We start from the raw sequence: 206,287 nt of genomic DNA, 5'->3' as shown, positions 1-206,287 counted from the left end.
TGGGTTTTAAGAAGAGAAAGAACAGTAAACTACGTACGTCGGTCGAGCTTCGCTCTTCAACTTTTCGGGTCGTTCAAAGAACACCTGACTTGGGGAGAGACATTATACGTTTACGAACGCAAGATCCAAGGCATGGCTGGTGCATCGAAGCTGCCTCTGCGAAAGCATTTCCACAGGTCTACGACGATAATATTGTATATGAGTTGTTTTTGACCGTGCCAACGTTGCACGGAGAGTCTACGACAGGCCGATGTTGTCAACTAAATCCCAGGTCAAAGTCTTCACTGCCGCAATTCTGTGGCTATGCAATGCCATATATAGCATCATTTTCCACGGTACCATACGTTTCCTGCTGCCGCCATGCACGGTCTCAGGCAAGCTCTCCTGCATGAAATAGAAGCTTTCGTCTTGTGGCTTGCCCGCCTATTATCTTTTCTTTTAATTATAAGGAAATATCATCCCTCCCCACTGTTGTGATTGATTTAAAATCAACCACTCCCATTCAATCTTTATATCTATATAATATTATCGACGAAGATAAGATGGATAGATAGATGGGCACGTATACTTTTCGGGCTCAGATTTGGGCGACGTGGGTGGGAATGGTATCGGTCCGGCCCGCTCTTCTTTGCTTTCGGGGCCCACATGGGAACGAGCCATTTTACTCCGTGCGGAACAACCCGCATAAACACTCACACGAATCCATCAGCTGCGACGACGGCCGCGGATGGAGGACGCATGGACCGTTCGATTGCATCGATGAAGTCCGCACCGTGGCCGACCGATACAGGGATTCTTATCCTGCGTATGGTATCCTTTCCTTATCCCCGAACTCTTATTCGGTCTCCGGTATCCCCCCGTGATTAGCGTTGATGAAAGAGGAAATCGCTGAGGATTATAATTGGGGCGGATCGTTAGCGTAGAGGAGGCGGAGAAGTTAGTTTCGGAGAAGCGGAGGCACCCTAATTCCACCGCCTTTTTTCCTTTGCTTCTCCGATTCTTCTTCATCGTGGTCCCGATCGCGCCGGGGTTTCGGAGTCGTTGACCTCGTATGGGAATCGGTGAGATCGTCGTCGATCCATGGGATTGATCGATCGCTTCTAGAGTTTTTAATCTCATCGTTACCAGTTCGATCTTTGTGGATCCCAAGATCTCCTCCCCTGTTGATGTATCTTCTCCTCCCCGGGGCCGATTCGGATGCGAAGGAACCCTACCAGTTTCTTGGCATTCGCCCCCCGCCTCCGCGCTCCTTCCTTGGGAAAGACTTCTTCTTTTGCCTCCCCAGAGATCGATGGGATAAGGAGTTCGCCAAATTGCAAGCGGGGTAACTAGACATCTACGTTCCCTCCGCTTTTAGTTACATATATAGCGCTATTTAGGTTCTGGTTCCGTTTGGATTGGGAATATGGATTCTTCCCAAGGATCGACGATGACATCCGCAGCAGCGGCTGCGAAGGTGGATGTATCTGTGGTGGATTTGTTGCCGGTTTATGTTAAGGAGTTGATCGCCGGTGGAGCCGCTGGGGCGTTCTCGAAGACTGCAGTAGCACCCCTTGAGCGCATTAAGATAATATTGCAGGTTTGTTATCTCGTCCCTTTGCTTTCTATATATTGATGACTGTGTTATATTCCCGCGTCTCGTCCCAAGTCTCGTTTAAACCTTTCTAGAATATGATGTAAGAGGTGTCGTCTCGATTTATTCACCCGTCTCTGAGCCTAATCTTGCAACTTTCGTTTAGCTTGTAATTTCTTGGCTGTTGTGAGGTGTCTCCAGAATAGCTTATGCCTTTGTCATGAATTTTTCTTCAACTGCGGTTCTTTAAAAGTATGTTCTACCGAATATATCATTTGTTGTTGATTATGAATAACATTTTGTAGACATATATTCTTTTTTTCCTAAGTATCATAAACCATGTTGGTGCTGTATGCAGTAATTAATTTCTCCTAGTTTTAAGAGTACAATGGTATAGTATTGGTGGTCTTTAATTTGATGATTCTTTTAGATGCTATTTTGTTTTTCACCACTTGTTTGGAGTTCTGCTTGTTCTTTCAGTGATACTCTACTTTTTCCAATGGGTTGATTTTTTATGTATTTCTGAATTGTATATCCACACAAAATACATGGATAAGATAATACACCAAGGACTCTAGGCCAAGTGTGAAACTCCAATCGGTTGGTTGTCTCGTTACGGTTTTATTTGACCGAAATGTTCATAGTAGCTAGTTACTGTAGTATAGAGATATTTTTACGCTTTGAGATAAGGTATACCATGTGCCCTTTCGGATTTTGAAACCTTTCATTAATGATTGTCTGTTGTTTGATTTGCTAATGCTGAGGTTTCTCTACAGTCATCTGTTCTTTTAAGGTCAAATTGTGTCAACAAGTGCCGCGTAAATTTGTGCTATTTTATTTCTCATCTTGTTTCTTGAGGTGAAAAATGATGTTAACTTCTCATCTGTTTTCTGTATCATTGTCGTGACAGTTTCTAGAACTTCTTGAGGACATATGATAAACAGGAATTTGTTGAAAAGGCTTATATATTATTAGATTTATAATGTTATTTAGGCTTTCAATGTTACTTTGACAGACAAGAACCGAAGGGTTTAAATCTCTTGGGATTTTACAATCTTTGAGGAAGTTGTGGCAACATGAGGGCTTCTTCGGATTCTATAAGTAAGTAGAAACTAATAAAACTGCAGAGTTACATTTTAAACAATTATTAGTTGTTTTTACGTTTTAATATTTGTCATTTTTGTCTTTTAGAGGAAATGGTGCTAGTGTGCTCCGAATTGTACCTTATGCAGCACTACACTTCATGACATATGAGCAGTATCGTTGTTGGATTCTGAATAATCATTCTTCATTTATCTCGGGACCATTTGTTGATCTTCTAGCTGGTTCAGCTGCTGGTGGGACTGCTGTTTTGTGTACCTATCCATTAGATTTAGCTCGGACTAAGCTGGCTTATCAGGTAAATGCAAAGGCTAATTCTTATGCTCTTATGGATATTATTCTTATTTTCTTGCCTGATTTCTGATCTTCTCAAACTTTGTTTCTGATGTTCTGCATGTGCATTTCATGCAATTAAGGATTTTGGAGTATTTTGTTAAGACAAACAAACTAATTCTAGGCATTAATGTCAATTGGTTGATAAACTTAGGTCACTCAGCCATATTTCAGATTATTGTAGTAATTAGTCATTGTGTTGATTGATTTTGTTCCTGTCAAAATTTGCCTTATTTGTGCTATCATCTAATCCCTGGGTAGTAGTATAACCAGGGTAGCATTATATTTTCTTCTTCCTTTTCGTGTCTACTTAGAACATCTTTGCTATTTTTGTACGTTGGACAGTTTTGTTTGTATTCAATGTGATCGTGGTGCCTTTGTTGATGTTTGCTTAAACTATCGTTTCAGGTAAACAGTCCAGGGAGATCGAGTAGTGGTCTAAGAATGTTTAGTCCTCAGCCTGCTTATACTGGTATTGGAGATGTGTTTAAGAAGGTCTACATGGAAGGTGGGATACGTTCTCTATATCGAGGAGTAGGTACGTTAAGCTCTTGTATAATCTTTCAAACAACCACCCTGCTTCTTTAGTTTGTGTAATTGGAGTTATGTTTATCCTTCCCTTTGTCAGTTATTGCGTAAGCTTTCTAATGATCACCCTGTTCCTTAACTTTGAATAATCATTTATCAGTTTCAAAAGAAGTTTAGGCTACACAACATGTGGTTTATGCCAGTTAATATTTCTCTGTTTTCATTCTTCTGGAATTGCACATTTGAATGGACCGTGCACTGATGTATGCTTGATGCCAGTAATCTCTCAAGTTGGTGCTGCAATATTTTGTGTTGACATAAGCTGTGATCATGACAGATCTCCATTAAATGATTCAAGCATGGCAGTATGCTAACTATCATGTTATGTTGATGCAGGTCCTACGCTTATTGGTATCCTTCCTTATGCTGGTCTGAAATTTTATATATATGAAGATCTCAAGGCTCGGGTACCTGAAGAATACCAAAAGTCTGTAGTTCTACGCCTCTCATGTGGGGCTTTAGCTGGTTTATTTGGGCAGACTCTTACTTATCCACTAGATGTGGTCAGGAGACAGATGCAGGTATTCTACCACTTGATGTTGTCCTGTGCCTTCTTTTAGTGGTCATTCTGTGATAACAGTAGGATGATTTTTTCTTCCAATCATAAAGGATGTACTTTGTGATTAGTTTCTTTATGTTCTTAGGTTCAAAATCAGCAATCGCTAAATCATCCAGGTGCTCCACTCATCAGGGGAACAGTCCAAGGGCTTTCATTCATCCTCCATACTCAGGGATGGAGGCAACTATTTGCTGGTCTGAGCCTCAACTATGTCAAGGTAAGTACATGTACTGTAAGCATGCATTTATGAAGTTGGTAAGTACATGTACTGTAAGCATGCATTTATTAAATAGGTAAGCAAGTTCATGTACTGTAAGCATGCATTTAGAAGCAGGTAAGTGCATGTAAGCATGCATTTAACGTAGTGGCAACCAGAAACTCCTAAATATTTTTTTGTTCAGATGGTCAATTTTGAAGTCGTCCTTATACAAGGGGACAAAAAATTATGACTCACCAGAACTTCCTGTGATCAAGAACTATTCCCTTCTGTAAGGACTGATCTGGTGTTTTTGGATGGAGATCTGGTAAAGATTAATTTTTGATAGAATTGGTTGTTTTTTGGCAATTGATTCTAAGTGATGCTTCTCATTTTTATTTTAAAAATTGTCAATTTTGAACTCGTCCTTTGATAAGGGGGGGAAAAAATTATGACTCATCAGAACTTGCTGTGATCAAGAACTATTCCCTTCTGTAAGGACTGATCTGATATTATTGGATGAAGATCTGGCAAAGATTAATTTTTGATAGACTTGGTTGTGTTTTGGCAATTGATTCTAAGTGATGCTTCTCATTTTTATTTTAAAAATTGTCCAAGATCTATGAGCTGAATTTCTGCACGACCACAAAGGTTGGACAAGTACTGCGATGGCACATGGAAAATTCCATTAGCTGTTTCTTTCTATAAGGGAGGAAATTTAATGATCAATTTAGATGCTATAGTGTGGAGGATGCATTTCTCCAGCAGGATCTGAACTTTCTGTACCTTACTGAAAAGTGGAATCATAGTCAGCCATGGGATTGGCCTAATATATGAGATACTTTGTTATCTAGCAGGGAATATTTTGCTATATAGCTAGGACAAAATTATGAAACATGACCTTTTATAAATCTCATCTTTTAGTTGTTTAATGGATTGGAAAGTAATAATTTCAAGGATGTCTTTCATGGGTCTCAAGCTATCCTATTCATGCATATATGTAGTAGTTAATTATCCGCTCACTTGAAGGACACCTGAGAAATAGTATCTTGCTGTAGTTTTGAAGTGGAAGAATACAGTAGTTTGTTTCCATGGTTTCTGGACCAATGATAACAAGTCACCTCCTGTTGATCAGAAGTGAAAAAAATGAAAGAAAATTAAGCAACATCTGAGGGCCAAATTGTCTCGATCAGTTGTGCTTCTCAATGCTTAGCTTCAGGTTATGCTTTGTTGATGTCGTTTATCAAGATGTGAGTTTGAATGATTATTTCTTTTGCATAGGTACTCTCTTAAGCTAATTTTGTCTTGTCACAAGTTTACTAATTAACTAGTTGTAATGCTATGTGGTACTACGGGTTGGATTATTTAAGGTCCAAAGAAACTGTCCCTATTATAATCAGTCTTGTGTCTCACTGTTACAAAATCCAGTTATTGCCTCTATTAGAAATATACTGTTTGTAGTGCAATACAATATTGTATTGCACATTCAAAAATAACTGCACTTGCTCTTATCACTAAACCCTTATTTATCTTTTTTTTCACTTAAAAATACTTGGTGATTATATCCATTAATAGATGGCAATTATTCACTAATAACTGCATGTTTGATGTATGCAGGTTGTTCCTTCGGTAGCCATAGGGTTTACAGCATATGACATGATGAAGACTTTGCTAAGAGTACCACCTCGAGCAAAATCTTCGGCTCCTTCGGCTGCATAAAGGATTTGTATCCAATATTGATGCTCTATTCTCTTCCTTAAACAATGGAACCATGGCATGATGATTGGCTTAACCATTCGGAGAACCTTTAGCAACTATGCATTTGAGTTTCTCTCGGGATAAAAAAATATGCATGTTAAAGTATGTCTACCACTTACAGATGGCATATATGAATATGTGACAGCGTCAGCTAAACAATTGTATTCATATCTGCTTTAATATGTAATCACAACTATCATGGAAATATTGAATAACGAACGAACTTAATTGATTTGGGAACAAGAACCTTTATCCTTCAGGACCGTTGGCTTCAACCTATTGATTTGGTAACGAGAGCTGCAGCTGGTTTGATTGGAACTCTCGAATATGGCCGGGCAAACGAGTCGAGAACCATACATTCTGTACCAGACACAATCTTGCTGGCTACCATCAACTGAAACGTTACTGGTAATAGATGAGTGTTGATCGAGTTACAATTTCTATCTGTGATGGATTTCTTGTCAAATTCACGTTTCTTGATAAAAGATGCGTTTGCTTTGGTTAGCCTTTGGTACTTGGAAGTTTCCTTCTTGCAATTAAGTGATCTCAAACCTCTGAATCCATGAAAGTGAAAACTTGGATCAATGGGGCGGTTGCAGGTTGTTGGGAGATGTTGATGACATATCTGAGAACAGAAAGGATCAAGCAAAGCAAAACATGAACATCTGTCGATGGAAAGTCTCGCCAAGTACAGTGGAGCAAAGTAAAAATACCCGAAGGGCACAAGGAATGTGCAACCAACAGCTTCAAAATCCGTCTCCCTTGTTTTTTAAACCCGAGAAAGAAATGAGTAACTTATATCTAAACTCTTAAGATCCACATCTTGTGGTATATAAATAAGGGGGCAGGATGGATGATCCGTCCTCCTCCGCAAATAATCCACATCACATCTGGTGACCCACCGACAGCTCAACTTCCAATTAACCTTTCGACTACTTCAAATTTATTTATAGACTAAAGCCGGATTAGAATAAACGAGAAGTCCTGCTCTTTTGATTCCAAATATGTGCGTGTATATGTATACGTACATGTAATGCGCTAATGACCGTTTGAATCCTATCAACATTGGAGTTGGGAAGATTTAATATAATGGTATAGGAAGGATGCTTTCACGACTCGAATCTGAATCATCAACCAGATAGCAAAGGAGCAACTCCTTTGCTCCTTTTAACTGTGGATAAGATATCAGTCAGGGAATGGATAGCTGCTGATATGGGCTGGCTCAGTTTCGTTGCTCCTTTGCTGCTTTTAACTGTGGATAAGATATCGGACAGGGAATGGATAGCTGCTGATATGGGCTGGCTCAGTTTCTTCTTTGTGGAGACGGATGATGGACAGGGAAAGGACGAGCCAGTCAGGTACGTGCACCTCCAACATGATCCGAATTAAAATTAAATAGGAAGGGTCACACACACACACACACACACACACACACACACACACGCACTCTCCCTCTCTCTCTCCTCTGAGATGTATTTTATGATGAGTCACGAAGAAATGGTCGTCTCGTCCAACATGATCCGAATTAAAATTAAATAGGAAGGTTACACCCTCTCTCTCTCTCTCCTCTGCGTTGTATTTTATGACGTGTCACGAAGAAATGGTCGTCTCTCCAACCGATCTCCGCTCCCGGCCATTCCTTCCTCCTCCGCGCATTTCCATCGATGGGCGGCTCGGCTCCTTTTGCTGCCCACTACCGATCCCATCGGTATCAGAAATAACAAGAACAAATAATATTCGTCTTCCTCTTCCTCCTCCTCCTCCTCCGCTGAGCGAGTGAGGCCGGCCGGAGCCGTAGGCCCAGGACCTGTGCCACCTTCGTCGCCCCACCCCTCGATCTTATCATGATCGCTGGCACTGCATCCCATACAACTACCACCAAAGCAGGAAGCAGCAAGAACACCTCCTCCCGCTTTTCTTCCTCCTCCTCCTCCACCTCCTCCTCCTCCCAGGCCACCGCAACCCAGGCCTGCGCCGCCTGCAAATACCAACGCCGCAAGTGCAACCCCGACTGCACCCTCGCCCCTTACTTCCCGGCCAACCAGCAGCACAAGTTCCTCAACGCCCACCGCCTGTTCGGCGTTAGCAATATCCTCAAAATCATCCGCAACCTCGATCCCTACCAGCATGCCGAAGCCATGAAAACCATCATATACCAGTCCGATATGCGTGCTCTCGATCCCGTCGGCGGTTGCTACCGCATCATCCGCGACCTCGAGTACCAGATCGAGCGCGACTCCAATGAGCTCGCCCTCGTGCTGAGGCAACTCGCCGTCTGCCGTGCGCAGGCTGCCCAGGCCTCTGTCGCGTCCGACCTGGAGGTCCACCCTAATCTTCTGCTTAACACGGCCACGTCCGAGGATGTGGATAACGTGATTTATGGTGGTAATATTTTCCCTACGATCAACCAGCAGGATCAACAGCAATACTATAATTACTTGTGCTACGACGATGACATCACCAGAGATCATCAAAACAACCACCCAAATACAAGCATCATAATCAATAATAATAGTAATAACGATAACAATGATCTATCGAGTCTACAACACCAGCCGCACTTCAACTGCATGGTGGAGGACGAGGACGTAAAGCCTTTGGTAGACATGTTCGATGTCAGACAGACGTCGATGGGAGGGGACGAGGATAACGCCGATGAGGCCGGTCATCCACGTTGCAGCAGGTAAAAGTTTTTATTTATTTATTTATTTATTTATTTATTTGTTTGTTCGTTTATTTTCTCTTGAAACGTTTATATTCATGAATTGAATTCTAAAAAAACACGGGAATGGCCTCGATGGTTGGGTTGGACAGATTGAGACGTGGGACGAGGCAATAGCTAGGTCACCTATCTGTCTCTGTGTGTGTGTGTGTGTGCGTGTAATCTCATCAGGTTGGCTTTGTTTGATGTTACAGCACCCAAGTGCCGGAGCTAAAGGATGAGACGAGTCCGGTGGAGCATGCGCAGGAGGAACACGATCTGAAGGGTGCTGCCTCGTTGTTCACCCTAACCAACTGTAGTTAGTTCCTCATCTCTATATATGATATGTTTTCGTGTGTTGTTGTTTGGCTCTTCTTTTTTCTTGTTTTGTTTTTCTATTCTTAAAATCTCGTAGAGATCGCACGCAAAGGTAGACGACAGTTGTCGAAACTTGTCATGCCAAATGTCAAGTCGGAGCTTTCTTTTTCTGGAAAAGAAAAAGGGTGCAAGTATGGATCATTTCATATGTTTTAAAATGAATTAAAATTCACGTTGACATCTAATAGCTGTTTGCATCGAGCAAAATAATTCTCGGATGGAATTAAAATTCACGTTGACGTCTAAGAGCTGTTTGCATCGAGCAAAATAATCCATGTCAGGATCCAATAGCTTATGAGTCCATCTTAATTGTCCGTGCGTCGCGGGTTTCGTGGTCTTCGTTCCACTTCCCTTCCGCCGTAGTTGGTCCTCGATCGCGCGCAAAGGTCTTGGTTAATGTCGCGTCATCGTCTCCTCCAACTAAACTACATATTGGATTCGTCCATTCGCATGGCACCGTAGAACGAGATGAAGGGAGAGCTACCATTCATTCGTTTCGTAGCAGGTATTACCACCATGGATGTGATCGACGACGATGAGAAGGTGAAGCCGATGTTCAAACCACAGGATTTTTATTTATTATTATTCAGCGAAGCAAGTGCTTCACTGGCGTTTCACTTACTGACCCAATTACACACACCTAGTAGAAACCGATCACCACACAAGTTTGAAGCGTACGTTCGTGACTGCTGCATGCAGGCCTGCACTAGTTCTTCTTGTCATCTCCCTCCCCCGTCCCCGTGACGACACAAAGAGATAGAGTGAGAGCAGGGAGTGACAACTTTATTTAGGGTAGATAGGCAGGCAGGCATTGGATCCTTAGAGCTGGTGGCCATTACTGGATGACTTGCAGTTCCATCCAGGTGTCTCGGACCACTCTCCATCCTTGTCCGGTACCATTCCTTTGTTCTTCTCCACCCACCACGCCTCGGGTATCTGCAACTCATCCTTCAAGTAGCCGCCCTGCTTGTTCACTAGCGCCAGGCTCCTCTCCACCTTCAAGTGGAACTCGACGTCCTTCCAGGTCCACCCGGCCACCGTGTGGAGGACCACTTGCAGGTCGTGGCTACTCGCAAGGATTTTCAAGATGGTCGACGTCTTGAAGTCTATGTCCAGAACTTTCAAGTAGGGCGACAGCTTGGAGTCTATGTCCAGAACTGAGCCGGTGACAACGTAGTCGGTTGGAAGTGGCCAATATGGAACGATGTCCCAAGTATTCCGGACACGTAGAGCTCGAAGGTTGGGCAGCTTCTCAAACCTTTCATTGAAGGCCTTGTTCCCAACTTTGGGGTTCTCAAACACCACGGCACATACTGGGAAGTGCTCCTCCTTGCCTTCTATCTTGGACAGTCCTTTGTTCACTATATCGAAAGAACTCAAGATGGCGAGGGCGCCTCCCAAGCTGTGGCCAACGCACACTATGCTAAGGCTCTCGTTCTTGTATAGCTTCACTAGCTCGCTTAACTTACTCAGTAACTGCTCCCTTGCACTGGTTGCGTTGCATGGAAATTGCGAACCGCTGTCTTTCAACGTGTAGATGTCGTTCCAGCCGTTCACGACCTTCACATCTTGCACATCTTGGTTGTCGGGGTCGAAGGGCACGAGACTGATCACTAAGCCCTCGATGAACTCCGACGGCCGCATCGTGCCGCGCCATACGACGTAGATCTCGCGGCGCCCGGTACGCTTCGTGTATGCGTCCTTGGAGACGGCGATGTAGCCCATCCAATTAGACTCCTCGGTGAAGTTTGACCAATTAATCGACATGGCGTAGAGGTACTCCTTGACGTCGTAGTTGGCCGCGTAGGGGAAGAACACATCGTCGAGGAGGGTGCTGGGGCGGTAGCGGCACATGCCACGGTAATTGGAGTGGTCGTCGCTGATGAAGGAGTCGGCGGTGACCTGACACATGTCACCGCATTGGAGGAGGAAGACGCGAAGGGATTGGTCGAGAGGGTCGAGAAGGCCGGACCAGTGCTCGGATCCGAGGAGCTCAGGCCAGGATGGTGTATCCGCGCCAATCTTTTGCGCCATTGGAAGAGGAGGAGGAGGAGGATAGGAGTAACTGATACTTTGTGTGGAAGACGGTGAGGTGCCCAGTGACATATATATACAAGGAGATGGTAGCACGAACATGAAGGCCCATACAGGGATTCCCAATAATTGAAGCTGCTTGCCGATGAATGCAGAGCTCACCACGTGTTTAATGGAATCAATGCCTGAGGTAACTTGTTTCTTCATTTTCTTATTCACGGGCTCCCACAGTATTAATTAGGCATGATGATGTGATTTCGTCTTAGAAAACATTTTGATAGTTTGTCTTTTTCATGTTAGAAAATAAAACACAAATTACACAGAAGAAACAGGAATCCGTGTATGTATATACAATATACGTTACTAATATATGAAAAATTACATAGAAAATTATTTTCTTCTGAGATTAGTACGGGCACGGCGACAGCTTTAGATATTCGATCCCACCGGGGTCGTCGAAATAGAGTCTGACCAATAATAATAGAGCACCATTGTGTCATCTCATCATCGTACTATGTTTTCTTTTTCTGGAGGTCTACTTCACAGGCCACCCGTTCCGGACGGGCTATTGATAATGGATTCCACTAGGATAGTGAATGACAGAGCAGCATGCCATCTCATCGGACTCTATTGGGGTTTTTGGGTGGTTCCCCGGCGTCGTCGTTTTCCACGTTATCTTTTATTACTGTCGACTTGTGTTTCACAAGTCTACAGCTCGTTCCATTGATTAATGTGTGATGGCTCGTACAGAGTGGTTGAGACATTCATATTCAATCTTTATCTTCTTTTACTTTAAAAAACAATATATTATTTTTTTTGATGTCTTTCACATAGTTTTTTTTTTTTTTTACAAGTATTGATTTGATATCTTTTAAGTAGAGAATTATTGAGACATAATCATATTATGTAGGTACATCTGTTAGACCATTAATATCGATTATTTTTATTCTGATATCCTCTTCTAACTTTTTAATTATTATTATCGATTTGTTTTTTCATGTCTTTTATATACATAGTTATTAAGATATTATCACAATACGTAGATAGATATATCTGTTGACGACGATAGATACCGATTATATTCATATTCACAAGTTTTTTATTTTTTTTCTTTGGAAAAAAAAACACCCATCTAATAATAAATTTTTTTTACATCTTTCGCATAGCTTATTTCTTTTGTTAGCATTGATTTGTTCAACATGTTTTTGAAGTACTGATTTATTTCGATTCCATGATCTAAATCATTTTTAGTTAATTTTTGTTAACTAAATTAGTTAGTTAAAATTTATTGTTGGTTACATCTATTGACATTCTGTGCATCGGGTTATTCGAACCCTTCAAACATTCCGAAGGTGGAGAAAAAACTTCTATCCTAATAACAAAAATATTTTTTGAAATAATTAATTTAACAAGTCTATTGAATTAAAATTTAAGAGTTGAATCTCTAAAAATCGCTCGACAAATTAAAATTGAATTGTCTGATTCGATTTTAAAACCGCTCAACATTTTTTATTAAAAAAATGTTTTTGCACAAATAATTTTATTTAAAAGTGTTTACTAGAGATATATTTCTTAATTTAATTAAGATATAAATGTTTTTTAATATCTTAATTTAAAATGTTTTAAACTAAAATACGTTTAAACTTTTAATAGAATAGGAGGGTGGGAAAAACATAAATATTAGTTAGCATTTATGTTTTCTCAATCGTCCGCACCTGTCGTAACATCTCTCTTTTTTTTTTCTTAAGGATCTATTTATAATGTAGAGATCTAAATTTAAATATTAAAAATTAAAGATGATGTGTGAAAGATTCATATTAAGTTTTAACAAAAATCCTTAAGATAACCCCATGCGTCATTACCGTGGAATGGGATTTCCAATAATTGAAGCTGCTTGCCGAAATAGACTCTGATGAATAACAGGGCATAATTGTGTTATCTTCTCATTGTACTATTATAGCACATATTTTGGTAACATGTCCTCCAACCACTATCCATAGCCACATCAACATCAAGGTCAACACATTAGATTGTACCCCCCGGTCAACGTCGATTCCGCAAAGGTCAGGCGACGCCAATCGAGTACCATGTCGTCTCGCAAGAGTCGGGACGACACTGATCGAGCATAGTGCTGTCCCGAGGCCGGGACGGCGCCGACCGAGTATAGCGCCGTCCCCGTCGTCCCGTAAGAGTCGTGGCAGTGTCGTCCTGTAAAGGTCAGATCGACGCCGACCAAGTACAGCGCCGTCCCACAAAGGCCAGGACAGCATCGACCGAGTACCGTGCCATTCCGTAGGAGTCAGGATGATGCCGACCAAGTACAACACTGACAATCATAAATATGATAGGTACGGTTGGCCCTTTGGTGGAAGGATAAGAACCCCTCGTGGGGCTGACAACAAGTGATCTCTCGCTGATTTTTCACTCAATTCTAACAACTTCGGAGGGGTCGAAATCGAGAGCCCCCTTCTCAACCCTGACCTGTGTGCAGGGACCGGTGATAAAGAGGCAAGCGGTCAGCCAAAGGGAGTTTCCCGACTTTGGAGCCAAAGCCCAAGCCTGACCTCACCAGACTTCGATCCTCGTCAACCAAACACCAATGTGGATGATCTTGCACACCTAAGACCGAACCAAGCTGTGCTGACTCCCTCTACCATGGTGTAAAGGATCACTATCATTTTGGCGCTAGGAGGGCCCAATGATGCAGGATCAACCTCAACCTGGCAACACGACCGAACACTTGGGTAGCGAGCGCCTCCCGACCCACTCAACCCCTGGGTTAGGGGAGCAACACCCGCCTCCCCCTCGAGCAGGAGGCCAACGACTCCATAGAGACCCCGAGGTGCTATTGGCGACTGTTCACTAACCCGGGGTTATCACCCCCGGGAGTGGTTGCCGCTCAACCTTCCATCTCCGCTGAGGCATTCCTCAGCCTGACGCACTAAGTTCAAGTCCCGACGGGGATGATGCAAACCATTGTTCCCCTCGTCTTGCCTCCTGAACAACCCCCAATGCTCCTGTCGACGCCACAAGGGAAATTGCCACCCCTAGCTCCCGTGCAACCTCCACCCTCTCCTACACCACCCCTCGCTCCTTGACAGCTCGTGATGACGAACATCGCCGCGTCACCCGAACGACGGCTGACGCCCACGCATGACGCATGAAGCCTTCAACACCCCCACACCGGTAGCCCCGAGCCAGACACACTATCGTCTGACTTGGCGGACTCCCTTCGGGCACAACTGCACTCGATAAATCGGCGCCTGGACGAGGTTCAATAAGAGTTTTGTATATCCAAGAAGGAGCTCAACGAGGCCTCTTCAGGGGGATCGCCTTTCATACTCGAGGTTCAGGACAAGCCAGTCCCTCCAAGCTTTTGTCTTCCTATTCTCGAAGCCTATGATGGCAGCTTTGATCCAACGAAACATGTCGCCACCTTTCAAGCCCAGATGGCCCTATACGGTACTTTTGACGCCCTCATGTGTAGAGCATTCCCCACCTTGCTTTGAGGCCCAACTTGGATGTGGTAAAACCGACTCAGACTGGCCTCGATCGCCTCTTTCGACCGATTGGCCAAAGAGTTCGAGCTCAACTTCCTAGCCAGTGTGTGACCGAGGTCGTCCGTAGCTCTGCTCCTCGGCCTCAGCCAAAAGGACGACGAGCCACTTTCTCATTTTATGACATGCTTTGCTACTAAAATCCGGGGGTTGCTCGACGATCACCCTTCTTTGATAATGCAGGCCTTTCTAATGGGACTCCGACCTTCCAGGTTCTTCTGGTCGCTGGTCAAGTGACCTCCTACGACCATCCCCGAAATGCTTCAACATGCTAACCAATACGTGGCTGCCGAAGCATTGGTGGTGGGAAAGTGCGAAGAGAATAAGAGGCTACGACCAGAACCAACCTAAGGGCAGCCCCCGGTACCGCCAAGAAGGAGAATCGACTGACCCAATGCAACACTCCTGAGGCCCCCACTCCCGCCTTTGAAGTCCTCCAGGACCGAGATATTCCTGCAGATCAGGGAGAAGGGACTCCTGAAGGCCCCAAACTCGATGAAGGCACCGCATGAGCTCAGGGACCATTTAAAGAACTGTAGGTTTCATAACGATTATGGACACGACACCGACGTGACCTCAAGAATCAAATTGAAGAACTCATACGCTGGGGGCACTTAGGTCACTAGATTAAGAGGCCACGCGAAATGTCTCCCCCTCCCTCCGGTCCGGTCGAGAAGCAGATTGATGTGATCAGTGAGAGTCTGGCATCAGAGGGAGATAGCATGGCAGGGCGAAAGGCTTATGCCCGAGCGGCCACTGAAAAATGCCCGCGACAAGCCTAACTGCCCCATATCACCTTCCCAACAGGAGAAATTGAACACCCGGAGCATGACGACGCGCTAGTCATCTTGGCCATGATCGCCAATGCTCGGGTTAAAAGGATCATGGTGGACACCGGGAGCTCCGTCGATATCCTATACTTCGACGCCTTCCGGAAACTCAACCTAACCAAGGAAGACCTCGCCCCAAGTCAATCGACGCTTACCGAATTTACAAGCGACTCCATTTCATCCCTCGACACGACCGTCCTGCCAATCACCTTGGGCGACGACCCACGAGTCAAGATGATCATAGTAATCTTTATGGTGGTGGAACTCCCTTCACCCTACAACACCATCCTAGGCTGACCAACCCTGAACAAGCTCAGAGTGGTCATCTCCACATACCCCCGCGCGATAAAATTTTCGACCCAAGCAAGGGGCAATCCTCGGGAATCCTGACAATGTTACCTAGCGACGGTCACACTACCCAAGAAGCCATGACACGAGCATCCCATTGCCGACTCTCGGGACGTCACCAAGCCAACACAATGACCCGAACCGACTGAGCATACCTAAGAAGTCCCTCTATGTCACGATCGACCAGATAGGGTCGTTAGGGTTGGGTCGAGGCTACCGAAGGAGGAAAGAGAGTGGCTCATCAACCTACTTGTTGAAAACGCTAACATCTTCGCATGGTCACCAACGGACATGCCCGGGATCGACCAAGCGATCGCACAACACCGCCTGAACATCAGTCCCCAAGCACGACCGATGAAGCAGTGACCCCGAAAGCTCGCACTTGACTGACAAAAGACGGTTGGCGATGAGATAGAGCGACTCTTGACGACGAGATATGTGTGTGTGTGTGGGGGGGCCTACTTCACAGGTGACCCGTTCACATATGTGTGTGTGTGTGTTTGGGGGCCTAGTGGGCCTACTTCACAGGTGACCCGTTCACATGTTTGCAGCACGTTCCATTGCTTAACGTGTCATGGCTCAGACAAAGTGTGTTGACACATCATTGCTGAGACATTCATTATCCATACTTTATATATTTTTTTGAAAAAAAAACACCTCTGAAAATAATATTTTCCACTGATTACACTCTTTTAAATAATTTTTAATTATTATTATTATCATTGATATATTTTTCTCATATCTTTTGCATTAAGGATTATTAAGACATTATCATAAGTACATCTATTGGGAACGGATTATTAAGACATTACATTCATATCCATTTTTTTTTTTAGAAAAAAAACCCTAGCACTAGTGATTTCTACATCATTCATGTGGCGTTTTTGTTAGAATTGATTTGTTGAACACTTCTTTTAAGTACATAGTTGTTGACACATCATCACATTTTGTAAGCATATATATTGGACAATGGATATCGATTACATTTATGCTGATGTCCTTTTTTTAATTTTTTCACTATTAATGTTGACTTATTTTCTTCATATTTTTTGCATATAGAGTTGTTGAAATATTATCACAATAGATAGATATATCTATCAACGATGGATACTGATTATATTCATATCCATACCCTTTTTATTTATCTTGCGAAAGAAAAACACCCCCTAACAATGTTTTCTACATATTTCATATAATTTCTTTTGGAAGTGTTAATTTGTTAAATGTGTCTTTTAAGTACACTTCTCTAACAAGAGTATTTTTCACGTTTTTCACGTAACTTCTTTTGTTAATATTGATTTGTTTAAGTACAAAGTTGTTTGAGATAACATTGATAGAAGATCATGATGAACACAAACATGGAATGACATGTTGCATTCCTTACATCCTCAATGACATGAGGATCAGATTTAAGTAATTGATTTGATTAGGTAATTTAAGTAAATGATCGAGAGAAATCTATTCCTCAAAACTTATATAAATATATATTATCTCGATGAATGAAATCAATACCTTTCATAATGAATGAAATCTATTCTACAATTGCGTTCATTCTGGTATCCTCTTCTAATTTTTCCACTATTAATAGACTTGTTTTTCTCATGTCTTTTGCGTATGGAGTTATTGAGACATCATCACAATAGGTTGGTATATTTATTAACAACGGATACCGATTACATTTATATCCATACTTTTTTTTTCTTTTTCCTTGAGAAAAAAGAAAAACACTCCCCTAACAATATTGTTTTTCAAGTCTTTTATGTAGCCCTTTTTTGTTAGTATTGATTTGTTCCATATGCTTTCTAAGTACAGAGTTGTTGAGATATCATCACATTCTATAGGCATATCTTTTGGATGACGAATATCGATTACATTTATTCTATTCTGGTGTCCTCTTCTAAATTTTTCACTCTTACTATCAACTTATATTTCTCATATCTTTTGCGTACATAATTATTAAGATATTATCACAATATGTAGGTATATCTGTTGATGACGGATACGATTAAATTCATACCCACACTTTTTTTTCCTACAAAAAAAAAAAACTACCCTAACAATAGTGTTTTCCACATCGTTCACATAGCTTATTTTGTTAGTGTTGATTTGTTCAACATGTCTATTAAGCACAGAGTTATTGATATACCATCATATTCAATAGGTATATATCATAATTGATACTGATTACATTCATATTCTCATCTTTTTTTTTTCTCTTTTGCCTAGGGAAAAAAAAACACATCCCCTAACAATAGTGTTTTCCACGTCTTTCACGTAGCTTCTCTTGTCAATGTTGATTTGTTCCACATGCCGCCTTTGAAGTACAAAGTTGTCGAGACATCATTACATCTATTCTAGTGTTCTCTTCTAATTTTTCCACTATTATTGTTGACTTGTACTCCTCATGCCTTTTGCGTCCAGAGCTATTTGAGACATTATCATAAGAGGTAGGTATATCTATTGACAATGGATACCGATTACATTCATATTCACAAATTTGTTTGTTTCCTTAAGAAAAAAACACCCCCCTAATAATTGTGTTTTTTACGTCTTTCACATAGCTTCTTTTGGAAGTATTGATTCGTTGAACATATCTTTTAAGTATAGAATTATTAGAAAGATATTATATTATATATACATATCTATCGGATGATAGATATCAATTACAATCATTATGAGTTCCTCTTCTATTTTTTCCAATATTACTGCCAACTTGTTTTCCTCATGTTTTTTGCGTGCATAGTTGTTAAGACATCATCACAATAGGTAGGTTGACAATAGATACCAATTACATTCATATCCAAATATTTTTTTTTTCCTAAAAAAGATCCCCCTAACAAAAGTGTTTTCCACATCTTTCACATAGCTTCCTTTATTAGCGTTGATTTGTTGAACACATCTTTAAAGTACAGAGTTGTTGAAACATCATCACTTTCTATATGTTTCACTATTCTTATCTACTTCTTTTCCTCGTATCTTTTGCATACAGAGTTATTGAGACATCATCACAATAGGTAGGTATATCTTGTTGATGACAGATATTGATTACATTCATATCCACACGGTTTTTTTTGTTTTCCTTGGAAAAAAATAAAAACCCCTAACAATAGTGTTTTTCATGTCTTTCAAGTGGCTTTTTTTTTTTGTTAGTGTTGATTGTTGAACATATCATTTAAGTACAGAGTTGTTGAAACATTATCATATTGCATATTCATTGGTTCATTCTAGTAGCCTCTTCTAATTTTTTCATTATTACTATCGTCTTGTTTTCCGTATATCTATTGCATACAGAGTTGTTAGAGATATCATCACAATAGTCAGATATATTTGTTGACGACGGATATCTATTACATTCATATCGATAACCTTTTTCCTCATGTTTTTTTTTAACACAAAGTTGTTGAGACATCATATACATTATGGTTGCATGACACATTTGAAATTTATGTTTAAAACCTAATAATTTTTTTTCAAATCTCATGTTACATTTAAAATGCTCAAATGATATCTCATAGTAATGTTAGCACTTCAACATTTACGAGATGCTAATATAATTTTTAAATTTCATAAGTACCTATGACTTTGAGTAAAATTACAAGATTGCCATGATGATTTAGTGAAAAATCAACCTGACTTATATTTTCTATAAGATTATATTTTAATTATTTATTTTAAAATATTATTGTATATTTATTTACATGATTTTATTTTTATTTATTATATATTCGGGCCATACAATTTTTTTTATAAATTTTATTTATTTAAACAAAAATATATTTATTTCAAAATAAATATTTAAAAATTAGAAGGATAAATTTATCACAAAATATTCAATGGACTTTTTGACCTACAATTTTGCCAATGTGTATTTAAAATATAATTTTAAATACAATAGATTCTAAATCGTCTCATAACAATACATTGACTCACACCTTATTTTTATTCGACTACAGGCTATAAGGATATCCGGATAGAGAATACAAATTATATTTTCTTTTCAATTTGTCAGTATATTTTCGAATGGGCCAGCAATTACTCCTCCTTCGTTGAAGGGACATTAACCATCTGCGGCTGTTCACTGAAACGAATTATGTATTGAAAGCTTTTGTTTACCACGTAAGAGCAATTTATATATATATATTTTTTTAAAATCCTACTAATTGACTTGGCATCCACATTGAAAACTTATCCATGATACTTTTTTAATAAAAAAAATTCAGTTTCAACCCCCTATTCAAATCTTATTATATATATTCTGAACCGGTTCAGTGCGTCGCCCCTCCACCACCTCTTCTTCTCTCCTCCCTTCCCTTCCTCTCCTCTCAACTTCTTCCTCTCCTCTCAACTTCTTCCTCCACCTCCTCCCTTTAGTCACAATTGAGTATATACCACAGTTAAGAAATTGCTAGTGTTGGAAAGACTAGGCATAATTGCATCTACAAGACCTTCAACATACAACAAAAGATTAACCTTTTGAATGTTTCTATTGTTGCTTCAATTGCCAACTACATTACCAACAGAGCATAGACGAATGCAACTTCTAAATGTTTGTTGATGCAGCACCCTCGTACTACCTAATAATAGACACTGAGCATTCCCAATAGCAGCCCAGAGCTATTCACCAATAAATACAACTGGAAAAAATAAATTCACAAAAACAAATCAACAAATCAAACACAAATACTAAAATGATAATCTATCATCTACCCTTGGTTCACCAGCCAATTTGGCACGAGTAGAATAACATCATATTTACGAGATGAGTATGCACATCTTGCTGAATGGTTGAGAACTGGAACACTTGGCGATGAGAATTACTATTCCTTTCTCTGTAGCAAAAAAGCAAAGCCTGAATTCTGACGAATCAGAGGTGGCGGATCAACATCTGCTATCTCTATCTCGGTCATTGACTTGGAAATATCATCCACAGAGAAAGGTATGCTGCATCGACAAATTGATGAAGGATAAATCCAGCTTAGATTTTCCTATTCCTGAACCACCGTCACCCACCCGCGCCCCCAAAATATTAAAAAAAAACACAGAGAACTTAAACATGTTTATTAAAAAATGACCTGGAATCATCATCCAACAAGAACGAACTCCCAACTGCACTATTTGAATCCTCTGTCATCATAACTCTCATACTTGAAATGACCTAAAAATTCGGATATAAATGTTTAGATGATAGTCTGACCACATCAATAAACTGAATTCAAAACTTACCTCCGACGATACACTGTGTGTTCCATATTTGTCATCCCAGTACATCGTACTGATTCTGTATAACTGTTGTATGCTAAGCACCTGAAAACAGAATCAGATAACAGTTCAAAATGGGTATGATAACTAAATGACTCCATGTTTTTAACATCATAACAGGTCAAAGTAGTGGCCCAAACTGGACATAAATCATTGGTTATCTCCTTCAAGGTCTTCTTCGGCTTCTGATGTATAACCTGGATCAATGAATATATTATGTGATGTTTCTCAAAAATTAAAAATTAAAAATATTGAACCTTCTTCAATAGCAGTCAACAGCTGTGTTCTTCATAAAAGACAACATACCAAGAAACCAACAGCCTGCCTAATATGCTTCAACTCATCCCAGGCAGAACCTGCATACTGTGTGCAAATGATATTTTAGTTCAATGCCTTGATAAAAGTTGACTGAGATCAAAGGATTCCACCTCTTCGGTTGCATCATAGCACCAGTGTTCTAACTCAGTCAATCCTGCTTTGAGATATTCCCCATTGCTAAATGAACAGCACTCACGCCTCAACAGAAGGCTATATAAAGAGCACAAAAAGGAAATTATTCTTTTCAATAAGAAAGTTCACATGACTACAAAAATAGTGGCATGGAATTTACATTTAAACTTGACGTACCTGTTAAACAGTTGAACATTTATAAACGAAAAGATTTGGGTGAACACCTTGCGGACTAAAAATGGAGGGACCTGAGTGGTGAAAAAAGGATAAGGACCAAAAGTTTTGCTAAACATTTATGAAATTAAATAGATTGCCACTACAAAACTTACATAATTGGCTTTCAGTATTTTCAAGTAGTCGGTTAAGCTTTTCACAATACTCTGCCAATGCGCGATTCGTGCCTGCTGGGCCATAGCATTTGCTTGAGATCGTGACCCTTTCAATAAGCTTGCACGAGATGTTCTTGGTGCCTGCATGGTTAGCAATATTAACAAAATTTCAAGCACAAATATATGAAAAGTTTCTTCATACCTGGATACACAAGGCAAGCAGTGAAGATATTTCTTTTTTTAGATTGTCTCTGATCATTCCATAAATTTTCTCGAGAAAAGCAGTAAGCTGCTGCTTGAAAAGCAGAGCAGGATATTTTGCTTCAACTTGACGCAAATCACTCAATCCACCCATCATGCGGCCATTAAAAGAAAAGAGCCCAGCACTTTGAGGAGAAGTTCGAATCCCCTTAAAATGCAGGGAAATTAATAAAAACACATTAAACAACGAAAAATTAGAAGGAAACCATAGTGAAAACACTCATCATCTTCTTCTGGGAAAAAGGTTCTGCTGCCTTACTTGAGACATCCTCCCAAACAAAGCTGATGCTCGACGCCTCTGTGAAGTCAAACTTGCGGTTCCACTTGCTTTTAGTGTCCGTTGGAGAAGTAACAATAAAGTAGATGAATTGGACAACCAGTAGGATAAGACATCAGTGTTATCCTGGGCCTTTCAGATATGCAAGTTGAAATTTTAGTTAAATAAAAAACTGGCACGGAACTATGAATAAGATCATGTAGCAGTTTCACTAATATGGGTTAGGTAAACATGAAAGATTGTTGAGGTTGCATAGAGTGGTCACAAATCTAACACAAAATTGTAAATGCATTAAATTCCTTATTCACATATGACGAAACACAATAAAGTCCCAGCAACAATTAAAAAGGTTTTTCATACCTCAATAGCTGAGCCTATTGCTTGGATTATACGGTCAAAAATACTAGTTCTTTCAACTTCGAAGGATCTCCAGTGAAGAAGGCATCTGTAGATGAGACAAGCAGCAATAGGCCTACCCTGAGAGAATCCTAGGTCCTTAGAGATGCATTCAATAAGCAAGTCCTGGTTCTCCTGGAAAACAGCATTGTGAAAAAATAGATGGATGTAATCAGCATGATCGAACAAGAAGTTGTGACAAAATTCAATATCAACAAGATGCACAAATATTAAAGCATCTTTACTGAATGGCTTTTATTTAAAAATTAACTAAAATTATACCTGCTGCTTTTCATTGAGTGACTTCTGTGGTTTATCATCATTTTGGAGCTCCTTGGAACTAGGTATACCAGGACTAAGATCCTACAGTTTTTATGTAAGGAGAATCATCCAGGTTAATTTACCTATCTTTTTCGGGAATGACATTCGATATCACAGAAGCCGAATGCTCATTAGAATTCAATTATTATGCTTACCAAAGCAAGTTTTGATTCACCATTCAGAATATTCCCATTTTCTGTGCTTCTCTGTAACAAAGGCACAATAATATGATAGCATAAGCAAGACATCCATATACACTAAACAAAACAACAGTATAAGCATTAAGGATGAAAGGCACCTGGATGATAGTTGTTTTTGGGCGTGTAGTTAATGCTCTGGTGGTTGGTGAAATGGCAACTGCCTGTTGACGTAGTACTTGATTTTCTGACTCCAAGTTTGATACTTTCTCTTCAAGCCTGTGCTCGGAAAGAAGATACAACTATTACCTCATGTTATTGAAGCAAATCTTCAGGACATATGACTGGTAACTGGTTTTAGCTTCTTATAGTATTTATAACATAAAATTTTAAAATTCTCATGCATTCCATCTACATTTATCCAAAATGATACCTAAATTGCTGGAGATAAAACCCCCCAAAAAAAAAGATCACTAAATCAGAAACCTTTGAACAGTGTCTTGAAGTTGCTCAGCTCTTGCCTCAGAATCTTCAACTTTCTTGAGTAGTTCATTATTTCTTTCCTGAGCTTCAGCTAATGATTTATTGGCTGCATCAGTTGCCTGCTTTTCTGTTTGCATTAAAGCCTGTCATGATAATAAGAGAATAAAAACAAAATTACTACATAATTCAGAGTGAACAACAAAGTAATTCATTTAACAGGCATCTAATTTAAACACAGGTAATTTGTAGAACATAACGTACTATAATGGTAAATACAATAGAGGTTCTCATTAATCAGCATACAAATGTCTACAATTCCTGGTTTTCCTGTCTTTTCTCGCTCCTAATGCACATGGTCCTGATTCAGAACCCAGGACACCATATATAGAGAGAGATCTAATGTCTGAATGAGTTTGTTGGTCCTACCTTCAGGTTTTCAATTTCAGCAGTTAATGCATTGATCTTTTCTGTATCTTGAACCAAAACAGGGGTTTCCTTTATGACAGGAGGTGCTTCCTCGATAGCCTTGCGTGCAGCCTCACGTTCCTTGATAACCATGGACTTTGATTCTTCTACCTGCAGTTGCGTCTCATGCAACATCTCTTGTAGTTTAGCAATTTCTTGTGCCTTTGTCTCCTCCAGATCAGTCTGCATATTGGAGTCAAGCAGGTTATCTCGCAACTCATCAACAAGCACAGAATACTAAACAGAAGAATAGATAAAGTGCCAACGTATCGCATGGAGAATTATTTAGAAAGGATTATTACTCTTAGTCGTTTCTCAAGCTGCAAACGCCATGTCAAGTCCTCCACACGCTTTTCAAGCTTGTCTTTCGCTTCTTTTAGGGCTCCTGTTTCCCTAGCAGCCTGCAGAAATTTGAGTTAACAACTAGGTTATGTATAAGCTTCATTTTATTTGGAGAAATTCAGAAATCCAGAGTTAAGAAGAGACCATTCTTAGCTTTCTAAGCTCTTTTCTTGCAAGCCTTTGTCTCCAAGCACACTGATAAGTAAGCGTTGCCTTCTGCAATCTCTTGTAGTAAGAATAATCTCGGTGACAATGCCACCGAGCCTGAAGCAAAGGACAAAATATGTTTAAATCATAGTCCAAATGAACAATTGGTAGATTAAGAAATTAAAAAACATACATGCCAGCTCATTTATGAAGTGATGTATTATAGATTCTCTTTCAGAACAACATAAAACCATGTAGCTAAAGTTTTAGAAGCTGTTTCCAGCAAAGAGAGAATAAGACACCTGAATACAAATTGAAGCTTTAGTTTGCCTTTTAAATCTAAAGTCATCGCGTGCAGTCATTGCCCTTAAGCCTGTTTGCAAAATAATTGCTGATGATCGAAGTGTTGTATACAATTTCCTTGCAAAATATTGACGCAGATTCTTTTGAATTTTGACTGCTGCTGCTTCACGTCTCATATACTCATAAAGCTTACAGGCCAATCTCCCTGAATTTAACCAAATTGAGAACACAAATAAAGACTTTTTTTACTGATGCACAAGAGAAAAATCAAAATCCAAACGATTCAGACTTAATAACTAGATCACAGGACTTCCAAATGAATGATAGCACATCCAATTGAAAGAAAGAACAAGCACAACTTAGTCTTAGGGTAACCTTTCTTATGATAAGGAAAAGATGTACCAATCTTATAATATCTCAACCATACCTCTCCATAAAGACTGCAGATGAATAGCTGCTTTCCGTAGTTTAAGGAAATCTTTACGAGCAATATATGTACGGATTTGCCTCTGAATTGTTCTAGCTGCTCTTCCAAGTACCTCTGCTCGTCTAGCATCCAGTTCAGCCATCTGGCCAGCCCTCAGAAACACTTTGCTCTTGCCTAGCTGCCCATGACGGTGATACACAATGTGAGAAAAGACATGCTCAAATAAAAATTCTCAATGAATTTGAGTAGAACAAATTAAAAGATGTAGGTTGATAAGAAAAAGCATTTTCAATGGAGAAAATTTGTTATTCTCTATATTTTTAAGGAGAAAGGGACCCAAAACATCAGTAGCCTTTAGTGTATAACTAAGAGAAGATGTAATGCAGTTCTTTTTCCTCATAGATTCTGCCCATTCTTATAAATGTCTAAAGAGAATTTTCTATGTTACATTCTTTGACATACTCAGCTTACTAAGTTAATCCAAAAGCTGTCCCTGTAGAGTAGTAATTGAACATCATAAAAAAGAAAACAAAAAACATCTGGTAACAATGGTCTTACCTGGTAACCTTTCAATCCGATTTTGTCCAGAATCTTTTGGCAAGCAATCTTGTCATCACAGCTATCCAGATTTACAAAGATCAAAAGCAGGTGCGTTAAAATATTAAGCTCATATACATACAACACCACGTAATTTAGAGATAATTCAAAATTCATTTTACAGATTTACAAAGGCTTACTTTCCTTCCAAAACATCTGGGGCAAGAAGACCAAATCGAAGGAGAAATTCATAAAATGTTCTTCGAGTCGGATATCCAGCACAGCTGATCCGGATTGCTTCAAGAACACCCTAGATGTGTGAAGAAGCCAAAGCAAAATGGTAAAAGATTATGTGATGATTGAAAATAATATCAAAAAGAATTACAAGTCAATTGTAGTAAGATGGGACTTACTCCACATCGCAACTGTTGGATAACATTGAAGTTCTCAAAAATAGCAGGTTTGAGGACATTATTTGGCTTCACACATCTGATGTAATGAGGTTGAGTTGAGTTCAAGGTTTCCATCAGCGATTGGAGTTGTAGCTGAGATTTTGTAAGATCACAAGTCAAAAAGAGAAGTGTATTTGTAACTAATTAACTAAGCAAATCAACTTAAAAGTCATTGTACACATCTTTCTTGTAGACACTGAAGCACAAAATTTAAAAAAAATTGCAAGTTTATGTATGTCTACACTCATAGATGCCCTCCCATGGATAAAAGCACAAGGTTGATGATCCTATTAGAAAATCTCACCTATTACTCAATCAGTATAAAAAATTTCCATCTATAAATGCAAAAAAAAAAAAATTCAATGGACACCAGAAATATTAAGTTAACCCATGTGTAGTTATGTGCCATGCAGTTTCTACTTGATGACAGTTGTGCAAATCGTGGAATCACAGGGTGACATTCACTCGTAAATATTACCTCTGCACAAGGATTCACTACTAAAGAAGAGTAAGCAGGTCATTTCACACATGAGTTTAAGAAAACAATTACTAGAAAAATAATATTATTTGTAACATACAGAAAATAATATATGAACAGAAAAAAAAAAATATTACTTTAAAGCGGGCTCCGATGGAAGAGAATTTGGAAGATTTTGATGTCTCTTCAGGAAGTGGTGGAAATAAACCCGAAACAAATGGGCACTTGGAAGCATTCAATAATTCTTGATGTTCTGCCACAACATAATCTTTGTTTTTGTCCAAGAAGTAGTCAGCTTGATATGTTACCTAAGTAGATAGTATAGATAATAGATATATTAATCCAATCAAAGGAAGATTCAATAAAAGTACTTCAGCATATTCAAAAAATGAATACTTACCTCTCCAGCATAATGGCCAATTGTAAAGTTTGTGCGAGAAAGTTTTGGTTTTATAAACCTCTTGTTGTTTTTGAATGTTTGATACAATTTTTGAGCAAATGTCTCGTGTGTTGACTTGGGAAACATGCTGAATCAAGCAAGAAATGTAGGATAAATCAAAAGTTACTTTAGAATAGATGCATATGGACATATAAGAATCCTAATGTTACTTGATAGAATTTCCTTCCAAGTAGAAAAATGGTTTTGTACCAAAACAAGGGAAGCAATCAACACATACCAGGCTTCATCAAGAAGCGCAATTATTCCTCCAGGTTTCTGAAATAAAATATTTGTCGTCATAATGGCAAGTAAGTTGGTAGCCAAAAGAAAATTTGTTTAAAAAAATTGAAAGCAAACTCAGGGTCATATATATTGTGCCTTCCAGCTTTACATACAGCCAATTCTATAATTCCACATATAAGAAAAGACTTATGACAAATAACATCAAGTAGTTGAGTTCAATATGCATCTGAACTGACATGCTAAAGTCTGGGCATTAAATGTTGCAAATGCACTCAGGGCCTTGTGTTACTACCTTATTACTTCATTCACATTAAACTGTACTGCACAGAAACAACATATCCACATTCGTTAAAAGATATTTGGTATATTGTCAAGTAGTTGAATTTGTTAGGCGTTCAAATTGACGTACAAAAATCAGTAGGATCACAGTTGTCAAGTAATAGAATTGGCAGATTGCACTTGCAGACTTGTATCATCCACCGACAACAGTTTTGTTGAAGCTAAAGACAAATATTGCAGGAAAGTTGGAGGATTATCCATATGATTATACCAGATAGTACAAGTTTTGTGTTCAACAAAATGGGTGCACCAATAGTTATTGTAGAACAGAGACAGAACACGATAAAGTAAGACTAATGCTCTGTCATTGGACATAGTGCACCAATATGTTAGGGCTAGCACTGTCATTTCACTAAAGAGCAGCATGATCATACTGGTATAGAAATTGAGATTTTTTATACCAGAACTGCACTGGGTTGATAAAGTGGATAATTAGTAGCTATAGTATAGAAAGAGAACTGGTAATGTTAACATCCAATCACTTCTATATGATCAAAAGAATGCCACACATTCACATTGGCATTATATCGAATGGCATATTGTTGAAAGTACATTAAGACTCTTGGATTGACTGTCATCAAAAGAGCTCAGTGGCAGGGAAAAATATCCAATAGAGCTGAAATCAAATAGTGTTGGATCAACCTCCTACTCCTCAATGGAATAAACCAGTACATGAGCAGTTAAAAAGAACATTTATCTTTTCTATGCTTTCTTGAGCAAATTATACCACCACAAAAAGGATTCACAGCTGAAAGGATGTTTTCATCCATCCATGAAATTTATGTGTATCCTACTGTTCCCCACCAAACACTATTATGATATTATCAATCTTATACAGTTTCATGGTTAACAAAGATGAAACGCTTGGGCTTAAAAACTAAATTGATTTTCTAATACAGATATGTTCTTCGAGGTTACCAAACTCATTCTTGACCCATATGTTCTCTGGACATTGTCCTATCAATTTTACCCATTAAAAAAAGTATAGTTGTTGTAAATGCATAAATAATGAATCTGATCAAGATGCTACCAAACAAAATCACCAATTTCTGCAAAAAATCACAAATCAAAATAAAATTATGACAAAAAATGATAAACCTTCTCAATCAAATCCAGAACATCTTGGTTATCAACAAATTCTATGTAGCTCCAGTTAATCTCCTCCTTGGTATACTCCTCTTGCTCCATCTTGAAGACATGCTGGACATGGCATCATGTGTTAAAATTGAACCTATAATTAATTCAATCTACAAAATTATGTAAAAAGCTTTAGGAAAACCTGATTGAAATGTTGCTGCAGCTTTTCATTTGTATAATTGATACAGAGCTGTTCAAAACTGTTTTGAGCACAAGACAAAAGATAAGAATCATCAATTATCATGTTTAACCATCCGTAATCCCTGAAAGCAAAACTGTGATTGCATTTTCCTATTGATGGATTACCTATTACATTTGAAACTTTCAAAACCATATATATCAAGAACTCCAATCAGTGACTTTGAATTTGGATCCTGCCCAATTGATACATTTATTTTGTCTACAAGCCTGTATAGAGTGTGACCAATCAAATGATTAATTGCACTATCATAAAGGACCAGTGCCAGGATTTTCACAACAAGACAGAGCTCTTACCAATCAAATAGTCGGGAATAGACGGTTTTTGCTAAACCATCCCTGCTGACAATTGCGGAAGCAGGATCAAGAGTTCTTGTAATAACTTCTTCAGGGGTCACCATGACACGTTTTATCAATGCATTCTCTAAACCCTTGACATCACACCTGACATAAACATTATTTCATGCCATGTTGGTAAAAGAATAATTTTTCACAGAACAGAAACAGATAACTTGGGCATACATCAGAAGTTCGGCTGCCATGTTAAGATGAAATCTTGACTTCTCGTCTTTGATAACAGATGAATCTATTTCTGGCCCTTTAGCAAAATCAATATTTCCAATATGAAGTATGGCAGCTACAACCTTGAATATTGCCTCCTGAATATAAACAATACAATTGAATAACAATGTTCAGAATTAAAGAACCAACTTACTTTAGAATAACCTAAAGAAGCATACCTGTTCATGCTCACTGATCCCAACTATATCCATGGCCCTTCTGGTAGATAGATATTCTTGAGCTTCATCAACCCCATCTAATTTGAAGCATTTGGATTGGTTAAGATAATGAAATGATTGCGGACTCCCCAACTTATACTTCTCGATCTCCTGCCACATAGGTAAACATTTTATAATGTCCATTCCAAGATTTAACATAACCCATTTAAAAACAATGGCAGGGCATACATACCACATGAGGTGCAGCACAGAGAAGGTAAAAACAATGATAGTTTCTCTCAGGATCATTAATTTGGCAGACACGAGATCTTTCAAGTAAGTATGTTCTAATAGCAGCACCTGATATCCTTCCGTTATTGTCAAATTGGATCTCAACAAATTTACCAAACCGACTAAATCGATATTGGATGAACAAAAACAAGAAAGACAAATTAGATATTTGAACATAGCAAATATGGTACCAAAATGATGTGAAACATATTATATACAGCTGATCAAGCATTTATCTCAATTTTCGACAGATGAACCAAAGTTACTGTTAATATGATACCAAAATAATGTGAAACATATTATTCACAGCTGATTAAACATTTGCCTCAATTTTCAACAGATGCATCAAAGTGACTGTTGATCAAACGCCACATTACTAATGCTTGACATGAAAAGAAAATACTTGTCCAAAAAGGAAAGAATACTAAAATAGTGTTACCTTGAGTTATTGTTTCGAACAGTTTTGGCATTGCCAAAAGCTTCAAGAACTGGATTGGACTGAGAGAATGATGATAGATATCAGTCCAAACTACACCTATCTATGTAGTTTGCTATGAGTAAAATAAGAAGTAAATGTTAATAATCAAACACTGAAAAACAAGTTTATCATATCTTACTTCCAAAACTTGTTGTTCGACGGTCCTTCCTTCTATTCCAGATCGTCCACCCAAGTATGCCAGATATCGCATAAGCATCTTAGTTGTTTCAGTCTTACCAGCACCACTTTCTCCACTAACCAAGATGGAGTTTCTTTTCCCTTCATTAATCATAGCCCTGTTTCCATATAGAAATAAACCCATGTAAAAGAAGATACTCTCTTTATCAAGGTTCGCCGTACCGTACCATACCGGCGTTTTGACCCGGGCTCGGTACCGGTACGGTACGGTATACCGCTCGGTACACTCAGGCGTGTCGAGCACTGTAGCAGTGCTACAGTGCTACAGTACTGCTACAGTGTCGGAACGGTAACCTATGGTCCGCGTACCGAAAGTCTGGCGGACCGGTACGTACCGCCCGTACCGGGCGGTATGGATCGGTACTGCAAACCATGCTCTTTATTATGTTGTGAATACAATTAATATCACCTGTAAGCAACATCTGCAACTGCAAAAACATGAGGACTTAGCTCCCCAAAAGCTGCCCCTTGATATTGCTCCATCATGTGGGTATCGTAGAGATGAGGTAATCTTTGAAATGGGTTCACGGCGATCAGGATATTTCCAGTGTATGTCTGACAAAGCCAAAGAATTACGGAGTTAGAGTGCATAGACAACTTTTATTAGTCAATAGCATTCAACATAAAAACAGTGAATATTATGAGCAGCTCACGTATATTTCATTAAGTTCATAACGTGTCGCAAGATTCTGCAATACTCCAGGTTCGTGCAAGTATGATAATTTTGTCATATCATCCACTCCAGCAGGTGGAGCTTCTGTATCCTTGGGAAACACTTTAGATATGTTTGCCACAACCTGCATGTGAAGAAAGATAATCACAATTCAGTGAATATTTAAGTGCCAATAGTAAAAGAACAACTAACTGAAGAACTACCTAGATTAGTAATACTGCCAAAACAACCAAAAGTAGAAATTTGAAATCAAGGAACTAATAAGATGTATAGGTTTGGACCCACACAAATATTATTTCCAACTTTGATAGCATGCATTGAGCTCATCTTACCATCTAAAATTATAAATCTCTAATCATACCAGTAATGTCATACCATGCTGGCATGATACTGACCTGGAGCCTCTTGTCGTGCTGACACTTACTTTTTTCATTGTGCACATAGACATATACAAATACAAGGAAGCTCTTGTAGAAGGGAAATCTTGTGCATAAAAATGCTAACAGAGAGCATTGTATAACTTCTGATTCTTTAAAAAATACAATGATAATGAGGCCAAAGTATGTTAATCACCTCATTACTTCCTCTGGCTTTACAATGTCCAAGAAACAAACCCTAAATCAGATGACTAATTTCTAGAAACCATGGGAGTCAGTATACTGCTTGTTGATATCAGAAAAGAGTAAAATAAAATTTAATGGCATGCAAATGAGTGTTATTATTTTGTGGAAGTAGTTTATGTCCAAGTAGAGAACTCTGTCCAGGTAGAGAACTACAGATGGTTCAATATATTGGCATTCGAGTATAATTATTTTCTGGAAATATATATGCCCAAGTACAGAATTAGAGATGGTTCTTGAGCTTATTAGACTGTCTGCAAGCAAAAAGATAGAGCAGCAATGGGCAATGGGCAATGAGAATTCTTTTTTAGTACTGTGGTATAGAACGCACAGAAGCCATGGAAAAATCAAGTTCATGATTACAGCAGCACTATGTTATTTGATGAGAAGGCAATATAAAAACTCTTATCAAGGTACAAAAGTTATTGTTTTAGTAAGTAGAAATGTGTTATCTAAGAAGCACTACTAATAGGAGCTTCTTAAAAAAAATTTAAGTCCACAAATCTTTCCTAGTTGACCATTATCTGCACTATATAAAAGGATCATTTTATTTTTATGGTCGTGATTTAGCTTAAACAACAAAATACAATTAGGTAATCAGCCACAAATCAGTTAAAATCAACCAAAAACTGAATCTGGATGATGAAGGGGAGATACTAGATAGGCCAATGTATGTAAAATCCATTACCATCTTCATGTGGAGCTGGATATGTTTACATTATTGCAAGATCCTGGACTCGAAAATTTTACCTCTATTATCTAAAGAAAATTTGTTATCTGATTTCTATTTCCTACGTAGTAATTTTTTTCTCATTCCTCATTTTCATTTTTGCATTTGCTTTAAAGTTGTTAATTAAATAAACATGATTGATAGATTTGAATTGATTTCTTTTTTGTTTATTTTCATGTTTTCTTTGATTTCTATAGTTTTCACATCTATATCGACCTAAAACCCAATTCAAACACATCCATTATATATATCCAATACATATCTTTATGAATCTAAATTTATATGGTTACTAAAAGATTTTTGTGAGGTATTTGCATCTGTTGGTTAAAAATAGATAAGGATGTGGTTGTTCCAACATCAAATCCATTTTCACACCTTCCAATTCATCTCCACTCTTCTCAACTGCCACCAGCTGACAAAACTAGCTTCAGTGCATACCTACTGATCCAGGCCCATCCTGGCAAATTCAATTGATTGATCTGATTTAGTTGACTAAACAGAGTTGACATGACTATAACTCTAAATTCTACTGTTGCAACTAAATTCCTCAAACCTTGATTCAAGTTAATTACGATTCTCCCACTTTTCTATTAAACTGAAATTACTTCCTCATATGCAAGACAGGTTATCACTACCATCTTCTTTATTCTCTCCAGTTTCCCTAGAGGTTGTTGTCCATCCAACCCCTCCCTTGTTACCCAAGCAAACCAAATAACTATATCACCAATTACTAATTCACCTAGGCCAACATAGATATACACACACACACACACATGTAAACACAACAAAAAGGAAAATAATCTAATAAATAATATAACCCAGAAATGTTATAAAAAAGGATAGTTATTTACAAAGTAACAATGTAATAGAAGACATGTTTAAGTCTTGCAGCAGGACAAATTACTAGAATGTATTACTTAGGTTATAAAAATGAATAGATGGGCTAATATCATATTCTTCATTAAAAAATAAGAAATTTGAAAAGAACTGACACAAGTTAGATAGGCACTCCATAGGTGTCAAAGGCTAGTCAAAGTTTACATTGACACAAACAATGACAATATTGATGACAAGGATTTTCATGAGAATAAAATGAACCGAAAAATACTTTGCACACATACCGTTTTCCCATTTGTTGTGTGCACATGAACCTCATTACCATTAATCTTAAAAACCTCTCCATCGATCCAAGCCAGAACTGGATCTTCAACCCAGACATGAGATCCCACAATGATGTTATCTAGACTTGCCTGCATATGCATTATCGGTCAGACATATAAGTCAAAGGCATGTACAGATTCAGTATCATGTGGCATGAAAACATGAAATTCAGTAACCAGAGAACATATATCTTTTCTAATTAATCATATTGCATGATACCATATTTCTTCCAAATCTGAATAACAAATATGTAAACTATATATCAAACAAAAGAATCTGAGGTCATTAATTCTTAAAAATCTCAAGTATTTACATCTGAAATTTATAGAAAAAATGCTAGAAGTTAGTAAAGATCTTATAAAATATTTGCTTCCTTTGACTGTACTGAAAAGGCGGTCCAGGCAACCACATATAGAGCCAATGGTACTTAGCCAATAAGTGGAGGACTGTGGATGCAGCTTAACCCATTATTAGTTTACAACCTATTAAAGACAACTAGAATGCACCACCTTAGCTAGAGGCAACATGGGCAGGTCCCCGTGGTCAGGCAGAACTATTGAGTTAGTGTAGCAGAAGTTGGAAAAACAATCATCTAAAATTAGGCATGTTGGTGGGAGATTAGGTCACAAAACCACACATCAATTAGAGCATCTTGGGAGAAAAATGACAGAAAAAGACTGTTGAGAATGTCAGCAGCTAGTAGATGACAATTCCTGCAGGCAGAAAGGCCAGTGGTGGAAATCTAGAGGCAGAAGACAGCAACTCAACTAAGTTATTCTTCTCTTGCGCAGAATAGACCAACTAACTGCATATCTATCTGAATAGCTCGCAAGAAAAGAAAGCGAAGGCAAAACCTGTACAGAATATCTGCAGCTAGTGCGTGATGAATCCTATGAACAGAAAGGGCAATCATGGAGATCAAGAAGCAGAAGGCAGCAACTCAACCATTTTTTATTTTCAGTTATCTTAACTTATTACTTCCTTAACCCACCTCTTGGTTTGCATCGTACTGCAAATCTTAGGATCATTCTGAATAAAATATCGTAAAAGTTCTTCACCATTCTCTTGCATTTTATACAATCTATTAAAATAACAACATGCTCCCATGTAATTTATATGCTAAAAATTTTCAAGAAGTATCTTTTGCTTTAGAATTCATTTGTTCAGTCGAGTATTTCTAGGCCCACTGTACAAATCTTTTTTTATCATCAAGTACAGAAATCAAATCACTTTAATCCCTATCCTGTTGACATCTTGAGGTAAAAATATATACAGTTAATCCTTGAATTTATCTCCTTGAATTCTGATATCCTTGAATCTATCTCCCTTTTGCGAGAGAAATTAAAAGAGAGACAGGCTAATATCACTATGGCATGTTTCATAATGCACCAGTTAAGCCCATAATTTAGTGGCATAATGGATCAAATGCCACTATAAGCAAACTCGCTCTCTCTTCGTTTGTCACGAACCCTCAAACTTTTTGTCAGGGCATATTGAATCCGATAAAAAGTTGCAATTGATGAACGTACTTCAACACGATCCAACATACCTACCTCATATCTGAGTCTCTAAGCTGGTAAAAAAGACCTGGTGAACCTAATGACGAAGAACATTACTCTTCCCTTTATAAGCAATTCAGCAGCAATTTGTCCCAACAATCTCGATTTCCAAACCAACCTCCTCCATGCATTTCTTTAGTGGTTACCGATTGCCGCAATAGTTGTATCCTTAGCTTCGTCAGTTTTAGGCATTATTATCATTGTATCGTGATCGATATTTTCCCAACTTAAGACCAATTCATTCGACGGGTATAACCAGCGAATTCCACATCGAAACACGTTATCTAATATGCTTATATCATCTAAGACTACAGGTGGACCAAATCATCCTCTGATGAGCCGTTACACTGCAAGCATAAGCCCTAGAATCACGGAGGCCCGTTATTCCTGGGAGGAGTACACAAGAAACTGAACCCGAGAGAAGGTATCCTCGGTCCTAAATAAATTTGACTTATCCAGAAGAAGGAAACAAAGACATAGAAGATCAGAAAAGAAATTAGACTTCGAGAAAACATAAAGAGTGGACGGCGACTCCGTACCATGGATCATCGGCGCGGGATCGAGCGATTCAGATCGGAATCTCCTCCTCCTCGAGAGACGATCGATGAGATCGGAGGCGATGGAGGACGGGGAAGGAGGAAACCCCGATAGCACTCGGAGGATTCGGAGGCGATCGCTTTCCCTCTTGCCCCCTCACCTCTTCTTCTTCTTCTTCTTCTTTATCTCGCTCGCTATGTTCGTCCGGGAGAAGCAGAGGCGTCGTGGTGTGCACACCAACAAAAACAGGTAGAGCCTACAACAAAAACTCGAGCGACGCGACCATTGCTTCCCTTGTAACAGCGAAAAGAAATAAAATAAAAGACCGCCACGGTAATTAAATTCGCTTACTCGTTGTTGTTTTTTCTTCTTTTCCTTTTTGTTGTTGCCGTTCGTTTCCTTTTCCTAAAAAACAGAAGCAAATGTCGGAAACGTGCTCGGATCAGTCGGCGCCCGGACACGCACATTACCTCGAATGACTGTTTTGCCCTTCCATGACCCACCCCTTCCTTTGCTGCCTTCTGCCGTCGTGTCTCTCGTTTCATCCCATTCAGTTGTTCTCGAGTAAATGGAAGCCATTGGCGTCGCTTTTCCTACCCCTTCATTTCTTACCCGCGGCCGCCACGTTTCCAATTATCCGTCCGCGAACGCAAGTGGGCCCGTGGCTGCCTTCGTTGACAAAGCAGGTAGATTCACGAGTGCTTAAATAGTTACCGGACGAATACATAGCTGAACGTGTTCTTTAGGGTCACAAGCAGTCACCGAGTGTTCCGCTGGCTTTGCTCCACCCACCCATGCAGGTAGAATCTTTAGGCTATGATTTTTAAAAAAAATACATCTATATTTTGAGTATTTTTCAAAATTACTTTTTTATTTTTTCCCCAAATAATATTCCTAATTTAAAATACCTAAAATATATTTCAATAGTTTTTTTGTCATTTTTTATTTTTTTTATCGATTTCTAATTATTATAGTATTTTTATTTGACTCATTTATTATTTTGTAATAATTTTTTTTATTAATGTACTGAAAACACTATAAACATTATTGAAGAACACCGTAAGTGACATTATGAGTCTATTTAAATTATTTATAGTGTTTTCAAACATGTTTTCTAATATTTCTTTTAAAATTAAAAGATAGTTTAGCTATTTTTTAAATTAGGAATACTATTAAAAAAATAAAATGACAAGTACCAATTGAAAAATATTTAAAAATATAAATAATTTCTAAGAAAATCATCCTAAATCTATATATGAACAAGTTGGATTTGTATGGAAGGAAGAAAGGATAAGAGAATAGCCGTTAATGACATTTAATCTATCCTCCCCTCCCCCAAGTTCCAAAATCTAAATCTACGTTAACTTATTAGCATTTTGGAGCTCCTCACACTCGATTCCTCGAGAGACTTTGAAGGAGGAAGTAGATGAAGGTAGTAAGTACTCCCTTTACTTGTTTTTCGTTTATTTATTTCATATGCTGACAAACGACTATTTGGTTTCGTGGATATTTAATTAGCGCAAGAAAAAAAAAATTAATTAAACAGAATTTTTAATTCAAAATTTAGTCGTAATTATCATTTTGTGTTGGTCACACAACATCACTACCATTCGAGGAATATTGAGGATGATACATCATCAATCCATCAATATTATGATTATGTGATTAATAATTTTAAAATTTTAAATTATTAAGAAATAATCTAATTTATGTTAATCTTCTATAAGACGTCGTTTTATTCCAACCAAAAAAAGATACCAAAGAAGGTCGATCTAGCCAAATGTTAGGTGTGATCACTTATTAGTGTCTTGAATTTTAACATTGGAACAAAGGATTGGTGGCACCAAACGATACCGATATGAATTTAGTTGTTAAATATAGTTGTCTACTTTCTACTATTATCATATTATTTTTTTCCTCATTTTTATCATTAATCTATAGCTGGCATCATTTTTATTTTTAGGTTTACTTTTTTATTTTTTGTTCGATCAGGATTGTCTTAAAATTTTTAATATTGATGGTGATGATTATAATCATAGAAGGTGGAAATATTTATGGTTTGAATCAAAGAGGACACGATGACCAAAAAAGGAGACTTGTCTATAGTAATCACAAAAGTTATAATTTTTAGTAAGGTGAAAATCTATTACATATATATATTGATAGTCCATTTATGGTTTCATTGATCTAATGTGTTTGTTGAACTAATCATAGCCGGTTTTATGTTCCAGGAATTTCGACAATATATCATTCTTTTGCTATCGGGCTTAGCATCTTAAAGACTCACTTTAACACAAACAAAGAAGATATATTAAAGGTTGACGGGCAACCTTTCAACGTTTGATTTGTTTTGTTGCTCTATCTTTATGAGCTCAAATGAAAAAAAAAAAAGAAAAAAAAGAGGGACTATTTGTAATGAGGTAGAGAGATAGAAATAAAGATGTTTCTTGTTATTCTTCTTGGAATTATTGCAGCACCTATCAAGGATATCAATCTTAGATCGATGCAAAGAATGGTTTACGAGCCAGAGGCTTCGTGAGTAGGGTAAGAGCAGATCGCTGCTGCTATTGTTGCGGTTGCTGTTGCTGTTGTTGCGGTTGCGACGACGATGGCTGCATTAGAGAAGAAAGCTACAGCAATAGAAAAAAGCTATAGCAATGCTGTAGTAAAGGAATAAGCTGCAGTAGAGGAGGAAGTTACAGTGATGTTACAGCGATGCTATAGTAGAGGAGGAAGCTACAGTAGAGGTGCAGCAGAGGAGAAAGCTGCAATAGAAGTATAGCAAAAGAAGAAACTGCAACAGAAAAGAAACTACAACGATGCTACAATAGAGAAGAAAGCTACAATAAAGGAGAAAAGGTGGGGCAGTACTGGTGAGCGTAGCACTAGAGACGCCACAGCGGAAGGGAACGGACGTTGGTGTAGAGTGGTAGTGGAGAAGACAGTTGTCGTTCGTCGAGGAGGAAAGATTTATCGCACTAATGGTCTGACGACGGAAAAGCAGTAGTAGAAAGCTTTTTCTTTTGCCGTCGAAGGTAGAGAAGCAACAGATAAGTTGACAGCGAGAAGAGAGCTTGCTCTAGGCAAGTGGCTCTGATACAATGATGAAAAGAATAGAAGATAAGAACAATTATTGAAGTAACTTTAGCTTGAATACATTAATATATCTCTCTCCTATTTATACACAGATTGAGGAAATCTTATCTTCTATCACTAAGAAAGTATTTTTTACGAAGAAAATAAGAGGTTTAAATCCCTAATCTAATAAATAGCCAGCGAAAGAGGAGATAACTTCTTCTTTGATGCATAAGAGCTTGCTATACGAAGGCAACTGCAACCAGTATGGTGAAGGAATCATGATAGATGAGGACCCTCGATAAATCACATAATATAAGTAGATGCTGCTTCATGACATATATCATCGGAGTCTAGGATTGTTGTAGTAGCAAAATAAACACACCATGAGAAAATAATAATTAGCATCTTCTAGCATTGAAGTTAAGTCAACACAGTTTTATCGTTGCCTTGGTGATAGAGACACGTGAGTCATGCAATATCATTAAAAACTCATGGTGCATCCCAATGTGTCACAAGGAGAGGAATGGCGATGAGGTAATAATGATGCCGCTACAAGGGAACTGAGCTGGGCACATGTGGACACCTAATTGAGGCCACACATTCTTCCCTAATCATGTTATCAAACGACATATCCATCTTATACATGTATATGTATATGTATTTTCCTTTCGTCATCTACACTGCAGCAGCAGCAACCATACGAAGCGACTCGTGTGCCTCCCCACTCGATGATGGTGTGTCGTGTCTGGCTACAAACACCAGTCTAAAGACGCGTTGGTCAACTAAAACTGATGGCCAGCGCGCAGCAGCAGCTTATCTCCGTGGCACAGTCCATGTCATCGACCAGGGAAGCGTGGCCAACGTCGATCGACCGTGATCTATCCACGTGGTTGACGGGACAACCGACCAGGACGTACTGGAATATCGTTTGACCACGGAAGCACGCTTCCTGCGTTGGACTTGAATTCTTGTATGTACGAGCGGTGCCGTGAGAGCAACTCGTTGGCGGGCGTTTCGTTTGTGGTAATTCCAGCAAGTCACGCCAGCGTTCCGGGATGGATATGCCGGTCGTATAAAGTAGAGGCTGGCAGAGCAGGAGAAGGACGATTACAACAGGTCACCGACGGATACAGTAACCCGACTGGAACACGGAATACGTTACGAGGGAACTGCCCCTTCCTCTCCCCTCTTCCCCATTGCACTGGGACGGATGCCGTGTTCCTCAGGATGGTGGACATGAAAGAAAGATGCAGTCGTTTGGACTAGTCGCTGGAGTTGTGGTTGGACATCCTTGTCCGCTGCGAATGGACGATGGGTGGATTCAGTCAAGGCGATTGTGGATGGAGTTGCTATCCAACAACAGTGGCTACATCCTGGAACTCTACGTATTTTTCTTTCTCCAGTAAAATGATGGCGATACCAATTATACTGAGATATTTAACCTGTGCGACATAACGTCTACTTGCCGCCATCGAATCGAATGAGCTGCTTGGAATCCTACTGTTTGCACACGTATCTCGAGAGAGCTGTTTGCCTACCCTTCATGATGCATGCAGGACTGGGGGTACCACAACTTTGTCCTTCGAAACCACTGCCAAATCACAACCGCATGCGCATTGACCGGACAATAATGGGCTCGATTGGTTTCCTGTGTACCTCGCAGGAACTTGTTTCGTCGTGCAAGTCGTCGATCGGCCAAGTCTACAACTCCCTGTTCTTCTGCGTCATGGGGGCCGGAAAGATCACTTCTCAAAAGCTTTCATAATGAAAACAAAAAGCATCGCCTTTTGGCTCCATTGGTTTGATGCCAAAGGCCTAAAGGAGGGAGGAACCGATGCCGGAATACGATTGGACTTCAATATTCTCTTGACCAGTCTGCGCCTTGACCTGTATTCCACGCAGCCTGCTCGCAACCAGTGGATTGACTCACAAGTCAACCAAGTCTTTGCCCCCAAGCCAACGAAGGTCCCCAAGAAAAGGCCGACGGACTTGGCGCAAGAAGGATCGCTCGGGCTTCGCTGAATGAAGTTTCCGCCGGTCGAGGTTAAGTTTATGCTCTCACTGCTCATCATGTTTTCCTCTTCCTCTTCGATGCCGTCCAATTCTTCTGAGAACGCTCTGCCAGAAGATGGGGTGTTTGAGGTCGATGACTATCTCACCTTCGCCGATGACGGACACGAAGAGGCCTCTTTGAGCCATCCATCCGTTCACCGGTATCCTCTTGTGCAGGCCGCCGACTGCGCCACCAACAAAACCAAGATCACAGATTGCAACAAGCAAGTGTTTAGGCCAAGTCTTTACACTAGTTGGCTTGAGCCTCGATTCATGGATGTTTAACGATATTTACTTTACCATGTTTTTGGTATTTCATATGTGATCGATCATGCAGAAGCAAGGATGCCGGAAAGAGATCTTCGAAGAGGAGCAGCAGTTTTAAAGTCGCATTCAAAACAAAATCAGAGCTTGAGATATTAGATGATGGATACAAGTGGAGGAAGTATGGGAAAAAAGCAGTGAAAAGCAGCCCAAATCCCAGGTGAAACTCTTAATCTTAGGTATAATATGGCATGTCAATACACAAAACCAAGAACCATACTCTCATCAGCCTTTAAGATGCACTTATCTCTAGAGGTCAAACCTCTTAAGCAAGTGCAAATCTATTCAATTTCAACCTATACGAACAGAGTTCGTTCCACATCCACAAGGATTTGAATGAGAGGACCTTTCATTTTTTATTAGATTGGTGAAGTGCTCGTCTTTCGAAGGTTGCGCGCATACATTACTTTCGAAAGAGCACTTACATGTTGATTGTGCTGCTTGGTTTGCGAAGACAAACTAATAAAGTGGATTGCAGGAACTACTATCGCTGCTCAAGCGAAGGATGCCAAGTCAAGAAGAAAGTAGAGAGACACCGAGACGACTCAAGCTTTGTGATAACGACCTATGAGGGTACCCATAACCATCATGCCCCCTACCCAGCAGTAACACAGCATCGAGCTGTCGAAACACCTAATTCCCATGACCTCTCCTGCTGAACTGCATTCAGGATGACACTCGAAGAAGTGTTAGGACAAGTCAATGCTGGCAGAGGTAACTCCGAGTTAAAGAATTGTATTTCCATTGTCAGGACCCTAAAATCTTGGTCGACTAGTGTTCTTGTAAATAAAGTTCTATATTCATCATCAGAAAGAACATATAAATGGTATGCATGGTTGGTTTTGTTGGAAAATTTTAGTTTAGTAAAATAAATCAAAATGAGTTTCTTATCAAAATATTAACTTGTTACCAAAATAAATATTAACAAATGCAGTATAAATAGTAAAATAATGAATCAATCACAAAGTGAGATATAAAATTATTTTATGTAAAAATCCAATACGAAAAAATCATGGGATCGTAGTTCATTTCAGACCTCCACTATCATCAATAATGATAATATGTTTATAATAAGTTTTCTCTAAATAATTAGAGGATCACAATAACATCAAGAACACGTTCAATAGTAATATATCATTATCATCATAGATAGATTTTATCGAAAGATTTAGGTTTGTCAGAAAAGCATATCAGAGATAAAAACTATAGATCAGCATCGTAAGAATTATAGAGCTTGTTACAAGAATTCTTTATATAAAATTTGAGTCAAAATTGATAAAGTTTTAGATCGTCTAACAAAAATATCAAAATCTTATTTTTTTTATTTTTATTTTTTTTACGTCGTCACGTTCTCTGTTTTTTATTTTTTTAATAAATTAGATTTAGACTCAATGCCCAAATCATTCGGTCCAAGCCCACCTATATGGTCGGACCCAACAGGTTATCAGCTAAAATGACAATTTCATGCCAAAAGTCTTTTCAAGAAGATAGCACTTACATGCATCTGCACCGACTGACCCTGTCTTCTTAACCGGGCATGAAATCAAGTTGGCTATGTGCAGGATGCAAATGTATATACCAACCCCGTCTATTGAACTCCGACGTCCTTCAGATCGACTATATGCTATGTCCAATCGAATCCTTAGTTTCAAGTTACGATAAGGATGTGTGGTCATGGTTGTAGAGGAGCCTTTTCTGCCAATAGGAGAACAGTGAGGTATACCTCAAACCTCCAAGAAACCAATCCTTCAATGCCGATGTGGAAATGATGTAAGATTTGCCTAAATAGTCATTAGATTTGCTGATTCTGTTCCTCCAAAAATGCACGATGTCAAATCTATCAAACTAATAACCAGTCCAATCTCCTGCAGATAAAATCATAGCATCTCAGATACTTGAGTTAAGCTCATGGTTCTTTAACTAGAAACCATGTCCTGTGTGCCATTGCTTTGCAAGCAACAGATTTAACTTACAGATGTATGTGGAAATAACAATTCATCGAAGTCTTTCGTGAGATGATTAGATGGGACAATGAGATTCTCCTCGAACCTAATAGCTTACTCTTAACTCGCGGGTCAAAGTACAATAAAAAAGAAGCAGACTGGAGATGGAATTATCTCTTTATGCATATTTCACTGTGGCAATACAAGTCAAAGAAATAACTTCCGAGGCTACTTACTGGCAGCCTGGCGAGCTTCATATGTTTCAGATTCAACTTCTGAGAGAAATTGAGAAGCTTGTACTGGTAAAGGGGGCTCCAAAACTGAGTCTTCCATTCAAGTGACGAAGGTTCAAAACACTGCTAACTGGCCCAAACAGCAGCGGTATAAAGTGCTACCTTCATAACTTTGCCGGCCTTGGAAAATGTTATGATCTCGGGTCAGAAAGATTGCTTGCATTTGATGCACCGAGGCTTGCTTGGAAACAGAAAAAGGTAAAAATTGCTCCATCGTCTGGTTAGCACAAGCGCAAATCGGAGGATAGATACGGAGTAGGTTGAAGAAGAGGAGTGGGGTTACTGCTTGTGATCCGCGATCGGGTCGCCCATCGTCTCAGCACCGACAAAACTCACAACGGGAAGGCCGAAGAAATCGTGGAATGCTTTCATTCCGGGATTAGTATTCGACCCGGTAGCATATTGTCGAATGTTGATAAATAATTGAATCCGAATCCGACGCAACTCAAACCTCCAAAAAGATTCGGGTCCGTGAAAATGTTTGCGCCGTGAAGATTCGTGTTGGTCAGTGCCACAACATTGGGATTTTTTTTTATTTCTATTTGTTTTTTTTAAGAAAGATGAATTTTCAGAAAAAAAAAACTCTTAAGTTTCAAACGTCCTTGCTAGTCCGAGGATAAATGAGGACCACTCCTTCATTAGTTCAACGGGGTACGATGAGGGTCATTAAACCTCCATCGTTTGATGGGTTTGATGGAGGGGGGTGATCGACACGACCAAGAGTTGACAGAGGGTGGTGGTCGATAGGGCCAGGATGGTCATGAAAAAAAAAATACTCTACGAGAAATATATATATATATATATATATATATATATATATATATATATATTCTCACATCACGGGTTTTTAATAAAATAAATCTGGTTATATCTCTTAGTCATCATGCGAGTCTTATAGTTGTTTTCTTTCTTGATCTTAAATATGCATTTACACCAAACTAACTGGCTATGGGGTGGAGGCTTCGTCAATTCTCAAAGTACAATTCTTTGATAGTAAATAAAATGATCATTGCTTGATGTCAATTTTTTTAGTTTGGACTATTAAGAATATTCTTGTATGAAATTGACTCTGATGTACTATGCAACTCTTTAGCAACAGTGAGTGTGTAGTTGATGACATTTGTGTACTTTGGATTCGGATGTGATACATAACGTGATCGGTTGAGGGAAAAACTGTAGGGGCACTACTCTTAGATTTGTCGTGATTCATTTTTTTTTTCATCTTTAAGAGATATATGAATAATGACAAGTTCTTTAGGTATAGAGGATGATTTTGGAATCAAAACTTCTTGTTCAGTTAATTTTGCTTTCGTAGCCTCCTCCTTATCCTTTTACAATAGCACCTATTCATCAAAAATAATATCCCTTTATCTTAGTTTTGAGATTCTTTGGATACAAAATTTTAAAGTCTTTTGCTCGTAAGGGATAACCTAGGAAAATATAATATTTTAATAAGAAAATATATGTTAGGTTAAGGATGATAAACTAGAATATACGTCAAAATACTATATTTTCCTAGGTTATCCCTTGGGGTTAAAAGAGTATAAAGTTTGGTACTAGAATTTTAAAACTGAGATACATAAGGGTATTATTTTTAATGAAGAATTATTATTGTAGAAAGATAAGGAGAATATTGCAAAAGATATAGAACTGACTGAACAAGGAGTTTTGATTCTAAAATATTCACTATACCTGAAGAATCTGTCATTATTCCTACATCTCCAAAATATGAAAAAGAAGGAGGAACCATAACCTACCACCGAGGAGCCCCTTGTAGTTTTGTCCTTAGCTGGTCATGTCATAGACTATATTCAAACTCAAAGAATATGAATATCATCACTTATGCAATCACTATTATTATAGAGTTATAGAGTGTAAAAGAGCCAACTTCATACAATGAGACTTAGTCCAAACTAGAAGAATCAACATCATAATAATTTCATTCACTATTGAATAATGAGAATTAGTGAAGCCTTCACCCAATAAAAAGTTAGTTAGGCTAAGTGATTTTTTTAAATCTAGAGGGTAGCTATAAGGCTCACTTGGTGGGTGAAGGATATAACATCTTCATTATTAGCATTTGTCAAGTTGTTAAACATACTTCTCTTCAAGAATTATTAGCCTTAGAAGCGACATTGAGTTAGAGTAACTAGATATGAAAACATTTTTTTATAAAGACTTTGAAGAAATATCTACATGCAGCAACTAAGGTTTATGAAAAACGAAAAGAAGAACCATGTTTTTTTTGCTAAATTAGTCCCTCTACAGCCTCAAATAGTCTCCAAGATAATGGTATAAAAAATTTGATCAATTTATACCTAATTTAGGATATATTAGATAGCTCTATGATAGTTGCATATATTTAAAGAAAATTAAGTAATTCATGATATATTTATTATTATCATTGATGATATGTTTGTTACTACAATAGAGAAGTATGAAATAGACATGCTTAAATAACTACTTAAGGAGGAGTTTGAAACGAAGGACTTGTGGTGAAAAAATGATTTCTTAGAGATGTATCATGACAAATTTATTAAGAAGTTATATTTATCTGAAGAGATATACATAAAAATGATGGAATGATTTGACATGTGATCTGTTAGCACATTTTCGATCGTTAGAGTCATTATGCTTCTAAGATTAAACAGAATAAATAAAAGAACATTTTCGATCGTTAGAGTCATTATGCTTCTAAGATTAAACAGAATAAATAAAAAAAGTTCCTTATGCAAATGTACGTCATGGTCTGTATGTATTCAGATCTTGCTTATACTATTAGCATACTGAGTCAATACATAGCAAACCCGAGAAAAGCTCACTAGAAAGCTATTAAATAGATTCGAGTAACTCAAAAGGCTTGTTTACTATTTGGGGGAACTAATGTCAGTCTGTCTTATAGATTTTTGAAAATTTGATTATGATAAGATCTTGACAAAAGGAGATTCATTGTTGTCGTAATATTGTAATGACTCGAAAAGTCGAGCTCCAATCGACTATTATGTTTTCAACCACTAAGGTGAAATATATGATGATAACTAAAGTAATAAAGAAAATAATTTGACCGACAATACATGCATTATGTTATAATGTCTATATTAGATGTATTTAAAAATACTTGCATTATATTATAATTATGCATATTAGATGGATTTGAGAATACATGCATTTTTATTATAATTGTCTCATATTAGACATCAGGCAAAGGCAACGACATATAGAACCTATTGCCTCACTTGGGGTAGGTATCGTCGTCTTAACTTGTTCATCCCAAAACACAAACATGTAATCGTGTAATTCCCATTAACATCTTAGCTCCGGATATTAAACGATAGAAGAAAATTCAATTCAATACATCCAAGAGTGGAGTGCCTTTTTGCGCCACAGAGAGAGAGAGAGAGAGAGAGAGAGAGAGAGAGGAAAGAGCAGCTCGTTTCTACAGATGGCACACGAGAGGCCACCATGCAGAGGTCCGGTACACACTCGCATGGTGTGGTTTCCAGAAGTCATCTCTCTCTCTCTCTCTCTCTCTCTCTCTCTCTCTGCTCCAACAAGCAAGCAGCCGTGGGAAGTCGCATCTCACCTTGTTTATGCGGACACACACCCCACAAAGGCTCCCGTGGTAGTGGTACTGTCATTCTCGTGCCTCCTCAACAGATTTATTACTGTACTCTCCAACCTAGTCTTATGCCCATACGAACGAATACAGAAAAATAAACATCCAAAAGGACAAAATGGGGGTGTTTATTGCTCCATGTATATATCGATCATGGAATCAAGAGATCCTCTGAGGGTGATGAATAACACAACTACGTGGTCCTTCCTTTCTCCTCTTCTCCGAGGAGCATCATCTTTCTCTTTAACCTTGTTTGTTTGTTCATCTTTGCTGCAACAGTCACAGTACAAATTCAGTGGTCGATTATTCTGGGGCCCTTGTACTCAGCACCGCGTACCACCAGCTCATCAGGCTCGCTTCCCCTCTCTTCCAGCCATGCATAGTACTCCTCCCTCTCCCCACACCGAGTTAGCCCATCGCCTGAAACAAGCAACCATGCATACATACCGCACAAAACACTTTCTTCGTGGAAACGAAAAACCAAACACGCATCGCCTATCCGATCCGACGACTACGTACATTGCACCACGCAGCACTTGGATCATCGTAAGTATCATAGGGAGAACGGTGAACGGCATACATACCCGGAAGATTGGAGCACGCATTCCCCCGGTAGTAAGTGCAAGCCCTCCCTTCTTCGTCGTCGTATGGTGGTCCGAGAACATCCAACACTGCGCAGGAAGTCACTGCAGTAAAGCAATGCAAGTTACCCGCGGCGGCAGGGTACAAAACAGACGTCTCGCAGGGAGCAACAGAGATGGCATCGGTGTGCAACTTTGCCAAACTCGAGCCTGCGGATTTATAAACATTAACCATCACTCGTCAATACTAGCAGTAGTACATCAAGTCTTGAGAGGATCATCGATCAAACGCTTCCTTAGTATTTCATACAAACTCCACCAATCCGACAGAGCATGGAGCGGCACACACCGGTTGAGGATTTGATTCTCTGGTCGGAGCCAAGCGGATCATTAACCCAATCGTATGACTTGACGTGCATGGAGCCCATGAGAAGTTTGCTAAAAACAGTCATTGCCGGGTGATCATGCAGTGGAATTACAGCTCCTTGCGGAAGGCAGAAGATACCAATCTGCAAAAATGCAACGAGAGACTTCAAATCAAATGCATCTGGCAGCAGAATCCACAGAGTGCAGCAGGATACCGAGAACTTGGGGCACTCATATACGTGCAAATATGTCACTGGAGGAGGTCCACCCGTCCCGACATCTCGAAAAAACGACAGGTTTGGACTTAGACCGACATCTGCTGGCATTACGGCATCTGCGTGGGACGACCACCACATTAGAGATCGAGAATCAATATTGTGACAAAAAGTAAATTTCCTATATTCAACTAACTGCTACCCAAATCTTCCGTTTCCTATTATATCTCATTCATGAAGATTCCATAGGATTTAGGAGATAAGAGAACCAAAGAAGATCCTGGGCAGCGATATCATGACTGCGCCGGGAGCTAGCAATCAAAGCGCGTACAGAGGTGTGGTAAGGTTCCCTGCAATATCCCCACCTGATCATGTTTGCTTGTTCACAGTAAAACATAAACCCGTTGACAAAGAAAAGTCATGATCTAGCCATTGAAACCCTTTTTCAGAAAAGAAAACCCATTCACAAGTTTACAGAAATACACTTAATGGTAAGCAACTATATGCTGGCAGAGAAGATTCAGTTCAATCTTGCGATGTAATATCATTTGATATCATGAAAAGAACAGTGTCCTAAGAAAGATTGGCGACCTCACTTACAAACTACACAACAGTCTCGGAAGAGCTGTGGGCATCAACTAATATCTTCTCTTTCCGATCCAACCGAAGTCGCCGCTTTAAGCTGTCGACGGTTCTTTCATGCCTAAGATTTAGCGGAAGCGAATTCACTAATCCGATCTGTTTTACTTAACATCGATGTGCAACTGCTGCAAAGCAATCTGTTCCGATCCATTCTACAGAATAGGCAAAAGAAAGAAGGAAAAATCCGGCCGTAGCGTATAGTAGTACCGAGAACGGATCGAAGGCGCTCCACCTCATCCGGCGATGGGACGATGCCGGGCGCACCATCGGCAAACACCTCCTTGCATGCCTCAAACACCCTCTGCACGGCGCTCGGCATGGCCGCCGACTTCTTCTGCCGCCTCTTATTCTTCTTGGAGTTGGAGGAAGACGTGCTTTTCCCCGTCGCTGCTTGGTCGCTTCCCTTCCGGTCGGCCAAGCTGCCGTTGACCCTCATCCAAAAACAGAAAAGCCTGAGACAGGAAAACCCGACCCAGGAGATCCCGGTGCCGATCAATCAAAGTCGGGAGTTCGAGCGACTCAAGAAATGCCGGACTCCCAAGACTCGGACAACGGGAAAAAGATTGGGTTTTGGCAGGACGAAAAGAAGAGGAAGGCAGTTGTCGTCGCAAGGTGGGCAAGTAGGAGAAGAGGGATGGGACGATGGATCTGTACACCCGAGTTCTAGTTACTCATGAGAGAGCAAAGTCTATGTACTTTGCTTTTTTCAAAGGAGGAGAAACGAACGGTCTCCTATGGCTCTTTTTGGGAAGGGGAAGGGTGGGGATATTCTCCTCCACGAGAGCGAGGGAGTCCGGGACGGGGATGATTCCGGTTGGAGGAAGGTGACGGAGATGGCGGTGGGGCTATAAATAGGGACGGGAGGCCATTTAGGTGGGGATGCTGGAGGAGGAGGAAAGGAAGATGCTACTCGGGTCGACCGAACTACCCTGCAAAAGTTTCACGGTTTACGTGAGACTCTCGTAGTCCGTAATCTGATTACGGTGGGACCCGCACCTAGGCGTCTATGAGAAACCACGTCACCCGAGAAACTCCACCGTGACTAAGTCAGCCAGCCGAAGAAGCGGTTGCCCAAGGGGAAACCAGGGGCGACGGCAAAGGATTCCGGTGGGCTGCTCGATACTGCCTGTCATCGTCTTTATCTTCTCTCCCTCTTTGTTTTATGTGTAATGTATATGGAGAGACTGGGCCGATGTGTTTGTGTGCGCTACTTCTCCGGTATGGGGTGGACCAAAGAAGAAGACCACCCAACCTGTCTCAAAGTTTTACAAGTGGAGGACTTCGATTCAGGGATGCTTATTTATCCGACGGTCGCGCGTTTGTAGCCGATCGATCTCTTTCTTTCGTCAAACCAAAAAAAAAAAAGAAAAAGGAAGAAGAAGAATAGGCAAAGAACAGATGGAAGGAAGAAAAATAGGTGGGAAGGTGGAGTATAGATCGCGGTAACGTAGGCCGCTCGCTCACCAAAGATTGGATGCAGCCGAAGTCATGTGCCGGAAAACATACCTTTACCCTTCTATTTACTCGTTTCTTCAAGACACGATAAAGCAAGCACGAGTTTGGGTGGCTCAGCTCAGTCTTCGTACTCATCATATCGACTCTTTTCTTTGTCCATGACAAACGCTCACGCGTGCTTTGCACCTCTTAAATAATTGCCAATGACATAAGATTGGTTTGGCACAGCTTTCTATCGGGAGGTGTCGAGGACATAAGATCATAAGATTATGTTTCACTTAACCTTCGGATGCAATTGCGATTCTCGACAAAAGGTCGTATTTTCATGACTTTCTAATGAAATGCATCGCGCCGCCCCAATCTCCCTTCAAATGTCACATGTCGAGCTAAACCATGTTCCAAGTCCCTCTTAAATTATTTTCCTTCACGGTTGTCATCGGCATTATGGAGGACTTACGCTTAGGGAAGAATCGAACGCCACCAGCCGCCTCGGAGTGAATCCATCATTTCATTTATTGGACTTCGACGAATTCTTTTTCCTTAGGGATTTTTATTTGTGAATAACTTGATGGTATGCTTCTTATCTACATACATAGATAGATCGATCCCGTTCTCTCAGTCAGTACTCCCTTTTGTACTTCGATTCCCCCCTCTTTCAGGTATCGTGTTGGACGATGACCTACTGGATGCCCCTTTATCTGCATTTCCCAGCATTTCTGCTTCCTCACCAAGAATACATCCTTCGACAACTCATCTGCAAGCCAAGGTATGTATCATGAACAACAACTACTATACTTTGACCGACTACCTCTTTGTGCAAGCCTTACATGTCTTGGGCATACTCTTTTTAGGAGGGAAGATATATTGCTGCCAACAGCATTCATTCTTGATTTCCGCTTTCTACAAGTTTCTTTCTTTTGAGTAGGTGACTACCTGATCTCCCCTGTTACCACCAACTCTCTTGGTTCGATTGCTTCCCCTGCTCTGCTGCCCTTCCGTAAGTTATATTTTTCATATTTCTGTTGATATCCATATAAACATATGTCTAAAACACAACTTAAACACCAACATGTTAATTCTTTGGTCGGGTTTCGGCCAAAAAAAAAAAAAAAAAACAAAAGAAGCTTTTTTCCGCTCCAAGGAATGATAGTTTTCTTATCAGAAAATGCTTTTCTGCAATACAGTAGGAATTCTTGGTCCAGAAATTTGATCCTCGATTAATGTGTAGTTTTTCTGGGGTATATGGTAATTTGCCCATTAGTTTGCTGAGATAACTAAGGAGCTTTGGAACGTCTGGCTCCTTTTATTCAATGTCTTTAACCTGTATCAAATTATCTATACCTTTTTCTTCACCCGGTTGAATTTGATAACTTGTAACTCTTATTGGTGGAAGTTGCGGGAGTCTCTAGATGTTCTTCACGTGCAAGCTAGATGTAATGTTTCGCAAAGCTTCATTTCAAGTCCGATCTTTAAATAATTGTTCACCATCTAGTATAGAATTCAATTTCTTTTTCCTTGGAGTGAAGCCTAATTTTGTTTAAGCTACTATCAACATTGTGTGCATTGTGCTAAAATTTGTGTCGCAGAATTTATTACATATGGTCAAGAAAATGTTGTATTCTCCATTCTGGTTGGCTTAGAATCGATAAATTATGCACCGAGTTAGATATAGAATATATATTCTGTCTGAAATTCAAGTTTGACTAATTCATCACCTGGGATAATGGGTGATAAACCATGGGGCAAATGCTTTGTTGTGTGCAAGTAGAACAATCCACCGTTGCAATCAGGGAGCATTATGGAAAGTATGATGCTGTCGTTCAGCCAGGATGCAGTTGTGTGCTTTGGTTTCTTGGTTAACTGAATAGATGGTCATCTTTCACTGCGATTGCAGTAGCTGAATGTTAAGTGTGAAACAACACCAAAGGCTCTTCTCTGACCATGATTATGCTAAAAGTCTGGCCATGATAAAGAATTCATCTTCTTCATTTTTCAAAAATTGTATTGGATCGCTTTCAAACAGCAGTCTTTAAGTTATTTACTTGTTTCAGGCCTCTTTGTCTATAGTTCCATGCTTCTTTTGCTTCATGGCTTTGTGTTGGTTAACAATATTATATAAGTTTACCAGTATTTCCTGTCACAGCTTCACGTAACACAGCTATGAAGGAAGCTCCAATTCATGAAAAACCAAAGCACCTTGGTTGGTTCTTCACAGTAACTATAAGTATCACATGTGTCCAAGTTATGATTGACACCTTTAGTGGTTTTATATGTGCTGCCTTCAGACGGTAATTTTTAGGGTGTCTTCCTATTATATCCACATGTCTAGTCTATTTTCTCTTATAGATCAGTTTACAAATATTTCCAACTTCTATTATAAGCTGACTCATCCTGGAATATGCACTAGCAGGAACCTTATGCACTAGATCGCCTACTCAATTCATTTGATGAGTAACACATGCGTATATCACGTTTGTGGTCTAGTTCTCCGGTTAAATTATTAAATTGTCCAACATGGTCACCCTAACCATTCAAATACGCCTCATCATTGCAGGATAATGTTTTTGCAAATGTTGTTGCATCACGACAATACCATGCTCTGGCTTCCAAGGCTAGTGATGCTTTTTACAAATTGACTGATACAAAATCTCATATTTGGGCTTATGTCTTTGATGGTATGAATTCAACACCTTTTGTAATCATATGTGATACAGAGTGCACACATGCACACAAGCAACTGAAACAATTGCAGTTGACTGTATTTTTTCGGTTTATTTTGGTGTGTTTCTCATATTGTTTATGCATAGGTACATCCTCTTCGCATCAACTTTCTGAAAGTGGCTAGGGTCAGTGGATCAAATGTCAATCTTATATTTTTGTTAAAGATAAATTTAGTTATAGGAGGCTAAGGTTTGGCAAGCTTGACAGATCTTCTTTGATGTTTATAGCTTCTTGTTGATGGTATACGTCTGTGACACAATATTAAGAAAAACTGTTTGGAGGATAATCAGATAATCAAGCAATAACTATCTGTTGATTAGTCGATAAAGCTGCAGAGTTACCATTAAGTATAGTTTGCAAAGTATATCCTTTAGGACTTGTTTTCTTGTGTGAATATTTGCATTAGATATTTTGAGTAACTATTTTGTGTTCTGTTGCTGTATTCAATGATAGAAGTGCAATAGGAGGGTAACTAATTCTTACATTTCCCTAATAAGATATGGGGACATCTTGTTTTAATTTCAAGACCAGGATGTAACGTGTGAACAGCAACAGAGACACAGTATGAATAGAAAGAGATATGGTTGAGATGAGCCTTAGTGGAGATTAACATGCATTAGATAGAGTTATCCGTAAATCTTCAACTGCATTTGTGTGCTGGAACCTTGTTGGTGGATTTGATAAAACTACTAATTTTACCATCTTGCTCTGTAATATTGTTGATAAGTTCTTATATTGTTAGTCCGAGACATTCAACATATTTCTCTTACCCTTTGCCCTATTTCTTTCAAACACACGTATAGGGAGATTAACATGCCGGGTAATTGGTTGGCTACTTTTTCTAGCACTTTCAAGTCCACTTTTTTGTGGAAATAAAATTTTCATCCTGGTCTTTCTATACTTGTATCCTTTGATGAAAAAGGATATCTTTTGTACTCGAGCTTTGAGTTAATAAAGTTTCTTCTTTACAGCAAAAAAAAAAAGAAGTTTTCATATGTATGACATAGTGCAACTGAGTAATTCTTGAGCTACCGACCTGCCTGGTGCATTCCAATTTTACTGGTACATAAACATCATATTTCTTTGGCTGAGTGATGTAGAACTCAAGTCTGCTTTTATGTTTTAATCAGAGCTACTGTGCCAAAGGTCAATATGGATATGTGATGCTTTCGAGCAGAAGAATGATATTACAAAAGCTGTTGTAGAGGAGCTCGAAAATGTTATGTCGGCTTATGGCTATGAAATTGTGCAGACAACAAGTGTTGACATTGAGCTTTGGCCATGTCAACAATTAATGCAGGTACATCTTCTGTAAGTCTCTGAGAGTTGTTAGCATCAACACATCAACCAAGTCTTTGTCTCCGTTCATGTATATGCATGCTATTTTTGTTGTAACTTGTGAACTGCAATGAGCTTCAATATCTTTATACAATCAATTGCTCTGAAATCCAAATAAAATGGGTTCCCACTATAAGATTATCTTTGCTCGATTTGGATGATCTCTCGAACATGAATATGACGAAATGAAGCAGTAATTTATAGAACCCTATACTGATGATACAATACTCTTACAGCAACTTGGGTACCTGTTAAACTCTTTGTTAAATCTTTATAAATGGACCAACACTAGTCAATTCTGACCATTGCATTGACAAAAGGCTGACCACACTGATCATACGCCACAATGGCGCACTGGTGAAACGTCCCTCTTACATGATTGATTATTGATTTTGTCACTATACTTTTTTGAGTGACAAAAGATATTGACATGTGCACCTTGTTTTTATTTTGACCTTTCCAATAGTCAATGTTAGCAGCATCAGAAGCACATTTCTAATCAGTCACACCATCTTGTCAAATTTATGGATATTCCATCATGCCTAATGCATAAGCTCCATATTTTGGAAGTCTATTGTTTAAGATCCATATACAAGGTCCTGAAATTTGTATGCTAGTCTTCTATTTTCTGGTTGCTAATTGTTAATATCAAATACTATCTCGAAGGTGTCAGCCTTGTAGTTCAATAGTTATAATTTCTTGTCAGTACTTCTAACAGTTTACCATTAAAGCTTGTAATAGTTAGTGTTTTCATTGTTCTGCTACAATTCTTTCCAACTGTTTTGCTAATCAAGAAGGATCAAGAACACAGCGCCTGCCCAAAGAGGGTCTGGTTAGCGAGATAATCAAAGGAGTTTATGCTGTTTACTGTTTGCATGGAATGTATGACATGCCTTATTTTGCGATATCTGCATGTCCATGTCAATGTCCATAGCAGATATTGAACTGGTCAACAATTTAGTTTTCGAATTTGTTTTGAATTTTTAAAATTTATTCTTCAGACTTCTCACTTGCTTCATAGTTAACAATACAAAACACACCAGAAGTCAGCCTAGCTGTAATTTTCCTTTGCAAGTTATGTTCTTAGTGCAAAAATTAAGGAAATAAATAAATACACATGACAAAACCAGATTAACACATTTTCTCTGACAACAGGGTATGTTAGATATGCATTATATTATTTAAGGAACATGAAAATCAAGCTTGATGTTACCTGTGTAGTTTTATAGAAACTTCTGTGCTAAGCATGGATATAGGCCTCCCAGGAGTTTATGAATATACGAAACTAACTAAATCAGAATAAAAAATATTTGTCACACTAATATTTTTTTCAAAATTATGGTGTACATCGTCCCTCATCATTAATTACATCTCACACTGCATGGTTTCCTAGACAACTATATTTTCACTTCTTGTGGTTGAAATATGCTAATCAAGAGGGAATATTACCTGGATATTCTCTTAAGAGTTTGAATGTTTCTGTTGAAAGTGTATTGACAAAATCTCAAAATAGCCTCCTTTTCGCACAAGACTACATTGCCTCACCTTTTCTCTTCCAACTTTCACCTTCAGTTTCCTTTTTTCTTAATTAATATAACCTATCCTCTTTCTCCTCTTCTACGTTAGTAACTCATATTCAGTAGTACGGTGTGCCCTCCTATTAACAGTCAGCCATGGATGAATGTAGCAAACTGTTTTTATTAGGTAAATAACTAATTACAGGGGTTTTTTTTTTTATTTTCCATTTCGAGGGTATTTTTGTTCACTGACAACTCATGTTATATTACCTTTAGGGGTTACAAAAGCTTCTGGATTCTAAAAGCAAGGTGCAACAAAACCCTACAAGAATTGCCTGATACCGGGGGTGATTATCTATGAGGGTGTACACTATAATTTCATTGAAATTTAGGGTCCAAATGTAAATTATCTATTAAGTTTACAAAATTTTCTGACCATGAATTGTAGCCAGCATCATGGGGATGTGACATTAAAGTTATGGCAACTACTCAAGGAATTGCTCTAATAAAAAACATAGGTGTTGACAGTGTTCATTTTTTAGACATCAATATTAACATTTAGTTTTTGCCAAGGCCTTAGCCTAGTGGCTGTTTTCTTCTTCATAGTGGAGAAGTGCCCGAGTATTTTGCCTAAGTAATTCTTTAAACAGAGGATTACCCCCTCTGTTATCCTCGGAAAAGAGTGAGTAATTAATTTTTAGTTCACAGTTTCCTTTGTTAATTGTATTGTGTGTCAAGCTCCTCCTATTTAACATTCTGAGTACAGAAACCTAAATGATTCCATTTGTTATCTGCAGAAATCTGCTAACGATAGAGGGTATAATTAAGGAGAAGGAGAACCTGTATTGGCTGTGAATTCTCCACTGATTTCTGAACCAGCACCAGTGAGTGGACTTAATCTCAACTTTGGACAAGGAGGAATCATCAAAATTAGGTGATATTGCACTGGTCACTTCACACGTAAGTCAAGCAATCATAGAATCCACCTCATCAAAAGAAACTAACAATGGTATAGAAGAGCAGGCTGCTACAAAGGCACAGGCAGCCTTCCGTGGTTATCTGGTAACTTTTTTTGTTGTAACTATTTTATCTTAATCAAAATGCAAGAAGTGTATACTTTCTATTGGATGAATGACCTGTGATTCGTTCAATAAAAGATGCTTGACACTACCAATGAACGTTAGCTGGCATATTCATAATGCTTTTACATCCCTTAATTCAGATTTTGCTGCAAATGAATTGCCTACTTTATGACTTGATAATTGTTGCATATATTTGGTGCAGGCATGCAGGGCCTTTCGTGCCCTGAAAGGTATTATCAGGTTGCAGGCGCTAATTCATGGGCATCTGGTTAGAAGACAAGCTGTCGCAACTCTACATGCTATGGAGGGAATTGTCAAGTTACAAGCAGTAGCCCAGGGAAGAATTGTTAGATGTACCTTTACTGGACTTAAAGTTGCTAAGAGTTCAGTCAAGCGAAGACTGTGGTAAATGTCATATCCATTGATATTCCTTTCTGTAAACATATCTCAGCTTTTTATTTAGTCATGTTGATATCTCTTTAAAGCTAAATATTCTTGTTTATCTTGGTCTATTTGGATAGAAAATGTATTTTTTTCTCTTTAGTGTGTCAAACCATAATTAGGTGCTGAATTTACAATTCTCAAAATGCTGGTTACAGGAAGGTAGAGATTCTGATGCACTGTCATTTTTTTATAGGACTAACTTAAATTGTGTCTGAAAGTCTTCCCTGATTGTTTCTTCTGTTTGCATATCATGTTTGGAAGTACAAGAATGTTTCATAATTAGGAATCAATGTTAAATGTAAATCATAGGCCCAAGAGAATGCTATAGGCCTGTTCAAAAGTTTAATCTTTAATCTGTAATGCAATGTTTTAAATTTCACGTCAGGATCTGCCATCAGGTCTTGGTTAGAGATCAGATTCTAAGCTGAATGTACCCTAGATCTATGATAATTTTTAAAAATTCTTATTCTTAAAACAAATTCCTGTATTCCATAATGGACTAATTTTGTGCTGATAGAACCATTGCCCGAATGACCAAAAATATTATATATTGAAACTCTTTGATAAGTGAAAATATAATCACTTATACGGTTGATATGTCCTTTCTTGTCCAAATTTTGGGTTATTATTATCCAAAGTTTGATAGTTCCATCATAAATTCAAAGTACAACATCTGAAATGATTAGGTCAAAGAATGCAATTTTTAAATGATTGCTTGTGGTTTAATTGTGTGCTTAGATAGTATATGTTATATAGGTTATTTTTAGTTCATCTATTGGGCTATCATTCATATAAGACCCATGTCATAACAAGGTTTATATCAAGGTTTGCCATCTCCTGCCGATTGGCATGGTGGTCCCAGATCGGACCGGTATGTACATGTTGGTTCTAGCATATTGTATGTTGGTGGTACATCGGTATGTAACAATTTTTTTGGAAAATTGCTAGAAAATGGCTAAAAATTCCTTTAATCCTTTTAATCCTAATTTAATGCAAATTCAATTCAATTTCAATGAGTAAAGTGCAAATGAGTTGTAAATGGATAGTAATTATAGGTTTTTAGGGTGAGATAACGAATTTATTTTTTTTGGATCATTGAGGAGCAACTTTGTCACACAGTCTGCCTTTGCTTTCATTAATCTTGAATCATCTACAAAGATACGAGTTGAGATAGTAGATTATGTGTCGAAAATAAGGTAAGTTGTATCACCCAATACAGTATGAATGGGTGGTCGTATTAGTCTGTCAGACAAATAGTATGTGGACCAGTCCCGATACATACCAGGCAAGAGTGTGCCTCTCGGTACACCCCTTGTATCGAGCGATATAGTCAAAACATGATCATTATCAACTTGTATCAATCGTTAATGGTTGGATTTCGATTGTATCGATCCATCACCGCCCATGAATGATGTCCTCACTGCCTCCCTTGACTGTTTCACACTATGATCGTGTGTGGAGCTATGGTAATGTGGAAACCATTAGCCATCATTCCTCTTGCGGGTAGCGGACTGTCACGAACGGTCGTCGCGCACCCGCAACAACTTCGTTCAACGAACCGTTCGTCGCTCACACCTGCATGTACAACTGCTTGACAACATGTTTTCTCATGGTTTTGGGTCATTTTGCTTGTAAATATGTAAGTTCGAACAAGCTGCAGCGTTGCAAAGCGACCGCTCACCGAACCGAGCAAAACAGCCCCAAAACAGCTCCGTTTTCACGTGCCGCGGGAGGTGAGCGGAGAGCTGCCTCCGCTTACCAAAATGTCAGCCATCTCAGACCCCAGGAACCCCCCGGGTGGCACAGGGCTGGATGGGGCTTCGGTTATATACCGGGCGTTGAACACTCTTTCGCAAGTTCGCACGTGACCTTTACGGGAACTTGGTTTTGCGCCCGGGACTAGGTGAGCGGCAATTTGTGGGCTTGCAGCTGTTCGTTCATCCTTGAAAGCCTTGTTTTTCTCCCTCTCCCTCTTTTCTCTTGTGCACACAAGGTGTTCGTCGAATTGCTTGTAAAGCTTCCCTTTTCGCGAGACTTCGAGACTTGTCCGTTGCTCGTTCTTTCGAACTAACTTCTTTCTCTTTTACAGGTCCTTCGGGACCTGCGAGAGGTTACAAAGTGGGCTGATCATTGCGGAGCAAGATCGCAAGGGCGAAGCGCGACTTAGGCAACGCAAGCTAAGTTCGCGTCTTTGCCACAAGAGTGACTCGCGACTTAGGCAACGCAAGCTAAGTTCGCGTCTTTGGCCGCAAGGGTGCCGCACGCCTTAGGCAATTCCAGCTAAGGTCGTGACATTGTGGTATCAGAGCGGGCAAGCTCTTCGATCGAACAGCGAACGAACTTCGCAACTTCGCCATGGCAAAGCATCGTGGCGAATCAAGCAAGACGGGGCAAGCCGGAACCTTGCCCCAAGCAGCCGTAGGTGGGCTGCATGTGCACACTCGCTCTCATGCTGTTGGAGCCGCTCACGAGGATCGCGGCAGCGAACAGGATGAGCGAGAAGTTGGCAACTCTCCGCGAGCGGAGGAAGCGCAATCTGGTGCGCTAACTGGGAAAAAGAGTCATAAGGAGAGACTCACGACGGCGGAAACCTGCTTGGATGTTCTGGAAGCGAGCATGGAGGAACTCTACCATGGCCAACAAAGACTTGTTGGGGTAGAGAGCTCGCAAGAGGAAGCGGAGTCCAGGATCGACAAGGTCGAGGCCCTAGTCGACCGACTGTCTGATGACACCAAGGACTCCGTGCAGCACTTACAGGATGTTGTGGCGGAACTCACGGCAAAGGTGGCTATGCTCACAAGAACGCTCAATGCGGGAGGAGGCAACACCCGCGTTGCACCGCCACAAAACTTGAGGGCACCTGAGCCCCATGGATACGGAGGGGCTAGAGATGCCAAGGAGCTCGAGAACTTTCTGTTCGACATGGAGCAATACTTCCGAGCTACGAGGCCCGATTCTGAGGATACCAAAGTTTCTATAGCAACAATGTATCTGAATGGAGATGCAAAACTTTGGTGGCGAACTCGTTGGGAGGAAATCCAACAAGGTCGGTGTCGAGTCGACACATAGGAAGACTTGAAGCGGGAGTTGAGAACTCAGTTCCTACCGGAGAACACAGAGTTCGTCGCAAGAAGGAAGTTGAGACAACTCCGCCAAAGTACCACCATCCGAGACTATGTGAAGCAGTTTTCTGCACTAATGCTGGACATACAGGACATGTCCGAGAAGGGCAAGTTGTTCAACTTCCTTGATGGTTTGAAACCATGGGCTCAACAGGAGCTGAATCGAAGGAATGTTACCGATGTAGTCGGGGCAATTGCAGCTGCAGAAAGGCTCACCGACTTTGTTTCCTCTGAAGACCCAGCGAGAAGGAAACAATCTTCAGGCAATCGCCCTCCAAAACATTCTCGAGGGAAGGAGCTCGGGGGCGAACAGAAGAAGAAGAGCTCCCACAAAGGGCCAAACCCAAAAGGCAAGGCCTCAAAACCTGGAGGATGCTTCTTGTGCGGAGGACCGTACATGGTAAGGGAGTGCCCACAAAAACAGGCACTCAATGCATTAACGGCTTCCATCCACCCTCCCCGATCGGACAAGGGCAAAGCTGTCGCCCTTAGCTCAAGCAGTTCTGAATCCAGCAGCGACGATGAGGAGTCGCAAGGACCCCGAATGGGAGCAATGCGTTTGCTGAACGCTATGTGGGGTCAAGTGGGGGAGAACATGAAGACGAAGGCACAAAAAGCAGGAAGTAGCGAGCTGATGTATGTGGACATCAAGCTAAATGGCCAAACGACCCGTGCAATGGTGGATACGGGTGCTACCCACAACTTCATCACCGATCATGAAGCACAGCGACTTGGGTTGATCTTGGAGAAGAGACCAAGCCGAATGAAAGCGGTGAACTCGGAGGCCAGGCGAATCTCCGGGTTGGCGAAGGGTGTTCTATCAAAATCGGGACTTGGAGCGGAAACACTAACATGATGGTCGTGCCACTGGACGACTTCCAAGTGATTCTTGGAATGGAGTTTATGCACGCGGCAAAGTTGGTGCCGATGCCGTTCTTGAATTCCCTATGTATGATGGGAGGCGACGACCCCTGCGTTGTTCCCGTCTCTCGGAAAGGAACCAAGGAGCCCCAACACCTTTCGGCATTACAATTGAAGAAAGGGGTGCGAAAAGGCGAACTGACATTCGTGGCTGCAATGAAGCTAGAGCCACTCAACAAGGAGGCCATTCAAGAACCTGCTGTGGTGGCGAACGTCCTAAAAGAGTTCAAAGACGTTATGCCACCCGAGTTGCCGAAGACTCTCCCACCACGCAGAGGCGTGGATCACAGCATCGAGCTGGAGCCAAGAGTGAAGCCTCCAGCAAGACCACCCTACCGCATGCCCCCACCAGAGTTGACAGAACTCAGGAAGCAGTTAGGTGAACTGCTAAGCGGTGGTCTCATCCGCAGCTCTAAAGCACCTTTCGGAGCTCCAGTTCTCTTCCAGAAGAAACAAGATGGGAGCCTCCGATTATGCGTCGACTACCGAGCCCTCAACAAAGTAACAGTGAAGAACAAGTATCCCATCCCGCTCATTGCGGACGTGTTCAATCAATTGGGCAAGGCGAAGTATTTCTCAAAACTCGACCTTCGGTCGGGATATTGGCAGGTGCGCATTGCTGAAGGCGACGAAGCAAAGACTACTTGTGTGACCATATATGGAGCGTTTGAGTTCTTGGTGATGCCTTTTGGCTTAACCAACGCTCCGGCCACATTCTGTACTCTCATGAACCAGCTATTCAAGGAGTATTTGGATAAGTTCGTGGTCGTCTACTTGGACGATATCATCGTCCACAGCCAAACGCTCGAGGAGCATGTCAAGCACCTTCGGACGATTTTCAAGGTTCTCAGGGAGAACACGTTGTTCGTAAAAAGGGAGAAATGCTACTTTGCTCAAACTGAGATCCTGTTCTTGGGGCATCGAATCGGTGATTTCTCCATTCGGATGGATAAGTCGAAGGTGCAAGCAGTTGCGGAATGGCGAACTCCAAAGAAGGTGCCAGAGTTGAGATCCTTCCTTGGTTTCGTCAACTACTATCGACGCTTCATTGCCGGATATTCGAAGCGGGCAACCCTACTGACGGAGTCGCTGAAGAAGGAGCAGCCTTGGAAGTGGTCGGACAAATGTGAGATAGCATTCCAAGACCTGAAGGCTGCTGTCCTAGAAGAACCAGTGCTCAAATTGCCAAACTATGGAGAGCCCTTTGAAGTCCACACAGATGCTTCGGACTTCGCTATTGGAGGAGTACTCATGCAGGAAAGTCATCCGGTGGCCTACGAGAGCCGCAAACTCAACGAGACCGAGAGGCGGTATCCAGTGCATGAGAAGGAGATGACAGCAGTGATCCACTGTCTACGAGTTTGGCGACACTACCTTCTCGGGTCGCGATTTGTGCTGAGGACAGACAACATCGCCCTGAGTTATTTCTAAACTCAGAAGAAGCTCTCCCCAAAGCAAGCACGGTGGCAGGACTTCTTGGCTGAATTTGATATGGCAATGGAATACAAGCCCGGGAAGGCGAATGTCGTGGCCGATGTGCTGAGTCGGAAAGTGGAATGCGTGAATGCTGCACAACTAGAGGGCAGAGGCCAAGCAAGTCAGTTGCACTCCAACTTCCTTTCCCGAATCAGAGATGGACTGTATAGTGATCCCCAGGCAGTTATCCTGATGCAGCTCATCAAAGAAGGCAAGGCACGACGATTTTGGGTCCAGGAGGGACTTGTTTACACAAAAGGGAATAGGGTTTATGTTCCCCGAGTGGATAATTTAAGGCGTGAACTCTTAAAAGAGTGTCACGATTCCCTTTGGGCTGGACACCCCGGCATTCACAGAACGTTGGCTCTCGTGGAGAGGGCCTTCTACTGGCCAAAGATGGGGATTGATGTGGAGGAGTATGTTCGAACATGCCTTACTTGCCAACAAGACAAGGTGGAGCAGCGGAAGCCGGTGGGACTTTTGGAGTCGTTGCCCGTACTAGAAAGGCCATGGGAGAGCATTTCCTTGGACTTCATATCAAGCTTGCCACCTGTAGGGGGACTTGGATCGATACTCGTGGTGGTCGATCGGTTTTCAAAGTATGCAACTTTCATTGCTGCTCCCCTACACTGTTCAGCTGAAGAGGCGGCCAGACTGATGATGAAGGGCGTAGTGAAGTATTGGGGAGTCCCACACAATATCATTAGTGATCGAGACGCTCGGTTCCTGGGACGATTCTGGACCGAGCTATTCAAATTGTTGGGGTCAAAGTTATACTTCTCTACAAGCCTCCACCCCCAGACGGATGGCCAGACTGAAAGAATAAATTCGCTCTTGGAGCAGTATCTCCGGCACTACGTGAGTGCCAATCAACGAGATTGGGTGAAGCTGTTGGACATCGCCCAATTCTCCTACAACTTGCAACGGAGCTCTGCATCCAACAAGAGCCCCTTCGAAATTGTCACAGGACAACAACCGTCGACTCCGCACACAATGGCAATTGGGTATACTGCGAGTAGTCCATCAGCCTATCATTTCGCAAAGGAGTGGCATCGAAATGCCGATATTGCGCGAGCTTACTTGGAGAAGGCGGCAAAACGGATGAAGAAGTGGGCAGACTTGGGAAGGCGACCACAAGAGTTCAAAGTTGGCGATTTGGTGTTGGTAAAGCTCCAACCAGCATCACTCCAATTCTTCAGGAACAGAGTTCACAAAGGATTGGTGCGTAAGTATGAAGGGCCCTTCCCAATTATCAGCAGGGTAGGCAATGTGTCCTACAAGTTGCAGCTGCCGGCGTGGTTCAAAATTCACAACGTTCTTCACGCCAGCAACCTGAAAGCCTACCATTCGGATCCGCAAGATACTTCTCGAAGTGTTCCAACTTGGCTTCCTCCCATCACAGCCTCCTACGAGAAGCGAGTGGAAACCATTCTGGCGGATCGTAAGATAAAGCTACCCAGCGGAGCGGAGCAGACAGAGTACTTGGTGAAGTGGCGAAAGCTTCCCCGAACTGAAGCCAGTTGGGAGCCTGAAGACGCCCTGCGACATGAAGAAAAAGTCATCAACAACTACCAACAAGCGTCGACGAGGGCGTCGACAGTTTAAGTGGGGGAGAATGTCACGAACGGTCGTCGCGCACCCGCAACAACTTCGTTCAACGAACCGTTCGTCGCTCACACCTGCATGTACAGCTGCTTGACAGCATGTTTTCTCATGGTTTTGGGTCATTTTGCTTGTAAATATGTAAGTTCGAACAAGCTGCAGCGTTGCAAAGCGACCGCTCACCGAACCGAGCAAAACAGCCCCAAAACAGCTCCGTTTTCGCGTGCCGCGGGAGGTGAGCGGAGAGCTGCCTCCGCTCACCAAAATGTCAGCCATCTCAGACCCCAGGAACCCCCCGGGTTGTCACGGACAAACTTCTAAACAAGGTGTTTGATGTAATGCTTATATCTGTCCGTGTCTGTTGGCATGTTCATGCCTTGTATAGAATGTAAAGGGGCGGCCGAAGGCTTAATAGTCCCATTTTAGTTGGGTTGGTGGCCTCTTTAGGCTTGTAAATAAAGGTTGTGTCATGTGGACACGTGCGAGAGCTTTTCGGTCTGTAATGGACCATTTTACCCTTTGTTGTGCCACTGTTCAGAGCTTGTAAAGTTTGTTTGTAATTTGCATTGTCTATGAAGTGTTTTTCGGACATGTTTGCTTGTGGATCCCGATTGAGGCGTTCTCTTTAACCCGTTCTCTCTTTTGTTGGTCCTAAGGGACAATGGGAGGCTTCGGAGAGGCTGACCTTTGAGGACGAACGCGCAAGGGTGCCGCACGACTTAGGCAAAACCAGCTAAGTCCGTGTCATATGGTATCAGAGCGGGACAAGCACTCATAGAAACACTTGACATGCAAACGTGGGGGACCTAGCGGGGCTGCGTTGAGGGCAGTCAGCACACGCGCGACCGTTTGAGGGAAAACGGGCATGGAGATGTAGGGAAAAGAGTCGCTCAGAGGAGCGGGCATCTGAGATTGGCATTCAGAGGAATGGCCAACCCTTCGCGCAAGAGGCACCACGAGAACAGGCAAGCTTGGAAGAATTTGAAGCGCATAAAGGTTGGGATGGCTGAGTTTGAGCTACGGCTCAACGTTGACAACTATACTTGATGGTGCTCTAGGCAAGCGAGGCGCTTGGCAAGAATGAGACCATGCAAGGTGGAATGAGTTGCTCAACGACCAAAAGAGTTATGCAAAGCTCACAGAGGTGAGGGGAATTGCTAACTCGAAGAATTTGGTACTCATGCATGGGCTTGTATGCGGACGACGGAATGTTTGTGGCCATCCCAAGGCGACCGAAACTCGGCGCCATGGAGCATTGAAACTTTCTCTTCGGCATGTGAAGGATACGTTCGTCGGAGGCTAAAGTGTGCAACGAGTTCAGCATGTTGCTAGGCCTTGAGGGGTGCAGCGGGGGCTGTATTGACATGGAGTCGCAATCTAGCAAGTGCGTTTGCAGGAGGCAGAACAGTGCACAGTTTGTTCAGCAGAGCGGAGTAGTCCAAGGGGATGGTGGTCTCCGAAACGAAGAGAGATGTTGCTCCAACGGGATAGTTATCCAGGAGGGATAAGTCTCGGCACTCCAGAGGGAGAATCATGTGAGACAGACTTCACATGTTGAGGAGGAGTACCTCACAAACAACAACTCCACGAAGCTCAATGGACCGAGCAAGCAGCGAGGAGTTGCCGCATGATCTCGCTCGAGAGAATGCATTGGTGGATGCATTGCGAGATCAAGTGGGGGAGCGACCTAAAGCAACTTAAATGAAGGCATACTTGGAGTCGATGTGGAGATCGGACTCAAGGGAGGGCTGACCCGTGGAATGGTGGGCACGAGGGCCACCATCGACTCAATGCAAAAACGAGGAGTGGAGCAACTTGGGTGTAACTTGGCGAAGTACCCAAGCCGCATGAAGGGAGCCAGCATAGAAGTTGGAACGTGGAGCAGAGGCACAATGCTTTCCTTAGACAGAGGTCAAGGACATGAACTCTTGCAGAGGAAATAATAGGATCATGTTGTTCCATGGGTCCTTCATTCTGACGGAGCAGACTCATCTTGCATGGTGCCAAAGACGAAGGGAGCTTCGGGGCACATGCACCTTATCTCAGAGAAGCATTTGATGGAGGAACTAAGGCGACTCAATTTGCAGAGGCGAAGTTGGGTTCAGAAAGCCTTAGCACGGGGCAAGAGGACGCAGAGGCGGGTACTCTTGAAGAGTATGCCACAGTGTTGCTATTCGAGTTGCTATGAAGGAAGCGGTGTGCAGCGGAGATTGTGCTGGTAGGGGTAGAGGCCCAGGATCCAGACAATGGTGCACAAATTACAGTGAAGTCGGTAGACTTCGGGAGCTACTAGGCGACGGACTGTCCTAGAGCGGTGCTTCATCTAGGTGTGACCCAAGAGTGGGTGGATGAAGGTCGATTGCCAAAGGAGCGAACAAAATCGAAGGTGGAGGAGACCCTACGATGTATTGGCAGAGGCCACACATGGAGGGTTCACAATTCGAGTTTATTCCACAAGGATCAGAATGCAATGGAGATGTCACCAGGAGGCGACATGGTGCAGCGGATCGTGGTGGAACAGTTCGTGGCAATGCGACACACACGACATAGTCCCGTAAGGGATGAGATCATATGGAGGTATGACCGGGAGCTACTGGAAGCTCCACTTCGGTGAACAACACGACGGCAAGAAGGGCTATGGATTCAAGGAGTGAAGGCCATGGTACCGCAGAGGCGGGTCTTCCGGGCGTGCATCGAATTTTGCATCGAATGGAAACCTTGGTCATCAGCATATGGGGGCTGTGTTCCACTAAGGGAAAAGTTCGAATGCAAGTACCAGTGAGTCCCATGGGAGGGACTTGATCATGCAGAGGTATGATCGAAGCAGCTGGAGAGTTGGACTGCTCCAGAGCTCATATTCGCTTAAGGGAGCCCGGCAAGTCAGAGGACAAGGCCGAGTAAGCGAACGTTGCTACCAAGGAAGCTATGGAGAACAGAATCGGTGCAAACCCTACAATGTGATGGCAGAGGCCATGCATGGGAGTTGTAGTCTGTCTTTCTATCGACCAAACAGACTGCTTGGAGAACACAGAGGTGTTGAAGCAGGAGGTCGAAAGGGGCGAGGAAGCGACGACGAGTCCAGCGGGACTTAGCTACCCAAAATCAAGCATCAGTCAGAATGGAGGTGGACTCAGAGGAGTGCCACGGAGACATATCTACTGATCGTGAAGAAAAAGGATACAGATGCGAGGAGATGGATAGTAGGGCCATGGGCATGGCAGCGCCATGGTACCGCAGAGGCGGGACTTCCGTGAAAGTCATTGATCCCTTGCTCTCATGGAGGGAGAGCACTTGGTCGTGAAAGGGGCCGAGGAGGTGGAGCATGCAGAGGCAATCTCCAAGTACCGAGACAAGGCTGAAGGGCAGAGGCCGAGGAACTTCGTAAGACCGGTGTCAACAAGTTTCTCATCAAGATTGCCGTAAGTGAAGGACTTCGGGTCATGCAAGAGTGCACGACCAAGGAACGAAGAAGGCAATACGCGGTGTTGTACCTTTGCTACTCAGTGGAGTAGGCGGCAGGGTTGATGGAGAAGACGGTACAATCCCAGAGGCGACCTCATCTATCAGAGAATTACTCCAAGTTGGGGTGAAAACTTCCTGCATTCCAGAAGTTCAATGGCATTGAGAAGGTGAATCACAGTAGCTAACTCAACGCAAGGAGTGCAAACACTTCAAGTGCTTCAGAAGTGTGAGCAAAGAGCAGGCGAAGGCCAGTAACCAGCTCGATGCATGAAGTACAACCTCGAGGAGGCGGGCGGAGTCAAGTAACCTTTGCCTTCTCAATCCTTAAGAGAATGGGCGAAACCGAGTACCCCAATTCTCTTATCTATCCAGCAGAGGAGCGCTGCACAAGTTCAAAGACCCTTCGAAGATAATGGAAGACAATAGTTGTCAAATCCTCACCAACGGTGATCAGTGCTACTGAGAGTAGATTGTCCGCTTCATTTCCCAACGAAATGCCAATCGAAAGCGGAAGTGATGCGAACCTACTTGGATGTGACAACTAACTGAAAGAAGAGTCAATGAGCAGATTTTGTGGAGGAAGGACCCAAAACTTCAGAAGTTTGCGAGGCGATGCTCGTTAAAGCTCCAACAAGCATCCACCCAGTTCAAGCAGCATGTGGAAATTTTGAGAAACTGGCGCAGTAAGAATGGTCTTTTCCTTCATTTGGTGGATCCGCAGGAATCAAAGAGGATCAACATAACTCAGCCAACCCCACACCAGAGTCAGAGTCATTGGTGAGTTGAAGCAGCATGGCGGATCAAAGGTTCGACTATTCAAAAACAGCAGCGGAGAGCAGCTGGGAGCCAGGAGGCGCATTGCAGCTGGAGCAGAAGATTGAAGACTCAGCAAAGGCGAAGAGTTGCAGTGTTCACAACGGCTTCGACGAGGACGTCGAAGGGATAAGTGGGGGAGAATGTCACGGACAAACTTCTAAACAAGGTGTTTGATGTAATGCTTATATCTGTCCGTGTCTGTTGGCATGTTCATGCCTTGTACAGAATGTAAAGGGGCGGCCGAAGGCTTAATAGTCCCATTTTAGTTGGGTTGGTGGCCTCTTTAGGCTTGTAAATAAAGGTTGTGTCATGTGGACACGTGCGAGAGCTTTTCGGTCTGTAATGGACCATTTTACCCTTTGTTGTGCCACTGTTCAGAGCTTGTAAAGTCTGTTTGTAATTTGCATTGTCTATGAAGTGTTTTTCGGACATGTTTGCTTGTGGATCCCGATTGAGGCGTTCTCTTTAACCCGTTCTCTCTTTTGTTGGTCCTAAGGGACAATGGGAGGCTTCGGGGAGGCTGACCTTTGTGGACGGACGCGTAAGGGTGCCGCACGACTTAGGCAAAACCAGCTAAGTCCGTGTCAGGGTGGCACAGGGCTGGATGGGGCTTCGGTTATATACCGGGCGTTGAACACTCTTTCGCAAGTTCGCACGTGACCTTTACGGGAACTTGGTTTTGCGCCCGGGACCAGGTGAGCGGCTGTTTGTGGGCTTGCAGCTGTTCGTTCATCCTTGAAAGCCTTGTTTTTCTCCCTCTCCCTCTTTTCTCTTGTGTACACAAGGTGTTCGTCGAATTGCTTGTAAAGCTTCCCTTTTCGCGAGACTTCGGGACTTGTCCGTTGCTCGTTCTTTCGAACTAACTTCTTTCTCTTTTACAGGTCCTTCGGGACCTGCGAGAGGTTACAAAGTGGGCTGATCCTTGCGGAGCAAGATCGCAAGGGCGAAGCGCGACTTAGGCAACGCAAGCTAAGTTCGCGTCTTTGGCCGCAAGGGTGCCGCACGCCTTAGGCAATTCCAGCTAAGGTCGTGACAGGATGGTGACAAGGAACTGACGAGGAGTCGTCGGACCATCTTCCTCTCCACTCGCAATCCTTCCCTCGCTCCTATAAATGTAGCAGGGAACATCACAAAGAAGGGGTGAGGAAGGCAGTGTGAAGAAGACATGAGAGATCTCCCACTCCAGCCAATTGATTCTCGTCTTCGATGTCGAAGCTTCTCCAGCGAGACCTCTGATCACCGATCTCCACCATTGGCTGGTCACTGTTCTCAGTGCAGCAACTATGGAGAAGAGAGTAAGAGAAGTTGACCATGGTCAACTTTGGTCAACATTGATCAAAATTTGGTTATCAAAGCAAATTTTTTGGGTTTTCTCCGTGGAGATCATCATCGTGTTGTTAAATGGGTTTTTGGTACCTATGGGGAACTCAAGACTTGTTTACTATTTAGGGGAACTAATGTCTCGCTTGTAGATTTTTTTAATTCTGATTATGTTGGGATCTCGACAAAAGGATATCCATTACCGTCTAAGTCTCCACTATAGGTGATGCGACAATGAGTTGGAAAGCTAGGCTACAATCTACAATTGCGCTTTCAACCACCAAAGTGAAATATATTATGTTAACTGAAGCAATAAAGGAAACAATTTGATTGGGAATACATGCATTATGTTATAATTGTCCATATTAGATGGATTTGAGAATACATGCATTATGTTATAATTGTCCATATTAGATGGATTTGAGAATACATGCATTATGTCATTATTGTCCATATTAGATGAATTTGCAAATACATGCATTATGTTATAATTGTCCATATTAGACTTCAAGCAATCACATATAGAGCCCGTTGCCTCACTTGGGGTAGGTACTGTTGCCATAACAAGAGTGATTAGGCAGACCCTATGTTGCGCTTGTCCCAAGCAACTTGTTCATACCAAACACAAACATCTAATCGTGTAATTCCCGTTAACATTTTAGCTCTGGATATTGATCGATAAAAGAAAATTCAATTCATTACATCCGAGAGTGGAGTGTTTTTTTGTGCTAGCGACATTTCAACATGTGGGAAATTGTACTAAGAGAGTGAATCCAACATGTATGCAATCTGGGGAGATTAGTGATACAGGAGAGAGAGGAGAGGAGAGGAGAGGAGTGGCGAGAGCAGCTTGTTTCTACTGCTAATACATGAGAGGCCAAGTTGCAGAGGTCCAGTGCACACTCCCACACCCTTCGTCTGGCATGCGCACATGAGGTCTATGCTCGCATAGTGTGGTGTCCAGAGGCCCTCTCTCTCTCTCTCTCTCTCTCTCTCTCTCTGCTTCATCAAGCAAGCAGCTGTGGGAAATCACATTTCACCTTGTTTATGCAGACACACACATCACAAAGGCTCTCGTGGTAGTGGTACTACCATTCTAATGCCTCCTCAACAGATTTATTACTTTGTTAAGTTGGATGGACTTCGTATACATAAGGGAAGAGGATTTTGGTTGAGGAATACCTTTATGCCTACAGATCTTGTATTACCAAGACAGGCACACAAAAGGAGTTATTAAGTCCTCGAGTAGTTATCTTGTAAGATTACACGGCTTACTGGTTTTTCTAACTTTTTGAGGTCTGTGCTGATTAGTATGAAGTGCATAATTAAAAAAGACGTATCTTATTCAAGTATCACGCATAACTGGTTGTTTTGCTAGACTGAGGTAAACAAAGACAGATAATAGTGAAATCATACAATTCACATTGCTTGTATCATATTGACAAATTAGGAGTTTCTTTGTGTGACTTTAATGATAGCATAAGGATTATGCTCTTCCAGCAGTATATAGACAGAACAAACATGATAAATAACAGATTCCTTGGATCATTTTTGGCTGGAAGCTTCAGTACTGATTTAAAAACATCATGAACCGGTAGTTATGAATATCTATAAATGAAGATATTTTTATATCAATGGGAGTTATAAATTATTTGTGGGAAATATATAAGAAATTTAGGCAACAAATTAAAGACTTGAAGGAATGATTTTAAAGATTTATCAGTTTTAGCCTAGAATGTGCTGCAGTGGTTGAGGTTCAAAGGTTAGTTTCTAAAAGCAAAATCTTTTTGTATTACCAAGCGGTCAATTAATTCATAAACTCATATCTAGATCTTTAATTTCTGATCACAAATGTGGCTTGGTGCGCTTCTGTTGAGAGGATAAGAACTAGATGAAGCACACTCATCACATATTGCTTTCATGTATATATCTAGATACTATCTCTTCCATTGCATCTTTTGTCATCCTTTATGTTCTTCAGAAATGTTTCTTAAAACCATTAAGATAATTTGCTAATGAGCAACTTGCTGATTCAGGTTTCAGAAGATTTTGTCCAAAGAAATACATGATGGTGTGGGTGATGATACTGCAGAACTAGGCCAGCCATCTTCTAGTCCAAGTGAAACATCACAGAACAATTTAAAGGTACTTCATTGCTGTATTGATCATTTGATCTCTACTGTCTCTCTATGCAAGAGCGCATAGATGTATATGCCATTTCGGCATATACCTATTACTAATTTACTGCTCCACGGTAACAAGTTTCTTTTGCAATTGTTGTCAGGGGGGAGGGTGAGGGGGAGGGGGAAGGGGAGCTTATGTTGATCTGGTTTTAGATTTAAATACCAATTCTGCATCACACAAGTTGTGGAACATATGACTATGGATCTGGTGGGATGCTAAGTTGTACCTAAACTGCCTAGGGTTGTTAAGATGCTAAGCTATAGCTAGTCCTTGTTTTGGGCCAGCCTGTAAAATCATAGAAAGAGCTGATTGGCTAAGACTTGGTCTGCCGGGCTCTGGCCTAGAGAACCATAAACAAGTTTATTTTGATATGAACCTGACCAGCTAACAACACCTGTTATGGATGTTCAGTAATTTGTGGCCTTTGTCAATAAGAAGCAAGATTATTCCAATGCATTGGGAAAAAAAGTAACGTGTAGTCTGCATAATGTCCAGAGACCAGTAGTTCCGAAGCTGGTACAATGTAAACTAAAATGAGTTGATATTAGCCTTGTATACTTGATCATTCTTGAGACACAAGTTTACAAGTGAAGAAATTTTTTTAAAAAATTACTCAGGAAAACCTTCGCTAATTTGTTTTACCGGATGTCGCTCCACTATGGAGAATTTATCGAGGGACGTTTTTTTTTTTATAATATGGATAAATATGTTCTTGATCTTTCAGTTTTATTGGGTGGTTTTGTTATGACGGATTAAACCAAACTGGTTAAATTTGACCTTTTTTCACTTCTTCCCTCTTTTCTTTTTTCACTTCTCTCTTCCCTATGTGTTATCCGTAAAAGATGAGAAAGAGGCGAAGAAAAAAAAAGAGAGGAGGGTGGTTGACTTGAACCAGTATATTGATCTGAACTGATTCAATGAATTGATTTAGAGAATTAAAAAAAAATTGGAATAGGAGACTAAAATTAGGATTTATAAAAAATGAATAAAATTTTTTTCAATAGAGGAGAAACATCTGAACAAAACCAATTAATATAAAATTTTCTAAATAAATTTGCCCCATATTCTGGCTAGTCCTGTTCTGCTTTTCTTTTGTCAAATTTGCTATTGCTATCCAAAGTATAAGCACTCATTTCTTTTTTACAGTCAAAGGTGCTATTTATCAGCAGTCACCCGTGGGGGAGCAGAGGAGCATTACGAGGCAGCGCACACAAGCAATTAGGAGGAGGAGAGCCTTCAGAGGCCGTGTGAGACGGTGGTGCAGGTGGCGCCAACGCAAGCAGAAAGGCCGGCGGTGGAGCTCTTTGTTGCTGCTACTGCCTGCTCGTGGTAATTAAGATGGATACGGCTTTGTCGGCACCAAGAGAACTTTCACAGGCGGACGATCTGAGGGATCGTTCGAACGAGGAGAGTTGTTGAAATGTCAAGGCGAGGCAGTTTAGTGATGGCAACGGTCGAGCGGCAAAGCCCCGTCCCATTCAATTGGCTAATGCTCTGTCGCCGCCTGCTTTCTTCTGCTGTGGTAGTAGGAGCAGTAGTTGGTGTCTGGATTATATTTTGCTTACTACATCTGTTACGGTGAGGATGCCACTTCCTTTCTTTACTTTGTATTTTTTGCCTGCAGAGATTAGGTAGGCATGCATGCAGGCAGGCGGATGACGAGGACATTTATGTATGGGATTGGACAATTTGTTCCCCACCGCATTGAAGAAGACCACCCACCGAAACACGTCGAGTCGCCCTGCTCCAACATAAAGTTACACGACCATTCCATGATCATCTACACAAAGTGGCCCCGACATCGAAGATGCTTCTGTAATCCCACCGCTAAAGCTGCTGTCATCCTATTGACAAAATCTTAAATCGAGTGAGTGACGCTGACGTTTAAGATGCTTCTGTAGTCTCACCCTTAAAGCTGCTGTCATGCTGACACATCCTATTGTTAGGATCTCAAATCGATTGCAAAGTCATCCATCCATCCTTCACATCAGAGTCCCGCTTGGGAGATCAGGGGTTCCATCAACGTACGCAATGGTTTGTTGTTTTCTTCTTGGATTGAGATCGCAACACGTGGTTGCCTTTTAATCTCAAGGGAATAGGGATGATCAGAACCGAGCCGGAGAGCCACCGTTCCGAGGAGTTACGAATGAGTCTATAACTAGGCGACTCTGCTGAGCCTGCAAGTCCGCCCCCGCCCTTGTTTTGGTGGGTAGGCCAAGCAAGATGTGCGATAGCCAGGTTGCATAGTTCCTCCTCCCACTCCCTCCATCAACCACCACCTTAATGAGATTTATTATTGTTAGCTGGTTCGTGCTTTCGGAATGGCAACGTGCGAAAACGACACTTCACTTCGCGCCGCTGACCTGTGGCGGCACGTCCGTCAAAGAGATTTCTCTGTTCTTTTGTATTTTGTACAATCCGTCCCCCGCGGGTTCAACCTACCTAAGGTGAATATTGCGCCACGTCGGATGAGTGAAATTCCAAGGTCCAAAAATGATAGTTGGGGTTCGTCTGTCTTTCGACAAACACCAATCTGCTCGCATATTTCACCTCCGATGGATCCCACACGAACTGAACGAATAATAGCTCGACACATCCCCCGGTTAAGACGAATCCTGAATGAGCAGAAGCAGCTGCTTGGAGGTGTGTGTCGTGCTTTTTCTTTTCGTTTCTTTATTGCTCTCTTTCCTTTCCCTCTTTCGATTCATTATTTCTGTTGGTGTCTTTAGGAGGAACAAAAAAGAGTGTTCTGTCCTTAATTATCTTCTCAGTCTGCGGTTTGTCTTCCTCTTTTCCTTTGTGGCCTCGCTCTTTCCTCTCATCCTTCTTCACTCTTGACGGGAGGAGGAATGAAAGAGGTGGAGGAGGGGGAATCGACGTACTAGAAAGAGAGCTGAGGCCTGCGATACGCTCGTCGCTGGAGATTTCTCCGGTGAGTTTTCCAAGATCTGGCCGGTATCTTTGATCCCTTTCGATCCGCACGCACTTTCTTTGTGGACGGCGCTCCTTGTGCATTTCTTTTTCTTGCTGAATCTTGATCTCATTTCCCTTTTGCAGTGGCTTCTAGGTTGCTAGGTTGAGTATCAGACCGCTGACATCAAGATTAGGGTTGCGTTTCCTCCTCGAATTGGCCTCTGTGCTTGCTTGTTCTTTGACTCTTAGGTTTTTCCTTGCATTCTCAAAGGGTAAGCGGATGCACTGTGGTTAGTCTAAGTGCGGGGACTGAGATCTGCTTGGGTTTTTGATCGACCTGACCACTCATGTTCCGGTTCTTGGAGGTTTTTCTGTTTCTTGAATTCTTCTGTTTCTTGAATCTAAAGTCTGACCCCGCTTCTTCTTCTTCCTGTTGGATCGAATAATTCGACAGATGTACCTGTTTTTTGATGTGGAATTTGCTCTGGTACCTATTACTTGAACACATGCCGGCGAGCTTTAGCAATTAAAACTTACCAGTTTCTCTTTGGTATTAATCGTTCTGCTGCTAGACCAATTTTCTCCAACCCTGCGTACTGATCCGGTTTCTTTCAGGGTATCTGCGGGGTTTTGAGATCTTGGACCTCCGCTGATGGGAAAATCTCCTGGAAGGTGGATTAAGACACTTCTCTTTGGAAAGAAATCCAGATCACATGCTAAGGGAACGGGTACTTCGGTATGCATTTTATTACTTCAACGGCATTCTTAACTGTGCATGGGGCGTTCCTTCTTTGTTTATTTTCCGTGGGGATGTTTGAGGATGGCATGTTGAAGATCTCTCTAATATTGTATAATAGAATAAAGAAAGAATGTGCTTTGCTATTCATGGGTAGTTATCGCCGAAATCCTTCTCCACTATAAGATGCTAAGGCAATATTGTGTATAAACTGTGCATTTCTTTTTTGTGGACTCTTATCTGCCGAGTTATACCTCTCGAACATGAATATGAAGAAATCAAGCAGTAACATATAGAACCCTATACTGATGATACAATACTCTTACAGCAACTTGGGTGCTCTTTGTTAAATCTTTATTAATGGACCAGGACCAGTCAATTCTGACCATTGCATCGACAAAAAGGCTGACCACACTGATCATACACCACAATGGCCCACTGGCGAATCATTCCTCTCACACGATTGATTATTGATTTTGCCACTGTACTATACTTTTTGAATGACAAAAGATATTGACATGTGTACCTTGTTTTTATTTTGACCTTTCCAATAGTCAATGTTAGAGGCAACAGAAGCACATTTCTGATCAGTCACACCATTTTGTCAAATTTATGGATATACCATCATGCCTAATACATAATCTCCATATTTTGGAAGTCTACTGTTTAAGATCCATATACAAGGTCTTGAACTTTGTATGCTAGTCTTCTATTTTCTGGTTGCTAATTGTTATTATCAAATACTATCTAGAAGGTGTCAGCCTTGTAGATCAATAATTATAATTTCTTGTCAGTACTTCTTACACTTTTACCTTTAAAGCTTGTAACAGTTAGTGTTTTCATTGTTCTGCTAAAATTCTTTCCGACTCTTTTGCTAATTAAGAAGGATCAAGAACACAGCGCCTGCCCAAAGAGCATCTGGTTAGTGAGATAATCAAAGAAGTTTATGCTGTTTACTGTTTGCATGGAATGTATGACATGCCTTATTTCGGGATATATTCATGTCCATGTCAATGTCCATAGCGGATATTCAACTGGTCAACAATTCAGTTTTTGAATTTGTTTTGAATTTGTTTTGAATTTTTGTTATTCTTCAGACTTCTCACTCGCTTCATAGTTAACAATACAAAAACACACCAGAAGTCAGCCTAGCTGTAATTTTCCTTTCCAAGTTGTGTTCTAAATATGTGCTAAAATTAAGGAAATAAATAAAATACACATGACAAAACCAGATTGACACATTTTCTCTGATAACAGGGTATGTGAGATATGCATTATATTATTTAAGGAACATGACAATCAATCTTGATATTAGCTGTGTAGTTTTATAGAAACTTCTGTGACTAAGCATGGATATAGGCCTCCCAGGAGTTTATAAATATGCAAAACTAATTAAATCAGGAAAAAAAAAATCGTCACCCTAATATTTTTTCAAAATTATGGTTTACATCCTCCCTTATCATTAATTGCATCTTACACCACATGTTTTCCTATACAGCTACGTTTTCACATCTTGTGGTTGATATATGCTAATCAAAAGGGAATATTACCTGGATATTCTCTTAAGTGTTTGAATATTTCTGTTGAAAGTGTATTGACAAAATCTCAAAATAGCCTCCTTTTTGCACAATACTACATTTTTTCAGCCTCATTGCCTCACTTTTTTTCCTTCCAACTTTCACCTTCGGTTTCCTTTTTTCTTAATTAATATAACCTATACTCTTTCTCCTCTTTTACGTTAGTAAATCATATTCAGTAGTAAGTTGCACCCTCCTATTAACAGTCAGTCATGGATGAATGTAGCAAGCAGTTTTTATTTGGTAAATAACTAATTACAGGGATTTTTTTTGATATTTTCCATTTTGAGGGTATTTTTGTTCACTGACAACTCATGTTATATTACCTTAGGGGTTGTAAAAGCTTCTGGATTCTAATAGGAAGGTGCAACAAAACCATACAAGAGTTGCATTGTATGGGGGGTGATTATCCATGAGGGTGTACACAATTATTTCGTTGAACATTAGGGTTCAAAATGTAAATTATCTATTAATTTTACACAATTTTCTGACCATGAATTGTAGCCAGCATCATGGGGATGTGACGTTAAAGTTATGGCAACTACTCAAGGAATTGCTCAAATAAAAAAAACATAGGTGCTGACAGTGTTCATTTTTTAGATATCCATATTAACATTCAGTTTTTGCCAAGGCCTTAGCCAAGTGGTTGTTTTCTTCTTCATAGTGTAGAAGTGCCTGAGTATTTTGCTTGGATAATTTTTTTAAACAGTGGATTACCCCCTCTGTTATCCTCGGAAAAGAGTGAGTAATTAATTTTTAGTTCATTGTTTCCTTTGTTAATTATATTGTGTGTCAAGCTCCTCCTATTTAACATTCTGAGCATAGAAACCTAAATGATTCCATTTGTTATCTGCAGAAAGCTGCTACTGATAGAGGGTATAATTGTGGAGAACCTGTATTGGCTTTGAATTCTCCACTGATTTCTGAACCAGCACCAGTGAGTGGACTTATCTCAACTTCGGAATCAAAATTAGGTGGTATTGCACTGGTCACTTCACATGTAAGTCAAGCAGTCATAGGATCCACCTCATCAAAAGAAACTAGCAATGACATGGAAGAGCAGGCTGCTACAAAGGCACAGGCAGCCTTCCGTGGTTATCTGGTAAACTTTTTTGTTATAACTATTTTATCTTAATCAAAATGCAAGAAGTGTATACTCTCTTTTGGATGAATGGCTTGTGACTCATTCAACAAAAGCTGCTTGACGCTACCAATGAACGTTAGCTGGCATATTCATAATGCTTTTACATCCCATAATTCAGATTTTGCTGCAAATGAATTGCCTACTTTATGACTTAATAATTGTTGCATATATTTGGTGCAGGCACGCAGGGCCTTTCGTGCATTAAAAGGTATTATCAGGTTGCAGGCTCTAATTCGTGGGCATCTGGTTAGAAGACAAGCTGTTGCAACTCTCCATGCTATGGAGGGAATTGTCAAGTTACAAGCAGTAGCTCGCGGAAGAAGAGTTAGATGTACCTTTACTGGACTTAAAATTACTACAGAGTTCAGTCATGCGAAGACTGTGGTAAATGTCATATACATTGATGTTCCTTTCTGTAAACATATCTCGGCTTTTTATTTAGTCATGTCGATATCTCTTTAAAGCTGAACACCCTTGTTTATCTTGGCCTATTTGGATAGAAAATCTACTTTATTTTCTTAAGGTGTTAAACCGTAATTAGGTGCTGAATTTACGATTCTCAAAATGCTGGTTAGGAAGGTAGAGATCGTGATGAACTGTCAATTTTTTATAGGACTAACTTAAATTGTGTCTGAAAGTCTTCCCTGATTGTTTCTTCTGCTTGCTTATCATGTTCGGAGGTGCAAGAATGTTTCATAATTAGGAATCAATGTTAAATGTAAATCATAGGCCAAAGAGAATGCTATAGGCCTGTTCAAAAGAATAATTTGAATTTCACGTCAGGATCTGCCATCAAGTATTGGTTAGAACTCAGATTCTAAGCTGAATGTACCCTAGATCTGTGATAATTTTTAAAAATTATTATTCTTAAAAAAAATTCCTGTAATCCATAATGGACTAATATTATATATCGAAACTCTTTGATAAGTGAAAATATAATCACTTATATGGTTGATATGTCCTTTCTTGTCCAAATTTTGGGTTATTATTATCCAAAGTTTGCTAGTTCCAACATAAATTCAAAGTACAACGTCTGAAATGATCAGGTCAAAGAATGCAAGTTTTAAATGATTGCTTGTGGTTTAATTGTGTGCTTATATAATATATGTTATATAGGTTACTTTTTGCTCATCTATTGGGCTATCATTCGTATAAGACCCATGTCATAACAAGGTTTATATCAAGGTTTGCCATCTCCTATCGATTGGCGTGCCGGTCCTAGCTCGGACCGGTATGTGTTGGTACCAGCATATCGAATGTCAGTGGCACATCAGTATGTAGCAATTTTTGGGAAATTGTCTAGAAAATTGCTGAAAATTTTCTTTAACACTTTTTATCCTAATTTAATGCAAATTCAATTCAATTTCAATGAGTAAAGTGCAAATGAGTCATAAATGGATAGTAATTATCGGTTTTTAGCATGAGTTAATGAATTTATCTTTTTTGGATCATTGAGGAGCAACTTTGTCGCATAGTCGACCTTTGCTTTCGTTAAACTTGATCGTTATCAACCTGTATTAATTGATAATGGTTGGATTCTGACCATATTGGTCCACTGTCTCCCACGGCTGATGTCATCATTGCCTCCCTTGATCGTTTCACACTACGGTCGTGTGTGGAGCTGCAACGATGTGGAAAGCGTTGGCCATCACTCCTCTCGCGAGTGTAACGGATGGGGATGAGGAACTGACGAGGAAGGCAGGGAGCAGTCAGACCATATTCCTCTCCGCTCGCAGGCCTTCCCTTGCTCCTATAAATGTAGCAGGGAACATTGCAGAGAAGGGGTGAGGAAGGTTGTGCGAAGAAGACATGCGAGATCTCCTACTCCTTTTGATATCTCACCTATTCCATATTTCTGTGTTCTTTTGATAGCCTTTTATGAGATTCTGAAGCTACAGTTAATACATATTTTCATGAGTCCTCATTTCTGATTGTATGAATTTTTCTTTATTTCTCATCTGCTGTCAATTAAGGATGCTTGCTCAGCTTCTTCTTATGTTCCTATGACCCAGGAAGCTTGGAAAGTGAAATTTTCATCAAATGCATTTGTATCGAAGGTAATTTGTTCAATTCTAACCTTTTAAAAGTAATTTTCTATCACGTTGATATTTGTTTTTGTAGCCCATCCAAACATATTTGTTCTTGTAATAATCGTGGATATATGATTATGACTGCTCGTATTTACTAAGTGCACGACTGTTTCATGTAAGGACCACTGCCCAATGATTTGGTATGGCTGCATATGCAGTCCCATATACTCAGCTGGCCACTTATAAGTAGAATATGCAACCACATGACTGTTCAGTCTCACATGCAAAATGCCCGCAATTACTGCTGTTGTCTCATAAGGCCTGCACTTTGCTAGGATTCTCTTTACTATTACAACTACTGTGTTTTTTTGGGGGGGTGTTACAACTGGTGTTACAACTGCTATTGTCTCTTGGAACTCTACCTATTTCTTGTGAATTCATGTGAATTCAAGCAAGTTTTCAGATTAGCAAAATAGCATCCTTTACTTAAATAATACTATTATCTATTTATTTGAACATAATCATATAAGAAATAGATAACTGGTTGCATATTTAGAATGGTAATTTTTGTTGGACCATTTGATATCAGACATTCATGTAGCAGCGTATATGCCCATACATTATATGCAGCATCTGACCTCTTAATTTTCTGTGGGAAGTTTACTTGCCAAAGACTGTGCTTATGCTTCTTTCATCTTCCCTAGCTTCTTGCGTCATCACTCCTTGCAAAGTCTCTGCAAATTCAGTATGATAAAGGAGATCCCAATTCAGTCTTCAGCTGGTTAGACAGATGGACATCCACCAGTTTCTGGCAGCCAATTTCCAAGTCAAAAAAGGTTATTGATTCAAAAGGACAGACAAATCGGGACAACTGTAATATGGGCACTGAATCTGGCAAATCAAGGCGCAGTGTACGAACCAATCCTGCATCGAACATAGGAGGTGGTCAAACAAATGCCAAGTATGAGCCTGAAAGAACGAAAAGGAACCTGAAAAAGGTGCCTAATCCTCCTGCTGAAACAGTACAGCGACATCCACAGTATGAGGTTGATAGGGTAAAACGCAACTTGAGAAAGATGAAAGATGCATCTGAGCAACCAGAGGTTGAAACTCAGAAATCAAATACACGTTTGAAAAAGGTGGATATCAGCTCATCTGACACCCTAGACCAAGGAATTGAGGAGTCCATCGAAAAACCAGAGGAAAATATTAATCCAACACCCAATGTAAAAGCTGATACTGAAGCTGCTTTAGTGCCTGTTACAGCTGGACCGGTTGATGTGCTGATTGATGATAACGAAGACAGCACCCTAGTGGTGAACGGGGATCTAAGCTTGATGGAAGAACAGTTCTGCCATGAAAACCAGAAAACCAGCAAAAGGAGGTCTTCCTTCTCGGCAAAATCAGATGCTCCTGTGCTTCCCAGCTATATGTCAACAACAGAATCTGCCAAGGCAAAATTGCGGGGACAGGTATCGCCCACTATTGTATCGGAGTCAGATGACAAAAATGGTTTTATCCGTCGACATTCATTGCCATCAGAGATGAGTTCGTCTAGGACAAAGCGATTAATCCAAGCTGGTGGCAAGGGGGAAATCGGCAGAGATGTAAATGGTATGAAATTTAATCCTTTTCTTTTAGCACTTTCATTTTCAAATTACTATGTAGTTATTTTTACGACTCGTGCAGACAGGGCAATTAAGGTAGGATGGAGGCGATGATATTTGTGTGGCGCAGTGCAGCACGTCTTTTAATATTTTTTTTTTTTAATTAATCGTCACGTGTTATATAAACCGTTGTAAACGATCGGTGTGTGCGGCATTTGGCCCATAGGATGCATGTATCGCTTTAGTCGTAAACATTTGCTTTCTCCCTTGTATTCGTTGTCCAACTGCTTCTGCCTTTGTTAGTGGTATTCCACGACTCGAGCAAGCTCCACGGTTGAGAAAGATTTGTTAGGTCACCCGTGTAAGATACTTTAGAAGTCATCCAAGTACACGAAGTCATCGACCTCCTAAAACTCTAACTAACGTGAAACCATTCTAACGTTTTATGTTTAAAATTGATCCTTTAATTTATATTGTGGAACTAGCCGTCTTAAGTTCCAACGCGGAGACTTCTACATTGTGGGCTTAATTTATATTCTCGAGGGCTTTTACTCAAAAGTCTCGACTTCAAAATTAGATTAAAAAAAGGTGGGGCAGGGTACCGGGGGTAAAAATCGATAGTGTTTTCATGCTCACCTCATGATAATTCTGCTCGCAAATTTACCCCGGAGAGACGGAGCCATTTAGTCGATGTCGTATTCCAGCGAAAAATAGCATCAAAATGCACATGATCTACCAAAGACTAAGCATCTAGCTGGTTGGGCACAATTGCTGCGTCTTCATGGTTCTTACAGTTTATTGGAATGTCCAAGGCTGGTCAGTTCATTTTTTCAATTAGTCTTTCGGACTCACAACATTGCTAAAGGCGACGATTTTACTTACGAAGAAAGAATGGCAATGGAGAAATCTCTGAATAAGCAACTCATTATCAGACAGTCAAATTGTCACATTGATAAAAGTGACAACCAACAACCTGTAACAACCGACCTTGAGCCAATCATGCCGTCGTCTCCCGGCTGTAGCCTCGCGAAACCCCCCACATCCCAACCAAGAAATAGGAACCAGAAGGAAGAGAGTGAGGGAAGAGATGGCAGATTGGGAACGGCAAGCGGAAAGAGGGAAAAGGGTGACACTGTTTATGAAAGGAGAGAAGATATGCAAGAGCAAGAAGACGAGACGGAGACGTAAAAGAGGGAGAATAGACGGCGGAAGAGAGAGGGAGAAAGGTTCTAACCTCTGGAACGGAATCCCGGTGCAGCGATTGACAGAAGCGTAGAACGGTCTTCAAAGAACCGGATGAGGGGAATGAAGTGAGAGTCGTTCTGCCAGGGCCTAATAAGCGGCCGCTTCCTGTTGGTGTTTGCGGGCGATGGCACCGCTTCCGGTGACAGCTGGATAGCGTTGGAAAGGGATCCGACCCGATAGGATGTGTAGATTAGCAAGAAAACACGTCCGGTGGAAGTCGGATCGGATGTTGTTGTGCAAAACGCTAATTGCTTATAGGGTCATCGGCTGTGAAATAGTTAGCATATATCTTTCGCTTTCAAATTTGCTATATTTTGTATATATCAAGGTTGTTTGGTTGAACTTAAGCTTTCATGAAATCATAATCAACGATCATTGATACGAGAAGAAGTCATAGATGTCTTAATTAGTTTAACATGGTCCAGACTTGTATACGTAGAATGATTCGAAATGTTTTCGAAGTGAAAACATCGAGCACCTGAGATGCCACCTACATTAAGATTGAGGTCAAAAATGATTTTCTGATCCGATTCCTCTAATGCCCAAATTAGTAATCCGAGATATATAAGTATGGATGTGAATGATAAAAAAATATACGCCTCTCTTTTCATTATGTCGGAGACGGGCTTTTATACTTGATAGTAAAAGAGCTAAATATTCTGCATTGAGGTAACCACTAACTGTCTTCAATAGCCTCTCTTTGACCTCTTGTCTACATGAGCGCTAAAGGAGGGGCAGTCTATAGCCATCTACCTTAGACCCTTGCCCATATGGGCAAGTGGATAAAGAGTGATCTTCGTTTTATTCTTTCACACTGGGCACCACATGATGGTTGCATGTCGGATGACAATTAGCCGATGACATACTCACTATCATTTGTCCCTCCCTAATTGGCCTCTAATTCGCATGGACAATAAGGAGGAGCAACCTATAATCACCTATCTTGGATCCTTGTTACCTAGGCGGATGACTCGAACCACCGTCTTTGCTCGAGGTATGGAGGTCAGAAAACTCAACCATGCCTTCATTGAAGCGTGAAGATTGGGAAGTTTGACTTCCGCCTATGCTCAAGGCATGGAGGTCAAAAAACTTAATCTCGTCCGACTAATACACGTCCATACGAGAAGTAGGTCAATAACAAATCACCATCAGCAGCATTGGAGGAAGTGATCATGGGCGGATATGTTAGATAAACTCATATTAGATGATATGAGATGCATGATGAACTAGATGTGCAAGATGAATTAAACATGCCACTAGGCTTACAATTGATCGAAGAAGTATGATCTTGATGTGCCGGATGAACTAGACGCTACACTTCGGACCCCTTTGGTAAAAACCCCAAAACACGCCTCGTGAGGCTCAAATGATAAGGAGTACGTTGCCAACTAATCATTATCCGATATGCAACCGCCACATTGTGTCTAGGGTAAATGAAGAAGACGAAGGTCGCCCTCTACTCATCTACCCGTGTGAGCAAAGGTCCAAGATAGACAGTTGTGAGCTACCCCACCTTCTTGCCCATGTGAACAAGAGGTCAAAGAAAGGACGTTGAAGGTGGCTAGAGGCTATCTCATAGTAGAATATTTCATAGAATATTCTATCCCTTTACGACTAAGTATAAAAACTTATTTTTAACATGATGAAAAAGGAGGTTTTTTTTTTATCATTCGTATTTGTACTTGTACGCATCTAATTATTAACTTGGCATTGGAGGAATCGAGTCTGAATATCTCTTCCGACCTCGATCTTTGTGTAAATGACACCTTGAGAGTTTGATATTTTCACCTTGGAGGTACATCATATAACCCTACACGTATGAGTCTAAACCACGTATGACTAAAGTATCAAGGATTCATCAATCATATTGTTTCGCATAATGATTTAATACATAAATAAATGTCAGTTAAAACATAAAGCTCAATTTTATTTAGCTGAAAGATGATAATGCCAATAATTACATTGTCGAAAATTACCTGAAAGAAAAAAAAAAAAAGTTGACGTTGCAGAAACCACGAGCTAGACAATAATTTATTGGTGTGATTTATGGTTAAAATAGTGGCATGACTTATTACATGTCATTTTAATTTTTGTTATAAAAGCATGGCTGCATGTAAACCATACAAATGTAACGCGGGCACGGCAGTCATGTTAAATAGCATCGGCCGTCGTGTCGCGGGGCTGCGTCACGTGTCCTAAAAAATCCCTTCCCTTCGCGACTCCCTTGCGGATCCCGATCCCAGCTGCTTCCTTTTGTCTCGGCCACCGAGCGAGAGGGAGAAGAATGGCCTTGCCTTTAGCCACGATTACTCCTATTCTAAGTCTTCGACGACTCCAAGCTCCTCGAAGCAACTGTGTCGCAGCCGCTGCAACACGGCTGTCGGGCGCTCGCGAAGCTGCTCTCTTCGGTCTTAAGTTCGCTTGCTGCCGTGCGACCGCCGTATGGGATCGACGTCCGAAGCCGGCGCGAGCCCTAATGGTGGAGGAGGGAAGAACGGCGGCAACGGCGAGGATCGTTACGGTGGTTGGGGACGGAAGCGTTAGCCCGTTGAAGAACACTCCCTGGGAGCAGGTCATGCGTCATACTGTGAGTGATTCGATGCCCTTTCCGTGCTAAATCTTGTTTATCCGTGGATTTATTTATAATCATTCCATCGATTTACTCCGTTCAGCCGATTAAGACACAAACTCTATTTTGAAGATATTGGCATGTCTCTTCATTAAGAAAAATGATGGGATTATCAACCCTCCCTTCTACAACCGAAAAAGAAGAAACGAAAAAGTGGAGGTGGGTGTATGTCCCGACTGGCACAAATTAGCATTACCAATTGAGAAAAGTTGCCTGTTGTGCTGATATACCTCTTGCTAAGAGGATGATGCAGATTGTGGCCTAAGATAACAACGGGGAACATACAGTTACAGGTGGCGCACCACCATCTAAATACAAATTCAAAATCAAGATGTACTCTGGCTACGTTTCCTTCTGCAATTTCAGGCGGTACTTCATGTATTGGCTGTTAGATATGGTTGAGATGTGATATATGATAAGAACTCGTTATAATTGTTGAATGTCTACAATTAGTTCATCGGATACATGATTCTAATATGATGAGAAAACAAATTTCATTTTTTGTTTAATAATTGTTAGATGAGCGATTAAGATTGCACTGATGAGGTGGTTTACTAAATAATCAGTAGGGGATGGATCAAATAGAACGCATAAATTCATCTTCTGAGTGATTGAACCCTCCCAGGAGTAGTGAAGAGTAGTAATAGTTGAATAGAATGAACAGCCAAGGAAGGAAAGTCTTTTTTCTTTTCTTCTTTTTTTTTTTCTAGCCTAACAATCCCTTTTACATCAGGGAGAGGAAAGTAAATCTGGCTAAGATTCTATTTAATCTCCTTGATTGAACCTTTTCTGATACAGATTTTGGATTCACTACCAACCTGGCAAAAGCCTGACATGAACTTGTGACTTATGTCAACCTAGAATGGATTTATGTAATGAAAGCACAAACACAACTGAACTGATTGAATTCAATGTCGATGGGCAAAGCTTAGGGATTGGCTTTTTACCATGTTTTTAGAATATATAGTCACAAATTCTTGCTCGACAATTGTCTATCTTGAAGATGTTGAGAATGTTATCAATATAAGGAATGAGTTAATGTAGTCAGGTCTGATTAGGTGAGACCAAAGTCAGGGTTGAGTTAATAGTAGAATTATGTTTTAGTACTGTCATCAAGGTACTTAAATAGAAAATTTCATGGCAATGCTTTTTTGTTGGTAAAAAGGTCTACAAAATGTTGCATCAGAATCCATTTTTAATTTCAGATAGGAGTTCAATTGATGAGACTGTCAACTGTTGTTTGTGTCATACTGAGGCGTTTTAGTTGGGTGAAGAAATGCTGTAGTTCACCAAAAGATAAAAGGTGAATTTGAGCAAATAAGATTGTGTGCGAGTGTCATAAAATCTTATCCTCTCTCTTTTTTTCCTTTCTACCTATTATCTTGACTTTTGTTCCATGAGAATAAAACCAAAAGACTTTCTGTATTCTTTCCTCTATTGTTGACTATTTCAGTTGATTGTTAGAAAATAATGTCACCCAGTGATTTAAAAAGCATTAGACACCAAGGTTCAAAAACGCCCGACTAGGCGCTTGCCCGAACGAAGCAATGCGCTAAAATATAAAAATATATAATATAATTAATATAATTATTTAAATAAAAAAATATGCTATTAAATTAAGAAAATTAGGTACAAAATCATAATATCATATTAATAAAAAAAATCTTAAAAATCAAAACAATAAAATTTTACATCAAATCTATTGAGTTGCTTTATACACTTGCCATTTATTCTGAAACCTAACATTAATTTTAAATAAATAAAAGTTAATAATTTTAAAATCAAAATAATATATTATTAATCTAATAAATAAAAATATTATTATTAGTATATTGTTAGCAGTATACTGTTAATATACTATTAACAGTATAGTGAGAAGAGTGTAAGAAGACTGAGGTTGCTGAGGCAACGACAGCGGCAGCAGGCGACAGCGGTAGCTGGAGCGGGAGCGGCAAGCGGCGGCTGCAGTGGGAGCGGCGAGCGACAGCGGGAGCTGCGAGCGGCAGCGGGAGCGGCGAGCGACAACAGCAGCGACGAGCGACGATTGTGGCAGCGGCGAGAAGTCGGCGAGCAGCGATTGTGGCAGCGGCAAGTAGCGACAATAGCAGCGAGCAGTGACAGTGGTAGGGGCAGTAGAGAGCAGCGACAGCGGAAAAGAAATCTCAACGGCAAAATCGCGAGTGTTAGGGTTGGGTAAGTCGGGGAAATCGCGAGAGGGAGCCTATCGGTGATTTAGTTGGTTCGATTGAACCAACTAAAGCACCAGAGACCGAACCAGACGTAAAACACTGGTTCGGTCACCTGGTTTAACCCGGGCGCTCACCCGAAGCGCCTGGGCTCGGGCGAGCGCCTAGGCGGCACCTCATTGAAGCGAGGCGCTCGAGCCTCGCCTCACCTCGCCCGAGCGCCTAGGCGAGCGCCTGAGCGCCTATTGAAATCGCTGAATTGCCACCAATCTATGTATTATCTAATTCCATGTTATTGTCTTCCCAAGCAGCCCATTCAGACCTGATATATCTTTTTATACATTTTGATCCTTGAGCATTCTAGTTTACAAAAAAAAAAGTCAATTATTAAACCAGCAGATGTAATATAAAAACATCGATTAGTAAAACCTCTTCCTGAGTTAACCAGCAAAAAAAATCAATTGTTAATGAAGCATTTAGAAGTTCATGGATTGTTAGAAGCTTACATACATATTTTATGTATGTATTTTATAATTTTGACGACCTGAGTTAGCCAAAACAATCTCGTAATTTGAAGCAACTGAGCTAGTCCCTTGCCAGCAATAAAATCTATGTTCAACATATTTTATATCGTAGGCAGAGTTCAAAATTCAACCAAATAACACTAGCTAAATGGTGAATACCTTAACAAAGTTTGATCCATTTCAGTTATATATTTATCATGAAAAAAGAAAAGTTTGATGAGTTGTCTATCTTGCCACTTATTGTCATCAAATATGTACTCAAGATGAGTTGTCTATCTTGCACTTATTGCAAAAAATATTTTGATGCATATAGTTTTCAACGATTTCAACTGTAAAAGGCATGTATTGGTGTAGTATTATTGGAAATAACGAGGCATCCGACATAATAATTGCCTTTTTTACTTAGTGGAACTTAATATAAATTCTTAAAGCAACTAGGTGGCTTACTGATTGTCTTTTTTCTGTCGGGTCTTCTTGTAGTCAACTCGTCTAAAGTGGGTGGATGAAGGAATTGAAATGGTTGTATTTAGTGATAAGGCAACTCAGTTTAGTGATACTCGGCATGAAAATCTTGTGACGGAACTGCTATGTTCTGATATGTTGGTTCATGTCGCAATAAATGATCAGGAATCCATTGAATGGCTTCACAAAAATAGTGATAGTGTTCCAAATATTATATGCTTTGAATCATCACCAGATCTAAGAAACAAACTTGGAGGATCATTCATTCACAAAAGAGGAGAAGAAAACATGTTCAACAGACTGGTCAACATTGCAAAAAAAGGAAATAGAAGTGAATCAACAGAAGTGCTTAAGACTGTATCGGGTGCTTGGGAGAGGTATAATGCTGATGATATTAGGTTTTGTTTGCTTATTATCATCAATTCTTACATAAGACCTGTTTCTGTACTGAAAAATTTAAGGGCTAAAGGACTATCCACTCTTAATTGTATGATTAAAAATTGCGGATCTCAGATGCTAAACTGTTTATTTGATCCCAACTGTAGAAAAGCTCTTCAGTGTTTGAACTCCTGTTCTCCAACAGATCAGGTTTGTAACTACCGCTGCATTGCCTCTTATGAGAGCCCATACCTGGAGGCATTTTCTTTGTGTGTGTTGCAAAAGAACAATTGTCTTGAGTTAGATGCAGAGATCCCAAGCAAGCCAATTGTAACTCCATTGTATATGTTTAGAGGAGAGTTGTTGAGCCATGAAGTTGCGGAAGACCTTTTTATCGGTTGGTTGGATAATTTAGAATGGAGCTGGCGAGTCATAGCCGGCCAAAATCCTGCATATGACCAATTCCCTTGTCAGTATCAATTGTTTTACAGGGGAAAGGCTAAAGGGTCATTTTGGTATGAACCAGTGTTTCAGGTCCGAACTCAAGAAGAGACATTGGTATGGAGACGAAGAAAGTATCGGGTTAGAAGAGCAAGTGTTCCTGGAACATTTTATTTCAGCGTATTAGATAATGGGGTAGTTTCTAAAGAATTTTGGACAATAATAGATGTTTGTGACGATCTCAGCTGGGGTTTATTTCAGTATAACGGGGCAGCTCAGGTGGCTGGACTGTCGTATACTGGGGCTGTGCTTGTTAGTCCAGACGGAAATTTTAAACCTGAATTGGGAGGACAAAGGCTAGTATCTGCCTTGGAGAAATGCAGTATCATGGACTGGGAGCTATATAGAGTTGATAACTGTTCATGCAATAATCCACCATTAGGAATTCCTGAGGGTTCGCGTCTGCACTCAAAGATTGAACTGAGGAATCAGAGGTGGGTCTCTCAGCAGCTTGGATAACAAAGCATTTAAAGCAGTTATAGCGATATCAAAGGTTGAACGGAGGAATCAGAGATGGGTTTCTCAGCAGTTTGGACAAAAAGGGTTTTAAAGTAGTTCAAGAGATAACAATGGAGTTATTACCTCAAAGCGAGTTAACAGTTTCCTATATCATGAGTCATAAGGAGATCAGTGGTTTTTGGATCATAAACTTTTATCTTTGAAAGGATCAAGTGAAACTTTTCTGTGTTCCTTGAGATATTTGCAGTTATGATGCATTATGAGTCTTCTCTCAAAGGAAGTATATAGGAGGCTCTTCCTGAAACCCTGTCATTCATCATATTCTTTCAGGTACTTGTCCAAACTCTTACATTTTCATTTTTACTCTTCCTATATTAATACATTGAAGCATATAAGTAAACCATTGATGTAAGTTACGTGAAATGTCGAGTAACTGAACGTTGCTTTGTTAATTTTTTTGCATTCTGTTTCAGACTTGAAAAACTAGATCGAGTTTAAATCACGTTTATCTGGCGTTTTGGTAAAAATGGATGCATGACTAATTTGTCAAAAATCTAAATTTAAAGCAAAAGGCTCAATCGAATGTTGTTACTACGCCTGCTGGTGCAAATTGTAGAATGGCATCTGTGGTAATAGACATCCTTCATCTTTGGAGTTTAAGACTCCAAGAACAGCTTCATGTGAGCATGGAATCATATGCCAACCGCCATGCTAATGCTGATAACTGGCTTTATACGTAGATCATCATGCTTAGAATGCAGGCATCTTCTGAGGCACTGTAGCGTGTTACTCGTACTCCTTCCATGTATACAGAGGAGATTAGAGGGGCTATGCTGGGCGATTTAACCGGAACTCGAGGCTTCTATAACGAGGAAGCAGAACCAGAGATGGTGGTTTGTCAAAGAATCTCATCGAGCTTCGGGCTGCCTTTTTCTTTCTGCTTGCTATGTAGAGATTGACTACTTAACCATTATTAGTTCATCTACTACTCTTTCGGTGCGAAAAAGTGACTTTGTATCGCTACTTGATGCAATGAATTTCGTCGAAGTGTCATCTCACGTCACCACCGATTAGACATGTTTATGTGCAATCTCTATGTTTTCTTGGGATAGTATTGTGAACTTCTCTGAGCGACCGTCATGTTTCTTCAGAGTTCAGACAGCAGTGTCTTCAGAGTTCTTCTGTGCGAACGCGTTGGTGGCCATCGCCAGCCAATACTGTCGGTCGGCAACAGTACGATCTCGCGGCTTGTCATTATGATGACTGACTGAATATGAAACGACCCTTTTGGAATCCCAACACCAGTTGGGGCTTTCAACTCGGCCGTTGCATGTGAACCACAGAACACGCGTATAGCTCCGACTCCGCCCGTCCACCACCGACGGCGCTACTGGCTCATTAATCGCAACATCACTGTTTGACGCGGTCAAGCTTGCCACCTCTTGGACTTCCAAGCCTCACATTAAATGGACTGCAACAAACTCACCGGGCCTCTAAGACGCTTGACTCTCTCTCTCTCTCTCTCTCGTCAGACGCTGCAGTTTAAACGGGGAGGACCCCCCTCGTGCTCCAATCTCGATCCACACGTCACTTCCGGCTTCTTCTGTTGACAATTATCTCACACTCTTGTTCCGTTGTCAATGGCTTCACCTGCCAACTACGTCGATTCTGACTTGATTTACGTCTTCTCTTATCTCAGCCAACTATAAGCAGAAGAGTTGGGCTCGTTGCTCATCCATCACCTTGCAGCTAGTTGGGGTTTCTCTCATCTCCCGCCAAACCATGTTCATAATGAGTTCAGCGGGACTGCCGATTCTTCTTCTCGTGTACTTTACGTCATCGATGGTTGTCTTGCGCCCATGTCTGTGTGGAGAAGCGACGACGATTGCCGATGCTCAGAGGATCAGCGACGATGGTATGTAATCCAGTAGTGTACTTGCGAGTTGTTGAATTGTGAGGTTAGGAGCTAATAATGGATGTGTTTCTTTGGATGCATGTAGCGAAGGCTGTGGATCAAGGGGTAGCGTATGTGCTTATGGCTGTGGCTCTCCTTCTTACCTATCTCGTCCATTGACAACCGGTCGGAAAGTCCTCCTGCGATCGTATCTTGTTTTTAATGCTGTAACATTTCTTACTCGGTGGGGATTAAGGTTGGTTCTCCGTGAAAATACTTGGTGTAATTTACCGAATAAACTTCAGGCATGGAGCATCCTACGGACAGCGTTTTCTCGACACTCGATACGCATCAGTTCATATTTTAAACGAGGCTGCACTCGTTGATTGTTGCAGTCTCGTTTAGCATTCCTGTAAGAGGTGCAATCACAAAGATAAAAGCTTCCTAAGCTCTTCGTTAGCGGCCAGTTCATGGCATAAAGCATAACCAACCTCTTTGATAAAAGTATTATTATTATTATTATTATTTTCTCTACTTTAGTTTAGATAAACTGATAGATGAAGAGACGGACAGCAATGGCATGCCACACCCACCAAACAAAAGTAGCAGTCGAAGGCAGTGTATGGGCCGAAAACGAGAAATCCGCTCGAGGTGCGACACAGGCCCCCATGCGTCTAAAACCAGACCCTGTACAAACAAAAATACTTTGTCATGTCAACCATCAGAAGAAACCAATACAAACAAATGACCAACTTCGAGACTAATCATGCAAATACACATCTTGTCATGAAACTCTAGAATCTAAACGTTTGGGTAAAATGGGGTGTTAAATAGGGGATGCCAATGAGCTAGCTATTCAAACATAGTGGAAATACAAAGCTTCCTCCTCGGCCCCCAACCACATCAAGTGTCCATGTAACTTCAGTACAGAATTTGTTATTTAGAACAGCACGTGGAAGTGGGTGCGCAGAAGCAATCCAAAGCAGCCAATGGGTACTCGGGAATCACTCTCTTTCTCAGACAAAGGCCGTCAGGAAGAATGAAGCAGATACGAACCTACAGAACAAGAAAAGCAACAAATTTTGATACCTGATACAGCAAAAAAAATAATTAACAAAAAGCACATTACTGCACAACTTTTATCAACTAGCGGGTTAAATCAGTTCAAGACAACAACAATCCAAAGGAGTGCTAGTGGAGTTCTACAAGAGGCCCCTCTCCAGCCCCAGAAGCTTTAATTAAAAGCCCTCTAGCATTAATAGCAGTAGTCTTGAGGGAAAGCAAACTTTCAGCTCCCAGAGGCCACAGCGGGCATGATTAGGGAGCACATAATCTAATACCCAACTCATATTCTCAAGTAAAAGCCATCAACTTAATAACTTTTACATCAAGACACAACAGCCAGAGGCCACAAAATGCACGAAATTGCTAATAGTCATGTGAAACAATACTCGGAGATACTGTAGCATCAAAAGAATAGAACTCTCCTATGATTCCAAACCAATCCAAGTAGGCAATTCTAGGTTGTCTTCATCAATCAGTAGTTCTTTCGAGCTCCAAAGACTACAACAATAACAAGAAGCTGAAATATCTGAACTAACTCGGGACAACTCCATGGATTTTTTTACAAGCTAAGAGTGACCTGGTCCTATACAAAAATATTAAAGTCCATCCTCAAAACATTTGAAGGGATCTTATGCTGAGTATCAAGTACCTAATGCACCACTCTTTTTTCAGGCTAGGGACCTATAGTGAAAAGATTCAACGATATGTAGGCAAAGGCAAATTCTACAGTGTGACAATCTAAGATATGACCAAACAATAAGAATTTCTCAACTGCATATTAACACAACTAGCATGGACCACTTGATACACCCCCAAGGGGATATGTCCTCTGGCTTGAGAAAGTATAGGACTTTATTTATTTATTTTTTTAAAGTGCACGAGTTACTGCCCTTCTCCGCATAAACTTTTTCAGGGGATTCACCCACAACGTTACGGGCTTGTATCTTATCCCAAATACTTGAACAAGTACATAAGCATGTCTAAAATCAATTAATTTAACAGATGTCAAGTTCAAGTTGGGAGTCCAATGCGGCACAAGCACTTCCACAGGTGAGTTCTTTCGGTATTGACTATTGAGTCAGGGACTTGTACTCATTTCTAAGGCAGAAATCTTGTACTTTCCTCTGAAGACTTCTATACTTTGAAAGCTAGCCTACATCCTTTCATTATAAAAGTCCCAGATCCAAAGCAACCCAATTTCATTGAAAGCTAACCTACATCCTTTCATTATAAAATCCCAGATCCAAAACAACCCAATTTCATAATACACAAACATCTTCCAGATATGATAAGTCTACCGACAACATCCTAAAAAGCTTTATGACAATGATATAAATTTAAAAGATGTTTCGAGAAGTGTCAATCATAATGCTGCTACTAACAATACTAAAATTAACTCAATTAAAGATATTACCTAGATGATAGCCTAGTATATTTTTAATAAAGCCTAACTGACATACTAACAAGTGAAAAAATAACAACCATGACATCAATTAAACTTTAATATATCATCTCTCAAAATAACAAATTTCTTCAGCATGTCAGAGTCCTCATTCCATTTTACTATCCCAGTCAGTAACGTAACTCCCCACTTCACTAAAACCTAAAGAGCCATCTGTAAACATAAGCCACAAACAGTAGCCAACACTAATGGAATCTAATGTGCCATGCACATTTTAAGATTTCCAATGAACTACTTCATTTTTTTCATTTTGATAAAATAAGAGTGACAACTATAAAATATTGACAAAAAATATATAATTATGTAGAGACAATCAATAATGGAAAACAAAGTCAACAAGGTCACCATTAACCTACCCGCTAAGGTTATCAGCAGAATCACCATCATCACTGTCTTCCTCCTTATCTTCCCTATCCTCTTCATCATCTCCCCTACCCTCCTCTGTCAATTTTGCAATCTCCTCTTGTGCCTTCTCCAAAATCTGCCTTTTCTGCACCTCCAAATCCCTTTGGAACTCCTTCCTCATCCTTTCCAGCTCTGCCATCTGCTGCCTCTGATGAATCTCCATCTTCTCATAGATGTCTCCAAACTTCTGAATTGACTCAGCAAGCATCCTAAAAGAAGAATCCGAGCACCTCAAGACATTCATCCTCTTTGGTGGGAGCCCATCAGAGTCGACATCCTCATCATCACAGTCACCGTCATATCTGGTGTTCCCTAGACCGTCTCTCTTCTCATGATTGCCACTACAACGATTCTGATAGACGCTGGAACTAGAAAAGAGATGTGGCTGCTGCCGTCCTGGCAGCGGTGACGGGGATGACATCAAAGCGTCCATCTTCTTAAAATAAACCCATTTGCTTCCAAAATTCCCATCCTCCGCCGTGCTCAGCTTCTCCTTCTTGTACTTCTCAAACCGATTCCCACGATAAGCGTTGGTTCGATTAGCCTTAGAGGCCAGCGAGACTTTCTTGGCGATATCGCTGCCCTCATCCGCTCGGAGGCTCCTCCGACCGTTCTGAGCGAAGCGATCGCCCCACGGATCCAGGAGGTCGAAGGTCGAGGTCCGGGCAGCAGGCTTGGAGGATGGAGCGGAGGCCTCGGGGTTTACACGCGGGGCGAATTCGAACCCCAGGGCGAGTTCATCGATCCTCTTCCGCTTGCCACGGCTCTCGGATGAGGAGTCGTCATCGTAGTCGTCGTCCATGGGCTGATGCATGTCGTTATGCTCCTCCTCGTTGTCCTCCTCTTCTTCTCCTTCTTCGTCCTCGTCATCGTCGGGGTAGCGACGACCAAACGGGGATCGAGGCGGGAGGTCGCGGAAGGGGGCCTTGGACCGACGATGGGGAGGGAACCGGGCATCGTCCATCGGCAGTGGGGGAGGGGGAGGAGGAGTGGGAGGAGGGGAAACCCTAGGCTAGGCGTTCGATCCGGGCATTTTAGGAGGCGACGCCGAACGAATGACACGATCGATCGCCCAAACGAGACTCGCGGGCCGGGTCGGGTTTACGACCCGCAAGACTATCACGCGAGTCCAACGTCACATCCAATTCAGTAGCCCGATTCGTTCTCTTGTCGCGAATCACCCAACACTGCTGCACCAAATAGTGTAAGAAAAATTAGCCCTCACTCCACAGAGGGTCGAAGATCTGTTATTGCGAGGGTTAGTGTAAACCGTGGGTACTTTGAATCAACGGAATCCTATAGTTCCACCGCATCGTTACGGCACAGCGATCAGCAATCTGCTATTGGTTTTGCGTATGTTACGGAGTCTATCACGTGCATTGGCTTTATTGATGACGATAATAGTTTGGCTTACTCGAATTCGTGAAATCTGCAGTGTAACGAAGAAAATGTAAACAAAAGTAAAAGGGAAAACAAAGGAATCTTCACTTGACGACGTTGGAGCAATAATGCAAAGGCATAGGGTGCTTCCTGACGAAGTTTGTTGAAATTAATAATGATGATGTTGAAATCTAATTATAATAAAAAAATTTTAGGAGACGATCAAGAGACTCTCCTAATTATCATCGTATATCCTACCTCTCAAGAACGAAACATCAATTATTAATATTATAGATTTATTCTTAATCTTCTTTAATTCCTAACTCATCGCTCTTAGTGATCTTATAAAGGATAAGAAAAAAAGAAAAGATGACTTTGATTCTCTTATAGATCGATATTATTACAACTTATGTACTTTAAATAAAATTTTTCTCTAAATGGTATCGAAAGGTATATATCATAAATTTGATATATCGTTAATTGATTTTAATTTTTGACACATATAATAATATCATAATAATTATTTTTATGCTAATAATTGGTATTAGAGTCATGTTTTTTAAATCAAATATCTTAGATCTGTTTATTAACACCTTTCGCTTGCGAGATATGTTATTCAATTTAAATTTACGATGCCCAAACAATCCATATATATTATTGATCTACTTTTCTATCTAGTTTGACTTGTCACCTTTTTGCAAGCAATGTCAGGTTTCTCGTGTCTGATCGATTGACCATCATTGATTGCTTGTTGTTGATGATCATATTGTTAAGAGCGATGGCCTCCTTGTAAACCTAGTTGCAAGTAGCAACTATGTATAGGTGCTACTATATGTAGTGAAATCTCCATGGGGTGCAATAGTCAAAGGCAGTCACATACAAGTTGCTTATGTGTGATAGCCTTGCAATAGTTGGCTTGCCTTGGTTGTAGGCGACTACATTAGTGTTACTACTTACGACGAATGTGACTGCTATAGTAATATCGCTACAATGGCATTTGTTGGCCTAATCGACACCAATTGGACATCGAAGGCTAGAATATCAGTGATTGTATGATGGACAAGAATAGTCATAACCGAGTAGATGCGTGAGCAAAGTCATGCATCACGATGACTGTGAGAGTCGTGATGCAAGTGCATAGTTGTACAGTGTAACGAGTTTTAGTGGTGCATGGCAACATAGGTGTTTCGCTTGTGAGGAACCCATGTATAGTGAGAACAATCACGTATGGCACGATGAGAGGGGACAACAAAGGAAGTTAATTTCATGATTTATATTTATGTTAATTGGAGAACCAATTTTTTGAAAAAGTATAAAGTAATTGCTTATTAGAAGCTGAATTTGTAGTATGATCTGAGGTCACAAATAAAGCTTTATAGTTATAAAATTTTATCTCAAAACTTAGTGTGATCAACTCAATTATCAAGCCATTGAAGATTTTTTATGATAACACCAGAGAAGTTTTTTTCTCTAAGGTTAATAAGAACTCTATTGGTTTTAAGTACATCTAGATAAAATACTTGATAGTTAGAGAAAAAGTGCACAAACAATAAGTGTCAATTAAGAACCTAAGCACCATCATGATGATTACTAATCAATTTACTAAGGTTTTACGGTCTAAAGAATATATTCTTATTTATAATTAGGCTTGTGAGTAAGTTATAAAAGATATGGTGATGCATTCTTAGGTACATGTTATTATTGATATTTTTAAAAATTAAAATTATTTATTTTTAATTTTATATTTATATTTATATTTATATTTATGTATATTATAATTGAATGTGATAATATGATTACTTTGATAAGATAAACATAATATCTTGATATTATGCATGGGTCATTATGGATTATATTAAGAAAAACTAATAGTATTATAGTACATAAAAGAGAGTATGATATGATAATATATGATTGCTATACCTAACATTTGTAGTTGGATTTACTATAGTACCTATTAAGCTTACTGGTTTATTTTAAGATTTATAACAATGTATAAAATATTTTTTTAATTTTTTTTATCTAATTAGGTAAAATTATTTTTAAATATATTTTTAATTATTTATTTATTTTGATTTTAAGTTTCTTTTATATCTTATTAATTAATGGATCAATTGAAATAATATTAAATTATATGACCATATCTAACAACATGAGATTATAGATTAATTAATTTTTTTTGAATGATATAGAAAGATGGATTTGATCTATTATTATTATTATTATTATTATTATTATTATTATTATTGTTGTTGTTGTTGTTGTTGTTGTTGTTGTTGTTATTGGATCTTAATTTTTGATAATTTTTAATATAATAATAATAACATAATTACGAGCATGGAAAAAACGAGCGAGCGGCGATGATAAAACATCGTCATATCAATCATCATATCAGACAGGAGACTACTGTGGCTCGATCATATGTGCGGTTCGCCTGCATCATCTCGCCCAAATGGTACCGTTCTTGAATTTACTTTTTCAGTGCTCGCTTCATCTTTTCGTTTCTCTGTTTTGACGGCACCGACACCACCGAAGCGGACGCGATCTACTCGTGCCGACGGCGACAAACACGAAAGCCCCGCCGGCCCGCGCGGGGTCTTTCGTTTGTACCGCTGCGCAACTCCTCCGACTGGTTGGGCATCCACCCATCCTACTATGTCCATTTTATTATTGCCCACTTTTCCAACCCTCTCCGACTCCTCTTACCTCAGTAAATATCTTCTAATCATCGCTCTGTGCCAGAACACATACAGTACGCCGATAATGACAGTGGCTAATCCTTTCTGTGATATTATAAAGTGCGAACCGGTAGTTAAAATGGTATGGTGGGACCGGATCGATCTCCCCTGACACTTTTTTATGGCGAGTCTTGCTGTTTATGGATGTAATATTAGTACAACGTGGACTATTGATCGCAGGCCACAGTCCCCGCTGCATGACGGGGCACGTAAACCCAAGTTGACGACGGACCACCCAAGCTGGTGTCGGCATGAGTGTGACGGAACAACGAGGAGTTCATTTAGTTTGAGGGTCGGATCAAATTGCATGGAGCAGTGTACAAATGCACTTAGCGATATGTTCCAGTCTAATCCATTATAAAAAGAAATGTGAGCTCCAGGAGCAGCTAGTCCAATCAATCCTGCAGTACTCGGTGATGGGTACAGGAGCAACAAGATCACCGTCGGAAATATCGTCTTTTGGGAGGAGAATACCCAATTGTTTTTTAAGTTTGGATATTGTACGTTACAGCTCGTTTCGAATAAGAATCAAAATTAAATTATTTAAATGATTTATCGATTCTAAACCGTATCAGAAAGGGATCAAAGCAGTCCGATAGAGGAGCAAATGACTAGTTTGCCCCTCCCAATAACTATATTTAGGGATATTTTGATTATTTTATAATTAAACAAATCTAAAAAATATAAAATGATAGGTTTGCCCCTTCTACTGATCAAATACCAACTAGTTTTGAAGGCATTTTAGGAAGAAAAAAAATCCTATAAATAAATACCTCTCAATCTCCTCAATTTTTCTCTCGAATCTTTTATTAAGCACTTATTGAAGCTTAAACATTCTTAAGCTCTTGATCTCTTGTTGATTTGATAACAAGTGGAAGCCACTAGTCATGGAGCAAGTCTTAAACATGGGAGGATAAATCCCGAATGAAACTAGATCAAGCATAACCTCTAAATCGGTTAAAATTCAAGTATGCATCAATAATCAGTTAAAAACGATGAAATAAAATTAAAAAAAATCACCCGTGAAGATAATAACATTTTATTCAACATATCCTGAACAATCTAAACGTTAGGTACCGAAAGTGATTAAATATTTATAATTTTACTTAATTTTATAATTTTTTTGGTTATGTCATGACACATTTACACTCATATATCTATTTTTTAAAATTTTAAAAATAAAATTTAATTTTACATATTATAATTATATTTTTAATAAAAAAATAAAAATATATTTATCTGAATCGAAACTAAAATCGATCGTATCGAAACCAAAACAAAAACTAACAATTTCTATTATAGAATTAATACTTGCAGTTCGATTCTAGTTTTAAATTTTACTAAATTAAAACCACCGATTTCGAAATGGATCATGAAAATTAAGCACAGTAAAGACGTGAGAGGATCATCTTTAGGCCAGCCGACAATTGTACATCTCTCGTTACTATTTACACTTCAGGGGACAAACTATATATCGTGCCCTTGTGGCGTCGAATCCTCCCATCGCAGCCGTTGGATCATCCACGGAGCGCTGCCGTCCACCAGGGAAGAAGGGGGCGGTGACAACGGAGAACAGATCCACAACCGACACGGGCGTCCCGTCCCGTTACTGATTAACGAACTGCGTGGAGCATACAAACTAATAATAATAATGGGATCTGCAGCGGTGCCCAAAGCTCTACGATGTGCACGCCCGTCGTAACGGCGGCATTCTGTTTCTTAATACCCAATCCCATATTGGATCATCTAAAATACTTACTTGGTAGTCCCGATGCCTGATGAACGGAAAAGGATTCAAACCCAATCTTACTCACTTGCTCACCCGCAGCTTACTTTATCCTCCTCCCTTGTTATCAACACTCGGGGTGACGTCAGCTGCCCCAGATGACGTTTCGGTTGACTTGACACCACCTGGTCAAACAGACCGAAACGTCGGTCGAGGCATATTAACATTCTGCTCAGGCTCGATCCTTCACACTACGCCAACACCGCTGTCAGACGTTACCAGGAGTACGATCCTGCTCCCTGCAAGCAGGCACATCAGGAAACAGTAAGCTTCCCTATAAAAACCCTTGCGTTCGGCTCGAGAAGGGAAGAAAAGGAAAATTCCTTTAAGATTATCCACTGACTTGATCGTTGGAGGGGTCGGGTCGAGCTCTCTCGACCTGACCTGTGTGCAAGTGCTAAGACGGAGGCCCCCACAGAACGCCCAAGCGAGGAGTCCCCTCCCAAAGGAAACGGTGACCCCGTCGCGATCAGACCACCACAATCGGCGGCCACCTCAGTAGTCTCAAGGGTCGTCCCAAGAAGATTCCTAATCATTCAGACTCGAACCCAATCACGTCGGCCTCGATGCCACGACTTAAGATTGTTTACACTAAAAAGTGCACGAAGAAGATGCGACTGTGATACTCGGGGAGGAAAGAGGTCATCGAGACCGTCCATTTGAGGAGCAAGGCATTGAGCTGTGATTTGGCTGTTCACCTCGGGTATGCGTCCTTGTATTAGTTCGCTCCTGAGCCTTTCCCGTTTGATTTATCGATACTCGGGCCCCGCCTTTCATCCCCCGAGGCATCCTTCTTCCTCCATAAGTAACAGACACAACAGCAGCAGCAGCAGCCGCAGCCTCAGCCTCTCTCTCTCTCTCAGTCTCCCCCTCTGTGCAACCAGAGTCGAGCCTTGTTTCAACATAGGAGGATGATGAGATGAAGAAACATAGCAGAGCGAGTCCGTTCTCCTTTCTTCTGCTATTATCCTCCCTCCTCCTCCCTCTCGCCTCGTCCTGCTCGGGGAGCCATGGCCACATCCGGCGGCTGCGGCAGCTCCTCCATGATGGCCATGACGCCGATGACTCAGCTTTCCCCAACCCCCACCTCCGCGACGCCTACATTGCCATCCAGGCCTGGAAGCTCGCCATCATCTCCGATCCCTTGAACCTCACCGGCAACTGGGTCGGCCCCGGCGTCTGCAACTACACCGGTGTCTTTTGCTCCCCCCTCCCTTCCGACCCTAACCTCACCGTCGTCGCCGGCGTCGATCTCAACCACGGCGACCTCGCTGGCTACCTTCCCCACCAGCTCGGCCTCCTCGCCGACCTCGCCCTCCTCCACATCAACTCCAATCGCTTCTGCGGCACCCTCCCCCGCTCCCTCCGCCGCCTCGCCCTCCTCCACGAGCTCGATGTCAGCAACAATCGCCTCGCCGGCCCCTTCCCTGACGTCGTCCTCCGCCTCCCTTCCCTCCGCTACCTCGACCTCCGCTTCAACGAGTTCGAGGGCGCGGTGCCACCAGAGCTCTTCGACCGGGATCTTGACGCCATTTTCATCAACCACAACCGCTTCGCCTTCGACATCCCTGAAAACCTCGGCAACTCCCCAGTCTCCGTCGTCGTCCTCGCTAACAACCGCTTCCACGGCTGCCTGCCTGCCACCCTCGGCAACATGTCCCGGACGCTCAACGAGATCATCCTCATGAACAATGGCCTCAGCTCCTGCTTCCCCCCGGAAATCGGCCTCCTCCGGAGCCTGACCGTGCTCGATATCAGCTTCAACAAGCTCGTGGGGCCGCTGCCGGGCTCCGTCGCCGGAATGCTCAGCCTGGAGCAGCTGGACGTCGCTCACAATCTTCTCTCCGGAGGGATCCCGGCCTCGATCTGCGCCCTGCCGCGCCTCAAGAACTTCACCTACTCGTACAACTTCTTCACCGGCGAGCCGCCCCAGTGCTTGGCGGTGGAATCGTTCGACGACCGCCGTAATTGCCTCGCCGATAGGCCGAGGCAGCGCTCGGACCGCCAATGTCAGTCCTTCCTGCCTCATCATCCCGTCGACTGCTCCACTTTTGGCTGCAAGCCCTTCGTACCGGCACTGCCCCCGCCGCCTCCTCCGACTTCTCCGCCACCGCCGTCACCTCCTCCACCTTCTCCGCCACCGCCGTCACCTCCTCCGCCGCCTTCTCCGCCACCACCGTCACCCCCTCCGCCTTCTCCGCCACCGCCGTCACCTCCTCCACCACCTTCTCCGCCACCACCGTCACCTCCTCCGCCATTTCCTCCACCACCTCCGCCACCGCCGCCACCGCCTCCTCCTTCTCCACCACCGATACCTTACTGTGTCCGGTCGCCACCGCCGCTGCCAGTCTACTGCCCACGATCTCCTTCGCCACCCGTCTACTGCGCAAGATATCCATCACCGCCAATCTACTGTAAACAATCTCCACCGCCACCTCCACCGAACTTCCCTCCACCACCTGTGTATTTTCCGCCACCAAGCCCACCCCATTCTCCCCCTCCATCTCACCCATCTCCACCACCTCCGATCAATTCCCCCCCGCCGCCGCCAAGTTCACCGCCGCCTCCGCCACCCAACTCACCCCCACCTCCGCCTCCATCGTACTCCCCACCTCCGCCTCCGCCTCCGCCTCCATGTATAGAGTCTCCTGCGTCACCGCCTCCATGTATTGAGCCGCCGCCACCTCGGTGCATCGAGCCACCACCTCCTCCGTGCGTGGACCCACCGTCACCCTCACCCGTATCCGAAGAAGTAGAACCACTGCCGGCTGTTGTTGGAATTTCATATGCGTCACCTCCGCCGCCTCCTATCTATTAATTCATGTGCAGATTTTCTTGGTCACCCTCGTACCTCTCCATCGCTAAAGCTATCGTCTCCCTTTTTTTCCAGTATTCTTGGCAAATCTTCCGGTGAAATATTCCTCCATCAAATTCTACATTATCCTTCTTCTCCTCTCTTCTTCGTGGTTCCTCCACCAGATCGCCCGACTTGGATATTATCAATGGCGCGTTCTCCCTCCTCTACTCTCTTCTTTCCCTTCTCATATCATGGTATGATTGATTCATCGAGTATACTCAGAATGCTACCTCCGTTGGTAAGCTTCCTGTCCTACATTGCTCGCTGTTATTTCTGTACGTTTGGATGTGACTGCATGCTTCTTGATGCGACTGCTGTGCTCTTGTGCAAGAAATTTGATCCCTCGAACTCGATAATTGTGGAGAGAAGTGGTGGTCTGTGTTCTTTAATTAATTATTAAATCTACCTTCAATTCGAATAATCCTTCAGCTCTACAATATTTTATCTTCAAATAAGAATTATAGTTTTTTTTTTATGAGCACAAATATATAGCTGAGAATACGATACGATTCAAAGAAAACGTATAGCAATATATTGATTCAATAGTAATGAACTCCAAAGTTTATCGTATTAGAGTAAGTATCAACGAAAATAATTAATAGTCTCTTTTGTACAAAAGAGTTATGCTCATAACAAATAATTGATGATCGCTACATATTAGATCATATGTTTATGAGATAAAAAGTTATCATATCAATCAATGCTTACTTATCCATTTATTTAAATCAATTATATGGAGTAAAACCACTTTGATAACGAACACATTATGTTTAATACATATAAATCTCTTCTTTTTTTATGTCACATGGCATATATATATATATATATATATATATATATATATATATATATATATATATATATATATATATATATATATGCCATGTGAAAAGAGGTTAGAACATTATAATGCATCATCATGGTCCTCCCACTCCATTAGGAGGAGCATTATGATAACTGATGCACCATTGGCTCGATTGAGAACTATATTCATCATATGACGACCTTAAGCCAAAGATAAGGAGTGGTGAAACTTAATATCATAAAATGATTATGGCTTTGATGAGGGTCTATGTCTTCTAGGTAGACAAATCTTTAGATAGATACAAGTCCAACATCCATCGATTTCAATGTATTGCTTATAGTGAGGGTCTATGTCAAGACCACTCAACTTGAGTGGTCTTGACATATCAGACCATTAGGAGGACTCCCCTGAGAGGTGGTGGGTGAACTGGTTCCCTTAGAGTTGGAGGTTCCATCAGTTTGTTTGCCTTTGTCGATTCCTAATGGAGGGGGAGTGTTTGGCTAGTTAGTTATATGCTTTGGTAGCTCTCGTGCCTGCCTCTCCTTCTCTTATATTGATACGAGCGTTGATCTAAAGACCCAATGAGACCCTTGACTACTCTATTGCCTCTTCATGCTCTTCTCTCGATCGGGAGGATTTAAGGGCCTTTCTCTTTTTTCCTATTATCGGTTGCTCAAAAGAGAATTCTCGAGAATTTTAGTTCTATAAGAATAAAAGCTAAGTCACGCATGAGAATTTAGAAAAAAAACTCAAGTATAAAAACAAGGAGCTCCAAATACACTCATTTGGGAGATGGCATTGGATTTAAACAAGACACGAGAGATTTGGAAGGATCACACCCTTTAGAGCTCCGACGAAGAAATATAGAAAAAAAATATTCATTCCAATTCTTGCTAGTGCTTGGTGCCCCTATGGACCTTATATTTGTTTTGGGTTGAAAGGAAATATGTTGAACCACAAATGTTATTGCACGAATGTAATAAGATAAGCATCGTGTCAATGCGAAGACCACGACACTCGCAAACGATACAAGGTACTGCTATGAGTTTGATGCCACCTAAACAAGTGAGGTTTCTCTTGTATAAGAAATATCATAATAAAGAAGGGAAGGAGGAAAGGGAATTAAACTTGCACCTCCAGTGTGTCAATGTAAGTGTAAAAATAATGATTTAGCATATGAAACTGATCATAAGATCGAGCAGTGAAGAATAGAGATTGGAGATAGCCATAATCTTCATAACTAACACAAAAAAGGAGCTTATCATGAACTATAGCGCTTCACTATCCGAAGGAATCATCATGAAGGGACATCCTCCCCCGCAATAATTACTTTTAATCTTTTTGAGGAAGAAGAGTAGTTAGTAAAGGTTGAGAGAGGCAAAATAATTGATAATCAATCTAATTTCTAGAAAAAAAATAATAAAGTAGAAGACATTTTGGACCTTTGGAAAAGGGTTTCGAGAGATTAGTGAATGCTGAAATTTTAAAGGTTCGACAATGCCAAAATTCTTAGTAAGCATAAAGACAATGAAAACTAAAAAATTATCCTTTTCTTAGGGGTTGTTGATCAACCAGTGACTTTGTCACTCAAACCCTCTCTTTGCTCGATGGATCAACTAATGGGGCGACATGCCCATAATTTCCTTAAATTTTTAAGGGTTCAACTGGATGTTGAGGTCGAACTACTTACTTGATTGACTAGGGAAAAATCGATAGTTAAACAATGATCTCAGATTGTCGAGACTTGATTCACATCCAGGCACCATAACCAAGACACACTAAAAGTGGTTATGCATACTAACTCCAATCACACGAGTGGATCAACATCTCGGCTAATGCAGTCGACTTTGATTATGAAGCTTCCTTTTCTTATTGTGCAATTGAATCTTACTATCAAGTATCCTTCATCCTTGACGACAAAATCTAACCACGATTTGCCTTCAACACAATCGAATCCAACCATAAAACATTCCTACTCTTACACTGATGTGAAACTTCCTTTTATTCTAATGCAATTGAATTTTACCATGAAGTATATCCTTCATCCTTGATGATGAAATCTAACAATGATTTGTTTTCTATACAATCGAATCCAACCAACCACAAACCAAGATTATCTTCAACATAGTTGGGTGAGGCTAGAAGCAGCATTGATCTCCAAACAGATCAAAATGGTTATTATGTTCTGACATCTTCCGCATACTGAAACACAATAAAAATAGATGATAAAAAAACTCAACACATAAACATATCGACCAATGTCCTCGTAACAGATCCATGACATCTTATCCGATTCAACGTCCTCCCAACACATCGACCAAGTGTCATACCCACATCAGCATCGGCTCGATGCTACCTCAGTCTTATCTGCGATTGATGACAAACAGTCGGCAGCTAGATGATACAAATTACAATCATCCGTCATGGTCCCCAAGGAAAAATAACTTAAAAGATAACCTACTAGTTTCCGGAAATTACTACAGTTCCGGGCTGAAACAATCATCAACACGATTAAAGAGATCAAACAAGTGCTTCGCGCATCTAGGAAACCTGGACAAGCATACAAACACGTACAATTGGCACATCAAGCCACGCTTCAGTATATGTATGAAAAGCAGCAAAAAATAAAAATAAAAAAAGAAAAGACATTTGCCAGAACCTTCTCATCAAGAGAAGTTCTACCTCTCTAATGCTATTATTACAGCACATCTTCTCGCTACTGCCATTAAAAATCAACTTGAGATATTCTTCACTGCACCAACCCTTTGGCTCTCTTAATCAGACAAGCTAGCTCAGACTTTTCAATCTTAACGCCTACCAGGCAATGCATGGAGAGATCCAAGGCATGAACCAGTCAGCCGTATCAATGCATGTTTATCCGAAAGGATTTCCTCCAGGAGGAGCAAATGTACTTGGGGGTTGTGGTTGGTAGTTTCTGGTTGCTAAATGCTGATCGCTCCCTGGTAAATTAAAAGAAGCTCCTTCCATGTTAAAACCTCTGATTGCTTGATGCCTGCAGCCATATAACCAAAACTTAGCCGCTTGTAATTTGTGGCGTAATTCAAAAGAACAAAATTACCGGTAAAAGAAGTATTATCATATAGTGTTCAGGTACAAACTTGTGATATGTATCCAATTAATGTGGAATGTTATAATCCAGTATTTCACCAGATTTTTTATTAAAATGGAATCTAAGAACAGGTAAAGGAGCCATAAAAAAGAAATCACAAGAACCCATGAGCATGACATAATACAACTTTAACATCCCTATAAGTGAAACACAGATTTCTAACATTTAATCAAGCTTATAACATACTGCATAGATATTGCAAATGAAACAAATAATACGCATTGCACTTTTGACAGACTGATGACCACTGCACCAAATCTATTGCTTCTGAATCATTTACGACTTCCTGATCTATGAATACTCTAAGTAGGTTCAGATTGATTGTTGAAGAAAATAAATACACAGAAAAAAACAAATTAACTCCAAGAGACTTACGTCACAGGAAACATAGCTATAGTTGGTGACTGGCGTATAGGACTTGCACCTTGCTGTACCATATACGGACCTGAAGATTGAATTCAACCATTGGCATCAATGAATTATTAGTCAATTATGATAACATGCCAGAAAACACAAATTAAAAGATTTATTATTTTACTTTGAGGCACAGCTGACAGAATTTGCTGTTGGGGTAACCATTGTTGGGTGGGTAAGCTGGATGTATGCAGTATGGATGAATGACCATCCACATTTGGTAATGCTCCTTGCAGCGGTGCCAAATTTGGGAACTAAACGGAAAGAAGGAATGATAACAAATGGAACAAAGAATAAGTGAGCAGCTGCAGACCTTAGTCGTTTCTTGAAAAGTTGGCAGTCAAAGTAACATAAACTCAGAAGAGACTTGAATCATCCACCACACGAGTTGTTTTAGGGCATAATTATGTTATTATGCTTACGAATAATGAAGTTCCCCACCAAAATTACTAACTGTTACGTGAACGCGATGTCTAACATTATATGTGAGGATATAGTTGGAAGTAATATAATCTGATGAAAGAATACAACTCATCCATCTGATAACATTGTATACAAAGTCAACAAGTCTGTGCTTGCATGATTCAAGTACCAAGCACACAATTATCACAACAAAAAAGTAATTAGTGAAATTTAGTTACATTATGATCTGGTGGCCATTGTAGATGCCCTGACTATTCCTAGTAACTTAAGAATAGTACATAACAAGCAAGTGTTTCCCATCATAGCATCACTCCAGTTCACTCCACATGCTCAAGAAATCAATTGCAAAAAATTAGTGATATTACAAGAGGAGGCAGACACATTAATAAAACAGCACAGAACATGTTGGGAGAATGATGAAAAATCAATGTCAATAATGGTGTTAAGAACTTGATTCAAGAATTCAGTAACAGAGTACAACAAGAATTAAGCAGATGCATTAACAAACAGACAAAAGAGAGGTGGCAAAAGATACGATTACTATTAGTGGCATGCGAAGAGAACAGAAGAAGGCCTAACAAATTTTAATAAAAAATATAAATAAAATTTTAAATACTCTTTACTAAATATATGACTCTTTATAAATCTTAATGATGGCAAAATATCAACGTAGCTGATTTCAAGTAGTTGAGACTTTATGACTTTGTTGTTGTTGTCATTGTAGTTTAGGGGTTGTTCAAGAACTTATTGTGTGTAACACGAAAGAAAGCTGTTAGCATGACCTTTATCCCTTTTCTTCCCAAGCTCACATATCGTCCACTTCAGAATTCAAGAAGGACTAATTTATGTTCAGAATAGAGTTGATTGGAATAAACAAGGAAAGATGAACAATTTATGATATAGTTGCAATCTTATTGAAGCAAGCATTTCTCTGACAAAATATGACAATTTGGTACCTGGATTTCTCAGTTGACAGGCCATACTATCCTATTACTTCAGTTAAACACATTCAGAAACTGAAATTGTTTAGTTCAGCCAAGATCAGACATTAAACTGATCAGATTGGGCTGTCCTCACTGCCCAATTCTGAAATCTAAGATAGCCTGAGGTTAGTGTTGTTTTTAGTTGTCTTATGCATGTCAGGGAGCCAACCTGGTTCAGTACCCAATTCGGTTGCAAGGTTGGAGTGCGGATATGAGTGGATTCAGCTGGATCCCTGCAAAACCCAGCCATGAAGCATCCCAAATACCTAAATGTGACCGAATCTAGACATAAAACGTCTCGAATCCCTGATGCGACTGATTCCATCCATGTAACATCTCAACTCCATGACTGAAATTGACTTGATTAAATCCAGCCATGGAGCATCCCAAATGCATGACATGGTTGATTCAGATCATGAAGCATCCTGGGTCTATGACATTGACATGCCAAGTCAGAGGAGCATCCCAACCCTATGGCGTGGTCAAGTTGAATTTAGAAGCACCTCGACCACCCAACGAAATGGAAATCACCTAGCAATTTATTTCACCAAAACATTGTGCCCTGACACTCTACGTGTATCAGAGCACAATGGGGCAGATGATATGGGAAGTTTACATCTTCACCATCCCAACACTCATATCAGAGACTCCACCACGACATTTGAGTGACTCCTCAAGTCCGAGAAATGTCCGCCAAACTCCACGAAACCACTCTCATGAAATAACTTCCCATGAAATTCTGATGCTTATTTGACCCATCTTTAAAAGGGCTTCAGGTACGAAAATAACTTCTCTTTCAAAAGCCCTATTTTCTCCACACATTTAACCTAAGTATCAGAGGGGCATTCGTCGGACCTATCCATACACTCGTTTCGTGACATATGTCGACCTTACAACCCAATTGGATTTGGTACTGAAATAGGTTGGCTCCCACATGCACATAGGACAACCAATGGTACCCACATATCCTTGATCAAAAAATGTTTAGATTCTCTGTCATGCAGTACAAAGTTTAGAAAAATTAAGGTGTTCAAGTGTATACAATGTGGAAGATTCATTTTGCTCATCAAACTATTAAAGAATCAAATAGAGAATACCCACTATTTATGCAGTGGATCATTACAGAATCCCAAAAAGATAAATTTGTTAAAAAAAAGACTCCAAAACATATTATAATCATCACTATAGTCAACATACCGTGGAAGCATGGACTAACTTTGGTTCATCAACAAAAGCAAATGGGTTTGATGATGTCAAAGAATGAGAATAAGCTGGCAGAGCCTGCAGTGGAAAAGGTTGCAAGTCATCATAAAAAGTATGACATTGCAGAAAGTTTCCCATTAAAAGATGAGAAGCAGTAGCACATACAACTGCAGTTGGATATTGTGTACCATAGCCCATATAGCGCTGAGATGTCTGATAATAAGAGAATGGAGCCAATGTTGATGGATAAGTCATGGTAAAAAGATCCTGCAATTGAGTTGATAGTCATGAAGAATTCCCACTGCTTCAAGCATGTGAATCATCAATCATTACAAGACCCTGTATTCAAATGATTACCGCAGGAAGTTCTCTTCTTCCACTAGGCTTTGCCTCTGAAAAAGAAGACTCTGGTGAAACTCCAGCGGTGTGTTCATGAAGTGGTTTGTACACTACTTGAGATGATTGACCAGTTAGAGTAGCTGTGGTTCCATGTGAATTTGGTGCAACCTGAAGTGAATTGTGTACAAAACCTAATCAGTTATTTACTAAATAATCTAACCAGGTTAAAATATTGACAAATAAAAATACCTGGTTGCTTGGAGCCCCAATAACAGGTGTGCTGAATGGTAGATTACTTGACTGAACGTTATGAGCTTGGAGTGGAGAAAGCTGGTGCTGCTGCATGGTTGGCCATTGCCCAGAACTAGTCTGGTTGGAAAACAAATTGATCCCAGCAACAGATACGCTTGGAGTCCTAGCAGCAGAAGCAGTCTGCGGAACTGACAACTGGGATAGCACAGATTCCAGTGTGCTTACAGCTGGTCTCACCTGGGTCACCTTCAATTGGGAAGAGTCATCAAAAGATGCCCAACCTCCACTTTCAGCAGGCAAAGAGGCAGTTTGTTGGGGTACGGATTGATTAACAGCTCCAGCAACAGGAGGAACAGGATCTGCATCAAAATCAATCAAACTTCCAGAGCTTACCAATTTCAGCTCAACTGAATTCCCAATACTGGATCCTCTGCTACTTGAAGATGCCACATTCTGAAATATACCCTAACAATAAGTATCTAGCCTTAATAGTTTCCTATAAGAAACTCATGCTCAAGATTCAAGCGGGAGAAGTAACAATCCAGGAAAGAAGTTTATTTCAACTTGCAGTAACCATGCAAAAGAAATAATTTCAAAATAAGAAATTCATGCTCAAGATTCAAGCAGGAGAAGTTACAATCCAAGGAAAGAAGTTTATTTCAACTTGTAGTAACCATGCAAAATAAGTAATTTCAAATTGTAGTAACCCTGCAAAAACAGGTCCCACAGGTGGATAAATTGGAGATCGGTCAAGAAGTATGACTCAAGCAAACTACATTTCCATCTCTTGGATGACACCCATGTATAATATCCATATCCTTTTTGAGTCTCATGCTTACAGATCAGTGGGTTTCATGACATCTCAATAATGCCTACCAAGATATCATCATATACCAGACACAAATCCAAGCAAAAGTGCATATTTCAGGTATGATTCAATTCCTGATTATGAATTTATTGTGAATATCTTTTTAAGTAGAATAATGAGATTTTCCAGGTTCTAGTACAACATAATTTACATATAACTAGTAAAGGATTACATGAGAGGTAAATGGATAATCTACTGAAGAAGATTACACAAAGACATTGCCAAAATGGATCAAAAGCAGTAAAATGTATAATATTTGCTTAATATATGGTTATATAAAATTAACAACAAAACAAACCTATCTTAGATGAACTAAGTGACTGTGTCATCCTAGTTTAGTTCCACATCCAATGTGGATGAAGAATTGAGTGATTTACCATTAAAATCCTGGAGGTTCTTCTGGAGGTCTACATTCTCAATGGATATACTCCTCAAATATTGTAGTTGTTTTTTTTATTACAAGCAATAAAACAACTGCAACCAATAATATCAATATAAACAAACATCCAAAACAGGACAAAGAGGCAATCACTTTGATCTTGAATCAAGCACAAGTTTGGGTAAATATTTGAAATTTGAGAATATGATGGTTCATATCTGGTATGACGAGTTTAAGCAAGTGCGCATAGCATCACCATATTAATGATAAGACTAAGACACTAATTTCCACCAGAAGGAAAGTGCATAGGTGCATACACATGCAGACAAGATTAATTTACATAAAAAGCACATGAATGTGCCAGAAATACTGTATTATTAGACACTATAAATTTCACCTGTACAGGTGCAGAAGTACGAGGGAATTGAAGTCCACTTGGTTTTGCAGGGTCACCAATTGGAGCAGGTGGAACATTGATGACTCCTCCAACAGGTTGTACCACAGGAGATTTAGATGCATCAACATCTTTCTGTTGGTTTTGTGACCTCTCCTCAATCTTTGGACCATCAGGAAACTGCTGGTCCACAATATTGCGCTCTTGATTTCTGTGTACAGATTTATCATCTCTGTCAAAGCGACCAGGGCTTGTTCTGTAGTTGTATGCAGGACTTGCAGAACCAGGTCGTTCACCATAACTTCGCCCATTTGTATCATCATATGGTGGGCTTTTGGAACCCCTATTTAAATAAGAATCTTCAATATCACCCTACAAATTAGTAAAATTTGTCACAAGCAGATATGGTAAGGGATATCATATGCCTAGGTACCACAAAATAAGTATCACAAAAACCAACAATGTCAGAATCACACTATATTCAAGATGATAAATGTAGCAAATATTTTAAGATCTTCCAGAACACTAAATTATCACCTTCACTCTTGGAGGTCTGTCAAAACTTCTTTCCCCTGCATATCTCCGGTCCACATAGACATGCTTAATGAATTCTCTAAGTCTGTCAATATTACTGAAACCAAATGTTGAATAAGTTTACAACCTAGACAGGTACAAAAAAGAAAACACTAGAATCAGCAGTAAACCTGTTATCAGGAAAGGAATGATGCTGTGGGTCCCACTCTTTGAAATAAATTTCTTTAGCACGCTGCATATAAAGGACAAAGTTAAAAGATATCACAGGAAAAGTCAGAAAGAACTATTTTTTGAAGAGGCATCAGATTAAAGAAGTGCTTGGATGGGCAGCTCTCCAACCTCATTCCCTCCTTCTTGAAGAGCAGAAACTTCCTGTGAAGTAAATTTGGCCATGGATATAGACTTTACGCGGTGTGTGAACTCTCGACTGAAAAATATAGTTGTGAGGTCAGCAGAGAAGCAATGAAGAATAGTATGTCATCCAAGATATTCGGCAAAAGACTCATTATCAAACATATATATTTTTAATAATCTTCATGATCATAGATAGGTGCATGCCAATCAAGAAAGAGAACCAGTGACCAACAAAATAAAAAATAACTAAAAGGAGTTGACAAGAAACACTTACTGTATTCCGCTACAATTTGTACATATGAATGTCCAGAAATTTGTGCATACATATTGAGGCCCCTGTCGATGAGAAGTAAATTAACATAGGCCATCTTCCATAACAAAGGTCATCTCACTTAAAATCCCAACTCTAAGCAATGCAACTTAAAGGTGTATGAGCTAGATGATAAAGAAGTCACAAAGCAACAACAAACTAGTCTTGGTAATCTGCAATATTCAGTCATTCTTCATGTAGTTGTTCTGTTACGCAAATTACTATGACCATATTCAAACACCAGCCATCACTATATGATTAAAAGTCCCTAGGGACATTTGTGACACACGACACATTTTGAAGAGATACGAGATACATTTTTCATTTATGAAAAAGGACTAAATCACCCCACGCACTCTCATCCCCATCTTTTATTATTTCCCTCGAAAAGAGAAGCACAGGATGAAGTACTTGGTCGATACACTTGCCACACATGAATGTTTGTATTATAAGAACAAAAAAATAGCATCCATGAAGAAGGCCAAAATATATTGCAGAACAACAAGAAGAACCTCCAGAATCATATAGATTACTTTAAGACAGTTATGGAGTGATTTTTATATAGATAAGCATACATCAAAAATACTCATGGAAATGGAGTATATTACTTTGAAACAAGATGGTGTGGCAAAAGACTAACATAAAGTAAACATAAAATAAGTAAAACAAACAAAGTTGTCACATGGAAATGGAGTTTCTCCTCTCTGTTCCAGCTGAATACAACTGAAAACTGTGAAAGAAGACTAACATAAAGTAAATATAGAATAAGTAAAACAAACAAAGTTGTCACATGTGTCACTAGAGTCGAAGAAAATGTAATGATCAGATAGAATTTTAGTACTAGAATCGTTCCTGTTAAAAGTTTCATTTGTGACCAGTCATGTACTAGAATTTTAGTTTCTCCTCTCTGTTCCAGCCGAATACAAAAGTTCCCAAGCAGACAAAAGGGGGAGGTGGCAAGCAAAGCACATGAGACGCCCATCTGGTAAACTATAAAAAAGATGAAGAAAATCAAGGTACATCTGTCAATTTGAGTGATGCTACTCAAGGCGGAAAAGAGAAATATAGCTGGCATAGAATTTAATTTTTTACGGAATTTAGTGTGTCATGTGTCTCTCACTCCAAAAAGTTCTCAAGGAGGCTATAGTTTTACAAAGTATCATTTGGAACCTATATCTTTTTCGTTTTTTTTTCAATCTCTCTGTATGTCTGGTTGATGCCCCATGCGTTACTGAACCTACAAGTAAAACGAGAAAGGGTCGCCAACAAATGCTGAAGGAACCAGAACAACTAAATTTTAGATATATCTACATATAGTATGTTAAATCGGCAGAATTAACCTAATTCAACGACATGAAAAAGGAGGAGAAGTTGAGATCTGGCTAGGGTAGTTGGGGTGACGAAGAAATAATGAAAAAGAGATACTGATAAGAAGTAATACCAGACTATTGCAGTTGATGCATCTCCGATTTGCAGGAAGCTTCAGGAGCCCGCGGATGATCCTTTCGTTCTTCTCATCCTCCCTCACCCGACTCGCCATCGGAATCCCCCTTTTCCTTGCTCCCTCTAGAAGCGACCCAAGTCCAAGAAGAGGTATAGTCAAGTAACGGAAAGAAAGAGCAGCCCGGAAGTCCCAAAGAAACTGAGGGGCTATGCTAAGACTCCTCAAGATCTGCAGCCTAGCCAGACGGAAAAGGGAGGCACAGAAAGAAAGCAAGAAAGGTCAAAGTGTGAGCAGCAAAGAAACCTTTTTTGTCGTCACTTTATCCTTTTTTTTTGCTCTCGATTAGGGCTTAGGATAGAGAAGAAACTTGGACTCTCGCGAGAGCAGCAGTTACTAGAATATGGCGAAAGAATTGGAACCGGGAGAGGGGGCACGGATGACGGAGAATCAGCCGCATCGATCGATCTGTCCAGATTCGGGGATTTTTTGTTGCTTCTGCTTCCCTTCGGATGGGGCTGCTGCTACTGCCGCTGCTGCTGAAGATGGATATATAGTTAATCGATGATAATAATAATAACAGTAATAGTAATAGTAACCGAGAAGGAAAAAGGAAGAAGAGAGAGAGGATCGCAAGAATCCTCGTTGACCTCCGCTTCGGATGTCATTTGAAAGGGAGGAAGACGGTCTTCCCTTCCGTCTCTCTGGATTGGAGCAAAATGTTTCGCAGGTGGGCGACGGGCGCCTTTGGCGGCCCAAGCTGCGTTCACGCCCCCGCATTTGTCCTTGAGAACGCCCTGAATTTACACATACGCCACCAGCGCATTTAAGTTTATCGCCACCTTTGGCGGCCCAAGCTGCGTTCACGCCCCCGCATTTGTCCTTGAGAACGCCCTAAATTTACACATACGCCACCAGCGCATTTAAGTTCCATCGCCACCTTTGGCGGCCCAAGCTGCGTTGACGCCCCCGCATTTGTCCTTTAGAACGCCCTGAATTTACACATATGCCACCAGCTCATTTAAGTTTATCGCCACGTTCCCGTTCTACCGAATCGGAAGTGGAGCTCCTGACCATCCGCTGTCATAATTGGCAATCTGATTCTGTCGGCAGATGCATGACCCGTAAGAGTTGCTACATCATCAAAAGTATCCTCGATCCGCTTGTTTATCATGGATCCCCTACCTGTCAATCTGCGCTGTTGCTGCACAGAACATCTGCGCTGGAGAGATGTTTGTTGATCGAGTACAAGAAACATGATCGATACATTTCCATTCTCCGTCACCCTGCGGCTAATGCGCATAGCATAGGCTGGCTCTTCTTCTGCAGCGGTGTTTCAAGGAAATTGCGGCGTGCTAGATAGATACATTTCCTTTCTCTTGCGCGTTGCTTTCTCTATGATCACTCCTGCTTACCATCTATCTCAAACTTAATTGTGCTTACCTCGGTTTCTTCCTGCTCTGTTTTTTCGGAAAATGATTCCCTCTTCCTATAGTTAAGTCCACCGGAAGAGGTTCTCCCCGGTGGCTTTCTGCCAGGTTGGGAATCGAAGCACCGAATTGCATTTTTAAGTTTACTGTCAAGTACTATTCGTTCCTTCAAGAATTCTTCCCCCCAACACCACACACGATCATGACCTCGACTTGGGTTTTTGTCCGGCTGCATGTGATCGATGTTCGCGAGCCGCCCCAGCAACGCCATTAACGATTAGAAATCAAACAGTATTCTCCTTGTATTGCTAAGTGTTAATACCCGGTCACGACTCATCACGACCATCCTCGAAGAGGGGTAGCAAATGTTTCCGAACTAGTGGCGGCCTTGTTCGGCCTTACCATCAGCTCTTCTCGGGCCAAGAACGGAAACCAAGGAACAGATGCTGCATGCAGGGTGTACACTTCTTTCCACGTCCATCTCTCTCTCTCTCTCCCGATGCCTGATGGTTGGATTTCCCTGTTGATAACTATCTACACTTGCATGCAGGCATTTATACTTCGTCCGCATCTGATCTGGAGAACATTGTGGCTGTTAAGCATGCCAATATATCAAGCTCTGCTATTCGCTACGAAAATTGCAAGTCATCTCGAGTGCCGGGCCTTTTTGTTGGTCTGCTAATTCCGCGTATACTGACGGCCCTTATCAACCAATGATTCCTCTCACTGCCTGCTGCAGGTCTCATGTTTGAGCTATGGTGACACAGAAAGTCGAAGAACCCTGGACCATTCAACGTACTATGCGCATCTATGATGAATGCAGTAATAGTTTCAGATACGCAATGCGGGAGCCGGCGAGAGACCCGAGCAGGAGAGGACAACAAACAGCCTTAGCAGCATTGCGGACATGAAGCAACCCATCATCAGGCTACGCAGGCCTGCAGTGCGCCTGCTTAACGATGGTTCTCGTCAATCCGGAGTGACATAGGAGAGAACTGTTATGGTAAGTAACTTTTTCGGTCGTGACCTCGGGGTCGACGCGACTGGTTCAGGGCTCCAAATGACTGTGATCAGACGTGACTCCCCTTGGGATGTTGTGGTGGCTGACGCAGGGGGTCTGGCTGGAAAGTTCTGCGACGCCAAGCGGATTCAGTAGCGGTCGAGTACCTGCACACAGGTCGGGTCGGTTGCTCGGCCCGACCCCTCCGACGATCAAGTCAGTGATACGGAGAGGAGTTCTTAGTGAGATAGTTTTCCCCCCTTTTGCCCGTTGGGAGCCAAGGGGTATTTATAAGCGGGTTTGATGTTACCTGATGTGCCATCCTGCCGGAGCAGGGTCGTACCTCTGATGGCGTCTGTGGTCGTCGTGGGCGTTGCGTGGAAGACTGAGCTGCCGCAGGGTATGGGGGGTGCCAGTCCGCGCCTTCCCCTGCCTCGGCCGACCATTAGGGGTCAGCCGAGGAGGTTGTTTGGGTACGGTGGGTGTGGGTGCGTGTCGTGTCGTTGTTAATGCTCGTTCTGGGGTAGTGTGCCGCACATGGTGTCCGACGTGGAGGTATATTACGTCAAATCCGGAGTGTTATGTCAAATCAATTTTTTTGCCCCTATCAAGAACAATTTTTACTGATGCGGCGAGTCAAAGCTCGCATGCAATCATTCCTACGAGAACGTACCATTTGCAATGAGCTACTCTGACCTTGGTTTTCCCACCTTAAGCATCCATCCTCATCTAACCCACCTATAAATAAGTATTTCGACAAGAGTTTCCCACATCACTTCGGGTAAAAGCTTGTCTATTTTTCTCGTCTGCCGGTCGTCCTTTCAGGCATTGGTCACATGGGGGTTGCAACCACTTGACTTCTGTCGACCAAAATCTTGACTTCAACGTCCTGTCGCACTGAGCTGGTCAACTGGCGATGACCAACCAGAGGTAACCAAATCTATCTTCTGGGTAACTGGACCAGTCTGATTTAACGATTAATGTTGAAGTTTTGGTACATCGATCAAGCGAGGCTACACTTGGCTAGCTTCGTTATAAGTCCAGCTCTCCCAAGGTTACTCGGCAGCGAGTGAATTCAGCATGGTTGATGCTTGGAAATTTTCAGCTGGTTCTTCCAAGCTCCTTGGGAGTTGCGGTGGTTGTAGCTCCGGCCGAACGGAGAGATCAGGATGGAAGATAATAATGGATTGTTTCTCTCTTGCAGTCTCTCCGAACTCATGTGTTTGCGTGAAGACACAGGAAGAAGAGGATGGCCTCGAGAGGAAGTCTCTCATAAAAAGCCATGTGGAACAGGTGATAAAGATCAAAGATGTTCTTGATGGTGCCAAGACACTGGCTTTTCATCTGGAGCCCAAGGTACTCCTTGAAGCATTCTTACCTCCATATTCTAATGAGATTTCCTTGGGTTGTTTAATGGCTGAACTCGGTTGTTCTGAAATCTGGCATATTGCTATATCCATATAATGTGTGAATTCTGCAGACTGTAGTTCTGAAGGTGTCGATGCACTGCAATGGTTGCGCAAGAAAAATTGAAAAGCACATCTCGAAGATGGAAGGTATAGATGAATTTTGCTTTGCTCATCGTTTATGTTCATTAACGTCAGGAAAAATAAGCAAAAATAATAATATGTCTTGCTCTGCACACACAGTTCTCAGATCGAACAAATATCCTTCAACACAGTCTTTTCTATGGTTCAGAGACGAAAACTCTTCAAATACACACCAGCATGTCACACCATATATCGTCTTTATGATTTCTACTCGACTTGCTAGTCTATAATTATGCCTCTGACTGCAATTCCATCGATATGCATAAATCTTCCGAAAAATTAGCAGGCTTGTCATCGGGGACTGACTTCCCATCATCGCATGCTAAGAAGCATTAGCTCTTTCCGAGTCTCCTTAGCTCATATCTAGAATTTGTGTCTCTTCTGGAATGAACTAGTGCTACCATTCAGATTCCTTCTCCTACTATTCTTGTTGATGCCGAGGCTGGTGGGATTTTTCATCAGTTAAAAGAACTCTTCGCATTTACTTTATCCCGACATTGATGGATAATATTCAAAGCAACGATTAAGCAAGAGCGACGTTTCCCACCGTCCTCCTGTGGCGTAATAGTGCCTCGAAGTGCATGACAGCACATGGGGCCATTGTTAGGATGGGGATGAATTCATGGAAGATCGAGACGATGAACCATCGGGAGGCAAGAAATAGAGAGATCTGTTTGGGTGACCACGTATGAACGTGTAGTTGTTGTCTGAGCAAGCTTTCATTCGGTTCATATCTGTACTAATTTCACTGGCAATGACGGTGCGAAATTTAGTCGGCATCATGTAAGAGAAGAAAAAGGAAGCGCTGAATCACCATGATCTGCCTCATTCGATCGACTCTGTTTCTGTAGGAGTGAGCTCCTTCAAAGTGGACTTGGAAAAGAAGAAGGTGGTCGTGGTCGGGGACATCACTCCATTCGAGGTGCTGGAGAGTGTATCCAAGGTCAAATTTGCCGAGCTGTGGTTGGCCTGAGCTACAGTTGTTGCTCAAAGAACACGTACTGTTGTATTGGTTGATGCAGTTTCTGGAAAGAAAAGACGAGGATTGGACTGGCGCAGGTGATTTATTTGCAAGAGCCAGGCATTCATGTGCAACCCTGCGTTTGGCTGGCTCTTTTTCCACTTCAACTCAGGTATTATAAGCCCTCATAGCAATTATAAGAACCCATTAACTTGTTTGAAACCAAAACATTATCAAAAATACCCAGGCACAAGTTAATAGTAATATAACAGTCTAGTTTTTGACTGAAAAAAAGGTGTTACACCTATCATCAAAAGTGTTCCACAAAAGCATGCATCGCATGCTGATGGGTTAGCAAAGAACATTGAGAAATATTTCCAAAACTGTGATAAGACAAAACCATAAGTGAGCAAGCGAGGGATAAGGAAATTGGCCCATGCTCATAATAAATAGCATATGTGCCCAAAATGCTTGAGATTACTCTCACAAGCATTGCCTTCACACAGCAACAACTTCTAGCACAGTAATTAGAGGAGATGACACAAGGAGAGAGAGAGAGAGAGAGAGAGAGAGAGAGAGAGAGAGATAAAATACTTGGGCAGAATGAACACCTTTCAACCTATTCCTTCTCATTTTCCCCAAACCATTTCCGATCCTTCAACTACGTAAGAGCAGCAGCAATTGGTGGAGCAATTACAGGTACCACCAGGACTGTTGTGTTTCTAGTTACCGGATGGAAGGCAGTGCTAGTCTCCATATGCTCCCAGATCAATCTCCGTTTCTCCTCCATTGTCTTTTGCTTCTTTTCCTTCTCCTCAAATTTCTTTTTGCAAGCCAAAACTAGCTCTTCATCCATTTCAGAGAACATTTTCTTCACATATTGTGTTAAATTCAGAACTGTTTGATTCCAGTGACTCTGGAGGTTCCTCTCTAAAGCTGGCAAAACCAGAGGCATGATTGCTTGCCGGTTTTGTGCCATCAGATTAATCACATGATTATTATTCCACAAGAACAGGGCCCTCTCTGCAACCTGAAAACCATTTAACATCTCTTCAAATTATTGACGATGGAAAAAAAATAAAAATAAGAATAAAGGTCGCTGCAAGAAAAGTAATGAATTTCAGTGCCAGGATCAGATCAAGACAAATAGAGTCATATTCGAGAACCACTTTGTCTGATAGAAAGGGTAGCTACATATACATCACTCCTCATTGATGTGCAATAAGATAACACCCATTGATGAGGCCTCAGCACTTAAAACTTACACACGATTCAAATGGTAATAACAATTATTATAGTGCATTATTTATTGTTTGCTAACCACAAAAATGGAAATAATAAATTACTATGCTCATCTATATCCAAATCTACATACAAATTAGGTAATCACATAGAAGAAAAACAAACTGGAAATATTTGATTGAGTAAACCATTGAAGAACCCTTTCTGTTAATAATACAGATTTATCATAGAGGCCACTAGAAACTGCTTTGCAACATAGCGTTAGCATATTCTTAAAGAGAATACTATTAAATATCGAAGCAAAACAAACAAGAAAAGGAGAACATGATAATGGGGGAAACAAAGAAAAAAAGGCATGATACAACTCTAGCTGACACAACGATCTAAAAGAAATGATAAGGAATAATTATAAACTAGGATTTGCATAAATTTAGGTATATAGAGAAATGTGAAAATATAAACCTCAATTTCATCGTAGAGTTGCCTTTTTACAACTTACGTTTCAAATGCTCAAGCCATCAAAATAATTTCTTTCCTTGCAAGGGTATACCTATTTACATTGATCCCCCATACCACACATTTGTAATGAACTCGTGTACTAGATCATGTTTCTCTTTAAGATAACTGTGAAAATATGCATGTGCCTGTTCATATAAATCTCACATTGAATATGCAATTACTTTCGGCTGAACCTTTAGATGTGAAATATAGGTTCTTTCCAAGAATTTTCAGACGAATAACTAACTAAAATGATCTTAACCACTATATGATTGAATACACAAAATCAAATCACATATTTTAGTTAATAGAACAAACACACAAAAAGTTTGAGAAAATCTCTGCTCTTACTGGAAAAAAAGAGACATTTGGTGCTATTTCTTTGAATATTGTAACTGCTGCATTGTGCTTGTCAGTCTTGTCTTAATCCAGTCTTGAAACTGCTCTACACAACAACAACTGACAACAAGCTTTATTGCCCAACTATTTGGGGTCAAAAACATGGATCATTTTCCCACCATTGAGCAAAGGAACCAAGTCCAACCTATAACCAAAATAAAGAAAAGACTATGGGGCCTGCGATTGACATGATTTCTCTTAGAATGAATATAAAGTGCTAGACGCATAAAATATTCTCTTTCTTTTTGGAACTTGAATGAACATGGGTCTACTAGTTTCATAGTTCTAACTCATATCCATGATTATGTGTCACACTTGAGCAGTGATCAAAGAAGGTCCACACAGAAAACAAGTAATCCCAATAATCTTTGGTCCTTGATCATCAAATGGCGAGTGTAACACCATTAACTTTCAGTATGCCATTAGAAGCCCCACATACATCACCACTGAAATGTAACTTCCATGTTTCAAGAACATACAAATTAGCCAGAGCATCAGAAGCTTGACTTAATCCATAACTAAGAGCATTCAGAGGAACATGCAAGGGGTGGCGCTTGTTTGCAGAATTTTACTACAATAAGCAAAAAAAAAAAAGGTGACTGACAAGAGTCACAAGACTGTAATGTCAACCAAAAACCAACAGATCTTTCAAATTACCCCAGAAAGTTCACATCATGATTCAGAGATAATGAGCCGAATGAACATGCACATATCCAGACAGCACAATGATATATTCTTTTTAGCCAAGAAACAAAAGGAAAACCCAACAAAATATAATCATCATCATCGTCGTCAACGATATGGTAACCATAAGTGAAGATTGCATGCTCTGCCAGAAATTCAACAAAATTCTACAAGATTAATTAATTAATTTATTAACCCTAACAAGATGGAGTGGACCCTAAGAAATTATTTTGGAGCAGAGAAAATACATGAGAACTTACAGATAAAATATCAAGCTTTCAAAATTGTACTTTAAGCTTGTGCAATTAGGAAGCAAACCCAAAAAGGCTTCCATGGACAATAAAGGAGGCCTAGATAGAAACAATCATTATTACCTGGAAGTGGGAGCTGTTGATGCAGAAACCAATCCTCCGAAACAATGGGATCATACAGCCTTGGAGTTCTGCCGTGTTAGTAGCCTCCAAGATTTCCTCCAACTCACTCAGAAACATAACTTCCTTTTGACTACTTGTGACCGGCCAATATCTCAACAACCCTTTAATTACTGAACTTGCCAGCTTAGGCTCTTTCTCTATGAACTGTGTGACACAGTAAGTTAGCTGTTGTTGATAAACGCCTAATGTTTTTGGTTTGTGCAGAGGCATCAGGACCCTCCACAACAATAATTTGTGCTCCTCCTTAAGAGGCTGTGCAAATCCACTGATCACACTGCCAAAAACTTCTAAAATCTCCACAATCCCATTATGGCGGTCTGTCTCAAACACAAAACGGTAGAATATGTTGCTCACTGCTTTTCGGATGAAAGGGCGATGCACCATAAATTTTCCATAGATCCTATGCAATATTGTTTTCAAACAATCCCTCTCTCTGGGATCCTCGGAATCAAAGAGGTCAAGCAGTCTCATGACAAATGAATGATCTATATATTTCTTTCCTATTTTACTATCAAGGTATGAGGACTCTATAAACTTTTGAAGTAAATCATAGACAAGTTGCAGATGGGTCCAAGCAGAATCGTACACTGGCACTTCCTCTTCAGCCTCCCCACCACCATTACCGGATCGCGTGTTTGGAGGGAAGGCCCTAAACAAGTTAATGGCGATCATTTTACAGCTAGCAGAAATGACAGGTTCAGTGAACCGAGAAGTCCCAGCATCAACATAACCAATGAGATCTAACAGCACCTGCCGCTTCATATCCTTCTCAGTGGAGTTCTTGTTTGGATCAGAGAAGTCGAAGACAAGGCAGCAGAAGTTTAATTTACTAATGAAAAGGTTCTGCTTTTCCGCATTAGGGACATCTTTGAATAACAGTAGAGGTTCGGCGCTAGTGACAACATTCGATGGGAAGATAGCAGAAGCAGTCCGCTTCATAGTGGTAGATCGGGAGGAAACCACATTGTCACTGCTAGTCCGATGGATTGAGTTCCCGTTCACGGAACCCGTCCCGTTGTTGCTGGGCGGGAGATGAGTGAGATCCAAAGAAGCATCGGATTGGAAAGACTTGTGAGGTAATTTACTCAGGAACTGCTTCCACATGGTGCCAAAATAGTGGAGGCGCTTAGATCAAGCTCTTGCTGCGGGAGTTGGGCGACAAGAATGGCATGCACGGAATCTAAAATACCGATGCCACTTGAGGACTTGAATGTGGAAAGATTCGACACATCAACAACGATAATTCTTGGTGGAAATGAAATAGGAAACTGACATTATTAGATGCGATTGATCTAGAAAACTACTACTCCTCCCTGAAGCCCTAAGATGAGACGTGGAGACTATGAAGGAGAAAAACACAGTGGCGAACAAACTAACAGAAGCCTACGGGATACGATTCAGAACCAAGATCGAGCAGCAGAAACCATAATTGCCAACACAAACACAAACACAAAAACAAGACCAATCTTACGTCAAGCTGTGCTAACGAGAGTGAACCGACTCGAGATCTCCACCAGGGAACGCAGTCGGAAGAAGGGGGCCGAATGCAAGCCCTCGGAACCGCTGGAGCAAGATGATTTTAAGGTTCTTCCGGGTTCACGGATGTGAAGAGAAGAGCTGGATCCGAAGCTTGGTTCCGAGAGGCGGCGGCGAATTCCAGCAGGAACTCGAGAGATCAGATCCGGCTTCGATCTCTCCCACCCTCATTACAAGGGGGATGGATCCGCCGAAGAGGAGGAGGAGGAGGAGGAGGAGGAACCAAAAGCGGCAATAGAGAAAAATAAGAAAGAAAGAAAGAAAAAAAAAAAAAGAATAGCAGCGCCGACCGGTGGCCCTCCCCTTGCCTCCGCCTCCGCCTCCGCCTCTTTCATGGTTCGAAGCATCTGAGCCGTCGGCACGAGATCCATTGGTCAAAATAAACTGAACCGTTGATTTTTGCGAGGATGGACCATCGACTTGATAATGCCGAAGACAAGAAGCAGAAGAAAAGGGCGGAAACTGCGAAACAGTTGATTTTTACTTTTATTTATTTATTTATTGGTTAGGCTTATTATTGTTGGAGTGTAAAACCGATAAACATCACTTTTTATATGAATTAAATAAAATATAATTTAATATCAAAATATTATAAATACTTTAACAGTTTAGACTAATCAAATTAATGATAGAATATTTAAAAAATCATGAGATAAGATTTACATAGAATAACTATTCAACGTGAAGGAAAAAAAAAAAGAATCGTATCAATCTTTCACTATAAAATGATAAAATTAAACGCACTCTCAACTAACAAGAGGATATTAAATATCTTACCCTTCACTTTAAACTCTTCAAACTCATCGATCGTAAAAAGGACTTAGATCGATACTCGTGATGATCAATCGATTTTTAAAATATGCAATATATATTGTTGCACCCTTACACGAAGGAAGCAACTAAGTCGATGATGAAGAATGTGATGAAGTATTGAAGAATCATATATAATATCATCAATAATTGAGCCAGAGATGATTTAGTTATTCAAATTACTTGAATCTAAATTATACTTTTCCACAACCCTTCACCCATAAACGGATGGTCAAATTGAAATAATAATTTTACTCTTTAAGTAATATTTTCAATATTACGTGAGTATCAATCAATGAGATTGAGTGAAATTGTTGGATATAACCTAATTCTCCTATAACTTGTGGTGAAACTCTACATCCAACAAGAGGCCATTTGAGATTATTATGAGATAGCAGTTGTCAACTCCTCGTGCCTTAATAATCGATTATATCAAGAGTAGCTTGTCAATATATCACTTTACAAAGAAATGATACTGAAACATAGATATTGACTTGACTTACTTAGAGAAGACGATCAAAAAGGTAAAAGAGTGGACAAACAAGAGTTTTAAGTCAGTAACTTGATGCTGGTGAAGCTCTAACCATCATCACTCAAGTTCTTTAGGCATAAAGTGCATAAAGGATTGATACATAAGTATGAATTGACCATTCCCAATTATCAATAGGGTAGGTAATATCTCTTATAAGTTGTAATTGTCAACGTTGCTTAAAATTTATAATGTCTTTCACGCGAGCAATTTGAAAAACTACCATTCAGATCCGTAAGATACTTCTCGAAGTATTTTAACTCAACTATCCCCTACTAGAACCTCAAATAAAAAGTGAGTTGAAGCTATTTTAACGGATCACAAGATAAAGCTACCCAACAGAGTAGAGCGGATCAAGTGATTGGTGAATTGGTGAAGGCTTCCTTAGACAAAAAGTCATAAAACACCCTACAACACGAAGAGGCAATCATTAGAGCTTACTAGCAAACGTTGACGATGGTGTTAATAGTTTAAGTGGCGGAGAATATCATGAATGATCATTTTGCACCTACAACATATTTTTTAATAGATCATTTATCGCTTTTGTTTACTTATACATACGTTTGGTAGCGTGCTTTACCTTATTTTTATATGCTTTTACTTAAAAATTGTAAGTAGTAATAGTTTATAGGGCTACAGAGTGATCGTTCAATAGAATAGGCAAAATTATCCCAGAATGACTTAGTTTTTATATGTCATAGTCTATTTTCTACATGTTATAGAGCGAGTAAAACATCCGCTATCTCAGTACCTTAGAACTACTCAGGTAGCACAAGACTGGGTGGGAGTTTGGGATAGTATTGGGCTTTGATTAGATTTACAAGTTCATATGTTAAGCCTATAGAGACTTGCCAATATGTCCGACACATAATGAGCAGTCGTTTATAGACTTACGATTATTCGTTTACCTTCTAAAATCCATAGTTTCTCCTTTCTTTTCTCTCGTACATAAGTATTTGCTGAATTGCTTGAAAAGTTATCATATTTACGAGACGTTGGGACTTGTCGGTCACTCGTTCTTAGAACAAATCAATTTACACTTTTATCAATCATTCGAGACTTTAGCAAGGTTACAACTAGATCGACTCTTTTGTGAATGAATAATCAAGGATTTCTCGTGATTTAGACAATTCTAATTAAGTTCATAACAAAATGGTAGTGACATCAACATCTTCGTATGGTGGTGTGGAAGTGTACAAATATCATGGTCTGCAGTACCGATCCGACAGGCTTCTGGTATGCGGACCATCTGTTACCGTTTCGACACTGTAGCACTGCTACAGTGCTACGACACGCCTAAATATACCGAGCGGTACACCTGGGTGTACCGCTCGGTATACCGTACCGTACCGGTACTGAGCCTAGGTCGAAACTCCGGTACGATACGGTATTGCGGACCTTGACAAATATATTAAAACATGCTATATATATATATGTATTTACTATAACATGTATATGTGAGAGTACACTTATTTTCTATTACATGTGTGAGTATATGGATATGTTAAAACGTGCTATGTATGTATATACTACAACGTGCATTATAGAAGTACATGTATATGTTATGACTTATAGTGTCAGAATATATATATATATATATATATATATATATATATATATATATATATATATATATATATATATATATATATTATGACAGGTAGTGTATGAGTGCATAAGTACTACCATAACGTGCTAATATGAGATATAGAAGTCTATGAATATATTACAATCCTATATATCCATATAAGTATTTTTGAGTTATTTTTATCTTTTTATTATACATATACTATGTTGCAAGAATATACTTGCTAAATAAATCACAAGATGAGATGTTTACTCTTAAGTGTCTTATGTGTATAATTTTAAAATATTATTTATATGATATGATACATGTTTAAAATTATAAATATTTATATTTATCGAATGATTACTCACTATATATTTTATTTTGTTGATAAGAATATTAATACCTTACCCAAATAATTGAGTAAGAAAGTAAATACGTACAAGTCTATACCAACATAGATACGAGCGAGCGATGACGTATAAGTATATTTATATATATAAATTTTAGATAGGTATGTTTTTTTAGTTAGATATAACAGATAAAGAAATATATCAAAATCGTTAGGTACAAAAAAAATTCTGTCATTCTGTTTAGGAAATTAGTATATTTTATTTAATTTTTTTTGTTATGCTGATAGTAATAATTAAATTAAAATATCATATTTAATTTTAATTTTAATTATACGTATGAAACTTAAATAGGGTATTACTGTGGCTGCTGAACATCGATGACCGTAGCCAGGACTCACCGTTGTCTCCGGGAGACGGCGCGTGAGCAGCACTCGGACTACCCCTTCTTCAGACCACATCTCCCATCTCAGTTAATCACATCCGCTGACGTCTTGCCGTAGAACGAACCCTAAGTCGCACCGAGAGATCTACTAGATCTATTCATCTTCCCCCTTGTTCTATTTGCAAGCAACATGCCAAGCTTTCCGCAGGCCGGAGCGGTGACCATCTGCGAGATTAATCGCGATCTCAGTACTAATCTCTGTTCTTATCGCATTCTATGTGCATTTGAAACTTGTCTTCGAGTAAGAAAATAATGTTTTCTGGTCCCTCCCCTTTTCTTATTCTTAGTTACTGCTGAAAACTTGTTCGATGATCGGGCGAAAGAAACTTATGGCAAAGTTCTGGTAAGTTCCTTTTGAAACAAACTCTTGAAATAAATATATCTTTCGTGAATCTTAGTTTTTTTCGCTTTTCTTAAACTACTGGTTGATTAGTAATGTGAGTGAAACGAAAGTAAAAAATAGTTTACGTGTTTTGTCTAACAGTATCATAAGCTCGTGGTAAAATAAATTATTGTATTAACTTTTCGCAGTCTGTATCTTACTATGAGCGGGATGAATTTTATTGTTAAGTTCATTTTGTGGTTGAATTTTCTAATTGATACTGGCCTTTCTAGGGAATGGTGTTCAGTCCTATTGCTTTCCAACCAGATCTTATGATGCCTGATACAGAGCAAGTTGCAGAACAAGAACTGAGCATTCCTGTTCCGACGAGGGGTTTTGCTGGTTTGAAAGTGAGCATCTCTGAGTCCATTAAGCGCATTTTCTGCCCAAATGAGGTAAGTTTGTTTCTCCGGTCTTGTTATTAGTTTATAAACAAGGCTATGATCATTCCAAATGCTTCGTGGGAAATAATTATCTTCTTCCTTTCTTTACAAATTGTGATTGTTATCTCACATACAAAAATATGTTGTTCTTATATTTCACTGGAATTATTTTCATTATAAGTACGTACACATACAAATAGTGATTGTTTCTCAAGTTTTTTTTTTCTTACTTTAACTCTTTGTATTTCTTTGTCTTCCTCTTTCACTCGCTTTCCTGCCATAAACTGCTGATATTTGTTCACGTGACTTGGGAGATGTCCATATTGGGACAAAGGACTTTGGTTCGCAGAAATAAGTGATTGAGCGATCTAACTTTGATCCTAGGTTCATTCCTGAAGAGATCTATCCATCTACATTACTTTAATGCCAAGATATTCACTCATAAAGCCTTTAGAAACAATAGTCTTAGATCTGTTTGCTCTTTGTACATAAGATTTGGAAGTTTTTCCACTATTTTAAGATTATTACAATTTAATTATAGCTCATGCCTTGAAAAAACAACTATGGATATATGCTGAGAGTTGAGTTAAAACTATCATTTGATAGCTTAGTATTTACCTGTTGAAGAGTTAGCTGTTCCATAAGCCTATCGTCCATTTAGTTGCTTGTCCTATTTTCTTAATTTTTTAGATTGCTTTAAAGTTTTCATTGCATTTCAAGATGTTTGTACAGTGAAAAGCAATAATGTTATATCAGGAACGATTAATTCTGATTTGTGATTTTTTTTCTATATTCAAATATCATGTGATCAATCTAGTTTACATTAACTTTTACACTATGAAACATGGTGAACGTTACATGTATCTCATAGGCATGTCAATCATATAACCTCCTAAACACATCTGTCCTTGTGGACCTCACCTTTCAACTTTAGTTTTTTTTTCTTTTGTCTTAAAAAGGCTATTTTGTTCTTTTATGAACTGGATCTAAGATGATGGTCTTTTAAAGGTTGATACTAATGTTCTCTTTCCTCTTCGATTGTTTTTATAGTTGAATGCACTGGAAGAAGTTGATACTCAAAGAGTAAGTTGGCATCCACATAAGCATTGTTTAGCATTTGTATCTGGGCCAAGTCAAGTAACAATAAGGGATTATGAGGATTCAGGTAAGTCCTTTGAACTTATTTATTTATGGGAAATATAAACCTAGTATGTTTCCTTGAGAAAATCAACTTCCATGTGACCAGATAGTAAAGATCCATGCATATTGACTAGTGATTTCCAAAGAGGCATCAAGACACTTGAATGGAGGCCAAACAGTGGCAAGATGCTCTCAGTTGCATGCAAGTAATATTATGGTTGCTATGTGCTTGTTAACATTCTTATATTGCATTACACTGTAAATATCTTGAATTTAAATTACTACAAATGTCTCTTCTCAGGGGTGGAATATGCATTTGGTCTACTTCTTTCCCAGGCAATGCACCGTCTGTTAGATCTGGAGTTACCTCTTCTGTGAGTAGTGTTTCTAGAGGCTCTGGAATTCGATGGATCCTGGTAGATTTTCTTCAAAGCCCCAATGATGAACAAATAAATGTACTTTCTTGGAGTCCCAATGGAAGATATCCTTTTCACTTCTTTCAAACTTTGCAGCCAATTCTAGAACATCCTCAATGCACTTATTTCTCAAGGCCAAAAGCTCTCCGATGCACAATGCAATTTAATGTTGTAACCCTTCATAGATGTTGTCATATAATATTTTTGAATGAACCTTTTACCAACAATATAATCTTTGTATGTATGATATAATTTGTTCTGTTAAACAGTTTATTCTTGACATTATATTACATATTTGGCATCTTCTTCGGGTGATAGTTCAGCATTTACGGTATGGGATGTTTCTCAAGGTAAAGCTATTCAGTATCTTTTTTTTGTTATGTTTTTATATTGTTCTTATTTGGACTCACTTAATTGATTGCTTTCTTGTTATGCCAAGTGATTGATCTGTTAAAAGTATTCTGCTTCTTAGTATATAAGCAACTATAAGCTATTATCATGATGTGACATCTTTTCTTTTATTTCCTTAAATTGCTAACTATAAGTGAATACACATTTCTTAAAAGGAAGTTCGAATATTTGTGGCTTCATTGTAGGGAAAAAAAGTGGGACAAATTTTTAATAATTTTGTTCGACATTGTATCTTGACTTGCTTCTTACGTAGAGTAAAAAAACTTTCTCCAATATTTCGATATGGAAAATATTTATTTGTTAGCATTTTCATTTGGTTGTCATTGATAGTTGATACTTCCATGGGCTTGTTCAGTCGTCAAATCAGTATGCTTTCTGGTATCTAGATAAGGCATTGCATTAGCAGGTTAATTCTCCTCCCTCGTGGTCAGTGTCTTCTCTCCCTTCGCTTCGCTACAGTCGCCCCCCAACTTCCTCAACAACCTCCTCCCCCTTTTCCCCTCCCAACTGACAACAACCCACAATCACCCAACTGATAGCAACCCAATCGACAATAATCATACAACAACTATATTCAGTTTCCTAGGATGGTAATTGATTACACAATCATAATCTTTTGCTAATACAGGGCGATTCTCATAGGTTATTGACTCGAAGGAGGTATCCACTCTAATCCGAAGGCCTTGAGAGTTGGGTTTTGAGAGGTCTAGAAGGATACACAGGCAGATGTCCCCTCTTGTACCTGAGAGTGATGTCATCAAGTTTAAGCAATTTTGCTGAACAAGAATGTTTGGTTGCATAAACTCTAGTGGAAGCCTTGGGAAGTGTCAGTAAGTGGGAGTGAAAGTTATTTTTAGTATGGGAGGTTGGAATCAAGGTTGCCATGGGATTAAACATAGGGCTTGGCCCCTTAGAAACCATGGACCTCCAATGAGGGTTTGTACTATACCTGATTTGGAAAAGAATCTAAAGTCGAAGACGCTCTCCATTGGGGAGGGCAGGGGGTGGAATGGCACTGGGGACAGGAGGGGAGGAGGAGCAGCTTTTATTCAGGAGTCGAGCACGATTTCAGTTGTGGCTTCTTAATCCTTAAACCCGTATATGTACTAAAACAACAGATGTCTACAGTAACAGCCCCTTTCAAAATGATATATATGGTATTCAGTGTTCTTATTTGTTGTCTTTTTGTTTTCACTTAGAAATTGTTGCATTTGGTTGCTCCTGGTGGACAGAAACCAGTCTATTATTCTTGTGATTTTCATTTGGTTTTTGTTCCTATTCCAAAGAAATAACAATTACCATATCATAGACAATTCACATCTTTGGCTATATAAAAATGAATTCTCTTGAGAGATCAGCTATGACGTGCTTTACTTGTGTCAGTCTTAACTTTGCATCAGGTTGTCAGAGCAATTCATAATAAATGTTTTTTTTTTTTTTTTCTAATGCTTCTAAACTTTGTATGTACAGGATTAGGAACTCCTATTCGACGAGGTTTAGGCACGATATCAATGCTGAAGTGGTCACCGAGTGGAGACTATTTTCTAACTGCTAAGTTGTATGCTCAAATTTTATCCTTTTTAAATTTTTGTTTGATTATATAAATAAGTTTGGTTCTCAGTTGACATTCATTTGAAAGTTTATTTCAATATTCTATGCAGCGATGGTACATTCTACCTATGGGAGACAAATACTTGGACATCAGAACCTTGGTCTTCAACTAGCGGATATGTCACAGTATGTAATTCAAAAATAATATTGTCCTCAGTTGGGTTCTATGAAAAAAAATGTTGACTGCCCTTGTATAGTTTCTCCCCCCTCTTGGAATACAATGGTCAAGTTGCAAAACCTTAATGCTTATGAATTGTAAATGTTGTCATCCAGTATGATTATGCATTATGGCCACTTTAATCTTGAAATATAGTTTTTGTTCCTGTTTGTTTTTCTCCCTCTTCTGTTGGTCACTGTGGTTATTTCTCTAAAAGATTTGCATCTTTCCGTTTGTTGTTAAATTCTTTAGGGAGCTACATGGGATCCAGAAGGACGGATGATACTAATTTCATTCTCTGAATCAGTAACTTTAGGTTCAATTCACTTTGCATCAAGGCCTCCTTCATTGGGTATGTGATCTGGTTTTAATTAGAAGCTTATCTTATTTCTAACATGTATAATCTGCCATAGTCACAATAGGTTGTGTTTTCTGTTGTATGAAACTATGAATGATGAAACTAGTTTTCTTATAATTAACTTAACTGATCGTGTATGAACCTTTCTGCTGATTAATAATTGTCATACAGATGTTTTATCATTAAACAGATCTCACATATGGAGCAGCATTATTAGCAAGGATGCTCCAGGAAGTGTTAAAACAAAAAATTCAATCTGTTGTCAATTTATCGTGAATGTTTTCGTCATAATCAACCTGCTTACACCTTGTTTATGATTTCTTAATGAACTAGTAGAAACATTAGTGATATTATCATATGTTAATGTATTAACTCATTATTCTCATAGTCATTTACATTGAATGATTGATGTTATTGTGTAGGTTTGATGTGACTGATCATCATCGATATATGCCTTAAAATGCATCTAAGAAATCTGTCCTAGAGTGTAGTAGGAGGCATCCAGCTTCCTTGTAGGTCTCACCTTGCTTGTGATGAGGATAACAAAATTAAAAGAAACCTTGGTTAGAAGCAAGGACTATTGTACCATGCTGGCCGGTGGTATTGGTCTAGGGACGGATCAGTATGAAAAAGGCAATAAAATGGCCAAAAAATCATAAATTCATAATCATTAACTTGTTGATATGTAACATAAGAACAATCAAACTCGGAAAAAAAAGACCAACTATTATCGTAAATCTATTGGCCATAAAATCTTGCATAATACAAAGGCTACAAATACGATGAGTTATTATCATCATAAAGGTTCTGTCATACGTGCTTAAAGTCATCGACTACCTAAAGTCATTGACTACCTAAAGTCATCAATTGTCTTCCCCTTTTCATAAATAATTTGTGTGGATCCTCGAGCTTCGTGATATGAATCTTGGGTGGCATTCGTAAAGTGCTGCTACTTCATACATGCCCTATCATGAGTAGATGACCCTCTATCCATGCCCCACCCTGAGGAGTAGATGGAACAATCAATACGACGACACTACTGTCTATGTGGAGCACAGAATATGAGGGAGGTGTCTCATCACTAGACTGAAATTGTTGCTCGACAATTCTTTCTATTGAATTGGTTGATGATACTACCTTCCCTTTCTCTTCACACACTAGACTGACGTTTGTGGTTGTTTGGTGCCACAGACCCTATGAGATTGACTCCTCAACGTGCGACCGTCACATTCTGACTGAGGGTGTTGTTCCTCCTACTAGGATGTTCCTTTTCTTATGTAGCCTTAGTGATGAAACGAGATGGATGTGGGGGTCGCCTACCTCATTAAGCAAATGATCCCCTAGGTTTTTTGTTGCCTCGATCCATTCCAATATTGGTTGATAATCTTTGTTATAGAACTAGAGGTCAAAAGAATCTATCTCTGGCTCCTCCAGTTCCTTGTTGAGATTGGCATATCACAACGCATATTGTAGTGCACATATACAAGCTTTCTCTAAGTGTCTATATAATAGCCGGTTTGTAGATCGCCATGTAAATCAAATCGAATGTTGACCAGACCAATTATGTTCATATCCTTTTGATGTTGTCATTTGTGAAAGCACATAGACTGCAATCTTTATTAGATTGGATGCGGACCTTGCAAATTGTAGCCACCACTTGGCTACAAAAAAAAAAAAAAAAAATTGCAGCCACTTGGATTGGTACGCCGCCTCTTCCTATGTACCATCTGGAACGGAGCAGTCCATGTGTTGATCATTGAGAATGTTCGGCGTGTTTTGTAACATTTTGGTGGGAAGACAATCATTCATTAGAAGCAGTGAGAAATGAGTTTTAGTCTAATAGAAGATATTAATCTTGATAGAACTACACTACGTAGAAGTTTCCATGTCACCAATCAAACTAGATGTCTTGAATATTTCTTGTTATCTATGTTTCATGCACTTTGCATGTAATGATGAGTAGTAGTTAGATCGTAGAAATGTTGGTTAGAAGCAGTGAGGTAGGACTAGAATCAAATCACCAAGTCCTTTTACATGTGTTTTATGAACTCTAGTTTAAACCAGGGTCTGCCGTACCGGGCGGTATGTACCGGTCCGAGTGTACTGTAGCACTGCTACAGTACTACAGTACTCGGCACACCTAGGTGTACCGCTCGGTATACCGTACCGTACCGGTACCGAGCCCAGGTCGAAATACCGGTACGGTACGGTATTGCGAACCTTGGTTTAAACAACTAATAAAATATACTAACTTGAGATGTTATTTATGTATGTGATATATTTTATGTTTTTTGTTTTATATATCATATTTTTTCTATATCATTAATTCTTGTATTTATTATATATATAATATATGTTGTACTCCTTTTTATATGCCTTCTTTAATATTATTTCATACTTACATTATTTTATCCAAGGAATATTATATCACGTGTACTATATCTATATCGGTCCTTGAAGGACCCGCATGTGCGGGTGTATCGACACATGACAAATAAGGGAGAAGAGGAAAGCACAGTAGAGGAAGAGGAAGGAGGAAGGAAGAAGAGAGGAAGAGGAAGGAGGAAGGAAGAAAGAGGATGAGGAAGGAAGAAGTGATGGTGATGAAAGAAGAGGAAGGGAAGAAGGAAGACAAGGAAGCGGTGGGGGAAGAAAGAAGAAGAGAAAGCGATAGAGGAAGAGAAGAAGAGGAGGAAGAGTACCTTGGTGTATAGCACCAGTGGTGGCAGTGTCAGATGGCAGCAGCTCAGGAGCAATTCCATGCCCCCCGCGAAAAGAGGGCTCATGTTCGTGAACCCTAATGAAACTTTAAGTTCTTTCTAAATTTTTTCTAATGGGTTAGATTAGATCACTTGAAAGGGGGGTTGTGCTCCTATCTATTTGCCACACTCGTACTGCTATGTATCGCCCATCTAGTTTGATCCGATACAAAATGAAGAACCTTGATTTTATCTTTATATAATTATCTTATTTTATATCGAATTATCATGCCCAGACTAGCATGTACCATGTGTCTGGTTTGGTCTAGTCTGATATGAAATGAAAAACCCTGATTTTATCTTTATATCAAGGTTCGCTCTTTCGGGTACTAGACCCATCTCGAAGATTTGTCGGTATGGTACAATACCGGTCTATACTGGTGTGTCAACATATGGTACGTTGGGACATGCCGATGAGGACTCAGGCTCGGTGGCGAGTCGGATTGGTACATACCAAATCTTTGTTTTAAGGGTAAACCAATTCTGTTTCATAATCATAATGGGGATAAGACTTTTTTTTTTTCTAAACATCAACAATGTGATTCTCATTCTTTGTCCACTTTCTGTGTTACCAATTGGATCCTCAAAGTTATCTTTGTTTTTGACTTGTTTGTGACATCAACAATGCTATTGTTTCAGGACAGTCTAATGAAAAAGAAGGTGAAATTATGTTCATTTTACTGGTGTGTTGGAGCTGTGAAAGTGGAAGCAAATGACCATCTTCAAAACTCTTTATTTGAAAGTTGATATTTGTGTAGATTGGAATTGATAGGACAATATAGTTCAACTTCATCTACTTGACTGTCAGAGGGAGATAAGAAAGGTGTAATAGCACTAATAGCGTCAGATATACGTGATAGTGTTAGACACCGAAGTTCTTGGAGAACCTAACTGATTAAATATGCTTTTCACGTAATGCAATATTGTGTGATTGTAAGTTCAAAAAATAGTGCTAATCATAGAAATTTAGGTACTTGTGCTAGCATATACTGAGTTATACAAAGATATCATGGTATATGCACTTAGATGTTTTGTAGAATTCAAATTGGGAAGTATAAAATCTTTTGCTTTAGACATAGCAGCTCTTTTGTTTGTTAAAGAAATTACAGTAACTGTACTATTGTATTCAATAGTTTTATATTCCTGATGCACATTTTGTTACCTATTTATTTGAGAAATATTGATCATCATGAATATATGGAACCTTCAATAGAAAGCTACTTGTCCAGTATCTATATCAGCACAGTTGTAATTTAGAGTATCTTCTGATATAATCTTAGATCTAGCAGATTGATAACTATCTTGTTATTTCTGTGTCATTTGACCTCAGATGCACACCTTGTACCAGTGGAATTGCCAGAAATTGTCTCTTTGACTGGAAGGTAATGAAAGTTCACCACCTTATTGTATGTCATTCTTTTATATCTCGCAAGCTTCTAAATCTATCCAGACTTATATGAATCATAGTTAATCATTTAATGTAATTTCAGTATTATAATTAATCATTTAATATTGGTCATTGAATGTAATTAAACAATGGAACGAAATGAAAGATGTTTTACACAAGGTTTGTTGTACCACAGTATACCGCTCGATACGGGCAGTATATACCGGTCCAACAGGGGATCAATATGGGTAGTACGTACCAGTCTGTTGGTACACCCCACTGTTTCATGTGTCGGTACGTACCATACCGATGGCCGGTCAGTACACTGGTCGGGACGGTAAGGCAAACCATGATTTTACATTACTCCACTTGGTATAATTTATCCTAAAAAATTGCAACATCATGCACGATACAATTAGAGGATGTCTAAATAAACATGCCCAACCTATGTCATGGGATCGAATCAAAATGATGGTGATATTAGGTTAAAGAATTACTTTCTAGTTGGCCAAAATGTAATTATATGGTACTTCCAACATGAGAAATCAGGGTCTAACAAGTTTTTGAAAGAATTGGTGAATTTAATGGACAAAAATTTTTGCTGTAGGGAAACAAAACTACAAAGTAATCTATAAGTTTCATTTAGTGCTGGCTGCATGTTTGTTTGTTTGTTTTTTTGGCCACAGATGGCAACATCCATAATCAAACTAGAAACCACCAAATTCATGTTTCTGATAAAGTATATTTTTTCTTGATTAGTCTCTCCTTTCTCCATCAGTATAAATCAGTATGAATTAATTGCTAACTAAATTGTTAACTACACCTAACCAATGTTTTTAATTTTTTATAGATCTTCTTTAGACATGACCAAACCACCTTAATTGGTACTTAATTTATTCTTAATAGAAGCTACCTCTAATTGATGAATGCTGCCTCTTCTTTTGATGCTACCAAAGTTGCATTTTACACATTTAGTTTCAGTCCTACTTAGTTAAGAACCCTTGGTTCTTGTCTCAAATTTTCCTTTGTACAGTTTATCTCAATTTAATTGTATCAATCAAATAATGTCATCAGCACTTTAGGATCCCATGATTGGAGATGCTATCTGAGTATCATGAAGTTTTAAAGTAATTGCTTTTTACAGGTGTTGAAACATGAAAAATATTAGAGGCAGTAATTCTTGTCCTGAATTGCGAACTGACTTGAAACTGACATGAAATTAGTGCCTTAGTGGATTCGAGTTGTGCTTTCTTGTGCTTTGGCCATGAACATGTTGGTTCTAAATTTCTAATCCAATTAGTACATATTTTTGGTTTGTGTTTAGGAAAGTTACATGACTAACCCTGATCAACCCAGCAATAATCAAGTTAAATGTGTTATTGTGCCATTTTCAGGTTAGTGCATTACTGATGGTGCATTTCAATCTCATAAGTGGGTTGAATCGTGTGTTTACATGGTTAATACTATTATCTGGTTATGAGTCATTTGATTCAAATCATGTTAGCCTTGGGCCTGAACAAATTATTAGACATGTTCGTGTTTCTGTTTGAATTTTTGACACTTGTCAAATGTGGGGTTTGAGTTGATAGTTCTATTGTTTCGTATGCATCTCAATATGCACAAACCTGATTTAACACCTTGGCGCTCTACATAGTGCTGGGATTTGGTGAACCTTATTTCTAATTCCCATGATGTTTGAAATGGAACTGCTGGAATTTTTGACTCATGTGGGTGTCTGTGATGGAATACATTTTGTGGGAAATTTTACAAGAAAATGCAGATGTTTGGGTTCATAATCATATCTTTCTGCCATATTGGTATCATATAACATCATTTGCTCAAAAGTGGAATAATTTGGGAGGAAAAGATTCTAGGAAACTTATTGGGTTATGACATGATGGTGCAGAAATGAGTAGAAAGATTCCTGGAGAGATGAGGGTCGGATGGGTTGACATTTTGCTGCCGTTCTGAGGTATTAGACAGTGTGACCCTATTCAGCAGCACGGCATGGTAGCTTCTCTGCACTAACATCCCATACGAATTGCAACATTTATCATGTACTCCACAATAGACAGGTTCCATCCATGTGAAAGTGGGCTTGAGAGTTGATATATGGAGAACCTTGAAGGATAATTGCAATCATCAGCGGTTGGTAATATAAGTTTGTAGAAAGGGGACTTTGTTTTAATTACTATCGTTATCGTTCCTGTGAAATACGAAAATATAGCAAACTAAATCCTTAGAAGACGAACTCATTAAACCTTTACATCTCTAGATAAGGTGGACTGTTGAACTTTACTTATAATTCAATGGTTAATATTGTGATGCATAAATAAATTACTTTTTACAAGGATGTGGACTTCGCCTATAATGTCGTACGAAAATTGATGCAAACTAAAGCAAATGAATCATGACTGTCTGTTACATAGAATTTGCATATTTCTAGTTCATGTTTTCCTATACATGTTATCTTGAGTATGTTATGGCAGTTATAGCATGTTATGCATTATTGGTTGATGCTCTATTTGTAATTTCTCAGTAGAGGCATTGAGAAGGTAACCTGGGATGCTTCAGGAGAACGCTTAGCTTTGTCATACAAAGATGGAGATGATATGTACAGTGGTCTGATTGCCATATATGACACTAAGAGGACACCTCTCGTCTCAGCATCATTAGTGTTAGCACTATCATTTTGCAGCAATATGCTTTTTCTCTTTATATGATATTTCATTCTTAAACCTGTAATAATATGCTCTAATGTTCACTAATGTATCATTTTCTTGTTAAATCTAGTGGCTTCATTAGAGGACCAGGAGAAAAGCCAAAGCCACTTGCATTTGCCTTCCACAATAAGTTCAAGCAAGGGCCACTTCTATCTGTGGTAGGATATTGTAGTATTCCCCATTTGTCGCTCAAGAACATACTCTCTTTATCATATGCGTTGTATTATTATTGAATCTGTTAATTGCAGTGTTGGAGCAGTGGATGGTGTTGCACATATCCTCTCATATTTCGTTCTCATATCCTTCCTTAATTAAGGTAAAAAATCTGCCTGTCTATCAGCAGAAGTTCAAGCATTTGTGCAACTCAAAGGCATTGATAAACTCTCTAAATAGTTTGTTGCTCCATTAACTGGTATGACTAGTGGATTTGAGAGCTAAACATGAAGGTCTTTGTCAATGCATTTGCTGACAATGCCTTGCCGAGACCTAAAATTTGAATTAAGTCCATTGTTACATTAGTTTAGTCAATGTTATAGTTCAATTTGGGTTTTTCTCAGGTCTTGTTCAAGTCCAGAGAGTCAGATTTTAGTTTTTCCCCCATTCTTTCGGTCTCTCACATGAACTTTGTTTCATTTCCACAACATCCAAGTTCGTTATTTCTTGTTTAATCTGAGTTAAGTATAAAATTTTAGATTATGGTTTAAACCTTCATTCTATTTTTAAGATTATTTTGTGGTTCATCCAGGATACTATTTTAAACTTTTACCATAGGAGCCATATTTGTGCATCTACTGTGCTGCTTTTTGCATCAACGCCTAGCATCTGTTTTACTCTGTTATTTTTAATCCATAATAATCTTTTGCATACTGAAAGAAGACAAACCATCTAGACCTGAGCATGCCAACTAGACCTTTGTGCAGATAACTATGGCATGCTAACAGTTAACTTATTGTTATTGAAAATAATGGTGAGGCTTGGTTCTTCTCCTGGTGCCTGAAGTAGATTCCTTTTTGTTTGTTTTGTTTGTTGCATTTATCAAACTGATATTGATAACGTTTGCATTTAATGACCACTAAGTTTATAACTGTTCCTTCAAGGGACACTTGAGAGGCACAAACACGAATTTGGGACAAGGATAGAATAATATGACACAATATGGATTCTAGATATTAAAAGAAAGACACTAAAGTTAATAAATGTATTCATTTCTGTTTCTGTCAATAAATGTGATTACATCTTATATGACTTGAGAACATTTTCATAAACAAAAGTTGTTGCCAGTAAGTCAAATGTCCAGAAAGTCATAGATTAATATAAACAAGCGGTTGATATGTGTGTGTGTGTGTCCTGCATAGCTCCTATGGTATTCAACACACCTCCAAAGGTATCTAGCAAATGTCAGCCCTATATCTACCTAACTAGCAAATGGTAGCAGTTTGAAGAATTCATTCTATACTGGCAATGAATCCCTAGTAATCTCTGAGTACTACTTTATTGAACATATTAGCTGATTATATTTTTGGTTGCATATTGTTACAGACTTGCAGTTTTGTCTGGGTTGAGAGAAGTCAATGACCGCCGCTTTGACAAGATGGTTATGATTTGAATACATGCTGACGAAGCATAGGGTTGCGCGAGAGACTTTGTTCTGGAAATCTAAAATGTTACCAGGAATATGCTGTTGTAATAGCTGAAGCTAATACTTTTGTTCCGGAGATGATATTACTTCCAAGCAAAAAAATCTTCTTTCAAAACATAGTGGCTATGGTACCTCGCAGAGACGCATGCTCTTCTCTTGTAGCTATTGGTTCTCACATTCTTAGATTTCCTATTGCCTCATTCTACTAGTTGCTCCTGGGCTCGCTATTCCAGCCTGCCTTATGATTGATTCTTCGTGAAGTTGTGCATCAACTAGTAAGTCAGTCAGTCTGATCAAATATTGGACACTTGATTTGATATCAATTGTAGTAATGTATCTGAAATAACTAGGGCATGTTAAGGAGTTCATCTCAGTTGTTATAGGCGATCCTGCAACCAAAGACTAGTAATCACCCATTATAAGAAAGATCCTTGTGGTTTGATTAAGATCGCTTTTTGAGTTCTTTTTGCAGCTTAACTTCCGTCATCGGTTTAATTAATAAACCAAGTCCTTATTTATATGTGCTTAGATGGATGATCATTGAGAGCTGTCAATTAAATTTCAAGGGGAAAAACATAAATAAATAAATAAATAAATAAATGGATTTGACAACGAGGGAAAGTAACAGATAAAAGCCAGCATCCCAAATTATTTTGTTGCTCAGGAGGGGGATCGAAGAATTTGTTCCAGTAGATGTCGTAAGTACATCAGACTATTAACTTAACGAAATTGTGAAGTTCCAAAGTTTCAGTCAATAAACCTTTTTATATCTAAAATGTTTATTCGATTGCGATAGCTTATTAAGGGATTGATTGAGGGTTCGAAACAAATTTTACGCTCTTTTCTTTTTTAATCCAAATTTTGTACATCCTTCGCCGTCGCAGTTCCCCCCCTTCCCGGATCCCTCCTCCCTCTTCCACCTTTCGTCGCAGTCCCCTCCTTCCTCGACATCATCCTCCCCCTCCCTTCTTCTCCCTCCTCTCTCTTCCCCTCGTTCGTTGCAGCCCCCCGCCTCGTGGTACGTGGCAACACCCTCGACTCCACCCACCCTCTTCGCAGCTCCTCCCCTTCCCCGACACCATCCTCCTTCTCCCCCTTCGTCGCAGCTCCTCCCCCTTCCACGACACCCATTCTCCCTCTCCGGTTGAAAATCTTGATATAGTAGGTTATTGTATGCGATCTTGGCAATTGATGTGGAAAATCTTGATAGAGTAGGTTATTTTTTATATTCTCTGATTCCAGGTGACATGTTAGTTATTGGGTATGCTGATCATCCTTTTGACACCATTAATTTTAATCTCACATGTTTTCATTTTGTTATAAAATATTTTCCTAATTGCTTATTTCTTTTTTGCCCTTGTTTTCTGGAGGAAAGGAAAGCTATATAGTGTGGTAGGACTAGTAGATAATCTTCTCTTTAGAATATGGTATAGTTTATTTTCCTCTTTGTTTGACATTTCATTATGTTCTTGGTACCCGTCCTTTTAGGTTTTGATGTATGTGGTCGCCCAGTATATTTTTTTTATTAGAAGGTAGGCTTTATTGATTTACATAAGATTCTGTGGTTGGTTCTCTGCGACTTTAATTATTTATCTTGTGCTGATAACAAACTTGGTGGTCGAAATTTTTCGTATTGTTCCTCTATTAGATCTTATAATCAATTTCTCTCTAATGTTGGCCTTTATAATCTTGGTTTTATGGGTCCGAAGTACACCTGGTGTTATATCGCCAAGGTAGTCCTAGGATCTGGGTTTGTCTTGATCTGGTTTATGCAAACTCCAATTGGTTAAATGTGTTTGATAGCTCTGTTGTTAAGCACTTGCCTAGAGCTAACTCTGACCATTGTCCTATTTTATTATCTATTACCTCTCAACGCATGCATTCATGTAGAATTTTTAAATTTCATTGTTTTTGGGTTGAGTACAATAAGGTTCGTGACGTTCAACATGTTTGGAATGTTGATTCTTGTAGTGGGGTCCGATGCAGGTCATTTCGGGTAATTTAGGTAGGCTGAGAGGGTTTTTGTCCTTTTGGAATAAAAACTATCTTGGTGAAATTGAGGATGCCTTAGGTCCGCGACTTTTTTTGTCATTTCAACCCCTTCCTTTGCTTGTCTTATTAATGGTTTATCTTTTCAATATTTCAAGAGGGAGAGGGGTATCAAACAAGGTGATCCTCTTTCCCTTTATTTTTATATCATTGTGACTCAAATTTTGACTTATTTATTGAATGATTCTTGTGATAAAAAGTTGATCACTCTTTTCTGTTTTAAGAGAGAATTTAAAGTATGCCACTTAATATATGTGAATGATATCTTACTTTGCTTTTGGGCAAACGAACGGTCTTGTGATTCTAATAGACACATCTTCCATGTTTATGAGTCTCTCACTAATCAGAAAATCAATGTCTTTAAATCTGAAATTTTTTTCCCTAGGAAAACTATTAGGGGGGTGAGGCGTGAGATTTGTAATATGTTGTATAGAGAGGGCCAGTTTCCTTTGAAGTGTCTTAGAGCGTTGATTGCACCTAAGAGAGTTAGCAAGTCGGATCTTAATTGTGTTTTTCAATCGATTATTGACAAAATTGGGTCTTGGTAGGTAAATCTCCTTTCACAAGCTAGTCAGCTTATGTTAATTAATTTTGTTCTCAATTCTATTCTGTCACACACAATCAGTATTACTTTGATGCCTAATTCTATTCGAGATGGGGTATGAAGTCTATTAGAAATTTTTTGTGGGGTAAGAATACTGGTTTATGTGGTTTGCATCTCATTGTTTGGGATAAGGTTATATTGCCTAAGGATGACGGTGGTTTGGATATTAAAGATTTGAATATCATGAAGTCTGCTTTGCAGGGTAGGAGGATTCTATAGTATTTGAATAGGTCTAATGGTCTTTGAATCGATGTGGGTAGGACTAAATATGGCGACATTGATCCTTGGAATATTCACTATTCCGTAAGGATAGCTAGAGCTTGAGGTTTTTTTACGGGCCTTGAGAAATTATGGAATGGTTTTCCTAAATTCGTGAGTAGTGGATCTTCTATTAGTGCTTTTATCAATCTATGAATTCTGAATACTCCTTTTTGTTATACACCATCACTTTGTGATGTTTTCGAATTGCATGATACTTGTATGGTTTCTGATCTATTGATAGATAGATGCTAGAATGTGGATAAGTTGAACTATTGATTTGGGAATGTTTTGACTAGTGTTATCTGCCAGATTGATGTATCTCTTGTGCCACTTGATGAATTTTGACTTTGGCAGTCTGATGCGAAGGGTGTGATTTCTGCTAAATCTGCCTACAAGTATTTGCATTGCCAGGTGGGTTTGTCTATTGGACAGGAGGAGGGCTGGCGGTGTTGTTTGTGGAGGCTGCCAGTATTGCCTAGAATCAACGGTTTTTGCTGGAAGCTTCTGCACCGCCGCCTCCCTATGTCTGATAGACTTGCTCGCCTGGTAGTATGCAATGCTGCTTTGTATCCTTTTTGTTTGTTGGAATCTGAATCTATCTCTCGTAGCTTTTTCCTTTGTAATTTTGCGGCTGATTTATGGAGGACAGTGGAACAATAACTTGAGCTGAGATTTATATCCTATAATGATTGGCCGGAGGTTGATGTTGGGCGAAAGAGGGGTTGTTGTTGGGTGACAACGCTGGATTAGTGTTTGTGTCTATTGTTGCTACTACCCTTTGGTGGTTGTGGAGGGCTAGAAATGAGGCTGTTTTCAATCAGAAAAACTTTCCTTTTTTTTTATTTTTCAGAAAGTAGTAGCTTTAATCTCGGCTAGTGGCGAGGCCAAAAGACATGATGGCATTATTGAAGGTATACATCGCCAGCAGGTTAGGTGGTCTAAATCCCAAAATGGATGGGTGAAACTGAACTGTGATTGATCTGTTGGGTGTGATCAGGTAGGCGAATTGGGATTTGTCCTAAGAGATGACGCTGGTAATGCTATTGTTGATGCATGCAGGGTGGTGGAGCTGCCGGATATCTTGTACTGTAAGGCTGCTACGGTTAGTGATGGACTCAAAACTGATTGATAAATCTTGGTGAAGATTCTATGGAAGAGGAACCCAACTCTCCTTGGGGGCTTTAGGCAATTGTAATGCATGATATTTGGGGCCTTCTTCAAAGTTTTGATGTATTTGTCATTTCCCATATAGAAGATAGGGAGGGAAACGAGGTAGCCAACCAGCTTGTCAAGAATGTAAGGTCCACCAAATCTTGTTGTATTTGGAGAGGGGAGTGTCCCTCTCAGCATGCCCAGTTTTTCTATTTATCTTACTTTTTGTAATCGAAGAAGAGTTGCCATCGTAAGTTTGAAACTATTTGTAGCAATTGTTTCAATGTCTAGTGCTGCACCCAAACCAACTATGTTATTATAGAACGAGCAACATTCGAACCATAAGCATTTATGTGCATGGTGGTGGGATTCTATTCGAACAAGCATAGTGGAATCGTATGAGGGTTCCACTAATGGATTGTTTCTCTTTTCCGAGTGATCTATTTATTAGGTTTTTCTATTTTTTTTTCTTAATACAACACTTTAAACCGTCAACGTCACGTGCATAGTGTAGTCTTTTATTGGAAAAATCATAGTGGTTGCGTATGAAGCAAAATCCACCAGCAAAAGCACCGACCACCGCCGGTTCTCCTACCTGAGGTGATTCTCCTACCTTTCACACTGGTATGCATTGTTTCTTATTGTCTTTCTTCTGTGTGTGTTCATGTGCAACAACAAGTTGTGTTTTGGAAAAGCAAGTCTTTTACTTCATATTACTGAAACTGTTAGAATGTGTCTTATTGGCCAACCAACCTACTCTATTCCACATGTGGCTGAAATGCTCTATCCACTATCTTAGGGAAGCCCCAGGAGAAAATAAATGATAGAATATGCCAACCTACTACGGTTCCTCTATTATGTATATAAGGCGCTTGGGATAGGCATCGGACAATCGATCCGATCCTTCTTCATACATGTGATAGAAGATCGTAGCGGTGACAAAAATGATCGCCGCGCTGACTGTTTCTTTTGTAATTCTATTGATAGAATTTTCTGTTCAAGCCCAAGGTGGGTTGCAGAAGGGGTTCTATTCTTCCACCTGTCCCAGAGCGGAGGAAATCGTGAGGTCAACTGTCGAGAAGTACTTCAACAGCGACTCCACCATCGCCGCAGGCTTGCTGAGACTGCACTTTCACGACTGTTTTGTGCAGGTTTGCCTTCTTTCTTTCTTTTTTTTCTTAGTTGTTCTTACTCTGATAATAAAATCAATTTTGTGCACCGGCTAACAAATCCGTACCTTATATATGTACGTATGGTTTAATGTTTGGTTGCTTGTTGTTTCTTGAATTTACTGAGCTTAAATAAAAGTTCCGTAATGCGATTCTAGAGGTTAATTTGTAGTCAGACGATTTGGCGTGGTACAGCCGCCTTTGAATGCATCCATCGTCGCAGTCATCTGCTCATCCGTGGCATACTTTGTTTGCCTTGAAGGGTTGCGATGGATCAGTTTTGATCTCCGGGGCTTCTGCGGAGCGAAGCGCGGTGCAAAACCTTGGGTTGAGAGGATTCGAAGTTGTGGACGATGCTAAATCGGAGTTGGAGGCAACGTGCCCGGGAGTCGTCTCTTGTGCCGACGTACTTGCATTAGCTGCTCGTGATGCTGTGGATCTGGTGCGTTTGTCCTCTAGTAACTAAATAATTTACAGCAACAATACTTGGATTGAATTGCAGAAAAAAAATAAATTAATATTACCATGTTTGACTTGGTTTTTAATACCATGTAACTAAACTGTAGAGTGATGGACCGAGCTGGTCGGTGCCGTTGGGAAGAAGAGATGGTCTGGTTTCATCAGCTTCAGATGCCACGAGTTTACCGTCGCCGACCGATTCCGTAGCTGTGCAGAGACAAAAGTTTGCTGACAAAGGGTTGACGGATCATGATCTCGTAACGCTAGTTGGTAATCTCACTTGTCATTCACAGCTCTAAGTTTCCATACCAAATATGGAGCTTCCGAGATGAACAAATCCTTCTTGATCCTACCGATCTTGGTTATTATCCCTCTGCTTTCTCGTGTGCAGGAGCGCATACCATTGGTCAAACGGCTTGTGTGTTCGTCCGGTATCGGCTCTACAACTTCACAGCCACCGGTAACGCTGATCCTACAATCAATCAAGCCTTCTTGGGACAACTTCAAACGATCTGCCCCCATGATGATGGCGATTTTTCCAACCGAGTCGCCCTCGACAAAGGCAGCATGACTAAGTTCGACGCGAGCTACTTTAAGAACGTGAGGGATGGCAACGGAGTGCTGGAGTCGGACCAGAGACTCTGGGAAGATGACGCAACCCACGACATTGTCGGCAACTATGCCGGAAACTTACGCGGCCTCTTGGGTCTGAGGTTTGCCTATGAGTTTTCTAAGGCCATGATCAAGTTGAGCAGCGTTGGTGTCAAAACGGGGACAGATGGACAGATCAGAACGACATGCTCAAAATTCAATTGACAAGTGTACACATATATATATATATATATATACACTGAACTGAACAGAGACCGCTTTCAAATGTCTGAAGAAAGTATAGTGAAGAGGAGACTGGTCCCCGTTGGAGTGGGATATGAACTGGGTGGGTATCATATTACATGTTGACCAATAAATTTGTATTATATTAAAACGATAATAAATAAAGTTTCCCCTACTGAAGGAATTCTACAGGGATGCCTAAAAATTGGATCCAGCGGGTTTAAAAGTTGGGTTTCAAGAGAAAATGAAGATAAGCTTGGCCCCTAAAAAATCATGGTCCTCCCATAGAGACATGGAGTCGATCAATTTCTTAAGAGAATCGGAAGCAAAAGAAAAATCAGTAGATATGCCAGAAGAAGAACGGCCCAAACCCTAATGAAACTGAAGGGTATGAAATGAAAACCTTCATTCCTTTCTAGTGGTCTCCGCATAGCCGTATATGATATAAATCATAACAATAGTGTCCAAGTAATCAATATAAATCATAATAATAATAGTGTCCAAGTAATCAATAATTACTAATAAATAACTAGGTGGTCAAGTATGGCATCCCACCAATCAAAGATAAATTTAGAACTATTGCAGTCACTATTTATTATATATTCCCATATTTCGTCTGGAGATCCCGACGTAAGAAACAAAATAATCTGCTTAGTCGAGGCAGTCCTAGCAAATGAGAAGACGTACCTTTAGATGCCGGTTTACCACTCTTAAAAATATTCCCATCACGCCTGGAAACAAGGCATCAATCACCAAACAGCCAAAATTTAGACATTATTTGATCAAACCATTTGTTTCTAACCATTTGTTTCTCCTTGGACCAAAATCCCAGAATCTCACGCAAGAGAATTCGAGAAAATTCACTCCTCATGAAAGTGACCAGGAAAAAGGAACGAGGCTGATACTTGTAGACAGAAAGATACAGTGAAACCAACTTAGATGGTCATGAATTTAACCTCCTGACATTATACTTGCTATGTATGAATAATACAACATCAGTGTTAAATAATAAATATACTCTTGGAAGCTACGTCACCTAGCACAACCAGTTTCCTTCTTGGGTTATGTTCTACAAGCTAGTGAGCACTGCACTGCAATAAAAACAATAACCAAGTAATCAACAGCTAAAATACAGAATTTCAGTGCATCAGCAACAAGCAAGGATAAAATTGAGTACAAAAGACTGATGGCAAAGTTTCATAGTCCTTCGGTTGTAAATGTTGATCTCAGCATGTACTTGAATCCAACTTCACGGTGGCAAGGAGCCATGGTTGAATGATATTTTAACTCCAAAAATAGATCTAAATTTCAGAGTTAAATTCCTTTGAACTTGAAGCTACTCTCATGAAAGCTTTCTTGAATCATGATTGTGAGACCTTTTGGTACTCACTCTGGAGGTGATATGTGGACACCCGAGAAGACTAGCAAAGGCATAAATTAAAATAGAGAAGAGAGGTTGAAAAATTCAGGCAATTGTGCATGCAGTTTGCCACCAATATTAGTTGAACAAATTGCATTAGGCATCAAGGACAAAGTCCACAAAAGGGCACTGATGGATAAGCTTCCTACTGGAACAAAACAGAAAGTGAATTTGATGAACACTATTAGAGTAATACATGGTGAACAAAAGACACAGAAGCTAAAATTCTAATATCAGAATGACCACTACCAGCATCAACATATTATCAGAATGCTTAGGCAAGAAGAACCAATTTAGACAACAAACAGAAGACTGGATGCTTACAGATGGCTGTGCTCAATGGCCATGTCATTTGACTCTTTGGCAAAAATAACTGAATTTAACTTATCTATTCTATCCCATCTTTCTTAATTAAGGAAACCCAAGATTCTAATTGGTGAACAGTTAGTCTTCATAGATAAATAATGACTTTCAACTAGGTACAACTAACATCTTGAGATGGGATTATTTTTCTGATGTAATATTAACTTTTCAGCAACGAACCTCTCATATAATGTCATAGATCTGTTTGTTACTATTAGAAAATGATTCAGCAATAGTTTTCCATTTTTCGATCAGAAGTCAGTCGCAAGATTGTCAAGATTTGAACTCCATATTATCATAAAACCTTTGGATGATGAGATCACATCAGAGCAAGACCATCAAACAAAGTGCCTCCAAGACTGCAATGAATCATCTTCTTTAAAATCTCTAATATATTTGATCACGAAAATGTTAAGAACTCATCATTCCTGTAAAAGTGAGATACTAATAAGCCAAAGATGTAAAAGAAAAAGAAGATGCTGTGAGAGCAGAAGACCCAAAAGAAATTCTGATAGAAGAAATGGATACAAAGTTCTCATTAAAGACACTCTGACCCCAGAACAATTGTAAAGGACCTAATTGTATGATATACATATACATATATATATATATATATATATATATATATATATATATATATATATATATATATATATATATATAAAGTGGTATACAATGATTCAATCAGGTGAAGAAAGATCGGAGGACCGTATTGAAGACTAGATCAATCAAGAGAGAAAGGGTTCCAAACAATTGAATCTATTCATCCCACCTCAGGAGATATATTTCCTTTGTAAATTTCAGCAAAACTAGAGAAATAAATTAAATAGAAAACAATATGAAGTTACATATTTGTGCAACAATCATTTTCATGCTCAAGGAAACTCAAATCCACATTGTCATGTTATGTTGTATCCGTGTGTGTGACGGATAAGTGTTATGTTGTAATATGCTAAAAATATTAGGTTGTATCATACGTTTAGAATACTTAAAGTAAGCAAAGCACCAAACTGATTCTATTAGATGCACAGCCTTTTGTCATGTTAATGCACAATTAAAATTGTTGTTTTACTAGTAAGCACATGAAATAAAGAACAGTTTTCCCGAAAAACTGTCACTTTTTCCATCCTTTCCTTCAACCTATTTACAACATTTATAATTTCCAAGATTGCTAAGTCATGGCCATAGAAATAATCTCTTTAGTAAACTCAGAGGCCCGCATTTAGAAATCAACAGAAAGATAAAATTTCAGATAAGCAACATTGAATGACAAGTATTATAATCACTTTTGTAAGATTTAAAGTAATCTTCATAGAAAGGAACTGTACCTGAAAAAGCTAACTCATTTATTATTATCTCCAAAGAGAAGTGTAAAAAGAGTTGTTCAGACAACCTTCACTTCATATGTGAAGAAAAATACCATGATACAATTGAAACAATCGTATCACCTACTCAAATCTGTAATCTTCTCCTCTTCATCATCATCATGTACTTTATAGTCAGTCATGTCAATTATGGTGGAAATGAAGCAAAACCAAATAGTTGTCTAATCAAGATATAGACTCTTTTTCATGGTCTCATAAACAAGATAAGTAATACTAGCAGATGGCATTACTTTGAGCAGATTTGGAATTATCCCTTTGTAGAATCCCGAAAAACCTTCATTTCGAAGGGTTTTCCAGAACACATCAGACATTCCATTATATGCAGAAGATGAATTGGTGTGCTGGGCTTGCATTCTGCAAGTAAATAGTAGATTTAATCATTAATCAAAGTCAAAAATAAACGTGAGTTAACTACTATAACACTGTAATCATCAACTACCTTGTTCTAATAACCTGCAAAGGATAGACACATGTTGCTCCAAGAGCTCCTGAGATAGTTCCACACCCTAGTTGCACAAGTGGACCCGGTTCTAGATGAAAGTCAGCATTTCAGAGTATTAGGTCAGACTGAGCTAAAAAAACACGAGAGATCTGTGAAAAAACCAAAGATTATTTAGGAGCTTACCACTGTCCTTCAGAATATATGTTCTAGACATATCTTTCAAGGTCTCATATGCGCTAAGATCTATTCCTGCATATGGAATAATTCCAAGAAGAGATGGGATGAGACCTTTGTAGAAGGCTCGAGGTCCTTCATGAACCCAGATATCTTTTGTCAGAGTAGCAAGGTTGGGAACCTTACCACCTTCACAGGCATAAGTTTGCAATCGTGTTTTCACAAGATCAAGTGGATATATAGCAGTTTGTGCCACTGCACCTGCTAAACCACCAGCAATCAGTCGCCCAGAAGCCCCAATATCACTCTTCTCTTCACCTTTGGCTGTGACAATGAAATCTTTTAGCATTTCAAATGTATAAAATTTTATTGCACTTTCTGGTGCAACCTTCATTACATTTAAGCCATTCCCTCTGAAAAAACCCAAGAAACGACCGTCTCTCCAAATGTCTTTTATTGCCGGCATAATTCGTGCTTGTGTTGTTCGTACTTGCAAAACTACCTTAAGACGATCGAGAGGAGCAGTAACTGTACGAGAAGCTGCCCCAGCTAACCCTCCTGCAATCAAGTATTTGCTTGCATTTACATGTTTACTTATCCCTTCTGGAATAACTGCCTGTTCACCAATATCCACAAGACAAACTTTTTCCCAGTACTGATAAATGTTTTCAATAGTTGCTTCATGAGGGTAAAGCAGAAGAAAATCTCTCCATTCCTCAAAAGTTATTATCCCATTATTATCCTTATCCACATGCTCCACAAATCGGACAAGTTCCTCGTCATCAATTTCAATCCCTGCATAAGAGAAACTAAGAGGCCTTGCATAGGCAAAGAAGATGCTGAATGTATAGTTGAGAAGTGATACAAAAAATATGAACTTTCACAGGAAAACGGAAAGATGAAAAATATTCCTAGAAGATCTCATATGCCTCTAACTGTCAAGACACTTGTGTCCACTAATCCCAAAAACTGGGATAGCCACATTCAGATAGATAAAATAATGAACTCTGCTCGTGAATATCAAAGCAAGCTTTCTAAACCTCGCTCTTAAAATTAACAATCCAATGGAATACAAAAGCAGACTATCCAGACCTCTCCCACTGATCCCAAAAACTGTGATAACCATGTTCAGATTGGTCAACTAATGAATTCTGCTCATGAATATCAAATCAAGCTTTCTAAACCTCTCTCTTAAAATTAACACTCCAATGGAATATCAAAGCAGACTATCCAGACCTCTCCCACTCTTTGAATGTCATCCCCCTTACCCAAAAAATGAACAGAACACAGAAAAGCCCCAACCTATGCACCCACAGAAAGATAATTCTTGCTTTAGGAGTGCAGAATTCTAAATTGGAGAAAAGGAAAGGATTCAGGTACGCTTATGGTTAAATTCTATGTTCATTCTCATCTAATCAAACTTGCGACTTCTCAATGCAGAAAACCCTACAAGGAAGTATATGCAATCAAAATCAACCACAATTGCAAATGAGCTCACATAAGAATGCAACAACACATATTTGGTTTAATTCAAATCTAATCCATATAAGATCATGAAATCTCAGCTGAGAACAAGTTTCAGATAAATAAGAAACAAAACCATGAACCCTGAAGATTTAGGCCTGGCAACTGTCTTGTCTTCCCTGACCTGCATTTACATTGGACCAATATGCAGCACCACAATTTTAATGATGTTTCATCCCAACACATCCGACAATAACATAGTGACATTTGTTCAGGTGCAACGACAACCACGGGAAACAATGATTATGATGACCAAAGTACAACAATATAAATCAGTCAAAGTTGAACAGAAGACAAAAAGTAGCAAAGATCATGATAAAAAACAGCAGTTTAAGAATGACAAGGACAGAAAGCAAAAGGAAAGTAAAGAATTACAAAAGTTTTTGTTCAGAGTGTATGCTTAAAATGGATGCACCCAAATGCCTAGCAAACATCTAAAAGATGATGATCATCAAATTCAGAATGCCAACAGTGACCTCTGACCCTCAAAGATATGGTGCATCTATGGAAACGCTATTGGAAAACGAAGCCAGTGCAATCTCATGTGACTAACTGGGAATCCAGAAATCTGGTGTCACACAGATAATATGCTTCCCATCATAATCATCACTCCCTGAATTTTTCTGTTATTTGGGGGCATCAGAAGTATATAGCAGAGCGACAGATTTAGATAATTACCTGCTTTAATGAGTGCGTCCCAGAGCTCCTCCGGCAAGATGCAACCATTGTGCTCGACGTCAATGGCCTGGAAGATGCGGTAGAGCTCGAGCTCCTTGTCGTCCAAGTAGCGCCGGAACTCCTGGTAGTCAACACGACCATCTCGGTTGGCATCGCACACCTTCAGTAGATCCCTGGCGTACTTGTACTCGGCGGGGATGCAAAGGGCGGAGAGGCCGGCCTCGATCTGTACGTAGTCGAGATGGCCGACGCCGGCCGCATCGAAGAAGTTGAAAAGACTCCGGATCCGGACCTCTCTCTCCTCCTTGGTCTCGCGCAGGGCCAGGAGGACGTGGTCCATGGACACTGGCCCCGGCTTCTTCACAGGATTACAACCGCCTGGCCGTCGCCACTGTTCGCCATCCGACGCTGGCGCCGCCTCCTCCATCTTTGCCGGGAAGAGAATTCTCTCTTCTACCGCTTTGGTAGCGCCGGACATCTGCCGCGACCGCTTTGCGGGATCAATCGGTCTGGCTGATCCCAATAACGGTGGCGGAGCGCATCCTGAAACTCAATTTGAGGAGGAGGAGGATGGGTGGCTTACTTACGGAGATCGGGCGATGTGGAGGAGGCTAAGTAACCACCAAACAACTATATGAACGGACGGAAAAATGTCTGAATCAGAATACATAACGCAATTCTATTTGTGCAACGGGATGCATTAGCAACAAATTGATGAAAACAGACGGAAAGATGTTTGAATCAGACGCATGCCCCAATTCTGTTCGTGCAAAAGAATGCAGAAAGGTTGGATCGGAAACCCCTCCAACTCGGTGAAGGAATTGACGGGAGAAGTGAGGGAAGCAGTAACAGATTGGGGTTGGGGAGCAAAGTCACAGAAACAGAGCCATCAAGGACCGGGAAACCATGGGAGTACGTGAGAGAAGTTGTCGATCGTTCGGCAGAAGCGGAACAAGAAAGAGGTGAGTGGAATAGATTGGGGGATCGAATAAAGAGGAAGAGCAAGAAGAAGATGCCCTCTGCTCCCTATTGTTTGTTACAAAGAAGCAGTAGCTCCCTCTCCATTTATAGGGGTTTCGATCGAGAACGTGAATCCTTTTCGTTCGAAATACTGATTTATTGGAAGTAGTTTAAGGCGAAAGCCATGGATCCCTCGCAGAGTTGAGGTGCACCGCGAATTACCTGTTAGGGTGCCTTGGTAAGTACCACGCCATATGCATCAGATGACAAGCTCAGTAGGGCATGGCGACGTTGGTAATGTGAACCCTGGAAGTCGAAGACAGCAAGGGTCGGGATGATGGGTAGGGCATCGGACGAGAAGTCTCTCGACTCCGCTACTCGAATGTTCTCGATCTGACCACATTGGATAGGTGAACGGTGACATGCTCGTCATGCGCGCAAAATCACCTCTTAACAGTATTCAATGTTCGATAAAATTTTAATTAGGGTAACATCAAATTATTTTCAAGAAGAGACACTTAGACATGCTGTGCTTAAAGGTTGGGTACTAATTATATATTATCCTTTATATTTGAATCTATTAGTATTACAATCTCTAAAATTTTAAAAATTTATAATTCTAAAATAAAATAAATAATCTTATTTATCATAATCTCGTTAACTATATTAATAGAAAACACAACCCTTTCATCTCCAATGAACCATATATTTAGTGACACTATGGTTTTTGGGTTTCGGACAAAGTAAATCCAACCATATGATGCAATGACAAATATACATCTCCACAATCAATATACCCAAGCAGTCGTCTCTGAGAGCTACCGGTGATGGTCAGCACGAGAAGTACCAGACAGTGGGCAACGTGGTAGCAGCGTAACCGCTCCCCATCGTTGCCCGACCTTTCAAATGCTATCCGTCCGATGTGCATCAAACCACTTCTACGCTACCGGTGCTTCCAGGAGCGGCAGAGCCGAAGCCTCATCATAACTGCGATCTCCATCGTCGTCTTTCTTTGGTTGTTGGTGACGTCGCATCACATGGAGTCGAACGCCGTGGTTTGGTTCCGGAAGGGGCTGCGGATCCACGACAACCCCGCGCTGGACTACGCTTGCAGGGGATCCAGCCACATCTTCCCAGTGTTCGTCCTCGATCCCCGTTACCTTCATCCAGACCCCTCTGCCTTCTCCCTTGGTTCTGCCCGCGCTGGCCTCAACCGCATCCGCTTTCTCCTCGATTGCCTCCTCGACCTTGACTCCAGCCTCCGCAACCTTGGCTCCCGCCTCCTTGTCCTCAAGGGGCACCCTGAACCAGCCTCGGTAGTCTGCCAGATCCTCAAGGACGTGAGTGAGCCTCGGTGACATCGCTCTCTCTCTCTCTCTCTTCTGTTTTCCTGAGATATGTATTAGGGGTGTTTCCCTTGTTCTTTTACTTCATCTTTTTGGCCTTTTGGCGTAATTATCTTTAGAAGGTAAGTGATTTCTTTTGCGAATTTGGTGATTTTGTGTTGTTGTTCTTAGCGTGGTATCTGCATTCCTTTTCCTTATTTGAGGTTTTGTTATGAAGTTCCCCATTGGTTTTGGTCTCTTCTTTTTCTTTTCGTGTTCTAGAAATCTAGCTGGTAATGCTATTGTAGTATTTTAGGATGAGTAGTTTCAATATATGGAGGTAGAGTTGAAATTTGTACTCTAGTTTGTATTTGTTCTGTTTTGATTGCTTTGCTGTCTGTTGTAGTGGAATATTCGGAAGCTCTGCTATGAATTCGACACGGAACCATATGGTCAAGCTCGGGACAGACAAGTCACGGTGAATAGTTTTAACTTGCACCTTTCTTATTTCTTGTTTCTCTGTTTTTATCATAAAACTATTCTAGAACTGAGAACAGATTCCCTACCTTAACTTCTTGAAGCTCAACCTCTTTTAACTTGACTAATAATAACAAAATCATAGCTCGCCCTTGACTCCTGAAAAAAAAATTTCCTCTACTCCTGAAGGATTTTGCCAGTCAACTTGGAATTGAAGTGTTCTCTCCCGTGAGCCATACTTTATTTGACCCTGCGGAGGTTATTAAGAAGGTAGTACTGATAACTTCTGATAAATTAATAGTGAATAGCATCCTTGTGCATCATGATTTTCTTTTCTGTTCTTTTTATTGTGGTGTGAGATGGTTTAAATCTGTGCATCTACTCGTATTTGTGCTGCTAACTCATTTCGCTACTGTTTTCTATCATGTATCTCGTGCTATAAAGAATGGAGGAAGACCACCTTTGACCTATCAGTCATTCGTGGCACTTGCTGGAAAACCCCCAGACCCTCTTGCCAAAACATACTCTGAACTTCCTCCTGTTGGAAATGTTGGGAATGTTGAATTGCTAAATATTCCAACAATTGAAGAACTTGGCTACAAAGATATAGAACAGGTCTTCAGCTTCCAGCATTATTGGTTGATTACTATAGAAACGTGGGCTTATGTCGTGGGTTGCTTTTGTAGGAAGAATTTTCACCTTTTGGAGGTGGTGAATCAGAAGCTCTTCGAAGACTGAAGGAAGTTCTTAAAGATAAGGTGTTGTATCCTTTTTAACTTATATTCATACAATAGTTCTGTTACAATTGGTAAGTATTTTTAGAAATCCTAATCATATTCAAATTAATTGATAAATTTTTAATTAAATTAAAACTTCTTAGTAAATTAGGGTTTGTTCTTATAAATACACATTGAGTCTCGAGACTTTGGTGAGGAGAGGGGGGTGGGGGGAGGGACAGAAAGAAGTGAGAAATACTTTTGATGCACCTGGATTTCTCTCTAGGGTATCTATAGAGGGTACTCTCTAAGGTTTCTAGAGATAGTGAAAAAATAATGTAAATTCTTTGATATTTATATGGGAGGGTCAACAAGGAAATATGTGCTTCAGTAGGAAAAATTAAGGTCTTATAATTGATCTTGTATATATTGAGGAATTTGGTTTTCTCCGTGGATGTTGGCAAGATTTGTCAAGCCATATTAGTCGCGTTGATTTTCTGATACATTATTTGATTATTGATCTATGGTGGATTTCTCTTTTTGGTTTTTGTTTTTCTCTTCTCCCTCCCCAACAAAGTAGTTATAGAGCCTAAAAGATATAGTGATCAGAGATTCAACAAAGATGTCATCGATTATTTCTATTGGCTTTACTGTGGAGAAATTTAATGGAAAAAATATTTTCACTCTATGGCAATGGAGGGTGAATGATCTTCTTATTCAGCAAGGTCTAGTAAGAACGTTGAAAGGACAAGCATGAAAATAAAAAAAGAGTGACAAAGATTAAAGGAGTTTGATGCAAAATGCGTGAGTACTATTCATCTTTGCATCACTGATAATATAGGATAAATTAGAAAAGCTTTATCTGGCAAAAATACTTAACTAACAAGTTATATCTAAAGCGAAAGTTATACAAGCCGAGGATGGAGGAAGGTGGAGTCTTGGTAGAGCATCTAAACATATTAAAAGGAATATTGGATCAACTGAAAAAAGTTAATGTGAAGATTGATGACAAAGATAAGTTGTTATTTCTTGTATCGCTAGTCGACTCCTATAATAACTTTGTAAAGATAATACTGTATAAGAAGGATACAATAATTCTAGAATAAGTTGAAGAAGCCTTAGTGTCTCATGCTACCAAGAAAAATGATCTGAGAATATTGATGGTGAGACATTAGTTTCTTAGAGTAGAGGTTGACAAGGAGGATTTTCAGATGGATAGATCTCAGTGTGGTAGGTCGGGATCAAAAGTCAACTCTTTGGATAATGTTTAGTGTTATAGATGCAAAGAGTATGAACATATCAAGCAAAATTGTCCCGAAAAAAAGAAAATAGGAAGAAGAGATCGATGAGTGCTCTCTTATGATGAGTGGTGATAGAGATGTCCCCACAATACCCAAAGGTAATGATGCATCTTTCTAGAAAAATTGGTTTTTAGATTTTCTTATGTTACTCATGTTTTCTTTCAGAAGGATTGTTTTGATTCACTGAATGACAAGTTGAGTCCTAATGAAAGGAAGATTACATCAAGGATTGTACGTCTAGAGGAAGTATATTAAAGACCTCAAAGGGTTGAAAACAAGTTGTACATGTAGGGGATGGTAAGTACCTATGGTAGCGAGCTTCATTCGCAGTGCAGAAAACAAAGGGTGATATTCATGATTTTCAATATACAAATGTTTGTAAAGGAAAAAATCTTGTTGGTGGTAAGATAGTGAGATGGAGGCCTCTCTGGAATCAAGTAGCACCATTGATTCGGTTCCAACTACATAGGATGTTTTGGCTGGCTTATTGAAATCAAATGTTGGACTATTAACTGATTCAGTTTGTATAGCTATGGTAAATTCTTCAAGCCAATGATTAAATTTCAACATGAGGCACAAAGTAAAAAAATACTCACCAAAATAGATATTGTTAGGATTGGTAAGTATTTTATGAGTCCTAACTGTACTCAAATTAGTTGATAGTATCCTAATTAAATCAAAACTCCTTAGTGAATTAGGGTATGTTCCTATAAATACACCTTTAAGTCTCAAGGTTTTGGTGAGAGGAGAGAGTAAGATGTGAGGAATACTTTTTGTGCTCTTGGGTTTCTCTTTGGGGTATCTAGATATGACACTATCTAGGGTTTCTAAAGAATGTGAGAAAATGATATAAATTCTTCGAAGTCTATATAAGAGCAGTTGCTTATCTTTCTTCTTTTGGTAGAAGTTTCTTATCTTTCTAATCCTGTGAATTTTGTAGGAGTGGGTAGCAAATTTTGAGAAACCAAAGGGTGATCCCTCGGCATTTTGGAAACCAGCAACCACTGTCTTGTCACCATATCTGAAAGTAAGTTGATAAATAATAAATGAGCTAGTTTAGACATATTGAAGTCACAACAGTGCGATTGTTTTAATAGTTGAAATGTTGCAGTTTGGTTGTCTTTCTTCAAGGTACTTTTATCATTGCCTTCACAGTGTCTACCTGACTGTTGGTAAACACACATCCCCTCCAGTTTCACTTGTTGGCCAGGTTAGCTTTTAACAAGCCCCTTATTTTCAACTTTACTAAGTGAAAATTAGCTAATCATTTGTCCATCAAATTTATGATAGTTATTATGGCGTGAATTCTTCTACACGGTGGCTTTTGGAACTCCTAATTTTGATCAGATGAGAGGAAACAAGATATGCAAGCAAGTTAGTGAAAACTTCGGGCATTTTAGTATATCATTTTGTATTTGATATTCAATAGAGACTTCGATACCTTATGGTATGGATAAAACTATGAATTGCTACTCTATTCATGAAAATCTAAATTACACCTGAACTGGCTCTAGTTGCAAATGTGAATGCTTTCTGCTGTCTGTCTTGTAGGTTAGAGGCCTTGATGCCCATTTGTTGGTCTTGCAGTTTTATCTTCTTTTGAAATCTGGTACTTTTGTTCTCATTAAATTTGTTTGTGCTACTGCTAAGGATAACTATTTATATGGAAAGGGAAACAAAGGAAAAATTATTAATCATTATGGATACTATATTCTGTCTAAAGCTAATTTTTGTCAAAAACTTGTCAGCATTTCATATGTTGTTAAAGGTAATTCTCCAAAGAAACATAATCATCATTCCCTGAGTCATAATCAGTTCCCAAAGAGAAATTCTGCTTTTAATGACCTTTGTGCCATCAAAGTTTGTGTCATTAATAAAGTCATGCATTCTACTGCCCACTCTAATTAAAGGCAATGTTATGAAGGCTTTTTTTGCTGCATGTCCTCTCTAATATAATGTTGTTTCATATGATTTGATTTCCAGATCTTTATTTTTATTGCAACCTACTCAGGAATTTTAAGGCTACTCAATTCATTTTTTTTTAACTGAAGACATTCTGAAATTCCAGATTCCTTGGAAGGACGATGACAAACTACTTGTAGCTTGGAGAGAAGGTCGGACAGGATATCCCTGGATCGATGCCATTATGATACAGGTTTGATCAACCCTTTGATGAGGCAAAATTTGCAATATGTTTAACCAAGCTATATATTTACTTCCGTATAACAGAAATTCTGAAGCTTTTGCATCTTCTAATAGCTTAAGAAATGGGGATGGATGCACCATCTGGCACGGCATTCAGTTGCATGCTTCCTGACACGTGGTGATCTGGTATGAGTGTAAATTTTAAATTACTTAGTTAATTATTAAGTTTGTTGCTTGTCATTATCTTGAAATTAACATTTGAACTTGGGATCTTCTCTTTCCTTACTGAAAAATGATGATTGAAACATTGGATGTTGTAGCTTATAGTTTTAGCGTTGCTTATTGTATTTTGTTGATGGAAGAAAAAAGATAAATAACAGAATCTCTTTAAGGTTCTTTTTTTTTAAAGGGAAAGGTAGGTGAAGATCCAATCAAATCCCTCCCTGGTTTTGTAACACAGATCAGAAAGAATTTTAAAGCTTTACATAAAGTTATTGCTTCTGCCAAATTTCTGTTATGAAGTCAACCTTGGAAAAACTTCGTTGGATTCAATCTTTGAACAGTATGATATAAATGAATGGTAATATATGGGAGGCTGCTTTCTGAAAACTACCAGGATAGAATACCCAATTTATTTTACTCCTGTATCTTGTCGATAGGCAGTAGTTATAGTTTTTGTGCATAATTAGAGTGTTGGGATAGCTTCTTAGGATTTTCCTCTTTTTGTTTGATGATGAAATATTTGACCGACATGCAGTTTATCCACTGGGAAAAAGGGCGTGATGTCTTTGAGAGACTACTGATCGATTCTGATTGGGCCATTAATAATGGTAATTGGTTATGGCTTTCTTGTTCAGCCTTTTTTTACCAGGTAGGCAGCATACCATCCTTAAAGCTCATGAAAACTGAATGATTCCACCTTATCTGCCATAAACAGTTTCATTTTGGAAATCTTCCTGATTATTTTGCCATCTTGCTTATTGTCAGTATCACCGCATCTATTCTCCAATATCTTTTGGACGGAAGTATGATCCTGATGGGAAATATATTCGGCACTTTCTCCCGGTGCTAAAAGGTACTTATTTTTGTTTCAACACCAATTTAATTTTTATGATGATAATTCACCTGGTTTGTCACAGATATGCCGAATGAGTACATCTATGAACCTTGGACAGCTCCACTTAGCATCCAAAAGAAAGCAAACTGCATAATTGGAAAAGATTATCCGAGACCAGGTCAGTCTGCATATGTTGCATCACTCTTTCTTCAATGTTATTATGGAAACAATTGTAGGCCATATTTCAGCATAAGCTTAGGAACAGTGACAATGTTTGCTGGTCAACCGGCTACTTGTTTTTATATGTTTTCTTAATGAGGAAAATATGTTTAGTCGCACATCAAAATAGGATAAGATCTAGACTGACTTATAGGCTTAAATATTTCAGGTCATTGGATCGAATTTAATGAAATTAATGAATTAATTATCCATTAGATCAAATCATGATGATTGGTATAGCCCTATTTAAGTATATCAGATGGCATATGCTAGCTTAACAATATTTTTTTATTAAACAGTCTTGCATTTTTAAGTTTGACGCACAGAAATCTACCCAAGTAACAAATTTCTTTATGGGTAACCATTATGTTCCACAGAATAATTTGGTCAAACTTTGACTTGATATTCCATGCGTAAGAGTTGTTAAAAAGTAAATAGTGAATGCAAACTTATAATTTTCATGCATCCATGCCCCTGAATGGTCATTCGACGACAGTTTTATTGGCTATACGATCCACTTTCTTTTTCTTTTGTTGGGAGCTAGCTGCAGATGAACCATTGCTAGCGTAATAGAAAAATGAAATTGCATAGTACACTACTTGAGCAACCATTTGTATGTATAGTTATCCTTGATATCACTAGCATTCTTTCTTTCGATAACTTTGCAGTGGTCGTCCATGACAAAGCGAACAAAGAATGCAGAAAAAAGATGGGAGAAGCGTATGGAAAGGTCGGTTCTGTGGAAGAGGAAGACAATGTAGCAGCTTCTGAATCCACAGCTAAGCAGAAACGGAAAAGGCGGACCTAAGGAATGCAGCTCATAGGTTGCGTAACATTTTCTGTGCAAAAACCATGTTAACAAAAAAGAGTAGTAAAAGTAAAGTAAGAAACAAACTGTCTTTTGGTCGTCGAAGTTTATGACGCGGAATGGGCCTACAATACATAAAATATGAAAGTCTTTTATGGTTAATTTGCTAGCAATCGTCAGATTTGCCCAACTCAGGTAATAGCATATAATAACGTTTATAAGTTACGCATTTTAAGCTCCTAAGCAATTATAGAGAGACCAAAGGCTGAGGATGTCAAAAATATAGAATATTATTTAATTAGATAAGATATATTATTTAATTAAATATAATTAATTATATTTATAGTATATCTTATCTAATTAAATAAGTTTATATAATCTACCATAACATTTCGAAGAATGTGACACCCATACCCCCAAGAGTGGGTTTATGGGGAGGCTCATTACCCTCTATGCAAATCGAGTTAAGAATTTAAAATATTATTTATTTTAATAATAATATTTATAATAATTTTGATAATTAAATTGATGATGCACTAGTGGTCCAATAGTATATGCCTTGTCACACCCATATAGATTCTTTCAAATTTTTACATTTTTATTAGTGATATGGGACAGTTGATAGCCACCTCGGAACCAATGTGATATCTCTGAATCAACGTAACGTAAGCATTTAAGAGTAATGCAATCGATCACATCTCAAAATGACACAAAACTCAAAAACAATAGTAATCACGCAAAATAGTCTTGCACAACATGGAATTGGAATAGTCGACCCATGCCATCCAGAGCAAAAGAATCGATTGTCTAGAATATCGGTGATCATTAACAACCCGCACGACTAACTTTTAATGAGAGGAATAAAATTCACCCACCACCTCATGCTAAGGGGGGGGGGGGGGGGGGGGGGGGTGGGGAGGGGGGGGCTTGACACTCACTCCATTATACAACTTATGCCCCCTCCTTGAAGGGGTCGAGCCGAGAATCCCTCGATGCTGACCTGTCGTACAGGACCATCGGTGCCCAGGAGATGATCCCGCTACCGGAAGGCAACTCAATGACCAAGAAAGAACCATGTTAGCCAAGAAGATCTCAATCCCTCTACCTAACTTCTTCGCTCCCAAGCCAAAGCATCCCTCGTAGACGGTTTTTCACGTGGATCTTTTACGTCGGTTCATTACGTCAACAGCCCTACGTCAACATAGAGGAGACACGGTGATAGACCTACACCAACCAAACCGACTCACCAATTGAATTGATGGTATTCGTGCCATCATCAATTGCGAACTAAACTTATGCTTGCCAGTATTGTTTGATTCAGTGTTGATCTTAAGTTTGATTCCTGGCTGGTGCATATATTTTTTCTTTAATCTACTCGTTCGTTTACTTATGCTTGTCACTGCGGTTTAGTTTTGTGTCGATCCTAAGTTCCTTATTTTTGGCCCCGTCATGATGATCATCTTCGGAGTGGACCCGTTTGATGATGATCGAGATTGAGATCGCTAGGGAGTCCCCGTCGAGAGTTTTTGGAAGAAATGTGTTTTCTCATCGACACATCGATCCTTGGATGTGGTCAATGTTGCTTTCGGGGATGCGCACCGGAGGAGGAAGTCCGAGGTGGATCTATGTACTTGAATACATAAGGTATCAAATTGCTTTTGGTGTGATGCAAAACTAGCTTTTGGTTGTTTAACCTCTATCCAGACAGGATAATTATTCCCTCGCCAATGAATTCAGCATTGTTTTACTTATAACTTATTTCCATAGGATCTGATGGTGGGCAGCCAAGCCTGTGAACTGCTGCTTAAGGGTAGTAGTTAAATATTAGGCTTGTATATCCGTGGTTTTGGATTCTGGAACTCAATTGTCATTGAAAAGTAGGCAAAAGTAGTCTTCATGATCTTCTCAGGGCACCACCGTGTATATCTTGACCAAACTTATACGATGAATTTTGACTTCCAATGACGCTAACTTCGTGATTACTCCTCCCAATAACACCATCATGGTTTGGACCATCCGTCCCCTACTTCCGACGTCTCTCATGGTGTGAAACCGGAATCATTTTCCCGGTACCGTCCGTCTAAAAGGTCTGAAATATTTCTCCTCTGGTGCGTGACGAATGGTTTTGTTATCAGTAGAATCATTGACGCGCGTTGAAGTCGTTGTTTCTTGATCAACACAGCTAGGTGCAGTATCTTCATTCACACCTGTCCAGACAAACTCCCGTCCCATCCCATGGTCTCCCACGACCACGGCCAAGTGCGTGATGAATGCTCCTTTGACATCACCTCACCGCAGTGGTAGCATCACGGTGTGAGTGCAACGACGTTCAACGCAATTGTTGACTAACTACGTGCGTGTCTTACGGTCCATGCAGCGGTAGGATCACTGCACCGGAGGGATGAATCTAAGGCACGGAGTTATTGCCGACCAGAGAAAAGTTACCTTGGAAACGACTTTAATGCCAGCTCTCTGTGGGATGTGTGTATATATATAGAGAGAGAGAGAGAGAGTGTGTGTGTGTGTGTGTGTGTGTGTGTGTTTGAGCGAGCGGGGGAGACTGTCATATAGTCGATCGTTTCTGAGCCTCCGTGCATGTCAAGCATGAGGAAGACCATATTTGCATGCGCCCTTTGGCCATCCTTTTTTATTGTCGTACGAGTGCTTCTTCTCCTCTCGTGTCCTGTGAAGTCGGTAGCTTCCCGATCGGAGACACCACCCACCCAATTCGCCACCGACCGCGCGGCGCTCCTCTCCTTCAAGTCCTTCATACGTGACGATCCCCTGGGGGCGCTGTCCTCCTGGAACAATGCATCCTTGCATTTCTGCCAGTGGCGGGGTGTGAGGTGCCGCCTCCGCAACCATCAACCGCGTGTCACAGCTCTGCGGTTGGGGTCTCTCGGCTTGGCGGGTTCCATATCTCCCTCCCTATCCAATCTTACCTTCCTCCAGAGGCTCCACCTCCCTGAGAACCGTCTTCGGGGTGTCATTCCGCAAGAGCTAGGCTTGCTGTCCCGTCTTCGACATCTCAACCTGAGCTACAATCCTCTCGCCGGAGGCAAGATTCTGGCGAATCTGGTTCGCAACTGTTCTCGTCTTCGATACCTCAGCCTGAACGGCAACAACTTGCACGGGGCAATCCCACGCAGCATCGGCCGATGCTCGCAACTCCAACTTATTGGTTTGACGGATAATATGCTGGAGGGGGGAATCCCAAGTCAGCTGGGATCCCTTTCCAAGCTCAAGGTGCTATCGCTTTGGAACAACAGCCTCAGTGGACGCATTCCTCCGGCTATTGGGAATCTTGCCGAGTTGATCCTGCTCAATTTACAACACAATCAACTCACCGCCTCTGTTCCTGCCGCCATCGGGAACCTCACGTCCCTGACACATGTTGATTTGTCCTATAATTATCTTGCAGGCGGCATTCCATCGGAGCTTATGAATCTTACGACCCTGACCACTCTGTATCTGGATGACAACCAACTCACTGGGGCGATTCCTGCTGCAGTCGGGAATCTCTCCTCCCTTGCTCTGCTTGATCTCTCGAATAATCAACTCACAGGAGGCATCCCATCCGAGATTGGAAATCTTGTCCCCCTGACTCTTCTTTATTTGTCTGGCAACCAGCTCGCTGGAACCATCCCATCCGAGATCGGCAACCTTGGGAGGCTGAGGAATCTTGATTTCTCTAGCAACCTCCTGGTGGGAACCATTCCTTCGAGTTTGGGATCCGTAAAAGATTTATACATCTTGAGTTTCTACGACAACCAGCTAGAAGCAGGGAATGATGTGGAATGGGGCTTTTTGGATGCGCTATCCAACTGCACCAAGCTTAGAGCACTGGATCTATCGAGGAACTATCTCGGCGGCATTTTACCGAGATCGATAGCCAATTTGTCTACGACCCTGGAACGGCTGTCCATGATCACAAACGACATAGCTGGGAGCATTCCCGCTGAGATCGTCAACCTTGCTAAGTTGAGCGAGGTATGGCTGTCCTCTAACCTCCTCGGCGGTCCGATTCCTGCAACACTTGGAAGCCTCCCGAGTCTACAACTAATAGCTCTGGAAGATAACAAGTTAACGGGAGAAATCCCGGCGACCCTTGGCAACCTAACCGGATTGTCTACACTTCTTGTGTCCTCCAATGAACTGCACGGACCGATACCTCTTACTCTCGCACGCTGCCCACTGGATACATTGGACCTTTCTTTCAACAAGTTAAGCGGCACATTGCCCAAAGAAATCCTATCCATCTCCACTCTCACCGTGTTCCTCAACGTTTCCAGCAATTCACTGACAGGATCCCTGCCTCCGCAGGTGGGAAACCTGAAGAATGTTCGAGCTTTGGATGTTTCCAAGAACAAATTGTCGGGCGAAATTCCTGGCAGTATCGGCGGATGTGAGGTGTTGCAGTATCTCCATATGGAAGAGAACCTTTTCGACGGACCCCTTCCTCCATCGTTTAGCGGGTTGAAGGGACTTCAAGAATTGGATGTTTCACGGAACAACCTGTCCGGGAGCATTCCCAGCTTTTTTGGGAGATTCCCATTCTTGAGGCTTCTCAACATCTCCTTCAATAATTTTGAGGGCGAAATACCACCAGATGGGATCTTCCGGAACGCGAGAGCCTTCTCGTTTGCTGGAAACAATAAGCTTTGTGGGGGCGTCCGGAATCTGAAATTGCCTCCGTGCTCCTTCCACAGATCCTCCACGAAGAAGAAGCATACATCTCCAAAGCTGATCGCCATCATCTCGGCTGCCGCTGGAACCGTGTGCCTGGTCCTGCTTTTCTCTTCGTTCTGCGCTCTTCGTTGGATACTAAAGTCAAAGCGGGAAACTCGCACCATGACAAGCATCGGAGATCGATATAAGAAGGTCTCCTACGCCGAGTTGCTGAGAGCAACTGATGGTTTCTCCACCGCAAATCTGATCGGTGCGGGAGGCTATGGTTCAGTGTACAAAGGATTTATGAACGGCGTCGTCGACGTGTACGACGTCGTTGCAGTAAAAGTCTTCAACCTGCAGCAGAGAGGGTCTTCGAGGAGTTTCATTGCCGAGTGCGACGCGCTGAGGAACATACGCCATCGAAATCTTGTCAAGATCTTGACAGCTTGCGCAAGCATCGATTTCAGAGGCAACGATTTCAAAGCACTCGTCTACCAGTTCTTGCCGAATGGGAATCTAGACCAGTGGCTTCATCCGGACGCACAAGGGCCAACTCGGAGGACGCTGAGCCTCACCCAGAGGCTGAACATTCTGATGGACGTGGCCTGCGCATTAGACTATCTGCATCACCAGGGTCCAGATCCAATTGTACACTGTGATATAAAGCCCAGAAACATTCTGCTGGACAATGACATGGTGGCTCATGTGGGCGACTTCGGCCTGGCAAGGATCCTCAACAGAGTTCCCATCACCGAAGCTCAAAGATCATCTAGCTCTATGATACTGAAGGGAACCATCGGATACGTCGCTCCAGGTACACACTCATCTTCTATCGTCTCCACCTTAATTATTTCTCGTTTACCATTGCTTTGACCGATAAAGATGTAAGTTTGGGAAAGCCTGGCCATGGTTTGAGTTCAATCCAGTTACGAACTCATGGCCGATGTGGTGGCATTCATTCGGACATCTCTTTTTGGTTATAGTTTTGCGGAATACATACTCTAACCATGATGATGCAGAGTATGGAGTGGCCAATAAAGCTTCTACCGAAGGGGATGTCTACAGCTACGGAATAGTCGTGCTAGAGATGTTCACGGGAAAGAAACCTACGGATGTGACTGCCCAGAACGGTCTCAGTCTACCTCGATACGTGGAGATGACGCTCCCAGAGCGTGTCGCCGATATCATGGATGCCAACTTGCAGTTGATAATGGAGGAGGGAGATGAAGAAGAGGCACATCAAGACATGGAGCTTATGAAAGCAGATGCGGTGGAGTGCATAATCTCCATCCTTAGGATTGGCATCGAGTGCACCAAAGAATCGCCACCGGAGCGAATGCAGATGAAAGATGTGATCAGTGAATTAGTTGCGATCAGGAGCACGTTGTTCAGGCATAAGGTGCAAGGTGGGAGAAGAGTCGCAATCTAACTCGGAAATGATGCTCCTCCATCGACTACGACAGCGAAGTAAACTATCAAAGTCGAGCACGAAAGTTGCAGGTCTGCCCAAATTTCCTGATGGTTAAGTAACGTAGGATCGGCGTAAAGATTCTGAATAATCAATCGTACATCACCGGAGGCGTCAAAGTTTGCTACTAGCTAGTTTTGTGCTTTACTATTTGGCTTTCGTCTTGCTAGTTGCTGAGATTGTTTCTTTTTCTGAATTTGACTCTTGTTTGTGTTGCCAAGAACCGAAAAAATGTTAGAGCAATGGAGTCGTCTGAGTCCTGATCAAAAGCTTATGCGAATACTCTTGCATATGAGTTCGGATCATGTCGAGACGAAAAGACGCCATGCGTCAACCTAATTCCTCTTCACCATGGCGTTTTCTCAACCTTCACAGTGGTAACTCCGACACAAAGCTGTTAAGGAAATTAAATGTCACCGGTGGCAGCGCGTTCCGGGCGCCTTCCTCTTCACGATCACAGGATTTAAGGAAATTAAATGGATGTTTGCAGCTCCTTTTCTAGATCGAGAGAAGGAAAGCTGCCAAAACTCATGAAGATTGCTGAATCTTATGATTGACTTGGCTTGATTCGAGCATCTGCTAGTCTTTAACAAATGTATATACATCGGATTCGTTCTCATATCTAAGATATAGGGTAATAGGTTACGATACGTACACCATTACACCTACCGGCGAAGCGGCCGGCGCACCTACATGTCCGGAGATCCCGTCTCATGCGTCGAGCACGCAACTTGTTTACGAAACTCTCCTCTCCTCTCCTCTTCTCGTGCCACGTCCTACAATTCTGCGCTTCACCATATTGCTTTTCCACGTTATGATATAATGGGTCTCCTCTCGCCCACCGACGAGTTTGGGGCTGGGGATCCCTATCAGGACGGCGCAGGAAACAGGGATCCCCAGTACTTATTGACGTCACGGATCTATTCACTGACCCCACCGTGGTAGTAACGTGATGTGAGACGTCGAATCCCTGTGTCCGTCGAGACAGACGAGCCTCGCCCCTCCAGCATATATCGTCCCACAGATCTCCTCCTCTGCTGCGAGAGACGAAGCGATGGAGGAGACGGCGGACAGCCGAAAGCGGAAGGATCATGACGACGACGGAGGAGAGGTGGTGAACGCTGTCAAAACGATCCCCGCCGCGATCTTCGACGCAGAGCAGGAAGTGGAGATGGGGGAGGCAGCGGTGGCGGAAGTGATGAAATGGCTGGAGGAGGAGGTACGCTCCGCCGCCGTCTCCCATCCCCCTTCCTCGCCGTCCTGCTGCCAGGAGACCTCCTTCGTCACCATCAACGGCAACGAGGAGAGCTGTGGGCCATCGTTCTCCAGCTCCGCGTGCACCGTTATGGCCAGCATCGACACCAACGGCGGCGTTTGCGGCGTGCCCTACTTCATGGGGTGCCCCTCCGACCACGGCGCGTGGCCGTCCGCCTTGCCGTCGATCGGGAAGCTGAGGGACCGATCGGATGATGCGCCGGCGGCGGGGGAGGCGGGTGGGTGCGGCGGCGCCGCCGAGGATGAGGATGAGGTGGATTGGGAGGCAGTGCACGTGTGTGTGGCGTCCAATATGGTGACATGTACGAACGAACGGTTTCCAGTGTAAAAAGCAACGACGACTCGAAGACGGTCAGTTTGATTAGATTACTCCGTAAAAGATGATGAAATTTTGGAGTAATTATATATTATCTTTTAGTTAATTATAATTAATATTTTGATTCTTATATTTTAAAAAATAATATTCAGATTCCCGTAAAACATTGAACTTGAATGAAAAGGATAAAAAAATAATTTCACTATCTATTAATTTCATATAAACTTCTTTATACAACGTGGAGGTTTTCATATGCATTCCTCCCCACTTTAGTGGGCGAAGAATGTTTTACTCCTTGTGTTGGTGGGTGCAGGAGAAAGCTGGTTCGGTACTGCCATCGCATCGCATCGCGTGTGGGATTTTCTAGGGTTTGTGATACTTTCGTTTAAGCTTTCGGTGAGTATAATTGACTTTCTACTTCTGTCTTCTATGCATTTTCCATCGTATAGGTTTCTTGGTGATAAGACATATTCTGGTAATATCCTCATAGTAACATTCAGCATCAACGTAGAGCCTCAAAGTTGACATGGTATATTGCTCGACGCAACACCTCGGACTCGAACAGGACGATCTCCTGCTTCTGCACTTCCCGAGGTCGTACAAGATGACGTCGCATAGTACAAAGCCACTCCGAAAAGCTTGGAACGATGTCGTCTGCTCTCGCGTTGCTCGAGGCTATACAAGATGCCACTGCATAGTACAGAGCCATGCTAGAAAACTCGGAATAGCATCGCCTACTCCCGCACTACCCCAAGGCTATGCAAGATGGAGCCGCATAGTGTAGAGCCATTCTAGGAAGTTCGAAACGGTACCATGTGGCGTAGAACCGTGTAGAAGGTATGAGTCGATCGCCCGAGAAGTTAGCGGTCATTAACAGACCATGTACGATCGACCTTCGTTCGCGGATATAAAAATTAGCCTCCTGACCAACGTCAAAGATCGGACTTCGAAAACTCAAACTCTCTTTAACACCCACCACCCAATACTAACTTAAGCTTTAGAGGGGTTGAATCGAAAAATCCTTCTCTCGACTTTGACTTGTGTGCAAAAACTCAACGAGAAAGGAACAACAATCCAACGAGAAAGGAAGAACAACTCGATGCTCTACCTCGGATCGACTCTAGAGGCAAAATATAGACCCGACCTGATGTCGACCACCCCCGCCCAAGCAACCACACAGGTGATCTTGTGCTTTCGGGATCGAATCAAGCCATGCTGATCCATCGACCACGGCATAAGGTTGCTAGTAAAATCCAAGAGTATTCTTTTTTTTATATATATAGTGCATTTGCCTAAGCAATTCGTTCAACTTCAGGATGATGGTTAACCTATCCATTTTATTTTACTGTATGATGTTGATGGATCTCAATACCTTTTCGGTGAGACCAACAACAATTTTCAGCATCACACAATTCCATTTTGTTGCAGTCTGCAAGCCTGGAGATAGTTTTATGTAGTATGATTGCTTCATTACTTACTGTGGTTGCAAGGAAATAATCGCAAGAACATATGCTAATATCCGAAGAACAACAGCTTACAGCCATCATCATAATGTCATCCGCTAGTCAAAACGCTCGATTCAAATGAGTCTATTATATTAGCTGCACCAATTTCAAGTACTTGGAAATCTACTGCTCCTTCGTCGGGACGAAAAGGGGCAAATTAATTATCCCCTAGTTCCTGTCTCTGTTATATTGTAACTCTCGGGGCTTTTACGCCGTCGGATGCGTGATCCGTTTCAAACGTATGGCGAGAGATTAGTTTTGGAAGCATACAGATCTCTACAATTTTTGGAATTTGTATATCAACTATAACATTTTGCATATTGATCCCAATCTCAGCTTAAAACAGCAAGCTTCCCCACTGGCTAATAGCTCGCTCGTGGGCCCCGTTAGGAACCAATTCGAAGACTTGATTCCTGTGTTCGATGTCTCGACAGAGACACGGGAGTGAGTGGCCCGCCCCTGTTTACATCCGCCGCAGCCGTATGCTTTCCATGTGATACGAGAAGTTTGTTCACGCGAGCGATCCTGCGCGCGATGGCGAGATCCTCCGTCTTGCTCTATCTGAGCGTGGTGCTCTTCATCGTCCTGCTCCTCACCTTCACCCCGAACCGCCCTAATCACCCCCACCGCCGTCTCAGACTCCGCTCCGCCATGTCCGGCCACGACCGTCGCAGCATTCCCTTCGACCCTATCATCGCCGACATAGAGCGCCGCCGCGAGGACCGCGAGTGGGAGCGGGCCAACTTCTTCCCCCAGGGCCACGCCCCCGCCATGGAGGCCCAGCCCGAGTGGGAGGACTTCATGGACGCCGAGGACTTCATCAACGACGAGGAGCGCTTCAACGTTACCGACCGCATCGTAAAGCTTTTTCCCAAGATCGACGTTGGCCCCGCCGACGGCTTCGTCAGCTCCGATGAGCTTACGGAGTGGAATCTCAGGCAGGTGGAGAAGGAGGTGATGCACCGGACGCAGCGGGACATGGAGCTCCATGACAGGAACCACGACGGCTTCATCTCGTTCGAGGAGTACGAGCCGCCCAGCTGGGTTCATCGATACCATGGTCGGTCTAGATCCCTGCTTTGCGACAACTCTATTCTTTTTCTTTTGCCTGGACGTGAATTTTGGTTCCTGATTTACAGAAATTCTAGGCATTTTCTCTTTTCCGTCCTCTTGGGTGAAAGATTTGTTGTTTGCTGTACTTCTTCATTGTCAAGATTGAGTTTTCCCTTTCTCCAGAATACCCTTTATATCATTAAGGGGGACTTTATATTTCAGCAAAAGATGCGATGTTTTACCCATCTGATGTTTGAACTTTTCGTTTGATATGGGAATCTGTTTTGCATTATTTGCATTGTTGCTGTGGATTTTCGGACCTGTTTAATTTGAGATGTTTATTTTCTCCTTATGTCTCGAATTCTGGATGAGAAACCGCATAGAAGTATAAAAAAAATGATATCTTGAGGTTTGGATTCAGCGGAATCTATTTATGCACAATCTTAATCTAGGACATCGGCGAGTGTTTGGATCACAAAGATTGGAGTCCAATATGAGTGAATAAGTATATTGCAAAAGCTTAATGCATTTAAGTTTGGTAATAATAAACCCTCCCCGCTTCGAGAGAGAGAAAATAATAATAATAAAAGCAGATATGACGAACTTATGTGTTTTTTGTCTTATGATACTGGTTTGAAGTTAAAGGGCTAAAGCATCAAGTAGATATATATTTTTTTTCTTTTTTACATTGGGATTTGGATATCAAAAAAGAAATGTTATCCAAAGTTGTCAGTCGTCTTTAAAGAATCATTTTCTTCAACTGGTAGGTCGTCTGTCCATCTCCAGTGCAATGCCCCTGTTTGTCCTATAAATATTTCCTCAAGATTAACAACAAAAGTAAATTTAAAGTTAGTTCAAACATGTACTAGAACACAAATTTATCAACTACTTATCCATTTTGAAGGCTATTAATCGCTACTGTTTGGCACAAATATACATAATCTTTTGTCAATTCAGTCATCAAGTTTCGACATTATGCATTTAATTGTTATACACATGGAAGCTTGGTAGTGCATATAGATAGAGATATGGAACTTGAAGTTTGAACCTGAGATAAATATATTTTCTGATCTTTCTGTCTCTAATATATTGGCAGATGATAATTCAACTGGTGATCAAGTGGGGTGGTGGAAAGAGGATCACTTTAACGCTTCAGATATGGATGGCGATGGTCTTCTTAATCTGACAGAGTTCAATGAGTATGTTCTTTGTTCACATTCCCATCTGGATTTACATGGTACTGCTCTTTATTTATTGGGTTTCTTTATTTTATGGATGCAGCTTTCTTCATCCAGCAAACACTAACAGTCCCAAACTGATCCAGTGGTTGTCCAAGGAAGAAATTAGGTACTGCTATCTCTGCTTTGCCAAACATGTCTATAGTTTGTATGCGTCAATGCTTCATTAAAAGATTAGTCATATTTGTAGTATAACATACTTTTAGGATGGTAGAAGCACCATGCTGACTTTAGTTCTCTTATTTGGATGTTAATTTTGTGCTTAAAGGCATTAGACTATGTCACATTTGTCCAAATAACTTCTTTCACATATGTTTTGTAACTGACTCAGCCAAGTAATTCTCTGTTATCTACTGAAAAAATGTGTTTCCAGCATATATAAGTTGCTGAGGTTTTCTTGTTTAGGTTTTGAAGATAGAGCTCTTTGTTCTTATCTTAATATCTATGCTAATAATTTCATATTTTTGTGCATGGTATGTCATCTATTGTTGAAGATATTTTCTTGTCTCACTAGTTTATCCATTCACTGAAAACTATATGTTATGCTCGAAGCATAAACTCCTTTCCATGCTCTGCAGTGGTGATCTCATGAAGTTTAAACTTACTAATTTCAAACTGCATATATAAACTCAATCTTTTTTGTCTCATATAATGCAAAAGAAAAGTTCTATGCAGATGCCACAGTTTTGGTTTTGGGTTCTTCTTTCAGGCGTCAAGGGTGCGATGAAGGAATACAGTACATAATGTTTTCTTTAGAATATAGCTCCATATGCTTAGCATGTGCTACCTTTAACTAGGATTCGATAGTTTTTATCCTATCTTCTAATGGCTGGTTATCTGTCCATCTTTAATCTGTACTACTCTGAATTCTGCATGTTCAGCATCATGATTGGGGAACCTCCTATCAGTTCTTGGTTGATCTCATTATTGTCCTAGAAATTCCCTTCTCCAACCAAGGTGTTCTCCGATATCAACAAACATTGTAGAAGGGCCTTTCACTTTCATTATTGTACTTTTGTCTCTATTGTAGTGTTATCTTCAATCTTTTATTTTTGAAAATTTATTTTTAATGAAATATGGGAAAAGATTGATCCACCGAAACTATATAATAGTAAGGAAAAAGGAAAACAAAGTAAATAAAGAATAAGAAAGCCCACAAAGAATTGGGGTTGTGGGGGGAGGGAGGGGACAGACCAAAGAACAGAAAATGGGAGAAAAAAACTCAAAGAGGAAACGACCAACCACTTCGGACAACTGAATCCCTAAGTGCTGCAAGCCAGTCGTTTATCAGTTGAGAAGCAGCAGTGGACAACAAATTCAAGTGTTTTGACTTATCCTAGGAAGCAAGTTCTTTTCAAGTTAGAGTCTGACAAATAGCATCTACAGACATAAGAAAAATCTTTACTATCAGAATCAATGCCCTTAGCCCATTAAATCAAACCATGAAATAGATAACCAACCTGGAATCTTTTACAGGAAACAACAATCCATAACACCTTGGCCATTGAGCGTTTAAAGACGACACCAAATACAAAAAAAACTGATTAGTTCACGCAAGTTTTCTTTTTTCTTCTCTCTCTCTCTCTTTTTTTTTTGATCATTTATTTTAAGTATACAATGTCTTAGCATTTTTAAGCTTTCTTGCCAAACTTGCATAATTAATCGTGCTTGTTCTAAAAGGCTTACAATCATCAGTGTTCAGATGTTAACAAAGCTCATTCTATAATTGCCTTGGAAATATAACTATAGCCAAGGTTAAAGGTGAGGATTTGCTGTTGCTTCTTGGAAACTTTCTTCATCATCAGTTTCCTCTTTGCTCTAGCCCTGTACTTCAAGCTACTCCATTATGCATGTCCTTACCTTGTTAAGTAATTGTACATTCTATCGATAGCTTTATTCCCTTAGCCGTCATACCACATGCTACTCTTAAGTCCATAAAAACCGTGTAACATCATATGTCGGTGATCCTTCTCGGCATGTATCAATCTGATGTTCAGATGCTTGTTCAATAAAATAGAGATAAAATTATGATGAGAAAGTTCATTATGGCTGATGCGTTAGGGTTTTTAAAATATTATGAAGGCATCAGGGCTCAACCTTGATCCTTTTTGACCGAGTGCAGATATCCTTCTTTGTTTATATGACAGGTTTATAATTCAAACCTTTCTGTGTTTAGACAAAATTATGACGAAAAGTTCATTTTGACTGATGCATTAAGGTTTTTAAAATATTACGAAGGCATCAGGGCTCAACCTTGTTTCTCTTTGACTGAGATCAGATATCCTTCTTTGTCTATATGTATGGTACAAGTTGATAATTTAACCCTTTCTGAGTTTTGTTATCCTAGAAGATGAGCTTGAAAACCTTGTAATGGCGTTTTGTCATTTAGGTATGCAATTACTTTCGAAGTTTACTTCAAGTTAAACCGTGTTTCTCTACTTTGTCTTTGTTCTATGGTCATCTATTAACATTTTTATATGCCAAAAAATTTTATCAAAATAATCGGGGAAAGAACAAATAAGTAAACAATATTGCATCATATCTGTCAACAAACTTTGGGCAATCCAATTAGTTGTTTTTTAGATATAACCATTTAGGTTATAATCCTATCTCTTAAATTAGGAACATCTTTTTGAGTGTTAAATGGATGGTGTACAATTCCTGCAACATGGTTTGCACGGCTAATTCCAATCTACACACTCACTTTTTTCAAATTGATCTTTCCGATTGTGATGATTTTGAAATTTATTTGGCGATTCATCCACTTATTGACTGGTCAAGTTAGACCTGGTTTATATAACAGATCTCAAGCAGATACCAATCCTGATGAATTTCCAGCTGATTTAGCTGACCGTTGTCAATTTCAATCCTATTTTCAAATCTTCTTGCCGATCTGGCTGATCACAAATCGAAACAATGGTCCTCATCTGCACCATACAATAGATCTGGACCTATTCCTGAACCTAAATTCTAGACTGATTCCAACTGATCTTGATCTTGAGAACCTTGGTATCAAATTATTCATGGATCCTTTTAATACATAGGTATGGTTTATATTTCTATTCACGTTCTGGCTGATCACAAATCCAAACAATGGTCGGCATCTGCACCATCTAAGAGATCTTGACCTATCCTGAACCTAAATTCTAGACTGATTCTAACTGATCTTGATCTTGAGAACCTTGGTATCAAATTATTCATGGATCCTTTTAATACGTTGGTATGGTCGATATTTCTATTGATTGGAAAAAGGCTTGATGACCATTCTTGATATTCGCACATTTCATGATTAAAAACCTTAAAGTTTCTGTTATTGAATTTTGTACAGAAACTATTTTCTTGGCAACTTTTTTTTTTTTGCTAATAAGTTCCAGTTCTCTTTTTCAGGGAAAGAGATAAAGATAAAGATGGGAAGCTTAATTTTCAAGAGTTTTTTAATGGCTTATTTGACTTAATCAGGAGAGATGATATTTATAACCTTACACATGTATCTGATGCTTCAACAGAGGCACCAGCTAAAAAGCTATTCTCGCAGCTTGACCACAACAACGATGGGTACATGCATTGGTATTTGTTTTTACTTTTGTAAATTGAAAATGGAATTTATTCGGAAAAATTTTGATTTTCTTTACAGATACTTGTCTGAAGATGAGTTGATACCTGTAATTGGTGATCTACACCCATCGGAGCATTACTATGCTAAGCAACAGGCTGACTATGTTACTTCAGAGGTATCTGCTGATGACTTCTTAGATAATGTTACTGGTCACAGCGTGCCAAGATATCTTCTTCAATCCAAATGCCAGTGATTGACTTTGATAAATCCATGTAGAAATTTTCCTAGGCATGAACACGAAACTTTTCTTTGAGAAGAGAAGAAAAATTAAAATTTTCTTTTCCAGTACCCAGTCTTAAACTGCTGGATGTAATTTTAGGATTATAGTAAAATCAATATCTCATTTTCTACATTCCATGTTTCAACTCTCCTCAATTATGTCTGCCTATTATCTCAATGAGCTTTGGGGACAGAAAAAAAGGACTCGAGTTTGGTGTCATGGTCCTGGTGTGATAAACATATAGCACAGTTTAATTGTTTTTTTCTTTCGGTACTTGTCATGGCGTGGAAGGTGGAATAGAGAAGTTTAGAACTTTGTTCACAATTTCTCGGGTAATGTGTAGGTTATGGCATGATTAAGTGCAAAATCTTAAACAATTGTGCCATTGAGACATTGAAGAGTGCCTGTACAATTTCTTGAAACGTATTTTCTGGAAATTATACATTCACTAGTAAGCTTTTCCTGTTTGAATGGTAGACTTATATGTTGTTCACATAATGCTGGAATATTCATATTGAGGCTGAAGTGAATTCTTACCTAGTAATTCTTGGCAAATCTGCAGGCAGACACGGATAAAGATGGACGCTTAAATTTGAAAGAGATGATTGAAAATCCATATGTATTCTATAGTGCTATCATTCCCGAGGAAGATGATTATAACTATCATGATGAGTTCCGTTAGTTATCCAACTAATTCATTCGAGACACTGATGTATATGATAGTAGATTCCTGTGAATTTGTGCTGTTTGATCACCCGGTCTTTTCTCTTTGTTTTTTAGCGTCGGAGTAGCAACATAAGGATTGTATTTGTCTTTCTTTCTTAACCCGGCCGTGTATCATTGATCGACAAAATCGTCCTTTGGATTTTTATCAAATAACACCCCATAATAAAATTTTCCTTGGGGTAATTTTTCTTTTATCAATTTGATAAAAATATCTTTCATCGTTCGCCTCTGATGCTGTGAGACAAATAGGAAACAATATTTTTCACTTGATGTCAGCCAGTTTTGAGTTCCAAATTCTTGAAATTCTCAAGTGTTTTGATCGCTCGAGTGGATGGAAATACATCAGTTTGAAGGGGTCAGAGGTGGTTGTTTACATGTTTATCTCATCTGACATAATACTGCCTTTCACCATCCAATCACATCATCTGCCTGTGACAAACCATTCATATTAGCTTTGGTTTCCCAATGAAAGGGGTGTGTTGTTGGGCTTTCACTAACATTTTGATTTGGACTTGCTAACATCTTTGGAAAGACGCAACATAGAAAAATTAAGAACGGAGAAAATTACACTTATTTTCTTTCTCCCATCCCGTCATCATCGTCTTTCTCTTCCTCTTGCATTTCAAATATCTTAAAGCACTTTAATAAAACCATCCGACGACGACGACGTGATAGACAACCCGAGTTGAGTTTAGATACTAAATAATTGGTGTGATCATAAATTACTCTACTTGAAAACGGTCTACACTACAGCATAATTGGGTCAAAATTAGTATCATATCGATCTAATCTAATCTAATTTTGAATGGTAACAATTAAAATTTAAATCAAAAACATGAATTTTATAGGCAGAATTTATGGAATTGGAAATGTAAACAATTAAGACAGACATCGACCAAGTTTTAGATTTAAATCATAGGATTGGCCAAAACTAAAAATCATGTGAATTTTTCAGTGGATACTATCGATCTAAACTTTATTGAGAAATTATTCTTTAAAAGATCAACTTGAGGGTTTGGAACCCGACACACCATCCATCGATTGTCACATCTTTGCTTATTCATCGGAATAATTCGACTAGTGAGGAGCAGCAAATCTTTTCGAGAGTCACAATTCACTTTAATGACCCAAAAAAGATGATACTGACTTAATTTCGATTTGACTGTTGCCACTCAAGCAAGAAACTAAAGGTTTAAGGAGTAAATTGGAAGTGGAAGTGATTACAGGAAGGAGACAGTGTTTACATCAATGATTTGCCAGAAACCAATGGGTTAATGGAGTAAATTGGATACAGTGTTTACATCAAATTATTGCCTTGGGATGATGATTTACCATCCCATCACAAACGTTGATTGAGCGCGACTTCCAACCGTCGAGAGTTGTTGCGATACCTACTTCCCTCGCCGAGTAAATGTCGATGACATAAATATGACGTCATTTATGACACGAGGTTCACGTTGACATGTAAATATAAAGAATGGAGATGTGATGGATCCATTAGAACGTTTTAGGGACCCAAACCCATTCTTAGTTTGCCTGCACGCACGTCCGTACCTGTCGTCGCGCTGGAGGCCGCCAGCTGTGGTGGGTTCCGCTCCTCGCGGCCATGCAGCTCCAATCCCAAGGGCGGTGGGAGAAATGGGTGACCGTGAAATTAGTACCCGCACCGCGACCCGATACTGGACCTACCAAGTCGCGGGTCTACGGGTGGGTCCCGTGACTGGGGCCTGCTACCGGTAGCCCGACAAGGAGCCGGAGTCAAAGGGACCACCTCGTGGAACAGGTCAAACCGTGGCGGACCGCCGATCCGACGACGGAGATCTCATCAAGCGGCACCTCGACATGAGACAAATCCCCGTGGAGGGCTTTTCGGTCAATTAACAAAGAAAACTGTCGGTACGCTAACCCGCGGTTAAGCTCACCGGGCCACCGGTAGAGGATAACTTGGATTTAGCGTGGGCGTCGTCGGTGGGCTAACCGGGGTTAACAAACAGCACGGGGAAGTCGAGAAAGGGAAGATTGGTATTTAAGCCGAGACCATCGGAGGAAAGACGCAGCTCCTCGAGGGAGAGGACTGAGGAGAAGACAGCGGGGTGGGGGCGGGAGTTGGTGATGGGAGAATCGAGCGCGTCGGTCTCGCTGGATGTGGAGCGGATCTCGTTTGGAGGAAAGGTTAGGGTTTCTCAATTTGTGGAGTCTTTTAGTGTGTTATCTCTTGCCTTTTTATCGTAGTTTTCTATCGTGTGTGATCTTGGATCTAGTGTTGTCGCCACCATTATTCGATCTGTTTTGTCCAAAGTTATATCTTGATATGAGCGATAGGTCTCATTATTTATAGGATTTTTTTGCTTCATTTTACTTGTATACGTGATCTTTGTTCTATTAATTGGATTCTCGAGGAGTTTGTGTCTTGTACATAATGAATGGTTGATCGAGAGGCTACGGAATGGTTCTTGTTATCTAGGCATCCGATTTGGAAATGTGAAGTGCTCCTTTAACTATATATTTTTATATATGTATTTGATTCTTTTTTCCCGACTTGGTGACTGATTGTTTTCCTAGGAATTTATTCTTTTACCTATGTTCTTTTAATGATAATCCTTTTTATCATTTTTTTGGGTATTTGTTCCATTGGATTCAAATATTTTTCATATTTCGTGTAGGCTGAATCGAAAGATAATTCTTCTTTGGAAAATATTTTGTTGAATCCCTTCTTCTTTAACTACATAGGCGAGGATCATTGGTGCATCCTTTTAGGTAAAATCTACCTTTTGTCGGAACTGTAGTGTATTAGTAATATCGACAAAGATGTCGATTTTGTGGAGTGGCTTCCAGGGCTTTTTTTTTTGTTGATTTCAATGAATTAAGCTCCTATTTGATGTTACTGATCCTTTTGTTTTTAGATTATGTTGCTTGTTTGTGGATAGAAGTTTCAACAGTTTATTAATTTGGCGTTTGAAAAGTGAAATATTGCAACTCATACATCTATTAGATTTCCCTTATGTTCTGTAAAGTAAAAGTGCACGCAGATAAAATAAACCTAGTTTGAACTCATAAAAATAGTTGCTATAGCCAAATTCTTTTCTTATAAAAAATTCTGCACGTTTAAACCACTCATTGTAGGGTATTAAACAAATCTTGTTGTCACTGGTATGTTGATAAACTACACCTAGTACGCTCTGGTGCTCAAAACTTCAAAAGTAACCTTGAGAATGTAACTTATGGTGGTTCTTCCAATGCATAATAAATCTCTTGTATACATCATCTAAAGGTTCTTCTTGATGTTGTGCCAAATTACATGCCTTGTCAGATTTTATGTCTAGAATAGACCTTTCTTTCATCTTCACCTGGTTAACTTTGCCATTCTAATTTGTTAAGTGATTAATTTTTTGTATATTATCTATATTGCCAGGAACATCATGTTTTAACAAGCCATGGTCCCATATCAGTTGCCGTGTATGGGGATCTCGAGAAGCCTGGACTTATTACTTACCCAGATGTTGCTTTAAATTGTAAGTTTGATGTCAAGGCAATGATTAAGAATTGTTTTCTCTTTCCTTACATATTCCCGTTATTTGTTACTCTGGTTACTTGGTTCATGAACTAAAATGTATAATTGAATAAGCCTGTAAGCATTGTTCTATGTTTTGATACTACTATTAGCGTTCACTGGGATAACTCTATTATCCTTTCCTTTCTGGTGGTTATTAGTGTCAAGTGCCCGTTCATGCAAGATCCTTTTCTCTCCATTGATTTGTTTATTTGGTCAACATTATTGCTTTTGTTTTTTTAACTGGCATGCTGATCACTACACAAAACTGCTTACACTGTATTTACACTAGTCACATGACTATCATGCCCTGGATGGTGTATGCAACCACGTTCTTGTCTGTAGCTGTATTTAGTTTATCATATTCATTTACATGAGTTCCAAAGTACAATACATATTAAAGTATGAAAATAATCTGTAGTTTCTTTATATTAAATTTCTGGAAAGCCAGAAACTTCTGCACCTAACATGTTGTGCCTTTTGATTGGTTTAGATATGTCCTGCTTTCAAGGATTATTCTTTTGTCCTGAAGCTGCTTCTTTGCTTCTTCACAATTTCTGCATCTACCATATCAGTCCTCCAGGACATGAGGTCCATTTTCTCTTTGTATCTCTGAAATCAAATTCTTTTAGACAGTTATTCATATTTATGTTAACATGATTTTGTTGGTCTGTTTCTTTAAGCGTCCTGCAGTTAGGTGCTGCTCCGATTTCTCCAAATGATCCAGTTCTCTCTGTTGATCAATTAGCAGATCAAGTGGCAGATGTTCTTGATTTCTTTGAGTAATATCATATGACTTTTTTAAATTATGTTTTCTGATTGTAGCATCCTCAAACATAGTGCTCTGTCAGGTTGCAATTGGTTATTAGTGTTTTTAGTGTCTTGAAACGTCACAGTTTACAGGTTGGGTCCCGTAATGTGCTTGGGGGTCACAGCAGGTGCTTACGTACTCACTCTGTTTGCTGTAAGTTCCTCTCCAATTATACACGTTTCAATTTCTGGTTTCTGAATCTTCACTAAGTTTATGCATCTTGTTTATCTTGGTTATAGACAAAATATAGGGAACGCGTTCTAGGTTTGATACTTGTATCACCCCTATGTAAAGCTCCCTCATGGACAGAATGGTTGTATAGTAAGGTATCATTTTTGTATTCTTACAAAGTTATGTTTGCAAACTTAATAATTTATGTTTCTTCTAAGAAGTGCTTCTAAATTCTCAGGTGATGTTAAATTTTCTCTATTTTTATGGAATTTGTGGCTTGATTAAGGAATCCTTACTTCATCGATATTTCAGTAAGGTACGCCAGCCCTCTCTCATGCTTTGAATGTGTATGCTGTATATATTTGATATTTCAGTTTTTTCTTTTTTTCTCTTGTTGGCAGGGAGTACGAGGAAGTTCACAGGTTCCTGAATCAGATATTGTGCAAGCATGTAGAAGTGTTAGTGTTCTGAACCTCTTTGTTTCTCTGTGTTGCACTTGGGAAGATTGTTTAAGCTATTCTGCTATACTTATGTTTTTCTCCATTATTGTGCTTTTTTTACCTTCTGTAGTTGTTGGATCAAAGGCATGGTGTAAACGTGTGGCGATTTCTTCAGTCAATAAATGAGTAAGTTTGTATTACTTTATGAGGTGTTATTCTACTAAAGCAAGCTAGTGGATATTTCTAAACGTTGTAATGCCCAAACAGGAGATATGACTTGGCAGAGGCATCGAAGAAACTTCAGTGTAGGACACTAATTTTTGTTGGTGAGAATTCTCCCTTCCGTTTGGAGGCCATTAACATGGTGACAAAACTGGACAGAAGATTCAGTGCCCTGGTCGAGGTACTTTATGACGTGTGAAATATTTGCCTGTGGTACTATATTTTCTTCGGTACTCTAAGTTACCATCTGATTTATGTTTGTCTTTCTGTCATCAATTAGTGTGGTTGGTTTGTTTCTTGAAATCACATTGCAGGTTCAGGCGTGTGGATCAGTTGTGACTGAAGAGCAGCCTTACGCAATGCTGATACCGATCGAATACTTCCTCATGGGCTATGGTTTGTACCGACCAAGCCAGGTAAGCTGCAGCCCACGGAGTCCACTCAGTCCATCGAGCATCTCGCCGGAGCTACTCTCTCCGGAGAGTATGGGAGTGAAGCTGAAGCCGATCAAGACTCGGATCTCACTCCACGTTTGAAAATCAAGAAGGTGGCGGTACCTAGCTGGCAGATCGGCGACAGCTTGTGCAAATTTGAATGATCGGTCTTCAAGAACTGTAAATTTAAGATGTATTTATAAACATAGATACAAATTTTTGGTCGTTTGGACTGTAGATACGAGAAGTGATAAACAAAAGCATGTGTCGAGGACAAGCTACCGAGGAGGTGGGGGATCGCGGATCGGTGGGGTTCCATCTGATTCACTTTGTAGATGTGCGATGTGTATATCTTTTATTTCTTGTGAGGACAAGAAGACAATAAAAGGGGGTGACTGATTGTCCTCGATCTAATAGATCATTTTGTATCTGTTGTAGCTCTTTTATTCTGCTACTTAATATTTGGGATGATATTACTTCGGAGGTCCTTGTTGTTGAGGTACCCACCTGTCAATATGACACAATAATATATGCTATTTATTATCCTGAAACAGGGTTGGATTGATGTTGTCTCTAAGCTGGCTTGCTTGCTTGCTTATCTTTCATCGTTTGTGTAATAATATATGCTATTTATTATCCTGAAACAGGGTTGGATTGATGTTGTCTCTAAGCTGCCTTGCTTGCTTGCTTATCTTTCATCATTTGTGTAATAAACCAACACATCCCAAATCTTGTATCAATTTACAGAATAGCCAATCGTGATAGGGTTGCTTGTGTAGGTTACATCTGCACAAATAAATTGGCCCTCAGGTCCTGCCTGCGAGCCTCCTCGAGCCTCCTTCGGGTTTTCAAAAGCTAATCGTAGGACTGTGAGCAGCAGCACACCTCAACGTTTCTGCTGCCAATAAGTAACCAAGAGTATAAAATCTCTAAAATAATCATTTTAATGATTTATTTTTAAATAATTTTATCTCTGCATTATACATAATATATATTTATAAAATTTAAATAATCACAAAGACTTCAAAATGAGACGGTCAATCCTACTATAAATCTTTTATATATTTTATAAAATATGAATAAAATCGAAAGATATTCTCTTAATATATATAAACATTATATCGGATACTATTTATATATATTTATTCATCATTTAATTTTTTGATATTCTTATCGAAACCTTTACAGAAACTGTCACCTTTGTTGAATCTTCGATCTTTTACTTTAGGTGCAATACATCTCTCGTGATTTCTAACTGCTCTCCATCATTGTTGTTGAGTAGTCAAACTTTGATTCACTAATGCTACTTCAATATGTGAATAACTTTGATTTTAATATAGGATTGATTAAATTATATTGATTTTTACTTGTTTCTATGAATATCTCATAAAATGATCTTCTCTTTGTTGTCAATCTCTCAACATATCGAATATCTCAGGGATAATTCTTTTCTGTATGAGATCAAGTACAAGAAGGCATTCTAAAGCAGTCTTCTGACAAGAGTCGAAAAGGGTTTGCCGTCTCTACCCGTCTTCGAGGCTCAAAAGTAGTGGCATGTTTAGTGAGGAACAGGTAGAGGGTTTGGTAAATTAGCCTCATGCGAAGACAGTGGTGTCGTCTGAAACTTGCAGTCAAGTGAAACCAACTGGTCGTCGACGTTGCCGCGATCGGCCGTCACCGACTCGTTGACGAGCCGAAACAAGACTTTCTCAAGCTCCTCCGCGTCGCTCCATTCATGGATCGATGCTCTGAGGGCGCCCTCAGGAGGATTGTCGACGATGAGCTCCCACAGGGGATACTTCTTCCTCGGCATCACGTAGTCCTCTTTATTCAGCCTAAGCGACGGACAGTAGTCGCCCTTTCCATCGCCCAGGTAAATGAATCGCTTCCTCCCCTTCACCAATGCCGATGCTTGCATTCTCTCTATGATTGTACTCTACATGCATGCGTGTATGTATGTATGTATTAGCGGTGTTCATCAGGACAACGTGGTGAGTCAGATTAACAGCAAGCGAACAAAGGAACTCACCTTACACATATTGGGAGGGCAGAGGTTGCAGCCATGGGGAGAAGTCTCGAAGTCGTGATGAGGGAAAATTCGAAGCCTCCCCACCTCATCGACATACCCTGGGTTCGTATTGATCTCCGAGAAATAGCTCATGAGCCCGTGGTGCCCGAGAATGGTGTTGATGAAAAATCTATTGGCGTCACTTACGATCCGCAACTCGCACCTGACGATCGATCGCATGCCATTAATGAAGAGGTCGATCGGAAAAGAAACCAGAGTGACGATCAACGACAGCTATGGAAAAGGCTGAGCACGTGTACATGTACCCAAGGACGTCAGCAGATTTGATGGCAGCAATGGTGTTAGCCGGCAGCGGAGCCCTCCTCAGGATTTCTACGATCTCTTCGATTGTTCTTCCCTGCGAATGGAACTCCCCCATCATCCTATCCTGCACACAAACAAAGCGCAACCCAGTGATCAGTCCAAGAGAAGAAAAACTCGTGCAAGTAATAAAGAACATGACTGATGGCACTCAAACTGCATCCAAAACCGCAAAAAATACATACCATAGCGGAATTCCATGGCATGGTTTTGAGCAGTTCATCGAAGAGTTGCGTGCCGCCGAGATGGTCGATGACCCAGTTATCGCTGTCGCAGTCGATGATGGTCTTGTCGAAGTCGAACACCACAACGACGTTGGCCATGGCAGTGGCAATGGCAATGCACAGAAATGCGAGGTGCGAGGCAGTATTTATAGGAAACAAGATATGCCAATGGAATGTTGTAGTTAATGGCCTCCACAGCACCTTATACAATATTCCGACTCAAATACTCCGAGAAGCCACCGATCGAAACGTCTGGTTCCAATGTCGGTGGCTGCTTGGCAAATTGAAGGCATAGGATGACAACATCGATCAAGCATATGGAATCTTTCTCGAGATGTTCTCCCTCAACTAAGCGGATGATATATTCCTGGCGTGGGGAATGTCCTTTGTCTTACGCAAGATAATGCTGTACTTCAATTCTTCTTCCTTTTCTTTTCTCAAAAAGGATATACTTGTATATATTAGCTCAAACAGAGTAGAGAGCATAAGCCATCTGAGCATACTTAATGTGTGTATGTATGTTGTGAAGGAAAATACTTATCCTTTTAGGGCTCATACGTTCTACATGACAAACGAGTCATGCAGGGCACATGATGGAAGGTTCTTATCTTGATAAGATGATATATTGGTTACTTGCATTAATAATAAATGGAAGAAATTAGGACACCAACTTACATGGAAAGCTTAGATCCCATGCAGCTATATTTGGTGTTGCGTCATCAGTAGGCTAATTATATAATACCTTGTATGTTTTGGATGCTATTAATACTATAATTTTTGTACTTAAAAAATTATATTAAAATTTTTATAATTTGAAAGTGAAATAAATAACCTTTTGACGAAAAATATTATATATGATACTACGGATCGGTTCGAAAGTGATTGACAAAAAGATAATTTCAATATTCCTTTCGTTTTGAAATTATCTTTTTACCAGTAAAATTATTGAAAACATAAGAATGTTAAAATTATCTTTTTTACTCACTGCTTTTATAACGATCCATCCACTTGATGTCACGTGTCATGTCTTAGAACATGTGATGTTTTAGCACAAATAATTTTATTTATCCTATTATCTTAGAACACTTAATGTCACGGTAGGATAAATAGAGTTATTTATTTTATTTTTAAAATTATAGAGATCTCAGTATAAATTTTTTAAGTAAAAAAATTATGATATTAATAAAATCTAAATATAAGGATGATATATAATTATTCCATCTAAAACTTAAGATATTATATAGTATTGTTTTAGAGGCTATATAATATTATATAATATTTTGGTTCTAGTATTTGTAATTTTTCAACCTATTACTTTGACAGTGTAATAATGAAGTCAGGAGGCTTACTTACTCCAAAGCACAACTGCATCTCACGTACGCTCACTCGTGCGCTTCCAAGATATTTTCTCCCTGCTGACGGTGGACCTCGCGCACGGCCACCTGCAACTTGGGATCACAATCTTGGTTAGATTCGTCGAGGCCGGCGTCCTCACCTCTCCGTAATCCACTGCCGCTTCCTTTGTGTTTCTCCGCCCTCCACCTCGCCTAGTCTTGGATCTCTCCAACCAAAGCAAAGGGGAAGAAGGAAGGATGGGCGCAGTAGTGAAGAAGGGATGGGAGCGGTACATGCTTCAACTCCAACTGCACCCTCTGAGAACCAAAGTTCGGACTTTTTATCTTTTACTCTCCGCTTCAAAGCACGTTGTGTTCTTTCTTCTATTGATCGTGCTTGGGCTGTAGGCGATCACGACCGGCGTTTTGGCAGGGATCAGTGATTCGGTGGCGCAGAAGCTTTCGGGCATCCCCAGGCTGCAGCTGAGGCGGCTCCTCCTCAAAGTGGTACTGTTGACTGACTCTGCTTGATGGTTTTGGTTGGATTTGTCCACCTTTTGTGTTCGGTTGCATGGCTGATCTGATCTCTGAGAAATATGCGTGCGTTTTGCTGATTTAAGTTTCAGAAATTTGTTCCACGAGAAATAGTTTAGATTCGTCCTCGACGCGGCAAAATTAGGGTCCGGCTCCTTCGATTCGTCACTACAAAGACCATCAAGCGCCATGGTTTCTGGTTCTTCTTGACTTTAGATTTTGGTGATTTCCTTTATGTCGGAGAAGCAAACTTTAGTTGACAACCATGCGATCGGTACAACCCAATTGAAGCACACAGTACTAACATAATCTACCTGTAGATTTTACTCAAAGCTGTTTGAAATGTTCGCATGGCTCCGAGCTAGCTTGTTCACTTTGTAGCTGCAGTATACTCGATGTCGTCGTCACCAACTTTTGTGTCAAATGGAAATTTTCTCTTTTATATTTTCTTCATGGCTCATTTTTTGTTTTCCATGCTGAAATCCGTCACTTGTTCACATAATTCCACCATGACACTTTCCCTTATCATGTACTTCAGCTCTTTGGCTTTGCCTATGGTGGACCTTTTGGGCACTTCTTGCACAAGCTGTTGGAGATCATTTTCAAGGGAAAGAAAGATTCCAAAACGGTAGCTAAGAAGGTATTCTTATGCATCTAGTTTCATGTCTATCAGCTTCCTCCTTTTCTTGAAGGTAGCAATCGACTTATATCCGGAAGATGTTGCAGCTTATGTGAACTGTCGTTGTGTTTTACATAAGTTTTGATGGTCAGAGATTTTAGTCTATATTGTGCAAAGTATAAAATTATATAACTTATGATAATATTCATGTATTATTAGATGTTGTCTCCATGCTGTATCATATCCTACATTTATAAATTGTGTTATATAGAACATTTGTTTCATGTTTTGTTTGAGTTCTTTGTCCATATGCTTGTTTTGTAATCTTTTGAGAATGGAAAGCATGTATTCTTAATTCTTAAATCATTAGGTCATCCTATACTTAGAAATGGCTTTGTTCTTATGAAATTATCAATTTCGTGATATTTTGTTCGGGTGCTACTATTGGAACATATGACATCTTCATAACTTAAATATGGCTCTGTTCTTACGAAATTATCAATTTCATGATTTTTCTTTCAGGTGCTATTGGAACAGATGACATCTTCTCCTTGGAACAATTTTCTTTTCTTGATATATTATGGCTTGATTGTTGAGAGTAAGTTTCCTTAAACCAGTAACATTAAATGAAGATAAACTCTGCGACAATGGCTATCTTATATGCTGACATGACTTAATTTACTTGCTTTTGTTAGCGAATGAAACTCTTCTCTGTAAGTTCGTTTGTGGATCGCTGATTTTTTATGTTTAATCTTCATTTGTGATTCTGTTGTTTAATTGAACCTTTGTATATCTTCAGCATCTAGCATGAAGGATTGAATTCACATATGGTCTATCCTTTTGTTCTCTACTATAATAAATATAATTTTTAGAGTTTGAAACTACCCAAATCACAATTTTTATATCTCTAGATTTGATTGAAAAGTTTATATAAGAGACTGAGAGTGGATATGATCCAAGCTACTGTTTGGTGATTGAAGATATGGTCTAATTGTGATCTGAATGAAGGTTTCTTACTATATGAATGGTTCAAATTTAACAGCTCTGTTTTCATGCCAACCATGGACATGAACTGCTTCTTTTATCAATGCAAATAAGAGTTCCTCTTTTTAATCTCAACCACCCATCTTATTAATGGTGAATTTGGTGAATAAAGTGGCTACACTTTGGCTTTCCGACTTGATTTATGGCGAAAAACTGAAATAATGTCATCTGGGTCTGTCGCAACTAAGTACGATAAACATCATAAGTATTCTTCACAGAAGATCTTCGTCTCCCTCCACTCATAGTTGCCTATGATGAGTGCCCATGAAAGTTTTTGATAGCGACACGGATTGTTAATTCTCGCCTAGTTGGTGGAGTCTGAGAGTTAAAAGTAACTAGGACAGATTAGCGCTTCTTGTTCCCAAGTGTCTTGCCCATGTACGTCATACCATATGCATCATCGGAACTGATTTGAACTTTCATTGCCCGTAGGAAGGCCTTGGCCACAGGTCAAGGACAAAGTTAAAAAGGATTACCCCTCAGTGCAGTTGACTTCATGGATGGTGCGTAAGATGATGTCTTCTCTGGTCTGAGTTGTGGGTTTTCTAGCGTTTGCTCAACTCAAAACTATATATTGACTGATCGTTATGTTTTGCAGTTCTGGCCAGCAGTAGGGTGGGTAAATCATCGGTATATGCCGCTACAGTTCCGTGTTATATTCCATAGCTTTGTGGCATGTTGCTGGTATCATTTTAGTCCCGTTTGACATTCTCATTTACATTTTATCCTCATCATTTTTTTTTTCCTGATACTACAATGTTTATATGTGGTCGTTGCAATCCACAGGGGAATATTTTTGAACCTTAGAGCGAGGACTAAGGCGTTGCCTAAATGATGGAAGGAAATATAGGCGCAAGGAGGGGATTCATTCGAAAAAGCAAAAAAGGTCAATTATGTTTGATCAAGACTTGAATTATATGATTCATAGCTCGGCGAAGGCTCTATTCTCGAAACGACAAAATATATCTTTGCCTCTTTGAAGTTTTAGCATTCCATATTCATACCTCTCGAAAGAAATATATCTTTTGAGTTGCACATTTGAAACTTCAAAAGTACCATATACATAGATAGCCATGAAGCATATATTCTGTATATCTTCTCTTGCCACAGGGGTGAATGTAATATTTGAATTGATTAGGCATTATCTGTGATTTTAAATTGAAGAGATGACTGACTGGCCTCTTCTCTCTCTTTTTTGTCTTTTCAGAAGGCCAAGTTATCCTGCTTGGTTACAGCAACGTTTCCGGTTAGCACTTGTTTGTTGGCTGTGGTTCCTCCTTACAGAGGGAAAATGCCGAATGATTAGATAGATCTGCATAGAACTTGGCGGTAAATGCTGTCGGAGAGGGAGCCAATCCCCAGTTGCTCGTAAGGAGTTGGAGTTAGGCTTTCGCTTCCGGTGAACTCTTGGCGAGGAACACCAATATTTGCAGCCAACGTTGGCTGTTCACATGCTGATTACGAGTATAGCAAGTCGCTGGGTGACTCAGTTCGGCATATAGCAAGTCCACTAGCCTTTATGTATGGGATCCCATCCGATTCTACAAGAGAAGTGCTACACCTAAGAAAAGGCCAACTCGTTTTAGAACAGCTTCCCGGCAAACTCCTTGATATCTTCATCTTTACAAGCAGCAGCATAGGGCACAAAGTCTCCGAACTCCGAGAGGCTCCTTCCGAGTTGCAAAGCCAGCTTCAACTTGAATAACTCCCCATTCTCCCTCTTCTCCAAATCTTCCTCCCCCAAATTGGATTCGATTTCCTCTTGCAGCCACCTGTAGAAGCCGGCATTGTTCCGGAACAGCTCGAACACCATCCCTACCTGCCCCGCATGCTCCAAGGTGTTCGCCACGGTCGCCAACGACCCTCCGGCCACCGCAAGCAATGCTGGCAGTGGCCCCAGCGCCGAAACACCTAATAAACCAGATCCGATGGTAGCTAGGCCAGCGAATATAGGTCCCGCTGCAGCTAACGTCTTGTTGATGTTCAAGACCACCTTCCCCAGTCTCACATATTGTTCCTCATCTTTCAGCTTTAGAACTTTGAGAAGACCCCTCATCTCTTCTTCCACTTCTTTGCTCCAACCATTCCTTTCTACGCCATTAATCGTACGCCTCTGATGTGTTCCTGGTCGCCTTTGTCGTAGTTTAGGCCACCAACAAGCAGGATCAACCTTCTTCGGGAACTTCTCGAGCATTCCAGGGAGCAAAGGCAGGGGATAAGCCTTCTCGAGAGCGAGCACCTTGTTCATGGCGTCCATGACATCCAACTCGGTTGGAGCTCGCAGTGCGAGAGTGTCTTGGATCGATCGCTCCAGTTGCTTCCACATCCACGTTGCTTTTCTTTGTTCTTCAGCTAGCTGGGAAGGCTGAACCTTGTTGACGACCAGCATCATTCCGGTCGCGGTGCTGAATAAGAGCACGGACGCTACCTTGAGCGGTAGTAGCTGCGGTGTTGCTTCTCCTACCGGTATCGATGAGATTCCTGCCAAGAGCGATCCGATGAGAGTGATAGAGTTGATGGAGTTCGTAAGGAGGTGATTCCAATTGTCTCTCTGTGCTCCGATGATGGCATGCATGTTGGCTCTATCAGCAACCGCCTCGGCTATGGCAAGAAGCTCGCTGACCACAAAATCCTTGTCCTCGTTACCTGGCACGGTTTGTGTCGGTGCCTCCGTGGCGGCAGTGTGCTCTCGTCTCAGGATGAAGCCCTCAACCGTGATCTTCTTTGACAGCTTTTGATGGTAGACGCTTTTCGCTCTGAAATTGGAGGAGGGATACAGGCTCGCGTGAAATCTTCGATGAGATGATGATGATGAAAATGGCTGCAAGATCTGGATTTGGAGAGCTGCCATGTCTGAACCTCTCTGTGTTTGTGTTTTGAAATGTCTTCGAGGATCGAGGAAGAAGCAGATGCAGACTTGAAAGAAATGGAAATAAGAACTTGTTGGCCCGGGTTGCGATGAAACGGGATGGCTGCATTTCACACATATAAGCGATCGGGGATCATTGTCGGCTGACTGCAGGTTAGACCTCAAAACATCGAATTCGGAGAAGCCTGAACGAAGATGAATTAGTCAAAGTCGTTGGGTTTCACAGTTTGACTTCGTAAACGGTTGACTTCTTCTCCACATTCTGTTCATCGAATAACTAACTTAGAATCCAACACGGGGAGACGTTGAAGCGTAAAAGAGAATCTCAAGTGTGAACTCCTACTATTTCCACTGTTACACCCTAACATTTTTCCACCTCTTCATACTGTTGACTTCTCATTCGCGGGGTCCGAGTCCAACCGTCTTTTTCTCCTTCCTTCCTCGGAGGGCCTATTTGGTGGTATCCCACTTGGTTGCATGTATCATACATAGTATATAGTAAGCTTTTCTCCAAATCGTTAGTGATCGAGTCTGACTTCGCATGAAACACTGTTAGAATATAGAGCAAATCGGACTCTTCCCTTTGAATCGAGTGAACCAACTGTTATTAACTTAAAATATTGAAGAAGTCTTTAAACACAAACAGTGAATCGTACAGTATAATTTCTGAAACTTATATTCGGCGAGGAATCTTATTCACGAATTATAGGGTCGCTGTTCCATCTCTTCGTCGAAACCAAATGCTTCAGCTTCGTTCACCTCGAGATGGCTCCTCACAGGTTGCAGGCTGCCTTCATCCTCCAAGTATTAAGCTTACTGACTCGGTAAAGATGCGTGAGTTTGGTGACGCTTCTGACACGGCCTCTGTATAGATATGCCGGTTGCTTCAGTCGGCTGCATGTCTTACGTACCGCAGATGTTGCTCAGCCTTTCGAGGAGGATCAACGGTGACACAATGCTTGTCAAGCGTTTGCATTTCCTCTTTTGTTTACCTTGCAGATTACTCGTTCCTACGTTCTGGTCAACAACGAGACGAGAAGCGGATGGTGACGAGAAGACGGGGCCTCAAAATGTTATTCGGATGAACTTCTCCTATGCTGCTGTCGTGTTGTTGGAAATGAGGGGGAAACATTATGATCTGCAACCCTCTTGATCAACCACAGGACCTAAATCCATGACTTGGTGTTTTGGGCTTGTACTAACTACAAGGCAGGAAAACCCACTTCTCCGATCAAATCACAGAGAGAGAAACCTACTTGATGTAACTATAGCCTTCGGTCACATGCCGTGGTTGAAGGGGAAGGGCATACTTCTTCTTTAGCGCTGATCACACAAAGAAAAAACAAAGACCTACTATAAATAGTCTTGAAAAAGGATGGATGCCTGATGAACTCTGTACTCCGTTGTTCTCTTGCTTGTTGTCGAGTAAGCGAGGAGAAGTCTATCGCTTGTAGTCCTCCTATGAGGATGGTCACCCTCTTCCTTTTTTGGGCTGAAGAAGAGAAGTCTTCCTACGAGCATTGGGTAACAGTGGGGAAGAGCCATCAGATTGAGCCTGCTTGGAAGGGGGAGGGAGAACAACCTTCGAAGGTGCTGCTGGCCGAGCAGGGGCCGAAGGCATTGGCTGAAGGTGTCGGTGTACCAGAAGAGGGAAAACTAGCAGAAGGAACCTCCGGAGGAGGACCCTTGAGAACCGAAGTGGGATCAGGAGGTTGGCTAGGATTAACGGGAGGCGAAGATCGAGAATTAGTGGACAGGGCAGTCAATCGAGGTGAGGTAATGAAGGAGGAAGGCGATGGGTTCCCCCCATAGCCTCGGAAATGGCCCAGAGCTTCTCTCTCTTCCTCCTCGACTCTATATAAACACATTGGAACTCGTTTTCTTAGATTCTGCGATTGGATGCGCCAAAATCTGCGTAAAACTTGCCGACGCTTCGTGTTTCACCACGTCAGAATCACATCGGTGCTCGTCTGCGCAGAAGCGTACCCACCAACTTAATTAATCACGTAAAAGATAACCAACATATATCTTACGATTTCATTTCTTCTATTGTTGGAAATCCGAATCTTACATTCGTCAACTCGTGAGCTGGCCAACAACTGCACCTAACCACAATCAGTAGCAACAACAACGACACAGACCAGATATTAATACCCGGAAACAAATGCGTCGAGGATCTTACCGTGAAAATGTTCGGGGAAGGAGGGACACGTCACGGTGAAGCGGGAGATATCGGAGATGTCGTGATAGTCTGAAGCCGTACGTACTGCATTCAACAGCCATGCTTTACTCCCTTCGATCACTACCTGTCCCCCCAACGACGTGCACGCATGTCGCACACCCTAGCCGATCCTTCACGTGGTCTTCTTCCATGGCCCGTACGTCTTGCGATGCCGTCGGTCACCGGTCTATCCCACAACTGTTCCCTCCTCTCATTAATGTCTTCCTCGCCCCGAGCCAAAGCAAACCAGCAGTGCACGTCGAGGTTACGTCGTCTCCCGGGTCTTCACTTTGGCTGGGGGCAATCCATCCGGTCTTCTCATTCATCTCACCAAAGCGGACATCGGAGAAAAGGACATAATGTGTGACTCCCAGTATTTAATCCTTGTCTGAAACACACAATAGGCTAGGATTTGTCACCATGATTGTTGTCGTGGCTGTTACGTAGCTTTTACGAGTATCTCCGGAGAAGCAAGAAAACAGTGAATGCTTGGACCACAATAATTGGACACAACGAATCTGGGCACTCACACGCGTGCTGCTTCTGCTACGCCTCACTGGAGTTCGATCGGATTAGATTTGGATGGGATCCACAGGTACCATCTCCTCACTCTGACATGCTGCTGCTCTCTTTTCCCTGCGTTGATGTTCCATGAGCTTGCACCGTGCTGGTGGAGCAAGAGACAGTACGCCATAGCTGTGCACTCGCTAGTGGAGCTCCCTCTCGTGGGCCCTCCGTCCTCCCTCCTCCCTCCTCCCTCCTCCCAAACAGCATTTATGGCGTTTTCGGACCACAAGCATCACGGCGGGGCTCGCGTGACGACGACCCGCCGAGACAAGGACCGTTTCCCAGCCAAGCCTTACGGTAAACCACTCCATGGCCGTGGTGATTTCGATCGGACGGTCCTTAATCAAGACCGATGATAAAGCGAGGCTCATGTGACATGACATGACTCCACCAACTCCTTTTTCATCTTAGGCTATAAAAGTAATAACACGCTTCCACCGACTTATCTTAACAGTTATTCCCGCGGCCCCAGGCCCAATCTCGACCGTACGAACCACCATCAATTCTGAACGATAACAACGCTACACAATCCCCAACGAAAGTCCACCCGCATTATTTACCTTTCTGATGATTGGATCGAAACTGTGAAGCCCACAAAGAACACTTACCGTCAACCCGGGTCTTTTACCTTTCTACTGATTGGATAAAAACTGTGAAGCCCACATAGTTACGCTCCGAAGGTGAGGATTTTGAATTCACTAACTGCCTTTGTCGTGTGGAGGAGATAGAACGTGTCTGCTGTCGGGACAAGCGCAGGTCTGATAGATCGATCCCTCTCCCTCCTCCACGTGTCCACCACCACCTACTACACGCCTCCCGAAAAACCGCTTGCTTAACTCTGCCTCCGTCATCCCGACGCCGCTGCAGCGGAACCGAAACCATCCCACCCGTCATCGCCTCAACACCCCCGAAACGCCGTCAGTTATAGATATTTTATAATCGCGGTTAGCTAATAACCCAACCCCGGTCAGCCCCTTCCCCTTTATATGCCATGTAGCGCAGTGGAAACTGGAGAGCGAGAGAAGACAACAGGAGTGGCGCTGGAGAGAGACGACGACGATGATGATGATCGGGCGAGGTGTCACCCTTCACAATCCGACGGTCCACGTGCCACCCTGGTCCTCTTTCGATGATCCGATGGCCGGCGACGGCCTCCCCGACGAGGCCACGCTCGCGGCGCTGCAGCTCTACCTCCGCCGCGAGGAGGAGGCGGGGGAGGACAACGCACGGTTGGTGGACGCGTACGCATCGGACGAGTTCAGGATGTACGAGTTCAAGGTGCGGCGGTGCGCCCGGGGGCGCGCCCACGACTGGACCGAGTGCCCCTTCGCTCACCCGGCGGAGAAAGCCCGCCGTCGCGACCCTCGGAAGCACCGATACTCCGGCTCCCCCTGTCCGGACTTCCGCAAGGCCAGTGGGTGCAAGCGCGGCGACGTATGCGATCTTGCCCACGGGGTGTTCGAGTGCTGGCTCCACCCCGATCGCTACCGCACCCAGCCCTGCAAAGACGGAACCGCCTGCCGCCGCCGCGTTTGCTTCTTCGCCCATACCCCCGATCAGCTCCGTGTGGTGCCTCCACACCATCAGCAGAGCTCGCCGACGGCAGCAGCCGCTGGCGTCGACTCCTACGACGGGTTGCCTCTTCACCAGCAGTCGTTCATGCAGCCTTATCTTCCCAAGAATCTTGTCTCCTCGCCAACGTCGGTGCGGATCTCGCCGCCCAACTCCCCGCCGACGGAGTCGCCGCCGATATCACCCAACGGCGCGCAGCTGGGTTCATGGCATGCTGGCTCGTCGGTGAACGAGATCGTGGCGTCGCTGAGGCAGTTACAGCTCAGCAGGGCCAAGTCGGCGCCAAGCTCCTGGGGGTTGCAGGTGGGTAGCGGTGGGTTTGCCTCGCCAAGCGCGTTTGCAGGATTTAATGCTGGCTTCTGCAGCCTGCCATCGACTCCGACGGCTAGTACGATGATATGTGGCGATGCCAGGTGGCTGGAGGAAGTGGAGCCGGCGGAGAGGGTGGAGTCCGGGAGGGCTCTGAGGGCGAAGATGTTCGAGAGGCTGAGTAAAGAGAACATTTTTGAGAAGGCAGAGGCCGCGCCGGACGTCGGGTGGGTGTCAGAGTTGCTGCAGTAGCAGAAAGATGCTAATGGCAAAGTGAAGGGTCAAAAAGTGATGAAGATTTGAAGGAAGAAAAATATGCTATTATCCTCAATTCTTTCTTGAATTGTTGCCAACGTTGGGATCTCCGAGGTCAAAAAAAAAAAGAGAAAAAAAAAAAGTTGTCTCCTGTTGTATATATATATATATATGAAGAGTAGCGGAGGGTTGGATCAGATTTGGGTTAGAGAATGAGGAATTCAATAACTATTATGCTGCTTCTGCCGTACCAGGAAGGGTTGAATGAGTGCTGAAGACTTCTAGAGGAGGAAGCAGCATTCTGCGGAAACTGCATTATTTGGGTCATCGACGTCTTGCTTTTTCTTGTCATTCTGGTTATGCTGGATGTCCAGTTTGAAATATTGGACCTGTAAATAGGGTGTTATAGTAGCATCTCTGTCACCATGTTGACATTGTGTATCTTAAGTTTCCATCCAGTGGATTTCAGATGTTTCTTTTCATAAGCGGTTCTTTTCTTGCTTCGTAAATGTTTGCGGTGGGCGTGGATGGATGGACTTGGTTTATCGCAAAACCTCACGATTGAGACCCTCCGATGTGAACCTTTGCATTACAATGTTGAAAGTTTGCAATCGTGCCCGGTTGATGCCAGGAGATCAGATGGCGACATGAATTCGCTAGTCCCCCAAGAACAGGAACTGTCGAGTTATCCGTTGACCGCTTCATCGGTGCACAGATTGGCATGGTTTAGGGATAACACATAGAGGTGCTTTGGTTGTTATCGGTGTCGCAAGAGAATTTGTTAACAGCGAGACTCTATCACGAGATCAGAGATGTTTGGCCTGTGAGAGACGGGCTGGCTGTGTGTCGATTGCCTCGTATTGCAAAGCTCGATGCGATCTATTGACTGACTATTTTAGTGGTTCATGTGAGATGCGGTAAGATGTTTGGCATCGGAGAGACACGGTGCGTCGCCTCGTGTCTGCTCGAGCAATGAGAGGCCTGGAAGACGAGCATCGAGTGGACTAGGTGGTAGAACCTGGAGCTGGATGTATCGGCACGACGCCGGAGGGTGCCTACTTTTGGGTTTGCTATGACAGACATGGTATAGCATAGCATGCACGGATGTCTCTCACTATCGGAGTTGGTGCGTTCCGGTTAGAGACCGGTAGGTGGGAAGTCGTGTTTGATACAGAAGAGACAGCTTTTCTTTAATCTTCCTCCTGATATTAAGCAGAGACACAAGGGTGGGGAGGGGGGTTTAGGTCTCCGGTGGTTCTAACGCGGCAGCAGCTTCGGAGCAACAAAGACGATGATTTCCTCGGGAAACTTTTCTCCTCTCGCCTGGCGCAATGATGAAAGCTGATATACGATGAATCGATTGATATGACTGCTTTGAGAAAAAGAGAGCAGAAAAGTTAGGAAGAGAAGCCGCCGGGGAAATGTGCCTCTGAACTCCATACTAATTACCGGACTGGATCAAAGACTAATTAACCACCGCCAATTTTCCTCAGCTGAACAGTATCTCCTCCGATTCACGCGGTCAAGGCGTTGCACCCTTCGCGAAAGCTGTCACAGAAGACACGGACGGGATGGGACGGAGATGGAGGAAAAGAGCGGGGGGTTGGGGGGAGGGAGGAAGATAAGGGCGTGGGTCCCACGCACCCGAAGCGTAAGAGAAATGTGGACGTGCTTGTCCATCCCGTGGATGCTATCCACTCCAGCGTGGAATTCCCCATCAGCTACCTGCATGACAAGATGTCGTACGGGTAAAGATCAGCTGACAGGCCGCGCAAAATGGTATCTTTCGGATATGTGTCATCTTTCCCCCCGCCCCCTCGGACGAGCTTATCCACTATCTCCTGGTCAACAAATCTGCGGTAAGGTAAGAGGGAGGAGGACATGGGTTGGGTTGTGGATTGAAATCACAATAGTTTCCATGTCCTACGTTGGAAAAAACACTAGCTCGGTGGTGCGTGGTTGCCCAACAACCGGCCTTCGACCTAAAGTGGAGCTCTGTTGCCTGAAACCCAGACCAAGATTTATCTGATTCATATCGTCGGGAGCCCAATATCTATACACGATGAGGTCAAACCTTACCAAGCTTCGGTTCTATTGATGAACCTGTTCCTCCGCTTGCTTCTTCTTCCGGGATCGATGATTAAGAGACGGAATAAACGCATGAGAGGAACTGATGGCTATAATGGACGGGGACCCCTCACCAAGTATTATTCTGATGGTTACGTCCCAAGACCACATCCGGTGTTCCTCATCCCCCTTCTTCTGGTCGCAGCATCTGTCACATTTCCACCCCCATTATCCGCAATAGTTGCATATATAGTTACATGCCATCAGATCCAACTATTTTAGGATTCTTCTCTCCGTCTTCTCGTCCTTTTTGCTCTTCTCAGACACTGGAGGCGATATGGAACGGTGATTCTGCGAGCAGCTGAAGTCTAAAGTGGTAGTGTCAACTCAGCTCGGCTAGTGGAATCATCCGACGGTCACCCATCCTTGCGCCTTTGGCTTTTTTCAGGGCTTCGTCTTCCGTTGCTCCAGCCATATATTTTACCATGCATCCCCTTTCACCACCGGCCGAATCCGCAGGTCTCGTCTCTAACAGGACTACTACAATTGGAGCCTTCATTTCTCCGTCGGCTTCGTATGATCTTCTTACGGGGGTCGGTCTCTTGAGATGACGGTGGCCGTTGTCCTCATCCGGAAATCATTCCGGTGTCAGCCTCAAGCAGGCCTGCCCTGTTGGCTTTCACCGAAGCGACTCTCACCGCCTTTGATACGACCACTCGGCTCACTGCAGCCTCCACAGGAGCACAGGAAGTGAGCTGAAAGGGAAACGCAAGGGAGATCACGCAAGGTCACTCCCGAACGACAGGGATGGGAAGGAAAAAGAAAACCAGAACTCGGGCGAAAGGACCATCTCACCGACAGGCTCTGACCACGGATCATCACACCATTTATTGAGCTCTCATCTCGACGTGCAAGTTCATGCACGCATGCACGTGTGGGTGTATGACGTGGGCCTTCTGGGCTGCAGAGACATGTATGAGTGGTAAAGCCCAATGCCATTTCACGCTACATCTTTCTTTTCTCTCTCTGCTATCCGGGGAGCATGTTCTTTAATTGCTGTACATGAAGTAATGTCGCATCGAACCAACCAAAAATGAAGTGTCACAGAATTGAGTCTCCGGTATGAATTTATTATGCTCATAGTCTTCTCGAGTTTTACGGCATTCTGTGGAGATCACCAAATGCTTCAGGCAACTGTAAAGTGAGTAACATGTCTGAAAGTACTACTACAAGGAGGCAAAGTTCCCTAAGAGCCGATCTTGCCTTATCGGAGACAAGAGGCTTAACCTGTTTGGCTGACAGCTCATATTTAGTCCAATATAAGCTTTATAAATTCACATCTCATCTCCTCTTAATTTAATCCTAATTAACATTAGAGAGAGATGTGATGATTATTAAAGACTATAAATAGGACAGTAACGAGAGTAGCAAGTGGAGAGATCTTCGCAGTAGAAAAGAGGAGAAAAAAAAGACAGAAAAACAAAAGAAAGAAAGGGAAGAAAACAATGACAACACATAAAGACTGTTTTCAATCATCAGTGTTCTCATCACAAGTTAGATCAAATCTACATTAGACTCTTGCTGTGATTACTTGGGGAGGTTTTAGATATTATGCACAGTGACATGATCCTTGTATCCCAGTTATTCTCTTGTGATTGTTGCTAGGGTTTAGGGTAAGAGATTAAAATTTATATATTCATTATTCTCGTAGTATATTATCTTTAGTTTGTCCCGTGATTTTTATTCTTTACATTGGAGGGGTTTTACAAGTATATCTTGGTGTTCTATTTGATTATAATTTTATTTAATTCCGCTGTGACCTACTAGTATTTGTTCATATACAAAAGTTATTCTATTTTATCCGACAAAAAACACTAAGCCACAAGGAGGAGACATTAGCGGTGATAACCCCGAAGGAGAACTCGGACAGAGGGCCATCTGAAAACCACTCGCCCTTTCAATTTGCGCAAAGGTATGAGTGGGAACGGACTCAAAATTGACTCAGACATGGGCCCAATAAACCGGATCAATTCCTCACTGAACCGGTCCAAGTCGCGTGAGAAGCGCTCGCGCGCCTCTGGCCGCCGCTGCGTTGCTCACCGCGTGGCCCCCCATCGCGCGCCTGCGGGTGCGTTTCACGCCGCGGTCCTCACCGCAACCCGCGCCGCTCGCCGCCTGCCCGTGGGCCCGCGTTGCTCGCCGCAACCGCACACGGCCGCCTGCGTTGCCCGCGGTCCTCACCACAACCCACGCCGCTCACCGCGGCCTTTATTGCTGCCGGCGCCTGCGCCGCTGCCCGCATTCCTTACCGCATGTTCATTTCATACAACACCACATCCAAATTAGTTCTTAAACACAACCAAGAAAGAAATGTGATTATGAGGAACAGCTCATCGTGCAAGATCGTTGGAACGAAATCAATTAAATTCAAGACATATGGCAAAAGAGGACTCATGAAGGTAAGAAAAGAGTCTCTTAGGGGATGTGATTGTCTTCTACTACTGTTTTGATACTGTTGACTTCGAGGTTCAACAGTAGTAGGGCCCATCACTGACAAAAGAGGACTTTTGAAAGGAAGAAAGGAGCTCACTGTATCCTTTTCATTGATGACTTGTCAATGAAGGTTTTGTTAAACACAAGACTAATATTTTTTGAAAATTTTCAGATATAAAAAAAATATAGTGGAGGAACAAATCGAAAAGTATGTTTGAACACTTCATACCTTGAAATTTTGGACCGATGAATTTACTATTTATTAAGTAAAAGAAGGAAGCATTCGTAAACATATAGTGTCTCACACTCAATACGATAGTGGAGAGAATAAACTGTACCATCATAGATATAGTATGACCGAGTCAAAATTGTTACTATCATTTGTCATTGAATTCAAGATACTAAAACAAAAATGAAGGAGCTCCTTTACCTCTTATTCACATTTAATTTTTTTTATTATAAATGATATATATGGGTGAACAACGATAAATTAGAACTTACGTTAAAATATTATATTTCCTTAGATTATCCCGTAAAGTTGAAATATATAGAAGTATCATTTCTTATAAACACATATTACTATGGAAGGACAAGAAGGGGGATATAAACTACGCAAAACTAATTACACATGAAGTTTTGATTCCGAAATCATCCTCTCCGCCTAAAGAAAAGAACCTATCGTCACCTATACATCTTTGAAAAATGAATAAAAGGAGAAACCACAACTGGCCGAGGAGAAGCACTCCTATAATATTGTCCTCGATCGACAAGAGATGATAGTGACATCATCATCGTCCCAGAATCCCCCAAAACCCAGTCAAACTCATATTCTACCTCAACAATCGTATCTACCGGAGGTTTACGGACGCTTGACGATCAAGAAAACAATCGTTACGAGTTTTTAGCACGCTCCATCTACCGACTCCTATTCCTCTGACATCCACTCGTGGGTCCCCCCCCGGACATGAATGAATCTAAGCTAACGACGACAGCGTGTTCTTCGTACCCCAATCTGCCCTCACAATCACCTGT

The 206,287-nt window shown here is 40.6% G+C and overlaps 24 protein-coding genes and 2 long non-coding RNA genes across 53 annotated transcripts; 17 read left to right on the top strand and 9 right to left on the bottom strand.

Annotated features, from left to right (window-relative positions):
- The first annotated feature begins 837 nt into the window (after positions 1 to 837).
- Positions 838 to 6,367, top strand: LOC103996202 (mitochondrial carrier protein CoAc1). Of its 2 annotated transcripts, XR_010498969.1 has the most exons (8): positions 838 to 1,579; positions 2,589 to 2,674; positions 2,765 to 2,972; positions 3,416 to 3,545; positions 3,932 to 4,116; positions 4,240 to 4,371; positions 4,556 to 4,678; positions 5,968 to 6,367. XR_010498969.1 is itself a non-coding variant. In XM_009417063.3 (7 exons), exons 1-7 carry the CDS (start codon positions 1,406 to 1,408, stop codon positions 6,067 to 6,069), a joined length of 1,017 nt encoding a protein of 338 aa, XP_009415338.2. In that variant the 5' UTR covers positions 839 to 1,405; the 3' UTR covers positions 6,070 to 6,367. The 2 variants fall into 2 exon arrangements, 1 of the variants encoding a protein (XP_009415338.2); XM_009417063.3 differs by lacking the exon at positions 4,556 to 4,678 and having other exon boundaries at positions 839 to 1,579.
- Positions 6,368 to 7,809: 1,442 nt separating this feature from the next.
- On the top strand, positions 7,810 to 9,280 carry LOC135645186 (LOB domain-containing protein 27-like). Its single transcript, XM_065163338.1, has 2 exons — positions 7,810 to 8,791; positions 9,025 to 9,280. Exons 1-2 carry the CDS (start codon positions 7,953 to 7,955, stop codon positions 9,131 to 9,133), a joined length of 948 nt encoding a protein of 315 aa, XP_065019410.1. The 5' UTR covers positions 7,810 to 7,952; the 3' UTR covers positions 9,134 to 9,280.
- A 462-nt stretch (positions 9,281 to 9,742) lies between these two features.
- Positions 9,743 to 11,261, bottom strand: LOC135645475 (phospholipase A1-II 5-like). Its single transcript, XM_065163868.1, has one exon. The coding sequence runs from the start codon at positions 11,219 to 11,221 to the stop codon at positions 10,007 to 10,009; it is 1,215 nt and encodes a 404-aa protein (XP_065019940.1). The 5' UTR covers positions 11,222 to 11,261; the 3' UTR covers positions 9,743 to 10,006.
- A 9,148-nt stretch (positions 11,262 to 20,409) lies between these two features.
- On the bottom strand, positions 20,410 to 36,617 carry LOC103996204 (myosin-17). 2 transcript variants are annotated; one of them, XM_009417066.3, is made up of 39 exons: positions 36,345 to 36,617; positions 34,207 to 34,335; positions 31,716 to 31,859; positions 31,472 to 31,617; positions 31,004 to 31,160; positions 30,826 to 30,884; positions 30,349 to 30,508; positions 30,117 to 30,266; positions 29,899 to 30,035; positions 29,674 to 29,820; positions 29,485 to 29,586; positions 29,321 to 29,378; positions 29,140 to 29,241; positions 27,698 to 27,735; positions 27,421 to 27,547; positions 27,158 to 27,328; positions 26,504 to 26,635; positions 26,291 to 26,400; positions 26,112 to 26,172; positions 25,554 to 25,731; positions 25,126 to 25,331; positions 24,821 to 24,940; positions 24,637 to 24,735; positions 24,296 to 24,517; positions 23,873 to 24,012; positions 23,548 to 23,665; positions 23,405 to 23,455; positions 23,211 to 23,291; positions 22,893 to 23,063; positions 22,515 to 22,664; positions 22,197 to 22,403; positions 21,995 to 22,135; positions 21,843 to 21,913; positions 21,644 to 21,743; positions 21,522 to 21,578; positions 21,356 to 21,412; positions 21,180 to 21,260; positions 21,029 to 21,111; positions 20,410 to 20,897 (listed from the first exon to the last, which is right to left on the bottom strand). In XM_009417066.3, the coding sequence occupies exons 1-39, from the start codon at positions 36,345 to 36,347 to the stop codon at positions 20,774 to 20,776; spliced, it is 4,590 nt and encodes a 1,529-aa protein (XP_009415341.1). In that variant the 5' UTR covers positions 36,348 to 36,617; the 3' UTR covers positions 20,410 to 20,773. The 2 variants fall into 2 exon arrangements, with proteins under 2 accessions (XP_009415341.1, XP_009415340.1); XM_009417065.3 differs by lacking the exon at positions 36,345 to 36,617 and having other exon boundaries at positions 34,207 to 34,341.
- A 4,518-nt stretch (positions 36,618 to 41,135) lies between these two features.
- Positions 41,136 to 42,629, top strand: LOC135644080 (uncharacterized). The gene is made up of 3 exons (XR_010498424.1): positions 41,136 to 41,696; positions 41,810 to 41,956; positions 42,275 to 42,629. It is a non-coding gene; the product is annotated as an uncharacterized LOC135644080 (long non-coding RNA).
- Positions 42,630 to 47,760: 5,131 nt separating this feature from the next.
- Positions 47,761 to 50,536, bottom strand: LOC135645846 (plant cysteine oxidase 2-like). Of its 5 annotated transcripts, none has more exons than XM_065164669.1 (5): positions 49,660 to 50,527; positions 48,811 to 48,929; positions 48,579 to 48,738; positions 48,233 to 48,439; positions 47,761 to 48,068 (listed from the first exon to the last, which is right to left on the bottom strand). In XM_065164669.1, the coding sequence occupies exons 1-5, from the start codon at positions 49,886 to 49,888 to the stop codon at positions 47,941 to 47,943; spliced, it is 843 nt and encodes a 280-aa protein (XP_065020741.1). In that variant the 5' UTR covers positions 49,889 to 50,527; the 3' UTR covers positions 47,761 to 47,940. The 5 variants fall into 5 exon arrangements, with proteins under 5 accessions (XP_065020741.1, XP_065020744.1, XP_065020740.1 ...); XM_065164672.1 differs by adding an exon at positions 49,411 to 49,513 and having other exon boundaries at positions 48,579 to 48,929; positions 49,660 to 49,794; XM_065164668.1 differs by having other exon boundaries at positions 48,579 to 48,929; positions 49,660 to 50,536.
- Positions 50,537 to 50,653: 117 nt separating this feature from the next.
- On the top strand, positions 50,654 to 75,214 carry LOC103996208 (uncharacterized). The gene is made up of 11 exons (XM_065164673.1): positions 50,654 to 51,478; positions 51,567 to 51,673; positions 51,759 to 51,904; positions 53,462 to 53,582; positions 54,759 to 54,928; positions 57,281 to 57,545; positions 57,768 to 57,970; positions 72,765 to 72,873; positions 74,059 to 74,434; positions 74,537 to 74,779; positions 74,859 to 75,214. Exons 7-9 carry the CDS (start codon positions 57,867 to 57,869, stop codon positions 74,161 to 74,163), a joined length of 318 nt encoding a protein of 105 aa, XP_065020745.1. The 5' UTR covers positions 50,654 to 51,478; positions 51,567 to 51,673; positions 51,759 to 51,904; positions 53,462 to 53,582; positions 54,759 to 54,928; positions 57,281 to 57,545; positions 57,768 to 57,866; the 3' UTR covers positions 74,164 to 74,434; positions 74,537 to 74,779; positions 74,859 to 75,214.
- Positions 75,215 to 75,356: 142 nt separating this feature from the next.
- On the top strand, positions 75,357 to 83,189 carry LOC135645845 (protein IQ-DOMAIN 31-like). Of its 4 annotated transcripts, none has more exons than XM_065164666.1 (9): positions 75,357 to 75,555; positions 75,642 to 75,844; positions 75,970 to 76,097; positions 76,441 to 76,561; positions 78,995 to 79,240; positions 79,463 to 79,666; positions 81,295 to 81,339; positions 82,017 to 82,926; positions 83,002 to 83,189. In XM_065164666.1, exons 4-9 carry the CDS (start codon positions 76,478 to 76,480, stop codon positions 83,031 to 83,033), a joined length of 1,521 nt encoding a protein of 506 aa, XP_065020738.1. In that variant the 5' UTR covers positions 75,357 to 75,555; positions 75,642 to 75,844; positions 75,970 to 76,097; positions 76,441 to 76,477; the 3' UTR covers positions 83,034 to 83,189. The 4 variants fall into 4 exon arrangements, with proteins under 4 accessions (XP_065020738.1, XP_065020737.1, XP_065020739.1 ...); XM_065164665.1 differs by having other exon boundaries at positions 75,970 to 76,375; XM_065164667.1 differs by lacking the exon at positions 75,970 to 76,097.
- A 3,150-nt stretch (positions 83,190 to 86,339) lies between these two features.
- On the top strand, positions 86,340 to 92,366 carry LOC135646227 (violaxanthin de-epoxidase, chloroplastic-like). 6 transcript variants are annotated; one of them, XR_010499010.1, is made up of 3 exons: positions 86,340 to 86,751; positions 89,984 to 91,633; positions 92,117 to 92,366. XR_010499010.1 is itself a non-coding variant. In XM_065165555.1 (2 exons), exons 1-2 carry the CDS (start codon positions 86,449 to 86,451, stop codon positions 91,301 to 91,303), a joined length of 1,623 nt encoding a protein of 540 aa, XP_065021627.1. In that variant the 5' UTR covers positions 86,340 to 86,448; the 3' UTR covers positions 91,304 to 92,366. The 6 variants fall into 6 exon arrangements, 1 of the variants encoding a protein (XP_065021627.1); XR_010499012.1 differs by having other exon boundaries at positions 92,065 to 92,366; XR_010499011.1 differs by having other exon boundaries at positions 92,058 to 92,366.
- Positions 92,367 to 92,895: 529 nt separating this feature from the next.
- On the top strand, positions 92,896 to 93,517 carry LOC135646262 (uncharacterized). Its single transcript, XR_010499028.1, has 2 exons — positions 92,896 to 93,218; positions 93,304 to 93,517. It is a non-coding gene; the product is annotated as an uncharacterized LOC135646262 (long non-coding RNA).
- Positions 93,518 to 93,932: 415 nt separating this feature from the next.
- LOC135646261 (uncharacterized) lies at positions 93,933 to 97,217 on the bottom strand. Its single transcript, XM_065165616.1, has 2 exons — positions 96,081 to 97,217; positions 93,933 to 94,253 (listed from the first exon to the last, which is right to left on the bottom strand). The coding sequence occupies exons 1-2, from the start codon at positions 97,091 to 97,093 to the stop codon at positions 94,214 to 94,216; spliced, it is 1,053 nt and encodes a 350-aa protein (XP_065021688.1). The 5' UTR covers positions 97,094 to 97,217; the 3' UTR covers positions 93,933 to 94,213.
- A 5,398-nt stretch (positions 97,218 to 102,615) lies between these two features.
- On the top strand, positions 102,616 to 105,207 carry LOC135644580 (leucine-rich repeat extensin-like protein 3). The gene has a single exon (XM_065162282.1). It carries the CDS (start codon positions 102,953 to 102,955, stop codon positions 104,849 to 104,851), a length of 1,899 nt encoding a protein of 632 aa, XP_065018354.1. The 5' UTR covers positions 102,616 to 102,952; the 3' UTR covers positions 104,852 to 105,207.
- A 3,004-nt stretch (positions 105,208 to 108,211) lies between these two features.
- Positions 108,212 to 117,494, bottom strand: LOC135645532 (probable ADP-ribosylation factor GTPase-activating protein AGD14). Of its 4 annotated transcripts, none has more exons than XM_065164011.1 (15): positions 117,370 to 117,494; positions 117,026 to 117,258; positions 116,720 to 116,844; positions 115,243 to 115,304; positions 114,954 to 115,041; positions 114,785 to 114,846; positions 114,618 to 114,711; positions 114,084 to 114,452; positions 112,437 to 112,904; positions 112,206 to 112,355; positions 112,014 to 112,115; positions 111,843 to 111,926; positions 109,364 to 109,493; positions 109,201 to 109,270; positions 108,212 to 108,708 (listed from the first exon to the last, which is right to left on the bottom strand). In XM_065164011.1, exons 3-15 carry the CDS (start codon positions 116,816 to 116,818, stop codon positions 108,570 to 108,572), a joined length of 1,917 nt encoding a protein of 638 aa, XP_065020083.1. In that variant the 5' UTR covers positions 116,819 to 116,844; positions 117,026 to 117,258; positions 117,370 to 117,494; the 3' UTR covers positions 108,212 to 108,569. The 4 variants fall into 4 exon arrangements, with proteins under 4 accessions (XP_065020083.1, XP_065020084.1, XP_065020085.1 ...); XM_065164012.1 differs by having other exon boundaries at positions 117,026 to 117,255; positions 117,370 to 117,490; XM_065164013.1 differs by lacking the exon at positions 117,370 to 117,494 and having other exon boundaries at positions 112,437 to 112,892; positions 117,026 to 117,167.
- Positions 117,495 to 120,168: 2,674 nt separating this feature from the next.
- Positions 120,169 to 121,916, top strand: LOC135644645 (heavy metal-associated isoprenylated plant protein 35-like). The gene is made up of 3 exons (XM_065162412.1): positions 120,169 to 120,505; positions 120,630 to 120,705; positions 121,551 to 121,916. Exons 1-3 carry the CDS (start codon positions 120,230 to 120,232, stop codon positions 121,670 to 121,672), a joined length of 474 nt encoding a protein of 157 aa, XP_065018484.1. The 5' UTR covers positions 120,169 to 120,229; the 3' UTR covers positions 121,673 to 121,916.
- Positions 121,915 to 126,783, bottom strand: LOC135644644 (serine/threonine protein phosphatase 2A 57 kDa regulatory subunit B' kappa isoform-like). The gene is made up of 2 exons (XM_065162411.1): positions 124,858 to 126,783; positions 121,915 to 122,690 (listed from the first exon to the last, which is right to left on the bottom strand). Exons 1-2 carry the CDS (start codon positions 126,019 to 126,021, stop codon positions 122,322 to 122,324), a joined length of 1,533 nt encoding a protein of 510 aa, XP_065018483.1. The 5' UTR covers positions 126,022 to 126,783; the 3' UTR covers positions 121,915 to 122,321.
- Positions 126,784 to 130,088: 3,305 nt separating this feature from the next.
- Positions 130,089 to 143,720, top strand: LOC135644598 (aladin-like). The gene is made up of 15 exons (XM_065162314.1): positions 130,089 to 130,342; positions 130,442 to 130,497; positions 130,770 to 130,931; positions 131,970 to 132,084; positions 132,166 to 132,265; positions 132,361 to 132,544; positions 132,771 to 132,825; positions 134,357 to 134,444; positions 134,548 to 134,623; positions 134,907 to 135,006; positions 139,102 to 139,153; positions 141,698 to 141,835; positions 141,952 to 142,039; positions 142,130 to 142,197; positions 143,421 to 143,720. Exons 1-14 carry the CDS (start codon positions 130,285 to 130,287, stop codon positions 142,190 to 142,192), a joined length of 1,335 nt encoding a protein of 444 aa, XP_065018386.1. The 5' UTR covers positions 130,089 to 130,284; the 3' UTR covers positions 142,193 to 142,197; positions 143,421 to 143,720.
- A 423-nt stretch (positions 143,721 to 144,143) lies between these two features.
- LOC135644601 (peroxidase 25-like) lies at positions 144,144 to 150,224 on the top strand. 2 transcript variants are annotated; one of them, XM_065162321.1, is made up of 5 exons: positions 144,144 to 144,218; positions 147,494 to 148,737; positions 149,018 to 149,197; positions 149,322 to 149,484; positions 149,606 to 150,224. In XM_065162321.1, the coding sequence occupies exons 2-5, from the start codon at positions 148,531 to 148,533 to the stop codon at positions 150,028 to 150,030; spliced, it is 975 nt and encodes a 324-aa protein (XP_065018393.1). In that variant the 5' UTR covers positions 144,144 to 144,218; positions 147,494 to 148,530; the 3' UTR covers positions 150,031 to 150,224. The 2 variants fall into 2 exon arrangements, with proteins under 2 accessions (XP_065018393.1, XP_065018392.1); XM_065162320.1 differs by lacking the exon at positions 144,144 to 144,218 and adding an exon at positions 144,368 to 147,345 and having other exon boundaries at positions 147,432 to 148,737.
- A 744-nt stretch (positions 150,225 to 150,968) lies between these two features.
- Positions 150,969 to 157,390, bottom strand: LOC135580773 (calcium-dependent mitochondrial ATP-magnesium/phosphate carrier protein 2-like). 8 transcript variants are annotated; one of them, XR_010498518.1, is made up of 6 exons: positions 156,035 to 157,388; positions 153,842 to 154,627; positions 153,656 to 153,746; positions 153,160 to 153,570; positions 152,012 to 152,259; positions 150,969 to 151,139 (listed from the first exon to the last, which is right to left on the bottom strand). XR_010498518.1 is itself a non-coding variant. In XM_009417085.3 (5 exons), the coding sequence occupies exons 1-5, from the start codon at positions 156,510 to 156,512 to the stop codon at positions 151,125 to 151,127; spliced, it is 1,494 nt and encodes a 497-aa protein (XP_009415360.1). In that variant the 5' UTR covers positions 156,513 to 157,389; the 3' UTR covers positions 150,969 to 151,124. The 8 variants fall into 8 exon arrangements, 6 of the variants coding, with proteins under 6 accessions (XP_009415360.1, XP_065018390.1, XP_018686468.1 ...); XR_010498519.1 differs by lacking the exon at positions 152,012 to 152,259; XM_009417085.3 differs by lacking the exon at positions 152,012 to 152,259 and having other exon boundaries at positions 153,447 to 153,570; positions 156,035 to 157,389.
- A 466-nt stretch (positions 157,391 to 157,856) lies between these two features.
- LOC135644517 ((6-4)DNA photolyase-like) lies at positions 157,857 to 165,204 on the top strand. Of its 2 annotated transcripts, XM_065162155.1 has the most exons (14): positions 157,861 to 158,334; positions 158,726 to 158,797; positions 158,986 to 159,066; positions 159,241 to 159,411; positions 159,483 to 159,554; positions 161,754 to 161,840; positions 161,925 to 162,023; positions 162,104 to 162,187; positions 162,882 to 162,968; positions 163,073 to 163,144; positions 163,716 to 163,829; positions 163,946 to 164,033; positions 164,098 to 164,193; positions 164,903 to 165,204. In XM_065162155.1, exons 1-14 carry the CDS (start codon positions 157,915 to 157,917, stop codon positions 165,040 to 165,042), a joined length of 1,683 nt encoding a protein of 560 aa, XP_065018227.1. In that variant the 5' UTR covers positions 157,861 to 157,914; the 3' UTR covers positions 165,043 to 165,204. The 2 variants fall into 2 exon arrangements, with proteins under 2 accessions (XP_065018228.1, XP_065018227.1); XM_065162156.1 differs by lacking the exon at positions 158,986 to 159,066 and having other exon boundaries at positions 157,857 to 158,334.
- A 2,384-nt stretch (positions 165,205 to 167,588) lies between these two features.
- Positions 167,589 to 171,271, top strand: LOC135644473 (receptor kinase-like protein Xa21). The gene is made up of 2 exons (XM_065162060.1): positions 167,589 to 170,527; positions 170,733 to 171,271. The coding sequence occupies exons 1-2, from the start codon at positions 167,638 to 167,640 to the stop codon at positions 171,140 to 171,142; spliced, it is 3,300 nt and encodes a 1,099-aa protein (XP_065018132.1). The 5' UTR covers positions 167,589 to 167,637; the 3' UTR covers positions 171,143 to 171,271.
- A 3,452-nt stretch (positions 171,272 to 174,723) lies between these two features.
- Positions 174,724 to 181,253, top strand: LOC135644611 (uncharacterized). Its single transcript, XM_065162340.1, has 6 exons — positions 174,724 to 175,337; positions 176,427 to 176,529; positions 176,612 to 176,677; positions 179,956 to 180,123; positions 180,203 to 180,299; positions 180,967 to 181,253. The coding sequence occupies exons 1-6, from the start codon at positions 174,812 to 174,814 to the stop codon at positions 181,084 to 181,086; spliced, it is 1,080 nt and encodes a 359-aa protein (XP_065018412.1). The 5' UTR covers positions 174,724 to 174,811; the 3' UTR covers positions 181,087 to 181,253.
- A 1,891-nt stretch (positions 181,254 to 183,144) lies between these two features.
- Positions 183,145 to 187,241, top strand: LOC135644374 (protein NDL1-like). Its single transcript, XM_065161891.1, has 11 exons — positions 183,145 to 183,302; positions 184,543 to 184,642; positions 185,174 to 185,271; positions 185,374 to 185,462; positions 185,584 to 185,644; positions 185,731 to 185,817; positions 185,901 to 185,978; positions 186,064 to 186,120; positions 186,233 to 186,288; positions 186,370 to 186,505; positions 186,639 to 187,241. The coding sequence occupies exons 1-11, from the start codon at positions 183,243 to 183,245 to the stop codon at positions 186,858 to 186,860; spliced, it is 1,044 nt and encodes a 347-aa protein (XP_065017963.1). The 5' UTR covers positions 183,145 to 183,242; the 3' UTR covers positions 186,861 to 187,241.
- Positions 187,242 to 188,181: 940 nt separating this feature from the next.
- On the bottom strand, positions 188,182 to 189,505 carry LOC135644404 (inorganic pyrophosphatase 2-like). 2 transcript variants are annotated; one of them, XM_065161944.1, is made up of 4 exons: positions 189,333 to 189,505; positions 189,087 to 189,214; positions 188,788 to 188,989; positions 188,182 to 188,694 (listed from the first exon to the last, which is right to left on the bottom strand). In XM_065161944.1, the coding sequence occupies exons 1-4, from the start codon at positions 189,468 to 189,470 to the stop codon at positions 188,317 to 188,319; spliced, it is 846 nt and encodes a 281-aa protein (XP_065018016.1). In that variant the 5' UTR covers positions 189,471 to 189,505; the 3' UTR covers positions 188,182 to 188,316. The 2 variants fall into 2 exon arrangements, with proteins under 2 accessions (XP_065018016.1, XP_065018017.1); XM_065161945.1 differs by having other exon boundaries at positions 189,093 to 189,214; positions 189,333 to 189,502.
- A 1,276-nt stretch (positions 189,506 to 190,781) lies between these two features.
- On the top strand, positions 190,782 to 194,065 carry LOC135644370 (peroxisomal membrane protein PMP22-like). The gene is made up of 7 exons (XM_065161878.1): positions 190,782 to 191,035; positions 191,114 to 191,212; positions 191,778 to 191,879; positions 192,381 to 192,456; positions 193,335 to 193,405; positions 193,501 to 193,586; positions 193,689 to 194,065. The coding sequence occupies exons 1-7, from the start codon at positions 190,964 to 190,966 to the stop codon at positions 193,735 to 193,737; spliced, it is 555 nt and encodes a 184-aa protein (XP_065017950.1). The 5' UTR covers positions 190,782 to 190,963; the 3' UTR covers positions 193,738 to 194,065.
- Positions 194,066 to 194,484: 419 nt separating this feature from the next.
- On the bottom strand, positions 194,485 to 195,753 carry LOC103996507 (probable F-box protein At4g22030). Its single transcript, XM_065161712.1, has one exon. It carries the CDS (start codon positions 195,751 to 195,753, stop codon positions 194,485 to 194,487), a length of 1,269 nt encoding a protein of 422 aa, XP_065017784.1.
- A 3,808-nt stretch (positions 195,754 to 199,561) lies between these two features.
- Positions 199,562 to 201,180, top strand: LOC103996224 (zinc finger CCCH domain-containing protein 2). The gene has a single exon (XM_009417092.3). It carries the CDS (start codon positions 199,619 to 199,621, stop codon positions 200,690 to 200,692), a length of 1,074 nt encoding a protein of 357 aa, XP_009415367.1. The 5' UTR covers positions 199,562 to 199,618; the 3' UTR covers positions 200,693 to 201,180.
- Positions 201,181 to 206,287: the final 5,107 nt, after the last annotated feature.

Source organism: Musa acuminata, chromosome BXJ3-8 (genome assembly GCF_036884655.1).
Source record: "Musa acuminata AAA Group cultivar baxijiao chromosome BXJ3-8, Cavendish_Baxijiao_AAA, whole genome shotgun sequence".
Lineage (NCBI taxonomy): Eukaryota > Viridiplantae > Streptophyta > Magnoliopsida > Zingiberales > Musaceae > Musa > Musa acuminata.
This window is presented reverse-complemented; position numbering and strand designations above follow the sequence as displayed.

What these genes read in the sequence shown, in the direction of transcription:
- LOC103996202 (XM_009417063.3), top strand. Translation starts at nt 1,406, where the DNA reads ATGGATTCTTCCCAAGGATCGACGATGACATCCGCAGCAGCGGCTGCG. An exon ending in GCATTAAGATAATATTGCAG is followed by an intron (nt 1,580 to 2,588) that starts GTTTGTTATCTC and finishes TTACTTTGACAG; the next exon opens with ACAAGAACCGAAGGGTTTAA. An exon ending in GGCTTCTTCGGATTCTATAA is followed by an intron (nt 2,675 to 2,764) that starts GTAAGTAGAAAC and finishes TTTGTCTTTTAG; the next exon opens with AGGAAATGGTGCTAGTGTGC.
- LOC135645186 (XM_065163338.1), top strand. Translation starts at nt 7,953, where the DNA reads ATGATCGCTGGCACTGCATCCCATACAACTACCACCAAAGCAGGAAGC. An exon ending in GGTCATCCACGTTGCAGCAG is followed by an intron (nt 8,792 to 9,024) that starts GTAAAAGTTTTT and finishes TTGATGTTACAG; the next exon opens with CACCCAAGTGCCGGAGCTAA.
- LOC135645475 (XM_065163868.1), bottom strand. Translation starts at nt 11,221, where the DNA reads ATGGCGCAAAAGATTGGCGCGGATACACCATCCTGGCCTGAGCTCCTC.
- LOC103996204 (XM_009417065.3), bottom strand. Translation starts at nt 34,341, where the DNA reads ATGCAGGCAAGTCTAGATAACATCATTGTGGGATCTCATGTCTGGGTT. An exon ending in GTTCGAAACAATAACTCAAG is followed by an intron (nt 30,509 to 30,825) that starts GTAACACTATTT and finishes ATATCGATTTAG; the next exon opens with TCGGTTTGGTAAATTTGTTG. An exon ending in CCATCGGAGCCCGCTTTAAA is followed by an intron (nt 26,636 to 27,157) that starts GTAATATTTTTT and finishes ACAAAATCTCAG; the next exon opens with CTACAACTCCAATCGCTGAT.
- LOC135645846 (XM_065164668.1), bottom strand. Translation starts at nt 49,888, where the DNA reads ATGAGGGTCAACGGCAGCTTGGCCGACCGGAAGGGAAGCGACCAAGCA. An exon ending in GAGAATCAAATCCTCAACCG is followed by an intron (nt 48,440 to 48,578) that starts GTGTGTGCCGCT and finishes ATAAATCCGCAG; the next exon opens with GCTCGAGTTTGGCAAAGTTG. An exon ending in TGCGTGCTCCAATCTTCCGG is followed by an intron (nt 48,069 to 48,232) that starts GTATGTATGCCG and finishes TGCTTGTTTCAG; the next exon opens with GCGATGGGCTAACTCGGTGT.
- LOC103996208 (XM_065164673.1), top strand. Translation starts at nt 57,867, where the DNA reads ATGGAGGGAATTGTCAAGTTACAAGCAGTAGCCCAGGGAAGAATTGTT. An exon ending in TCAGTCAAGCGAAGACTGTG is followed by an intron (nt 57,971 to 72,764) that starts GTAAATGTCATA and finishes TTGCTGATTCAG; the next exon opens with GTTTCAGAAGATTTTGTCCA. An exon ending in CATCACAGAACAATTTAAAG is followed by an intron (nt 72,874 to 74,058) that starts GTACTTCATTGC and finishes TCTTTTTTACAG; the next exon opens with TCAAAGGTGCTATTTATCAG.
- LOC135645845 (XM_065164663.1), top strand. Translation starts at nt 76,478, where the DNA reads ATGGGAAAATCTCCTGGAAGGTGGATTAAGACACTTCTCTTTGGAAAG. An exon ending in CTAAGGGAACGGGTACTTCG is followed by an intron (nt 76,562 to 78,994) that starts GTATGCATTTTA and finishes TGTTATCTGCAG; the next exon opens with AAAGCTGCTACTGATAGAGG. An exon ending in CAAATGCATTTGTATCGAAG is followed by an intron (nt 81,340 to 82,016) that starts GTAATTTGTTCA and finishes CATCTTCCCTAG; the next exon opens with CTTCTTGCGTCATCACTCCT.
- LOC135646227 (XM_065165555.1), top strand. Translation starts at nt 86,449, where the DNA reads ATGGCCTTGCCTTTAGCCACGATTACTCCTATTCTAAGTCTTCGACGA. An exon ending in AGCAGGTCATGCGTCATACT is followed by an intron (nt 86,752 to 89,983) that starts GTGAGTGATTCG and finishes GTCTTCTTGTAG; the next exon opens with TCAACTCGTCTAAAGTGGGT.
- LOC135646261 (XM_065165616.1), bottom strand. Translation starts at nt 97,093, where the DNA reads ATGGACGATGCCCGGTTCCCTCCCCATCGTCGGTCCAAGGCCCCCTTC. An exon ending in TCTGCTGATAACCTTAGCGG is followed by an intron (nt 94,254 to 96,080) that starts GTAGGTTAATGG and finishes CTTGTTCTGTAG; the next exon opens with GTTCGTATCTGCTTCATTCT.
- LOC135644580 (XM_065162282.1), top strand. Translation starts at nt 102,953, where the DNA reads ATGAAGAAACATAGCAGAGCGAGTCCGTTCTCCTTTCTTCTGCTATTA.
- LOC135645532 (XM_065164011.1), bottom strand. Translation starts at nt 116,818, where the DNA reads ATGGCGAGTCGGGTGAGGGAGGATGAGAAGAACGAAAGGATCATCCGC. An exon ending in TTCAAGAAGGAGGGAATGAG is followed by an intron (nt 114,847 to 114,953) that starts GTTGGAGAGCTG and finishes CTTTATATGCAG; the next exon opens with CGTGCTAAAGAAATTTATTT. An exon ending in ACAGACCTCCAAGAGTGAAG is followed by an intron (nt 114,453 to 114,617) that starts GTGATAATTTAG and finishes ACTAATTTGTAG; the next exon opens with GGTGATATTGAAGATTCTTA.
- LOC135644645 (XM_065162412.1), top strand. Translation starts at nt 120,230, where the DNA reads ATGGTTGATGCTTGGAAATTTTCAGCTGGTTCTTCCAAGCTCCTTGGG. An exon ending in CTTTTCATCTGGAGCCCAAG is followed by an intron (nt 120,506 to 120,629) that starts GTACTCCTTGAA and finishes TGAATTCTGCAG; the next exon opens with ACTGTAGTTCTGAAGGTGTC. An exon ending in GCACATCTCGAAGATGGAAG is followed by an intron (nt 120,706 to 121,550) that starts GTATAGATGAAT and finishes CTGTTTCTGTAG; the next exon opens with GAGTGAGCTCCTTCAAAGTG.
- LOC135644644 (XM_065162411.1), bottom strand. Translation starts at nt 126,021, where the DNA reads ATGTGGAAGCAGTTCCTGAGTAAATTACCTCACAAGTCTTTCCAATCC. An exon ending in TCAACAGCTCCCACTTCCAG is followed by an intron (nt 122,691 to 124,857) that starts GTAATAATGATT and finishes AATGGTTTTCAG; the next exon opens with GTTGCAGAGAGGGCCCTGTT.
- LOC135644598 (XM_065162314.1), top strand. Translation starts at nt 130,285, where the DNA reads ATGCCAAGCTTTCCGCAGGCCGGAGCGGTGACCATCTGCGAGATTAAT. An exon ending in AAGGGATTATGAGGATTCAG is followed by an intron (nt 132,085 to 132,165) that starts GTAAGTCCTTTG and finishes CCATGTGACCAG; the next exon opens with ATAGTAAAGATCCATGCATA. An exon ending in GGAGTCCCAATGGAAGATAT is followed by an intron (nt 132,545 to 132,770) that starts CCTTTTCACTTC and finishes TATATTACATAT; the next exon opens with TTGGCATCTTCTTCGGGTGA.
- LOC135644601 (XM_065162321.1), top strand. Translation starts at nt 148,531, where the DNA reads ATGATCGCCGCGCTGACTGTTTCTTTTGTAATTCTATTGATAGAATTT. An exon ending in CTCGTGATGCTGTGGATCTG is followed by an intron (nt 149,198 to 149,321) that starts GTGCGTTTGTCC and finishes ACTAAACTGTAG; the next exon opens with AGTGATGGACCGAGCTGGTC. An exon ending in TGATCTCGTAACGCTAGTTG is followed by an intron (nt 149,485 to 149,605) that starts GTAATCTCACTT and finishes TCTCGTGTGCAG; the next exon opens with GAGCGCATACCATTGGTCAA.
- LOC135580773 (XM_065162317.1), bottom strand. Translation starts at nt 156,512, where the DNA reads ATGTCCGGCGCTACCAAAGCGGTAGAAGAGAGAATTCTCTTCCCGGCA. An exon ending in GGACGCACTCATTAAAGCAG is followed by an intron (nt 154,628 to 156,034) that starts GTAATTATCTAA and finishes TCTCTTATGCAG; the next exon opens with GGATTGAAATTGATGACGAG. An exon ending in ATATATTCTGAAGGACAGTG is followed by an intron (nt 153,747 to 153,841) that starts GTAAGCTCCTAA and finishes ACTTTCATCTAG; the next exon opens with AACCGGGTCCACTTGTGCAA.
- LOC135644517 (XM_065162155.1), top strand. Translation starts at nt 157,915, where the DNA reads ATGTGCATCAAACCACTTCTACGCTACCGGTGCTTCCAGGAGCGGCAG. An exon ending in TCCTGACACGTGGTGATCTG is followed by an intron (nt 163,145 to 163,715) that starts GTATGAGTGTAA and finishes ACCGACATGCAG; the next exon opens with TTTATCCACTGGGAAAAAGG. An exon ending in CTTTCTCCCGGTGCTAAAAG is followed by an intron (nt 164,034 to 164,097) that starts GTACTTATTTTT and finishes GGTTTGTCACAG; the next exon opens with ATATGCCGAATGAGTACATC.
- LOC135644473 (XM_065162060.1), top strand. Translation starts at nt 167,638, where the DNA reads ATGTCAAGCATGAGGAAGACCATATTTGCATGCGCCCTTTGGCCATCC. An exon ending in CATCGGATACGTCGCTCCAG is followed by an intron (nt 170,528 to 170,732) that starts GTACACACTCAT and finishes ATGATGATGCAG; the next exon opens with AGTATGGAGTGGCCAATAAA.
- LOC135644611 (XM_065162340.1), top strand. Translation starts at nt 174,812, where the DNA reads ATGGCGAGATCCTCCGTCTTGCTCTATCTGAGCGTGGTGCTCTTCATC. An exon ending in CTGGGTTCATCGATACCATG is followed by an intron (nt 175,338 to 176,426) that starts GTCGGTCTAGAT and finishes ATATATTGGCAG; the next exon opens with ATGATAATTCAACTGGTGAT. An exon ending in CTTGACCACAACAACGATGG is followed by an intron (nt 180,124 to 180,202) that starts GTACATGCATTG and finishes TTTTCTTTACAG; the next exon opens with ATACTTGTCTGAAGATGAGT.
- LOC135644374 (XM_065161891.1), top strand. Translation starts at nt 183,243, where the DNA reads ATGGGAGAATCGAGCGCGTCGGTCTCGCTGGATGTGGAGCGGATCTCG. An exon ending in TCAGTCCTCCAGGACATGAG is followed by an intron (nt 185,272 to 185,373) that starts GTCCATTTTCTC and finishes AGCGTCCTGCAG; the next exon opens with TTAGGTGCTGCTCCGATTTC. An exon ending in GATGTTCTTGATTTCTTTGA is followed by an intron (nt 185,463 to 185,583) that starts GTAATATCATAT and finishes CACAGTTTACAG; the next exon opens with GTTGGGTCCCGTAATGTGCT.
- LOC135644404 (XM_065161944.1), bottom strand. Translation starts at nt 189,470, where the DNA reads ATGGCCAACGTCGTTGTGGTGTTCGACTTCGACAAGACCATCATCGAC. An exon ending in GCTGACGTCCTTGGGTACAT is followed by an intron (nt 188,990 to 189,086) that starts GTACACGTGCTC and finishes ATCGATCGTCAG; the next exon opens with GTGCGAGTTGCGGATCGTAA. An exon ending in GCCCTCCCAATATGTGTAAG is followed by an intron (nt 188,695 to 188,787) that starts GTGAGTTCCTTT and finishes GCATGCATGTAG; the next exon opens with AGTACAATCATAGAGAGAAT.
- LOC135644370 (XM_065161878.1), top strand. Translation starts at nt 190,964, where the DNA reads ATGGGCGCAGTAGTGAAGAAGGGATGGGAGCGGTACATGCTTCAACTC. An exon ending in TGCACCCTCTGAGAACCAAA is followed by an intron (nt 191,036 to 191,113) that starts GTTCGGACTTTT and finishes CTTGGGCTGTAG; the next exon opens with GCGATCACGACCGGCGTTTT. An exon ending in AGCTTTGTGGCATGTTGCTG is followed by an intron (nt 193,587 to 193,688) that starts GTATCATTTTAG and finishes TGCAATCCACAG; the next exon opens with GGGAATATTTTTGAACCTTA.
- LOC103996507 (XM_065161712.1), bottom strand. Translation starts at nt 195,753, where the DNA reads ATGGCAGCTCTCCAAATCCAGATCTTGCAGCCATTTTCATCATCATCA.
- LOC103996224 (XM_009417092.3), top strand. Translation starts at nt 199,619, where the DNA reads ATGATGATGATCGGGCGAGGTGTCACCCTTCACAATCCGACGGTCCAC.